Source organism: Sminthopsis crassicaudata, chromosome 2 (genome assembly GCF_048593235.1).
Source record: "Sminthopsis crassicaudata isolate SCR6 chromosome 2, ASM4859323v1, whole genome shotgun sequence".
NCBI classification, from domain to species: Eukaryota; Metazoa; Chordata; class Mammalia; order Dasyuromorphia; family Dasyuridae; genus Sminthopsis; species Sminthopsis crassicaudata.
Genome location: NC_133618.1, coordinates 372,552,989 through 372,796,781, shown reverse-complemented (window position 1 = coordinate 372,796,781; position 243,793 = coordinate 372,552,989). Strand labels below are relative to the sequence as shown.

The 243,793-nt window shown below is 35.9% G+C and overlaps 3 protein-coding genes across 17 annotated transcripts; 1 reads left to right on the top strand and 2 right to left on the bottom strand.

Annotated features, from left to right (window-relative positions):
- Positions 1 to 6,158: 6,158 nt before the first annotated feature.
- Positions 6,159 to 96,880, top strand: DYNC1H1 (dynein cytoplasmic 1 heavy chain 1). The gene is given in 79 exon segments (XM_074291247.1): positions 6,159 to 6,662; positions 16,075 to 16,162; positions 20,057 to 20,230; positions 20,381 to 20,636; positions 23,261 to 23,447; positions 23,849 to 24,120; positions 24,217 to 24,444; positions 25,493 to 26,569; positions 27,305 to 27,484; positions 30,388 to 30,537; positions 31,196 to 31,342; positions 34,430 to 34,570; positions 35,410 to 35,586; positions 35,708 to 35,818; positions 35,909 to 36,028; positions 36,492 to 36,731; positions 40,200 to 40,355; positions 40,444 to 40,557; positions 40,834 to 40,944; positions 41,052 to 41,261; positions 41,791 to 41,937; positions 42,184 to 42,350; positions 42,481 to 42,654; positions 47,072 to 47,237; positions 47,324 to 47,512; positions 47,606 to 47,809; positions 48,831 to 48,866; positions 48,868 to 49,114; positions 49,425 to 49,525; positions 50,124 to 50,283; positions 51,097 to 51,340; positions 51,468 to 51,651; positions 54,589 to 54,801; positions 55,226 to 55,464; positions 55,824 to 55,980; positions 56,685 to 56,912; positions 57,334 to 57,564; positions 57,725 to 57,865; positions 58,315 to 58,548; positions 58,635 to 58,841; positions 60,006 to 60,127; positions 60,811 to 60,976; positions 61,290 to 61,453; positions 63,122 to 63,251; positions 64,263 to 64,396; positions 64,511 to 64,625; positions 64,758 to 64,919; positions 64,997 to 65,211; positions 65,320 to 65,524; positions 66,815 to 66,988; positions 67,114 to 67,233; positions 67,370 to 67,490; positions 69,309 to 69,504; positions 70,189 to 70,306; positions 70,422 to 70,637; positions 72,144 to 72,356; positions 72,503 to 72,630; positions 74,913 to 75,066; positions 75,573 to 75,719; positions 75,816 to 75,966; positions 77,369 to 77,622; positions 79,358 to 79,492; positions 79,628 to 79,722; positions 80,076 to 80,250; positions 80,458 to 80,533; positions 84,370 to 84,530; positions 85,447 to 85,558; positions 85,651 to 85,711; positions 85,818 to 85,941; positions 86,102 to 86,215; positions 88,734 to 88,904; positions 89,121 to 89,338; positions 89,576 to 89,679; positions 90,621 to 90,832; positions 92,071 to 92,224; positions 94,573 to 94,715; positions 95,065 to 95,233; positions 95,531 to 95,658; positions 96,512 to 96,880. Coding segments are annotated over 79 exon segments (13,950 nt in total). The 5' UTR covers positions 6,159 to 6,406; the 3' UTR covers positions 96,641 to 96,880.
- A 9,382-nt stretch (positions 96,881 to 106,262) lies between these two features.
- On the bottom strand, positions 106,263 to 130,925 carry LOC141556689 (uncharacterized). 15 transcript variants are annotated; one of them, XR_012486601.1, is made up of 8 exons: positions 130,799 to 130,925; positions 127,816 to 127,886; positions 126,847 to 126,900; positions 113,967 to 114,017; positions 112,692 to 112,835; positions 111,721 to 111,844; positions 108,548 to 109,117; positions 106,263 to 106,371 (listed from the first exon to the last, which is right to left on the bottom strand). XR_012486601.1 is itself a non-coding variant. In XM_074291240.1 (8 exons), exons 5-7 carry the CDS (start codon positions 112,800 to 112,802, stop codon positions 108,554 to 108,556), a joined length of 726 nt encoding a protein of 241 aa, XP_074147341.1. In that variant the 5' UTR covers positions 112,803 to 112,835; positions 113,963 to 114,017; positions 126,847 to 126,900; positions 127,816 to 127,886; positions 130,799 to 130,912; the 3' UTR covers positions 106,263 to 106,371; positions 108,548 to 108,553. The 15 variants fall into 15 exon arrangements, 9 of the variants coding, with proteins under 9 accessions (XP_074147341.1, XP_074147339.1, XP_074147343.1 ...); XR_012486603.1 differs by having other exon boundaries at positions 113,963 to 114,017; positions 130,799 to 130,912; XR_012486604.1 differs by having other exon boundaries at positions 111,721 to 111,841; positions 113,963 to 114,017; positions 130,799 to 130,912.
- Positions 130,926 to 180,478: 49,553 nt separating this feature from the next.
- Positions 180,479 to 187,990, bottom strand: HSP90AA1 (heat shock protein 90 alpha family class A member 1). The gene is made up of 11 exons (XM_074291235.1): positions 187,416 to 187,990; positions 186,119 to 186,280; positions 185,654 to 186,020; positions 184,739 to 184,872; positions 183,985 to 184,299; positions 183,573 to 183,738; positions 183,073 to 183,263; positions 182,847 to 182,994; positions 181,792 to 182,060; positions 181,292 to 181,625; positions 180,479 to 181,170 (listed from the first exon to the last, which is right to left on the bottom strand). Exons 2-11 carry the CDS (start codon positions 186,278 to 186,280, stop codon positions 181,061 to 181,063), a joined length of 2,196 nt encoding a protein of 731 aa, XP_074147336.1. The 5' UTR covers positions 187,416 to 187,990; the 3' UTR covers positions 180,479 to 181,060.
- Positions 187,991 to 243,793: the final 55,803 nt, after the last annotated feature.

The window sequence follows — 243,793 nt, the reverse complement described above, 5'->3', positions numbered from 1 at the left end:
GCTTTTCCCTGATGCCAAAAATGTTCTCCCTTCTCATCTATACTTCTTGGCTCCTTTGCCTTGCCTAACTAAAAAGCTCATCTTCTACAAGATGTCTTCCCATTCCCTTTTAATTCTAGTGCTTTCCTTACATTAGTTATTTCCTATTTTTCCTATATCTTATTTGTACATATTTATTTGCTTTCTGCCTTTCCCATTAGATTGTGAACTCTTTGAGGGCAGGGACTGTCTTTTGCCTCTTTTTGTATACCCTACAGAGAGTTTCTGGCACATGGTAGATGGATGATAAATGTTTATTGACCAACTGATTGAGATCTGAGATAAATGTGAAAAATCTGTTCAGCAGTCTCACAAAATTGTATTTACCTTTTTAGAAGAGTATAATTAAGTATAATGAATTATTGTTTAATATTTTTCTATGTTTGTTAACATGTACCTTTGAGGAGGAAAAGGGACTTACATGCGCCAAAATGTTTGTGGCAGCCCTTTTTGTAGTGGCCAGAAACTGGAAACTATGTGGATGCCCATCAATTAGAGAATGGCTGAATAAGTTATGGTAAATGAATGTTATGGAATATCATTGTTCTATAAGAAACAATCAGTAGGATGATTTTAGAAAGGCTTGAAGAGACTGAACTGATGCTGAGTGAAATGAACAAAACCAGTAGATCATTGTACACAGCAAGAAGATTATACAACAATCAATTCTGATGGTCGTGACTCTTTCCAACAACGAGATGATTAAGATCATTTTCAATGATCTTGGGATGAAGAGAGCCATCTACACTCAGAGAAAGAGGACTGTGGGAACTGAGTGTGGATCATAACATGATATTTTCACTTTTTTTATTGTTATTCAATTGCTTTTTATTTTCTTATTCATTTTCTTTCCTTTTTGATTTGATCTTTCTTCTGCAGCAAGATAATTATACAAATGTTTACATATATTGGATTTAGCATATATTTTAACATGTATAACATATATTGGATTACTTGCCATCTAGGGGAGGAGGGAGGAGGAAGGACAGGAAAATTTGGGGACCATAAGGCTATGCAAGGATCAATGTTGAAAAATTATACATGTATATGTGTAAGGGGCTGAAACTCTTGAGTCAATGCACTGAGGTGGGACAATCGAGCACTTGAGGCTAATTACTGATTGGCCAATACTCTTTAAGAATATGCTTGGAAAATGGTCCTTCCCACTATCCTGTACTGGCCCAATCGTTTAGTGTATACAGAGAATTGTGGGAGGGACTAAGAGGTACAGTGAGACTAGCCAGAGTCACTTCTGCAAGAGAGACTAGGCGGTGAGGTCCATTACCCTTGACTTCTACTGCTAAAGACCTAGAATAAAGACTTTTGCTTATTCTGACTCCAGCTGATTCTAAGGTATCCAAGGTGCTAATGCGGTTGCCACACATATGCTTTGAAAATAAAAAGCTTTAGTAAAAAAAAAATTTTTTTAATGTACCTTTGAATTATTTGTTTTATGCATTTTCAGAGATGGAACCTATACCTATACCTAATACTCTATTTACAAAGAATAGATTTTCTAGAATGGATCATGTTAATCCTATTTGGGAAGACCTTAAACATGAATTTACATCTCTTACATCTATTCCTTTCTTTCTACTAACATGTTTACCATTTTTGTTCAATCAGTAGCCTCCCAATTGGACTCCCTGGCGTAAGTCTCTCCCCTAACAAGATCATTCTGCACACAAGGGGATTTCCCTTAGTGTATAGACTATGTTAGCCCTCTGCATATTTAATTTAGTAGTTTCCTATTGCCTCTAGGACAAAATGTAAACTTCTATTTAGCTATTAAAGCCATTCATACTCTTCAATTCAGCCAAACTTTGTTCCTCACACAGAAGTTTCAATCTTTTGTCACAATATTCTGCACTGGTCATTTCCCATTCATAGAATGTAAACTCTTCTCACTTAGGCTTCATTGGATCCCTCTCTTCCTTCAAAGTTCAAGTACTATCATGAGACTGAATATAGACTATTACATACTATTTTCACATTTTTTTTCCTTCTGTTTTTTTTCTCATGATTTTTCCCTTTTGTTTTGATTTTTTTCTCCCAATATGATCCATATGGAAATACATAAAAAATGAATGTACATGCATACCCACAAAATAAAAATAATGAAAAAATTCACAAAACAAAGAGTTGGGGTAATGAGGAACTAGAGAATAAGAGAAAAAGCCTAACACCTCTCTCTTTGGAGTCAGGAAAACTCCTGAATTGAACCTGGGTCTCTGTGGACCAGACTGAAGTCTGAGGTGGAGGTGAAGAAGAATGGAGGTGACTGCTTGAGGGGGAAATGAAGAAGGGACCCCCAAACTCTAAAACTCCTGGAAGGAGAAAATCTTGAACTCTGCTTCAGTGAAAGACCCCACCCAAGGGAAACAAGATAAACAGCTTCATTCTGATATTTAGGTGGGGTTGGTTCAGTCTTGAGCTAAAAGAATTCCAAATCTATTGAATTAAAGAAACTCATTCAATTCTACTCAATTCTACCCCAACTTGAAACATCTCCTTACAGAGAAGTCCTGACATGCCATGCCATGCCATGCCATGCTAGGCTATGCTGTGCTATGCCAAGGAAACCTCTGTCTGCTGGGATGTTATTCTCTGCCAGTAGCTACCCTCTCTTTATCCTCACCTATTTCCTTAATGAGACTTTATGCCTCTCTGTCAGGATTTCTCTCTGCCTCTCTGCCAGAATTCCACCTTTCTATTCTTGCATAGTAAAACTGACTTCCCGATGCCAATAACAAACCTCTTTTATCAGTCTAGCCTTTTTGGGTCTGTAAATTCCTTCACAGAGAGCCTCTGTGCCGCCAGAAGGAGGTTCCCCAAAACTCCCTCCCCTTGCACCAAATCCCAAGGGAGTACAGGGGAGCCTAACTTCTCAATTTGGTTCCCTGAACCCCGACCCTGCCATTAGATTTTATCATTTAACTCCCTGACGGCCAGGAACCCTAATCTCATTTTGGTTCCCTAAATCTAGACCTCATTTGGTTTCCTGACAAAGGGAACTCCAAACCTAAATCTCATCAGAGGAGGATCTCCTCAGCCATGAAGTACAGCAATAATAATAAGATTTGAAATACACTTTGGAATCATTATTTTATTTGATCCTCAAATGAGATAAATGCCCAAAATTTTAGTGTTTTCATTTTACAAATAAACAGGCTTAAGGAAGTCAGAGTGATCTACACAACAAGTAGGGTTCATACCCTGGATCTTTCCTGACTCAGTTTCAGAAATCTTTCTACTTTACTCCAATTTCTACAATAAAAAATCAGTAATGTTTTTATTTACATTTTTAAGTAAAGTATTTTAAAGCTAATGATGCATTTCCCCTTGTTGCTGATTTATCAAGGTCAGTGCACACAATCTCTACTGAAGCAGCTCTATAAGGAGCTGCTTGTTTTCCCCCCATGTGGAATTCCTGCCAGACTGCAGAGCTGAAGCATTTCCTCAGACACTGGAGAGCCTGCTGGTTAAAACAGTTCTTGCTGACTCATACAGGGCTTGCAGATGTCTTTGTGTCAAGATATTCCCTTACTGGACTTTGGTACTGAAATGCTTAGTCACCTACAGAGGCAGCAATGCAACATTTCATTGGGACTGAAATTAAGAGATTTCTCTCTTCCCCACACAACCAGGCCCTCACTGCTCCATTCCAGTCCTCCTATTAACTTTCTGTGAAGCTCCCTGCAAGGGACTGGTCCGAGCCTCTTTCCTCAAGCCTTTCACTTCCCTATGTTGCCTATATATACACTCCTATTTTACTAAAGAAATTGAAGGCCTTGATTATAAGATCCTTCATCTTCTTTACAACATATCTAAACCCATGTAGAACATACCTACAATATATTGTCATCTATGCAAAAGCAAAAGCACTCCAGTTTTTTATTGGTGTTCTTTTGTTTTTATTTTGTTCTAGTTGCAGAGGATTAAATGGCCTTTGAAAGGCAAAACTCTCTCCTCATGCCCCAATATTTGCCTTTTCTAGGAACTTTCCCTATTAATCTTTTCTTCTCCATTATTTATTTTTAATCTTTAAAAAAAAAAAAAATCTTTCTCTATCCAATAGTTCCTTCTCTTTGGCCCATAAACATATTTAGGCCTCCCCATCCTTATAAAAAAATCTCTCCACCTATCAACCTTCCACCTAGTTATTATCATATATCTTTGTCATACATCCCTTCACTGATAAATTCTTATTTACACTCTGTACTTGTTTTACCGTGTACTCCTCCATGTCCTATAATCTGGCTTCTGATTCTACAGTTTCTACTCAAGAAACACCCATCTCAAAGGTTACCACTGATCATTAAGAAATTAGCTTATTTCAATGGCTTATTCCCAAGCCTTGCCCTCCTTAACACTGTTGTAGCTTTTGAGACTATTGACTGTCCCTGCTCTCACCCCTCCTTTAGTGTCCTTTGCCGAATCATAATGTATCTCCTGAGATCAATGTAGATGACTTTCATATCTAGACATAATATCTTTCCTGAACTCCAGACCCACACAGGCAGGACCTCCTAGATGTCCCAGTGGTGTCTGAAACTTAATATATCTAAAAGAGAATTCATCATCTTCCTCATTCCCCTCCTTACTATCTATCTCCTTTTCTCCCAACTTGCTTTTTTATGTTGAAGGTACAATTATCCTTCCACTTATCCATTTACCAATAATTAACGTAATTCCAGAAGATCCTGAAATGAAGTTGAGGAAGGTATCTTGTAGAAGGTGGGCTTTTAATTGGGACTTCCTTTAAGTCCAGGGAGATCAGCAGTCTGGGTAGAGGAAGGAGAGTTTTCCAGGTATGAAGAACAGCCAGAGAAAATGCCCAGAACTCAGAAATAGAGGAATTACATGCTGATGAGTAAGATATAAGAAAAAGTGAAAAGGTAGTTAGGGGCTAGGTTATGGAAGGCTTTGAATGCCTAATAGAACATTTTGCATTTGATTCTTAAGGTAATAGAAAGCCACAGGAATTCATTAAATAGGATCTTGACATGATCAGCCCTGCATTTTAAGAAAATCATTTCATTTTGTTCCAGTTGCAGAGGATTAACTGAATGGAAGATGGATTGGAGTAGGGAGTAGGGAGTAGGGAGAGGCTCGAAGCACTAGCAGCCCATTACAATAGCCCAGGCATCAGGTAATGAGGGTTTGTACCTGAGTGATGGCAGTATTGGAGGATACAAGAGGGCATATATAAGAAATGTCACAAAGGTGCAATTGACAGGTCTTGTCAACAGCTTGGATATGAGAGGTGAGAGAATTAGAACTACAGGATGACTCTGAGGTTTCAAGACTGAGGGACTGCGAGGATGATATAGCAGGTATTATTGTAAATGAAGGGGGAAAATGTCACCTTGTTCTTCTGTAGAGAAGGGATCCTACAGCTAGTAAGGGCCTGAGGAAAGCTAGGAACTATAGTTCTCGGGATTCTAAGTCTAGCAGCATACTACTAGGCAGACTGATCATTTCATTTCTTCCTAAAGTTTATTTTCAAGATTATGCACATGATTGCCTAATTGAGGCATCAATTCAAATTAATTTAGCAAGTTAATTAAAGCAAATTAATTTTAAAAAGCAAATTAAAATAGCAAGTTCTATTGAGAACTTACTTTGTGCAAGACACTGTGTTAAGTGCTGGGGATGCAAAAAGAAAAGCTTCTGCCCTCTTACCATTATCTCCTTTCTAAACTGTATCTTAATATATCTAAAATAGTACTACTCCATTTTGAAATTCCATCTTCTCCCCTGGAGAATCGGAAGATGTGGGTTCGAATCCTGCCTCGGGTTTTCACACTACCTGTGTGACTTTGGACAAAGCCTTGGCCTCTCTGGGTCTCAGTCCTCACTGGTAAAATGGGAACCATAATATCATTTAAGTCGCAGGGTTGTCAAGAGATCAGACAATTCATGCCAAGTCAAAAAGCACTTATCAAGTAGATAGTCTAGGCCCGGAGCATATGCAAAGCTGTCTATAAACTTTAAAAGGTACCAGTATCACCTTAATCATCTTCTAGTAATCGCTCCCAATCCTTTTTAGCCTGCCTCTTTTTTCTCTAGCCAATTCTAGAGGCCTGTGAACTACAAGTCCCAGCAAGCAGTGCGGCGGGGCCGCCGGCGCAGGATCTCGTGATGGGCGCTACTTAGGGCGGAGTCTTGCCTCCGCGCCCCGGTCTGTCTGTTTCGCTGTCGGCCGGTGGGGTTGTCCACTGAGTGAGTCGCTCGGCAGACCGTTCTTCTCTTTGGCTCTCGCCAGTCTCCCCGGCGCCGATCTCTTCACGCTCAGCTTCTCTCTTGATCACACGCGCAGTCCTCTCTCACCTCACACACGCTCTCTCTCCGCGGCAGCGGCCCCATGTCGGAGTCCGGGGGCGGCGGCGGCGAGGATGGCTCGGCCGGCCTGGAGGTGTCGGCGGTGCAGAACGTGGCGGACGTGGCCGTGCTGCAGAAACACCTGCGCAAGCTAGTGCCGCTGCTGCTGGAAGATGGCGGCGAGGCCCCGGCCGCGCTGGAGGCGGCCCTGGAGGAGAAGAGCGCCCTCGAGCAGATGCGCAAGTTTCTCTCCGACCCGCAGGTCCACACCGTCCTGGTGGAGAGATCCACGCTCAAAGGTGCCGCGCCCCGTCCCGCCCCGTCCCATCCCAGGGGGCTCCCCGATCCCCGCTGCACTCCGCCAGCGCCGCAGGAGCTGCGATGGCTGGGGGAACTCGCCCTCCCTTCCTCCCTCCAAACCCGCAGTCCTCCGACCCCACCCACCCACGGCAGGGCGGGGCGCTGCGGGTTGCTCCTGGGGGATAGGCGGGGCCCGCATCCCGCGAGGGGGCACCCTGGCCATGCCATCCCCATCCCCAGCTCGGAGCAGGGAGGGACGAAAGCGTTCTTCAGTTTTTGGATCCCGGGTTACCCCGTTGGTCAGTAAGGGGGGGGGCAGAAAGTCCTCTCCCCCAGGTCCTTTCCAGCCCCGACTTCCCCGAGTCTGGGCTTCAGACCCACTGGCTGACTTCTACACTAAAACCTTCATCCGATGGAGGGAGGAGACTGGGGTCATTGTCTTTCCTCTAAACTCTCAAAATGGCCGTGTTGGGTGGAGCCTCTTCTTGTTAGGTTGGAGTTTGGGTCTCTGCCAGCTTTAGTTTCCCTTTTCCAGCGGGAGTAGCATTAGGAAGGAATTCCAGGATCTGAAGAATTATAGTCAGTCCCGAGCCAGCCTTGGGGGACGAAGAATCTTTTCCATCCTAGGATCTGTGCTATCAGTTCCATTCGGAGATCGTTCTCTTCTACCCCTTTATTTTACAGATGGACAAACTGAGGCTTAAAATAGGGAACCGCCTTGTCCCACTAAGGTCATATATTACTTAATGATGAGATTAGAGCTGTATGCTTAAATGAAAAGCGCTAGTATTGGATTCAAGAGAGACCTGGGTTCAGAGCACCTTTGCTTACTGGTGACCTGGCAAATGACATAAATCTTTGACCCTCAATTTCCCACCCAGACTTGTTAGTTTAAAGTATTTGACAGACTTTGACATGGATGTAAATGTCACTTACGATTTTCTCTGAACCAGCTGTTCTCATCGCTACCATATTCTACTAAAACTTGTATCTCCAGAAAACAAAAACAGGTTTTTTCAGTGTAAAGCTTGTGTGGTTTTAAGAATTTCATCTTGATGCTTTAAAAGTGATCAGTTATTACTAGATTATCATTAATACAGAACTCAGGTTTTGTATTATACTATGTTTGTTTGTTTTTTTTTTTTTAACAAAACAACACTGGATATTTAGTATTTTAATGCATAATTTTCTGACTGGATATAGAAATCAAATAGGGTTAGGTCATTTCTTTTTCTTTTTTTTGTTTGGTTTATCACATTACCTTTCTTATGCATAGTTTTCATAACTTGTATGATAATAGTGAATTATTTTGAAATCATGGTTGCAGACCTAAAGAAATTATTGTATCTACTTCTAAACCAGAACTATTATAGAAAGAATTTTGTCCTGTGATGTGTTGATAGATCTTGATCAACTCTTAATCAAGCTTTTGATCAACCTAGTTCAATTACTGCTCTTCTTTATTTGAATTGTGTCCACTTTTTGTGTTATGGAAATACCAATTTTTTTTTCCCCTAAAAATATTTTCTGCAGCATCCCTTTTGGTACAGATCTAAAGTGGTCTTCCTATTCACTTCATTTCTACCCCCTCTCAGGAAAAATGAGCATCCCAACTTTTGTATCAACTCCATAATGACTTTGCAATTTTGAAAACTGGTTCAGCATCTCAAATACTTAAAAATGAAATCTCACTTTTTTGATCTTTAAAAATAGCTAAATTTTTGTTATTAACTCCTACTGTAGACATAATTTTGGTTTTTTTCCCCCCACATACTGAGATCTAAACAAAGATTGAATTTAAATTGATATTTAGAAACAAAAATTAATTAGTCTTTGTTGTAAACCTATTAGCTTAGATTTCTTTCACTGGAGTACACAGTGCCTCATCATGGCGTAGCTAACATGATAATCTAAAGAGGCAACAGAGTGGAAGACCTCTCTTCAAATTCTACCTCTGCAACTTAATAGCTCTGGTGGACATGTTTCTGGATTTCCTTATCCATAAAAGGAGGATAATAGTAACTTTAGTATCTGAACTTCATAGGAGTCTGAAACTTTCATGAAATCCTATCATATGTGTAAAGCATTTTGCGCTTAATGGTGTAAATTGCAGAATGATTACTGATTCTCAATGTTAAGATGGAATTTCCTCACTGGGATTTTGCTACAAAGTTGAAATCACAGATCCCACAGGTTGGCAAGGATGTTCAAGAACTAATAAATTGAGACAGGCTTCAGATGCTAGGTCTTTAGGTAATTTTTTTTTTTTTTTTTTTTTTTAAAGAGAGGCTTAAGGATGACTATAGCAACTTTTTTGAAATGCCCTCTCAAGTATATTCAGATGATAGAGGAGGGAGGGAATGCCTACTTATATGCATGAAATAATAAGTCTTTTGAAGCACTGAAGTAAGCTTAAAGTTACCTATAGTGTGAAACAGTGTGATATGTCAGGGCTTTATTTTGTCCTATTTCTTTTTAAAACTTTTAATATTGGGTTTGATTTTTTTCATTGAAATAAGAATCTGAAAATCCAGGGGGTTTTTTAGTGTGTAAACAAGTCATACTAGTTCAAACCAACTAGAGACTGCCAACATTGATTTGTTTAAATTGCTTTTTATTTTGTTGAAATGTGTCATTATTAAGTCACAAAAGAGCAATACAATTTTATTTTTATATCTTTTTAGAAATTAAAAGATTTAAACTGTTTCTTTTGATGAAACACTGCTTTGATAACTTTGAATCTGAGATTTCACAGATTTTTAAGAGTCGGGAGGAAACTGGAGGCCATCCAATACAAGTCATTATCTGAGAGAGTTCTTGATCCCTGTAATATAGCTGATCAAACACTCCTGTGCTTGAGAATCGTCAGTGAGTCGAATCTCATTATTTCCTCACAATCTCCTTTTGAAGACTGCTTCAATGGTTTAAGATGTTTTTTCTGTCTTTAAGACTAAATCAGCTATTCTACCTATTGTGTGACTAAAGCAGCTATTCTATCCATTGTGTCTTGATCACTAAGATCAACCAGAACAATTCAGATCCTCCCATATGAAAAACTTTTTAAGATATCTGAAGACATCTCCACTTTTTTAACCAATCTTTGCTTCTCTCAATCCTGATTGCCCACTTCTGAATGAATTTCAGCTTGTTCATATTTCATAAAGTTAGATCCTGAATTCAGCACAATTCTTCTGATGCAGTCTGACCATAGCAGACTATAGTGGAACTCTTATTTATTTTTCTGTGAATCTTTTATCTAATTTAGTACAGTTTACAATAAAATTTTTTGTTGTCTGCCATGCCATGGCATTAGCTTAATTTGTAGTCTACTAAAATTAAAAAGTAATTTTCATAAAAATTGTTGTCTAAGTTACTTCTCTATCCTATACTTGTAAAAATTGTTTTTTTGAACCCAAATATAGAACTTTGTTTATTCCTTTTAAATTCCCTTGTATTAAATTCATTCATCCTTATTTTTTGAGATTTTCTCGAAGCCTGTCAACCCAACTTCTTAGTTATCTTTTCCTAGCTTTGGGCCATTTGTACATGCAGTAAGTATACTTTTAATAGCTTCATTTAGAAATAAAAATTTTGAATAATATATGGCCAAGGATAATTCTCTGGAGCACTCAACTAGAAAACTCCCTAAATCATTTATGTGTTATAATTTTTTCATAAAGATAACATGAGAAGCTTTATCAAATGCTTTGCTAATACCTAAATATAGTAGATATAGATTATTTCTTGTCTAGTAATCCTATTGAAAAAGAAAAAGTTAATCTGTTTCTTTATTTAATTTTTTTTTAAATTAAGGTTCTTTGGACATAGCAGGTCTGGTGAGAGAAGGCCCAAAAGCTGAGAGTATTGATGCTAGGGTAGAACAGGCAGGAAAGGAGAGAGTCCAAGAAAGTGTGAATAAACTTTGATTTCAGAAGAGCAATAGCCTTAGTGGAATCAATGATTCCACTATCAGTACTGTGTTTCATTAATAGAATACTGGGCTACAAGTTAGATGATTAGAATTCTTAGTCCCGGATTTTACTACTAGTTAAATATCAGACCTTATCTGAATATCTGAAATTTGGAATCATTCTATTCTCCTTAAAGACAGCTTGACATGGAGGATAAACCAAGAGTCACAAGCAGATCTGAATCTGAATACTGACTCACCTATAAGTCATTGCACTTTCTCTCATTCTCAATTTCCTTATTACTTTGAAGTCATTAGTACTTCAGACTTTATCCTGATGGTGTCAGGATAGCAACATTTCTTAGATTTCATGTCTATTAAGAGTCTAGCATATTATATTGAAAGATAAAGGCTTAGAGCTGAGGAAGCTAGGGGCTGTCCCCAATATTTCCAACAACTTTTCATCTGCCATCTGTATCTAGGATCTCATACTTTTTGCTGACATAGCCAACTACTCCACATTCTTGGAGACTCAGATTTGAATTTGAAAGTAAAAACAAAAAGATTAGGTAAAGAAAGAAGACAAGGAAAACTTTGAAAGAAAAATCTCAAATAGATGTAAAACATTCTGTGATTGAGGAAAGTGAATGTTTTTAATTAGTAGAATTTCATGAGTGCAGATGGGAAAGAGACTTGGTTTGTGGACAAGAAAAGATTGTGGGAGAAAAATAGGAAATACATAGGAAATCAGGTGCATAAGGAAATAGGGAAGGAAACTGCCACTGGATTTGAGGTCTGAAGATGGAGCCAAATTCTACTTCTGCAACTTTAAGACATTTAAAACTAATTGCCTTTGAGATATTCAGTAAGATATTTCGTTTTTCTGGGCCTCTGTGGGTGAAAGAAGGGCTGTCTCCTATAAGTAAGTTAAACTCTCCAGACCACAGCTTCCCCATCCCTAAAGTTAAGAGGTTGAATTAGACTATCCAGAATCCTTCCTAACTCTAGGTTTTAGGATACTGATAGGTAACTGGTAGGCAAAGTAAATATATGGAAATTAGATAAATAGTTCCAATTTGTAATATACTGGTAGGTTACTTATCCCTATTTTAACACCTGTCTTTGTTAGGAAGTAATATAATCCTTTAGATTCCCTACCTTCTTTCTCTTTGTTTCAGTTATTTTTTTTTTCCCCCTCTGAGGCTAGGGTTAAGTGACTTGCCCAGGGTCACACAGCTAAGGAAGTGTTAAGTGTCTGAAATCAAATTTGAATTCTGGTCCTCCTGAATTCAAGGCTGGTGCTCTATCCACTGCACCACCTAGCTGCCCCTGTTTCAGTTATTACTTAGTGCATTGGGGGCAGGAATTCACCCTTTTCACATGATAATGTCAGAAATTATAAAACATTTGAAGTACTTTAAAACAATATTAAGTGATATTCTGTACAGTGTCCCTGGAAAGTAAATTTTAGAATTTAATAAAAGGAAACTTAACATCATGAGTCAGTTTGGCTTTATTACCTTTGAAGCAGGTGACAGAACTTTGGATTTGAGAGTCAGAATCCCACCTCAGACAGTTAATAGCTGTGTGATTTAACTTCTTTGGGCCTCAGTTTCCTTATCTGTAAACTCAGGAAATTGGATTTGACCTTAAGGCTCCCATGATCACTAAATACTAATCAGCAGTTATAGTGCTTTTTAAAGATTTGCAAAGTGTTTTCCATATAGAGGGTATCCCCAAAGTCTTAGTGTAGTTTTTATGATATTAAAACCTTTCAAACACACTAAGACTTTTGGGACACTCTGGATTATTGCATTTGATCTTGTCAACAAATCTGTGAGATAGATACTCTTATAACAGAGTAGGAGACTGAGGCTGAGCAAAGTCAGGTGAGTTTCTCAATGTTGCACAGTTTGTTTTAATTTTATTTTTGAATTGATTCCAAGTCCAGATTCTAGTGCCTAAAAGCAACTTGTCATCTTCTGCCTGGTTTGCCAGTAGCTGGAGAAGTAGTTGTTACCAAGTAGATTTTTAAATTATTGCTAATTTAGATGGTATTGGGATGTTCTGACTAATGGGCAACATCACATTCAGTGTTTGACTTTGTGTTTGTTTTTTGTTTTTTTTGCCCTTCTATTCGTTTACTTAAGCAAATGATATACTCTCTGGTCTTCAGTTTAATTACTATAAAATAAGTATTGCTTAACACTGTTTAATGACTTTGATGGAAATATGTATGTTATATTTATATAGGTAGAGTTTTCATAGAATACTTTTTGGAGTGTGCTAGTGTAAAAATTAATTGCATTCTTATCTTTGAGGCAACATCCATTGTCTCTTTTCCCACCTTCTCCACTCTTTGAAACTGATTTCTGAGAAAATAATAATGTATATCACGTGAATATTTGGGTTATAAAGTGCTTTACATGCATCATGTTATTTGTATTTCACAACTGCCTTGTGAGGTAAATAATGTAACTCTATCTATCATCATTTCAGGAAACTGAGATACAAAAAGGTTAAGAGATTTGTCCTGGTTCACACATTTGGGGTAAATGGACCCAAACCTAATGGTCTGAGACCCTCTCAGGGAGCACTCCTACTGAACTGTGTTTGTCTCTTCTAATCTTCAGTCAGTATTGTTTAATTTGAAAATGTGCTCAAAACGGGTGAAAAATCTAGTTAGGGCTCAGAATTTGAGAAATTTTAAGTGAAACTCCAAAATAGTTAGAAATGCTTAAAATTCAAAATTTCACAATTCATAAACAATGAAGAATTAATTCTATCCAATGTATGTATAATAAGCTATTATTTTTCATTTAGCAAGTCAGGGTTTTCATAAGTGAATAAATTTAAGAAATATAACTTAAAATACATAAGAAAATCAGTATGTGTTGACTTTGGAGATTATGTCATTGGGCGGATTTTTATGCTGCATTGCAGTAGTCTTAATGCGGAAGTATAAGAATTCCTGACACTCCAATGACTCATTACTTTTGTGGGTCTTGTTTCTTTCTGTCTTCTTTAATTGTAATGTAGCCAGAAAATTAGGAATCATAGTAATGGAAAGTTTTAGTTTGAGGCTAAGTTTGAGTTGCTTGTTTTCTCCAAGTTTTTATTTATATAGCTAAGTCAAAAGGGTTTTTTGTTTGATTGTTTCTTTTGAAACATAGGGAAACACAAAGATAGTACACTTGAATAGTGATAAACAAAATTTCCTTTTGGAACCAAATTTTAAAAATGTAACGTGGTTATATTGGTCAGTGGGTCTTCTAATATAGATAATAAAAACTTAAAATAGAAATGTCAGTTTTCTGAGTGATGTTTTCAATGTGGTCAGAAACACACTGCACTTAGATACAGATATATGGGCTTGCTCTCATCTTGGCAAGAAAATGCTTGTTTTAAGCTATCTATTTATTCTATATATAAGCTATTTATTCAAAATACTTTTTTAAAAATAGTGGCATGGAATTATATAAATTAATATTCTTGAATAAATTGAATCCGTGACATTCAGAAAAAATATTTTGTTGCATTTATTTTTGAGAAGGGTGCTTTTTGAAGCTGAAAAAAGGTGATATATGTTCAATTTTTTTTTTATGTCATGTAGACTGTTTTTTATTTCCCATTCTTTAATAAGTAAGGAATGCCATAAAAGCTGAAATAAATCCCTTCTTTCATGTTTGAGAGCATGCTTTGTTGATTAGTTATGTTGTTGTATTGATCTCTTCCTGCATCATTTGTTTTAAAGTGATATTATTTGATCTGTGTTACTTCCAAGAGTACTGGGAGTCCTATATCTATACCTATATTTTTTGCTGTCCAACAAAATAAGTCCACATATGCACTACAGTTTGAAGAATTGACTGAAATACTGAGATAAAGTGACTGGTTTACATGGGCTCTCACAGCCATTATGTATCAGGCGTTACTGATTCCAAAGCCACCTCTCTGTCCCTTAGAATAATACATGGCTTCTCTGTTATGAAATATCTTGTGTCTGCATTAACTATCTCATTGCATCAGCACTTATACTGACTTATGGAATGTATGCTATGCTTGGAGTTCAATGAAAGCACCTTCTCCCCCCATTTATTTATTTATGGCTTGAGTGTAACTTTTTTTTGAGTTCCAAATTTTATCCCTCTTGTTTACTCCTCTATTTTCCTTGAGAAGATAAAAAATATAATATCAATTATATATATATTAAATCATGCAAATGTATTTCCATATTAGACATATTACATAAAAATGAAATAAAAAATAAGAAGCCTAAAGGAAGTGAAAAAAGCATACTTTAATCTGCATTCAGAGTCAATATTCAGAAGATATTTAGAAGGGATTGGCGCTTCTCCCAGTACAACATTTGATCCTAGGGGTGCTATACTATGGTAGCCTGCAACTCTGACCTCTGTCTTTTGGATTAAGTTCGTTAAAATTATTTGCTGTTTTGTGTGCTCACTCTTCGTAATGTACCTTCCATCCCCAAAGTAATTGTCTTAACCCCAGAGCTCTGCAAAAAAAAAAAGGGGGGGGAGGATTATATTTTTCAGTTTTCCTCTGGCCAGATCAGTTAAGAAACACTGCTTTACATGCTCAATATCATATATTGGTAAATGTCTAAAGCAAGATTTGAACTCAAGAAGATAAGTCTTCCAAACTTCAACCATTCCCTGTGCTGCCTAACTGCCCTCAAATCAGAGCAGATCAAATGAGATCATATTTATAAAGCCCTTAGCACAATGCCTAGCATATAAGTAGGTGCAAGTTCTCTGTGCACTTTTCACTTATTTTATATCAAGATTAATGAAGAAAGTAGCTTTAGATAATATACTCTTACATGTTAGTTTCTCACATGTTAAATGGCAAGGTAGAGCTAGATTTTTAAAGTCTTACTGTCCAAAAAGTCTGTGATTTTATAAGTATAGTACCCTATAATTGATGGCGAAACTAAAATTATTCACTTGTATAAAGTCCCTAATTAGAGAGAAATCTCTATAGATGATTTTTGCTTTTATATATTGTCATAAAAATTATTTATAGCTTTAGTTAGGTATCTATTAGTCTATTATTAGCCTCCATATTGAATTTAACACTTATTAGCTGTGTGACTCTGTGCAAGTCACTTAATCCTGTTTGCTCATTTTCCCATCTATAAAATAAGCTGGAGAAGGAAATGGCAAATCACTCCAGTATCTTTGCAAAGAAAACCCCATATGTCATCACTAAGAGTCAGACACCATGACTAAAATGGCCAAATAGCAACAAGTGAATTTAAGTATTTTTTATTAAGGTTATAAAACTTAGGTCATTTATGTGAAAATTTTCTGGCAAATGCTTTTTTTTTTTTTTTTTTTTTTTTAGGTTTGCCTAGAAACTTAAACTGTAAGCCCAAAATTAATTGTCTATAAATGCTAACCAAAACTTGGGGGGGGGGCCTATCTGATCAATCTTTTTTTAAAAAATAAAAAACAAAAAATTTTGGTTTTGCTTTGCAGAGGATGTTGGTGATGAAGGTGAAGAGGAAAAAGAATTTATTTCCTATAATATCAACATTGACATTCATTATGGACTTAAATCCAATAGGTGAGTAGTAAAAGTTAAAATGGAATTAAAAGGTTCTTATTAAGTGTTTACTATGTTTAAAACACTCTACTAAGCCTTAGTTATACAAATAGAAAACTGAGATAATGTTTTAAAGTAATTTTTATCAATAAGCATTTATTATACACTGCATTTTGATTAGTGCTAAGGGTACAAAGACAAGAGACATTTCTTACTTTCAAGGAGATAAGATTGATGGAATGACAGCATGCAATCAACCATGTATGGAGCATGAACTGGAAATAATCCTAAAGGGAAGATAGAATTGAGGAATCAGGAAAAGCTTTTCATAGAAGGTAAAATTTCAGCTGGGACTTGAAGAAGTACAGGAAATGGAGATGATAAGAAAAGGCATTCTACAGGTGGGGATAGTCAGTGAAAATGCCTCAAGTCTGGAGATATGGGATATCTTATTCAAAGAATAACAAAAAAAGCTAAAATTACTGAATCTCAGAGTGTGTGTTGGGAGTGGGGTAGCGTGGGAAGAATAAGATGTAAAAAGCTTGGAAATTGTAATGAAAATGTCAGAAAGAGAAGTTTGTATTTGAACTTGAAAGTGATGAGGAGTCACTGGAGTTTATTGAATGGGGGAATGACAGATCTGTGCTACGGAGAAAATTCAGTAGCTGAATGGAGAATGTACTGGAATGGTGAGAGATTTGAGACTTGGGAGACCCACTTACAGTTATTGAGGTGTAGTTTGAGGTAATGAGGGCTTACTGACAGTATCAGAGAAGAATAGAAGGTATATCCAAGATATGTAGCAAAGGTAAAATGGATAGGACTTGGCTGCAAATTAAATGATGGAGGGAGGGGGGTTGTTGAGAAAGAGTAGGCAGTTATGGATGATCCTTGGGTAGCAAGCCTGGGTGATTGGGAGATTGGTAATGTACTTAACAGCAGCTGGGAAGTTATGAAGAGGGGAGTTTTTTGGGGGCGAGAAAAAACTATAATGAGTTCAGTTTTGGATGTTGAGTTTTAGATGTATATGGACCTCAAGTACAAAATATCCAAAAAGTTGTTGGAAGGTGATATTGGAGGCTAAGAAACAGGTTAGAACTGAATAGATCTTATAATGTCTATAGAACTAATAGTGAGTCTATAGGAGCTAATGCGATCACCAAGTAAAATAAAATAGTGGGAGAAGACCAAAAACAAAGCCCTGCCCTAGGAAGATATTCACCATCCTCAAATGTGACCTGACTGAAATGGATCTTCAAAGGAGAAGGAGAAGAAGGAACAGTCAGGTAGGATGAGAAGCAGTAGATATATAGAAACCTAGAGAGAAGAGAGTAACAAGAAGGGGATAATCAATAATTTCAGAGGCTGCAGAGTGGTCAAGAAGGCCCAGTTGAGTTTATGTGACATAAATTTATAGTAGACCCAGTCATCATGTTCTTTCTAATGGGAGAGATAACACATATAGGTTGGACAAGGCTGGCAATCTGGTGTCAAGGAAGATGGTAAGACAGTGGTCTGAATGGTAAATAATATAGTTTGGCTAGCTGTAGAGGAGAGATGTGGTTAGTATCTTTAATTTATTAACAAAATTATATCCAGTGCTAATGTTGAACAACTTAATAGCACTAAAAAATTTAGAGTGAATAATTTTTTCCAGTTCTTTAGTAACTGTTAAAGCTGCTAAGAAAGTAGAAACATCAGTGTTGGCAGAAATATTTCCAGTACATGTTTTTGCTGAGATTGCTTCTCTGGATGACTATCAATAGGGTTGAGCTTGTAAATATAGCAGGGGGCTTGAGAGGATGCTGCTACTCATGGGACTTTAGGATGTGGGGTCTTGGTAAGGTAATATTGGTGATGTTACCTCCTTTCTCTACTTTTCGGGTACCTAGTTGACTCTGGCTTAATTGACTTTTCCAGTTGCTGGTTAATTGTAAATGGAATGATACTGTTCTTCATTAAAATGCTAAAGGTTCAGTTCACTCAAGGGAAAGAAGATTATTGATTATTGATAGACTATTGATAGTCACATTTACACCTTAAGATGAGTATATCAAAATAATAAAACTAGTTGAAAAAATGATTTTCTAAGTTCTATTGTATAGGCTCTATATTAAATGACTATGTATTGGCATAGCATTGAATCCTTAGAATAAAATGCATTGTGGTACATGCAGATGCTGGCTGGCCCGAGAGTTGAGAAACTCAGATTTCATTCACAGTATTTTCTGGTTAATGAGATCTTCAGTGCATCACTGAAATCAGTATGTGTAGTAAAGATGACATTTGATTCCTTTTACTGTAAATTATGTTTCAAATTGATGTAACAGGTTAAATGAAGTGCTTTAAAAGCTAGTAATAATAATGATTAAAGAAGCATTTATTAAGCACCTACTGTGTGTCAGGTACCATATTAAGCACTTTATAAATATGACCTCATTTCATCCTCTTAAAGTAGTACCTGAGAAGCAGGTACCATTATTACCCTCATTTTACAGAGGAAACTGAAGCAAACAGAGGTTATATGACCCAGTTCATAAGTGTCTTAAGACTGGTTTTGAATTCAGGTCTTCCTGATTCTAGGCCCAATCTTCTATCCTCTATGCTATCCAGCTGCCTCTCAAAAACCACAGTACGGATAGTTTAAGACCCAGATCATGAGTTTCTACACATATGGCTGGTATAGTTAGCTCTATTCTGTTTCATGACCACTGCTAATAATCTTCGTCAGAGAGTGCACAAAATGCCATTAGTCTATAGGTGGGGAAGGAGAAGTTTAAGGAAATCACCTTTTAGTAGAGGACACTCAAAATACATGCCTTTCTGACAGGATAACTCAGTACTGATCTTTTAGTTGAGTTATATGTTTGTTTTTTAATTGTTCTTTTAAAATTATAAACTGATAAATGTATAAAAAAGCATGATATTTTCGTGCTCAAAGACCAGAAAAAAATTATATTGGCTTTGTTACTGCTTTTTAAAATTATCTATTAAATTTAACACAGTTCATTAATAATGCTGAGTTGTTGTTGGTTTTTGTTTTGTTTTGTTTTGTTTCTTTTCTGAACTTTCTTCTCTCTTTTGGGAAATTTTAAGTGAATTATTTGGGGAAAGGGGTAATTGGCATCAGACACTAATCCTTTATGCCCATAACTTCCTTGCCTCCTTGACAACAAAAGCTCTCCTTTGTAACAAATAAAAAATGGTCAAAGAAAAAAAAAATCCACCTTCTATATGTTGATACTATCGAAAAGTATGTCTTACTCTGTATTTCTAGTCTATTATATTTATGTCAACATGGTGAAACATGATTCTTCTTCATTCTTCATAGTTGGTCAGTGCATTATTCAGCATTAAATCTTTCAGAGTTTTTTTTCTTTTTCCTACTGTTGTCATGTCACTGCATGAATTCTCCTATTCTTCCCTTTTAACTCTACATCAGCTAATATTTTTATGTGTATATGTCCTTTCTGCCATTCTTTGCTCTCTTAGGAATACAGGCCAACTTATGGTGTCACTGGGTCAAAGGATATGTACTGTTTAATAATTCTTGGGGCATAGATTCTAATTGCTTTCTGAAATAGTTGAACCACTTTTAGTTTCATGAGCAGTGCATTACTGTACCTCTCTTCCTACATTCCTTCCAACAATTATTAGTTTTCTTTTTGTCAGCTTTGCTAATCTGATGGATGTGTATGGGGATGGGGGGAGACTAAAGAGTTTTAATTTACATTTTACTTTATAAACAGTGATTTAAAGCATTTTTTTTTAATGTGGTTGTTAGTAGCCTTTATTCTTTATTTTGAGAATTACCTGTTTATATGTTTAGAGTATTTATTTACTGGGAATGGTTGTTATGTTTAACTAAATTGAAATGTGATTAAAGATACATATTTTCTTCTATTTCCTTTTCAGTCTTGCATTCATTAAACGTACTCCAGTAATCGATGCTGACAAACCAGTATCTTCCCAGCTTCGAGTTCTGACACTAAGTGAAGATTCTCCATATGAGACATTACATTCCTTCATTAGCAATGCAGTGGCTCCATTTTTTAAGTCCTACATCAGAGAATCTGGCAAAGCAGATAGGTAAAAATCTTTGATTTGTTTGAAATATTAAGGTAATTGCTGATATTGTTAATGTGAATAATACTACCTCTTAGAAAGAGGCAGAAAATTATATAAACTACAGATAGACTTTCAACATGTTTTGATTTTAAGGTGTTTCCTATTTTTCAGAGATGGTGATAAAATGGCTCCTTCAGTTGAGAAAAAAATTGCAGAACTTGAGATGGGCCTTCTTCATTTGCAGCAGAATATTGAAATTCCAGAAATTAGTTTACCAATTCATCCAATCATTACAAATGTTGCAAAACAGTGCTATGAACGTGGAGAAAAGCCAAAGGTTACAGACTTTGGAGATAAGGTTGAAGATCCCACTTTTTTAAATCAGCTGCAGTCTGGAGTCAATCGTTGGATACGAGAAATTCAGAAAGTAAGAAGTGAGGGAATGCATACCTAAAATGTTTCCTCTACAAACTATAGTTTGAGATCTTCATGGGAGACTAGGTTTACATTTTTCTCTTATCCCTTCTCCAAAAGAAAATAATAATACTAACCTCTATCTGATTGTTTGCTGTCTTTGGGAAGAGGAAGGAAGGCAGGAAAATTTGGAACTCAAAATCTTAACAAAAAATGAATGTTAAAAGCTATCTTTACATATAATTGGGGAAAATAAAATACTCTTATTGAAAAATATTATTAATGCTAATACTGAGACTTTAGATGAATTTGATGGTTTATGTTTGAAATATTAAAACTAAACAATGATTTTGTTTAGGATGTTTGGGAGAATTGTTTTAAAAAGTGATAACCTGTAGATCAGGGGTTCTCAAACTATGGCCCTGCAGGCCAGATGTGGCCCACTGAGGATGTTTATGCTGCCTGCCGGGTTATGGCAAATGGGCTGAGGGGCGAAAACAGAATATGAGTTTTTGTTTTTTACTATAATAGTCTGGCCCTCCAACAGTCTGAGGGACAGTGAACTGGCCCCCTATTTAAAAAGTTTGAGGACCACTCCTGTAGATTATGTGGAAATTCAGAGTTGGAAGAGACCTCAGCAGCATCTAGTTGAACATCTATCCAAAAGAATCTTTAATTCAATAGGTCAGTTAAATAGTTACCTAGCTTCTCATTGAACATTTGACTAGAAAGAAAGCCATTTGAGGCTTCTGTGAAAAGGAACCTGCTGTCCTTTGAGGCAGCCCATTCCACTTACGAATAGCTTTACACTAAGTTATCAGGAAGCTTTTACTGAACATTAAATCCGTTTTTGCCTTTTTTCCTTTTCTGTCCTTTGTTCCTGGTTTTTTCCTTTGGAACCAGTAAACAAATGTAATCTTTTTTCTGTGTAACAATCTTTTAAATACTTGATACTTTATGTAAAATGTCTTCTGTCCATATCATACTAGTTCCTTCAACCAGTTCTATGGTATGGACAGAAGACATTTTAGATCATAATAGTGATAATAGCTTACATATATATTGTCTATAATGTTCCATGCACTGTATCAAGTGCTTTATCTTTATTATCTACCCTAGGAGTTACGTATTACTATTATTCCTATTTCACAGGTGAAAAAACTGAGGCAGTCAGAGTGATTTGCCCAGTCATATACCTAATAAATGCTGAGGCCAAATTTGAACTCGGTGCTTCCTGTCTCCATACCTAGCACTCTTTATCTACTTTACAACCTAACATATTAATGTCCTTCTTAAACTGATAGCCAGAACTGAGCACAATATTCCAGATATTGTCTTAAATTATTTTCTCTCTCCCCAAGACAGTAAGCAATCTGATGCAGGTTATACATATACAATCATTTTAAACTTATTTCCATATTAATCATATTGTGAAAGAAAAATCAGAACAAAAGGGGAAAGCCACCAAAAAAAAAGTAAAATAATATGCTTCAGTCTGCATTCAGTCTCCATAGTTCTTTCTCTGAATATGGATAACATTTTTCATTCCAAGTCTATTGAAATTGTCTTGGATCACTATATTGCTGAGAAGAGATAGTCTTATAGTTGATCATGTGATAGTATTTTTATTTTTTTTCAATTCTTTTTTTCCGGTTCTATATTTGCTTTTTAAAAAATTTCCTTATGAATCCTGTTGGGAGAGACATATCAGTACAAAAAAAAAAAAAACTGGGAGAGGAAAAAAAGGGAGGGCTGGAGAAGTGAATAAAGCATGGTATTGATTTACATTTAGTCTTCATAGCTCTCTCTCTGGATATGCAAATAATGTTTTCCATCCAAAGTTTATTGGGATTGCCTTGAATCACTGAGAAGAACCAAGTCTTTTATCATTACATAATCTGGCTATAATGTGTACAATGTATTCCTGATTCTGCTTGTTTCACTCAGCATCAGTTTTTGCAAATCTTTCCAGGCCTTTCTAAAATTAGCTTGTTCATCATTTCTTTATAGAACAATAATATTCTATTATTTTTCACATACCATAACATTCAGCATTTCTCCAGTTGATGGGCATTTTACTCATTTTCCAATTCTATGCTACCACAAAAAGAACTACTACAAACATTTTTGCACATGTGGGCCTTTTTTCCTCTTTCATGATTTCTTTGCCATGCAGACCTAGTAGTGGCACTGCTGGGTCAAATGACATGCACAGTTTGATATCCTTTGGGGATAGTTCCAGATTGCTCTCCAGAAAAGTTGAATCATTTCACACATTTCCACCAGTAATATATCAGTGTCCCTGTTTTCCCACATCCCCTCTATCCCTTATCATTATCTTTTTCTGTCAGATAATCACCAATCGTTTCTTTAATGAACAGTGATTTAGAGCATTTTTTTTCATATGACTATAGATGACTTTAATTTTTTCATCTGAAAATTGTTCGTATTCTTTGGTTATTTAATGCAATAGTGTTTTTAAAAATCTTTTCTGTTAGATTTGTTTGTACTTATTCATACATATTTTCTTTGGTTTTTGTTATTGTATCCCCAGCACCTACAATAATGCCTGCTACATACTACGTTTAGTTAATAGTTTGTTTGTTTAATTGATTAACCTAATATTTGTTTTTAAAGGTGACCAAACTTGATCGAGATCCAGCATCAGGAACTGCCTTACAGGAAATAAGTTTTTGGCTAAACTTGGAACGTGCTTTGTACCGTATTCAGGAAAAGCGTGAAAGCCCAGAGGTTCTTTTAACTCTGGATATCTTGAAACATGGCAAACGTTTTCATGCAACGGTCAGCTTTGATACAGATACAGGTAAAAACAAAAAAGTGCTAAAATCTAACTTGAGAATGTTTGACTTAGGTTTTTGTTTTTGTTTTGTTTATAATATTTTGTACTAATGATTTTTGGCAAAATTAATGATGTACTCTGCTTTTTGGCCTAGGGATCATGTAAATTGAAAATCAGGACTTAAACCCTGATATTCTGACTTCTGCTATAATAGTTCACAATAGTGGGGCAGCTAAGTGGTGCAGTGGATAGAGCACTAGTCCTGAAGTCAGGAGGACCTGAGTTCAAATATGATCTCAGACATTTAACACTTCCTAGCTATGTGTCCCTGGGCAAGTCAATTAACCCCAATTGCCTCATCAAAAGAAAAAAATAGTTCACAATAGTTATAAGAAAATGATTAACTTTTCTCTTTTGTACTCTAGGTTTGAAACAGGCGTTAGAAACTGTAAATGACTATAATCCTCTGATGAAAGATTTTCCTCTGAATGATTTGCTATCTGCTACCGAGCTTGACAAAATAAGGCAGGCTTTGGTTGCAATTTTTACCCACTTGAGAAAAATCAGAAATACAAAATACCCTATTCAGAGGGCCTTGCGTCTGGTGGAGGCTATTTCAAGAGACCTGAGTTCTCAGCTACTCAAAGTACTGGGGACAAGAAAACTCATGCATGTGGCATATGAAGAATTTGAAAAGGTAAGTCTTAATGTTGTGATAAACAGTTCTTCAGGAAGATAGAAAAGAAGCTTGTTTTTAAAAAAAATATTTCCACTCTTCTTTATGCCCTGCTAGGTCATGGTCGCTTGCTTCGAAGTTTTTCAGACATGGGATGATGAGTATGAGAAATTACAAGTGCTACTGAGAGACATTGTTAAGAGAAAAAGAGAAGAAAACCTGAAGATGGTGTGGAGGATCAATCCTGCACACAGAAAACTTCAAGCCCGTCTTGACCAAATGAGGAAGTTCAGGCGCCAGCACGAGCAGCTGAGAGCTGTCATTGTTCGAGTGCTCAGACCACAAGTAAGGTTCTAATACCAGATCACTACAAGCGTTAGACTTGTATTTTTTCTTCTTATTATACTCATGACTTGCCTATATAATAATCTAGCTGCTAGAGTACACTTAAACACAAAGGTGTTTGTTTTTTATTGATAGCTTCTTTTTATAATTTTTATAATAGATTATAATAGATAGATTTTAATAGATAATTTATAATTTTATAATAGATATTAATAGATAATTTTTATAATAGATTATAATCTGTAAATCAAGGATTTTAGCATTTACTACAGGGATTAGTACATATCAAATCAACAAGAAATTGTTGGCTGACAAATTAAGAAAAATTTTCTTGACTTCTATTTAATGTCAGACTGTTAAACTGTTTTCACCTATTAAGTTTATGCTGTAAATGTGAAAGTATCCTTTGCACTTACTCTGTTTTATTATCAGTTTAACCTTTCCTTAAACCATGGTCCAAATGGTGGTTTTGGTGATGGTTTGTGTACTGTTAGAGTTAAGAAATTACTATAGAAAATCTTAGGGGCAGCTAGATGGTGCAGTGGAGAGAGCACCAGTCCTGAATTCAGGAGGACCTGAGTTCAAATCTGGTCTCAGACACTTTACACTTCCTAGCTGTGTGACCCTGGGCAAGTCACTTAACCCCAATTGCCTCAGCAAAAAAGAAAAGTAAAGAAATATAATATTAAAATACAGGAACACTTTCTCTCCCCCCCCCCCCCCCCAAAGTAACTAGAACCATTTAAAACTGCTACTGAGCAAAAGACCTATCTTCGGTACATACTTCATAGCTGAAATATATAATTCAGATTTACCAAAAGGATAATGAAAAACGTAAATATTGAAAGTACAGGTGTGTTCTGGATTGTAAGCAGAGGAATTTTCTTTTTTTATTAACCCTTTTTCATGTTATTGTTTGTGCTGTGGTAGTGAAATGATTTAATTAAGATGGAATATACATGATAGTATCTTTCTAGTGCAATGTAGTGCCCATGCTGAGTGAAATTCAGACCTTTTAGATGGTTTTTGCTGCCTATTTTCTCTTCAGGTCACTGCTGTTGCTCAACAGAGTCAAGGAGATGTGCCTGAACCCCCAGATATGAAAGTAGCTGAAGTTCTTTTTGATGCTGCTGATGCTAATGCTATTGAAGAAGTAAACCTTGCTTATGAGAATGTCAAGGAAGTAGATGGGCTAGATGTTTCTAAAGAAGGTACAGAAGCTTGGGAGGCTGCGATGAAGAGATATGATGAGAGAATTGACAGAGTAGAAACCCGAATCACTGCTCGCCTTAGGGATCAACTTGGTACAGCAAAGAATGCAAATGAAATGTTCAGAATCTTCTCCAGATTCAATGCCCTGTTTGTCAGGCCTCACATTCGTGGTGCCATTCGTGAATATCAAACACAGCTAATCCAGCGTGTCAAAGATGACATTGAATCTCTTCATGACAAATTCAAGGTTCAGTACCCTCAAAGTCAAGCCTGTAAAATGAGTCATGTTCGTGATTTGCCTCCAGTATCTGGGTCCATTATCTGGGCTAAACAGATTGATAGACAACTTACTGCCTACATGAAGCGGGTTGAAGATGTCCTGGGCAAAGGTTGGGAGAATCATGTTGAAGGTCAGAAGCTCAAACAGGATGGAGATAGTTTCCGCATGAAGCTTAATACTCAAGAAATATTTGATGATTGGGCAAGGAAAGTGCAACAGCGTAACCTTGGCGTTTCTGGTCGTATTTTCACCATTGAAAGCACTCGAGTTAGAGGCCGAAGTGGAAATGTTCTTAAACTAAAAGTTAACTTCCTTCCTGAGATCATTACACTTTCAAAAGAAGTTCGAAATCTCAAGTGGCTTGGTTTCCGTGTTCCCCTGGCAATTGTGAACAAGGCTCATCAGGCAAACCAACTTTATCCATTTGCTATCTCTCTGATTGAAAGTGTTCGTACATATGAGCGGACCTGTGAAAAAGTGGAAGAACGCAATACCATCTCCCTTTTGGTGGCTGGTTTAAAGAAAGAAGTACAGGCGCTGATTGGAGAAGGCATTGCCCTGGTGTGGGAATCGTACAAACTTGACCCATATGTTCAGCGGCTGGCAGAGACTGTGTTCAATTTTCAAGAAAAGGTTTGTTTTAGCTTAAAAATAACTTGAATAAGATTTTAAATATTATCGCCATTCCATAAAATCCATGGGATTTCATATGAGTTAAAAGTAGAGATAGGTAATGTGGCAGTGGATAGATTGCCAGCTCCAAACCAGGAAAAGCTGGACTCTGGTCTAGCCTATGATATATACTGGCTTGGATGACCCTGAGCAAGTTATTTAACTTCTCCACACTCAGGGCAGCTCACTAAGACCACAAGTTTCAGAGAAGGTACTGTTGTACATTGATAAGGGAAATTTCCTTAGCAAGGGATCCCACCTACTAATGAATTTACAATTTATCTTCGTCCCTGTTCTTTTTTTGAATATTTTAGTTATGCATTAGATATTTTAATAGACAAAATAAGCTACAATGTTTTATAACTTTGATACTTAATTTCTACTGAAGATAAACAAATTCAGTGTTTTAGGACTGGTTTTAGCCATACTTAATGCTGAAAGTTGAACAGTGGAAGAAAAATTCTCTTTAAGGATATTAACTTGGTGATAAATGTGTTTTCATCCAAATCTAGTTCTGAAATTAAATGTGTATCATCAGAAATTGAAATTAGTCTCCCCTGAGTATTTGGTTCTTTTCTTCTTTCATTATAAACCCACCAATAAAATTACTTAGATAACTAGAGGAAAAGTGGACAAATTGATATTGTTGCAACCAACTTAAGTAATGACTTAAATATAATATTTAATGCTTTACAGGTGGATGATCTGCTTATTATTGAGGAAAAAATTGACCTTGAAGTTCGGTCCTTAGAAACTTGTATGTATGATCACAAGACGTTCTCTGAGATCTTGAACAGAGTCCAGAAAGCTGTGGATGATTTGAATCTTCATTCCTATTCCAATTTACCCATTTGGGTCAACAAACTTGACATGGAGGTAAGGGATGGTACTGGGAATCCTTATAAATTTTTTTTTCATTGAGAAAAGTAGCAATTTCCTTTCCTTTTCTTTTCTTTTCTTTTTTTGAGGCTGGGGTTAAGTGACGTGCCCAGGGTCACACAGCTAAGAAGTGTTAAGTGTCTTGAGACCAGATTTGAACTCGGGTCCTCTTGAATTCAAGGCTGGTGCTCTATCCACTGCGCCACTTAGCTGCCCCCAGTAATTTCCTTTTCTAAGGTTAATCTAAGCAGTGTCCAGCTTTTTATACATTTCATAAATATATAAAATTATCATTTAACTTCTAATGAAATTAACTACTACTAATACTGTTTTTGAGTTGCAGAGGCTCATCTTACATAAGGAGGAGGAGGGTGGGAAAAGCTTTTCATCTTTCTGGGATATAGGGTAAAAATTAAGGAATTTTTATTTGTAGACCTTTCTACTTCCCTTTCTATACTCATGTCCTCTTGGAGCTTCCAATCTGTCTGCATCCCAGAGTGGTACTCCTACCTCAAGGATTCTAAAGTTGTTTTTTCCCCCTACTCAAAATCAAAAGTACTCATGTTCTCATTATTACCAGTTCTGGGTGTCAAAAAGGAAACTCTTTGATAAACTAATTAATGCAGATGCTTTTGAAGCACAATGTTGTTTAGAAGAGGATTTTTGTTAATTCACCTAATTGGTAGATTTTCAAATATAACAAAGTGAAAAGGAAAAAAACATTTCCTTGGTCTCCTTCAATACCCTCCTTTCTGGGTACTTAACTTATTTTGCTTGTCTCAACAAGTGTATTTCTTCCTTTCAATTTCTAATTCCATAGATTCACTTAAAGTCCTATGTGGTATGTGTGAGGGGGTATGCTTGTGTGTGGGGTGTTTGCTTGCAAGTTGGTGGAGCATAATGGACAGGCATAGGCCTTCATCATTACATGCCTCTACAACTATTAGTTGATCTCTTTCTTAACTATGATTTACCCACTCAACTATCAAAATGGTTTTCCTATAGGATAGGTCCAACCATATCGCATCCCCTTCCCCGAGGCCCCCCGCACTTTCCCATTCAATAAATTCCAATGGCTTCCTATTACTTCCAGTATCAAGTAAGAAAATCCTCTGTTTGGCTTCAAAACAAAACAAACAAACAAAAAAAAACCCTTTATAATTCAGTTCCTTCCTATCTTTCCAGTCTTTTTATACCCTATTCCTCTCCATGTGCTCTTATTTTCCAGTGATACTGGCCTCCTTGTTCTTAGACAAAACTTTTCATCTCCCAACCCTATGCATTTTCACTAGCTGTCCCCATGTTCTCCTCCCTTCCTTCAAGTTTCAGCTAAAATCCCACTTTCTTCCCGAAGCCTTTTCCTGCCACTACCTTCCTCTTACAGCTAGTATCTCCCCCCATTTGAAAATGAGCACCATGAGGGTAGAAATAGTTTTTGTTTTTCTTTGTACCCTTAGCACAATCTCTAGCACTTAAGTGCTTAATAAATTATTGTTGGGTGTTGACTGAGGATCTCAGATAAGAAAAGAGGTCTTCTGGGCTTGATGATACTGCTTCCTATAAACATTTGAATTTCTCTCTAAAAATGATTAGGCTATTGATTGATTCAGGGGGATTTGAAATGAGATTGGCTTGGGGAGATTGTATGAGAAGCAAAGGATTTACTACCAAGTATCATGAGATGTTAAATCAAGTCTAAATGAAACCAGCCATTTAGACTATGATCTAGTATTATTCCTTTTTCTCTCAACATATTTTCCCTTTTTGTCAAGGTTATGTAATAACTAATCTGCTCTTAAATTTTTAGACACATTTACAAGGTCTGAGAGGTCCTGGCTTTCACTTCTGCATCTTTAAGTTTAACTTGTTTCACCTGATGCTTACTGGCTCCCAGCTTCTTATTCTAGGGCATTGGTGTCCTAAAAACAAATTCCGATTAAGATGCTTGAGGCAGGGGATCAGTTAGGAGACTGTTGCGTTAGTTAGTCTAGGTGAGAGACAAGAGCTTGAAATAAGATGGTGACATGAATAAAAATGAGCTGCATCTGAGAGATGTCAGTGAACTTAAAATGATAAAGTTTGGTAACTGATTGGCTGTGTGGGGTAAAGTATGGACAATAATGCCTAGAGTTACAAGTCTGGGAGAATTGGAGAATAATTTTCCCCTTGACAACAGTGGGAAATTAAAAAGAGGCGTGGGATTTGTAAGATGGATGATGAGTTCTATTTTAGACATGTTGTAGTCACCAATGCTTGTGGGATTCTCTGATAATGAAAAGAGAATAGATAGTTGGTAGAGAGAATAGCATTGGACATATAGAGATCCTCAAATCTTCACTCACTTGACTGACTGATCTGCCTGGAAGATAATTAGTCCTTGAGAATTGATGTAATTATGAAGAGATAGTAAGTATAGAAGAGAGAAGACACAGGTCAGGAGCTTAGGGTACCCTCACAGGTAGGAGCAGAATATAGATGATGAATCAGTGATGAAACAACTAGGAGATGATCTAGGAAACAGCTGTGCCATGAAAATTGAGAGGAGACAGAACATCCAAGATGATGGGGGTGGAGATGGGTATAAGCAGTGTTATATGTTCTGCAGAGAATTCAAGAAAGATAAAGATGGAAAAAAGATCTTTGAATGTAAAAATTAAGACATCTTAAAGTACCTTCATAGATAGTCATTTTGGTTGAATGATGAGATCAAAAGTCAGCTAGGTTGAAGAGTGAGGAAAAAGAGGAAGTGGAGGCAATTAATAAAATTCAGAAGAGGCATCCCCTTTCCACCCTTTCACAGGTAAAATGGATAAGGTTGTTTGTGCTTTTGGAAGGTTGTGTGGTGGAAAAGAGGAGGTGGGATAAAAAATTTTTGGTTAATAGCATTTCTTTTTCTTAAGATTGAAAGAATATTAGGTGTTCGTTTGCAAGCTGGCCTGAGGGCTTGGACCCAAGTTCTTCTTGGACAGGCTGATGATAAAGCTGAAGTTGACATGGACACAGATGCTCCTCAAGTTAGTCACAAACCAGGTGGCGAGCCAAAGATTAAAGTAAGTATCCCAGGATCAGGGCAGCCTTCTGAGACTCTTAATTGATAAATCTCATTCAATATCTCCGTCACATACAAGGTCTGACTTAGCAAATACTAAGCTAATATTCTTTAAGAACTTAAAAGGTTTGCAAGTAGATGGCTCACCCAGCATTTTTAAAAGAATCTTTGTTACTGGTTTAGCATTTTTTAAGCAGAATAATAAATTAAGATAGAATAGTAAGTAAAGCTCCCACAATTTTTTTTGTTCTTTCTTATGGTACATATCTTTTGTTTCTGGAGATTAAGAATAATTGGTGGGGACTATTGCAAACCTTAGTTTAGTTTTACTTTAGAAAAATAATTCTACTCAACCTCCTAATTATATTATAAACATAAACAAGTTAACCTTTCTAAGTCTTGGGCTTCTCATTCTTATTTTGAAAATAATACCTTGCATAATCTTTTCCGGAGTGGTGAAAAAAATACTTTCCAAACATTAAAACATTTCTAAGTATTTCAAACAAACCAACAGCATGAAATGAGAAGTAGAATTAGAGAAAAAAAAGTAAGAGTCTATCTAATAGAAAACGAGTTTTGTCATTCTGACTTAATGTGAGGGGTTTATGTTTGTATATATAACTACATGTTACTTAATTGGCAAATTTTTTTTTCCCCAGAATGTTGTTCATGAATTAAGAATAACCAATCAGGTGATTTATTTGAATCCACCAATTGAAGAATGCAGATACAAGCTCTATCAAGAAATGTTTTCCTGGAAGACAATAATACTTTCACTTCCCAGGATTCAGAGTCAGAGGTATCAGGTAAGCACTTTAATAACAATGGTTCTTAACTATATTATCCTATAACTGACTTAATATGAATTAGCTACTGGTCAAAGGATTCCTGTGATGTTCTCCCTCTCAAAGGCCTGCTACACAATTCTTTCTGTAGATCTGCACAAATTGTTTTTTTATAAGTATGTGAGAAACATCTCAGTTCCGGTGCTGTCCTCCTTCTCTTGTATCTCTCTTTGAATCGCCTTCTTTTCTATGCTCCATCAGTGCTCTTGTCTTTCTTCTATTGTTTTGAAATTCCTATCTCCAGCCTTTTCCTCTCCAAATATAAAAATATTTTAAAATCTCCCCCTTATAACAACTCAGCATAGTCAAGCAAAGTCTCCGTGCATTGGCCATGCCTTGAAAACATCTCATTCTATGTTTCTAGGGAATCATTTCTCTCTCAAGATATGGGAAACATGGCTCATTTTTCTGGTTTCTTGATTATTCAATACATTTATCAGGTTCTTCAGTCTTTCATAGTTTTTTTTTTTGGGGGGGGGGATTTGGTTTGTTTTATTTTTTGCCATGTTATAGTTATTGTATAAATAGTTCTACTTCAGCTCACCTCATAAAAAAATCTTCCTAGGTTTCTCCGAATCTTTAATTTTTATTCTAAATTTAATGAATACCTTAGAAAAGAACATTTCCTTATGTAAAGTAAGCTAGAAAAAAGAGGACTACATGTGAAATTGCAAGTATTATGTACAGAGGACTATTTAAAAACCTATATGATAAATTCACTTGTTACTGTCAGACCTTTTTTGCTTCTCTGTTATCTTCTGAACTTTTTGGTATTTTTTTCGGTGTATTTTTCATAGTGTTTCACTGACCCTCTTTTGTTTCTTTCTTTCTTTCTTTCTTTCTTTTTTTTTTTTCTGTAAAAATATCAGTAGCTTTTCTTATCCCCTAACCTTTTCCCCTCAAAAAGAAAGACACAATCATTTGAGCAAGTAAACACATTCAAAACCAAACAAGTCTACACATTGGCCATCTTCAAAAACTTATTTTTTATTATATACTTTGATTCTATTACTCATCTGTCACAAAATAAGCAATATATTTCAAAGTTTTTATTTACATTATTTTTGCTGTCCTATTGTTATCTTGGATTTTGCTCCCTTCATATTACATCAATTTAAGGTTTCCCAGGTTTCTCTGAAACCTTGTCTTTCATTTTGTTTTTATAGCACAATAATCCATTACTTTTCTATATTAATATTTGTTCAGCCATTTCTCAATTGATAGGCATCCTTTTTCCAATTTCTTGCCATATTAAAAGGACTATTATGAATATTGTCGGTATGTATAGGTCCTTTATTTAGCATCTTTGGAATATAAACTCAATAGTATCACAGTTTGAGAGTACATACAGTTTAGGGACTTTTGGGGTGTAGTTCTACTTTGCTTTCCAAAATAGCTGAACTAGTCCACTGTTCTGACAGCAGAGCATTAGCATGGCTTTCTTCCTACAACAATTATCATTTTCCTTTTTGTCATTTTTATCAATATGATAATAAGGTGGAATTTTACAATTTTAATTTGTATTTTTCTCAGTGTTTTAGAGCATGTTTTCATATAATTGTTGATAGTATGTCTACTACTATCATTTGACCACTTATCAATTGAGGAATAGTTGTGATATAGAGCCAGATCCCCATATAACTTAGATATACCTTTATCAGATGTATTTGCAAAAAATTTTCCCCCAGTTAATTTTTCCTTCCAATTTCAACTGTTGATTTTGTTTGTGCAAAAGCTTTTCATTTTTTTGTAATTAGAATTATCATATAAACAAATATTAAATTCTTATGTGCCAAGTAGTTGATACCCCATGATCCTCTCACTTTTGTTTGGTGAACCATTTTCTTAATCTACAGTTGCCAAAAGAATCTTATTCCCTCTATTGTAATTTATTTGTGATGTGCTTTTATAGCTCTATGTCATATATTCATTTGAAATTTATTGTGATTTTGAGTTTGAGTTGGTCTTAAGTGTTGCTAGACTGTTTTTGAGTTTACTCAAGCAGTTTTGTGGACTAGTTTGTAATTGGAGTTAAACCAGCAAACCTTTGAAGATAAGAGGGAAGATTAGAGGAGGAAAGTTAATCCAGTTAATGCTGATGTAACTTGACATTGTCAAATAAGCATTTAAGAGTTACCAGCTTTGCCCTCCTTAGTTTTGTTTTTTGTTTTTGTTTTGGAACTCTCCCTAATTTTAATGAGGTATACATTTTATAATCTTATCTCATCCACATTGCCTGCCTCTGAGCAAGAGATTGTCTTAAGTAAAAAATATTTAAATTTAGGAGCTCTTTTTTAGGGTCTATGTTTTCTTTAATCACACACACATTGTTTAATACATAATAATGATGATCTGAAAAAGTAATTGGTAGCTGACCTTGTAATATCTATATACTTTATTTTTTTTCCCCTCCTGAGGCTGGGGTTAAGTGACTTGCCCAGGGTCACACAGCTAGGAAGTGTTAAGTGTCTGAGACCAGATTTGAGCTCAGGTCCTCCTGAATTCAGGGCTGGTGCTCGATAGAGCCACCACCACTGCGCCACCTAGCTGCCCCCAATTTTTATATACTTTCAAAATTGACTATGTATTTTTCTCTCTTAAGACACTGGTAGACATTAAAAATTCAAACATCTTTACATTCATGGAATTTACAATTTATCTAGGAAGTCCTATCAGAGTCTTTTTTTTCTTAACTATTACTCAAATTTATCAAGTCATTTTGAATTGTATCATTTTGCCTGAAGTATTAGCAAGGCTTATTAACTTGTTTCAACTCTTTGCCAGGAATAATTTTTCTTAAATCAAACATTGAGTTTACCTGTTGTGTACTTAAGTAACTCAGTAGATCATACCATATTTTTCCTTAATTTGATATAAATCTTGTTAGCAAGAATTGAGTTGTACTATATGGTGATTTGTAGTACATAAACTTGATGTCCTAATAGTTATTTTTCCAGTTAATGTTTCATAGATGCAATGTGGACTTTGAGGAGCTCAACACTGTTTTTTGTACAGATGGCTTGTACTCAGAGGCTCCTTTTTTATTAGGTGGGTGTACATTATGAATTGTCTGAAGAAGAAAAGTTCTATAGAAATGCTTTAACAAGGATGCCTGATGGTCCTGTTGCTCTTGAAGAGGCTTATTCTGCAGTTGTGGGCATTGTGACTGAAGTTGAGCAGTACGTCAAGGTAATAGCCTTCATTTAAAACTCTTTATAGTAAGCCCAGTTTAAAGTATTTTCATTTTTTAAAAATTCACTTCCTATCTTAGGTTTTGTTTCACAAATATGAAGATGAACATTTTTTTGTATGTATAATGATTGGCTTGTTTAGAAATATTTATATTTAAATTCATCTTAGTAATGGGGTTATTTTCTTAGGTTAGCTATAAACAATTTAAACTTTGCTTCTTCAAATCTGAACATTCTAAGACTCTAAGGAGTAAGGTTTCCATGTTTTCTGTTAAAGATTGATAGATTCATATGGAATATGAATAGAGTCAGTAATAGTCTTTAACTTGGTTTAAACTATGAAATTGAGAACATTATAAGTATCTGTTGTGTTTCAAAAATCATCTTTGTTACAAGAAGTAATTTTCACACTTGGAAAGTAGAGGTTCTAGTTTCCTCCATTTTGGTTTACACTTCAACAATATTGTAGAATAATGGATAGCATTCATAGATATCATGCTTTGGAAACTCTCTTTATGGAAAAAGAAAATGGGATTTGGATACTTTTCCCAAACAAGGATAGGGCCTAGACCTGTGCTTTACTGCTATAGGATACCTCTCATGTAAAGAAACTCTCTGTACTACTGCAGATTGGCACATTTCTGCAATTTAGAATCTTAGAACATTGTCGATAACACTGAGAGATTAAGTGACCAGAGCCATTCAATGTCACTGGGGGAATTTGAACTCACGTCGTTGTGCTTCCAAAGCCAACTCTCTGGTCCCAGTGTTATTCTGTTTCTTTCTAGTTTCTGAACATTTTTAACAGTATTACTTACTCACTTTCTATATTTCCAGGTTTGGCTTCAGTATCAGTGTTTATGGGATATGCAGGCTGAGAACATCTACAATAGACTTGGAGAAGATCTGAATAAATGGCAAGCTCTCTTGGTTCAAATCAGAAAAGCCAGAGGAACTTTTGACAATGCAGAAACTAAGAAAGAGTTTGGACCAGTAGTTATAGATTATGGCAAAGTAAGTTGTATTATTGAAAAGCTGGGGACAGTTCACAAAAGACCAAATTTATTTTGGATAAAATGTAACTGAAACATAAACTAAGACAAAGCTAAATGTTGTTATCTTATTCTTTTAACAGGTACAATCTAAAGTGAATTTGAAGTATGATTCTTGGCATAAAGAGGTCCTCAGTAAGTTTGGACAAATGCTGGGGACAAACATGTCAGAATTTCATTCACAGATCTCAAAAGTAAGATGTAATTTTTGTAATATTGACTAGTCTACATATAAAACTTTTGTTTTTATATTGAAAGTACTGTACTTTTTTTTTTTTTAACAGTCTCGGCAAGAATTAGAACAACATTCTGTGGATACAGCTAGCACATCTGATGCTGTGACATTTATAACATATGTTCAGTCTTTAAAACGGAAGATCAAGCAGTTTGAGAAACAAGTTGAAGTAAGATGGTTCATGGCTGCATGAGAATAGTTTAATTTTTGTAAGACAGACCAACAGTATTTATCCTTACTGAAAGTTATTTCTGTAATTTATCTCAGCTATTTTTTGAGGATGTAAGTTCAATTTATTAAGGATTTTCTTAGAATTGGCCATTTTTACTGTAGTTGTTGACAGTAAAATAATCAAATACAAATATTCTTGAAGCTTAAAATAAGAGGGAGGCCAATATACAGTTTTCAAATACCCTTAAATAGTTAATGTCAAGGAAATCTGTGATCATTTGGTCAGGACCACCAATAGTGAGTGGTTGGTTAAACTATGGGAATTAAGATTAAAGTCAAAAAGGATATCCTTTATCTTGGTTTAAACTGTGTGGTCATATGCATTAAAAGCATTTGTTGTACTGAAGATATTATTTATATTTCAAGAAGTACATGGTGATCTTTGTTTCTTAAATTAAAAGCTTTACCGCAATGGCCAGCGCTTGCTTGAAAAGCAAAGGTTCCAGTTTCCTCCATCATGGTTATACATTGATAATATTGAAGGAGAATGGGGAGCATTCAATGATATCATGCGTCGCAAAGACTCTGCTATTCAGCAACAAGTGGCCAACCTCCAGATGAAGATTGTCCAGGAGGACAGAGCAGTGGAGAGCCGAACAACAGATTTACTAACAGATTGGGAAAAAACAAAACCTGTTACTGTAAGTGTGTGTGTGTGTGTGTGTGTGTGTGTGTGTATGTGTGTGTGCATGCACGCGTGCATGTTCATACATGCATGCTCATCTAGAGTAGAAACTTGGATTTATCAAAATATTTATTGACCTACTCGTCTCCATCTAGCCCCTTGTGAAAAACAGGCTTGCAGTGTATATAGCACTACCTAAAATGCCAAATTTCTCCAGGAATACATGACTTTATATTTGATAAGCCATCCCTTCTCTTTTTTTTCTACTCTCCATGACCCTTTTTCCTCTCTCAGGCTCACTCAGCTGTCAAAGACATCTCTCCTATGTTAAAGTTGATCCTCAGTATATGGCTGGCGTACCCCTTCATGTGCCCAAACTGCATGTTCTTGTTTTTTCTTCCTTTGACCTGGTTACTTCTACTACTGTAGAAAAGGGTTATTTAAAGTAAATCCATTGAAATTAATGGTGTTTTCTAAATGTCTTATAAGCATGGGGTAAAATTTCACATTATGATTTTGTATACAATATATAAAGCTATATCCGAAAGCTGCTTTGTGTACTGAAGCCAATTCTACCCCTAGGAGAAACCTAGAGGAAAAGGGTGATAGGTAGCCCCATAAGGGAAATTTGAAAATCATCTCTTGGATATACCTTTTACTTCAAATGAAAAGTGTGAGCTTTTAGAACCTCTGGTCTTTATTTCCAGGGGGAAAATGGGATTAAAGAGAAGTGGAGAAAGTGAGTCACCTTTCATTAAAGCTTAGAAAAATGATAACACCTTAATTGAACTGGAAAGAATCTTTGAGATTATCTAATTCAGACTTTTGATAGCTCTAAGTATAGGGCTTCACTTAATACTTTATTAGTTATTACAATTCAGATAGTCAGCCAACCAACATTTCAGTTCAGCCAAGCTATGTTTATCAAGCACCCATTACATGCACTTTGTTCAGTCATGTCTCATTTTCTGTGACCTCTTTTGGGATTTTCTTGACAAAGATACTGGAATGGTTTGCTATTTTCTTCTCCAGATCATTTTACAGATGAGGAAACTGAGGCAAATGGAATTAAATGACTTGCTTAGGATTACATAGCTATTAAGTGTCTGAAGCCAGATTTGAATTCAGGTCTTCCTGGTACTTTATCCACTGTGCTACATAGCTGCCTGATTATGTGCAAAGCACTGTACTAGACCCTGTTTTATTGACAATATTAAGTCCCTAATAGAGCAGACAAAAGACAAAAATGAACTAGTCCTTGCCCTCTGTGTCTGTGGGGAGAAATGACAGATACATCTACAAAAATGTGCAAAATAAATAGAACGTTGAGAAAGGGTCACATGTACTTATCAGTAAGGGGGAATCAGGAAAACTTAGATGATGCTTTAGGGGACAGCTAGGTGGTGCAGTGGATAGAACACCACCCCTGAAGTTAGAAGGACCTGAGTTCAAATTTGCCCTCAGACACATAACACTTCTAGTTGTGTGACCCTGGGCAAGTCACTTAATCCCAGCTTGGGGGGGGGGGGGAGGATTGAGTTCAGAGAGTGTCTAGGATAGTGGTCTTCAAACTTTTTAAATAGAGGGGACTAGTTCACTGTCCCTCAGACTGTTGGAGGGCCCGATTATAGTAAAAACAAAAACTTACACTATATCTCTGCCCCTCAGCCCATTTGCCATACCCGGCAGGCCGTAGTTTGAGAACCTCTGGTCTAGGAGAAGGTCAGGTAAATTAGGAGAAGGTAAGTTAAAGATTAAGGAGGATAAGAATCAAAAATAGGCCATTTAAAGGTGCCCTTACAAGCTTTTGAGAAAGTTTTATGGAGTGGTAGGGACTGGAATCTAGATGTCACAGAGCTGAGAAGAATGAAGCAATCATTGTAACATCTTTTCTCTAAGGAGTTTAGCAATTGGTGGGAAGAATTAATTGTGTGTTGGTAGAATATCAAGTGAGTGTTTTTTTTTAGAGAATGGCAAAAGGGTGAATATGTGGATGAACAGTGAAGAAAGAACCAATAGAGAAAGAGAAAAGGAATATTTGATGGGGCAGATTTTAGAAGAGAAAGAAGGGTCTGTGATCAAGAATATATGTGGTATGTGTAACCTTGGCAAAGAGAGAAGACATGGCGTTTTCTGAGCCTATATGGCAAAGAAGGAAAGATTAAAGAATGATGTAGTAGAAATGTTTTCAGGCATGGAATTATGGAGATTAAAAATGCCATTAAGAGATAACTTTCATTATCTTGGAGGTAAAGTCATTTGTTGGTGGAGGTTTGGGAGATATGTTAGAGGCCTGAGGAGAGATGAAAATTTTATAATAATTGCTTCAGGTAGTATGATAATCAACTAGAAAAGAATAAAATAAGTATGTTGCAGAACTGAGAGCCTAATTGAGATTAGGAAACAAAGCCAATCCTTGTATCTTTGGGGCTGCTTCCTTTAGCAGCTGTTGCAATGCATCCAGGACTAGAAGGGAAGCAACCAAGAGTTGGAGGAGATTGGCATTAATGTGGCATGAAGAAAGGGAGAGTTTATGATCAGGGAAAGGAATTTCAGACTTCAAAATCATAGATAGCCTTATATGATAAGGTGTAAGATGTGATTATCCATGTTGTTGGATGAGTTTGAGTAGAGATAAAGATTAGAGGAGATTAACTGAAAGTCTAAAGTATTTGAAGGATATTAACCCAAATACTGAAACTCATAATATACAACAGAATGGTAGTGGAGGGAGTTGGCAGAAAGTATAGTCATGGATATCTATAATTCTGGACATGAGTTTAAAAATATATTACCTTGCTATTTGGGAATTTTGAAGATTTATATTTTAAATTAAAAATTTTAACTTGTATTCTTAATTGAGAAAATGGGAATGTTTTTCTTAGTCTTACATGATCATTTCAAAAAGATGGAAGAAAAATGTACAGTAGCTATAGTCATTATATTCAAAAAATGGTATTTCAGGTAAGAAAAATTATTCCTTACTCATTCCCTCTAATACTTTACTTAACAATCCTTGTATACAGAATTTTTTTAAGTCCCCAAATTTTTAAAAGCATATTAAAGATGGCCCATTATTTTGTGATAACCTTTTACTTAAATTTTTTGTATATAGATTTACTCCACCTATCCTAGAAGCTAAACATAGCACTTTGTTGAACCCACTTAAATATTTTATATTCTTTCTATTTGTGTGTTTTCAGTACATTTTTTATCTTAAAGAAGAAGGGACAAATAAATAGATAATTGTTTAAAGTAAAGTCTCTCTGGACTTGTTATTACTTTCAGGAGCACATTTTAAAATTATTGATTTTATATGTCATTGTGTCTGGAGAATGCATTCAAGTTAATAAATAGTCAATATGAGAAGCTAAAAAAAAATTATTGATTTTATTTGTAATTATTCAAATTTCCAAGCAACAAATGTTTCTACCCTGAGCCTCAGCACTGCATTTATTTTTATTTTGGCATGACCTATTTTTAGGGCAACCTTCGCCCAGAGGAGGCTCTTCAGGCACTTACTATCTATGAAGGAAAGTTTGGGAGACTCAAGGATGATCGCGAAAAATGTGCCAAGGCCAAAGAAGCTCTGGAGCTCACAGATACAGGCCTTCTCAGTGGCAGTGAGGAACGTGTACAGGTACAAACTACACATTTTTTATCACTATCCACCATGGAGTGACTTTTGTTTTTTGTCCCTTAAATAGAATTGCTTTTTTTCATAATAGGTGGCTTTGGAAGAGTTACAAGATCTCAAAGGTGTTTGGTCTGAACTTTCTAAAGTCTGGGAGCAAATTGATCAAATGAAGGAGCAACCCTGGGTTTCAGTACAACCACGAAAGGTATGTTTCTTTTAACTGTATATCCCTGTGTAATTTTGTGCAACAGATTCAGCCTAAGAGTTATTTAAGGACTTAAATGATATTGAATATTAGCAAAATGTAATTTATGTTCTATAGACTAGATTTGGTTATTTAGATGCTCATTAAAACTAATTTAAAACTTAGAATTCAGTAATTCTACTGTGTAAAAGTTTTATAGAGAATCACTTTACCATTGTCACATAAAGGGGTTTGTTGATTAACTAAAAAAAAAAAAATTAACTTTTTTTCTACCAGCTTCGACAAAATTTAGATGCTCTTTTGAACCAGCTAAAAAACTTCCCTGCACGTTTACGGCAATATGCTTCCTATGAATTTGTTCAGAGACTTCTTAAGGGCTACATGAAAGTAGGTACCACTTTAATTTTCTCAGTTGCAGTAAATTGTGTTAGAAGCTTATATTCATGAATGAATGTATTAGAAGCTTATATTCATGGGTAAATGTATTGTCATAGATTAACATGTTGGTGATTGAGCTGAAATCGGAGGCACTTAAAGATCGGCATTGGAAGCAACTGATGAAGAGACTTCATGTTAATTGGGTTGTATCTGAATTAACCCTTGGCCAGATCTGGGATGTTGACCTGCAGAAAAATGAAGCAGTTGTCAAAGATGTCCTACTTGTAGCACAAGGGGAAATGGCTTTGGAAGAATTTTTGAAACAGGTAAACATTAAAATTGGAGGGCTTCTTTCGGTTCAGTGTGATGATAATATGGTACTATGGATTTAGAGTCAGAAGTTCTCACTTGGAATTTGGTCTCTTGCATATTTGCTATGTGACCCTAGGCAAATTGCAATTTCTTGGAGCCTATTACTAGGATTTATATATTACTAGGTTTATATATTATATTATAATATATTATATATATTATAGGTATATATTACTAGGTTTATATATATATATATATATATATATATATATATATATATATATATATATAAAATGCTTTGTAAGACACAAAACCAAATCAAATGCAACATTAAGCTTCTAGCAATGGAGTGATATATAGTGAATTAGAGAGTTAGAAAATATTCAATATTTACTAAATATATCCTATGGCAGGGATAGTGAGATGGGAAGCATAATTTTGCAGCAGACAATAACAAACAATTATATCTTAAATCTTCTTAACTTTTTAATACTTAGGATGCTGAATACTTAATACTGATATACCTTTATCCCTTAAATTCAGATTAGAGAAGTGTGGAATACCTATGAATTAGATTTGGTTAACTATCAGAATAAGTGTCGCCTGATTCGTGGATGGGATGACCTCTTCAATAAAGTCAAAGAACATATCAATAGTGTCTCTGCCATGAAGTTATCTCCATATTACAAGGTACCTTATTATTTTGCCCCAGTTTTATCATTTCACTAGCCACATTTTCCACATAATCATTGATCTTCATTGTTTTGAACTGATAATTAGAGATCTATTAAATTTGAGTCCGTAATAATGAGTGGAACTTTTACACTTAAGAATGAATTCTAAATTACCATGCAACTATCAGAGAGACTGCTAGTGGGAATGTGGGTGGAATTCTAAAGGTTAGCAATTAATTCCCTGCTACTTTTTTATAATTAGGTTTTTGAGGAGGATGCTTTGAGCTGGGAAGACAAGCTGAATCGAATAATGGCTCTCTTTGATGTGTGGATTGATGTTCAGAGACGTTGGGTCTACCTTGAAGGCATCTTTACAGGCAGTGCTGATATTAAGCACCTTTTGCCAGTGGAAACCCAAAGATTCCAAAGGTGTGTTTTGAAATCATGATTCCTCAAAATGAATACATAGAAATAGTTATTCTTGACCTCATCTTAAGCTTTTATTTTAAAAACAAAAAAACAAAAAAACAACTAATTATTTTTTTCATTGCACTTTTAGCATCAGTACCGAGTTTTTGGCACTAATGAAAAAGGTATCAAAATCCCCCCTTGTTATGGATGTTCTGAATATCCAGGGTGTGCAAAGGTCTTTGGAGAGGCTGGCAGACTTGCTTGGAAAGATCCAAAAAGCATTAGGAGAATATCTGGAAAGAGAGAGATCATCCTTCCCAAGGTATTAAATTTTTGACAAGTCTTAAAATATAATTTAATATCAGCTATGTTTCATCATCTTTCATTGATAATCATTTGTTATTTGTTTGCCATTTTCTATACTACATTTGTTCAATTTCATTTACCAATTGAATGCTACTAATTGCTGATAAATAACTTCAGACTTTCCTATCAACTTCATTAAACTCTTGAGCAGTTAGCTTAATAGAAGATATTAGGAGGGAAACAATCAAACAATCTGAAGAAATGCAGTCAGGAAATTGGGTCTGACTTTGGGCTCTGCTTTGACCATAGTCAGGTCATTTAATTTCTCTGAGCCTGTTTTTCCATCTACAAAATGGGGTTAATGCTGCTAGTATTGTCTGCCCAATTGTCTGTGGGCAAAGAGAAACATTATATAAATCTGAGTAGGATAGTGATGGGGGAAAGGAGCCTCCCTGTGGGATATAGTATGGTATCTTCTCTATGATTTGTGGTCTTAGTTGCCTAGAGCAGGGGTATCAGATTTGCCACTAGGAAAAAACTAAAACTAGATTAAAATGTATTTGGGGAAGGATTAACAACAACAACAAATACAGTAAAATAGAAATGATCAGTATGCACACAGCAAGGTTCCATTTCTATTTGTGTTTGACTTCTTTTGTCTGGAGCCCTGAGAGATTAAAGTGACTTGAACCCAAGTCAGCCAGGTCTCCATCTGAATTCAAGTTGTAACAGTAATAAAATTTAAAAGGCAGAGAGGATCATAACTTTGACTCTGGGCTAATTAGAAGTTTCTTTTGTCTTATCAAGGAGTCAGGGCATATGGCTAGCTCCATAGGAGACATCCTTTTCCAAGAAAGGCCCATACCTTCTTATCAAGTTACATTTGTTTTTAAATTTTTTGAGTTCTGGGTTCTCTTCCTTATCCCCACCCATAATATGGAAAACCATATATGAAGTTATGTAAAACATTTTCATAAAAGTCATGTTGTGAAAGAAAGCATAGATCTCCTACCCTAATGAAAATAAAAATCCTCAAGGAAAATTAAGTTTAAAAAAAGAAAGAGAAAGAAAGAATGCTTCAATTTGTGTTGAGACAAAATCAATTCCTTTTCTGGGTATGGATAGGATTTTTCATCATAAGTCCTTCAGATTAGTTGTGAATCATTGTATTGTTGAGAATAGCAAAGTCATTTACAGCTGATCATCCCAGCACATTGCCTAGGGTAACTGTGGAGATCTGGTTTTACCACAAACTAGTATAGGCCATCTTAAAAAAAAAGAAAAAAAAAAAAAAAAAACTCACAAACTCAGGTGGACCCAAAAGTGAGAAACTTTGTATATAGTACAATTCACTTTGCTTGAGTTCATGGAGGAATTTCCAGTTTGTTTTTTGTTTTTTTTGTTTTGTTTTGTTTTTTCTGAGAGCATCCTGCTCATCATTTCCTATAGAACAATAATATTCCATCACAAACACATACCACATTTTATTGAGCCATTACCCAATTGATGGGCATCTCCTCAGTTTCCAATTATTTTATTATTTTTTATTTTTATTTTTTTGCTCTGAGAAGGGAGCTGCTATGAATATTTTTTGCATACATGGGTCATTTTCATTTTTTTTTTTTAATTTCTTTTGGTATTCATGCTTTGTAGTAGTATTGTTAGGTCAAAGGATATGAATTTATAGCTCTTTGGGCACAGATCATATCTTTTGATCATTTATCAATTGGGGCATGGCTCTTATTTTTTATAAATTTGTTCCCTTTGTGTTTGAGAAATTAGGCCTTATGAACAAAAGAAACTTTAAAATTCTTTCTGCAGTTACTATTGCTAATTGTATTTCTCCCATTTCATCTTCTTAATTCTTTATGGTTCTTTGGGAATCTGGGAATACAACTGAAGCAGTATCCTCTTGATTGTAATCTACTGAGATTCTCAATAAGGTTCATAAGCCATAATTTTTATTAATCACTTTCATGCCATATATTAAGACCCAACAAAATCTATGCAAAACAGTTCTTTTGACAGTCTTTTGTGAGGACATAGCCTTGCTGTGCTGGGGGTCTAGATATTATATTCACTTCTGAATAGTTCATTACACAATATTTTTAAAAAATTTTTATTGTCATTATTTTTATTGTTTGTCTTTTTTTTTTTTTTTTTTTTTAGTATTTACAAAAATTTTATGCATAGGTAATATTGCAGCATTAACAATTGCAAAACCTTTTGTTTCAACTTTTCCCCTCCTTCCCCCCACCCCTTCCCCAGATGGAAGGTTGATCAATATATGTTAAATGTATACATATCCAAACAGTTATTTTGCTGTACAAAAAGAATCAGACTTTGAAATAGCATTACACCATATTTTACACAATTCTCATGGATTACCCTCACCTGTCTTAGTGCTTATCAGTTAGTTAACCTTCCCCAAAAGAAGAAAGAATAAAATTTAAATAGAATATACATCTAACAACACTAACAGATAAAGGACAAAAGGAAAAATAAAATCCACTCAAAGGAAAAGTGCAGGCCAGATATGCTCCCTAGGCACATTGGACCCATTGGAGGATATGGGCTCCATTGGAAGTTAACCTTCAAGTGAGAAACTAAATTCTCCTGTGGCAAAATTCCTCTACTGGGTGCTTACCCAGTAGATCAACCTATAAATTTCTTCAGTGGATCCTAGAAATACCTAGGGTAACTGGAGATCTGGTTTTACCACAAACTAGTATAGGCCATCTTAAAAAAACAACAACTCACAAACTCAGATGGACCCAAAAGATACATATAGATCCTGAGCATCTATTTGTAAATCAATTCCCAACATCCTTAACTCTGTATAATATGGGCATTGGATGATGGGATGGCTTTTATTATTATGTCAAGATTATTAGCCTTAATAAAGTAATAAAAGCGAGTTATATGGCTTTATTGATATAGGTGACAGTGATACACTTTTTTTTCTTTAAAGATATTTGTATACTAGGGATAACTTGTGTAGCATATATAAATTTTCTGGAATGAATAAACTGCGATTAAAATTAAGAAATTAAGTTTGATTTTATTTTAATTTAATTTTTAAAAAATTAAATATAAATTTAATTAATTATATTTAATATTCTATTTTAATTTTAATTAAATTTTTATTTAATGTTTAAAGAAGACCAGCCCAGAAGAAATCTACTTAAAATAGGACTGGTTGAATATAAACATCTTTCTATGCAATAAAGTTATGGACATTCTATTAAAAACCATTAATTTTATATATTGCTATCATAATGTGGCTAGATATACTTTAACTGTATCTCAGTCTCTCTGAAGATACTTAAGAAGATTAGTCTGTACTTCTCCTGGGTAGTTTAGTTACTTGTCCTGCCTAAGGTGGTGGAGAAAGGGGAGGGAGGAGGGAGTAGAATTGGATCAGACAATCTATAGAAGCCCCTTTCTTCTTTGAGTGTCAGTTGATATATATACCCAGGGTAGAAACTTACTTAATTTACATTTTAAACTGTCTTATTAATATCTTCTATTTTCATATCTATCATTTTTGTATATATGTGCACATTCTCTTTTCCTTCCCTCCTCTCCCCCTAATTTCCTCCCCCCCACCATTTCTAGAATTGAACCCTTCCTTGTAACAAAGTAAAAAACAGTTAAGCTAAAGCAACTGATAAAAAGACTTCATCTGACAAGCATTCTGTTATTGTAGAGTAACTGATTTTAATGGGACCTTTGATCCACAGAAAAATGCAGTTAAGGGGAAAGCATAAGTGAAAAGCTACAAAGCAACTTAGAACTAACTTTCATTTTTAAAGCTAATTTTTAAAAAATTTTAAACATTGTTAAATTTTCCTACTTTTAAAATTAAGGGGAAAGTATTAGTGGGATGGGGGATGGCGAGGACATGGACAATAGTAAAGATCAGCATTTCTAGCTTCAGTTCTTTCTAGTTCCTACCAAAATAGTTCTAGCTTTTCTTGAGAGATAGTCCTTAAGTCCTTAAGGTAGTCCTTAACATGCTCACCAATCTAACCAACTTGCTATCCCAGCTCCAGGCAACCTAGGCCTGTATCTGGTAATAGTTAAAAGAATTCTTAAGTTAAATGAATGGCCTGACATTCTGTAATCTAAATTCTTCTTACTCAAAAAAAAACTTCCATATGTATCTATTTGTTACAACTAGGATTAATTAATAACTTCATCTTTATTTAATATTACCCTTACTCATTTTTGAATGTTATCTCTTGTATTGAAGAAGAAAAGGGGGTAAACAACTGTTTAAGTTAGCAATTAAAGGAAATTTAGCCTGGGTTGAATCCAATTCTAGCTTGAGGATCCAGGATAATATGCTTAAGATTTAACCATAAAATGAATGTGTATTTATATTGTAATGTTACTTGAGCAGCTTAAAATAAGTATTTTATCATTTCTAGGTTCTACTTTGTTGGTGATGAAGATTTGCTTGAGATAATTGGAAACAGCAAGAATGTGGCAAAACTGCAGAAACACTTCAAAAAAATGTTTGCTGGAGTTTCTAGCATCATTTTAAATGAAGATAACTCCATCGTCTTGGGAATTTCTTCACGTGAAGGAGAAGAGGTAGCCAAAAGTCTAGTTTTGTGGCATGGGAAATAATACTTTAAAATTCTAAAGATTTCAGGATTTTTTTTATCTAATTATTTCAGGTCATGTTTAAAACTCCTGTGTCAATCACAGAACATCCCAAAATAAATGAATGGCTCACACTGGTGGAAAAAGAAATGAGAGTTACCCTAGCTAAACTTCTTGCTGAGTCTGTTACAGAAGTAGAAATCTTTGGCAAGGCAACTTCAATTGATCCTAATACCTATATCACTTGGATTGATAAGTACCAGGTAACTTGAATTGCAGATTTATTTAACTATATATCTCTAAGGAAAGGTATATTTACTGCTTTTGAAAACTTGTACTTTACGTTTACTTTTCAGGCCCAGCTTGTTGTTTTGTCAGCCCAGATAGCTTGGTCTGAAAATGTAGAATCTGCACTGACCACTATTGGGGGTGGGAGTGATGGTGATTCACCAACTCCTCTGCAGTCTGTGCTAACCAATGTTGAGGTCACATTGAATGTTCTGGCTGACTCGGTGCTAATGGAACAGCCCCCATTACGCAGAAGAAAATTGGAACATTTGGTAAGTGTTGTGCTTTCATTTTACATTTGAAATCATGACTATAAAGAAAATGAATGTGAAATGTGTTCATATTTATCATTTTAAAAGAGAGGGGACCCTAGATAGAAAGTCTGTAGGCCATCCTCAGTAAAAATTGAGATTTGAGCCAGCTAAAATCATTATTTAATTGCTGCCATTTTTTCAGTTACTAAGCTCTTTGAAGGAGAGGGATTTTGACTTATTAAACGTGATTTTTTAAAATTTTTTTTTTTTTAAGATCTAGCACAGTGCTTCATATATAGCAAGAGTTTAATAAATGTTCAATGAGTAAAGGAATTTTTGTCTACTCATTCTTAATGCTTTCTTTCCAAGAAGGTGGCTGCAGTGGTATTTGAGGGACTGAGAATTGTGGGGAAGGATTTCCTTAGGCAGAAAAGTTCACATACTTAGAGGCTCACTTGCTGGGGCTTAGCCTGCTTTAGATATGGAACTAGGATATTTACCAGAATTAAAAATTAATATATGAGTTGTAATCCCCTTGTAGAAATTTTTGTTTTGCATCTTTATTTTTACTTTTATTTTTTTTCCTGGCTGAAGCAATTGGGGTTAAATGACTTGCCCAGGGTCATACCTACCTGCCCCTGTTTTGCCTCTTTTAATAGAAAATTCTTAGTAGTAGTAGTAGTAGTAGTAATAATAATAATAATAATAGCATTTACATAATATTTCAGGGTTTGGAAACCACTTTATAAATGTTATCTTATTCTAATCTCACAACAACTCTGGAAATAGATACTATTATTACCATTTTACAGATGAAGAAATGAGGCAAATAAAGATTAAGTGACTTGCCCAGCTAAATAAATGTCTGAGGTCACATTTGAATTTAAGTCTTCCTTAATCTAGGCCCCAAAATCTAACCCCTTAATCTGTTATTAGTAGTAGGAATCTTAACAACCACTCCATCCCCAAAATGTGAAGAACACATTGCATTACTTTAGTTAGTGATAAATTGTTTTCTTAATCTACTGTCTGTCTTTAGATTACAGAGTTAGTTCACCAGAGAGATGTTACGAGGGTCCCTACTTAAAAGCAAGATTGACAACTCTAAATCCTTTGAATGGCTTAGCCAGATGAGATTCTACTTTGATCCTAAGCAAACTGATGTGTTGCAACAACTATCTATTCAAATGGCTAATGCCAAGTTTAACTATGGTTTTGAGTACCTTGGTGTTCAAGATAAATTGGTACAAACTCCACTTACTGACCGCTGCTATTTGACAATGACACAAGCCTTGGAAGCAAGACTTGGAGGATCTCCGTTTGGTGAGTTGTAATTTCATATCAGTATTACTGTGATTGAATTCATTTTAATGTATATTAAGGTTTACAAAAGCAAAAGGTTTACAAATAGCTCTCCGCTGCCTATGGTTAGCGGAGAAAATAGACGTATGAACAGAAGTGACTAAATCACTTAGCTGTTGAAACTGAGACTCACATTTCTATCTTCTAGGTTCCAAATCCAGCACCATTCTGTAGTAGAAAAAAGTATTTCAACATTTCATGAAAATTGATAAAGGATATTGTGATAATATTCTGAATTGAGGTCCTAATTGTTCCTCTCTTCAAATGTTAGGTCCTGCTGGCACTGGCAAAACAGAATCTGTCAAAGCTCTTGGACATCAGCTTGGGCGATTTGTGCTTGTTTTTAACTGTGATGAAACTTTTGATTTCCAGGTAACTAGAGATTTTTCTTTTATTTATTTATTTGTTTGTTTGTTTGTGTTATATAACTACCTTTTGATTCCTAAAGAATATCATTTGGGAGATTTCATGTTATTAGATTATGCTAAAACCTGATTTCATAAGAAACATTGAGTATCTCTGCTGCTTTTTGTACCTTGGCAATCATAATGCATAATTTTAGAAATTATGGATAGTTCAGTGGATGTGAGATTTTTAAATCTCTTTTAACTTAATGCCCCATTGTGACCTTGCCAGCATAATTCTAGAGTGGAAGCTACCTAAAATTAGACCAGGTGACTCCTTTGTTGGTATTCTGACCACCCAGGACTTTACCCAGATCAGGTGCATTTAGCATTTAGCCCAAATATTTGACAATTATTGAGCTTAGAAATTTCATATATTCCCATTTAAGAAAGGCCAAGCAACTATAGCTTAAGGGTTTGGAATTTTTTTTTTTAATTCAGTTTAAGTGAAGAAATATTTAAGTGGTAGTTTTAAAAATTTTATTAGGGAGTAAGAGAATCTAGGAATATGTCCATCTAAAAACTGAGCTTTTTTACTAATCCAATGATTCTTTCCCTTTTTTTAGGCGATGGGGCGTATCTTTGTGGGACTTTGTCAAGTAGGTGCTTGGGGCTGCTTTGATGAATTCAACAGACTAGAGGAGCGCATGCTTTCTGCTGTGTCCCAACAGGTTCAGTGTATTCAGGAGGCCCTAAGAGAACATTCTAATCCAAACTATGATAAGAGTAAGACTTTGTTACTGATTAAATTCCTTTTTCCCTTGAAATAATATAAATATTAAATAAATACATATGCATGTATACATATTCGCATGTCTATATATAAAGAGGTTTCTTTGTGATAATTTGACCTCTGTGATGATTTATGATCATCATTTATATCTCGGTGGTGCAATTAAGATCTATTAAAGATAAGAACATTTGCTTCTTGATACTAAAAGACCTCAAACCATATTGCTGTTTGGGTTCTCATATCTGTTTTTTGGTCTCTTGCTACTCTCAGTCTTTCAAAAAGGGATATCTCTTGTTTTTAATGTCACCTTCACTTTTTAATCTATCATTCCTCTAAACACATTATTCTTATAGCAAAAATTGAAAGGGAGAAAAATGTTAGTAAAATGAGCTAATATGTCAGCTGTATGTGGTGTATGCAGTATACTGAGAAATTCATAAGCAAAGTACGGTGTGTCAAGTGAGGCTAGAGAAAGGGAAGGGAAGATTATTTTTCACCGGGGAAGGCAGGGAAAGATGCATGGAAAAGGTGACATTTGGACTGGAAGTTGGGGAGTATTTCACCCAGCAGAAATGATTAGCTCGCCCCTCACTGGGATGAGGATGCCACCATAGTATAGGAATGAAGATGTAGATACAGAAAAACTCTGGGAGGGAAAGGGCCTATCAGAATTATCTCATTCCTATTATTGTTTGAAGTTTAGCTTTTCTTTGAGGGTTTCATGCTTTGGATTTAAGAAACTATTAATGAAAGGGTCTTTTTCTAAAAATCTACTGAAAAATTAAAGTCCTGTTGTTAAATTTTAGCTTCTGCACCTATTACTTGTGAATTGTTGAACAAACAAGTCAAAGTGAGCCCAGATATGGCTATCTTTATCACCATGAATCCTGGCTATGCGGGCAGATCAAACCTCCCAGACAACTTGAAGAAATTATTCCGAAGTCTGGCAATGACAAAGCCAGATCGCCAATTGATTGCACAGGTTATGTTGTATTCCCAGGGCTTCCGTACTGCTGAAGTACTTGCCAACAAGATTGTACCATTCTTTAAGTGAGTAACAGTCATCCACAATCACATTTCTTAGACAAAAGTTTTGCGGTTTTTAAAACATTAAACATAATTTTTTTTAGATTTGTAATTATTTAGTAAAAGAGAATTTTTTCCCCCCACTTTTTAGACTATGTGATGAACAGCTTTCCTCTCAAAGTCATTATGATTTTGGTCTTCGAGCTTTGAAGAGTGTATTGGTAAGTGCAGGTAATGTGAAGAGAGAGAGAATACAGAAAATAAAAAGAGAAAAAGAAGAACGTGGTGAAGTAGTCGATGAAGGGGAAATTGCTGAAAATCTTCCAGAACAAGAGGTATATACAACTTTCTATACAGATGCTGACATATTATTTAAAAACTTGTCTTGACTTAATGTGATTATTTTCTCAGGCTTCATCTCTCTTTTTCTGTACTGTCTCCATTCATGATCTCATGCACTCGTATAATACTTTTCTATAGCCTCAGTCTCATTAAACTTCAAGCTCTTCTTTTAATTGCTTGTTATACATCTTTTTGAATGTCCTGTAATCCTACCGCCTCCAAAGTAGCATTCTTCTGGTTTTTTCCACAAAAATACTTTACTCATCCTGATGTCACTCTTTCTGTTAATGATACCACTCCCCTCACCATCATCCACTCAGAACAGTTAAGTTCAAAAACCTCTTTGCTTTGTCACTTCTAATCAGTGTAGTCCATCTCCTTTTCTCCATTTTAATGCCACCAGCCTTTTGCATGCCCTCATAATCATAGCAGTAATAACAACTGAAAAAGTGTTATATATACTTTTGTGTATATACTTTGTAGCCATTGTTTCATTTAATCTCCCAAATTATCTTGCAGATGTTATTATTGTCCTCATTTTAATTTATCTCATTCCATCTTGTTTTTACTCTTATAATAATTAATGTTTCTGCTTGTCTCTTTCTTTCAGTCCATCCTATCTGGTTTTTTCCCAGGTTACTTTTTCCATAGTTTAATTGTCTTCATTCTGATAAAACACCAGAAGTGACTCCTTATTGCCTGTAGTGAAAGTTCAGTCTCTTACCTGACGTTCAATACCCTCAATGATTTGGTCCCAACCCAAAAAGGGATCCCAGGCTATTCTTACTCATTTTCAAACTAGTCTGGGGGTCAATATAGATATCCTTTCCTCTCATCTTAATCCAGATCTCCCTTTCCATTTTCTACCTATTAAAGTCTAGCTAAAATCTATCCTCTCTATCAAGCCTTTATGTACTACTTCCAATTTAAACTTGATAAATATTTGTTGAATTGACTGAATGTGAGTAGCCCATATTGTACAATTCTGTTATTGTCTGTATTATTATAGTAGGCTTGTATGTGGGTTTTCCTGCCTCCATTCTGTTCTTCCTTATCTATCCTCTCCTCAAGATTTGTGAAAGATTGATTTTTCTGAAGCATAGTGCCAATCCTATACATTTTCATATTCTTGACTGAATAAGTTGCAAACTCCTTAGACTAGAATTAAAATTATAGTTAAATTTATTTGTCCAGTGTTCCCTGAACATTGTATATGTACTCTTTTCATTTTCATTGACTCATTTTTTTTCTTTTTTTTGGTTAGTGCTACTCCTTTTGCCTGCAGGCAAAGAGGCATCTTTAATGCCACAAGTCTCTTGCCTTCCATATATATTCTCCCAACTAAATTCTTTAGCTATTCCACTTTATACTTCGTTGCATTTGTTATAGCTTATTTTTATTATTGTGTACCTTTCTGGAGTCCCCTGCTAGACTGATTTTATTTAGAACAGCCATTATTTTTTGTTCCTCTTCAGAGCATATATTGCCTATAATAGGTATTTGATAAGTTAAATTGAATTGATGAAATTGAACTGTGTCTTCTCCTAATTATTTTTTTCCTGAGGCAATTGGGGTGAAGTTACTTGCCCAGGTCACACAACTAAGAAGTGTTAAGTGTCTGAGATCACATTTGAACTCAGATCCTCCTAACTTCAGGGCTGATGCTCTATCCATGGCACTACCTAGCTGCCCATTCTCCTAATTATTATTATTTTTTTAAATTAAAACTTTTTATTTACAAAGCATATGCATGGGTAATTTTTCCAACATTGACCCTTGCATAACCTTTTGTTGCAAATTTTCCCCTTCTTTCCCCGAGGACCTGCCCCATCTGGCAGGTAGTTCAATACATGTTAAATATGTTGAAATACATGTTAGATCCAATATGTGTGTACATATTTATACAGTTATCTGATTGCACAAGAAAAAGCACATTAAGAAGGAAGAAAAACTGAGAGGAAAAAGAAAATTGCAAGAAAATAACAATAGAGAGAGTGAGAATGCTATGTTGTCGTTCCACCCTCTGTTCCCATGGTTCTCTCTTTGGGTGTAGATGGCTCTCTTTTTCACTGCACAAATGGAGCTGGTTTGAATCATTCATCTCATTGTTGAGAGCCCCGTCCATCAGAATTAATCATCATTTAGTTTTGTTGTTGCTGTATATAATCTCCTGGTTCTGCTCATTTCACTCAGCATCAGTTCATGCAGGTCTCTCCAAGCCTCTCTAAAATCATCCTGCTGGTCATTTCTTACAGAACAATAATATTCCATAGCATTCATATACCATAATTTATTCAGCCATTCTCCAGTTGATGGGCATCCATTCAGTTTCCAGTTTCTAGCCACTATCAAAAAGAGCTGCCACAAACATCCTTGTACTTTCCCTCCTTTAAGAACTCTTTGGGATATAAGCCCAGTAGAAACACTGCTGGATCAAAGGATATACACAGATTGATAATTTTTTGAGCATAGTTCCAAACTGCTCTCCATAGTGGTTGGATCTGTTCATAGTTCCACCAACAATGTATCAGTGTCCCAGTTTTTCCACGTCCCTCCAACATTCATCATTATCTTTTCCTGTCATCTTAGTCAATTTGACAGGTATGTAGTAAAATCTCAGAGATGTCTTAATTTGTATTTCTCTGATCAATAGTGATTTGGAGCACCTTTTCATGTGGCTACAAATAGTTTCAATTTTTTCATCTGAAAATTGTTCATATCCTTTGACCATTTATCAATTGAAGAATGGCTTGAATTACTATAAATTTGAGTCAGTTCTCTATATATTTTAGAAATGCATTCTCCTAATTCTTAAACCAAACACATTAGAGATGCTATAGTAATGTGGATTTTTAGCTGGTAAATATGAAGGATTATGATAGATTATTTTTCCTTTCCTCTAAAACTTTTCATCTGTTATTTTTACTTAGATTCTAATTCAGAGTGTCTGTGAAACAATGGTACCAAAACTTGTAGCAGAAGATATTCCTTTGCTCTTCAGTCTTCTCTCTGATGTATTTCCTGGGGTCCAGTACCATCGTGGTGAGATGACAGCATTACGAGAAGAGCTCAAGAAAGTTTGTCAGGAAATGTACCTGACATACGGTGATGGAGAAGAAGTTGGTGGAATGTGGGTTGAAAAGGTAACTCAGAAGTTGGGGGAGGAGGCCATTTTAGTATAGAGTTAGAAAAACTTTTACTATTTGCATCATCATCATCATCATCATATAAATGTGTAAGAATTGTTATACAAGATTAATCTTGTGATCCATATAGTTTACTATTCTTCCTTGGACACTGGCACCCAAGTGATAAGATGTTCTCTGTTACAAGAAGAGCTATGTGCTATAATAATATTCCTACTTTCTCTTAACTCATATGAAATTCTTGTCCATGGATTATGTTAATAAATATTGAATATATTTCTATAAGTTTATTTATAGTTCACTGGACCAAATTCTTAAGTACACAATGACCACATAAAAGGGATAAATCTAGAATAGATTTCTTTTGGATGTATAAAATATTAAAGGGTATGGGGTTTTTTTGTTTATTTTCTTTTTTTAGGTTCTTCAGCTCTATCAGATAACCCAAATAAATCATGGTTTAATGATGGTGGGGCCTTCAGGAAGTGGAAAGAGTATGGCTTGGAGAGTTCTCCTGAAAGCACTAGAAAGATTAGAAGGTGTGGAAGGGGTAGCACACATCATTGATCCTAAAGCAATCAGCAAGGATCATCTTTATGGTACCCTAGATCCAAATACTCGAGAATGGACAGACGGATTATTCACACATGTTCTCAGAAAGTAAGTTAAGATTTTGACCTATATTTCCATGGATAGATTCTGTATTCAAGATTAATTAACAATCTTATTTCTTGTACTAAATTATAATAGTGGTAGTAATTGTAGCAGTAGCAGATGCTCACAGTTTATATAATCACCTTGTTAGAAAAAAAAATTTGTTCCTATTTAATACAGCTAAAGAAATAGTCTCAGAAAAGCGAAGCATCTTACTGTTTGTTACAAGTTTGAATAAACAGGAAGTACTCCCAACTTTTTTACTATAATTTCATTAATATCTCAATCCTAAAAGAGAGTAGGAAAAACTTTTTTTGCAATTCTTTCTTAATCAGATTTTTATATAAATTTTTCTTTGAATTCAGAATCATCGATAATGTAAGAGGTGAACTACAGAAACGCCAATGGATTATCTTTGATGGAGATGTTGATCCTGAGTGGGTTGAGAATTTAAACTCTGTACTAGATGACAATAAACTACTAACTTTGCCAAATGGAGAGCGCCTCAGTCTTCCACCCAATGTAAATTGTGTTCTTTTACATTTTTGTTGCTAAATATTCTTTTGTAACTATCTTAACTGAAATTCAGCCTGGCACTATTAGAAAAAGTTGCAAAGGTATTTTCAGTAGCCCTAGTGATATTATTTCAGTAGCCATTTATGAGTAGGACTTTAAACTGAAAAAAATTTTGATTAGTCACAATTCTTGGCTTTTAAATTTGTTTCTTTCAGTAGTAAAAGCCATGTTGAAGAGAAGAGAGTAATAAGAATGTGTCCATATTGTGCCTTTTATAATTTGATATGCTAATGACCCAGATATAAAAGTGGATATTTATCATAGGCCTGTAAAAATATGACCTGATGGATGAGCAGAAAAAAAGTTTTGCCTTATATTGTTTGAGAACAGCCCAGTCATCCTTATGCAGAGTCTACTATCAGAAATTTTCTTGGCTAAGTGTACAAACATTAAAGCCTTCCTGCCTCCAGTTTGCAGTTGTATAAATAATTCCTAACCTGTCTTATAGATAGAAAATATAGGTGAATATTCTGATTGTGGGAACTAGCTTATGTTGAGTCCTTTGTTTCTATGACACTATAATTGTTTGTATATAAATAGATGAAATAAATTCTGTATATAAATAGGTGTGTAATAAATGTATGTATAGATATAAATAGATTTGATTTTTAGCTGCATGTCACCATATCTACTGCTTCTCTTCTTTCTAGGTTAGAATTATGTTTGAAGTACAAGATTTGAAATATGCAACACTGGCCACTGTATCAAGATGTGGAATGGTCTGGTTTAGTGAAGATGTTCTGAGCACTGACATGATATTCAATAACTTTCTGGCCAGACTGCGAAGTATCCCATTGGATGAAGGTGAAGATGAAGCCCAACGTAGACGAAAGGGAAAAGAGGATGAAGGTGAAGAAGCTGCTTCACCGATGTTACAGGTAGGATTTAGAACTACAATAAATATAGCAGATGTTTCAGAAATGAAGACAGTAACAGCAGCTATTTAAGAATATTCCTAGAGTTTGAAGGACTGCTTCTAGGATGAAGGTTCTTAACTTTTTAAATATCTTGGACCCTTTTTTTGTACTCTGGCAAAGTCTATAATCTTTTCACAATACAGTTTGTTTTTTTTAAATGCAAAATATATAGGATAATAAAAGGAAATGTGTTTATTAAAAACAGTCATGAACTTCAAGTTAAGAACACTTATTTTAGTAGGTAGTTCAGAACTCAAGTGTTAACTGTGTAAACATTTTTACACCAAATTTTTTTTAAATCATGGCCATGGGATCTACTCTTCTTGTGATTGGTGGTTACAAAAAAAGTTTGTAAGCTATTAATTTTTAACTTATTTTATAGATCCAGAGAGATGCAGCAACAATCATGCAACCATACTTCACATCTAATGGATTGGTTACTAAGGCACTTGAACATGCTTTCAAGTTGGAACATATCATGGATCTCACTCGCCTACGATGTCTTGGCTCCCTTTTCTCCATGTTGCATCAGGCCTGTCGAAATGTTGCCCAGTATAATGCAAACCATCCTGACTTTCCCATGCAGATAGATCAACTAGAACGCTATATTCAGGTAATTTAAATTATTGAAGTTGAATTAACCCCCAAATTTAAAGGCCAGTCTGCTATTCTAGTAAGATGGATTGTAAAGGATGAGCCTTTACTATGACTGGGTACTTCATCTTTTACTTTGTAATTTGTAGAAAATTAAATTATAATTCTTTTTTCAACAGCGATACTTGGTTTATGCTATCTTGTGGTCTTTATCTGGAGATAGTCGTCTGAAAATGAGAGCTGAGCTGGGTGAATACATCAGAAGAATTACTACTGTGCCATTGCCTACTGCACCTAATATACCTATAATTGATTATGAAGTAAGTGCTTGGAGGTTCTGGTCTTTTACAATTTATTTCAAAAACCACAGTTCTGTTTAATGTTTGTTGGCTGAAAGGTTTGATTTACTCCCAAAACATCCTTACAGTAAATTTAAAGTTTATTTATTTATTTTTTTAAGAATGGTGAGAACTTTGATTTTCATTTGTTGATATTGAAGGAAAGCAAGATTTCTTGTATAAGACTGAATCCATGGCCCTTGCATCATGTAGTAGAAGGATTTGGATCAGAAGAATTGGGTTCAAGCTCTGCCACTTATTAGTTGAATAGTTTCCTCATCTATAAATTATGAGAATTACCTTACATCATCTTTAACATCCTTCTTAGTTCTAAATGCTTTGATTCTTATTGAAAGTTTTAGTGTACTTAATTATAAACAAATTATTTGATTTGAGGAACTATCCTAACTTAATATTTCTTGTTTTAATAGGTTTCTATTACTGGTGAATGGGCACCATGGCAATCCAAAGTTCCTCAGATTGAAGTAGAGACACACAAGGTTGCTGCTCCTGATGTTGTTGTACCAACTTTAGACACAGTCCGTCATGAAGCACTTCTGTATACCTGGCTAGCAGAGCATAAGCCTTTAGTCTTGTGTGGGCCACCAGGTTCTGGAAAGACTATGACTCTCTTTAGTGCTCTCAGGGCTTTGCCCGATATGGAGGTAAAAGAAAAAACATGTCACCTGAGATGCCATAGACTTAAAATCTAGTACTCACATTAAAAGATTTCCTCCCCTCATTTTTCTAGGTTGTTGGGCTTAATTTCTCAAGTGCTACGACTCCCGAGCTTCTTCTAAAAACCTTTGATCACTATTGTGAATACAGGCGTACACCAAATGGAGTGGTGTTGGCCCCTGTTCAGCTTGGAAAATGGTTGGTTTTGTTTTGTGATGAAATCAACTTACCAGATATGGATAAATATGGAACACAGAGGGTTATATCATTTATTAGACAGGTTTGTATACTTTAAAATAATCATAAATTAATCTGTCATCTCTGACACAGTTTCCCCTGTTATCCTGGTGAACAAGGGATATGGGCTTGATGGTCATTTAATTAGGTTGCTGTGAAACTAATTTAATGACAGATATAAAGAATAGGTCATGGATTAAAGTCAGCTTGAAGGGCAATCTCTAGGAGAGTGCCCCAAGGTTCAGTTCTTAGGTCTATCAAAATTTTAGATGAAAATTGAGCTGGCATACTTCTCAGATTTGTAGTTGACTTGAAGAAGCACAAAGGAATAGTTAATCCATTTTAGATAATTGAATCCTTACTGAAAAAGTTTATAAAAGTAAGCATGTTGGGCCAACTAGGACAAATCTAAAGTTATAATGCTTAAGTTCAGAAAATCAACTTCATTGATATGTTGGAGTAGGCATGACTGGATCTAGATAACAATTCTTTGAGAAAGATCTGGGAAGTCAAGAGAGTAAAGTGGCAGGGGGAAAAAAATCCAACTCAAAAAGCTAATGTCCTAGATTGCATTAACAAGACCATACTATCCACAATGAGGGTATTAATAGTTCCCCTGTACTTTGCCTTTTCACATCATACCTTGAGTTTACCTATTGGAAGCCATAGTTTAGGAAAGATATAGGCTATGTTGTGCAAACAGAATAAAAAAGAGCTTTGAGAGATGAGAAGCTATTGAAGGAACGGAGGGTATTTATCCTTGGGAAGAGAAAACTTCTGGAGAATATCTTCATTTTCAAGTGGAAGGAAATATTAGATTTGTTCTTGGTACCAGAAGGCAGCACTAGGAGCAATATATGGAAGTGGTAAAGGATAGACTTTTTGTAAGAAAAATCACTTTAAAATTAGAGCTATCTGTGAGTTGAATAACCATTATCTATTGATGTGATCTATTTTTGCTTCACTTTCTCTTCAAGAAGAATCTGGACCAACTGTTTTTGGGGGTGTTGTTGAGAGATTTCTTTTCAGTTATAAATTGCATCTTCCATTATCCTTCAATTCTCCATGACCCCCAATTCTTCATTAAGGAATTGGGGGGAAAAATTTATTTATCTTATGAGATATTTCTCTACTATTTTTTAATTATGTCTTTCCAATTTTTAGATTTGTGATTGTCATCTTTCACATTCCCATTTTTACTTTTTAGATGGTAGAACATGGAGGATTCTACCGAACATCTGATCAAACATGGGTGAAATTGGAGAGGATTCAGTTTGTTGGAGCTTGTAATCCACCAACTGATCCTGGAAGAAAACCTCTCTCACACAGGTAATAGCTTTGTACATTTTACAGTTTTAGCACAAACCCAACATTACTTGTAATTTAAACTATACAAATAAAATCCAAATTTAATTATAAAAGGTAATTTTAAAAAGAGGTAGCATATTTTAGTATAAATCTACTTGTAGGTAGTATTCTAACTTTAGTTATAGAATCTCAATTCTTAATCTAGTTCTGCCAAATGACCTTGGATAAATGATTTCCCCAGGGAGGGGGGTGGGGGACACCTTCGTTTCCCTACATATGAAAAAGGGTAGCGTACCTTTTCAGCTCTTTAGTTTTAGGACTCATTCTAATTCAAACATTCTCCCTAACTTTCTTGTCCTTTTTGTTTTTCTAGAAAACATAATTTTATTTTTAAATTAACATACCTTACCTTCCTAGCAGTCTGGATTGATTTGATACCACTTTGTTTTGCCCTTTGAACCAAGCCAACATTTTCATGAAATTTGCAATCTGGGATTGACTATAGAGACCAGTAATGCTTTTTAAGTTTGAGTCCATTCCTTCCCAGATTTAGCAAATGTAACTTTCAAGTAAAAATTAAGCATCAATGATTTGGACCAAAATGGAAAAGGGAATAAATAGTAAATGCTTGTTGGATGTGAGAGAATGGTTAATTTGGTTTTTAGATGAGATTTCCTATTTTAAATGTTTTGTGCTTTCACCAGATTTTTGCGCCATGTGCCTGTAGTATATGTGGATTATCCAGGACCTGCATCACTAACTCAGATATATGGTACATTCAACCGAGCAATGCTGAGACTCATTCCATCTCTTCGAACATATGCAGAACCTCTTACAGCTGCAATGGTTGAATTCTATACAATGTCTCAGGTATTTTTCATCTAAATTTCCTACCAAGTTTTTCTCTAATAGTTAGATTTTTTTTTTTTTTAATCATTTTTCTGGTTGATACTTTTTTAGACTAGATTTTTTTTTCTGAGACTTTTTGCATACTTTGTGCATATGCATGTATGTTAACTTTTGATTTAGCAAACTTGTGTTAAATATCTCCAACATACAAAGCATACTGTACTAAGTGCTGGGAATATGGGATAAATAATGATCAGGAATCTTATGATCTTATGATCCTTGATATCTTGTAGTAAAATATTCATATGTAACTTAAATTTTTGAAATTTTATAGGAGAGATTCACTCAGGACACACAGCCTCATTATATCTATTCACCCCGTGAAATGACCCGATGGGTAAGGGGTATTTTTGAAGCCTTAAGACCCTTGGAGACTTTGCCTGTGGAAGGACTTATTCGAATTTGGGCACATGAAGCTCTCCGTCTCTTCCAAGACAGGTAAGGAAATTGAAATGTTTGAAAATAGAACTTAATTTGAAATTTTTTTTCCTCTGAAATGACGATTGACCACAATATATTCAACTTTCAGTATTGATAACTCACATTCATTGTTTCCCTCAACAATATTGTCTTTCCAAACATATGCAAAGATAGTAGTTGTCATTATTTACTAATGTGAGATTTTGTATTCCAAATTTTTTCTCCCTCTCCTTTGTTTTCTCCCCTCCCCCAGAAGGGCTATCCAATGTAGATTATATATGTACAATCCTTTTAGACATATTTTTCATATTTGTCATGTTGTACCAGAAAAACCAGACCAAAAGGGAAAAAAAAACACAAGAAAGAAAAAACAAACAAACAAAAAAAGATAAAAATACTAGGCTTCAATCCACATTCAGTCTCACCTGAATGCAGATGGCATCCTCCATCCCAAGTCTATTGTAATTGTCCTGGGCCACCACTTACAAGAGACAAGTCCATAACAGTTGATCATCACACAATTCCACCAGCACAGTGCATGATGAGTAACTCATTTTCTTTAATTTAAGTATTTTTCACCCTCCGAGGCCCATGAGGAGGAATTGGTGATGATTTAAATGAAGGAGAAAACTTTTGCTCACATGAACCATCTCAATATTCCTTCTTCCCAGTGCTTAGCACAATGCCTAGCACACAGCATGCTTTCAGTAAGTACTAGTTGACTCCTGTGGTCACCTTAATTATCATCTCATCTGGCCTATTAGACATCAGGAATAGCCCTGAGAAGTTCACTTCAACAGTGCATGCACCCAAGTACTGAGTGCTTGGGGGGACTTTTTTGTAAAATCAATTGTCTTCCCTGGTGGACCTTATAATCTAGTAGTGCAGTGTGAAACAGACAGTGGTACACAATGATACTTAAGTGCATCAATCTCTGCAGAAGTACGCCATTTCCTCCTCATGGTTACTCCAATTAATTGTTGAAGTCTGACAAATAGGCCTAAAAGCTCTTTTGAATTGTCAAAAGACCAGCCTAATTTGTGACAAGGCCCCAGAAAAATTTTTACTTAATAAATGTGTATAGATCAATTCTGTCGTTCAGGATGTTTGCTGTCCTTTCCAGCTTTCTGTCACCATCATTGTTCATCTGTCCAGAATTTCACATAGCTACTAAGTGTCTGAGGTCAATTTGAACTTCAAGGAGCTGAGTCTTCCTGATTCCAAGGCCAACTTCTATCCAACTGTATCATGAAGTTCCACTTTGTTTTCTCAAAGCACATTTCATAAACCATAGTTTGTTCAAGCATTCCCCAATTGATAGGCACTTTTTTTGGTTCCAGATTTTTGTCTTCACAAAAGGACCTGCTTTAAACCCTTTTGTACATTTAGGATTTTTTTTTTCCTCTTTCTTTGATTTCTTTAGAGTTTAGGCTTAGTAGTGTTATTGCTGGATCAAAGAGAACGCACAGTTAATAACTTCGCAAACATAGTTCTAAATTGCTCTTCAGAATGACTGAACCAAGTTACAGTTCTACCAACAGTAGATCAATGTGCCTATTCTCCCATAGGCCCTCCAGAATATATTCCAATAGTATATAAAATACTGTGTTAACTATAGGAGCAACATTTGTATTATTTAGACCCTTTAACTTCTATGTTGCTGTTTATTCTTTTTCTTAAAAACAGACTTGTGGAAGATGAAGAAAGACGTTGGACTGATGAAAATATTGATATGGTAGCTCTAAAGCACTTCCCTAATATTGACAAAGAAAAAGCCATGAGCAGGCCCATCTTATATAGCAACTGGCTGTCAAAGGTAACCTAATTCTAAATAGCTTCATTAATAATGTTACCTTTTCTGTTGTTCTTTTATGACCTCTATATTTTACAGTTTTTAAATGGAGCTGATTTTACAGTAGGTACTTATAGTTAGAATAATCTCAGGCTGAGAATGAGAACTTGTAAAGTAGGAAGCAAGTTTTTTGAATTGTTGAGTTTTATTGAGTTTTGTCTTTGTATCCACAATGTATTTTGCAGAGTAGATGTCTGATGTTAGTGGAATGGGATGGAATTTTTCTTTTTTTTTTTTTTTTTTTCCTCTAAGATTAATAGTATTGCTTTCTCTTTTATATAGTATTAAGAATTACTGATATTACTTCCAGAATTACATGGAGTTTTTGTTCTTAATGTGAACAGAGGCAATATTTTTTTCACCCCAAATCTGATTTATATGAAATCTGTGGCTTATAATCAGTGCTGTACATATTTTCTTAATAGGGAATTTTGTTTTATGGGTGAATCTTAGCTACAGTTGTACAAGTCATCAATAGAACAGCCTGGATTTTGTCAGTTTAGTACAGTTGCTATCTGAATTGATACGACTTCTCTAAATCATATTGATGTTCATCTTTTCTTTACCTGTTAAGGTACTTTACTGATGATATCTGTGTTCCTTACATTTGTGTTTCATGTAACTACTTTAAAAATGCTTTTACAAATGTCTCATTTAGTTTTGGCCACAGTCCTATGAAATTGGCCACAAATTATAAAATAATGATCTTTTAATTGCCTATCATAGTCTTTTAAAATATTTTTAAGTTTTTAAGGCTAGAAAAGTTACTTTTGATCCTAAGAATTTTTGCATTCTTTTCATTTTAGGCACATATGCAAACCTCAAAACTTAAGTATTTAATACCTCAAATCTCAATTAAATTTTACTTTTAAAATCTCAATTTACCCCTCTTGACATGATTTTCTTGAGTTAAATATAGCTGTGGAAATTGATTGATTTGGATTTTGGTTTTGTCTGGATTTTTTTTTTTGGTAGGATTACATCCCAGTGGATCAAGAAGAGTTAAGAGATTATGTCAAAGCTAGGTTGAAAGTGTTCTATGAAGAAGAACTTGATGTGCCTCTCGTGCTATTTAATGAAGTTTTGGATCATGTCCTCAGGATTGACCGGTAGGTATAATGCTGTCATTACTGATGTGAGAACAAACGCTGTAATTTACTATTTAAAAAAAAAAAAAAAAAAAAAAAGCAAAACAAAGCAAATCCTTCTTTAATATTTTTCAGAATCTTCCGTCAGCCTCAAGGTCATTTGCTACTTATTGGAGTTAGTGGAGCAGGAAAGACAACTCTTTCCAGATTTGTTGCCTGGATGAATGGTTTAAGTGTCTATCAGATCAAAGTAAGTACAACCTGATGTCCTTTTATATCACCAAAAGCGTATGGATTTAATATTATTTCAGCTACTAACATAGCAGCATTCTCCTAGAAGAATAAGATCCAATGTCATAATTTTTTCTTGGTACTCTTATAGGTCCATAGAAAGTACACTGGTGAAGATTTTGATGAAGATCTTAGAACTGTATTGAGACGATCTGGCTGTAAAAATGAGAAGATAGCATTCATTATGGATGAGTCCAATGTACTGGATTCTGGGTTCCTAGAGCGAATGAACACCCTCCTTGCCAATGGAGAGGTAATTAAATAACATATTGAATCAACCAATCTGGTAATCACCAGATTTTTTAAAATGTGATTCATTTTTCCACTCAGGTTCCTGGTCTCTTTGAAGGAGATGAGTATGCCACCCTTATGACCCAGTGTAAAGAGGGTGCTCAGAAAGAAGGTTTAATGCTGGATTCACATGAAGAATTGTACAAATGGTTCACTAGCCAAGTTATTCGCAATCTCCATGTTGTATTTACCATGAATCCATCTTCTGAGGGACTGAAAGACAGAGCAGCTACTTCACCCGCTCTTTTCAATAGGTAAACTGATGCACTGTCACTTTCTGCCTCACACAAAGTCCCAAAGGTTCGTGATTTACCAGAGGAAATGCTGTTATGTGGAAAGACATAATACTTTGTCTTTTTTAGGTGTGTGCTCAACTGGTTTGGGGACTGGTCTACTGAAGCCCTGTATCAGGTTGGCAAAGAATTCACTAGTAAAATGGACCTTGAGAAGCCAAATTACATTGTACCAGATTATATGCCAGTTGTTTATGACAAATTACCACAGCCTCCATCCCATCGGGAAGCCATTGTGAATAGTTGTGTATTTGTTCATCAGACTCTTCATCAGGTAAATTCTATCACTACACTAATTTTTTTCCACTCAGACTTTTGACAAACTTAAACCTGACTGGTGTCACCCCTTTACAATTCAAGAATATATTGTAGAAAATCATTAGTGTTAAGCATATTCTTACTAAGGTGAATTATTATTTTCTTTTAAATGTTTAATATTCTTTGTAATCAAAATTATATAATTAAATCATAATGAAATGCTTTTCATTAATAAAAAAAGTAGTGCTTGAATTATTGTCACACTATTTGACCATATAGAATATTAGAGAATTAAGGATCAAAATCCTATTTAATTTTAATTCATGGAGTTGCTTCATTTTATATAAAACACAAGGAATATATGTCAAGGGACATTAGTTGTTATATATAGAATTTTAACTATGAAGTTATCTTTTCTACCCTACTCCTTTTCATCACATGTAAAAGTCATACAAAAAAATCTTCTGTAAGTAATATAATATTTATAAATATTTCCACTTGAGAATTTGGCTTAAAAATTGTACTTCATCAACTTTATCTAAACTGTTTTAATTTTCTTTAAGAAGTAAAAGACTTAATGCAATTAGAATTTGAATATTAAAAATACAGAAAGCAGTCTCATAGATACAAGCCCATTTAATTTAAATCATTTTTTAAAATCAGGACTGTTAAAGATATTTAAAAGTTATTCATGTTTTCTGGCTTGGTAAAATCAGTTTAATCATAGGAAAGAGTTATGATGAATGAATAAACCTATATTAAGTGCATTCTGTGCTAACTATGGGTTATCCATATAGGAGAGTAAAATAGTCCTCCTTAGGGACCTCAGGTGCAAGTAGAAAACAATACTTGGAATGTTACAGTTCATGGCATATTTTAAGTTTTTAAAGTTTTTTTTTGTTTTGTTTTGTTTTTCATAAGTACACTGAAGCAACAGGTTTTTTTCTCACTGATGGCTTTTTTGAGTAATGGCATCAAACCCACCGATTCTTTCTTAAAGCCAGCAAATAAATTTCCTTTCTGGGACACGCTTTCAAGTACTCTCTTAACTATATGTCTTCTCCCTGGGCAATGCTATTTCTGTTATAGGGCATCGATACAAGAGAATTCTGTCCCCTGACCAGTGTTTCATTCACAGAGTCCATTCCAATGAAATCTGCTTCATACCCTTGCCTCCATTTTTAGCCATATGGCACCTTGCATACTTTTGAACAGAAATCTTCTTAAACTAATCAGTGTTTTCCTTTTGGGGAATTTGATTCTGTTTACTCCCTCTTTATGCTTTTTCATATCTTTCATTTTAAAGGCTAATGCTCGCTTAGCTAAACGAGGAGGCAGAACTATGGCAATCACACCTCGTCATTATTTAGACTTCATCAATCATTATGCTAATCTCTTCAATGAAAAGCGCAGTGAACTGGAAGAACAGCAGATGCATTTGAACGTTGGCCTTAGAAAAATCAAGGAAACCGTTGACCAGGTATTTTTTAAAATATGGCTTTTTTCAATTTGACATGTGAAAGGAGGGTAGGAAGGGTGGAGAGAGAGCAGTGAGGGGTGGTAGAGGTAGCTAACCCCATACTACACTCTCTTCTGTGACTGCAGGTAGAGGAACTGCGTCGGGACTTGAGGATAAAAAGCCAGGAACTGGAAGTAAAGAATGCTGCTGCTAATGACAAGCTGAAGAAGATGGTGAAAGATCAGCAAGAAGCAGAAAAGAAAAAGGTTGCTATGTTGTCTTTCCCTAAATTTTAGAAAGCTAGGGTTTTTTTGTTGTTGTTTGTTTGTTTGTTTCCTTCTTCCCTTTTCCCTCCAAATACTGAATGGGAGTATGTGATCCTAAACTACTGTTTGTTTATAGGTTATGAGCCAAGAAATTCAGGAACAGTTGCACAAGCAGCAGGAAGTGATTGCTGACAAGCAAATGAGCGTAAAGGAAGATCTAGATAAAGTTGAGCCTGCTGTCATTGAAGCACAGAATGGTACGTGTGTAAAACTGAGGGCTGAACTTTTAGGAAAAGAGCTTTCAAGTTCAGGGCTATCAAACTTGACTTTCTCTGAGGTAATGTCCAGGAGGGTGAGACACACTGCCGAGGGAGATTTTTTTTTCTGCACTTCTCTAAGAGCAAAATAAGATAATCTGTAAAAACGAAAGATCTTAAAAGGGGCATTATAAATCTCATCTCAGAAAATATAGTTCATATATTGCCTATCTTATTTCATAAGGAAAAAATAATTAGGGTGTCAGAAGAAAGAGCAAAGAGCTAATCAGTTGTGAGACCTGGAAACTTCTCCTGATTCTGCCCCTAAGTCACTGTGCATTACTGGGCAAGTCTCTCATATTTATGGGTTAACTGAGGTTCAGAGAGGTTTAAATAGTTGAATTAAAAATTTATCTCTTCCAGGTCGGAAATTGAAATTGAAAAATGTTATTATATAGACATATAGATATAGATATTAATTAGAGATTTGAGGCTTATTTGTTTTAGCTGATTGGATATTTCATTTACATGGCATCCTTGTGTTAATTCATTGTATTGAAATACACAGTGCCATTTCATAAGCCAATACTAAAACATTCTGGCTCTAAATCAGTACTTTAAATGTAAGTAGAGACAGCAGTCATTTCTTCTCACTTCTCTTCCTTTCCCTAACTCTGCCAAAATTAATCTTTCCATCTGCAAAATAAATATGTTGGCAAAATATCTCTCCCTGACCCCTCTGTAATTCATTTTCAATCTTAGAATTTTCTGTTTCATTCTTTTCCTGCCATCAGGTTTTATTGTTTCTAATAATAAAACCTTGAATTTTTATACCTTTTTCATTCTTTAAGGCAAAAGATTCAGATTCTAAGGCCTTTCATTTAATGCCTTATATAACGTTAACATCCTATGTGGATTCTTTGGAGGCAGTGGCTTCTCAACCTTTGGAAATATGATAAACTTATTTAAATGTTTATTGCCACTTTTATTCAGAATGAGATTTAATTCTATCCTGAATACAACAGAGAGTTATACAATTCAATTGATGTAAGATTTGGCCATTGTTTTAGAATTTTCCACCATTATGTTCCTAACACTTGAAAATTATGAACAATGTTGGGCTCTCTTTTTTTTTCTAGTTTACATCTTTCCTTCAAGCTGTATAAAATTTTCTTTGTTTAAAATTCTCTAGTTTTTTATTTTATTTTTAAGGAAATTGTTTTATATGGATGAACATATTACTAGTAGCAAAAGTTTCCCTTGACACAACTAAGATATTATTCTTTGGTGGTGGTATCTAGCATAGTGAAACTCTCTTCATTATTGTTTTTCAAGGAATCGATTACTAAAAGGAAGGGGAAAATTGGGCTGAAAGATCCAAAAAAACATACAGAGAATATGTGAATAAGAGGGTTTTACTATGTTATTATTAGTCTTTTTCAAATGTCATTAGGGTTGTCATTGTGAATGATAAATAACTTCTGTCCATCTGATATGTAACTTTGTTTCAGTAAATTTTGCAGGAGTACTGTGTTTCACATTGGTAACTAAATCTATTTAGTTTGCATTCTGTATGATAAAATTATATTTTTATTGATTGGAATTTAGAAGAGCTAAAGCCCTAGGATATCTGCCAAATCTTACATTAGTCTAGCAGATCTTGGCTATAACATGAATTTTTAGAGAATGCTCAAAGCTTCAGGTGGTGATTGTTATTCCTATCTTACTATGTTTGTACTCGATCTTTCTTTTCCCCTCTCCCCAATCAATACTTTCTCTACTCCTTCTGCTCCAACTGGTTTGACTGCTGTCTTTTAGCTGTAAAATCAATAAAGAAGCAACACCTGGTAGAGGTCCGCTCTATGGCAAATCCCCCTGCAGCGGTGAAGCTGGCCCTAGAGTCCATCTGTCTGCTGTTGGGTGAAAGCACCACTGACTGGAAACAGATACGTTCCATCATTATGAGGGAAAACTTCATACCAACTATTGTAAACTTTTCTGCTGAGGAGATCAGGTGATTAAATGAATGTACAGTGCTACTGCTGGGAATTGAAAGAAATTGTTCATAACATATTTGAAGATCATTGTCTTTATCTGGGAGGAGGAATTTAAATTTGGCAATGGAATTTCTTACATTTAGAAGAAATCCTAATTAACTATAACAGTCACCTGCTTTATTAAGTACTTTATAAGTACCATGTTTTATCAGATGGATATTTTTTAAGGCAAATTTTTTCTTGAGTGAAGAACTAAAATTTCTTTCGGACATTCCCAGCAGTAGTATTATAATTCCTTAACCTCCTGCATGCTGAATGCTGTTTTCATCCCCCACAAATAGCTGTGAGCTCTATAAGGAAGCAGCATCTTGTTGAAGTAAGAGCAATGGCCAACCCTCCTGCTGCAGTAAAACTGGCTTTAGAGTCAATCTGTCTTCTGTTGGGTGAGGAAACTAATGATTGGAAAAAGATCAGACCAGTTATTCTCAGAGATAATTTCATCAGCAGCATTGTCAACTTTAATATTGAAGAACTAAGGTATTGGTTTTAGTTTTGTCTTTAGTGGTCATTTGGGGTAATGTATAGAAATACTGTAGAGACTTTGAAGTAGAACTTTTTATACTTTGAAGAACTAAATCCCAAAGAGATGCTGACCTACTCTTCTCTTTATTTTTATACTAATGAGAATAATTCTTTTGCAGTGACGCCATAAGGGAAAAGATGAAGAAGAATTATATGTCAAATCCAAGTTACAATTATGAAATTGTAAATAGAGCATCTTTGGCTTGCGGTCCTATGGTTAAATGGGCAATTGCACAGGTAATTAGTGCCATGTGGAAAAGCCATATGTGGAAGCATTTACTTGTGAAATGTAGTGAATTAGAGATTCCTTGAACTATCTGTAAATATTGGTCAATTTTTGTTTATTTAACAGCTTAACTATGCAGACATGCTAAAGCGAGTAGAGCCCTTGCGGAATGAGTTGCAGAAACTGGAAGATGATGCTAAAGACAACCAACAGAAAGCTAATGAGGTTGAACAGATGATACGGGATCTGGAAGCTAGCATTGCTCGGTACAAGGAGGAGTATGCTGTGCTGATCTCTGAGGCCCAGGCAATTAAAGCAGATCTTGCTGCTGTGGAAGCAAAGGTAAGATATTACTTCTAACCCTTATGTTGGTTCTCATTCCATTTTTTCCAAATTCCTTTAGTTTGTTTATTTTTAATACACATTGCTTTATGAATCATGTTGGAGAAAAATCAGAACAAAAGGATTTGGGAGAAGAAAAAAACAACAACAGAAAAAAGAAGTGATGAACATAGCATGTGTTGATTTACATTCAATCTCCATAGTTCTTTTTATGGATGCAAATGGCATTTTCTGTCCAAAGTCTATTGGGATTGCTTTCGATCACTGAACTACTGAGAAAAACCAAATCTTTTATAGTTGATCATCGCACACTCTTGCTGCTATTGTGTATAGTGTATCCTTGGTTCTGTTTGTTTTGCTCAGTATCAGTTTGTGTAAATCTTTCAAACCTTTCTGTAATCAGCTTGTTTTTCATTTTTTATAGAACAATAATATTTCATTACCTTCCTATGCCACACCTTGTTCAGCCATTCTCCATTTGATGGGCATGCACTTCTTTTCTAATTCTTTGCTACCACAAAAAGAGCTACTGCAAACATTTGGGTCCTTTTCCCTCCTTTATGATTTCCTTGGGATACAAAGCCAGTAATGGCGCTGCTGGTTTAAAGGGTGTGCACATTTTTATAGCTGGGCATAGTTCCAGATTGTTCTCCAGAATGGTTAGATCAGTTCACAACTCCACCAATGCATTTAGTGTCCATGTTTTCCCACATCTCCTCCAGCATTCATCATTATGTTTTTCTGTCATCTTAGCCAATCTAAAAGGTGTGAGGTTATACCTGAGTTGTTTTGATTTGCATTTTTCTAATCATTAGTGATTTAGAACATTTTTTCATATGACTATATATTTAACAGGATTTTTTTTTATATAATTATAACACTTTTTTTTGACAGTACATATGCATAGATAATTTTTTTACTCCTTCTGTTCCAATTTTTCCCCTCCTTCCCTCCACCCCCTCCCCTAGATGGCAGGCATTCCCATACATATTAAATATCTTATAGTATATCCTAGGTACAATATATATGTACAGAACTGAATTTTGTTATTGTTGTTGCAAAGGAATTGTATTTGGAAGGTAAAAATAATCTGGGAAGAAAAACAAAAAATGCTCACAGTTTACACTCATTTCCCAGTGTTCCTTTTCTGGGTGTAGCTGATTCTGTCCATCATTGATCACTTGGAATTGGATTAGCTCTTCTCTATGTTTAGGATATCCACTTCCATCAGAAAACATCCTCATACAGTATCATTGTTGAAGTGTATAATGATCTCCTAGTTCTGCTCATTTCACTCAGCATCAGTTGATGTAAGTCTCTCCAAGCTTCTCTGTATTCATCCTTCAACAGGATTTTTTTAATGCCTAGCATTAATGCCTTAATGCGAAAGCATTTTGTGAGAGTATAAATATTAGATACCTGGAGTATTTCTAACTGTTTTTGGATAAATAACTCAACTATAAATGCAGCATTTGGTTTTAATTAAATTGTATGCTTTAACTTTAGGTAAACCGAAGTACTGCTCTTCTTAAGAGTTTGTCTGCTGAGCGTGAACGCTGGGAGAAAACAAGTGAAACCTTCAAAAACCAAATGTCAACAATTGCAGGAGATTGTCTGTTGTCTGCTGCTTTCATTGCTTATGCTGGCTATTTTGACCAACAGATGCGTCAAAACTTATTTACTACTTGGTCCCATCATTTACAGCAAGCAAATATACAGGTAGGAATCCTGTGAGAAGACTTATATTCTAGTGTTAAAAGTGTAAGACCAAACTGAATATTTGGTTGGCTTTTGCAAAGACGACTGTAGAGTTTTGTGCAGAAGAGTTTAGATGAAAGAAAAATAATGAAGACTTACTATTTCAGTTCCGTACAGATATTGCAAGGACAGAATATCTTTCAAATGCTGATGAACGCCTTCGCTGGCAAGCAAGTTCATTACCTGCAGATGATCTGTGCACTGAAAATGCAATCATGCTTAAACGGTTTAATAGGTATGTTTAAAGGAAACTCAAACCTTGTTCCTTCAAAGAACAACTAAAGTTTACGTTTTGGTCATTTTTAATCTCACAATTGGTGAATTTTCAAACTCCCCTCTCTTCTCTGAGAAGTATTGGGGAATGTTGTAAAAACCGGAATTCTTTCTTCTAGAGCAAAGGCTCCAGCAAAATGGCCAATGTTTTTCTTTTTTAGTGAGATAGGGATGAAAGTGAAGCATCCCTGCAGCAATGAATGAAGGTGATTAGGCTTTGAAATGTAATTTGTGTTTAAGCTCTCTTTTTCAAAGTGATATATGCAGAGTATTTGTAAAGTAAATAAGATGTAATTTAGGGAGCAGATCAAGAATGACTTTGTGTAGAATGTGATACCTGAAAGTGAGGGATTCTAATAGACAGAGGGAAGGAGGGATCTCAGGCATCTTGGGCCTGGAAAGGTAGGCAGGAGATGAAGTACCAAGTATGGGTAGTAATGCTAGTTGGTGGAACTTGGGGAAGGAGAATTAGCATGTAATGAAGTTGGAAAAATAGGTTGAAATTAGTTGTAAAGGATTTTCAAGGTCTAGAAGGAGAAGGGAGCTAGTGGCATTTATTGATTAAAAAAGTGACATGGCCAGATCTGCCCTCATGGAAAAGTCAGGACTGGCAACAGTTTAGGAGATAAATTTGAAAGGGAAAAGACACAAGACAAGGAAATCTTTTAGGTGGTATCTGGGTGAGAGGTGGTATCTGTTTGAGTAGAGAAGGAGAGGAATGTGAAAGATGTGATTTCAAAGGATAAGAGAGACTTGGACATATGCAGAGGCAGTGGGAAAGTTACCAAGAGATAGGAAAAGATTGAGGATGAGAAAGGGGATGGGAATTACTGTAAAGAGAATATGCAAGGGGGCAGCTAGGTGGCGCAGTGGATAGATCACAAGCCCTGAACTTGGGAGGACCTACATTCCAATCTGGCCTTAGACACTTAACATTTCCTAACTGTGTAACCTTGAGCAAGTCACTTAACCCTAATTGCCCTCACCAAAAAAAAAAGAGAGAGAGAGAGAACATGCAGGAGGAAATGGCATCAAGGAAACTTACAGAAGGGCTGGCCCTTAGCAAAGAGAAGGACTGCCTCATCCAAGACTGCAGGAGAGGAGGAGACAGTAAGAGATGTTATCAAGGGACTTGGAGATGAAGAAAAGGGGAAAAGAGGAGAAACCCCATAGCAAATGTCTTTAGCTTTCTCAGTAAAATAGATAGTAAGCTTAACAATGACAAGGTAGAGAACCTTGTGAGGAAAGATGTAGGAGTTGTCTTGGGAACACGAGATGTTTTGGTGTGAAATGAAGTGAAGTTTGAAGTGAAATGAAGGATTAATTAAGAAGAAATAAATGGATGCCTTGTTGCAGTGAGGACTGAAATGTAGAATTGTAATTTTCCCAGGCAGCACAGCTTTGTGATGAGATATATCTGGTATTAGATTTATTTTAAATTTAACTTCACTTATGTGTGTTTGTGTGTGTGTGTGTATATGTATGTGTAATGTATGTATAATATCAATTGTATAATTGTATAAATCTGTATTTTGGAAAGTCAGGAGTTTGGGAACAGTTTAGGGGATAAATTTGAAAGGAGAAAAACCCATCCCCAGTGAGGGTATTAATAGAGAATAACAACCTTTTCACAAGTGATAGTTACCACAAGTCTGCACATATAAGATATGGTACTTATTTTTTGTTGATTTATGAAAGGACATTCGATTTGCTAGACAGAACAAAGTACTACCTTATGAATTCTTTTATAACAAAGTGTTTCCCATTCATTACAACTGATCACTATGGTCTGATAACAAACAGATGGATGGTCAGACTTCTCAGGTGCTGCCCTGGTGTGTGACATATTGGGAGAGAGGAAGGCATTTGGCACAAATGGTGGGGAGGTCCCCCTGTAATGACTTTAGGGAGAACATCAGGAATGGAGAGGAATGAATGGATCCCAATCTGCATCATTGGAGAGAATTCCTGATTAATAACATCAGAGGTCCATTTTCTTACTTATTAAATATTTCTGATATTTGACTATTTGGTCTTTGCAAGTCTGGCATTGTTTATAACAGAAGCTGTTAGGATTACACTATTATAAAGCATTTTTTTTTTCTTTTGTCTAAATGATGGCAATATGTATGTTCATAGAATTCATTAAAAATTTAGCATCAGTTTGTAATACTTTTTTTCCCAACTTAAATTGGGTTTTGTTGTTGTTTTTGCTAAGCTGACACTTGTATTATGTGATTGTAGATATCCATTGATCATTGATCCTTCTGGACAAGCCACAGAATTTATTATGAATGAGTATAAAGATCGGAAAATTACTCGAACAAGCTTTTTGGATGATGCCTTCAGAAAGAATTTAGAAAGTGCACTGAGATTTGGTAACCCCCTTCTTGTCCAGGTATGTAGTTAAATTCCACCAGATTTTTTGTTCTCTCAAGTGTAAGGCTTTTTGCATGTATGAACTCTTCGGAAATCCAGTGAAACCCAGGAATTCTTAAAAATCAAGGTTAAAATACCTAATATTACAAAAGGAACCAAAAATAATTTTTAAGTTCATGAATCCTAGATTAAGAATCTCTGCTTTAGGCCCATGTTTAATTTTTTAGAAATTGTGAACTAATATGAAAAAAGGAATTTTGATAATTTGAGAACTCTGAAACTTCACTTAGTAGTAGAATAGAGAAGATAAAACTTAGAAATTATAACTTTATGAAAAATAGTGCAAGAATAAATCTCATTATAGATTCAGTTGAAAAACCTATCTGAAAAGCTCTCAACTGCTATGTGATTGTAAATGTTTATCCTGACTACTGAAAGCATCCATTTGTTCTTAAAGTCACCATTTAATTGATGCTAATTGTGAAAGGTGTTTTATTTGGTATTTAAATTTAAATTCATATTTAGGATGTGGAGAGCTATGACCCAGTTTTGAATCCAGTGCTGAATCGTGAAGTCCGCAGAACCGGTGGAAGAGTACTGATCACCCTTGGCGATCAGGATATAGACTTGTCTCCATCATTTGTCATCTTCCTGTCTACCAGAGATCCAACAGTAAGGAAGGAGACAAATCATGAATAAAAATCGATTAAGTTTTAGGGTATTGGCATTGAATACAGTCAGAATGTATCCCATTATCTCTTTTTATAGGTTGAATTCCCACCAGATCTCTGTTCCCGTGTGACATTTGTAAACTTTACAGTAACCCGAAGCAGTTTACAGAGCCAGTGTCTGAATGAGGTTCTTAAAGCTGAGAGACCTGATGTGGATGAAAAGCGTTCTGATCTCCTTAAACTTCAAGGTATGTTTCCAAATCTAACAATAAGCTAAAATGAAGTCTGAGGAAAATGTATAGAAGTTTATTTGGTGAAAGAAGGTTGAGAAGGGCCAGCTATAGATAATACAGTAGGTAGAGTGTTTCCCTGGAGTCAAGAAGATTCATCTTCCTGAGCTCAAATCTGACCTTGGATACTTGCTAGCAGTGTGACCCTGATAAGTCATTCTACCCTGTTTGCCTCATTTCCTCTTCTGTAAAATGAGCTGGAGAAAGAAATGGGAAATCACTCCAGTCCCTTTGCTAAGAACACCTCAAACTGGATCATGAAGAGTCAGGTATGATGAAGCAACTGAACCACAATAAGATTAGAAGGTTGAGGAAGTTCAGCATTTCAGGTTTTGCCACACATTTCTAGGGAATTTAAACTTTTATAGAAAAAAAGGTGGATGTTATTCTGCAAGACCCCCAAGGAATGGGAGCCAGGCTATGTAGCTCCTGCTACATATATACCTGCGTCTCCCCAGGGCTCAACTCACAGTGAGCTATAACCTGGATATTAACACTCAATCCACTCTTAAGAATTCCCTGGTTGAGTACATTCATAGAGATATAATTACAGCTTCTGGAGAATGAGTCACCTATATCAGGGATTGTTTACCTTCTGTTTTGGTCTGTAGTAACTTACTGATGCTTCCAAAGCAGCAGCTAGTTCACCTAAAACAGGCGAGGATAATAATGGATGCTTCTGTTCATCCTTATTTGCTCTCAGAGAAGGAGTAGACTTTAGGAAAGGTTTGTTTTTCCCTTAAATAGCTACAATATGAGACAGCTAGGTGGTGCGGTGGATAGAGCACCAGCCCTGAATTCAGGAGGACCCGAGTTCAAATTTGGTCCCAGACACTTAACACTTCCTAGTTGTGTAACCCAGGGCAAGTCACTTAACCCCAGCCGGGGGGGGGGGGGAACTACAATATTCTTTACAATGTAGTTATTGTAGACTGAGAGTAAATGCAAATATGACATAATAAGCTTGCTTTCCTTTTAGCAGTAGTTGTTATCCAGTGTAAATTTAGTACTAGAAATTATGCACATCGTTGTTCTTTTGTCAGTGACCACCAGTTCCTTTTGACCTTTCTCTTGGTCTGTCTATTAAGTTGATGACTAAAATAGAAAGATGTTTTTTTTTTTACATTTCCTTTTGCCCCATATCATTTCAGGTCATTTTGATCTTCAAGTCCATTTGGGTTCCTTTATTTTCTTTACATGCTTCCTTAATTCGGTCATTAATTCATCTTGAACTTGATTTTCATCAGATAGTTTCTTTATGAAGCCTTCCCTGATTTTCTTGTATAAAGTAGGTAAATGTTGGTGAGAGATTAACTGAGTTTCATTACTGTAGCTAACGTTTTTTGTTTGTTTTTTAAAGGTGAATTCCAGTTGCGTCTACGTCAGTTAGAAAAGTCTTTGCTACAAGCTCTTAATGAGGTTAAGGGACGTATTTTGGATGATGATACTATCATTACTACCTTGGAGAATCTGAAGAAGGAAGCAGCAGAGGTCACTCGAAAAGTAGAAGAAACTGACATAGTTATGCAAGAAGTTGAAACTGTTTCCCAGCAGTATCTACCACTTTCTACTGCCTGTAGCAGTATTTATTTTACCATGGAGTCATTGAAACAGGTAAAATATACTAAATATACTAAGACCCTTAGGTCTTAAACAAATTTTGTTTTTTAACCTTTTCAGAATTTATGTAATTTAGACCGTTGCTTTGGAGCTCAAATCTTAAAGTTTGTTGCTTTTCCAAGCTTGGTTTGACTGGCTCTAGAGCCTTGTGTGCCAAACAATTCATCAGTTAATAGTCAAACATTTTTAAGCTCCTGATGTTTGCTTGGAGCTAGAATTACAGAAATAAGCAAATAAAACAATTCCCACTCTTGGGGAGATGATATTTACAGTTATGTATAAAGATCTACAATAGGAATAGAAGAGAAATAAGATAGATTTGTTTGAGATGGTTAAGAAAGAAAAACTACTAGCAGTTTGGGGATTTAGGAAAGACATTGAGGAGGTTTTCTACATGAATTGTGTCTTAAAGGAAACAAGGAATTCTATGAAGCAGAATCACACACACACAAAAAGTATCCTGTAAATTTTTTGCTGTATTTGTAGCCTTTCTTTCTTTGACTTACTTAGGGTAAATGCCTAGTAGTGATATTTGGATTTAGTGGCATTGGCCTCCTGGTTTTCCCCATGCCTGGAATGTTTTCTCCAGCTCCCATTCCAACTACTGACCTCCCTGGCTTCATTTAAGTTCCAACTAAAATCCCACCTTCACACACAAAGGCACAGAAAGCCTTTCCCAACTCCTAATTTCAGGACTTGCACTTGTTTAATTATTTCCTATTTTCCATGTATATAATGTGCTTTGTATATTTTTGTGTGAGTTCTACAAGAACAAAGTAACTGTCTGACTGTCTTTTGGCTCTTTTTTTCCCATTGCTTAGTACAGTACTTGGCATATAGGTGATTATATGGACATTGTGTTTACTTCATTAACATAATTCCAAATTCTTTTCCACAATGGTTGGACCAATTCATAGATGTGCCATGCTTGTCTTTTTACCATTCGTGAAATATTGCTTGATTATTCTGGCAGTTTGCTTTGTATTTCTATTAATCATAATCATTTGGCATAATCTTTCATGTGGGATAATATTTTGTAGTTCTTTTGAAATCTGGTTACATGGGGCAGCTAGGTGGTGCAATGGATAGAGCATTAGTCCTGGAGATGGGAGGATCCGAATTCACATACAGCTTCAGACACTTAACACTTCTTAGCTGTGTGACAAATCATTTAATCCTAATTACCTCACCAAGAAAAGAAAAAGAAAAACTGGTTATTTATATTCTTTGACCACTTATCTATTATAAAATGGTTCTGCCTTTATACACCTTCATGTCTTGAATATTAGATTTTTTTGAAAGAATATGTAGTGCAAAAATTTCCCCATTTGAGCAGCTTCCCTTCTTATCCTGGTTGTCTTAATTTTGCATATGCAAAAAGCCTTCCCTTAACTAATGTCTACAAAAGATTCTCTTCTAATTTTTAAAAATATTGTGATTTTGAAATTAAGCTCATTTTGGTATTTGGTATAAATACTGCAGTAAAATTTTTGAGACCTCTAAGACCTGTAGTTATAGACCAATTGTAAGGTTATCAGAGTTTTTATCTTCTTGGACTAATTTGCTGGTAACCAGCTCCAGTGTCAAGAAGAGTTTTTGTTTCTACTGCGTTTTCACTGTTATTTGGAAAGTAGAGGAAAGAAACAACCACTTGAGAAAAATTCAACTTGAGAATTATGGATTTTAAAAAAAAAAAAATTGTCTAACTGGCTAAATTATTTCTTTTCAGATACACTTCTTATATCAGTATTCCCTTCAGTTTTTCCTGGATATTTATCACAATGTTTTATATGAGAATCCAAACTTAAAGAGCATTACTGATCATACTCAGCGGCTCTCAATCATTACCAAAGATCTCTTCCAGGTAGGAACCAGATTACCTATTTTTCATGCAAAAAAAAAAGTTGCCATCTCTTCTGAAATTTGTTTACTCCAGGAGAAATAATTGATTCATTGATTTTTCTTTGAGCACATCAGCATCTATCTCTTCTGTCAACAGGTGGCTTTTAACAGAGTGGCCAGAGGCATGTTGCATCAAGATCACATCACATTTGCAATGCTTTTAGCAAGAATTAAACTGAAGGGCACTATTGGGTAAATTTTTTTTTTCCTCATTCAAGATTCACCAATGGGCAAAGAACTAGATATGTTTTCATGTACTAAACAAATACTTACTGAATGCTTGCTCTATATGTAATTCCATTCTTGATACTAAGTAGAAAATATGGCTGGAATTTCCAGGCCTTTATGAAGCAAAGAAGGTGAAATCTTTTGCAAATTATTATAGAAGTAGGAAAAAAAAACTTTGTTTTTCTTATGTTAATTTGTTGGATTTCTGCTGTAATTTGTATTTATTCCATGACGAAGTATTATTTTGGTTCTGTTAATTTTAGTAATAGTGAATTTGCAAATAAGAAATCTGAGTTAAAGAGATATTTCACATTCAGGGAGCCTACCTATGATGCTGAATTCCAGCACTTCTTGAGAGGGAAAGAAATCGTACTTAGCACTGGTGTTGTTCCCAAAATAAATGGATTGACTGTAGAACAGACAGAAGCAATGATGAGACTGAGCTGCCTTCCTGCATTTAAAGATATAGTTGCAAAAGTTCAAGCTGATGAGGTAAGTGCTTTAATTAATAGTTATTATGAAGAAGACTGGTCTTGTCCCAGAAAACTGAAAATGAGGAATTAAATCTATAAAACAGCATAAATTATAGTTGTGGAATCTTGACTTGGGCTTTCAACATATGAACGTCAAAAATATCTTAATACTTTTTAATGTGCTTTCTTTGCATAAATGGTAATGTGTTAAATATTTCTGTTACAGCAATTCTGCATTTGGTTAGACAGCAGCTCCCCAGAGCAGACTGTGCCATATCTCTGGAGTGAAGAAAAACCTGCCAGTGAGTTTTTCTCTTATAATCATAAATCATTGAAAGCTGATCTCTAGACTATAGTTGTTTTGATTTTTTTCAATCAAGTTTAATCTTGTTTCTTGAAGAGATCTCTCAAGAAATTGAAGTTACCTAATGATTGACAATTGTATAAATTTCCCAGGCAGGAGCAAGAAGCAAATAAACTATCAAAGAATCAGCAGTGTGGAAATTTTAAGTTTAACAAGTTATACCTATGCTGTTAATGTGCTATTAGGATAAAGAGATTATCAACTCCCTGGAATTTTGTTGTAGCAACAGTTGACCCCAAGCAGGGGAAGTCTACTCTTACATATCAGCATGCATAAGATGTTTTGGGGGATTTTTTCCTTCCAGGACTTAGTAACTATCATCTGATTTCAAAGTGTAGGCTTATTTTCCTCCTGAAGAAAGTAAAGAGGCACTTCTCATAATGTTGGGGAGATGGGAGTATCCTTAAAAGATCAGTGGGAAGGATTCACTGTGAAAACAGATGGGGTTTAAGAAAGGATTCAAGGAAGCAGTGAGAAATCCTGACCTTGTATAACACACAAGAGAGGAGAAAGGATCTGTGAATGCTCTTCTTGACAAAGGGAGGGACCATCTCAAGAGGAAGCTGCTTCTTGTCCTCTAAGAATGGTAGATTGACAGCTACTATCAGCTCATGGAGTAAAGGCCAGAAGAAGAGATTTGTATCCAAGTTGGTTCCCTAATGATATTAACTCTTTGTTACCCTATTAATAATATTAGGAAGTTCCAAAACTTATGTCTAGAATGCAGTAGAAACTTCCTACTATATATCTGTCAATCAACAAACTTTTTTTTTTTTTTAGAATTTTTTTCCACAGTATATATGCATGAGTAAATTTTTTTTTAATAATATTATCCCTTGTATTCTTTTTTCCAAATTATCCCCCCCCTTCCTCCAGCACACCCTCCCCCCGATGACAGGCAATCCCATACATTTTACATATGTTACAATATAACCCAGATACAATATATGACTGTAAATCCAATTTTCTTGTTGCACTTTAAGAATTGGATTCCGAAGGCATAAGTAACCTGGGTAGAAAGACAGTTTACATTCACTTTCCAGTGTTCTCTGGGTGTAGTTGTATCTGTCCATCATTGATCAACTGGAAGTGAGTTGGATCTTCTTTATGTGAAGATATCCACTTCCATCAGAATACATCTTCATACAACATTGAAGTATAAAGAGATCTTCTGGTTCTATTCATTTCACTCAGCATCAGTAGATGTAAGTCTCTCCAAGCCTCTCTGAATTCCTCCTGCTGGTCATTTCTTACAGAGCAATAATATTCCATAACCTTCATATATCATAATTTACCCAACCATTCTCCAATTGATGGACATCCATTCATCTTCCAGTTTCTAGCTACTACAAAAAGAGCTGCCACAAACATTTTGGCACATATAGGTCCCTTTCCACTCTTTAGTATTTCTTTGGGATATAAGCCCAATAACAGCAGTGCTGGGTCAAAGGGTATGCACAGTTTGATAACTTTTTGGGCATAGTTCCAAATTGCTCTCCAGAATGGCCGGATTCTTTCACAACTCCACCAACAATGTATCAGTGTCCCAGTTTTCCCACATCCCCTCCAACATTCATCATTATTTCAACAAACATTTTCAAAGCATTTTTTATATGCAAGGCACTGAAAATATTAAGTATAAAGAATGAAATTTTCTCTGCTCTCGGGGCACTTATATTCTGATGGGAAAATAAGCACATATGTATATGCCATAAATATAAAATTAAATATATGGTAGTTTGGAAGGAAGAGTAAATGAATTCAAGAAAAATCCCACATTGGCCATTATCCACAAAATATTTGTCCATTTGTCAGATAATAGCTTCTTCATCCTGGATCCTTTAGAATAGTGATTAATCATTGCATTTTTTCAGAGTTCTTGGGTCTTTTAAGTTGTCTTTTTTTTTATGATTTAGTTGTCATGTAAATTGTTCAACTGCTGCTTCCTTCACTCTGCATCAGTTTGTACAGATTTTCCCAATTGTCTCTGAAATTGTGTCCTTCATTATTTCTTACAGCATAATATGCCATAAATTTTTCATCCATTTTCCAATTTGACAGTCACCTTCCAAAAGTTTTTTCTTCCACAAAAAGAATTGCTATCAATATTTGCATATGTCTTAAGTCCTTTTCCTTTTCTTTGATCTCTTTGGAATATTGACCTAGTAGCAATATCCCTTCATCAAAAGGATTCAAGCACTTCCAAATTGTTGGCCAGAATGACTGGGTTCATTCAGAGCGCCATCATTAATATGCTTATTTCTCATAGCCCTTTCACTATCATTTTCTGTCATTTATCACTTGAACTTTATTTCTTTTACTGATGAAAATAGAGACTTTATGAATGATTATTATGAATTATGAATGATTAGTGAACTTCAAAAACAGAAATTCTGATCTCAGAGAGCCAGCTGGTCTCATTAAGAACAAATCATGTCAGACTAACTCATTTCCTTTTTGTGCCAGGTGTCACTTGATAGGTAGATAGGATATAGGAATGCTATTGTTATAAAAATTAAAAGTAGATTTTCGGAAATTGTTTTTCAGTCTTTTATTTCAAAAAGACAATGAACAATCTGATAGCCTAGTGGGAAAAATGGAGGTTCAGTAATAGTGTTATTTGGTATTCCAAATGAGAAAAGACTCATGGCTGTACTCAGAGTAGCTGTTAATGATTCACATCATTTTGGAGGAGAATCTCAAGCAGACTACTCCAGAGATCTATCCTTGATACAGATTGTAAATAATAAAAATTCACTAACTTGGATAAAAGCATACTTTTCAGATTAAGATGAATATAATAGGGACGGGGCAGCTAGGTGGCGCAGTGGATACAGCACCAGCCTTGAATTCAGGAGGACCTGTGTTCAAATCTGGTCTCAGACACTTAACACTTCCTAGCTGTGTGACCCTGGGCAAGTCACTTAACCCCAGCCTCAAAAAAAAAGAAAGAAATATAATAGGGACAAAGTCTTAAACTTGCTTTTAAGGAGATAAGCTTTGAAATGAGTGGGATGTGGGCCCATGAAAAAGATTGGGAGGCTTTGAGTCAGGTATGTGATATGAAACCCAGAAAACTAAAACTACCTTTGACTACCCTAAGATAAGAACAGAATCCAAATGAGAGAGGAAAGAATGCTACTTTGTTCCCTTGAGTCAAAAAATACACTAGATTGTTTTGTTTTGTTTTTAAAAAAAAAAAAAAAAAAAAGCCCTGCGTGCTACATATTAATTAGTATACTGGAAGGAATCTAGAAAAAGGCAGCCTAGTTGAAAGGTGAAGGGCTTGGCCTCATATTCATGTTCAAAAACCTCAACTGAAGTGGGCTTTCTTGGAGAAGAGGTAGGTAAGGGTATTGGTATGGGGGTAACATCTTCAAGGAGGAATATTTATGTAGAAGAGAAATGGATTTGTTCTGAGTGGCAAGCTAAGATCAGTGACTGAAAATTGTGGAGGTTGATTTAGTAGAGGAAAGATGGGCCGCCTCAAACCAGAAGTTGGCCAGCAACCTATGTGAGGAGTTGCAGCTGTGATTCTTGATATCTGCTTGCACTCTGTGTTATTTCTTAGTGTCTCTTCTAAGATTCTAACTCTGAAAATATCAGAGCAATGGAAGAAAATAAATCCAAATTTCTATTCTGAGTTAAGTAGGCTCGGTCATCAAATGTGAAAAGCAAAAGGGAAACCTGTGGGAAGTCACATTCCTAATATATTGAATGAAATTTGAGTTATTGTTGCCTTTGCATTCCCATAATGACTCGTCTTCATTTCAGCCCCTATTGGCCAAGCCATTCACCGCCTCCTGCTTATCCAGGCTTTCCGCCCTGATCGTCTTCTAGCCATGGCCCATATGTTTGTTTCCACAAATCTCGGCGAATCCTTCATGTCCATCATGGAACAGCCATTAGATCTGACACACATTGTGGATACTGAGGTAATACAAACCAGGTTTTAAAAAATGCAAAGCACTTGAGAGAAACATAAGGAAGTAGCACTTTATCCTACTCAGACAGTAGTTTTCTCTCAGTTGGATAGCAATGCAATTGAGAAATACATTAGGATTTTTACATGGAATGAGGGCCTGGAGATCGGAAGCCTCCTCTTCCTGAATTCAAATGTGATCTCAGATAATTCCTAACAATTTGACCCTGTTTGCCTCAATTTCCTCATCTAGGAAATGAACTGCAGAGGGAAATGGCAAAAACCACTCCAGTATTTTTGTCAAGAAAATCCCAGATGGGTCACAAAGAGTTGGGCATGACTGAACAACAATAAAAATGGAATGGTTGGGGATCCCCATCATATATTATCTTATGTTCAGTTCTGGGCATTTAGGCACATGGAAAGCCTAGCATGCATCCAGAGTAGAGTGACTGGGATTGTAAGGAACCATTGAAGGAAGTGGAGATGCTCAGGTCGGGAAAAGAGAACTCTGGGGTGAAGGTGCAGGTTGTAGTAAGTTGTCATCTTTGTAAAGGACTTTGATCAGGGACAGATCTGGGGCCAGTTGGCAGAAGTTGCCAGGAGGCACAGCTCATCTCTGCAGACTCTAAGCAAGGTCAGGCTAAGTGACATGCTGAAGTTCCCTTCCAGTCCCAATTCAGTGCTTCTTTGGCTTTGTGTATTTGGTCTCTTGTACATTCTGAGTAAATCATCCCCATAGGACTTTTGTGAAACCTCTCTGGGCTCATTCTGAATGTATTTTAGTTTCCAATGAAGAAAGAATAATTATATTCTTGTTCACCATATACCCTTTCTTCTCCCTTCCCCATATGTTTAAGGATATAAAGATAGGTGTAGTTTCTGCTTTTATCCAAATTTTTATCATATTGAATGTCTTTCTTTTATAGGTGAAACCAAATACTCCTGTCCTGATGTGTTCTGTGCCTGGTTATGATGCTAGTGGACATGTGGAAGATCTAGCAGCTGAACAGAACACCCAGATTACATCCATTGCAATTGGTGAGAATTCTTGGTTATCTTTCAAGAAGTCATAGCACTACATATTGGGGCCTGAAAACTGAGTGCAACTTTCCATTTCTTTCTGTTTATAGGCTCTGCTGAAGGTTTTAATCAAGCTGATAAAGCAATAAACACAGCAGTCAAGTCTGGCAGGTAGGTGATTAATTCCCCCCCCCCCCCCCAATTGAAAATCTCAGTGTTCAAATACTGCAAGCCATGGTGTGAAATGTGATGGAGTGCCTCCATTTGCTTTCTCTAGGTGGGTAATGCTGAAAAATGTCCATCTAGCCCCAGGATGGCTGATGCAGCTGGAGAAGAAGCTTCATTCTCTACAGCCCCATGCTTGTTTCAGACTCTTCCTCACAATGGAGATTAATCCTAAGGTAAAGACTGAAAATGCTGTCTTGGTATACTCTTCCTAAATACTGGCTTAGTTAAAGGCTTTCATATGAACACTCTGGTTTGGAGCTTTTGGGGGTCTGGACATTGGACTTATACATGAAGAAACATGAGAGTTGATACAAGGGCCACATTCTTCCTCAGGTGCCTGTGAACTTGCTTCGTGCTGGACGTATCTTTGTATTTGAGCCTCCTCCTGGTGTAAAAGCCAACATGCTGAGGACATTCAGCAGTATTCCTGTGTCAAGAATATGCAAGGTAAGTAACAATGTTCTTTGCTCTTTTCTGTGCAGATTCCAAAGGTAAATATTTATTGACATAACCCATCCTGGGGGATAGGCCATCCCCAACTGAAGAATAAGTTGTGTTCCCAAAGGTCATTTCTTAATCAATAATAATAAGTCCCTTATTATAATTGTACCATAGCCAAACTGTAGATTTAATGATATCAACCTAACTTCTCAGTCCTGGGAAGAGAGAATAATGTAGTGTAAGAGGGACGAGTTTCTTGCCCTTTTCTTTAATAAATATCTTGGATAACTATCCACCCATCTCTTCTATTTCATAATACCCATCTGTTAAAATCTGTTGTCCAGAATTCTCTCCCCTCTCCACCCAAATAAAAATTTTAGGTAGATTCTTTGTTAGTTAAATTAAAGTAATCTTAGTGATCCTGATTTACATTAACATGTGACAGGATTGATTATTCCAGGAATATCTAATTGGTAAAATTTCAAGCAGTATAACAAAGCAAAAGAAGTAGATTCAAGCGTTGTGGCAGAAAACTAGTATCTTACTGGGGAATCCCATAGTCTGTTCTCCTACTTTTCACAGAAAGTAGCCACAGCACCAACAGAGATGGTACTACATTCTTTATGGATGAGTTCTTTGAAGGCTAAGAGATTAGAAAAAACCTATACTCTGGCTAGAAAAGATAGAAGTCATGTGACCATATATTAATCTAATTAATGCTTCAGAAATGAAACTCTTCATAAAACCAGCCAAGCATGTATTCATGTACACATCTCTACATGAATGCATGCTGGGTTAGTTTTATGAAGACTGTGTGTGTGTGTGTGTGTGTGTGTGTGTGTGTGTGTGTGTGTGTGTGTGTGTGTGTGTGTAAGTAAATAAAAATTGCTAGCCATGTCAGCATTACCTTCCTCTGAATGGGATATGTTGCTGCTAAGGATTCCACAGGCTAGATATGGCTAGATATTTCCAAGAAAAGTAAATGCCTATGTTTATTTTTACCGTTGCTACATTATTAAACATTCCATTCATTTTGGAAATTAAATATCCAGATGAATGATTCTTAAAGAAATATCCAGATGAATGTATTAATAAATCAATAATTGATCATTAAATAGGATTTTAAAGGAAAGAAGATAATGGCCTCGGTTATCAGTTTCTTAATTTATTAATTTTGTTTTTGTTCCAATAGGGTATGAATATAAGGACTGGGCCCAAGATTTCATTAGAATAGGTATCTCCCAGATAAGGCAAAGCATACTTACTCCCACCCCCAACCAATGCAGCTAAGCATTTTCTCTGTAACTAATAATCTTAAGGAATGATCTAGAATACTGAGGGTTAAATGTTTTGCTCGTGGTCATTTAGTCAGTATGTGTCATAGAAGAGGCAAGAACCCAAGTCTTCCTGGTCCTGAGGCTCATCATCTGCCCAGAAATTCTTTCCAAATTCATATATATCATTTTGCTTTCAATATATTTCTGTATTCTCCTACCATTAGGAATCAGGGTCCTAACTATGTTACTAGATCTTATCCTAATTTTTTTAGAATTATAGATGCCAGGAAGTGATTAGAAGCATAGTGTCCTAAGTGAGGGAGATAATACTCTAATCCCGGTGTACTTTATCCTGGTATCCTCTGGGCAACACATTATAGGAGGGACATTGCAAAATCTGAGCAGATCCAAAGGATGGTAATTAGAATGGTTAAAGGACTTGAAACTGTCTTATAGCAATAATATTAGCATTCATGTAAGGTTTTAAAGTTTTCAGAGTACAATCCTGGAAGACAAATGCTGTTATTATCCCCATTTTACAGATGAAAGAACTGAGGCAAGTAGAGGTTAAGTGATTTATGCAGAGACACCCAGCTACTAAGTGTCTGCAAGCTGGATTTGAATCCAAGTCTTTCTGATTACTGCCACCTGAACTGTTTTGTGAGGACTTGTTAAAGGAGCTAGAAAATGGTTAGCCTAGAGAAGGGAAAATTTGGCAGAAATACATTATGGAATACAATGGTTAGTCTTACTATGTGTTATACTACAGGAGATAATTAGTAAAAATTAGAGGAAAGCAGATTATGGCTTAATATAAGGAAGAGCTGTCCCAAAAAGTTATGGTGTACTCTGTAAAGATATAGAGTTGGGTCTTCATTAGTAGTTTAAAACAAAAGCTAGTTGTTTTTTGGAAACATTATAAAGGAGAAATACATTAGGCAGGGCTTTGTAATAGATAAGAAGTATCAAACTTGCTGCCCAAATTAAAATTGGGGAAATGTCTAGCAAAATAGATTAAAAAATAATTTTTTAAAGTACAGTAGAAAAAAAATTACAGTATAGATAATGCTAATTTGTGGTTTTCTGAGTCAATATATGTTCCATAGGGAATTTTTCCCTTTATGTGCACATAGCAGGGACTTAACTATTTGAAGGAATGAGGGGAGGGGGGTGCTGGATTATTGCTAACTATTTAGAAGTAAGAGCCATTTTATGGTTATTTTTTCTTTTCTTGGTGGCTTCTCTAGTCTCCCAATGAACGTGCCCGCTTGTATTTCCTGCTGGCCTGGTTCCATGCCATCATCCAAGAACGCTTGAGATATGCACCCCTGGGGTGGTCCAAGAAGTATGAATTTGGAGAATCTGATTTACGCTCTGCCTGTGATACAGTGGATACATGGCTTGATGATACAGCAAAGGCAAGTTGTTTCTTTCTAATCAGCTGTTGCCTTGTGGAGCCATTTAGATTAGTAAGAAATGATGATGAAAATGAGACATATTCTGTGTGCTGCCCCATAGTAATAACAGAAACATAGCAGAGGCACATTTTTGGGGTTTCTTAGAATCGAAATCCAAATTTTGTCCATCTGTCCTTTGTTCTTGAATTGATGACACAGATTATTTTCTCTCCCTAGGGCCGACAGAATATTTCTCCTGATAAAATCCCATGGTCAGCTCTGAAGACACTGATGGCACAGTCCATTTATGGAGGGCGTATTGATAATGAATTTGACCAGCGTTTACTGAATACTTTCCTGGAACGTTTATTTACAACTAAAAGCTTTGATAGTGAATTTAAACTGGCCAGCAAGGTTGATGGGCACAAAGACATTCAAATGCCAGATGGCATTAGGTATTCAAATATTTTCATTTGGATTTCATTTGTAGCAGGAATTACAAGTTTTCTAACCTGAGTGTAGCTTTCTCTTCTTTTGCCTGCCTTGACCTTTTGCCATCCAAGGTCTAACTCATTTTATATAAAATACTTGGAGTCACGTTCATAACGATGACACTTATGAATGTGGTGGAATTAATATGTTTTATTGTGTTGTTTTTTGTTTGTTTGTTTGTTTGTTTGTTTGTTTTCCAGACGAGAGGAATTTGTACAATGGGTTGAACTGCTTCCAGATACCCAAACACCTTCATGGCTTGGCTTACCGAATAATGCTGAGAAAGTCCTTCTCACCACTCAGGGTATCTTGTCTCTTCTTTCTTTGAATTCTGGACATATGTCTAGTCCTGTCAAATGTCAGAAGTACTTCATAGAATCAAATTTGCCTTTTTGTTTTAGGATCTCCACTGTTTTTTTCTTGTTTTGTTTGTTTTTTTGGTTAACCATGTATTGCACATTTCTTCATGGAATGGAATTTTTTATAGACTCTTTTGTTAGATTTCTACTTTTAATGAATTTTTTGAATAGTTTCACAGCTAAAGCTACATAGGCAGTTTTTTCCTTTACTACTTTTTTCATTTTAAAACTGTTTTGATAAATTTTGTAGGACCCAAAGCAAATACATTCTTACCAGTCATCGTTAATACCCTGACTTAATAATAGCCTGCCATTTCTACATTTTAATCCATGGTCCAAAAATAGATTCGTTTCTATTTAATCAACTCTTAACTTGCCAAATCTACTTTTCTCGATTGACCGCAATGATGAAAACACAACTCTGTGGAAAAAATTCTTCAGCTTCTTGTATCAGACTTTATTCATCTTAGCAATTTTTTCTGGATTCTTTCTAACAGTGTGAGTTATAAACATGTAATGTCTTGGTTTGGATACATGCCTCTGAAAGGCATGCACTCAAGTAGTCTATGATCTAATATATGGTAGAAAGACATATATATAAATAATTCAAAAGAGATTGTGATAAAGATGAAGGAGTAGTCTACATCGTTTATCAGTAATTTATTTGCTATTTAGAACTACATTTTTTCAAGTGAGAAATCAGATACAAAATTCAGTCATTCCTGTTACATAAAAGCAACTGTTTCTTACCTTGTTCCATTTAGGTTTATTGTTAACCTGGCTTCAGATTTGTTTTTTTAAAGTAAACATATTTTAGATAGTTTATATTTAAAAAAAATTTTTTTACACTCCTTGCCACCTTTGAACGAATGTATATTTGACTTAGGCATTGACATGATCAGTAAGATGTTGAAGATGCAGATGTTGGAGGATGAGGATGACCTGGCTTATGCAGAAACAGAGAAGAAGACTCGGACAGATTCCACTTCTGATGGCCGCCCAGCTTGGATGAGAACTCTCCATACCACTGCATCCAACTGGCTGCATCTCATACCATTGACTCTGAATCACCTGAAGCGAACTGTAGAAAACATTAAGGCATGTCTTTTTGTTTTATAATCTGATCTTTTATTTTTCCCTCAATTCACTTAATAATTTTAACATTGTTTTTTTAAATTTTGAATTCCAAATTCCCCACTCTCATTGAGAAAGCAAGTAATTCGATATGTTATACAATCAAGTTATGCAGTCAAGACATTTTTTTGAATCATTTTTCCAAGTGGTTTCCAAGAAGGAAACTATAAGCATACCTTTTCTGGGTGAGAACTAGGCCACTTCTGTGTAGAAGAAATAGTTGTCTGTTTTAATAGGACGTCATCCAGAGAACAAGTCATGGGACAGATGATTTAATTCATTTTATGATAAATTTATATTCTTTTTTTTTTTTCTTTTTGTATAAGAAAGGGCAGCGTATATTCTAACCTTGTTTTTTTGACAAGGCAATTGAGGTTAAATGATTTGCTTGGGGTTACACAGCTAGGAAGAGTTAAATATATGAAGGCAGATTTGAACTCAGATCCTCCTGATTCCTAGGCTGGTGCTCTATCCACTGCACCATCTAGCTATCCCAAGACATGTATTCCAGAAGAGGCAACGAGAGCATCCAGTATTTCTCCTAGTAAAAGCATCTGATTACAGCAACCTTTATAAATTCTTGTCCAGTTTATGCTCAATCTGGTTTCAGAAACTCAAATTTCCAGGTTCTAGATGAATATGTATATGTATAGTTATTTAGTTTAACAAGCAAAATATTCAGAAGTTTATCCTTTATGCAGCAGAACAGCAAATATATCTCCCCCATACATCTCTGTATTTTGTTCATTGAGCTTAGCTAATAGTTATTCTAACCACCATTTACATTCCAGCTACTCCATTTGCAAAACAAATCTGTCATAACAGACATAATCCTCTAAGCTCTCTGGTTTGCTGATATCCCCCTGCCTAGAGGGAATCAGCTTTCACTGGCCCACCCACACTGAGAGGAGAATCTTCTAACCATGTGCTTCAGGAACCAAGGGCAACCCAGTGATGCTTCTTCAGTAATCAATGAGATTATAATGTAGCAGGTTAGATACTGAGTGTACAAGAGGAAAAAACAAAACTGCCCCTGCCCCTCAAAGAAACAACATACAAACATAAATAAATGTGAAGTGTATGCAAGGTAAAGGCTAATAAGTAATTCCAGAGAGCATATGTAATCCTGTGGGATTTTGGTTGGGTTTAGGAAAAAAACTATTATTCTCTTCAATTTATCTTTAATTCCATTTTAAATTTAGGACCCTCTGTTCAGATTCTTTGAAAGAGAAGTAAAAATGGGGGCCAAGTTACTCCAAGATGTCCGTCAGGATCTTGCTGATGTGGTTCAGGTGTGTGAAGGAAAAAAGAAGCAAACCAACTATCTACGGACACTTATAAACGAACTGGTGAAAGGTATTATGGTTTTTGCTTTCTTGTTATACAATGGTCTCACTACCTAGGTGACTCATAGGAGTGAAGACTATAGTCAGGCTGATTTGGCATTAAGGGACTGCTGATCTTCAGACTACTGAAGGGCTCTGTGAATGAATGATGAATAATAACAGGGCCCAGTTGCTGGTCTAGCATAAAATATTTTAAAATAAGCTTCATCTTTACAATTTGCTTAGGCAAGGTGATCATTCCTGCTGGGTGCAGATCAGCTATCTCATGAGGTCTCAGGTTCTTTTGTTCTAAGCAGTTCATTGCCTCAAACTATGGCCTGCGGGCCAGATGCGGCCCACTAAGGACATTTATGCGGCCCACCTGGTTATGACAAATGGGCTGAGGGGCGGAGACAGTGTGAGGTATTGTTTTTACTATAGTCCGGCCCTCCAATAGTGTGAAAGACAGTTTGAGGACCACTGCCTTAGTTTTGTGACCCTGGGCAAGTTATTTAACTGCTCTTAACCTCAATTTACTCATCTATAAAGTGTGAATAATAGTAACACTTCATGGAGTTACTCTGAAATGTGTAAAGCACTTTGCAAACTTTTAAAATTCTGTATAATGTTAGTTATTACTGTGTTGCAGGGTGCTAATCTAAGCTCTGTGAATACAAAGACAAAATGAGATTTTTTTTTTTTGTGGGATATAACCACTGATATAGAAATGGAAATAAAAGATAATTAAGGAGGGAACTATAAATATCTAAAAGGGCTTCTTGTTGTAGGTGGCACATGAGCGCCTTCACTCCAAGAGGATTCTAATAAAAGATTCTTAATCCTATTTTGACTTTTTGCAGTGGAGGTTAGCAGTTAAGTTTCCTTACAAAAATTAGATATCTGACAATTTCTTCTGTTATGCTAGTTGGTATGAAAGGAAGAGATGTAGGCTAGTTAATGGCATAATTAAGTGGATTGTGAAGTAGTTGAATAACTGGCTGACAGAGAATACATTGAGAGGAGTAGTGGCCCCAACTTAGAGGGGGACATCTTTAACAGATTGCCACAGAGATTTGGCCTAGGTACCTCTAATACCTTGTTCAGATTTGCTGAAAACACAAAGTTTAGAGAAGGAGCTAATGTGTTGGGTGGCAGCCACATCCAAAAAAAAATATCAGCAGACTAGAATGACAATAAGACTGTCATTTAAATAGGGATCATATAAATTCTACATAATTACAAGAAAATTTATATAATAATTAAAAGCAATCAAAAAATGATAAACAAAGCTTAGATGAAAATTTATTCAATGATGTGATAGAGAAGATTCTTAGTTTAGGTCAGACTTATGTCTTTCCCACTCTGAGATATTAGGAAACAGCTCCCTGACCTGAAATAGGGCTTCAGAAGAAAAGGGACTAAGATACACTGACTTCCTACCAGTATAAGTAAATGTCTGGAAGAGTTCTTGGCTACTTTGTGTAGCCTCAAAGCTACACCAATCCATCTGCTCCTTTTCTGCTGTCCTGGAGTAAAAGGTCTCCGGTCTGGGTTCTTCCCAACCTTCTGCCAGGTTACTTTTTTAATTAGCCCTGCTAAAGAATGTTGGTCATAAGTATTAATGGTGCCTTTAGACGCAAAGAACTGAAAGGAAATTCTTGTCCATTTCAGAAGAAAAGTGGCCTGAGGCGCTATATATATATATATATATATATTTTCCCCCCCCCCCCCCCCCCCCCCCCTGCCCAGGGTCACACAGCTAGGAAGTATTAAGTGTCTGAGACCAGATTTGAAGTCGGATCCTCCTGAATTCAAGGCTGGTGCTCTATCCACTTCACCACCTAGCTGCCCCTACCAGTGTCCTTTTACATAACGTAGATTGGACTTTGTTTTTTTAGTTGGTTGGTTGGGAGTTTAGGCAGAGAGGGAAAAATAAGATGAAAATATTAATACACTTTTAAAATATCTGAATTGATCTTTTCTGTTTGGGAATATACCAGCACTGAACTTCCAGCCAGAAAATGACCACTGTTTTCAGTTGCTTTGAGAATAGAATTCCCTAAAAAGGACTAATACAGGACAATTAAAATCATTCTTTTGTCTATATAACTGGTATTTTAAAACACTGGATTGGTTCCTGGAATCAAAATATTCTAGATCCAGGCATCCATCCCAGGAACTTTTGGATAAATCTGTTAGTTAGTTCAAATTATTTGTAAAAGGTTTGGTGACTTTAGAAAAATGGTAGTTATTATGATTTTCAGTAGTTAGAATGGAACCTGTCCCAATTGAGAGGAAAAGATTTTTACAAAACTTATCCAGCTTTTGAACTCGCAAGGTGTTAGAACTGTCCTGAGTATTCATATTCTCCTATTGCAGGTATCTTACCTCGGAGCTGGTCCCACTACACAGTGCCTGCTGGTATGACAGTTATTCAGTGGGTTTCAGACTTCAGTGAACGAATTAAACAGCTTCAGAATATTTCATTGGCAGCTGCATCTGGTGGGGCAAAAGAATTAAAGGTACTTCCTATGTCTAATTGAAATTAGATTTTCCATTGGAAATCCAGAAGTTGTCAGTAGCTGCACTGGACTGACATTAAGGGAGGGATCAGACTTTATTGGGGAACTTAGTTTGGCAAGGTTATAGCAAATCATTTGGAATTAGCTGAAACTGCCAAGTGGACATTAAATGTGATCTCTTAGGATCAAGAGGTTGGCTTCATTTTTAATTGTGAGACAAACTCAGTGTGTGCTTGTGGGAAGTCTGATATCACCTCAGCATTTGTGCTGAGAGACCTTTGGTTTGAAAAGAGAAAAATTTCCATTTTCACATACATGACCTAAAAGCTGTTTTTTCTTTGGGGGATAGAACATCCATGTGTGCCTTGGTGGCCTGTTTGTTCCAGAGGCTTATATTACAGCCACCAGACAGTATGTGGCCCAAGCAAACAGCTGGTCTCTGGAGGAGCTTTGCCTGGAAGTCAATGTCACAACTGCCCAGAATGCTGTGCTGGACGCCTGCAGTTTTGGAGTCACAGGTGAGCATCTGGGTCCTGCCTTTCTTGGTCCAGATTAGGGGTTTGGTGTGGGCACAGTTATAATTGAAATGGTGACTTGAGAGCCTCTAGACTAGAGTGACTAGAGAGGCTGCTAGTTATTGAAGTTTATATTTATCTAACTTTTATGCTAAACAAATAGACTTGATGATCTGTTTCTACAAAATTTTCCCTTTTAACAGTCTATGAAAATCTCTGGGGAAGATGGGTGTTAACTGTGAAAGATTCTCTGTTCACTTTATTTTTAATTTTTATTTTCTTGTTGAATGTTTCTTGTAGGTTTGAAGCTTCAGGGAGCCACATGCAACAATAACAAATTGTCTCTCTCTAATGCAATTTCAACCATACTTCCTATTACTCAGCTACGTTGGATCAAACAGACAAATGCAGAGAAAAAAGCAAATGTGGTGAGTCTAAGCTTGCCCGAATTTGGACAGGGTGACATGGCTGTTCTTCTAGGGCTTTTATCATCTGATTGGTGTGCTCCTTTTTTAAATTTGCGAATGTTTTTTCATTGAGCTTCATATCCCTGTATTCTATAAACATACTTTCCCTACTCCATAGGCCTCACCATCCCCTATTTCAGTCCATGTGGTCATTTTTTAGTGGAAAGGACAGGGGTTTAAGGTAATGGTGCTTTGGGATCCTGATGATTGGACAGAACCAGCATTTAGCCCATTAACTCTGAAGAATTGGAGCAGCAGGTGGTTTGGGGCCTTGGCTGCTAGCTTTAATCCGGCAGTGCCCCTCAGTGGAGAAGTTTTCTGTCTTATGTAAGGCCTCTAAAACTAGAATGTTTTCAGCTTGTTGCTTTAATCGATCTTCTCGTGAACCAAGCATTCTATCATTGTTCAGTTCTGCTTGTTTGTTAGTTGTTTTTTTATTTAATGTTTTTCCCAATTACATTCAAAAAAATTTTTTCTTACATTTGTTTTTTAAATTTTTGAGTTCTAGGTTTTCTCCCTTATCCCTATCCACAATAAAGAAACCACATGTGAAATTATGCAGAACATTGCCATAAGTCAAGTTGTGAAAGAAAATTTATGTTTTCTATGTATCTCCCACCCTAATGAAAATAAAAACTCACAAGAAAAATTGAGAGAGAAGGAGAATGCTTCAGTCTGTACTCAGACACAATCCAATCAATTCCTTCTAAGTCCTTCAGAGTAGTCATGGACAATTATACTATCTATCTGCTTTTTTGAAGCATTTTTGCCTTGAGCACTGAACTCTTTGTTGCATGTTTGCTCTCTCCTGCAGGTCACCTTACCTGTGTATCTGAACTTCACTCGGGCAGATCTTATCTTTACTGTGGACTTTGAAATTGCTACAAAAGAAGACCCTCGGAGCTTCTATGAGCGTGGAGTGGCAGTTTTGTGCACAGAGTAAACTCCCTTTGGCATCTTACTCGTGATTTGTGTCCTGGTGGGCATCAAAAATACTCTTTTTCATGCTTAAAATGTGTTCAGAGGGTTACGGATTGTATGAAGAGGGATTTGTGCAAGTGGGTAATGGGAGACTGGAAGTTGATTGAGTGCATCCGAGGTGTAGATCACAGTGAGAAGGCAAAAGGAAACAGTGGTTTGGAGATAAGAGTTTTATATTGTGAAATAAAGTTTTCAAGCATGACTCTTAGTCAAGACTCTTTGTTGATGTTGCTGTGCCAGTGTTAGCATCTGCTGGGAGCAGGGGGTCAGGTCCTTTTCAGGGGTGGTCATGATGAGCACCTCCCATCTCACTCTGCCCTGTGGCCTTAGGTAGGGGTGGTACACTTTTAAATGCAGGTTAAGCTCTTCAGAATGAGTGCCAACGAGTTCCAGTTGGACAGTGGAACTGAAAAGTACCTGAAGTCCCATGGAGTCAAGAGAACCAGGTTCATATCCCACTGCTATCATCCATTCTGTGGAGATAGCTCCACAGTCTAGGCCAGTTACCTGGCATTTTAAAGACCATTTTAATATGCCAACATGGATACAGAGAATTAAGTAGAGAGCTCTGAATGATGAAGAGCCATGGCTTCCAAATTAAACCTGCACAAAAGTATACACAAGAGAGGACAGCAAAAAAAAAAAAAAAAAGCATTTGGGGAAAATGGCTGTGGGTTAAAATATAAAATGACCAAAGGCTTGAAGAAGATATAAAAGTGTCCTGTCAAAAGTGAGGAAGTGCTAAATGGGAGAAGCACCTCATCACGAAAGTCAGACATCTCCACAGACAGCAAACAACCATTTATCACTGTAGGATGTCTGTGTACAGTCAGATTGCTGCTTCATTAAAGTGAAGATCTAAGAAAGTTTGAAAAGATTATGGTGTGGAGCGGCTAGGTGGTACAATGGGTAGTGCACTAACCCTGGGGAGTGCATTCAAATCAGGCCACAGACATTTGACACTAGCTCTTTGATTTATTTATTTATTTATTTTTTTTTTTTTTATGTTTTCATTTACCAGATATTTGCATGGGTAATTTTACAACATTGACAATTGCCAAACCTTTTGTTCTAATTTTTCCCCTCCTTCCCCCCCCCCCCCATGGCAGGTTGACCCAATACATGTTAAATATGTTAAAGTATAAATTAAATACAATATATGTATACATGTCCAAACAGTTATTTTGCTGTACAAAAAAGTCAGACTTTGAAGTAGTGTACAATTAGCCTGTGAAGGAAATCAGAAAGGCAGGCGGACAGAAATAGAGGGATTGGGAATTCTATGTAGTGGTTCATAATCATCTCCTAGAGTTCTTCTGCTGGGTGTAGCTGGTTCAGTTCATTTCTGCTCTATTGGAACTGATTTGGGCTTATCTCATCGTTGAAAATGGCCACATCTATCAGAATTGGTCATCATATAGTAGTATTGTTAAAGTATACAATGATTTCCTGGTCTTGCTCATTTCACTCTAGCTCTTTGATTCTTAACCCTGATTGTCTCACCCCCAAAAAAAAGTTTTGGTGTGCAATTAAGTTCAAACTGACTTACTTAAGCTAGTTACCAACCCCCAAAAATGAGGAAGTGGATAAAAGAACAGGCATCAAAATTACAGCTTTTTTTAAAGGAATTTCAGCAATATACATCAACTGCTAAAACCCCTAGAATCTGCCCTGAATCTGCTCACCAGAGATAGCATCCAGCATAACTCATTTGTAAAAAACATCTGGGAGGATGATAAGTACAAGACTGATCAGGATCACCTCATAAAACAGTATCCAGAGAAGCAAGCTTCCAAAAGGCTCCTCAGAGATCCAATTAAGCCACTTCAGTGATTCCTTATCTATGATTCTTTATCCCTTATTCCCAACGTACTTTTTCCTAACCTTCAAATCTTTCAAATTCCTTGAAGGAACCTCTACCATCTCTACTTCTGGCCCAGGACTTGAGAGTCCACACAGGAGATTAAAAAATCTGGAAGACTCAACTGGAAATTTAAGGTGTGTAATCGCACCTTGATCCTCACTGTGACAATATCCTATCCTACAATTTCTGACTCCTTCACTGGTTCCCCTGGCTTCTGATCATCTGTCTCCAGCCCTACTTCCAACCCCTACACTTGAGAATCCTACCCTTCACTGAGCAGACTGGGACCCTCTACATGAGCTTTACACTTCTTTTGTTTGTCAAATTTCACAATTATGACTTTTCTCTTAATGTCTATTTCTTTAATCCCAGTCTCCCCAGATCCCTGTTCTTAATACATTTTCCCAATTCCCTTTTTATTATGAAGATCAACAAGTGAGCATCTTCCTGTACCAAAAAGACTGGATATACCTTAAAAAGCAGCTCAATGTGATTTAATATTTCAAATTGAACATGCTAATTTCAACACTGTCCTATTTATAGCCTTTTCCAAACATCTTTATGCTTCTTTGGCAGTCTTTTCTATTTTGGTATCACCATAATTATTCCATTATTTCTCTCCATAATTAGCCCTTCCCCCCCAGTAAATTTTCCTTTATAATAATTAAGCAAAACATCTACCCATTGGGCCATGTCTGAAAATACATGTCTTCTTCTATACCCCTTGTGGAAAGCTTGACTCTGATCAATTTTGTGGAGTAGTCTTAACTCAGTTGTTTTTCTTTACAATATCATAAACTTGGCTCACTTCACTTAGCATCAGTTCATACACTTTTCCCCAAATTCCTCTTAATCACTAATAATCCAACACCCATGCTAAGGGGAAAAGGCCTAAGCATAAGTCAACAAAGCGGGCAGAGGAGGGGAGAGGGTTATTCATACTGGCACTTCAGACTTCGGGAGATTTGATAAAGGAAGCAAGATGCCATGGTTCTCCACATCTGTGCTCAATGTGGGCACTGACGACTTCCTTGCTTGCCCCTTTGTATTTGGAAAATTCCACTGGTGATTGTTGTTAGAGATAATTCCTCTGGGAGGGTAATTGGTAGGGGAAAAGATGCTATTTCCTCTGCTTTCAGGTCTTTGTTGAGGGAAATATTTCCCGATTTACTCAGGGAAGTTGGCTAACAAGACTATTGAGGATCTCATCTAAGGTGCTAGGTTTTATGAGGCTGTCTGGGTCCAGATGGACACTTAATGGAGTTGTTATGGGTTAAAATTAAAACCAGCCAGTTTGGGGACTAAAAGCCAAGAAACAAGCAGCTGCAGTACTTAGAATATGTGTATCATGTGGCTAAAAGCCTCAGGGAATTGTGTCTCAAATTATCTGGCAAATGACAGAAGAATGACTTTGGGTGAGGGATGAAAAGTTTCCTGAAGGTGCTTATAGGATTTTCCCCCTTAAGGATTCACATGTGAATGCCAATTCAGAATCCACAAATATCCCAACAGAATAATAAAAGTTCTTATTTATTATGGTTGTGTATAAATCTCTGTATATTGATATGTACAAACACACAGAATTGATTTTCACCATGCATGGTAGTTATGATCCAAACCATTGCTTCCTAGGGGAAATACAGGATAAGGTTCCTGTGAGTCTCCGGCACAGCATTTACTTTAGCACTTTCCAAAGCAGTTTCCTGTCGAAATCGGCAAATTTCTTCTTCCTTTTTCTGAATGTACCACATTGAATTCAAAGCCAACAGCATTATAACTTCCTGTAAAGCATATCACAGCTTTCTTGTATACTTAGGAAAACAAGACATCTGTGGGCCATTTTAAACAATGAAGTCTCCAAGTAAAAATATAAAAATGAGAAAAACATGGCATTTGACAGGGAAGAGGACACTTATTAACAGAATGAAAACTTAAAGCAAAATATTACCTTGTTCATCCTCAAATTTTTTTCTGTCCTGTGCATGGATGATTGCAAAAGTTGCAATAATTGATTTTGAAATTACAAATAAATCTTAGCAAGGAGGCAAATTCACAAATGTGGAATTGATAAATAACAAGGATCAATTATACATATTTGTATATATGCATGTACATATGTATACTGAGCATACATGTATGTCTGCTATAACAAACAATATTGACTTAAATTCCTCAGTGAAGGATAGCACTTACAAAATTGTTATAAAGCAAAATTATAACCTTATATACATCAGTCACAGAGATCACAATGAAATGATTTGCAGCAGTTTGAATGCAACAGGTCTTACAATGTGACTAAATGCCCAGGAATATTAAGTTATAATAATAATAAAATAATATAAAAAATAAAATTAAATATAATAGTTAAGGAGAGGATGAGGTGGGGAGATGCTACTGAAGATAACAATCAGACTAGGTGACCTCTCAATAGTTCCACAGGAATAGCCCCTCCTCAGTATATGGGTCTCTAGGAATAGTGACCTCAAACTTAACTTCTACAAAGCATTTATCACATAATTTGGAATTCAGCATAAACAATGAAGAGTCACTCCCTTGCTTTGGAACCTGTCATTTTGGCTGTTGGGACTATTTAGTAATCTAAAATTGTCTCAATTACTTATCAAGGCTGAGAAATTATGGCTTGGACTCTGGCTTTGGTGACCTTCAAAAGCTTTACAAGATCATTGCCTAATTTGTTTCATTCCAAGACTTGTTGATTCTGTCTTTACACTCCCTCCCCCCAATATGTGCCATGAGATTATTTACAAGTAAAGCTTTAAATAAAAATATGAATGGGAGGACTTGGGATGAAAAATGCCATCGTCTCCAGAGAGAGAAAGCTCTATGAAGACTGAATGTGAATCAAAGTATATTTTCACCTTTTTTGTTTGTTTTCTTATGTTTTTTTTTTTTTCAATTTTGGCCTGATTTTTCTTGTACAACATAACAAATATGGAAATATGCTTAAGATGATTGCACATATTTAACATTGAATTGCTTGCTGTCTTGGAGAAGGGAGAAAATTTTGGAACAAAAAGTCTTACAAAAATGAATGTTGAAAACTGTATTTGAAAAAATAAAATATTGAGAAAATGTTAAAAATAAAAAAATTTTTAAGGAAAAAAAATTCAGATTATAAGCAAGTCCAACAAAAGTTCCTAGAAGAGATAAAGAAGCAAAAATAAATTTTTTCAATAAAATGAAGAGTGATAGAAGAAAAATTAAGAGAAATGAGAGCTATGCATAAAAATTATGAAAAGAAAATTAACAGCCTAGTAAAAGAGGCACAAAAAAATACTGAAAATAACTCCTTAAAAAAGAATTGCCCAAATAGTAGGAGAGATCTGAAGAAAGTAATTACTTAAAAATTAGAAGTGAATTTGCAGAAGCTAATGAATCATGAAACATCAAGAAGCAATGAAATTATGTCAAAAGACTGGAAAAACAGAAGAAAATAGGTAACACAAGAAAAACAAATGACTAGAAAATAGATTAAGGGGAGATCATTAAGAATTATTAGATGATCTGAAGGCCATAATCATAAAGAGAGCCTATATCATAATTCAAAAAATTATAAAAGATAGCTTAGACCTAGAGGGGCAAAGCAAAAGTTGAACACTGCTCACCTCCTGAAATTCCCAGGAGTATTATAGCTAAATTCCAGAACTCCCAAGTGAAGGAGAAACTTCTGCAAGCGACTAGAAAGAAATTAGAGAATAGTGACCCACAGTCAGGATTATACAATATTTAACACCTACTATAATAAAGAAATTGAGTCTGGGTTTTTATTCGAGTGGCTTGGAATAATGATATTCTTGAAGACAAAGTAGCTAGGATTACAACTAAAAATAACCTACCCAACAAAGTCAGTATAATCCTACGGGAGGGAAATGAATATTTAATAAAATAGAGGATTTTCAAGCATTCCTTATTAAAGACCAGACTTAAGTAGAAAATTTGACAATGAAACAAGGCATATGAAGCATAAAAGGTAAATCTGAATGAGTAATCATAAGAAATTCAATAAGAAAAACTTTGCATTTCTTTATGAGAAGATGATACCTGTAAGAATTAAGAATTTTTACCATTATTAGAACAGAACCTACACAGACAGAAGACATGGATGTGCCAATTATATTGTGATCTCAAAAAACAATGAGTGAGAAAGGAGATACTGGGAGGAAGGAGAAAAAGAGATAATTTTGATTATATTAAAAAGGTTTGTACAAACAAAACAATGTAGACAAGTTTAAAAGAGAAGCGGAAAAGGGGGTGGGGGGGAGAAATCTATATCCAAGAGTTCTGATAAAGGCCTCATTTCTAAAATATATAGAAAATTGACTCAAATTTATAAGAATAAAGCTATTCTCCAATTGACCATTTATGATCAAAGGACATGAACAATTTTCTGATAAATTAAAACCATTTCTAGTCATATGAAAAAATGCTCTAAATTACTTTTGATTGCAGAAATGCAAATTAAGACAACTCTGAGGTACCAACCTCATACCTTTCAGATCAGCTAAGATGATAAGAAAAGATAATGATGAATATTGGAGGGGGTATGGGAAAACTGGGACATTGATGCATTGTTGGTGGAATTGTGAACTGATATAACAATCTGGAGAGCAATTTGGAACTATGCCCAAAGGGCTATCAAACTCTGCATACCCTTTGACCCAGCAGTGTTTCTATTGGGCATATATCGCAAAGAGATCTTAAAGGGAAAGGGATCCATATGTGCAAGAATGTGGCAGCCCTTTTTGTAGTGGCCAGAAACTGGAAACTTGAGTGGATGCCCATCAATTGGAGAATGGCTGAATAAATTGTGGTGTATTAATGTTATGGAATATTATTGTTCTGTAAGAAATGACCAACAGGATGATTTCAGAGAGTCATGGAGAGACTTACATGAACTGATGCTGAGTGAAATGAACAGGACCAGAGATGATTATACACTTCAACAACAATACTACATGATGATCAATTCTGATGGACGTGGCCATTTTCAACAATGAGATGAACCAAATCAGTTCAACAGAGCAGTAATGAACTGAACCAGCTACACCCAGGGAAAGAACTCTGGGAGATGACTATGACCCACTACATAGAGTTCCCAATCCCTCTATTTTTGTCCGCCTGCATTTTGGATTTCCTTCACAGGCTAATTGTACACTATTTCAAAGTCCGATTCTTTTTGAACAGCAAAATAACTGTTTGGACATGTACACATATTGTATTTAACTTATACTTTAACATATTTAACATGTATTGGTCAACCTGCCATCTGGGAGGGGGAAGGAGAGGAAAAATTGGAACAAAAGGCTTGGCAATTGTCAGTGTTGTAAAATTACCCATGCATATATCTGGTAAATAAAGAGATATAATAAAAAAATTTTTTAAAAGATCAGCAGGATGATATCAGAGAAGACTGGAGAGACTCACATGAACTGATGCTAAGTGAAGTGAATTAGAACAAAGAGAACATTGTACACAGCAACAACAAGATTATGTGATGATCAATTCTGAAGGACAGGGCTCTTTTTCAACAGTTAAGATGATTCAGGCCAGTTCCACTGGACTTATGGAGAGAGCCATTTACACCCAGAGAGAGGACTGTGGGAATTGAATGTGGATCACAACAAAGCATTTTCACCTTTCTTGTTCTTCTTTGCTTGTATTTTTTTTTCCTTTTTATCAGATTTTTCTTATGTAGCAGGACAATTGTGGAAATACGTATAGAAGAATCTCATGTTTAATATATATTGGATTACTTGCTGTCTAGGGGAGGGGATTAAGGGAAAGGTAGAGAACAAAAATTTGGAATACAAGGTCTTGCAAGGATAAATGTTTAAAATTATCTATGCATATGTTTTGAAAATAGTTTTTTTTAATTTTAAGGTTCCATAAATAATGAATTAATATCAATACCAAAGACATTCATCAAATGGTATAGTATCAAATTCTTGAAGAAAAAAGTTGAATTAATTATATTATTTATATTATATAATATTCATATGTAATTATAATTATATTAATTATAGGAGGAAATAAAAACTATATACTAGTGGGGATCTTCTCAAAGATCTAGATAAATCCAACCATTAAAAAAAAGGAGTTATAAAGATTAATAGAATTTTAGGAAAGTTAGATATGATAAACCTCTAAAGATTATATTTAATGGAAATTTACAAAGAATATACTTTCTTGAATACTGGAAAATGAGTATGGACTCCAATATAGCATTTCCACTCTTTCTGTTACTGTTTGCTTGAATTTTTTTTTTCCTTCTTAGGTTATTTTTACTTCCTTTCTAATTTGATCTTTCTTGTGCAGCAAGATAACTGTATAAATTATATGTATATATATATATATATTGTATTTAAGATATACTTTAACATATTTAATATGTATGGGCCTACCTGTCATCTAGGGGAAAGGGTGGAGGGAAGGAGGGGAAAAAGTTGAAACAGAAGTTTTTGCAAGGGTCAAAATGTTGAAAAATTATCCATGCATATGTTTTGTATATAAAAAGCTTTAATTTTTAAAAATGTAAAAAAAAAATATATATATATATATATATATATATATATATATATATATATATATATATTTTTTTTATATATATATATATATACATATACATACTTTATTTTCTGCTATACATGGCACTTTTACAAAAACTGGCCATGTATTAGGGCACAAAAACTTCACAAACAAATGCAGAAAAGCAGAAATATCAAGTATACCTACCATTCTGGACTATAATGCAAAAAAAAAAAAAATTACATTCAATAAAGGGCCTTGGAAACAAGATTAAAAATTAATTGGAAATTAAATAATCTAATCCTAAAGAATGAGACTAACAGCAAAATTTATATGATGTAGTCAAAGCACTATTTAGGGAAATTTTATATCTCTAAAAACTTTTATTAATAAAAGAGAAAGAGTAAATCAATGAACTGGACACAAAACTAAAAAATAAATAAGTAAATATAAAATCCCCAATTAGATAACAACAAATAAAAATCCTGAAAAAAAAAAAAAAAGGATTAAAGGATTCACAAAATTGAAAAGCTAACTAAAAAAATTAATAAAAACTAGGAGCTGGTTTTTTGAAAAGAACAAATAAAATAGACCACACTGGACTGAGGCAGTTCTAATCCTAGCTCCCTCCCTTTAACTATATGCTAGGGAGAGGCTGTATGATATGATGAAAAGAAAAGTCAGGAGATATAGGATCAAATCTTGTTTTTGCCATTTAGTCTTTTGAGAGTTCAGGTTAGTTACTTGAGAGGTAATGAAAAAAGCATTTATATTAAGTGCATGCCATTTTTATTTAATTTTCACAATCACCCTGGGAAATAAGTGCTATTATCCTCATTTTACAGTAAAGGAAATTGAACAGTTAAGTGACTTTTCCAGGGTTCACACTGCTAATAGGTGTCTTAAGATCAAATTTGTATTTAGGTTTTCCTCGCTCTTCAAATCTCTCTCTGCCCTTCAGTTTTCCCAGCTCTTAATGTCTCTTTTCCAACTCAGTCTCTGCTCCTTTTACTCTATTCTCTCATGGAATCTCAGGATCACATTAAACGTCAATCTCAGTTCGTTGGGGTAATTTGTAAATAAAAGAATCCCCCAATGAGACCATGCATACCCTCGTATCTGTCAATACCTCCATCCTTATACCCAGAGCTCCTTAAAAAATTCACACAACTCATTTTCATTGGCTTCATTTTATTGGCACTTCTTGAGAAGTTGGCTGTTGTTGAAACCAGCAAAAAGCCAGTCACTGAACTCAGTGATGAAAACTTGAGTCTCAGATGCAGCTGTGAAAGGAAACAGGACACTCACTTTACTGACCGGGCAACTATAAGCTTGCTTACCATAGCAAATCATTACAGGTAGGGAAGGAAATGGGAGGGGAAAGAAATGACAAAAGTACATTATTTCAGATTTTACTAATTAACAACAATCTGTGATAACCTGGATCATGTAGGCTGAAAGTTTATTTTTTAACAGAAGCATAAATTAAATAATTGAGGAATTTTTTAAAAATAAGTACAGGGTACTTTCTCACATTCTTATCCATGGTTTAAAATTCTTATCCATTCTTAACAGTAGAGACTGATACTAAAACTTTATTAATTTTAGTGTTTAATACCAAAATGATAAAATTTCATTTATTTATTTATTTGTTGCTGAGGCAATTGAGGTTAAATGATTTGTCCAGGGTCACAGAGCCAGAAAGTATTAAGTGACTGAGGTCACATTTGAACTCAGGTCCTCTTAACTTCAGGGATGGTGCTTTATCCACTGTACCACCTCCTAGCTGCCACTATTTTTTTTTTTTTAATATTTGATCATTTGAACTTGACTCTAGTCTCTCTGAATTAATCTAGTGACATCTGATTTAGGTTTCACTGTTTTTAGAGAGACTGAAATGCTCAATAGCTTTCTATAACACTTTGTGGTTTCAATTAGTCAAGTGAGTAACCTATTGGTCATCAATGCTTAAAAAAAACACCCAAACCAATCTGTGATTTCTTTGACATGAGCATTTCTCTGACCAATGCAGACTCCACAGACCCCCCCCCCAAAGATTTATGAAGAATGTTTGAAGGGGGTTGTCTATGAACTTGGTAAATTTAATGCTTGGCTAAACCATATGTCAATACAAGCAAGTTTATTACCTAAGTATTTTATTCTGCTTTAAATTAATGTTTAAAAATGTTATTCTGAAAAAAAAAAAAAAAAGGATTTATATGCTTCACAGGCTGTCAAAAAGTTCAAAAAAAAGTCTCAAGACTTTTTTGCTTCAGTGGATGATGATTTCAATAAATTTCTGGGGCCAAAAAGTTCTTTGCCTGATGGCGTTTTGTAGTGACAAAACCTACTTTGCACTCAGCTGAGCTGGTCCTGAGACCATCATTAGATCACGCTCAAAGCTTTCTCAGCTCCGTGTGATCTAGCCAAGCTCTCCAGAACGTGGAATCATCTCTGTCACCATAACAAAGGAGGATTTTCAAGGAAAAGTGACGCATTTCAAATCATTCATATATTAAATCCCCCCAAAATACAATTATTTAGTCCAGTCTTTCAATTTTATAAAGGAGGAAACTGAGATCAAGAGAAGCTTGTCCAGTCACAGAGAAACAAGATTTTAGCTCAAGTTCCTGACTTCAAATTCAGTACCCTTTCTACTAAACACACCCACATGCAATATGTAGCATCTCTTATTCACACACACAAGAAAGGCCTGGGACTGTCATTACATAAGAAACTCCAGGATAAAGAATTCCTCTACTAAGGCAGGACACAAAGAGCCATCTACCAGCCCCTGAAAAGTTAAGTATCTGCCTAGGACTCACAACCAGGATATATCGAGGCAAGGTTCAAAGGCAAGTCTTTCTGGCTCTAAGGCCATGTATCCAGGCTGCCTCATACGTGTGTCCCTGTACACTATGCACGTAACAGTGTGTGTATGTTGTATATGTGTATCATAACTTACTTGTGTATAGATGTAACCATTATATATATATGTGTGTGTGTGTGTATGTGTGTGTGATATACATTTACTTATGCAGCCACATTTACATATACAGGTAAACACATAGTGTATGGTGCCTGTGTTTTTATATATCTACACAGAGATATAACCATCTTGCGTGTGTATAGATTTATTGGAGGTAAATAACAGATTTATATATGTGTATTCATATTTATATAATTTCTATATGAGTGTCTTTCACATATGAATATACACATGTGAAACTGTTCGTGTATGGGAAGCAAAAATAGAATCAGATTCGGAGCAAGCCAAATGAAAATGAATCCATGGGGAGTCACAATTAAATGGCTTTAAAAGTCACACTAAAGACTCAAGGTAACACATGTGAAGTCCATCATGGAACAATTACTTCAATGACTTTCTGTAAGAATCAGAGATGAATCATGTTTTCTTAAATTGCTTTAGAATTCAGTGAATGAGAGAAAGCAACTTACCTTAGCTTATGCCATATGCTGTTTCTTTCTTTTAATTTTTTCACACTCTGAATGTGGTAGTTCCAGTTTTCTCTTGAACAGTGATGGTTTGTACAACTTAATGTCCTTATCATACATGAGCCTGGCAGGTTGCAAGGGCACTCTTCCTACGTTTTCCAAGTGTTTTACAGGTTTAGGAGGATCAATATTCATGAACCAGGAATGTTCTAATCTCGGCCCCTGTACCTGAGTAACTATTCTAGAATCCACAGACAATCCAGCTGGCTCTGAAAGTCTTGTTGAACAATCTCTCACCTCTTGACTGATGATCTCTAATGGCAATTTCAATTCACTCATTGGCTGCATGTACACATCATTTGTTTCTAATGTTGGAGAAGTCCAGCTGGTACATTTGGCAATTTCTGGACTTTTCAGAAAGGTAGACTCTTCAATAGCAACCTCTTCTGGGATACGTGAGTTCAGTGAATTTGAAACTCCATTGCAGCTTATGTCCCCAAGGGAACAATTATTTAAGCTGCAGTCTGAAAGATTTGGTACATCTTCAGAGTCACCATCATAAGGATCTAAAAACTATAACAAAATTTATTTTGAAAAGTCAGTTTCTAGCCACATCAAAATTTTTATGAAACTACCCATAGGTACAAATAATTTCTTTCAATATTATTGACTTAGTCAACTTTTTGCATCAGTCTTGCCTATTCAGTTAAAAAATCCAATAGAGCAAAACTGAATATCACACCAGGGAAATCTAAATGATCTCACTATGATTGGTATAATTTAACTTGTACCAGGGCCAAGTGCCAGCCATATAGATGTCTCTTTCTATATCAATTCAAAACAAACCACATATCAAATCTATGTGTCCAGCATCTTTTTATGAAGATGATGAGATGTCTAGCATTTTGTATCACTTGTTTCCTTCACAGTTCTAGGGGGAAGCATTTATTAGAAAGGCCACTTTCATGTTACATTGTAGAAGGAAAATAAATCAAGGAAACACTAAAAGTTTTAAAAATTGAAATAGTAATGAACAAACATCTGACATTTATTGTCAGTTAAGCAGATTGTGATCTACTCTCAAATTTAATGCTTTAACTTTGTGACTTTTGACACAATTCAGGAACTGTTTGGATTGGACAAGTAATGAGACATGAATGAGACCCATATCCGGATATATACATATTTTAGATCTTCTCCTCCTCATCCTTAACCAGAAGATGGCACTATAACACAGCCTCATGGACCAGTGAACTACGGATAACTTGCTAGTAGTTGTCTTTTCCCCTTTCACATAAGTACTGCAATTTTCTATTTATTCTTCCTTAGCTTTTCTCTGGCTGTGCTGTGTATACAGTTTGATACACAGGTGGATTAAAAAACAAAAACACTTCATTCCATATGATTGGTTAACTTTGCTAACAGATGGTACCAAAATGGCTTTTACTGAACCAACAAGTATTATATTATTTAACATCTATTCCCAAGGTTAGTAGTTTAAAGTTTTGAAAATATTATTTTGATATAATACTCCCTCCTATCCCCCCGTAAGAAAAGAAATAAACCAACATGTTCATAGCACCACAGCATCCACATAGAGACTATAGCATATATAATATGTATAAAATATGTATATATGTATACACACAAAAAACCCATATATGTGTTATGTTACATCTGTCAATCTACAAATCCACAAATATCTATAGATAAATGAATTTGTAGAGTTTCAATAATGTATTACATTCAAAGTAGAAATGTCTTTAGTTGTGCCTAATGTCATCTTCCCACAAAACAAATACAGATATCAATAGCCTACAAGTCTAGTCAAATCTAGAAATTGATTCATATGTGAATAGCACTATTTTAACTCAAAATGGGTAAAGGAAGGGATTTTAGTACAAAGAGATATCTGAAAAGTTCATTCATTGTGTTTTGATTATATAAACAAGTACTTGTACCCAATCGTCTCCTGTCCATGTTCAAAATCATCTCATGTTAATTATTATTATTTTTTATTTTTCCAAAGTAGCTAAACTAATATGTATATTTTGAACCCCAACATACTCTATTAGCTACATTTCTTTTTTAATTAAAAAAAATACTATTAGATTGACTATTTCCCAAAATGAGATTTCTTCAAAATATATCAAGGATCATGGAAAACATCTGCCTGATGCCCTAAAAGCAGCTTCCATAGCAACTAGGTATAATGATAGATCAAAAAAAGTTTTCTTCTTCCTCTAGCTGCCAAAGTACCCTTGACTGTTTCCTTCCCATATACCTGCAGAAAGTAAACCTCTCAAAGAAAAGTGAAAGCAGACTATTCTAAAAGCTACAACTATAATAGATTCTGGCCCATCTCTTTCACTTGAGGAAAGGAGACTGCTAAGAAAAATCTCTAAGAGATCATTAGCATGAGGAGGGAAGAAAAGACAAGAACAGTTTCCAGGATGGGAAATGCCATGAATAGCAGAGGAAGATCATCTTAATGGGACCCTGATTCCAAGTGAGGCAACTAGTTGCCAAGTCCAGTTCCCCTTGTAGGTGGGAAGAGTTCTGAAGGCAAGATTGAAGTGACTCTGATGTACCAAGCATGAAACTCTATCTTGCTCTGCTTTTGACTCCTAACTTCTTCATGTTCTCCTACCATTGCTTTGCCCTTCTGACCGAGTCTCATAGTACGGAGACATTTGTCAAGAGTTTCATCCAAATGGAAATGGCAGACATGGCTACAAGGGTATATTTTAGGAGACAAGATACTTAGAAAAGAGAGAGGGAAAGATGATGGAGCCATAAATCATGAGGTAGAAAAGTCTTTATAAAATTTTAGAAGTGAAAGAGTTTTTCTTATCCAAGATTCTCCTCTTATAGATGAGAAAACTCAGGCTCAGGGAAGGCCTCTGGTACCCATATTAGGACTTGCCTTATCTTTACCTAGTACTTCCAAATTTATATCCCAACCATCAGATTACGTTCTTCCAAAATTTGCCTAGGATGATAGGGGAGGGAACCATTAGAGAAAGCAAAATATTTTCCATTAATATTGCCATTTCTTATCCAGTTATGTGCCTACTTATCTCAAATTATCATAGGCTAACACTACATTTATCTAATACTTAAACAGAGTAAATACTCTAAGATGCTGTCAGTTTTTTAAATCTAAGTCAACCTACCTCTCTTATGATACCTTCTGCAAATTCCATGCGATTCTTTTTGTGATCGCCCTGGAAAAAAAGAGGCTTGAACACTCTTTACTATCAAGAAAGACTTCCAGCACCTTAGTATTCAAAACTACTGCTGCACAAGTCAGGGCCCAAGAAAGGAGAGGGAAATCAGGGAATGGCCTCCTCCCACACAATTATCTATGGTGCTTAAGGCCCCACCAAAAAATGGGGCCAACCCAAGGTAATTAGAGAAAAACATTTTAGGGGAATGCCTTTGACAAAGCATTTCTTAAAGATCTAAAAACTTAAACCTAAATATCACGTCAAAAAAACAAAGTCTTAGGGTGGGAGCATTTTTTGAACACTTTGACAGATTTTAAAATAAGTATATATTCTGTACTAAAGCTGGTCTGTGGTCTGATTTCATGCTCAATAGCAGAGAATTTTATGAATCACAGACTTTTAGAGCCAGAAGTGACCTTAGAAATAGCCTGATTCAGCCTCCTTAGAGATGAATAACCAAAGGCTCAGACACAATTTTTGATTGGATGAAAGTCACACACATCAGGGTAAAGAACAGAATCCAGCTATCTTAACTAGTAAACTGGTATTCTTTGCATTATATCACACTGTCAAGAAATTTAAATTTGTATTTCTTTTTCTCTAAATGAAAGAAATAAGGAGGTAAGGGAATTACAAGTAACAAGAAATTTAACAAGTAACTTCTTGGCGCATCATAAGCACTTGGGATTGGAAATCCCCTCACGAAAATTTTGAAAGAGAAAACAAGATTTGTGAGGAAGGAACCAAACGCTCTCTAGAGCAATGCTTCCAGGAAGACTCAAAATTTAGGGATTTCTATTCCAGTTGTACATCCCATTCTCATATATCATTGCCCTCCCCCCCAATTCCAACCCCCGCCACAGAGAACCCCACACTTTTACAGGAGAGAAAAGGATTTTAAGCAGTAGGAGCAGCACCTTAAAACGATGGAGCATTTTTCTTTGTTTCTTCTTGATGCCAACCCTGGTGTTGATAACACTGAATGCTTCACGGATGCAGCTACGCCTGTCCTGCCTTTGATCAGCCATGGTTCGGGAAGGTGGATTTTTATTTTTTTTTTACTTCATTAAAAATAGTGTCAAAAAGAAAATACCACAAGGTAGCTTTATAATAAAGCATTAGAAAAGTGGCTTGAGATGTCCTAAAAGTCAAGTTCTCTGGATAGAGATACTCCCCATTTTCCATATTTTGGGGACTTAATTTTTAAAATCAAAGAATCTCAGAGTTGGAATGGGGCCCTCAAACATTGTCTATCCAAACCTTCTCTGAAACAGGTAAAGTCCCACCTATGTCATCCCTGAAAAGTAGTCATCTAGCCTCCACTATCAGTGAGGACACTATTAGTTGGACAATTCTAATTGTTAGAAAGTTAGTGTTCAAATTGGAATTTTAGCAATGAACGAACATCCATGATTTCTAGTTCTGGCCTTTGAAATCAAGAACAGATTCCTCTTCTGCATGGCAGTCTTTCAACTACTTGAAGACAACCAACATGTCTCCCTTTTACCCCTACCTCCCCCCCCAAGTCTTCTCTACTCTAAATTAATATCCCTCAATCTTTCAACCAACATGACAAAGTCTCTAGCCTTCCCTATCCTGGTTGCCTCCTCCAGACATGCTCTTTCACATCTACAGCTTTCCCACAATATGGCATCACACAATATAGAGGAGCAGAACTTCCTTTGTTCTGGGAATCATGCTTCCCTTAACGTAGCCTATGATCCCAGTAGTTTTACAAGCTGCTATGTCGCCCTCAGAATTTCAACTCATACCAAGAGAAAATTTAGGTCTTCCTTTCACCTGAACAACTGTCTGTCCAAAACTTCCTCATGTTGCTAACCAGAGTAAGATGGGTTCATAAACCCAAGTATAGGGACTTTACATAATTTATCTCTATTAAATGTTATCTTCTCAGATTCATTCCACTGTTCTAGACTATCAAGTTCTCTTGTGAAAATATCAAGAACAAAATAGAGGTAAGGACCTATATCTCAGGTATCCTCTACTCCAGACCTCCTTCCAGGTTAGAAGAGATCCCTTAACCACCACTGTTTTAAGTCTACTTGACCAGGGGGACCCACAACACACACACCATTCTTCCTAAGACACACAAGTACAAGAACACAAACATATACATAGAGGAGGGGGAATGGGAACCAGTAGGAATGAAACTATCACAAACACAAACCTACTTGAAGTTTCATGTCACTTGCTTTTTTAAAGAATCTTCGCGTGAAGGTGCCCTGTAAGAAAAATACTCCAATTACAAACGTACTACAAAGTTTATTTCCTTTTAAAACATGTTTTCCATGGATATAGTTCATTCTAAGCACTCTTATCTAATTAGGCAAATTTCTAGACAGGAAAAAATGTATTTTTTATTTTGAATGCTCTGAAATTAGCTCCCAGATTTATACCAAAGGAAAAAGTCATTGAATACTTTTAAAATTACAGTTATACCTTCCACATTGCAACTTTCTCCATTGTGGTTTCAATACATTGCAGATTGGTATAAAAAAATTAAATGAGAATTTTAGGTAAGTTTTGCAGAAGCTGCAAAATGAAAGCCAGCAGACAACACAGAAAAGGTTTAGAAACTTAGAAATGCATAAAATATATGTGTAGTATTGTATAATATGAACATTTTTTTAAATACCGTAAAGACCCCCTACAAGAAAAAGAAAAAATTCCGACTTTTCAGTGACTTACTATCTAAAACATTGCATTTGATTCAATAGTAGCATCAGAAAAATATTTGAAATGTTAATGTTATTTTGATTTTGTGTTAGTTTAAGCATGTTTCTTCTATATTTTATGGATCAAAATGTTTTCAATGAATAATATTTTCCATAAGTTGTATGCCTTCTGAAAATCTTGAAATATATATATATATATATACATATATATATATATATATATGTATACATATACTTGGATATTTTCTATTGTCAGTTATTTAATCATAAAACACTTAAAATATATTGTTATAAATATATATAGTTATGAATACCAAGAAAAAAAAAAAAGAAAAAAAATTCTGACTTTTTCTCCACTATGAAGGGAGAACCAGACCAGAAATACTACAACTCCCATGATGTGGAAGGAATAACTGTTTAGCTATTTGTGAAGCAGAACAAGAAAGTATATAGAGATGAGGAAACTTGATATTCACTTGGCTCATTCTTGTGTCTCTTGCACAGTACCACTTTTAATGATGTCCACTGGACATCACACTTTTTTCTGGTAATAAGGAGAGAGACTCAACCTTGGAGTTTCATTGGTATTAGGAACTCCCAGGTGAGTAAATATCTCTATTAGTATAGGTTGGCAACTTTTGCAGCAACTTAATTTTATAGTGTTGCCTCCAGAACAAAAAAGTTAAGTGATTTGCCCAGTCGCACAGTCAGCATGAGCAAAAGGCAGGATTTGAACCAGATTTTTCTGATTTTGGAACCAATTTTTCCCACTAATAAAAGGTAATATGTTAAAGGAAAGTTTGGGGAGATGAATAGAAGCTTTTTAATGATGACAGCTTTTCATTTGTAAGCTTTATTTGCAGGCAATAGGAAAGGAATTAGTACAAAGAGAGGGGTTGAATAGATAGAAAGAAGAGAGGAATAAAGGAGCAAGCTGCCCAAAAAATGGGAGGGAATGTGGTAAAGGGCAAAAAGAAGAACCTGGCAAGAGGGACCTGGTTGGGGGGATGATTCTGGGAAGATGGTAGAAAAGATTGGTAAATTTCAAGCTCTCCAGATTTTCCCCACAAATAGAACAAATTTGCACCTCAGGTGAATTTAGACTGGGGAAAATAATCAAGAAAACTTGTACCAAAAACAGACTTTCTCTTGGTATAACTCTACAGGATCTGAAGAAAGACCCAGGCCGAAGTGAATGTAAATTGTTAGCACTACTGTCTATCTACCCAGGTTACTTATACCTTCGGAATCTAATACTTAACATGCAACAAGAAAATTGGATTTACACACATATATTGTATCTAGGTTATACTATAACACATGTAAAATGTATGGGATTTGCCTGTCATCTAGGGAAGGAAGTAGAGGGAGGGAGGGGATAATTTGGAAAAATGAATACAAGGGATAATGTTATAAAAAAAATTACTCATGCATATATATTATCAAAAAAAATTTTATAATTATAAAATTTTAAAAATAATAAAAAAAAGGAAAGAAAGAAGGAAGGAAGGAAGAAACATTTAAAAAATATTCCTTTACCAGTAGCCTAAGAATTAGTCACTTGTAAGAATAGCTCCACAGATACCTGTGTTTCTGGTGAGTGTCTGAAGTCTCTGCTAGCTCTTTAGAGCTTAGTGACTCCCTCTTATTTTCTCTCTATGCTTCAAATTGTTGGTTGCCTCACAGATTTGTGAGAAGCATCATAATAAGCAATAGAAAGTTAAGCTATGAAAGTGTGTTATTTACTACTACTAGCTGTAAACGACTGCTTTTCAGGTCATCTCTGTATCCTATGGTCAAATTAGTACTTCATAAAAAACAAATTAATTCAATAAACATTTATTGAGAACTTAAAAAAAAAAAAAAAAAAAAAAAGAAAGACCCAGGCCAAGATTAACCCTAGTGAAGTGCAAAAACCTCCAGGCTAGCTCAGAACAAACACCAAGAGGGGAGCCCTGTACAAGCCTCAGCAGGAACCACAGAAACTTTCACCTCTTGGATAGTTGGTGGAGTCAGAGTTTGAATCTGGGAAGACCAAGTGAACCTTGGCTAATAAAAAAGCCAGGCACACCTGTGCTACAGGAACAGGGCCCTGGGTGAGAAGGAACCAATACCTGGTGTGAGTACAGAGGCAGAGGGGTAGGGACACCACAGGCACTTTCAGAAGAATAGAGCTCTTGGTTTGGGGTTCCAGGTAAGAGAGGAGAGGTCAAGTGAAGCTAGATATACCTTCCCCCTACCCCTGATTAGAGGTGCTTACACTAATACTTCTTATTTTTAAAAAAATTAATGAACTGGCAAAAAGGAAGGAACCCCCCCATTATAGAATAGTGAAGTTTAGGGTTCATCTTCAGAAGAGGACACTGAAGTTAAAAAAGCTTCTAACAGAGAGAATTTAAAGAATTCAAAAAAAGTATTTAGAAATCAAATGAGACAGACATTGAAGAAAAACTAAAACTAAAACTAAAAACAATCCAAAAAAACAACATTAAGAAAAAAAAAAAAAGTTAACCAATTAGAAAAGGAGATACAGAGTCTCAGATGAAAATAATTCTTTCAAAATTAGAATTGGGCAAGGGGAAGTCAGTGAAGCTATGAGAGACCAAAATATAACAAAACAACAGATTATAAGGATGAAAAGATAGAACAAAATGTGAATCATCTTATAAGAAAAATGACAGATCTGGAGAACAGATCAAGTGGAGAAAATATAAGAATAATTGGACTGCCTGAAAGTTATCAAAAAAAAAAAAAAAAACTTGACACAATAATGCAATAATAAATATACAATAATAAATAATACAAGAAAAACTGTCTTGGAATGATAGAAAAAAAAAAATCACCTCAACAAGATCCTTTGTGGGAAACACATAGGAATATTATTGCCAAATTTCAAAACCCTCAGATCAAAGAGAAAATTTTGCAAGAAATAAAGGGAAAAAAAATTCAGAAATACAATTCTAATTGTACAGGACATAGCAGCAATAATAAAAGACCACAGGGTCCTGAATCATATCAACTGACAATCAAAAGACCTAGGCCTGCAGTCAAAAACATCATAGCCAGAAAAATTACCTATAATATTGAACAGGAAAAAAGTGAACATTCAATGAACTTCAAATTTTTAGGACTTTCTATCAACTAAATCTGAACTATTATAATAGAAAATTTAACATAGACGGGTCAATATCAAAGATCAATTTCAAGGAACTTAAACATGGACAAATTGGGTTTTTTAAATACATAGGAAATGTATACCGTATGTTTAAGATTAACATCAATAACAGGATAGCTCAAAAGAAAGACTGGGGCAGAATTAAGATAAAAATAGTAATTATGATATGTAAATGAGGTACAGAGGAAGAATTGATACAGAAGCATTAGAGAGTGGAGAAGGGCTCTTAGTTTTAAAAACTCAGGAATGTGTTAAATAGGCAACACTACATATATACCATGAAAGGTATAGCACCCTCCAAAATCTAAAGAAATTAGAGGGGAGGGATGAGCAGATGGAGAGGCAAAGGTGAGGGAAGAAAGACAAGGGAAGAATCCTTGGGTCAGGGAAGGTTAAGTAATAGCAATGTAAGTTAAGAAGCAAAAGTAAAGCAAAGAATCAACAGGGATAGGAAAGTTATATGGGAGAGGGAGGAGCTATATATGTACGCATAAATATATATTTTCTTAATTGTAGCCTACTTGGGGGTAGAGTGGGGGGGATGAAGGGAGGAAAAATAAAGTAAAAAAGGTGCACAGCAGAAGACGAAACAATTTACAAGGAAGTAAAGAAAAGATGGACATTCATGAATATAATTTCTTCTACTGATATATATATTTTCTTGAACTGTTAATTTTTTGTTATATATTTTGGATCCTCCCTGATGTTCTGCTGGACATATAGGACAATTTATTTTATTTTGTTTAGGATTCCTTTTCTGTTTTTCTTTTTTCTTATTTTTTTAAATAAAATAATTTTTGTTAGCACTATTGTCTATCTACCCAGGTTACTTATACCTTCGGAATCTAATACTTAATGTGCAACAAGAAAATGGTATTTACACACATATATTGTATCTAGGTTATATTGTAACCCATGTAAAATGTATAGGATTGCCTGTCATCGGGGTGAGGGAGTGGAGGGAGGGAGGGGATAATTTGGAAAAATGAATACAAGGGATAATGTTATAAAAAAAAATTACTCATGCATATATAATGTCAAAAAAAAATTATAAATAAATAAATAAAATAATTTTTTTAAATAGGATTTTGTTATCTTCTGAGCCTAAAAAAAAAATGAGATGATGAAATATATATAGTTTTGAAATGTCTAATAGGGATAATGGGTAGCTAGGTGGCATAGTGGATAGGGCATAGTGGATAGGACATAGCGCCTTAAGATAAGGAAGGCATTTTCTCAAATTCAAATCCAGCCTGAAACACTTTTACTTAACTATTTGACCCATATCAAGTCATTTAATCCTCTTTGCCTCAATTGTCTCACCAGCTAACGAGAGCTGGAAAAAGAAATGGTAAACTACTTCAGTTATCTTTGCCAAGAAAAAGCCTCAAGTGGATTCATGAAGAATTGGACAAGACTAAAAAATGATTGAACAACAGTGGGAAAATCAGCTTATATCAGATAGTCTCATAAAATAGAAATCACAAGACCATTCCAATAGATTTGGGGTGGAAAATGTCATCCAGAGCCAGAAAAGAACTATGAAAACTGAATGTGAATCAAAGCATGTTATTTTTACCTTTTTTTGGTGTTTATTTTCTCTCATGGCTTTTTCTTTTTTATCTGATTTCTTGTAAAACATGATAAATATTGTGCATATTTAACCTATATCAGACTGCTTGTTGTCTTGGGAACAGTAGAGGTAAGGGAAGGAAGGAAAAAAAATTCTAACACAAAATCTTACAAAAATAATATTGAAAATTCTTTATTTGTCCAAATACATGTAAACGACTATTGAAGGGGAAAAATGAGAATGAAAGAAAACAAAAAAAAAAAAATCAGAATTACCTGTTAGAGGGTTGGGAAACTAGAGATTTGAGAAGAAATTAATATGGCTGTGGGGAAATGTGATAATCAAATAAAAATAAAAGGATTCCTGTATAGCAGTTAAAAACCAATTAAAATTAGGTCCATAACAGATCCAATTAATAATGCAAATAGTCCAATGGATGTCCAATTTAAGTTGATTAAGATAGTTTAGCTGGGGATATGAAAGACCAGGCCAAGATAAGTAAATTTTGGAATGATCAGCATAGAGATGGTAGTAAAGTAGTACAGAAGAAGGAGGGAAAAAAGCCTAGAACAAAACCCCAAGTCACAGCTATGGTTAAAGGACATGATCTAGAAGACAACCAGAAGAGAGTGAGAAGTAGTCACCTAGATAGGAGGATCACCAAGAGAGACTGGTATACTAAAAACCTAGAGAGAAGAGAAGATCAATAAGGAGAGATTGATAGCTTCAGTCTGCAGAAATATTAAAGAGAATGAGGATTGAGAAAAAAATTGAATGTGCCTACTAAGAGACCACTAGAGAAAGCAGTTTGAATGGAATAAGACTGAAAGCTGGATTGTTACTAATGTATAGATTACTTCAGTATTTTTGTTTCCCAGATGCTCTTTTGAATAAGACCTATAGGAAAAACTGAGAGCTATTTTTTTTTTTAATGGAGAACTCTGAATCATAGAACTGTATAAAGATTTGGGAAATGTACTAGATGGTATAAGTTAAGAGTGAAGTCTCTTATGGAGGAGACTTGACCCTGAAACCAAAAGAGTATTCAAAGAAAAAGAGAGGCTATAATTTTCTGCACAACTATCCATTGTCTGGGAGGTTGTGTTAAAACTCCATTGTTAGAATTGCATGTTTAACCTGTGTTGGATTACTTGCTGTCTAGGAAAGGGAAAAGAAGAGGAAGGAAGGAGAAAAATTTGGAACACAAGGTTTTGCAAGGATGAATATTGAAAATGATCTTTGCATGTATTTTGAAAATGAAAAGCTATTATTATTTTTAAAATTGCATCTTATTCTGGTCCCACCCTGCTTCTAGTCCAGTATATTTGGTAAAAGTTTAGAAATAGTGAGTAAAAAAAAGAATAAGAAGGGCAATAGCAGTAAATAAGAGTGCAAAGGGAAATCTGGAAGTCACATACAAACTATCTCAAAAAAAAAAAAAATCAAAGAAGCATAATTTATGAATTATATTCTTTATTAACCATATATGCTAGTTAGCAGGGTCTGGTGCTATGATATGTATGTTCCAGATAAATCCAGACCTCCACAGCTCCAGACCCAAACATAAAAAGATGCTGATAATTCTGGATTAATAATCTAGATGTATTAATTTTGAAGTTTTACCACTAATTCTGAAATGTTTTAGGTATGTCAATGAACTAACTCCTAAATGGCACAGATAGGAATTGGTCTGTTTCCCTTTAAATAAAAAAAGAAAAGAAAGCCCTATAAAAATGAGACCTTAAACTCCTGCCTCCAAGCACTCTTCCATGGGTTCATGCGGCCTAGTGTTCCCAACTCTAATCCATGATTATGAGTAATATCTGAGCCTCTCTCCTTTCCCCATGCTATCCCATCTCCAAACCATCTGCCTGTGTCATTCCCACTTTTTTCCAATTTGTCTCTGTATTTCCTGTGTTTTGTTCTCATTCTCTGTGATTATTAAAATGTAATTGCCACTCTGTTTCCTTCTGCCACTCATGGTCTTTCCTGGTGAGAACCAGGCATCCCTCTGCCCATTTCAAAATTTCTTAAGGTAATTATCAATTCAGAGATGAAGAAAACCACAAAGCTGGGCCAAGGAACAGGCATGGAAGGGCTTCTGCTAACCTTCCCTGCTAATCCTAGGCCCTTCCCTTTCTGAAAGGGCACAACATAACCTCACTGAGCCAAAAGTGATAGCCCCATGTTCAGGAATTAGGGGTACAGGAGATAAAGATGCTTAAAAGGAATAATGGATAAGTGGTCTATGGATAGATGGTTAAAGGATGGTAACAAACAGTTCTCTAAATAATTCCAAACTATTAACAATCAAATGCTAAAATTAGTGATGAGAATGCAAATCAAGACAACTGGGGGAAGGGGGAAGCCATGATATACACAAGACCCAGCAGCAATTATTAAAACAAGAGATTCAGAAATACAATAACCTGAAAGTTTAAAAAAAAAATAGGTTTATAATCAGGAGTAACTTGTTCTGTTACAGTGAGTAAAATTCTATGGAAGGAAATGAATCTTTAATATGAAATAGGATATATTTCAAAGTTCCTATAAAAATTCTAAAAGGCAGGACAGCTAGGTGGTGCAGTGGATAGAGCACCAGCCCTGAAGTCAGGAAGACCTGAGTTCAAATCTGGCCTCAGACATTTAACACTTCACAAACCTCCTAGCTGTGTGACCCTGGGCAAGTCACTTGATTCCAATGGCCTTGGCCAAAAAAAAAAAAAAAAAAAGTCTAAAAGGCCAAAATAAAGTGACTAAAATATCTATACCCTTTGCCCCAGAGATTCTTCTGCTAGGTTTATATCCCCAAAGAAACCATTGTAAGAAGAACACCCCCCCCATAAATACAAATTATTTATAGCAATACTCCTTGTGACAACAAAGAATTGGAAACAAACCCATCATTTGAGGAATAGTTTAAATAAATTTTGGTACATGAATGTAATAAAGCATTACTGTGCTATTAAAAATATATGTGATGAATACAGAGAAGCATGGAAAGAGCTATATGAATTGAAGCAGAATGAAATAAGCAGATCCAAGAAAACATACAGAGTAACTTCAAGAATATAATCAGAAAGAACCATACACACAGTTTCAACATTATGAAAAACAGTAATGGCTTGAAAGATATAATAATATTATTGAAAGCTATAACAATTAATATTTATATAGAACTTACTATGTACCAAGTACTTTTTTAAGCATTATAAATTATTTCATTGGATCCTTACAACCACCCTGGGAGATAGGTACTATTATCTTCATCTTACAGATGAGGAAATCAAGCCAAATAGAAGTTAAATGACTTGCCCAGGGTCACATAACTAGTGTGTCAGAGGCTAGATTTGAATTTGGATCTTCCTGACTCCAGAACCACTAAGCTACCTAGACACCTCTACCCCACCGCATTTTGCAGATGCAGGAGGTCCAGGAGTATGCAATGTTGCACATATTTTCAGATTTTTTTAATGTATTGATCAATTATGAAGATTTCCCCCCTCTTTTCTTTTTTACCTTTTTTGTCTTTAAAAATATAATTTCTTATATAGGATTAGTTCTCTACTTGAAGTAGGTGTAGGAAATTATAGTGATATAAAAACAAATAACATCAATTAAAAGCTCATTTAAAAACAATGTTACTTCACTCTAAAAAGGCCAAAAAAAGGTAATAGGTTCAGAGAAACCTCAAAACTTAACCAAGAAAATCCACAACAATTACAAACAGAAATTGAAGGGAAAAAAAGGATTTTCTGCCAAGACTTTGTAGATAACTAAGAAAAAAATGCAGCAAGAAATAAAATATGAAAAGCTCTAGAAGTAACTGAAAGGCAAATAAATGACTTAGAATGATAACCCTTAACCAAATAATTTTGCTGAAAATGACAATAGATCACAGAGAAATCAATGACTCTTGAAGTTAAGAATCCAAAAGATTGAATTTTTTTTCAAAATGTAAAATATATGCTTATCAAGTATAACTAACCTGCAAAACAAGTCAAGAAGAGATATTTTAAAAATCACTGAAATCTCTAAAAAATATTTTTTAAAAAGAAGCCTGAACATTATATTCTAAGAAATCATAAATTAAAAATATTCTAATATATTAGAGCCAGAAGGCAAAATGAACTTTAAAAAGCAATTCCTTTCTAAAATAAACTCAAAAAACAAAAGTCCCAAGAATGTCATAGCCAAAACCCAGAGATTCCACATTAGAGAAAAAAAATACTTCAGATAGTCCCTTCCTACCAAAAGTTCTGAGTAGCTAGGAACCATGGTCAGGATACACACAAGACCTAACAGCAACTACTAAAACAAGAAGAGATCCAGGAATACAATAACCTGAAAATAAAAAATTGAGTCTTTAATCAGTGAGTATAATTCTACAGGAGGAAATGGATCTTTGATGAAATAGGATATATTCTTTGTTCCATCATTTTTCAGTCATGCCTGACTCCATGACCCCCTTTTGAAATTTTCTTGGCAAAGATACTGTCAGTGATTTTCTATTTCTTTCTCCAGTTCATTTACAGATGAGAAAGTGAGGCAGGCAGAGGTTGTGACTTGCCAAATAAAAAGGCAAGAATTTTAATAGGAACTTCAAAATACAGAGGGCTTACCTAAAAAAGTAAATTTATCTGAGCAATTAATTGGAAGATGAAGAATTAATATACAGAGAGAGGGGGAAAAAAACAAGCATTACATACTTCAGAACTTGAATGACTTCAGAAAGGAAACAGAGAACAAGGGAGTACATATGTTCTATTGCTAGGCTTTTTAAAGGGAAAAAAAAGAAGTAGTGAAGATAAAATGAATACCCTGACATAAAAAGAAAGGGGCAGAATTTACTTTTTCTTATATAATCGGGAGGTCTGAGAGTATACAAAAACATGAAGGAAGAGATGTGGGAAAGAGACATCAGATGAACTTTACTCTTCTCTGGAACAAAGTTTAATAATATGCCTTTTATATGACCTACACATAGTTTGGTATAGCAATCTATAACACTTAAATAGGGAAATAAGCCAGGGACAGAAAAAGAGGGATAGGTTTTAAGGAGAGGATAAAGCCACTAAGAGAATAGTTTAAAACAAAATAAACTCCTGATTGAGAAAAGGAAAAAATTGGAATTTGAAGACTATGCCCACCAAATAAATTATGGCATGTGTATGTAATGGAACATTATTGTGTCATAAGAAATTAAGAAAAGAGGATTGCAGAGATTCCTGGAAGTAGGAACTGACGCAAACTGAACAGAACCAGAAGAATAAATTACGTAAAGATTGATGTCTTTGCTATAAAGAAAAACAACTTCAAAAACAAAAATTCTGATCAAAGTGATAGCCCAGAAGCTTCTAAAGAAGATCCGCAAAGGATATTGTCCACTTTCTAATAGAAAGGCAATAGATTCAAGGTGCAAATGGAAAGATGGATTTTTTTGACACGACCACTCTCTGGATATTTGGTGTGACTAGATTATTACAAGCATTTTGTTTTTTCCATTTTTAAAGATTAAATGGTTAAAAATGCAAGGGGGGGAGGTTAAGAAAGGAGGAGAAAATGACAATAGAATTGATGATGCCAAAAGATAAAAAATAAGAAAAAAAGAGAAGGGCTATTGGAACATTTTTAAAATGTTTTAAATGCAGGTGAGTGAAATAAACACAGACAAGGAGGATTGTTTGGAAAGAAGTTGAATTTATCAGAGTTATTTTTTGTTTTTTTGTTTTTTTTGCTTGTTTAAGAGTGAAACAGATTCATGTTTTCATATATTGCATCTTTTTGCTTTTTTGGAATTATTTGCTAAGAATTTTTAAAAAAATAAAAGTTAATTAATTCTGTGGGCTGAATGTCAATGGAAAGCACACCAATGGGGGCTTAGACACTAAAATATTAATTTAGTACTTAGGAAGCAGTCACATCTTTACAATGCATCTCAAGCTTAAAGTAAAGTTTGAGTGGGAGAAGTGCCCAGAAGGGACACTAGATAAGTAAGAATAGCAACAAAATCCTTTTTTTCCCCTGAGTTAAGTGACTTGCCCAGGGTCACACAGCTAGGAAGTGTTAAGTGTCTGAGATCACATTTGAACTCGGGTCCTCCTGAATTCAGGGCTGGTGCTCTATCCATCCATTCTATCCATCCTAGCTGGTGCGCCACCTATCTGCCCCCAACAAAATCCAAATAAATACTCAGGAGGAAAAAAAGAATCAGACACACAGACATATTTGTGTTAATGGAGAATTAATCAATTTTTTACAAATTATATACACTTCACACAGCTATTTTTGACTGCATTAAGAGCCATGTATCAGTAAAGCAAATCTAGAGCAGATCCTCCTTCAAGAGCTAAATTGAGAACATTTTTCTTATCCTTGTCTAGTAGATAATCCAAGTAATAGAAGATTAGCAGCCTTTGGAGAACTAAAAGGAGGACAGCAAAAGCAGAAATGGTGATGGAAAAGATTATTTTACAGCAATATGATCATGTATTATATAACAAATATCGATGTGACCACTTAGGTGAGTTATTAAGTTTCTCAATCAAAAAGTTGAAACTAAAAAATGTTTAATATTTGTGCAGAAAAATAACTCGTTTATATAACACGGAAATGTTTTCAAAGCAATCGCAAAGATTAACGAACATTTTCTTTTATTTCTAAGTAAAACTCTGGACTATATGTAGTATTTCTATTTTTAAATGTTATTCAGCAGAAAGAATTGAGGGGTTAACAGAAGGTAAATTAAATAACTGCTAACCCAATATGACTGAAGTTAGGATCACCTTTACTTAGTTTACACATCCCTTAGAGCTCCCCCTCAAACCTAAGTCCCTATGTAATTATATCTTAACAATAGGAATTATATATGCTAAGTCTGCATGCATGAGTAGACTTGTTCCAGCTTTGCTTCCTCTCACCTCCACCTACAAGAAAACAGTAGGTTTATTGGAGCTCAGAAAGTTTGACTCAATCATGTGTAACTGGTTTTCTTTTCCATACATAGCTCTTTATTTATGCACATGAAAAATCAACTCCAGCCTACACATGAATGATCCATGGCAAATATTGCTATGTGAATTAGTTTCCATGGATTTTAGGAACCAAATTGGGATTTACCATATGGATCAAGCTCATTCATGGAACTGTAAATCAAAGGTGAAGTCATTCAGAATATAAACTTTCTAGGAGAAAATAGAAGTCACTAAATCTCTCACTGCACCACTAAACCAAGACTAGGAGTTTTGGAACAGTATCAGAACTATAATGATAATTAGTAAGTTGTGTGGCTGAGAATACACATCCAAACCAAAAACCAAAACAAAACTAGAGGGGGGAAAAACTACTAAATGCCTAGAAAGAGAAAGGAAACTATATTATAAGAAAAGCTTTGAGGAAGTAGGGGATGGAAATATTTATTGGCAAAAGTGGAAAAATAAAAAGATTTATGACATTTAATTTAAATATCAGAGCACTAGAAGCAGTAAAAAAAAAAAAAAATTTGAGCACCATTCTGCTCCTTTATATGATGGGAAGGAGAAAATCAGGAAGTTTGAGAAAAATCTGGCCAGTACAACACAAAAAGAGGAAAAGAGCTGTGGACAAAACAGTCAAGACAAGGACATTACCTCTGTATTGGTCTCAGATTCAGAATCAGTACTTGACTCGATTTTGCATTTTTGCTTTAAAAGAAAAAGAGAAGTTTATAAAATTCAAACTAAAACTTAAATACTTGGTTGATCAATCTGTCTATGATCGACCAGATCAGGGTTTCTTCACCTTGTTAGTGTCATAGTCCTCTCTAGAAGGACTATGAACCACTTCTCAAAAAATATTTTTAAATGTATAAAAGAAAATGGAGATGAATTATATTGACATACCCTTCCTAACAAACAACCAAAAAAAAAGTTTACAGATCCAAGGTCTATACCCCGTGGAATAGATATTTTTCCTTCTCATAAATTTTCTACATATTCCAATAATAATGGAAATATGATTTTTGTTTTTCTTTAAAATGGCTTCCAAAGCAATACTTGGTTGAAACACTGTAATCTTACGATTATTTCTTTGTAGTTCCAATAGTTAATGTTAAAAATGATCTTTTCAAAAGTAACTGCAACTTTATAACTTCTTGGTTTAAAATAGAGTCTAGTGAATACCATTTCATATTTCCTGGACAAAACCATGCATGAGCCCCTTACACTTTAAATGAGGGAAAGCTATGTAATAGAGAACTTTATAACACTAGAAATCAGTATGACTAATTTGGATCAAGTGATAAGGTTTCCAAATGGAACTATGCAAGATTTCAAAATAATTCACATATGCTGCAAAATTGACCCCCATTTCAAAGACAAGCAGAGGAAGGAAAGATTTTCAAGATCTCAAATCCCACCTCCAATAATTACAAACTGTGTGAGCCTGGGCAAGTCACTTAATCCCTCTGTGTTTGCTTTCCTATCTGTAAACTGAAGGGGTTGAATTTGATGATTTCCAATGTCCCTCAGTGCTCTACACCTGTGATCCTATAATTATATAGAGACTAGCATTGACCCAAAAAAACCTTCCCACCACCTCAGAAAAAGATGTTTTTTTACCTTGTACTTGTGAGTCAATTTCTCCACAAAATCTGGGCTTTTATCTGAATCCATCAGATCGCATGTGTCTGCTAATGGGAAAAAAAGCAAAAACACATTGAGTACCTCCTATATATAACACTTGGTAAAGGAATGTGGAGTACATCCAGAGTGGACAAGTAGGAGATTTATTAGTGATGGCCAATTTGGAATTCAAAATTTCCTGAGACTAGAAGCGATAGCTGTGAAGTAACCTTACCCAAAAGTTACTTGCATAACTTGAGAAAGTCAAGTGGTTAGAGTGAGTGGTGGGAGGGAGCTATTGGTTCACCTGGTTTGTTGGAGGGAGAAGACTACATATAGCTCCTTAATTATTTTCAGGGGGAAAACAGATTTTCTTTCTATTCAGTCAGAAAAACACATATATAAACATACATTCAAATGACCTAGCAATGGAAAAGAACCCTCAAAGATGTCTAAGAGAGTATCTAACTGTCTAAGAAGAAATTTCTTCCCTCATTGTAAGCAGAGCATCTTCTTGGACTGGAAGGCTGAGTTCAAGCCTCTAGTCCTCCCAAATTAGGCAAGATGGAATAAGAGGAGTTTTCATCTAGTCCCTGGGGCCAGAGAAGTCCTTGTTCAGAAAGACATTCCACCCCTCCAAATTCAGCTACCTGGACCTGGTGGCCTCCAAACTCTCCTGTAGCATCCTGATGGTCTCTTCTTTCTCCTGCCCTCAGCTGTCCCCTCCATCATTGGGTTAGAGTCCTTAGGGGTGCAATCCTGAAAAGTGGCTCCTCCTTTTTCTCCTGTTCTCTCTTCTAAACTGTACTCCTTTTCTCCCTTTTTCCCCTCCCTTTCTTCTCCTCCCTTATTCCTCCCCCTCCCCAGAAGAGAACAGGTGGGATTTAGGGCAGAGATAAGAGGAGGATAAGAGAGCAGGTGTGGGAACTCAGTCCTGCTGGGCAATTAAGGACCCTGACCAATCCAACCTACCCAAAAAGCATTTATTAAGCCCTGTTTATGAACCAGGCACTGAGGTTACAAAGCCTAAAAAAAGGATAATATACTCCTCTACTCTAGGTGTTTACCTTCTCCTCAGATGAGAATATGAAAATAAATAAGTGAAACTATTGCTGATTCCTTCTGTTGTTTGTGTCCCTCCTTCCAAATTAACTTGTTTTTAATTACTTGGTATTAAGTTTTAAAACATTTCTTCTGCATATATTTGTCTACTTTTTTGCTAGATTTTAAGAGAAGGATTGTTGCATTCTTGAATTTATGACTAAAGTTGAGCAAACTACTTGGCATATTTTATGAACTCAATAGATACTTATTGATCAATTGAGGATCACTTAAGGGGAAATGGGAGGCAACATGACAGTGGAAGGAGTGAACCTGGGTTCAAGTCTTGAAACCTCTCCAGGTCTCAGTTTTTTCCACTGGGGGTTTCCCCAGGTCTCTTCTGGCTTTTGATCTGTTGTGCTGTGAAAAGCATCCAGTATGAGGTGGTTCATGAGTTCAGCTTTACTGGGTTTTGCATGACTGAACATGTGTTAATCTTTATCAAATTGCTTGCCTTCTCAATGTGGGGAGAAGGGAGGGAGAATGGAATAATCTGGAATTCAACAAAGATTGAAACAAAGATTAAAATTGTTTACATCTAATTGGAAAAAAATAAAATATTAATGAATTAAGCCTTGAAGAGTCAGTCAAGGATTCTTGATATATATATGTATATATATATATATTTCAATATACATTGATTTTTGTAATCAATTAAATCAGTTATGCATTATTTAAGTTTAAGTCTCTCCCCTCCAGGAGGTTAGAGGAGGCCAGTTTGAGACATTTTTGCCCACAGGGAAAGCAAGTACCTTGATTATTTTAGTTAAGTTTTTCCTTTGTACATGAAATTTTTGTAGGTCTTTCCTCCTCCTCCTTTCCCCAACAGTTAGATAAACTTTCCAGGGCAGAAATGAGGCACAGGATAGTGTTTACACCGTTTCATCAAACTTACTATGTTAGATGGGAAGAAAAATGTTCAGCTCTAGCATTATAGCTTATCTGAGCAAGAGGCACTTTGGCAATCATCTGGTCCACAGTCAAAATACAGAAGTGACATTCCTCAGTAGAGAAATGATCAAAAGGATATGAACAAATACTTTTCACAAGGAAAAATTAAAATGATTCAAAAAAGTTCAAAATCATTAGTAATAAAAGAAATACACATTAAAACACCTTTGAGGTTATTTGCCAGGGCACTGGCAAAGATGACTAAAAAGTGAAAGTTCACCTGTTGGTGAAGTATTGAGCAAATAAGGAAGCACACTTATAGGGTGTGGAGATGGGGCATTCGATTTGTACCAATTAGTCTAGTGAAGGATGGGGAGGAATGGAATTATGAGAGAAAATTCACTATACTGTTCATATCCTCTGACCCAGCAATCTCCTCCCAGGCATCCAAGGAGATGAAGAAAAGATGTGAGATAAAAACAAAAATTTTATAGTTCTTTTTGTGGAACCTAAAAAAGCAACCATCACCAAGAAACTAGGAAGGTGAGTGTTCAATAAAATATTATTATACTAAAAGCAGTGAGAAATATGAGGAATCAGGACAAATTTGAGAAGACTGTAAGAAATAATCCACATGAAAACAACACTAACAAGACATCCTTTATAATGGTTGCAATAATGTAGATGAAAACATGACAAAAAGGCAAGTACCAAATAGTCTTGGCTCCGGAGGCAGGCAATAGTATTTTATACTGGGAATTGGGAATTCAGCCCAGTAGGAGACAAACAATTTCTTTTTTCAAAGATTTCTAACCACTGGGCTCTTCTCCCCTCCAATCACATGAGCAACAGGTCCATTTGTTAAGGAAAGAATCTGATCATATTTTTATGGATAAATCCATATCCATAAAAACTGAGAATAAAATCTTCTTTCCCAGAAACTGTTTTAACAACCACCAGCTCTATAATATAATGACTCTAGGCTTACCTTCTGAATATGACCTCCATTTTATTTCCCAGAGCTGGTTCAATGTATTAAGAGCTTGTTATTTTTACAATGTTCCCATAAATCTAGTTTGTCTGACTGATGTCATATTATTACTATGACAACAGATTATGATGCTACAAATTATCCTGCAACATCTTGTTTGGAGTAAGAAAATGCCTTGATCATGAAAGGAAATATATTTACATCAGTTACAAGCCATGTTTAAGTGAGCTAGGGATGGGCTGCCTGGCCCTTATTGCCTTTTTTTTTTTTTTTTTTTTTTTTTAAGAAGGTATATATATATAACCGACCATTCATTATCACTGCAAAAAAGCAGTTTACATGGACCAGGTTCAGGCATGGAGATAAGCAAGTCTCTGGCTCATGCTCCCACACAGTGCTTCTCCTGGGAACCAAAAAACTTGGCTCCTGTCTAGATCTCTAGAAAATACACAAATACACACACATAGAGAAAAGGTCCCTTAACTCTCCTACTCAAACTCCCAAAAACATAGCATATATATGATACACTTTATTTCAGTCAACAGAAATCAAAACAATTACCCTTCTCTTGAGAGGGTCCTCATCTTTGGGGACCTTCCAGAGAACTCAATAATAAACAACACCCTTCCCCCTTCAAATACCCTCAGAAAAAGAAGTTTGGGAATTTTAGGAAATCAAGTATCTCACCTCTAAGGTGAACCTTACCTTTGCCAAAGGCCTATATACTTCAGATGGAGCCACCTCTCTAGGGTTTATTTAGGTTTTCCCTTCCCAAAGCAGGAAAAGAACTTGGAAGAGATTAACTACTTCAAAGTGGACTCCCCTTCCTCCTCCCAAAGTCCCTGGAGCATTGTACTATTGCTACCACTACACCCAACCTCTAGGCAGGGTCCAGCCTTTTCGGTTCTGCCCCTAGTATACACAAATCCCTCCTTCAGTTAACTCTTATAAGGACTCAGTTTTATTTGTTTGGGTAATGTTTTAATTAGAGAGAAAGTAAAATGAGGGAAATTGTGTAATTCAAGTGCCTCTGGAACTCTACAGGGGAGTTGAAAACCCCAAGGTTAAAAGTTGAAAGTGGACCTTCAGGATTGTGAATTGGAGAATGAGGAATTGGGTAGGTACTGAATAGGCGAGGGGAGGGGAGGCTCCCGAGGGAAAGGAGCCTGGTGTGGGATTTAAGGGGGCAATTACCTTTGCAGGGTGACCGAGAGAGACACTATCTCAAAGGAATCTTGAATGCAAAATAAGGGCAGTATCTATGTAAATAGGGCTGTCCCCACTCTCCACTGCCTATTCAAATCCACCGAGAAAAGCTTTGGCTGAAACTAGAACTGACATCAGCTAAAGGACAGACAAGGTTTAATTCCCACCCTTCCCCCCCTTGTCCATCTCCAGCTCTGCCTGCAGCTGGCCAGCATTTCTATAATTTCTCTCTTTGAGTTGTTCATAATTTCTGGTTTTCATAGTAAATTATGACCTGTCATAAGTTGGTGATTTGAGTGGCTCGCTCTTTATAACTAGAAAGGCTTTGAAGGCGAGTGGGAGTGGGAGTGGGAGTGGGGACTGGAGGGCAGTGAATGGCTTGTGGTAGTACTGAGAGATAAACAAGACAGTTTGTAAATGTTGGTCTGAGATCACACTAGGGTTTTGTCGTTAGCTGGGGGTTCAGCCAAAGAGAAAAGAATCACAATGATTCTTGATTCATAATTTCGGTACAAAAGATTCAAAACAGGGTAAATGGGATATGGGGTTTTCCTTCTGCTGCTCAGGCTAAAAACAGCTGATGAATTGACCAGGGAGAGATGGAACGTTGGAGCTAGGAAGCAAAGATCTCAACCCAGTCACGTGGTCTAGAATCACCCTCCCTCTGCCCCGGCTCCCCAGAGAATGGTACTATATCTTTCCCGAGTACTCTAAGGATGTCTTTCTAATGGTAAAGCTTGAGAGTCCCCAGCAATATACTTTACCCCTCTCCAGAAAACCCCATTATGACATACCCATCCTTACATAAGCATGCTCCATGGAGTAAAGGGAGTGACTGAAGAATATCTCTGATGAGATTAAAGAGAGCAATTTGCACCAAATGTTGAGGATCAGCCTCAAATAATGGGGTTTGGTAGCAATTCACATGTGAAGAACTCACAAGGGCCTTTCTCCTTGCCAGTGTAAGGGAAGAGAATATAGACAAAATGAAGAGGTCACATAGGTACCAGTGATGAGATCCTGGGTGTGGTTGACAAAGAAAGAATGAAATATTGGTGGAACAGTTTTCCCTGGGGCAGGACCCTGATAGGAATCAGTTGGTCCCACCCTCAGTGGAGGTTGTGTGTGTGTGTTTTCCTTCTTTCTGTGATCTGTCAGAAATCCCAACCTGTCCCTGAGATTAAATTTCCCCTATAAGTCTGCCTATGGTCCACACCATCTTTGCTGAACCCCTTTGGATCAGTTGCTCTGCTTCCTGGTGTCTTTCCCCTCACCTCTCCTCCTTACTACATGGTTTCTCTCCTCTCAATCCCCACCATACTTTATGTTGTCTTTCTCCTTAACAGCTAAATAGGGTGCTAACCAGCTAAAGGCATGCCCCAACCTTGTGAGTTCCACTAGGGAACTTGTCTTTTCCATCATCATTATTATAACTTTTTTCCTTGCTAGGTGCTCTCCAAATCTATTTAATATTTACCATTCCTGGTGCCTACTTTACTGTTCATTTTGTCTGTAATCTCTTTTCCTAAATAAATCCACTTTTTGCCAAAGAGAGTGGCCATTGTGAATTCTTCACATGACCAAACCCCAACATTTGGTGCTCCCCTAAATCCCATCATCTGGTGCCTACAAACTACATTATTTGGTACCACAACCACATCACCAAGATATGAATATGAAATATGAAATATGAAATTTGAGAGAGCATGTAGTTAGCAAAGAAAGGGGTTTAACAATTGACATTGGAAAAGACAAGTTCCCAAATTAACTAGGAGAAAGTGAATATGTCATGTGATAGGAATACATCATTGACTGGCAAGCTAAGTCCAGAGAGGAGTTTAGCACCCTAAAAGAATTAGTTATAACAAGGAGAAAGACACAGGAGGATTAGGAGAAGGGATGGGAACAAAGACACAAAAGGACTTCAGCAAACAAACAAAAAAAATCATGGACAGGTTTATAGGGGAAATTTAACCTTGAGGTTTGACATCATAACTTGGCTTTCTGATTAGATGTAGTCAGGTGGGATTACCCAAGAGCTCCACAGAGAGTGGGACTCTAAGGTGGAGCTGATCTCCATCAGTGCCCTTCCCTGCTTGCCTCTGGGAGAAATCTTATCAGAATTTAAGGCTTTCTCTGACAACCCCACTTAGTGACCGGGCCACCTCATTTCTATCCAGTGGGACTAAAAAGATAATTGATTGGGAAGAGTTGCCATGTTTAGCAAGGGTTGAAATAGTGTAGGGTATAGTCAGAGCATAGCACTAAACCTCAGCTTTCTTCAGATTTTCTCTTTTCCTAGTATAAGACTTATTCATCTGCCCAATTTGTACTTTTGTTGGCATATCTGGGTGATCCCCAGAAAGGGATGACTCCTCGACAAGTACTCACTCTCAGAATTTTAATAGTAATTTCAATCTGAAAATAATGTATAAATTCACTTACTAAAGCTTCTGAGTCCCCAGGGGTGCTTTCAATTTAATCAAAAAGACCCTATTAACTTTTAAACATGAACTATTTCCTAGATAAGATGGCAAAAACAATAACAATGACACAATACTTACTAAATAGAAAGTTAAAGCAGAAATAATTAAAAGCATGAGTCTAAGTTTTCTAAGAAATTATGAACATTATTCTCTGGGACCCTCTTCATTTAGTAATTCTACTTTGGCCTTGAAATTCGCACTTTGTCAAGCACTCTGTCCCTGGGGTCACTCCTCTCTGATAAGAGTATGGAAAATAAAGTACTTCTTCCAGAACTTCCATTAAAGGAAGGCACTCAGGACATCCATTTCTACATTTCCCATGGCTGAATTACTCTGAGCTCATCATGCTTTTTCTCTGAGTCCCTTTTCCACCCTTGTTTTTCATTTTAATTTTGTGTTATTTATAGATTCTTTGGGGGGACAGTCTGTACCATATTACTATTCCCCTTCAAGCAATTTCTTTATTATTCCTATAAGACAAACTATAAAGTCTCTTTAGCATTTAAAGCCCTTCACAAACTGGCTCCAACCTATTATTTTACCTATTTTCACACTACTATATATTCCAGACATTTTTGCCTTTTCATTGTTCCTTATATGTAATATTCTACCTCCTACTTCCATGCTGTGGTAGGAGTAATATTCTAAGACTACCCCAGACAAGCTGGGCCAGTTTTTCATTTAAAAATGTTGGAATGGGAAGAACCAAGATATTACAATAAGGGCAGGGACTTGCCTGAGCTCTCCCAAGTTCCCCTTCAAATATTAAATTAACACCTCAAAATGAATTCTGAAGCATCAGAACCAACAAAAGGAAGGGGTGAAACTATTTTTCAATCCAAGACAACTTAGAAGGGTTTTATGGGCCAGAACCAGAGTTCTGAAAGTTGAAACAAGGATGCTTACAAGGTAGCAAGTGGAATTGAGGAGACAATGGCTAAATCTAGTTTAGCACTGATTTAATCTTACAACAAATAATTTTTTCCTAGTGATATAATGATTGGTTTATACTCAGGGTAGAGCATATAAGCTGGGAGCCTCAGCCAGGATCCATTCAGAGAGATTCAGAGGGCAGAGAAGATAGGAGGGGACTCAAGCTCTCGGAACCAAGGAGAGGGATAGGCCTCTAAGAAAGCTAACCGGGCCCCAGGAAAAGAAGACAAGACTTTGAAAGAGACAATAAAGGATTTGGACTTTAGCCCCTGCCTATTCATGTGATGATGAACTGAACTGAACTGAAAGGGGACTACTCCCAGAGACCCCAAGGAAACCAAACAAAGAGGACTTTACAGAAGATCAGCAGAAAAGGCCTCTCACTGGGGTGCGAATGAAGCATAGTCCAGCACAGACTGAATAGCAGGTCTTGGAGGTGACAATTGGCAGAAGCAGTTTTTAGATTTCTTAGCCCACAGACTAAATAAGGTGGCGAAGGAGATTTCAGGGGAACTTTGCTTAGAAGCAAGACTTTATTTTATTGCCAATACTAGATTCTGGGTAGCAATCCTAGGACTAGGAACAGTACTACTAGAGATAAGGAGATTGGATACAATTCTAAAGAGGAAAAGAGTATTTGTGGTTGCTCACATACCAAATCACAAGCCAGGAGAGCAATGACTACACCTTTCCTTAGATCATACCACCCTGGAAGAACTGAAAACTTACAGATCCCTAGAACTAACTCTGAAAACAGCAGCATGAAAAACCTGAAACTTGAGACAATGCCCCTTGCACCCCAGAAGTAGAACCCACTTTTAATATAAAAATTTTTAATTAAGAAATAAGCTGGGAAAATAAACAACAAAAGAACCTGACCATAGAAAGTTACTATAGTGAACAGGGAAAATCAAAACAAACCCAAAAGACAACAATGTCAAAACAGCTATATCCAAAGCCTCAAAGGAAAATTAAATTGGTTTCAGGCCCAAAAAGGCTTCCTGTAAAAGTTCAAAAAGGACTATAAAAAGCAAATGTGAGAGGCAGAAAGGAAAGGGGTTGGAAAGAAATGAGTGTGATGCTGCACAAGAAAAATCTGATCTAGAAAGAAAAAAAAAAAAAAACAGAAGAAACAAAAAACAGAAAGAGTGAGAATGCTATGTTGTGGTCCACACTCATTTCCCATATGTCTCTCTCTCTAGGTGGAGATGGCTCTCTTCATCACTGAACAATTGAAACTGGTCTGAATCATGTCATTGTTGAAGAAAGCCCTGTGCATCAAAATTGATCGTAGTATAGTCTTGTTTCCTTGTATAAGGATCTCCTGGTTCTGCTCATTTCACTTTCTGAAATCATCCTGTTGGTGACCCATCCTTGCTGGGTCAAAGGGTATGCACAGTTTGATAATTTTTTGAACATGTAATTATCTCTTTTCAATCTAGTCTCAAATTTGAACTATTGTTCTGGCCTGAATCAGGCATAGCCTACAACACATGACACATTGGCTGTCACATATATTTAGAATTTTCTCTTTTTCTTCCTCTACATCTTAACATTCCTACCTTCCATTTAGGCCCAGTTCAATTGTCATCTGTTATATGAGTTATTTCATGATTCTCCTATTTGTTATTCTTCTCTCCTGTTTTACCAAAATTAATTTGCATATGTTTTTTAAATGCTTAAATACATAGATGTCATTTTCTCCCAATACAATGAAACCTCCTTGAAGGCAAGGAACTATTTTCATTTTTAAGTATCTCCAGCCTAGCATAGGGACTGGAAATTAGTAGATTCTTTTTTTTTTTTTTTTTTTTTTTTTTTAACACAAAATGCTTTAAAATTTAACCTATCAATTTAAGCAAAATACTAGACATTTATTTGTATGTATAAACATAGCCTATGTTTAAATATGAAAATTGTTTGAAAAATAATTGCTAAATTTATTCATTAAAACCTTTATTTAATTAGAAGCATTTAATGTCATATCTAATCAAGTCCTGAGTTTTTCTTTTAAGAGAAAAATAACCATAGTTATTTTGTTAATTTTTTTATGAGTTCTTTTATTTTTTTAATTTAAAAAAAGAGTAAGAAAGGAAAACAGAAAAGGAATACAAAACAAAATAAAACAAAAAAATTGCCATGTGTCCAGCAGAATATCAAGGAGGATTCAAAATATATAACAATAAATGACCAGATCAAGAAAGTATATATATATATTAGAAGAAATTATATTCATGAGTGTCCTTTTCTTTGCTTCCTTGTAATTGTTTTTTGCTCTCTGCTGCATATCTTTATTACATTCTTCTTTTTTTCCCCCTTTCATCCACTCCTAAGCAGGCTTTAGTTAAGAAAGGATATATTTATGTATGCATATATAGACATATTTGTACACATACACACACACACATTTCCTGCCTTCCCACACACACATACACATACACATATCTTTTCTATCTTTAGTCAGTACTCTTTGTTTTAATTCTGCTCCTTAACTTGCCTTGCTATTATTTAACCTTCACCCAACCATGGCTCCTTCCCTTGAATTCTTCTGGCACCTTTGCTTCCCCATCCATCCATCACCCCTTATAGATTTGGAGGATGCTATCCCCTCATGGTATATATGTAGTGTTACCTATTTAACCCATTCTTTATGTGAGTAGGTTTTCAGAACTAAGAGCCCTCCTCCCTCCTCTAATGCATCTTGTCTATTCTTCCTCTGCACCTCATTTGTATAATATAATTACTATTTTTACCTTAATTCTGTCTCAGTCTTTCTTTTGAGCTACCTTATTGTTGATATAAATCTTAAACATATGATATATGAAAAACATATTAAAAAAATAAACAATTTGTACATATTAAATTCCTTGAAATTTATCTTTGATATTGGCTCTTACATGTTAAATTTTTGAAAGTTAGACTTTGGTTGATAGAAAGTCCTGGAAATCTGCAAGTTCATTGAATGTACATTTTTTTTTCAATATTATGGATAATTTTGCTGAATATTATATTTTTGGTTGCAGACCTACTTCTTTTGATTGCCAGTAGATATGATTCTAGGATCTATGGTCTTTTATTGTAGCCGCTGGCTAAGTCCTGTACAATTCTAATTGTAGCTCTACTGTTTTTGAATTATTTTTCTGTTGTTTCTTGCAAAATTTTCTTTTTGATCTAGGGGTTTTGAAAGTTGGCAATAACATTCCTATGTATATTCCACAAAGGATCTTATTGAGGTGGTGATTAGTGGATTTTTTTTCTATTTCTATTTTTTTTTTTTTTTTAATTTTATTTCTTGCATTATTGTGCAACAGTTCTTTTTTTTTTTTTTTTTTTTTTTTGGTCACAACTTTCAAGTAGTTTGTTATTATATTTTCCCTTCTTGATTTGTTCTCTTGATCTGTTGTTTTTCTTATAAGATGTTTCATATTCTGTTCTATTTTTTTCATTCTTTATAATCTGTTTTGTTATTTCTTGGTCTCACTGACTTCTCCTTCCCCAGATCTAATTTTCAAAGAATTACTTTCATCTTTGAGACTCTGTGTCTCCTTTTCCAGTTGTTTAACTTTTTTTCATAATGTTCCTGTTTTTATTTAGATGTTTTTTTTTCCTTTAATGTCTCTCATTTGATTTTTAAATTCTTTTTTGAGTTCTATGAATTCTTCTTTTTTGCTGAGGCAACTGTGACTTACCCAGAGTCCCACAGCTAGGAAGTGTTAAGTGTCTGAGGCCATATCTGAACTCAGGTCCTCCTCACTTCAGGGCTAGTGTTCTATCCACATGCCACCTAGCTGCTCCATGACCCAGGTCTTTTTGATTTTTCACCAGTCTACATTCACCCTGAGGCACGAATCTGTTCCTTTTGGGGGGGAGGGGGAATCTGGAGAGCTTGAAATTTACTGGCCTACTCCACCAATCTTCTCCTCAGTATATGCTTAATAAATACTTATTGAATTGAACTGAATTAAATTGATTTTACAATTTGGGAGCCTCTAATAATTTAAATTTTTTTTTCATGTTATACATATACATTCCTTCCCCCCCTCATTTCCATATATGTCAAGTTGAAAGAGAAAAATCAGAACAATTGAGAAAAACCACGAGAAAAAGAAACAGAAGAAAAAATGGTGAAAATAGTATGCTTCAATCTTCATTCAATTTCTATATTTTTCTCTGGATGCAGATGGCATTTTCCATCAAAAGTTTATTGGAATTGCCTTGAATCACTAAATTGCTGAGAGAAGCAACGTCTATAATAATTAATCATCATGCAATCTTGCTGTTGCTGTGTAGAATGTTTTCCTGATTCTGCTTGCTTCATGCAGCAGCAGTTCATGGAAATATTTCCTGTTCATCATTTCTTATAAAACAATAATATTCTGTTACTTTCATATACCACAACTCATTTAGCCATTTCCCAATGGATGGGCATTCATTCATTTTCCAATGCTATGCTATCCCAAAAAGTGCTGCTACAAATATTTTTCCCTCTTTTATGATTTCTTTGGATATAAACCTAGTAGTAGCACTGCTGCATCAAAGGGTATGCACAGTTTTATAGTCCTTTAAACAAACTTCCAAATTGCTCTGCAGAATGGTTGTATCAGTTTACAACTCCACCAACAATGTATGAGTGTCTCAGTTTTCCCATATTCCCTCCAATATTAATCATTATCTTTTCCTGTCATTTTAGCCAATCTGATGGGTGTGAGGTGGTACCTCAGAGTGGTTTTAATTTGCACTCCTCAAATTAATAGTGGTATAGAACATTTTTTCAGGTTACTAAGATGGTTTTAATTTTTTCATCAGAAAATTATCTGTTTATATACTTTGACCATTTATCAATTAGGGAGAATGACTGATAATTTTTAATCAAGAGAGTTACAGAATCAGATTTGTGCCTTAGGAAGAATCATTTGACAGCTTCTTTAAGGATGGATTGGAGAAAGGAGTGACCATCCAGGGAGGGAGTGAAAGGTAGGCCTAAATGAGTGTCATGGCTGTTTGAAATGAAAAGGATGGATTTGAAAGATCTTGTCAAATTGAAAAATAAGACTTGTCAAATAATTGGCTATGGGAGTGAAGGAGAGATAAGGGGCAAGGCTGTAAAGCTAGATGTCTAAAATGACCTCCATCTCTCCATAGAGTTTGATTGGAAAGGATGAGAGAAGGGACTTGTCTCTGTATTTATTCTTCTCCTCTGCTCTGTCTAAAGGATCAAGGTGGGGAATGATTAGGACTTACCTGGCTCTAAAGATTCCTTCCCTGGGATTGTGGGAAAACTGGGACACTAATATAATGTGGGTAGAATTGTAAACTGATCCAACCATTCTGGAAAACTATTTAGAAATATGCCTCAAGGATTATAAAACTGTGCATACACTTTGATCCAGCAGAGCCATTACTGAGTTTTTATCCCAGAGATCAAAAAAGAGGGAAAAGGACCCACAAATATAAAAATGTTTGCAGCAGCCCTTTTTGTAGTGGCAAGCAACTGAAAATTGAGTGAATGCCCATCAGTTGGGGAATGATTGAATTGTATATATTTGTATATAATTTGTATATAATTTGTATATAATTGTATATAAATGTATTGGGATATTATCGTTCTGTAAAAATCGACAAGCTGATTTTAGAAAAACCTAGATACATGTTTAGCCTAAATTTGATTACTTGCTATCTGAGGTGGAGAAGTGGAAAAAAGGGAAAGAGAAAAATTTGGAACACAAGGTTTTGCAAAAATGAATGTTGATAGAGAAGAGCTAATCCAATTCCAATTGATCAGTGATGGACAGAATCAGCTACACCCAGAAAAAGAACACTGGGAAATGAGTGTAAACTGTGAGCATTGGGTTTTTTTGTTTGTTTTGTTTTGTTTCTCTTCCCAGATTATTTTTACCTTCCGAATACAATCCTTCCTTTGCAACAACAACAACAACAAAATTCGATTCTGCACTTATATATTGTACCTAGGATATACTATAAGATATTTAATATGTATGGGAATGCCTGCCATCTAGGGGAGGGGGTGGAGGGAAGGAAGGGAAAAACTCGGAACAGAAGGGAGTACAAGGGATAATGTTGTAAAAAAAAAAATTACCTATGCATAGTACTGTCAAAAAAATGTTATAATTATAAAAATTAATAAAAAAATTTTAAAAATGAATGTTGAAAAGTATTTTGCTTGTATTTTGAAAATAAAAATTTATTATTAGAAAAACCTAAAAATATTTACATGAACTGCGGCTGACTGAAGCAAGTAGAACCAGGAAAACATTGTATACAGCAACAAGATTGTGTGATGATCAACTGATAGACTTGGTTCTCAGCAAGATCCAAGCAATTCCAATAAAGCTTGGATGGAAAATGCCATCTACATTCAGAGAGAGACTTATGGAGACCGAATATGGATCAATGGACTATTTTCTGTAATGTCCGGGCTAGCTTTCTATAAGACCTCTGGACAAGCCTTAGTCTCAGCAGGATAGTCAGGAATAGAGTCTAACGTCTTTATTGCCTCCTTCAGTCTGTTCACTCTGACTGACTGTGTCCCCAGTTCTCTCAGCCCTTACCCTATTACAATTACATCATTACAGCATACTGAGTATGTGTGAACTAGAGAACCATCATCTCACTGAGTTAATACTTATTGTAAGTCTCCTTGTTTCAAGTTCCAGGGTTCTGGCCCTCTACAATTTTCACCTTTTTTTTCCTTTCTCATAGTTTTTCCTTTTTGTTCTGATTTTTCTCTCATGTCTCATGAGAGACTCTTGACTCATGGAAAGATGTAAAAAATGAATGTATATATAAAACTGGAAAAAAAAAAAAACCCTAAAATTAAAAAAAAAAAATTCCTCCCCTGGGCTTTCAGGACATTTGAACCTGAAATTTGTAGGTTCCTTTGATAGAAATGCCTTAAGAGAATTCCTTAGCTATGTAGAAACTCTTCAGAAGTTGGATTATCACAACAATTAAACTGAAAGTAAATTGGTGCAAAACATCCTGAGACTAGAGATAAAGCCTCTTTCTTTCAAACATTGTACAAGGAAGACTAAAAGGCAGCTAATGGAATTGGTAGCTTAGCTTTAGTGGCCATCACAAAGAAGTGGCAATTATGCCATAAATTACCATCTAGGCTCTGTATACCTTGCTTCCTCTGCTATTCAAATGAGCCCTCACCTGTAAGAATACAGCTCCTGAGGAATGATATTTTGCCTCATTTGCTGATGGCTTCAGTCACTACTAGGGAAGCATATATAACTGGTGTTTAGCAGTTATTAATCCAGTAACAGAAGATACCTTAAGGTTCCTAGGAAGTCCTCCAGGCTGAATGGCTAGCAAGTGAGAAAGCCTAGAGAGATGGCGCAGAGATTTTTATCTATTCTGATTCCTGATTTGTGGTCATGAATCTAGCCAAATGATCTAGTAGCTGCAGGGTACAGAACTGGACAATCAAAGGAGATCAGGACCGATGGAGAAATTTTGCTTATGCCTCTTATTCCAGATTTATTTGGGGGGCATGTTAACATCACAGGCTAAACAATCCTATTGGAATCATTACAAGAACAGCATAGGTTGATGTGTGGTTCTATTGCCACTATGGCATTAGAGTGGTCATCCCATATTGTGTTAGGCACAGGATCATATATATCCCTAAGGACAAGACAGCTAGTCCTGCCCAGCTACACTTCTTGAGCCAGCTACAGCACTCACCTAACCCAAGTTGCCCCCAACCTGTCAAAATTGCACTCTCATCTCAGGGAAAGAGATTTGTCATCCCTGCTAATCAGCAATTGCATCATTCTGCACAGGCTGCCTAGGTCAGGTGTCCAGCCTCCTTCTCAAGACTATCTCTGTCAATAGCATCCTAGGAAGAGGAATGGCTCTCCAGTTCAATTGTTTCTGAGATCCAGTCTCCAGGAAGACTTACTTGACAAGAAAAGAACTATTTGCAGTTTTGGTTTAGGCCTCTGTGACCCTTCCTTATTTTTCCTACAATGCAGAGTTACCTTGACCTTCAAGGTCTTTGCCCTCTTTTCACTCTGAGAAATGAGTCCCTCCCAATTGGTAGACTTCCATTATTCCGGGATATTTTGGACAACTCCTTCCCAGAAAGGGTTTAAGGGACCAAGGGTTGCTATTTTTGAGAAGTACATTGATTTTTAATAAAAAGGAGGGGATAAAACTATCACTGCATAACCATGGTGGATGAGTTTTTATTTGGGGGAAAGGGAATTCCCTCAGTGACTTGGTAATTCAAAGTCTCTGGAGGTGAAATATCTTTATTTAACTCTATCCCCTTTGAAAAGACCTTTAAGAAGGTAAAATTTTCATATAACTTCCCTGACCTGGCTCTCAGGGAAGGGGAGGTTTCAGTAGGGGGAGTCAAAGAATTAAAAAAAAAAATCTTTTGTTTGATCCTTTCAATGCTGCTGTCACTTCAGCATCAATATTCACATATTTCATGCACGAGTTTTATGGACTCAGACTTTTTATTAGAGATGTCCCTAATACATGATGAATTGTTGATTGTGCTGAACACATCATCATTTTTTGTGCTGTGTCCCTGCTATTCCTGGTAAGACTGTGACTCATTATTACCACCCTGCATTTGGAGACCTGTGAAATCCAAAGCTTTGCCAACACCCATCACAGATGGATTGATTATTGAGAGTGGAGGTTCTGTCCTTTTGAGGAGGAAATAAGGAGGATTTCTGGTTTATGTTTTCTTCTACTTTTTTTCACTTTTTTCTTTATGGTAATTTTGGGTAAAGGTATATATTTTTTCCCCTTTCCCTCTAGTATTGCCTAGACCAGGGACGAAATCCAAGTAAACACTCTAAGAGCATTTAAATTGTGGAAAGTCTTCCAGATAGTGATATCAAACAACACTCCTGAGTGTGGCCCAAACCAGATTAAAATATAATTGGGGAATATTTAACAAAATAAATAAAAATACAAAAAAAACCTGATAGATAATATTAATATATAGTTTTCTAAATCAATATGGGACTCACAGGGATCCTTATGTATTGTTTAGTGGCCCTCATTTCTATTTGTTTGACACCATTACTTTGGAAGACCTTTAGGACCTTGCCACTAGGGGGTGGGGTGCAATAACTCTCCTCACTTCCTACCCCACGGTGTGAGTCAGGGAAAGGCAACAAAGTCAGGATTTCACTGATTCAGGCAAGACTCAAGCTGTGAACTTAAGACCTTGATATAGCTTTCTGATGGCCTTCATTTGCAAACTTATGCTACATAACTTCAACTGGGCCCTCACTACCTCACAGTAGCCTTTCCAAACCTTTTCATATCTTTTCAAACCTCCCATGCCTCTCAGCTTATATTTTAGAGAAAAAAAAAAATGAAGCCATTTTCCATGAACTCCCTTTTCTCTCTTCTTCCTCATCTATCAGGAGTCTTGTGAAACATTCTCCTCCTCTTCTTTTTTCATATGATGAAGTGACCTTACACCAAGATTAACCCCTTTAACTATTCAAATGATCCCATTCCATCTTGTCTTCTTTAACGAATCACCCTCTCTGTCATCCCCCTCCCATTTACTTTTAATTTCTGTCAACTGGATCATTCCTGCTATCTACCCTTGCCCTTGTCTTTCTCATCTTGAAAAACCCCTTACTTGACCCTTCCATCATAACTATCATCCTGTTTTTCTTCTTCCTCAAAAAGGCCACCTCCCACAAGTGAATTCACTTTCTCTCCTCTCACTCTCTTCTTAATCCTTCTTTGATCCTTATATTTCACTGAAATTATTCTGTCCACAACTTCTAGTTGTCTCAGTCTCCAAATCCAACTCTCTTTTCTCAATCTTCATTCTCCTTAATCTCTCTGTAGCCTTTGACACTGTTCATCATTCCCTTTTCCTTGATGATCTCTTCTCTCTAGAGTTTTAGGACAGCACTCTCTCCGGGCTCTCCCCCTGCCAATCTACCTTCTCCTGGATCCTCCTCCATATCACACCTTCTAACTGTTGGTGTTCCTCGGGGTTCTATCGGGTCCTCTTCCTCTATTCTACTTTACTCAGTGACTTCCATGGATTAAATTATTATCTCTGTGCTGACGATTCTTGAGGGGAGTGGGGGGTCGGGCCGGAAACTCTTCAGTTACTATTTCTTGGAGACAGACAAGGGAAGCATATTAGGCCAGAGCTAGATTAGTTACCAGTTAACCAAGTTAGATAAGTAGCCAGTGGAAGTATGAGGCCAGCAAGGCAGCAGCTAATGGCACTGGTCATAACAAGGATATGAACATCATGAATCTCATGAACCTCATTCCCATACTGAGATTGTCTACAGACAAAAGATAACAGATAAGGGAGATAACAGAAGGGAGAGCCTGAGCCTCTGAGTATGAGTTTGTAATAAATAGGCTGGCAGGTTATACAGAAATTGCAAAGTGGTTGGAATGAAAATAAAATGGAGAGAAAGAGAAAGAGACAGACATGAGACAGAGACAGACAGAGACAGAGAGAAAGACAGAGACAGACATGAGACAGAAAGACAGACAGAGACAGAAAGACAGAGACAGACATGAGACAGACAGACAGAGACAGAGAGAAAGACAGAGACAGACATGAGACAGAAAGACAGACAGAGACAGAGAGAAAGACAGAGACAGACATGAGACAGAAAGACAGACAGAGACAGAAAGACAGAGACAGACATGAGACAGACAGACAGAGACAGAGAGAAAGACAGAGACAGACATGAGACAGAGACAGACAGCGACAGAGAGAAAGACAGAGACAGACATGAGACAGAAAGACAGAGACAGAAAGACAGAGACAGACATGAGACAGACAGACAGAGACAGAGAGAAAGACAGAGACAGACATGAGACAGAAAGACAGACAGAGACAGAGAGAAAGACAGAGACAGACATGAGACAGAAAGACAGACAGAGACAGAGAGAAAGACAGAGACAGACATGAGACAGAAAGACAGACAGACAGACAGAGACAGAGAGAAAGACAGAGACAGACATGAGACAGAAAGACAGAAACAGAGACAGACACAGAGAGAGAGAGAGAGATTTCAGTGGCAGAATAGTGTGTCTCTAAGGATTTGGTTCTCCTTATGTTTTTCTCAATTAACTCTGTATTGTATATATCCCTTGGAAGTTTTTATTATGTCTTGGGAACAGAAAATATTTGAATGGTTTAAATGGTGTAAACTTTGTGTCACATCACCAGTGACAGTTATAGTTTTAATAATATCTTCCAAGTCTTGTTATCTCAGCAAGTCCTGTGCCAGAAGTTGAGTAATCAAGGTATATGGAATATTAATATCTCCCCACCCTCCCTATCTCTAATTTTCTCCTTCCAAATGCTAAGTCATTTAAGGCTAAAAGTTCTCTTCAGAAATTTCCTAAAGATATTTTTGTGTAAACTAATGCAGACAAGATCAGAAGGGAAGCAATTAGTTGGGAAAACATTTTTACATTTAAGGGTTCTGATAAAAGCCTCACTTCTAAAATATGTAATTGACTCTAATTTATAAGAAATCAAGCCATTCTGCAATTGATAAATGGTCAAAGGATATGAACAGACAATTTTCAGATGAAGAAATTGAAACCATTTCTAGTCATATGAGGTGCTCTACTATTGATCAGAGAAATGCAAATTAAGACAACTCTGAGATACGACTATACACCTGTCAGATTGGCTAAGATGACAGGAACTAATAATGATGAATGTTGGAGGGATGTGGTTGCATTGTTGGGGGAAATGTGAACAGATCCAAACATTCTGGAGAGCAATTTGAAACTATGCTCAAAAAGTTGTCAAACTGTGCATGCCCTTTGACCCCAAAGTGTTGCTACTGGGCTTATATCCCAAAGAGATCTTAAAGGAGGGAGAGGGACCTGTATGTGCAAGAATGTTTGTAGCAGCCCTCTTTGTAGAGGCCAGAAACTGGAAACTGAGTGGGGAATGGCTGAATAAATTGTGATGTATGAATGTTATGGAATATTATTGTTCTGTAAGAAATGACCAGCATGATGGTTTCAGAAAGGCCTGGAAAGACTTACATGAACTGATGCTGAGTGAAATGAGCAGAACCAGGAGAGATCATTGTACACTGCAACAAGACTATACAATGATCAGTTCTGATGAATGTGACGCTTTCCAACAACGAGATGGTTGAGGCCAGTTTCAATGATCTTGTGATGTGAAGAGATCCATCTACACCAGAGAGAGGATTGTGGGAACTGAGTGTGGATCACAACATAGCATTTTCACTTTTTTTGTTTGTTATTCGTTTGCATTTTGTTTTCTTACCCATTTTCTTTTCTGCAGCAAAATTGTTGTTTACATATTTTGGATTTGTTGTGGTATATAAATGTTATGGATATTATTGTTCTGTAAGAAACAACCAGCAGGATGATTTCAGAGAGTCCTGGAGAGACTTACATGAACTGATGCTGAGTGAAATGAGTAGAACAAGAACAAATGAGTAGAACAAGAGACCATTGTACATGACAACAACAAGGTTATACTATAATCAGTTCTGATGAACATAGCTCTTTTCAACAATGAGATGATTCAGGCCAGCTCTAATGGTCTTCTGATGAAGAAAGCCATCTACACCCAGAGAAAGGAGTGTAGATCACAACATAATATTTTCACTCTTTTTGTTTGCTCGCATTTTGTTTTCTTTCTCATTTTTTTTTCCTTTTTTGATCTGATTTTTCTTTTTTTCTTCTTTTTTTTCAGCTTTCTTTTTTATTAATTTTATAATTATAACTTTTTTTTTTGACAATACATATGCATGGATAATTTTTTACAACATTATCCCTTGCACTCACTTCTATTCTGAATTTTCCCCTCCTTCCCTCCACCCCCTCCCCTACCTAGCAGGCAGTCTCATACATGTTAAATGTGTTATAGTATATCCTAGATACAATATATGTGTACAGAACCGAATTTTCTGTTGCACAGGGAGAATTGGATTCAGAAGGTAAAAATAACCTGGGAAGTGAAACAAAAATGCAAACAGTTTATACTCATTTCCCAGTGTTCCTTCTCTGGGTGTAGCTGATTCTGTCCATCTTTGATCAATTGGAACTGAATTAGATCTTCTCTTTGTCGAAGATATCCACTTCCATCAGAATACATCCTCATACAGTATCATTGTTGATCTGATTTTTCTTGTGCAGCACAATAATTGTAGAAATATATATAGAATAATGTTTAACATATATTGGATTGCTTGCCATCTAAAGGAGGGGATGGTGAAGAAATTTGGAACACAAAGTTTTGCAAGGATCAATATTGAAAAATTATCCATGCCTAAGTTTTGAAAATAAAAAGCTTTAACAACAACAACAAAATACAGCAGTGTTGGCTACTCTGTCCTGGTTCAGAAGCTAGTGGATTAACAGACTAGCTGTGAGACCTCCAACTTTGAGAACACTAAAGGCAAAACACCTTCAGATGAAGCCTCTAAGGTGGATATGCCTTGGTTTCCAATTCAAAAAGTTCTTTAGGAAGAATTCAAAAAGAATCTTAAGAGAAGAAAAATGGGGAAAGGAAATGAAAGCTTTGGAAAAAGAAACACAGAAATTATCTGAAGAAAATACCTCTTTAAAAAATGCAGTTGGTGAAATGGAAGAAAAATATACTGAAGAAAACCACTCCTTAAAAATAGATTTGGTGAAATGGAAAAAGAAAACAACTTCTTAACAACCAGAATTGGTGGGAAAAGAGAATAACTCCCCAAATAATAAAATTGATGAAATGGAAACAAACAAACAAACAAACAAATGAACAAAACAACTCATTTAAAAATTCAATTGGCCAAATTCAAAAGGAGGTACAAAAGTTAACTGAAGAAAATAATTCACCAAAAATTAGAACTGAAACAATGAAAGTGAATGACCAAAAGAGACATTAAGAATCAAACAAAATTTTTTAAAAATGAAAAAATTGAAGAAAATGTTTTAAAACATCTCATTGGAAAAACAATTGACCTGGAAATAGATCCAGGAGTGACAATCTAAGAATTACTGAACTATCTGAAAATCATAATTTAAAAAAAAAAAAAATAGAGCCTAGGCAACATCTGTCAAGAAATCATCAAGGAAAACTACCATATCTTAGAATCAGAGGGTAAAACAGCCATTAAAAGAATCATCCAATCGCCTCCTGAAATGAAAACTCCAAGGAATATAGTAGCTCAACTCCAAAATTATCAGATCAAGGAGAAAATACTGCAAGCAGCCAAAAAGAAACATGATGCAATAAAAATTATATATAATAAGGGCTGGAGAAAAATAGACCAAAAATTATTTGGAAACCAAATAATCTAATCCTAAAGAATGAATGAGTAAAAGAACAAATCATATAAACAATTGATAATTTCATCCAAGAAAATGACAATAATGATTCAATATACTAAAATTTATCAAATGCAGTCAAAGTATTCTTAGGGGAAATTTATATCTTTAGTTGAAAAAGTAAAGATCAATAAACTGGGCATGCAACTAAAACAGCTAGAAAAAGAACAAAATTTTAAATCCCAATTAAATACCAAATTTGAAATTCTGAAAATAAAAAAAGAATATTAATAAAACAAAGTAAGAAAGCTATCAAATTAACAAAATTAACAGTTGGTTTTATGAAAAAAACAAACAAAAAAAACCTTCAGTTAATTTTATTAAAAAAACTAAACAAGAAAATCAAATTGTCAGTATCAAAAATGAAAAGAGGAAATTAAAACAATACTTAGGAGCTATTTTGCCCAATGGTATGCCAATATATCTGATAATCTAAGTGAAATGAATGAATAGTTACAAAAACTGACTCCCTAAGAAAAAATCTCCAGAACAGGTAGATTTATAAGTGAATTCTACCAAATATTTAAATAACAATTAATTCCAATACTATTCAAACTATTTGGGGAAATAGGGAAAGAAGGAGTCCTACCAAATTCCTTTTATGACACAGACATGGTGTTGATATCTAAACCAGATAGGATCAAAACAGAGAAAGAAAATTATAAACTGATTTCCCTAGCAAAGATCTTAAATAAAATATTAGCAAAGAGATTATAGCAAGTTATCACCAGTATAATACATCATAACCAAGTAGGAGTTATATTAGAAATTCAGGGCTGGTTCAATATTAGGAAAATTATTAGCATAATTGACTATATCAATAACCAAATCAACAGAAATCATATGATTTTCTCAATAGTTGCAGAAAAAGCATTTGACAAAATGCATCGATTCCTATTAAAAACATGAGAGAGCATAGGAATAAATGAAGTTTTCCTTTAAATGATCAGTAGCATGATCTAAAATCATCAGCAAGCTTTATATGTAATAAGAATAAGTTAGAAACATTCCCAATAAGATTGGGAAACATTATCATTCTTTGCAGATGATATGATGGAATACTTGGAGAATCCTAAAGAATCAACTAAAAACTACTAGAAACAATTATCAATTAAGAATTTTAGCAAAGTTTCAGAATACGAAATAAATTCACATAAATCATCACTTCTATATGTTATGAAGTCCAGCAGCAAAAGATAAATTTCATTTAAAATAACTGTAAGCAATACAAAATATTTGGGAATCTACCTGCTAAAACAAAACTAGAAACTATATGAACACAATTACAAAACACTTTCCACACAAATAAAGTTAGATCTAAACAATTGGAAGAATATCAAGTACTCTGGGTAGGTTTAGCTAATATAATAAAAATGACAATTCTACTTAAATTAATCCACTTATTTAATGTCATCCCAATCAAATTGCCAAGAAATTACAAAGCTAGAAAAAATAATAAAATTTATCTGGAAGAACAAAAGACCAAAAATTTTAAGGGAATTAATGAAAAAAAAATGCAAATGAAGGTGGCCTAGCTGTACCAGACTTAAAACTAGATTATAAAACAGTAGTCATCAAAACCATTTGATACTGGCTAAGAAATAGAGTTATTGATTAGTGAAATAGGTTAGGTTCACAAGACACAATAGTCAATAACTATAATAATCTAGTGTTTGATAAACTCAGTCTTAAGCTTTGGAGTTTAGAACCCACTATTTGACAAAAATTGCTGGCAAAATTGGAAAATAGTATGGGAAAAACTAGGCATGACTAACACCTAACACCCTATATCAAGATGAGGTCAAAATGGGTTCATGATTTACACATAAAGGGTGATACTATAGCAAATTTGGAGAACAAGAGATAGTCTACTTCTCAGATCTGTGGAAAAGAAAGGAATTTATGGCCAAAGAAGAGTAAGAGAACATTATGAAATGCAAAATGGATAATTTTGATTATATTAAATTAAAAAGGTTTTGTACAAACAAAACCAATTCAGACAAGATTAGAAGGAAATAGAAAACTGGGAAAAGATTTTTGCACCCAAGGGTTCTGATAAAGACCATTTCTTTTTTATTATTATTATTAAAGCTCTTTAATTTTCAAAAGATATGCATAGATAATTTTTCAACATTAACCCTTGCATATCTTTGTGATACAATTTCTCCCCTGTTCTCCCTATCCCCTCCCCTAAATAGCAAGTAATCCAATATGTTAAACATGGTAAAAATATAGTTAAATCCAATATATGCATATATATTTATACACTTATCTTGCTGCACAAGAAAAATCAAATCAAAAAGGGAAAAAAATGAGAAAAAATTAAATGTAAGCAAACAACAAAAAGAGTGACAATGCTATGTTGTGATCCACATTTAATTCTTACAATTCTGTCTCTTCATCACAAGATCATTGGAATTGGTGTGAATCATCTCATTGTTGAAAAGAAAGGCTTCCTTTCTAAAATAACTGTTCATCTTTGCTTTCTTGTAGGGTTTTTTTGTTGTTGTTCTCTGCTGTGCACTTTTTACTTTATTCTTTTTTCCCTTTTCTCCTCCCACCCCCTTCCCCAAGCAAGTTATAATCAAACATGGATATCTATATCTATATACATATACCACACACACACACACACATATATCTAAATTCACACATATCTATACACACATAAAGACACACATATATACATATGCATATGCATATACACATACATATTCCATCTAAAACAATATTAATATGGCTGACATTGCAGATTTCTCTGATTGAATCTTTGTGTTACTTTGAGATCAATGATTACTACTACTTTTTTTTTTAATAATTTTTCTAATAAATTCTACTCCTGATTATAGTTATTGTGTTTCTATATAAATATTTCCTATTCCTGCTAACTTTTCTACTTTAGGACCACCCTACCCTTCCCCATAAAACCCTCCTATATCTTTTTCCCTCACCCTTTCTCTCCCTCTGTATCCCATTCCCATTAATCTACAGACCTTATCCCACTCCTATTAATCTACATATCCTTCTATATCCCACCTTATTATCCTATTCCCTCCCCCTTATTTCTTTTTTTGATATATATATATATATATATACACACACACATACATATATGTGTGCGTGTGTATGTAGTATAGTATATATGTATATGTACATATGCATGTATGCATTTGCATGTGTGTGTATGTATAAAAAGTATATATAGTTCCCTCTTTAACTAATTCCTGATGTGAGTAGCTTTTTAGAACTACAAGCCCTCCTAATCCATCTAATTCCTCTGTTTGTTCTTGCTCTCACACCTCCTTTGTATAACATAATTACTATTTTTACCTTTTTCTAGAGGGTTTTGCTTTTTATAGTCACATCATTCTCAGCTTTACCTCAATCTTTCTTTGTACTACCCAATTACTAATATCAATCTTAGAATATGACTTATATTATCATGTAAAACAAAAATGGTTTGTCCTTATTGAATCCCTTGAATTTAGTCTTTGATGTTGTCTCTTGTATGTTACATTTTCTGTTGAGTTCAGGTGTGTTTGAGACAAAATCCTGAAAATTTGAGAGTTCATTGAATGTTCATTTTTTTCATTCAATATTATACTTAATTTTTGCTGTATATAATCTTTTCAGCTACAACTTTAGTTCATTTTGTTGTCAATGTATAGTATTCCAGAATCTGTGGTCTGGATTATTGTAGCTGTTGATAAATTCTGTACAATTCTTAAATATAGCTTCCAGTGTATTTAAATTGGTTTTGTTGCTGTTGTGGTGCTTATAAAATTTTCCTCTTTGATCTGGATGTTTTAAAATTTAGCAATGATGGGAGCAGCTAGTTGGTGTAGTGGATAGAGCACTAGCCCTGAAATCAAGAGGACCTGAATTCGAATCTGTTCTCAGACACTTAACACTTCCTGGGCAAGTCACTTAACCCCAATTGTCTCAGGGGAAAAAAATTTAGCAATGGTGTCCCAATATATTTTCCTTGTAGGAGCTCTTTGAGGTGCATCTTTTCTATTTCTACTTTCCCCTTTTATTCTATCACTTGAAGGCAACTTTAATTATTTCTTATATTATTGTTTCAAGATTCTTTTTTTGGTCATAGCTTTCAGGTAGTCCAAATATTGAGTTTTATCTTCTTGATCTGTTTTCCAGATCTGTTGTTTTTCTTTTAAGAAGTTTCATATTCTCTTGTATTTCTTTTTCATTTTTTATATTTTGTTTTGTTGTTTTTTGGTCTCTTACACCTTCACTGGTTTTTTCTTGTGTAATTCTAATTTTCAAAGAGTTATTTTCTTTTTCTTCTTTAAGACTCTTGATCTCCTTTTCTAGTTGGCAATCTTCATGTTTTTCTTGGATATTTCTTTTTTTTTTTCTTTTTCAATCTCATTTGATTTTTAAAGTCTTTTTTGAGTTCTATAAATTCCTTCTGGGCAGATAACCATTTAACATTGGGTAAGAGAGACTTTTTTTTTTTTTTAAATTTCAGTGTTCTCCTCTGAATATGGATTCCAGTCTTCCCTAGTCCCACAGTAATTTTCTATGGTTGAGTTCTTCCTCCTTTGCCTGCTCTCTCTCTTTTTTTAGACAAGAATTTATTAGTGAAATAATCTCTAATCCTAGAGGGTTAAGAGTGCTCTGGCTTCACTTCAGTTTTCCTTTCTGGCCTGGAACCCAAAACCAAGAACTTCGCCCACCTATAAATACCTGCAGCTAGCAGCTTCTCTACTTCACAGCTTCTGCATTTACCTGGTATGCTGGTTGTTCTTACCGATGGATGGCTGTGTCTCACCAGCATAGCTGAGCCTGGCTTTCTTTAGCAGAGGACATTCCCTCAATTTTCCTGGACTCAGACCTCCTACTCCCAATGCTGTCCCAGAGGTTGGGGCTGAAGCTACCTTGGAATATAGTTAGCCCAGGACTTCCTGTTTGCTATTTCTTGGGAGCTAACCTGAAGGTGTTTATACTTCACACTGATTAATCCTCTGTCCTGGGATATTGCTTCAAGGCTTCTATTATTCTACCTAGAGAGACCCTAGTTTTCTTGCAAGTCTTATTTGTTTTTCTCCTATCTACATTTACCCTGAGGTGCAATGTTATTTTGTTTGTGACAGGAATCTAAAGTGCATGGAATTTTCTGACCTACTCCACCACCTTCCCAGAATCCTCCCATTTGCTGATTTCTAAGAAGTAAATACCCTGAAAATTTGGTAATCACCTCTAGCAAACCATAGTAATATGACTCTAGCTCACTTCTGACATCATCTTATTTAAAATAATAAGATAGATGCTCAATCAATTATTTCATTCATAAACCTTAGTCTAAATTTCATTCATAAACCTTTGAAGGGAAGAGCCTTCAAACTGGAATAGCCTTGCATAATAATCTTTTTCAGTTAGGCAGAGGAAATTTGATTGTGCCCCAAGGATCATCTATAAATTAGCAAGTATCTTGAGTGGGAATTCATTGCAGAAATTGAAGCAAATGTACTTCTATTCCCTAGCTTCCCAAGTTCCCTATGCCCTTTCTATTCCTTTTGGTTAGAAAAGGACTTTGTAAGATTCAAAAGATCTAGAGGGTTGTAAACTTGTCTCAGCTGATCTGGATTTTCATTAGGAACCAAGGAAAAATGGATGCACATTCAAAATGCTTGACTGGAACTTTTGCTCATTCCCAGGAATGGGAAAAAAAGGACTTCCAGCAAATAGATTTGAGTTACTCTTTTGCTATGCATGCTCTCAAAGCCTGACCTGCTTTCTCTTGGGACTTGTAGGTATTTGTGAGAGTAAGAGTGGCTGAATAAAATGATTCTCAGTAGATAATCTTGGGGGAAAACACACTGGAATGGGGGCTGCAACATAGACATCTCATAGGGATAAGAGATCTTGGTCCTTGAAGCAAAGGTATAGCTAAATTTTCAGGACTTCATCAGTGAGAGTGAAAGTTGAAGTCAAAATATCTGGCACTTACATAGGCTACAACTTATGATATATGGAAAGATTGGTCCAAAATTAAATATGGTCTTTGACTTCTACTGGCACCTAGATGGTGCAGTGAATCAAGGGCTGGGCCAGAAATCTGGAAGACTCATCTTCATGAGTACAAATTTGACTTCAAATTGTGTGATCCTGGACAAGTCACTTAATGCTGATTGCCTCAATTTCCCCACTTATAAAATGAACTGGAGAAGGAAATAGCAAACCATTCCAACATCTTTGCCAAGAACATCCTAAATGGGATCACAAAGAGTCAGACATACTAAAAAAAAAAAAAAAAAAAAAAAAAAAAAAAAAAAAAAAACTGAAACAACCAAATAATTATACTCACAATATTTTTATTTTATTTTACTTTAGTTTTCTTTCTGAGGATGGGGCTAAGTGACTTGCCAGGGTCACACATCTAGGAAGTGTTAAATGTCTAAGACCAGATTTGAATTTGGGTCCTCCTGAATTCAAGGCTGGTGCTCTATCCACTGCACCACCTAGCTGCCCCTACTCACAATATTTAAATGCAAAAAAAATCCTGTCTGCGTACATTTACTTGAACATTTGTTTTTATTTTTTTTTAATCCATCCAATTGTTTAACGACCTGATACTTGAATGAAAAAAGCCTGGAAAGACCTACATGAATAGTGTTTAGTAAAACAAATAGAAGCAAGAAAACATTGTACATAGTGACCAGTAGATTGTTTAATGATCAACTGTGATGGATGTGGCTCTTTTCAACATGATATGATTCAAGGCAATTATCTTGGGATAGAAAATGACAATTACATCCAGAGAGAACTATGGAGACTGAATGTAAATCAAAGCATAGTATTTTTATCTTTTTGTTTGTTTTCTTTTTCTTGGTTCTTTTCCCCCTTTGATTTTTCTTGCACAACATGACAAATATAGAAATATGTTTCAAATGATTCTATATGTATAATACATATCAGATTGCTTACTGTCTTGGGGAAGGGGAAGTTAAGTCCAGGAGGGAGAGGGAGAAAAATTAAGGAGACAAAGTTTTACAAAATGTATGTTGAAAAATTATCTTTATATGTATTTGGAAAATTAAGATAGTATTGGGGGGGGGGGGTGGAAAAAAGACCTGAAACCTGAATGAAGCAATTTGGTCAGACAAGGCCACTTTTCACTGATAGAGGAAAAGACATGACACAGTGATAAAAATACCTAAAATAATTAACAAGTAGAAAAAAAATGTCACCACTAAACACCAAATGAACTTTACAAAATGTCCTGTATATACTTTTATTTATTTTAAAATATAAAAATATCTTTATTTATACTTTCTTGCTTACAACTAGTATTATAGCACTAATGGGCCCTTCTTCTATTTGAACCCAAACCTCTTCCTTTTCCTATTTTTCTGTAAAAAATATCATCATTCTTCCAGTCACTCAACTTTGCAACTTTAGAGTCATTCTTAGCTTCTCACTTTTCCACATTCTTCAAATCCAATTGTCAAGTCTGTCAATTTCCAACTTCTATTCCTTTGTCTTCAGGCATATTACCACAAACCTAGTTCAGTCCCTCTTCTACCATCTTTAAACTCAAAATAGTGCTTCAAGTCTCTCTCCATTCTAATCCATCCTTTACCTAGAAGCAAATAATATTACTAAACTCTGGATCTGACTAGGTAACCTCCCCAGTCAATAAACTCCAGTGGTGATACATTGTTGGTGGAATTGTGAATACAGCCAGCCACTCTGGAAAGCGATTTGGAATTATGCTCAAAGAGTTATCAAACTGGGCATACCCTTTGATCCAGCAGTGTGTCTCCTGGACTTATATCCCAAAGAGATCTTAAAGGAGGGAAAGGAACCTGTATGTGCCAAAATGTTTGTGGCAGCCCTCTTTGTAGTAGCTAGAAACTGGAAACTGAGTGGATGCCCATCAATTGGAGAATGACTAAATAAATTATAGTATATGAATGTTATGGGATATTATTGTTCTGTAAGAAATGACCAACAGGATGATTTCAGAGATGCCTGGAGAGACTTACATGAACTGATGCTGAGTGAAATGAGCAAAACCCAGGAGATCATTATATACTTTAACAACAATACTATATGATGACCAATTCTGATGGATGTGGCCATTTTCAACGATGAGATGAACCAAATCAGTTCCAATAGAGCAGTAATGGACTGAACCAGCTACACCCAGCAAAAGAACTCTGGAAGTTGACTATGAACCTCTACATAGAATTCCCAATCCCTCTATTTTTGTCCGCCTGCATTTTGGATTTCCTTCACAGGCTAATTGTGCACTGTTTCAAAGTCCGATTCTTTTTGTACAGCAAAACAACTGTTTGGACATGTACACATATTGTATTTAACTTATACTTTAACATATTTAACATGTATTGATCAACTTGCCATCAAGTGGAGAAGGAGGGGAAAAATTGGAATAAAATGTTTTGCAATTGTCAATACTGAAAAATTACCCATGCATATATCTGGTAAATAAAAAGCTATAATAAAAACTGATAATAAAAATAAAAAATAAATTCCAGTGGTTCCCTATTATCTTTAATATAAAATAAAAACTCCTCTTTTTGGCATTTAAGGCTTTTCACAATCTGGTTAGAGTTTACACATCACCTCCTCCATTAAAATATATGCTGTATGAGTCAAACAATAGGTTCTTTGTCTTTCTTTGTATATCCATTACTTAGTACTGTGTCTGGCACATAATATTTGTTGACTGATTACTTTTTCAGTCTGACTATATACCTTACTGGTATATACTCAAACTGGACTTTTTGCTGTTGGTAGACTCCATTCACCAACAGACTACTTTTTAATAGGATGCCTCGGTGAAGAGAAGACTTACATCTGTGGGTTTTCAGAAGAAGCATCTCTTAATTCACATTAGGAATTGTTTCTTTTTAATTCATCTTTTATGTTTTCTCCTTTTATGTGATAAGTTGTCAACAAATGTTACAAGAAGTCAAATACTTTACAGACAATAAATATTTCAGCGTCAACCAGTTAATGCTGAAATAACAGAATCAAATCCTTGTTACACTTTTGATGTTGCTATTAATATCCTATGACACATAAAAGCATTGCTTCCTGAGCTGCACTTCCTAGCTATGTTAAGAAATAGCCCCTCCTAAATAAAATGGGAAAGCAATCACATTTTCAAACATTTTCTGACCTTGAAGACTAGAGGAGAGAATAACAGCTTTCTAAATTATAGCAAATAATTTTAAACAAATTTCTTTGCCCACAGAAAGAAAAGAAAAATCAATCCTGCCTGGCTAATGGCAAGAAGTTCAGGTGAAGGTTAGGAAAAATTGCCTAATTGGCATTTACTGTTTGACTATAACAAGAAGCAATATTGGCTGTAAAGTGTTTCTCTCTGCTTATAACATACCTTGACTTCCTAGGAAAGGACTGTGAGTCCTTGATACTCTGCAAATTAATTTTCACACAGTCATCATTTCCAGAACAATGGTGATGATAGTTTAATTTTTCCTTTGCCCATTTGGAATAGTATATTCAGTTCTAGCTGCCACGTTTTGAGAACATTTAGAAACTGGATAGAGCATATAGAGCCCAGGAGAAAGTAGATTCAAGTTTAGAAAGTACATAAAGTAAAGGGGTAACTCAGCATATGAAATACTGAAAATCCTTTTTTTCCCTTTCACGGAATACAAAAGAATCTCCATGTAAGAAAATTAGCTTAAAAAAAAAAAGAAAGAAAGAAAGAAAGACCCCAACTTTTGGGATAAGAACTATTTGAGAAAAATTGCTGGGATAATTGGAAGCTAGTATGGCAGAAACTAGGCATTGACCCACACCTAACACTGTATACAACATAAGGTCAAAATAGGTTCATGATGCAGACAAAGAATGATATTATAAATAAATTAGAAGAATTTACCTCTCAGACCTGTGGAGGAGAAAGGAATGTGTGACCAAAGAAGAACTAGAGATCATTATTGATCACAAAATAAATAATTTTGATTGTATTGTTAAAAAGTTTTTATACAAGCAAAACTAATACAGACAATATTAGAAGGGAAGCAATAAATTGGGAAAACATTTTTATAGTTAAAGGTTCTGATAAAGGCCTCATTCCTAAAATACATAGAGAATTGACTCTAATTTATAAGAAATCAAGCCATTCTCCAATTGATAAATGGTCAAAGGATATGAACAGACAATTTTCACATGATGAAATTGAAACTATTTCTAGTCATATGAAAAGGTGCTCCAAATCACTATTGATCAGAGAAATGCAAATTAAGAACACTACACACCTCTCAGATTGGCTAAGATGACAAGAAAAGATAATGACCAATGTTGAAGGGGATATGGAAAAACTGGGACACTGATACAGTTGTTGGTGGAGTTGTGAACGGATCCAACCATTCTGGAGAGCAGTTTGGAACTATGCTCAAAAAGTTATCAAACTGTCCATACCCTTTGATCCAGCAGTGTTACTACTGGGCTTATATCCCAAAGAGATGCTAAAGGAGGGAAAGGAACCCACACGTGCAAAAATGGTTGTGGCAGCCCTTTTTGTAATGGTAAGAAACTGGAAACTGAGCGGATGCCGATCAGTTGGAGAATGTCTAAATGAGTTGTGGTATATGAATGTTATGGAATATTATTGTTCTGTAAGAAATGACCAGCAGGATGAATACAGAAAGGACTGGAGAGACATGAATTGATGAATTGGTAGAACCAGGAGATCATTATATGCAGCCACTGATGGACGTGGCCCTCTTCAACAATGAGATGGTTCAAATCAGTTCCAATGGTTCAGTGATGAAGAGAGCCATCTACATCCAGAGAGAGAACTGTGGGAACTGAGTGTGGACCACAACATAGCATTTTTACACTTTCTGTTATTATTTGCTTGTGTTTTTATTTTCCTTCTAAGGTTTTTTTTCTTTCAAGATCCAATTTTTCTTGTACAACAAGATAAGTGTATAAATATGTATACATATATGAATTTAACATATATTTTAACATATTTAGCATGTATTGGACTACCTGCCATCTAGGGGAGGAGGTGGGGGGAAAGAGGGAAAAATTTGGAACAGAAGGTTTTGCAAGGGTCAATGTTGAACTCATGCATATGTTTTGTAAATAAAAAGCTATAATAAAATAAAATTTAAAAAATAATATATCCATGCTTGATTGTGAGTCTTTTGTGTTTTAAACATTTTTCTTATGGTGGAAAAAAACATAGTTGTTTTTAACTTCTATTTTGTACAGTGAATAATTTTTTATAATAGGCTCAATTAAGCACTTTTGAGTTCAACTAGATGAGTAAAACCTAAGATTTAAGACTTTGTTTCCGGAGTTCTACTTTGGGATAGAGGTCTATTGTGAGAAGATCTCTCTTTGGGGCCAGGCTTATTTAGGACAGACTATGTGAGAACAAAGCCGAGAACCCTATTGTGGGAAAAAGATACTTCAGGGCCAGTGTTTTTTTCATATGGGACATCATTTAAAAGAACTGGTGATCTGTAATCCAAAGAAGAAAATTAGGGGAAGCACGCCAGCTGACTTCAAGTATTTTAGAGTGTGTCTTGTGATAAAGGAATTCAATTTATTTTTGCCAAGGCTAGAAAGGGGAGAGCTAGGAGCCCTGGGTGGGCTTCTTTTCTGGGCTGGACCTGACTCAGGCTATTTTCCTGGGAGTCTAGCTTCACTCTTGGAATAAAGTAAGACTTCCCTAAGTCATCCAACAATTAGCAAAAAAGGTTTCTTTAACCATAACTAGAGAAGGATGTGACATAGGGATAGATATTGAAGACACCTTGAGTTGATTGAAGCTTCCTTGTTTGAACTGACATCCAGTGTCAGGCCCAGTGGTGATTCACCAGTTGAGCATCAGAGAATGCTTGTATTCACCATGGTTGCTTTGTATTCAAGGGATGAGGAGGAGTCTGTAGTCCCTGAGGCAACCAGGTCAAAAGGAAGGTCTCCTTATCTTTTAAGAGGAACTAGCCAAACTGGAATAGAGGGAAGAGTTATGGTATTGCTCCCACAAAGGGCAGATTTTAGTTCCAGGAAAGGACTAATAGTGATGTGGGTTTTAGTCCCTTTAAGATTCCTTTCTGATTCCCAACCCCCGAGGCTGACTTTTGATTCACAAATCCTGGTCAAAAGGCACCCTTTTGAATTCCAATGGCAGATATCTGGGCTGTCCCAGCCCCCATTCTAATGATCTGCTCAGGTTTCCCAACCCCCGCCCCAAGCACAAACAAGTTTCCTCCTTATCTAAAAACCCATTGAATTCTATTCAAATTCTAACCCTGGCTGAAGCTCCAGCCAGAGGCCAAACTGGGACTCCACCCTCGAGCCCCAACAGATTATCTAAAGCCCCCTATTACAAAAGGGGCAAAACTGGAGTCCACTCTTTGCAGAGGTCCCAAAGATGGCATCCTTACGCCGGTCATGTCAAGGATTTCTGCCCACTGGACATGTAGTTCCGGTTTTTTATCTCTACCTTTAACTTTACTAACTAGACTTTACGTCCAAATCCCATAATAAACCTCTTTTATCAATCTAGGTTTTCGGGTCTGAAAATTCCTTTATAGAGAACTCTTGTGCCAGTGACTAGACCTCATTTAACTCTATATCCTTGTGCAGAATTCAAAGGGGTTGCAGGGGAGCTCCATTTGACTCCCTGTACCCCAAACCTGCCACTAGACCTCAATTAAACATAATTTCATTTAGGTACCCCAATTCTAAACCTCATCACTCTGATTCAATTACAAATCCTGGTCAAAAAGCACCCCTTTGAGTTCCAATAGGAGATCCGGCTTGTCCCAGCCCCCACTGCATCTGAGCCAACTTAGGCTCTCCCAGCCCCCACTGGTTCTGATCTGCTCCGGTTGTCCCAGCCCCCATTCTGACTTACTTGGGCTGCCCATCTCAGGCTTCCCAACCCCCCTAAGACAGCCAGTATAATAAGCATCCATCAACTAAATAAAGTCTTTGTAGATGGACCTCGGTAGCTTATGCAGCTGACAGGACTTTCTGTCCACTGAGAACTGCATTTTCAGTGCAAAACTCCATTTTCCATAGACCTGCCATTATAGAAGTCAGTCTCTGGTTAAACTGACTTCTATCTAACAATAAACTTTCATTTTGCAACTAATCTTTCACTTCCAGAACCTGTGGCTAATTTAATGGGGATTCTTGATAACTCTCTTATAGTCACTAATCTCTAGTCCACCAGGAATCTAGACCACTCAAATAGCATCAAGATGGCTATCTTTTTTAATAACCTGTTGATCTTGTTAATAAAATTATTAAATTGCTCCCCAAAAATATTAAGGACCATCACTACTACCACGGCCACCACCACCAACAGCATTTCTGGGCATTAGAAGTCTCTGGCAGATGGTAGCTGCTTAATTAATGTAGAATTGAAATGAATTCTTAACAAGCAGGGAAGTTCCAAAGTGGAAGGGGCTGCCTAAAAGTGGTTTCCCCACTCACAGGATGTCTTCAAGCTCAACTATTTCTTGGGAATATTGTAGGGGACATTCTTATTCAGGTATGGTTGGATTAAGTGACTGGTGACTTACCTTCTCATTCTAATATTTTGGAATCCCAGAATAACATGTTGCCTCCCAGAGACAGAGAACCATGAGATAAGTTTTCCAATCTTCTGATTTCTTTTGGGGCAGCTGACTTCTCAGGGACCAAGAGCCATCTACAGGAAGGCTGCTACACTATGCAGCACATCATGTTAAGCCCATCTTTTTATTTTAAAACAAAGGGCTATGCACATAGTAGATAATACTACACATTTACTTAACTCTAACACAGGGATGTCATTCTGATCCTCTTGGAGAACAAAGGACACTTCCTTTATGAAATCCTTTCCATTTAATAAAGCAGGCAATAATTTACTCACATTTTTATAATGTCAAAAAAAAAGTACTTTTGTAAAGCTGGAGAAACTGAGGCAAAAATAGAGATTAGAGGTTTTTTAATGTTTTAATAGAGGGAAAGTTTGGACTGGTTAAGCCATCTTAGCCAGCCGGTGGTTGGGACTCTTGTCTCAAAGCATCCAACAATGAGCAAGGGATTCCAGAGACTCTTATAGGACTCCTAATCAGGGAAACAAAGGCAGGGGGGGGGGGGGGTAGAGCACTGGTGATCGGGAAGTTCCAGGAAAGGACCATAAATTCAGTTCTGACAGGTTGGGGGTAAAGGATCATAAATTCTGATAAATTGGAAAGATGCTAGAAGCCAGGATGGCTGAGGCAGAAGATACCCAAATATCTGAGAAAAGCCACCTGCAGTTTTATGACTCTTTAGAATGCTAATGATCAGGGCTTTCTGTCCTAATTTTCTCAGTCCTAATGGCCAGGAAGGGGGGTTGTCATCAGGAAAATTAAGAACAATTCAGGGAAACTGAGGCAAGTAAACTGAGGCCTAACACTTTCTCCATGACATTCTTTTGAGGTACATAGTATATCAAGAACCACATTGTACAGGTAAGGAAACTAAGGCAGAAGCATCATAGGACAGTGGGAAGGGAATCAGTGGGCAAGCTATGATCTGTTGACCCCTCAGTCTCCTCATCTGATCATTGAAGAGACTGAATTAGATGACATTTGAGACAGACCTTTCAGCCCTGGCTAGAACCATGATCCTATTACTAGGAGGTGTTAGGTAGCATAGTGTAAACAGCTACACCTGGAGTCTCAGACACTTTGAAGCTATGTGACCGTGAACTAGTCACATTATCCTCCCTCAGTCTGTTTTTTAATGTTTTGGTTTTTAAAGAAGATATAATAATACTTATCTCACTGGTTTGTGTGAGGATCAAATAAGATAGTATAGATAAAGTGCTATGTGATGAGGTCTTGAATGGTATGGACTGAGAGAAACTAATAACTGAGGCAGGCAGGGAGAAGGCACTGATAGAGATCAGTTTAGCATCCTGGTCCCACCCTTTGGGAAGGTCATTCAGTCTGAAATTCTAGTCATGTGAAACCCCTGGGGACTCTCCCTCAGTAGAGTCTCGAGCTGTCTCACCTTGCCATGCCCTGTCAGAGATCCCAGTCATGTTCCTGAGGTTAAATTTTCCCTGTAAAATCTAGCCATCCATGGCTGCTGCCTTCCTTTGGATCAGTCTGCCAGGACACTCTGCTTTATGGTCTCTTTCCCCCCTTCCCCTGTGCCATACAGTATCTCCCCTAACTCCACTATGCTTCCCACCCCTCTTCTGCTCCTTATAACTAGCTCTTTTAGGGTTCTGAGACCCTTTCAGGATTTAGCCTGCCAGTGAAGGGCACGTCCCAAATTCACAGGATGCTCCCTTTCTACTGGATAACTGAGTTCCACTGAGAAACAAATTCCACACTGGGAATTTAATGTAAATTGTTAGCACTACTGTCTATCTACCCAGGTTACTTATACCTTCGGAATCCAATACTTAACATGCAACAAGAAAATTGGATTTACACACATATATTGTATCTAGGTTATACTGTAACATATAAAATGTATGAGATTGCCTGTCATCTAGGGGAGGGAGTAGAGGGAAGGAGGGGAAAATCTGGAAAAATGAATACAAGGGATAATGTTATAAAAAAAAGATTACTCATACATATATACTGTCAAAAAATTTATAATTATAAAATTAATAAAAAAAAAGAGAAACAAATTCCATATGCTCTCCCACTCTATTTCATATTTACCATTCCTGATTTCTATTGTATTCCTTCATTGTGCCTGAAACTTTTTTTTTCTTGGGATTAAGTGACTTGCCCAGGGTCACACAGATAGGAAGTGTTAAGTGTCTGAGACCAGATCTGAACCCAGGTCCTCCTGAGTTCAAGGCTGGTGCTCTATCCACTGCGCCACCTAGCTGCCCCTGAAACTTATTTCAATAAATCTAAGTAAATCAACCTTTTACCAAAGAGACTGGCCATTATCTAGTTCCAAGGGGCTTGTGAGAAGAGAGGTATCTGCATCCAGAGAGAGGACTGTGGATCACAACATAGTATTTTCATTTTTTTGTTGTAATTTGCTTCCATTTTATTTTCTTTCTCAATTTTTTTCCCTTTTTTGATCAGATTTTTCTTGTGCAACTGTGAAAATATGTATAGAAGAATTGTACATGTTTAACATATAGTGCAGTGGTCCTCAAACTTTTTAAATAGGGGGCCTGTTCACTGTCCCTCAGACTGTGGAAGGGCTGGACTGTAGTAAAAACAAAACCTCACACTGTCTCCGCCCCTCAGCCCATTTGCCATAACCCGCATAAACGTCCTTGGGGGCTGCATCTGGCCCTCAGCCGTAAGTATGAGAACCCCTGTTAAGTGTATTACTTGATGTCCAGGGGATGGGAATGGGGGAAGGGAGGAAGAAAATAGTTTGGAACACAAGATTTTGCAAAGGTGAATGTTGAAAATTATCTATGCATATGTTTTGAAAATAAAAAGCTTCAATAAAAAAAAAGAAAGAAAGAAAAAAAAAGAGAATGATCATTGTGAATTCTTTACATGACCTAACCTCAACTTTGGTGCCTACATAACCCACATCACTTTGCAATATTTAAAGCATTATGGAAATATTAGCTATTATATCATCTATGATGAGATGACCTCAGATGTCTTCCTTTCCAAGTCAGATTGAGGGTCCTATGAATGGAGGGAGATAAGGTTGTATATAGTCAACTAAGACAGCCTAATGGATAGAGCAGGAAGTCAGGAAGATAGATCTAAGTTCAAAAGTGGCCTCAGACACTTACTAGCTGTGTGACCTGGAAAAGTTTCCTCAGTTTCCTTATCTATAAAATGAACTGGAGAAATAAATGACAAGCCATTCCAGTATCTTTGCCAAGAAAATCCCAAATGGATTCATGAAGAGTTGGAAATGGCTGAAAAATGACTGAATAATAACAGCAAAGGAATTGAAACTCGGGTTCAGCCAACAATTCCCTGTGGCTCCCTATTGAGTGGGATCAAAGCTAAATTAAATCAGGCTAATTTAAAATCCTTTTCAGATGTAATACTGCATTTTTAAGATGATGGGGGCTAGTATTCATCAAGTATTTTAACAAACTTTAACAAATATTTATTGGCTCCCTACTGTCAGCAGAAATCATGCTCAGAAAAAACAAACAAACAAATAACACAAAAAATCCAAACGTACTCAATCTTCAAGTTGCTTGAGATGTGAAGAAAAGTAAATGAAAATAAACAGATCAAAAAATCTTGATGGAATATTAGAGATGACTTTAAAAAGTCATGAAAATGTTATGAATTGAAACTGATTGATGGTAAATGTCTCCTAAACAAATTTGGTTGTTTATATTGGTGATTAACATGGTTTTTAATAAAAACATTAATTTTTCTTTTTTTAAAAAAGAAATATTTGTGTTGTGTTCTAGAGAAAGAGACTAGGATTGATTACAATAGAGAAAGCTTATGTGGGAGAGTAGCAGAAAATACTGGCAGAGTGCTCTAAATGAGATCCTGATACAATAAAGAGTATGTAGAACTGAACAACCATTACCTTGCCCTGGGCAATTTAATTTATTAACATTCTCCAATTAATGAATTAGATTTTCTAATCTTATATAATAATAAATAATATATAATCTTATATAATCTTATATTCAACACAGTGTTGGATACATAGTAATGCTTCATAAATGTTGACTGATCTCTTCTAGCCCCAAGTTCTTATTTTCACAGGAATTGTTTTTATTTTTTAAGTTTATTTTTTATTTTTTTAGCTTTTTATTTTCAAAATGCATGCATAGTTTTCAACATTCACCTCTGCAAAACCTTGTGTTCCAAACTTTTTTCTCCTTTCCTCCCCCCTTCTTCCTCTCCTAGACTGCAAGCAATTCAATATATGTTAAACATGTCCAATTCTTCTATACATATTTCCACAATTATCGTACAGGAATTATTCTTAAACCCCTTCCTGTAATCACAATTAAGGAAACAAGGCTGTTGAACTGAGGGAGAAGAAAGGTAACTATTGCTGTTTCTATCCATGATACAGATTGAAACAGACTTTTAAAAAATGTTTATTTTTCTTGAGGTTTTTTTATCTGTTTTCTTTCACAACATGGTTAATATGAAAATTTTACATGATTGTATTTGTGGGATCAGAGAGAATTTGGAACTCAAATTTTAAAAAAAATGTTAAAAAATTGTTTTTACAATTTTGCTTTTACAAAATTGTTTTGGAAAAAAATAAACATAAAAATTTCACATTAAAAAAAAAAAAATGACCCATGAACTTTTCTGGAGTGGTTTTCCTGAGCTGAGCCTTATGGTTATAGGGCTTATATAGGAGATGAAATGGAATGTTGTGGAAAGCTAATAAGGAGAGTTACCCGAGCCCTTACTCTGTGTGCTTATGTTAGTGTTCCCCTATATTGTGAATCCCTAAAAATACATATGCATGAGACTCAGCCACAAACTGCTAAAGCCTTAGGTGTGGCTATTCCAGAGCAGGCTGACTGATGACCTTGTGTGGCAAGGTCAGCCACAAAAGGGACCCAGAAAACATCCTCTGAACCTCACCATTTTTTTGAATATCAGACCCAGCCACACCCCCCATACTTTGGCAAGTGAGCTTTTTAACTTACATTTATGCATGAGTAAATGTAAGGCAGCTAAGTGGTACAATGCTGGAGGGCTAAATATGAAGTCAGGAAGATGTGAGTTCAAATCTTGCTTCAGAAATGCACTCATTGTGATTGTTCTGTAGGAAATGACCAGCAGGATGATTTCAGAAATCCTGGAGAGACTTTCATGAACTGATGCTGAGTGAAATGAGCAGGACCAGGAGATCATTATATACTTCAACAATGATACTGTATGAAGATCAATTCTGATGGACGTGGCCATTTTCAACAATGAGATGAACCAAATCAGTTCCAATAGGCAGTAATGAACTGAACCAGCTACAGCCAGTGAAAGAACTCTAGGAAATGACTATGAACCACTACATAGAATTTCCAATCCCTCTATTTTTGTCCTCCTGCATTTTGGATTTCCTTCACAGGCTAATTGTACACTATTTCAAAGTCTGATTCTTTTTGTACAGCAAAATAACTGTTAGGACATGTATACATATATTGTATTTAATTTATACTTTAACATATTGAACATGTACCACACCTGCCATCTGTGGGGGGAGGGGAAATTAGAACAAAAGGTTTGGCAATTGTCAGTGTTGTAAAATTACCCTTGCATATATCTGGTAAATAAAAACTATTAAAATAAAAAAAAATGTACTAATTGTGTGACCCTAGTCAAGTCATTAAGCCTGTTTCCACATCTGTAAAATGGGGATAATAAGATCTATTTCCCAGCGTTGTTTTGAGGATAAAATGGGATCAATCATATTTGCAAAATGCTTTGCAAATTTTAAAGAGCTATATAAATAAATGATAACTATTTTTTATTATTAAAGTCCTAGCAACCAATTTTCAGTTTCTCAAGCAGAGTTTAGGAAAGGCATAAAATCGAACCAGATTCACCCATTACACATTGGTGGTACATGATTTCAGTTGTGTCATCCCTGCTAACTGGCAATCCTTATGCTCAAAGATTCAGAAGGATATATGATTTTATCAGTGTAAATATTCCCAACTGCTGGTGATCAGTTGGCTGGGAGACACAGTGGATAAGATCAGGGAATCAGGAAAACTTGAGTTCAAATTCAGCCTCAGGTGTACACCAGCTGTGTGTAAGCCATTTAACCTCGGTCTGCCTCAGTTTAATTCCCACAGGCTGTTGTGAAGGTCAAATGACTTTTTTCCCCTGGAGAACAATATGCATTTTTAAAACAGCATTTTATTTTCAAAATACATGCAAAGATAGTTTTTAACACTGACCCTTGCAAAACCTTGTTCCAAGTTTTTTTTTTCTCCCTCCCTTCCCCCACTCCTTCCCCAATACATGTTAAACATGCACACTTCTATTTCCACAATTATCATGCTGCATAAGAAAACTCTGGCTAAAAAGGGAGAAAAAATGAGAAAGAAAACAAAAAGCAAGTTAAAAACAACAAAAAAGGTGAGAATACTATGTGTGATCCACACGTGGCCCAGATTTTTGTTTCTCTTTGCTATATAAGCATCTCCTCGGGTGGGACCCTTAGCCAGATTCCCTTGGAACTTGAGCCCGCATCCCCTGCAGCCCAGTTATCCCTGGCTACATCTCCCTGAATCAGCCTGCGGTTAAAGCTCTGCTCCTTGCACACCTGGGAGAGAGAATCCTTTCGCCAAACCCACGACCAAGGGGGACCTTCATCCTGTCGGGACGTCTTCCTCAACAGTGTTCCACAGCTCAAAGCCATGCAATGACAGGCGGAATGCTGACATTCAGGAGGAGAGGAAAAGGTTGGCCTTTGTTTCAGGGAGGAATCCGGGTGATTAAAGGGACTTTGCGATTTCTCAAGGACAAATTCCTGTAGTCTGCACTCAGCTTCATAACTTATTTTCCCATAATACCTGGGTTTTTAAAAATTATTTTGTTGATTTTTTAAAAAATCACATTGCCTGACATCAAGGGGAGGGAGTAGAAGGAGGGAGGGGATAATTTGGAAAAATGAATACAAGGGATAATATTATAAAAAAAATTACTCATGCATATATACTGTGAAAAAAATTATAAATAAAAATAAAAAAAAATAAAAAAATAAAAAAAATATCACAGCCATTTCCCAGTGCCCCTCCCCCATAAACTTAACTTGTGACAAAAAAATACACGAATGCATGATAAAAGCATCGATCTTATCTGCCCATACATGCCTCCTTTCACAGCTATAACCTGTTCTATTCTTTTAATCAATTCAACATCTCATCATCAGTCCTCTGGAAATAATAATGGTTCCAACCTTTTTTTTTTTTTTTTTTTTTTCCCCCTTCCATTCTCTCTCACACAGCCCACAACTAAGGTAGCTACTTCACTGAGAAAATTAAGGCCATCCAATGAGGGATCGTAGAGTCACGTGTATGGTACTTAACCATCCTTCCGGTGAGCTGGGGTAGAGGGAGCAGGAGGAACTAGCTCGGATGCTTACGTGTAGATATCTGGTGAATATCTGTGCTTTGTCAATAAAGCTTTTTTTTTTTTTTTAAAGAAAAAAAATCTGTGCTGATATTTTAAATCTGTCTCACACACCGTAGATATGTGCTAAAAGCTTCCAGTTCTTCCCCTCCCCCCCTTATGTGGAATCTGTAGTGAAGGCCCAAAGCAATTTGAATTTCCCTGCCTAGTTACGGAAAGTGTGGACACCGGGGGGGGAGAAATCTATCTAGTGAGCTTTGGGGGAGAGGGAAAGCAAATGAATCAGTATAAATAAATAAAGCAGCAAACCTAATCAGCATAAAACTGGAAACATGCATTTGAATCGCGCAGGAAGAAGCTTTCTCCTAGCATTCTCCCCCCTCCCCCCAGGATCCTTTTAGGGGGGAGGGCCGGGGCTGACAATGTAGTGCACAAAAACTGTTATTTTAAAAATGGAGACCATTCTGCAGAGCAGTTTGGAACTCTGCTCAAAAAGCTACCAAACTGTGCATGCCCTTTGACCCAGCAGTGTTACTACTGGGATTATATCCCAAAGAAATCTTAAAGGAGGGAAAGGGACCTGTATGTGCAAGAATGTTTGTGGCCAGAAACTGGAAACTGAGTGGATGCCCATCAGTTGGAGAATGGCTGAATAAATTGTGGTATATGAATGTTATGGAATATTATTGTTCTGTAAAAAGTGACCAACAATGATTTCAGAGATACTTGGAGAGACTTGCATGAAATGATTGGAAGTGAAGTAGGAAATTATTATACACCGAAACAAGACTATATGATGACCAATTCTGATGGACATGGCTCTCTGCAACAATGAGAAGATTCAAACTAGTTCCAATGATTGTGTGATGATGACTGTGGAAACTGAGGGTGGATCATAACAAAGGATTTCACTCTTTTTACTGTGGTTTGCTTGAATTTTATATTCTTTCTCATTTAAAAAAATTTTTTTGATCTGATTTTTCTTGCACAGCATGATAATGATATAAATATGTATTCCTATTTTGGATTTAACATATGGTTTTGTTTTTTTTTTTGTTTTTTTGTTTTTTCATTTTACTTTATTTATTTATTTTAATAGTTTTTATTTACCAGATATTTGCATAGGTAATTTTACAACATTGACAATTGCCAAACCTTTTGGCAGGTCTACCAATACATGTTAAATATGTTAGAGTATAAATTAAATACAATATATGTATACACGACCAAACAGTTGTTTTGCTGAACAAAAAGAATCTGACTTTGAAATCATGTACAACTAGCCTGTGAAGGAAATCCAAAATGTAGGCAGACAAAATTAGAGGGACTGGAAATTCTATGTAGTGGTTCACACTCATCTCCCAGAGTCCTTTTGCTGGGTGTAGCTGGTTCAGTTCATTACTGCTCTATTGGAACTGATTTGGTTCATCTCATTGTTGGAGAGGGCCACGTCCATCAGAATTGATCATCATACAGTATTGCTATTGAAGTATACAACGATCTCCTGGTCCTACACATTTCACTCAGCATCAGTTCATTGACATATAGTTTTACTATGTTTAATATATATTGAATTACTTGCCATCTGAGGGTGAGGTGGGAGGAAAATTGGAACACAAGGTTTTTCAAGAGTCAATTTTGAAAAAAATTATCCTTGCATGTTTTGAAAATAAAATAACTTCAATAAAAATAAATAAAATAAAAAAAAACACAATTGTCCAGATTTTTTAAAAATGGAGACACTCTAGACAGGTCTATTTATGAGGTACAGACTTGTCTAGAAAATGGTGACACTGCTTTAGAATAATCTTTCCATAACAGCCAGATGCTAGAAAACTGGTCCTTTGGAGGAGATGACAAGTGTCATTTGCTGGAGGATGAAAGATCCACCAAAGATGGTGATCAAGCTGAGCCATAGGAAGAAAAGCTATCTATAGCAATGTTAGGTGCTGAGCTATGAGAGTGAGGATGATGAAGAAAATTGGTGTTTAGGACTAAGATGGGGAGTAGGACTTCAGAGGAGAGTGAGCCTGTTAAGAGTTCAGGATTTTCGTAGGAGGCTGAGTGAAAAATGACTAGAATCAGGGCTTATTAATATGTACAAAGAGCTCTTGGGGGGGAAAGAACCACAAACAAAAGGGAATTCCCACTTAAAAGCACAAATCCCATGGCAATTATCAATGTTGTAAAATTACTCATGCATATATCTGGTAAATAAAAACTATTAAAAAAAAAGAACAAATCCCATTCAAACTTCACCCAGAGAAGTGTTATAGTGACTACATAGGTCTCTAGGAAGAAAAGTAGAGCCCTATGGGGGAAGGAGAAGTGGGTTGTTTCTCATACTCAGAGGGATAAAACAAACTCCTTTCTGGGTCTATTACTTCATAAAAGAAACTATTCTGTATTTGAGCTTTGTGAGTTTAAGTGCTTATAAAGGGAACTGGTGACTATTTTGGGGGGAATGTGAGATATAATCATTCCAAGGTTCCATCTGGATTAGGGCAATGACCCAGAGAAACAATACATTCCCAAAGGGTACCCAACACATTCATTTCATGAAGGAGCCCCTAAATTAAACATTATAAATATATAATGATGCTGTCTTTCACTTATACCATGTAGGTTTCATGTGGTTCAAATAGACATAGCTTCTCTCTCCTCTCCTTTCCTTTCTTTATGAGATACTTGAATTCTTGCCAAGAAGGAAAGCAGGAAGTTGGAACTGGATGCCATTCTGCTCTCTTCAGAGAGAGGGAGTACAGGCTAAAGTTGTATCTGCTCCCTTAAATATTAGTCTAGAGGAAATAGTTTTCAGGTTCAAACTAAACTCCTGATTATTATTCATTAATGGGGAAAGGAAGATCCAAGTTTTAAATCCAAGACTGGACTCCCTTCCCAGCAAATACTAGTTTCATAAGGAATATATAAGCAATTAGCAAAGAAACCCATTGGTGTTAAAAACTGTATTTTTTAAAAGTATAACTTTTTATTGACAGTACATATGCCTGGGTTATTTTTATAACATTATCCCTTGCACTTGCTTCTGTTCCAACTTTTCCCTTCTCTCCCTCCACCCCCTTCCCTAGATGGCAGGCAGTCTTATACATGTTAAATGTTATAGTATATCTTAGATACAATATGTGTGCAGAACCATACAGTTCCCTTGTTGCACAGGAAGAATTGGATTCAGAAGGTAAAAATAACCTGGGAAAACAAAAATGAAAACAGTTTACACTCATTTCCCGGTGTTCCTTCTCTGGGAATAGCTGATTCTGTCCATCATTGATCAACTGGAACTGAATTAGATTTTCTCTTCGTTTAAGATATCCACTTCCATCAGAATACATCCTCATATAGTATTGTTGTTGCCATGTATAATGATCTCCTGGTCCTGCTCATTTCACTCAGCATCAGTTGATGTAAGTCTCTCCAAGCTTCTCTGTATTCGTCCTGCTGGTCATTTCTTACAGAGCAATAATATTCCATAACCTTCATATACCACAATTTACCCAACCATTCTCCAATTGATGGACATCCATTCAATTTCCAGTTTCCAGTCACTACAAAAAGGGCTGCCACAAACATTAAAAATTATTTTGTAATCTTTTATGAATAAGATTTACTTCTTCCCCACATCCCAGAAAAGAATGGGACCTCAAAATCCTGTCCCTCAAAGCACTTCTCCAACTGTTCCAAGTCCATATTACTTGAGAGTTCTCTAAGAAAATCTGAAATTACATTGTCTCTTAAATATCCCACTCTCTGCTGTCTCTTTGAACTATCTGCCCCCTTCTCCCACCTAGTTCCCTGAGCTTTCCAAGTGAGTTCCTAAAACTATCTGCCTCTTACTCTCTGTGTCTTATTTAAAAGGTGATTGATTCATTATTCTCTGTTTGCTGCCAAGGTGATCTTTCCAAATTCAGGCTTGTTTGCCCTTGCCCTAAACCAACCAGGACCCCTTTGTAGTCCTTTTCCTTATGACATAAATGGATAACCGGTTTGGGTGGGTAGATGAGCATGAACCTAGAGGTAGAAAGCAAGGATTGACAAAGGAACTCTATTCCCCTAGAACTGGGACCCCCCCCCCCATGATTGGATTTCATAGTCATCACTTATTCAAGTCAACAGCAAAACAGATCAGAGAGTTTTCTAGATCTTATTGATATTCAGCCATTTTAGTCACATCCCATTCTTTATGAATGTAATTGGCAGAAATACTGGAATGGTTTGCATTTTCCTTCTCCAGCTCATTTCACAGATGAGGAAACAGACAAATAGGGTTAAGTGATTTGTTCAAGGTCATACAGCTAGTCAAATTTGCTCAGATTTTCTTGACTCCAGTAGTCACTATGCTGACCAAATGTCTACTATTCTTATTTTGTGGTTCAATTTATCTAGTTCTGATAGATCGAGATTCCCTCCTAGTATAATTTTGCTGTCTAGTACTTCTTGCCCTTAACTTCTCTAGGAATTTGGATGTTATACATACCACTTGGTGCATCTCTGTTTAGTATTGATATTACTTCATTATCTATAGTACCCTTTTAGCAGGATGCAGTTTCTTTCCTTACCTTTTTTAATTAGGTCTATTTTTGCTTCTGTTTGATCTGAGATCAGGATCATTATCCCTGCTTTTGTTTTACTTCTGCTGAAGTATAATATATTCATTCTACTCCAACCTTTTACTCTGTATGTTATACTTTTCTCTCTCCTTTCTCCCTCTCTTCTCACCAGTGCTTTGCTTCTAACCAACATCTTTCTACCTTCTTGATCGGATTTTTCTTGTGCAGCAAGATAAGTATATAAATATGTATACATTTATTGGATTTAACACATGTTTTAACATATTTAACACGTATTAGACTACCTGCTATCTAGGGGAGGAGGTGGGGGGAAAGAGGGGAAAATTTGGAACAGAAGGTTTTGCAAGGGTCAATGTTGAAAAATTACCCATGTATGTGTTTTGTAAATAAAGTGATTAAAAAAAAAAAAAACAACTCTGCATTTTTACCCATAATCAGAGACACAAAATCTCAGAGATACTAGTTATACAGAATCCCTAGTTACCTTAAAGGCTACTTAGTCCCACTTGTGTATTAGGAATCACCTTGATTATCTCTTAAGGGGATTATTCAGCATTCCCTAGGTAAATGAAACTTAAAGGAGAGATTGTGGAAGCAGTCATCACAAAGAGGCAGCAATGACTCCATAGAGAAAAGATTATAGTGTTCCTACCCCATTTCTTTTTTTGACAGGGCTACTACAGTCAAATCAATTATCCTAGAATATTTACATTAATCTTTATCAAATTTCATTCCTCAAGTTATCTCTTCCTCTCCTCACTACTTCTCAGTGCAACTGCACCTCCATCATTCTGGACACAATTTCTCTCTTAATGCAGCCCAAGTACACATTAGGTTATTTTGGTTACTATATCACATAAACTGACATGTCAAGATTGTAATCTTATGGTAATGAACTTGTCCAAAATTGAAATCATAAATCTGTCATTTTCTACAAATTCATATAATCCATGTATCAGTTCAGTACTTTTTAAATAAAAATATTTATATGTATGATTTTTACATTACAAAAAGATTATAATCTTTTTAATTTTCAAAATACATGCAAAAAGTTTTCAACATTCACCCTTGCAAAACCCTGTTCCAAATTCTTCCTCTCCCCCTCCAACCCCTCCTCTAGACAAGCAGTCCAACATGTTAAACACATGCAATTTGAAGATTGTAATCTGCACCATGCTATTATTTGTCCTTTATTTTCAAAGATCAATGGCCTCACAGGTGATATCTGAATTTGAGTGAATCAGACTTAAGTGAGGCAGACAGCTGAACCCTGTCTTCCAGAATCATGAAAGTTCAATGGCAAGAAAAAAGTCAGATTAGTGGATGGTTAGCTTCAACATTTGACCAAGCTGCTTCCTTTTGTAGATATTCACTGTCTAAAAATACTTTAAAAATTTTTGCCAGTAATTGAAATCAAATTTAATCATTCCCTGCTACTTCATCCTAGTTTTTAAGTATGAGATGATCCAAGGAAAAAGGAGCATTCTTAATTCCCAGAAGCTTGACCTCCTTATTTTCTTTTGTCTCTTCCTGACTCTTCAGAACTGTCTAAAAATCATACCTCCCCATTTTTAAAAGCAAAAAACCTTTCACTTGACCCGTTATCCTTTTAAGCTATTGTTTTGTACCTTTTAGTGCTAAACTTAGGTTACACTCTGCTATTTCCACTTCCTCTTAAACCATTCACCCCTCAATCGTTTGAATTTGGCTTCTAACCACCATTTAATGAAACTTCTCTTTCAGATTTTACCATATCTTCCAACTTGGTAAAATATAAGTTCCTTCAGTGGATGAATTCTTTTTTTATCTTCTATCTAGCAATATCTTGTACACAAAAAGGAAATGTTGAATGACATTAGCTTTTTGTCTGCCATAATGCACTAAAATGGCTCATAACTTGTAGACTACTAAAATGTTCAATTTAAAATGTGCATCTAAAATCACATAATCCCAGAAACAGAGTTGGACTTCAATGGTTTGTAAAAGTGATTTTTAAAAACCTATAGGGTATTTAAATTTCTCTATTCCATTAAATTTCTCCATTCCACCTCCATTACTCCGTTTTATTTCCATTCTTTCCTCCTCTTCTGAGAAATAGAATCACAGAATCTCAAGAGTTAATAGGGACCACAGAAGCCATCTACTTGAAACTGTATTTGAAAGGGAATTTCCCTACAACTTACCCAGAAAAATGATCCAACTTTTTTCTGCATCGAGTACCAGTGATAGGTCAAGGTAGCTCATTCTTTTAGGTAACATTTTTAGGGAATCAAAATTTGCTTCTCTGTAGCTTTCTAGTTCTAATCTTTTTTGAAAGACATTGTGATTGAATCATAATTAGAAGTCAAGAAAGCTCTCAATCCCACCACAAAATAGTTGTGCCCTTGACTGAAGTCACTATCATTTTTGGTCCTGTTTAACAGGGAAATTTAATAAAAGACCATTACATTTCCTTATCAGGGTTCTGAGTATCAAGTGTTTGTATGTAAACATTACACAAGCAAAGTGTTTTGTAAATTCTAAAATGTTCTATATTAATGTTTTCATCTTCAACCTCCCCCAGAACCTCATTTCAGCAATTATTTCCCTTTTCTTGAAAATTTTAATCTTCCGATTTCTTGAAATCAGGAGACAGGTTGGAAACCTGTCTCTGCTTTATCTGGCTTTAAATAACATTCTAAACTGTATGGACATGTGTACATATATTGTATTTAACTTATACTTTAACACATTTAACATGTATTGGTCAACCTATCTGGGGAAGGGGTGGGGAGGGTAAAAGTTGGAAGAAAAGGTTTTGCAACTGTCAATGCTGAAAAATTACCCATGCATATAAAAAGCTATTAAAAAATAAAGTACAATAAACTATTAAAGTAAATAAATAACACACTATTTGTCTGAGCTTTAGTCTCTGCCAGAATAAGGGTTAAAGATCTGTAGCATACATTTAGGGCGTGAATTGTAAAATTACTTGTCTAATGTCATCAGGTTCCCCTCAACTAGAAGCCTTAACCTTTCTATCCCATTCATCTTATTTGCTCTCCTTTGCCAAATTATCTTATCTGATTTCATCACTTCTTCCCAGATACCCCTTTTCCCCTTTTCTAGATTGTCCTACTATTTTTAACTCCTTAAAGTGTTATCAAAATGTCCTACCCATTTAAAACTCATAAGCAATAGGGCTTCCTGGCTCCATCTTCCTCCATTTGATCACTCTTCACACTATAATCCAAAGTAATTTTCTTGGCAGATAAGGTCATATTACTATCCCGGTTTACCTTTATAGATTAGTACCACCCATCTTTCAGCCTTTTCATTTAGTCTCCTCCAGTATCTCCCTCATCCATCTTCCCTACACACTTCTAATCCCCAACCCCTCTTGGCCCTCCAGCTACCTCTTTTCAATCTTGAGACCTTTAAGGCTCTAGATAGCGTTTTTTAATCCTGAAATTTAATTTGGACTAGGTTTTGCATATTCTCTTACTAATGAGTAAAGAAAGAGGAGGTTAAACACCAGGAAACCAAAACCAATGTGTTTTTTTTTTTAAAATCTCCCATGTTTTTTTCCCCTTGATTTTTCCCAATGTTATTCACAAAACAATGCATACTAAAAAAAATTTTTTTTAAATGACATATAGTATTAGTTTGCATTTAGTAGTTTTGAACATAAACTAGAAAGTCATCTACTCTCTCATTTATCCTTGAACACTTATGAACTGACCAAGTGTTCTGAAGGATTGCCCATCAAGAGAATATAGAATAAAGCAAAGATGGAAAGAAAGCAGATCCATTTAAGAAGAGCAACATGGATTAAAAGTGCTCAGGTTTGAATAGCTCACCTACTATTTTCTCATCTTTTTTTGGGGGGGAAGTTACAAGCACCAAGAGGTAAGAAACAGGCAATTACTATTTGCCCAAGAACAAACCAAAGTGATCATTCAGATATTTCAGTAAAAATTAAGACAGCACTGCTTTAATAAATTGAAGTTGTAGTTATAACTTCCTTAATCAAGGTTCATACTGGGTCAAGCCAATGTTATTCACCATAGGCTATATAATCTCTAAGTTAAGGATTTAGTTTAAACAAACCTAATTTTACAATTATTTTGAGTTTAGATTTAAATACTTCCTAACATCTTTATTTGGCAGTCAGGTGGCACATGGACAGATGCAGCATGTGTTTTCCAAGTTTAATGCCATTTATGCAGTCAAGGTTCCACTGTAGAGGAAGCTACCAAAACAGAATACTGCATTTCTACACCCTCTGTACCTACAACTGTCAAAAATACCATTAAAACTTCAGAGGATAAGCACCAGTTCCACCTGTCTACAAACCATCAAACTAGCTAGCACTACGAAAGCTATAAACAATCATTGCTATTTAAAAACAACAAAAAAACCCTACCTTAAATGACTGAATAAAAATTTACTACAAAGTCCCAAATTTAACTTTTTAGTCCTTCAGCTAAAAAGGCAAACCCCAAGATTGTAGTAATTAGCTTTGCTTCTAATTTACTAGTGTTGGTGTTTAACAAAAATAAAGTCACTAGAAGATTCAATAAAACTCTAACAATTCCATCCCCTCCCCATGTCTTAAAAAAATTGAACCATATTTCTTATAATCCATTTCCACTTAACAGTATCTTCCTTCTGCACCAATTGTTCTTTAACTTATGATATATAGCATCCAATAGCACTAAGGCTATAAAAATAGGCTTAAGTCAAATTTTAAAAACGTGTTAAACTTCAGTACTTGTCAAGTAACACCAAAATAAAGCTTTCTGGGGGGGAGAGGAAGGATTTAACTATAGCTTGGATTAACTATTATAAGCTTAGAATAACAGAACACTCCATATCAAAAGGCCTAAAAAAAAAAAAAAAAAAAAAGGCTTGCTATATTTACTCCAATTTCTAAGAAAACAATCTCATTACTTTTTACCTCACAAGTAATATCCTCATTTTTTGCCAATGAAATTTTAAAATGTGATATGCATATTTGTTCAGCTTAAGAATGCAGTATGATACAAATATATTCAAAACTCTAGTTCTGGAAAACTAAGGTTACTCCCACAGTTTCTTGGTGTTAACACTTTATTTTCCTAGACTTCAGGGTTTATACATGCAAAAATGGATGGAATAGAATGCAACGCAATTCTTTTACGTATATAAAAGAAAGACAATTTTATAAACATTTTAAAGATACCTCAAAAACAGTGTATTTTAGAGACCAAGGAGTAATTCAATTCCATTATTCGGCTTTCTGATAGCTACATACTGTTATCAGACCACAAGAGTGTTAGTGAGTTAACATTAGATTACAATATTTGGACATATATTAAGAATATTGTTTCTCCCTCCCTAAAATAAAAACCAAAGTAAACTACAGTGATTACTAGAGTTCTTGCTTGTATGTCTAAGGTATCACAGTATTGATTATACTTAGAAGGGAAAAGAAACCTAAATTTCCCCTTAAATAGCATGTTCATGCCATACATTTTTTTTTTAAAAAGTGATTTAACAAAAATAAAGAGAACATATCTGAAAATATACATCAGAGGGAATGAAGACATCAAGTATTTTCTCAACACCTTATACAAAATAACTTATTCAGACTAGTCTAGGAAACATGCTATAGTTTCATGTATTGGAATGCTTTTAATCCACTTCTTCCATGCGCGATGTATCATCATCTCCTTCAAGAGGTGGCATTTCCTCAGTTATAGCTGCATTGGTTTCTTCAGTAGTTGAATCATCTTCATCAATTCCTATTTAAAGTCAAAAAGAAAGCCCAATTTTAGAACTTGTTAGCCCTAGTTCAAATATAGGCAGCTTTTAAATATCTTTATAATTTACTAATTCACTACCCTGTAAGCCTCATTAACCTACCAAGACCAAGTTTAATCATCCTATAGATTCGATTGGCGTGTGTCTGGGGATCTTCCAAACTGAACCCAGAAGACAGCAGCGCAGTTTCATATAGTAAGATGACCAGATCTTTCACTGATTTATCATTCTTGTCAGCCTCTGCCTTTTGTCGTAGAGTTTCAATAATGGAATGGTCAGGGTTTATCTCCAAGTGTTTCTTTGCTGCCATGTAACCCATTGTTGAATTATCTCTTAGTGCCTGAGCCTTCATTATTCTTTCCATGTTTGCTGTCCAGCCATATGTGCTTGTGACAATACAGCATGGGGAAGTAACCAATCGGTTTGATACTACAACCTGAAATTTTAAGTCAATTTTCAATTAGAAAACAAAATATTCAGAACATTTAGTTTTAATAATAATAATTATACAACTTATGAGACTACCACATTATTTTAGTTAAACATAATGCTAAATCAGGTTCAATAAATATAAATTCATTGTTCAAGTAAATTTTCCATACCTTTTCAACTTTCTTTTCCAGGATATCTTTCATAATTTTGCAAAGATTTTCAAACTTTGCTTTTTTTTCCTCCTGCTTCTTTTTTTCATCTTCATCTTCTGGGAGTTCCAAACCCTCTTTGGTTACAGAGACTAAAGTCTTGCCCTCAAATTCCTTTAACTGTTGCACACAATACTCGTCAATAGGTTCAATCATATATATTACTTCTAAACCATGCTTCCTAAGACGTTCAACAAAAGCTGAATTAGCCACTTGGTCCTTAGTTTCACCTGAAAAAACAAATTCATACATGATAAAATATTCTCTCACGTATGTGCTTTCATTTCCTATGTCTTTGTTCTTTTAACTCAATTTTTAGAATCTTAATATTATGGCATTTAAACTTCCTAAAAGTCACCCCTTCCTACCAGCCTTTAATGAAGATCCTCCAGTAATTAATGGGGAAAAGCCTGATAAAAGCTTTTCAGAAATCTTTTAATTACTTCTAGATATGCAAAATAGAGGCCAAGTAAAACAGTCCAGTCCATTTAAAAAACTGCTAGCATGTTCACTTTTAAGGTAATATGGTTGAATCTTTTACCACCTTGGCTTATCCATTCCTCTGGATGTATTCCAGATTGATTTTTGTTTTCCCTAAAATGTGGTATATGCTGAACCAACTACAATTTAAAATTTTTGATACCCAAATTGTTCATCTACAATACTCTCCCTGCCTCTTCAATATTATTACACACACCTTGTATATATTCCCAGATTATATTTCTTTAAATGAATGATGTTTTTAAACTTTTTTTCCTATTAAATCTCCTTTGTTTAATCTATCACTAACAAGTTCAAATTTCTCTTGATCCTAATCTAGTCGTCAGTAATGTCTACTAGGGTTTTATCATTCAGATTTGGTAAGAATGCCTTTAAACATCAGTCAAAAAAATTCAATTCCAAATAAGATAATCTCTTTTCCTGAATTACTCGAGAAAAATAACTTATTGAGGTTTAACAATGACAATGCTGCCAAAAGATTATAAAATATAAATAGTAATGTTAATATGAATTACCAGTAATATAATAAATATGTTTCTGATTTTCCTTCATCCTCATGCAATAGTCCTTAAGAGAAACCATCTCATCACCGGAAGCAGAAGTATAGTATCTCAACAATTCTGAAAGTTTCTTTCGGTTCTGGGAGTCTTCATGTATTCCAAGCTGGAAAAACAAACAAAACTTGAGAAACTTTCAAGTTTAATAGCAAAAAGAATTTAAGTTGATCAAAAGTTAACTAACCTTAATGTTTTTAGAAAACTGCTCATAAAACTTTTTGTAATTCTCTTTATCTTCTGCCAATTCAGTGAAGAGTTCCAAGCATTTTTTAACCAAATTCTTCCTAATCACTTTCAGAATCTTGCTTTGCTGCAGCATTTCACGTGAAATATTTAGAGGAAGATCTTCAGAGTCCACTACTCCTCTGATGAAATCTGAAACCATTTGCAATGATTAGCCTTAAAATACAAATACTGAAGACAAACACAATGTCCTCTAAACAAACAAGCAAATGTACCTCCTCTCTCCCTTATTTTAAAATAAAGGTAATTAACAGATAAAGCACTAGGCCTGTTTTCAGGGAAGATCTCAAGAATCCTTTCTAGCCTCATAGTTGTGATCATAGTTGTCTGTCTGCCTTAGTATCTTGTAAACAGTGGTTTATCTATGTCTCTAGAAGGGTTGTAGTGAGGTCAATTGGCACCTGATAAAGTATCATTTATTTCCTTTTCCCTCCTACTTACTCAGATATTCAGGGATCAGTTCTTCACAGTTATCCATGATGAAAACCCTGCGCACATACAATTTGATGTTATTCTTTTTCTTTCTATTTTCAAACAGGTCAAAGGGGGCACGTCTTGGAACAAAGAGAAGGGCCCGGAATTCCAACTGTCCTTCCACTGAGAAGTGCTAAAACAAAATTTTAAAAAGCTTCATCAGAATCTAAACACAAGCAATTCTTTGCATTAAGGTGCATATAGTTCTCTTTCAATTTTTCCACCATTGCGCTCCATGTAGTAAAACATATTACATATTTATATTACATGTATATACATTTTTAAAAACCTCAAAATACTGTGTGTAAAAGCTACAAAGCTATTTTCTTAAGTGCCTATTATATAAATTCCTGGGGAAAATTATCTAATTGAAACTTACTTTCACAGCTAAATGATCTTCCCAGTCATTTGTCAAGCTCTTGTAGAATTCACCATATTCTTCATTAGTAATATCATCAGGATTTCTGGTCCAAATTGGCTTTGTTTTGTTAAGCTCTTCTTGATCAATGTATTTTTCTTTAATCTTCTTTTTCTTCTTCTTGTCACCATCTTTTTTTTCTTCTTCTTCATCAGAACCAACATCTTCTATTTCTGGTTTGTCCTCAGACTCCTTTTCTTCTTTTTCCTTCTCCTGTTTCTCTTCTTTTTCCTCTGCTTCATCATCACTGACTTCTTTATCCCTTTCTTTTTCCACCTTCAAAAAGGTACAAAATGGTTATCTCAAAGCTCACATTAAAATACAACAGTTATTTAGGGAGCTTGTCAATCAAGTACTAAAATAAAGTGGCTCAACTCTTTGGCTCTAAATATTTAATACATCTATTTCTAACAGCCCCAGGTCCACTTACAGATATTATCTGCACACACTATGGTGTAAGGACAAATAAGCTACAAAGCAAATACAAACTTTAAGAGAGCTAGCAAGTTATGTAAATATTACAAATCTTAGCTGTTTATTACATGAACATGAAATCTTCAATAATAACAGAGGCAACCATCAAAATAAAAAGTAAAATTCACAAAACATCACTCCTTTTTGTAACCTCTTCTAGCTAATAAAGGTTAACTAGCAGCAATCTATGCATTAATTAGCTGAGGATTTCAATTCAGAATTACAATATTTTAAAACTTACAAAAAGTGTAATTGGATAGCCAATAAATTGAGAATGCTTCTTCACAATTTCTTTTATTCTTCTTTCCTCCAAGTACTCAGTTTGGTCCTCTTTCAGATGCAGAATTACTTTTGTTCCACGACCCATAGGTTCGCCTGGAAAAAGGAAAAAACTTCATGTGGGAAACGTGTTAAGATTCATGATTTTCTAAACTCAACCCAAAAAGCTATAGCTAAGAAGCCATTTTTCATAGATTTTTTGGAAAATCCTTTAATTCCTCTAAAACAATACCTTAATTCAATTAAGCAACTCATTTAATATGTAATGTTCTGAAAAGCTATTTGTTGAAATTTCATCATTTGAATATTAAATTTCTAATAAAGGTTTTCTTCAACCTATAATAATCAATAGTGTTGCATTTACCATAAAAAATTAGATTGAGATAATTCTTAAAAAAACTCATTTGTCATTGTTGGGCACATATCCAATGCTTTCTTGCTACAAAACTCAATTTTTATTTCTTAAGACTACCACTCATATTATCTTACATCTAGCCAGAATTAACTTCAAAAGCTACTTAAGTCCAGCCATATCCACATATTTCATAGCTGAGGTCTAATTAATTTGCCCATGGTCAAATAGTTTCAAAGGTGGGATTTTGATCCACTTCTTGCCACTTCCAGAATGTTTTCCCTCTCTGCATAAAGAGAACTTGATCCTTTTACTTATTTTGAGTTTATCTTAAATTTTATTTTTATTTTTCTTTTCTGAGGCTGGGGTTAAATGACTTGCCCTGGGTCACACAGCCAGAAGTGTTAATTGTCTGAGACCACATTGAACTGGAGTCCTCCTGAATTCAAGGCTGGTGCTCTATCCACTGCGCCACCTAGCTGACCGTCTTAAATTTCACAAAATAAAAGCCTCAAAAGCACATACCTATATCAGTCCTGACAGTGAATGACCCTCCTGCTGAAGACTCCCAGGCATATTGTTCATCATCATTATGTTTAGTGATCACAGTCACCTTCTCAGCAACCAGATAGGCAGAATAGAAGCCAACACCAAACTGACCAATCATAGAGATATCTGCACCAGCTTGTAATGCTTCCATAAAAGCTTTGGTTCCAGACTTTGCTATTGTACCAAGATTGTTGATCAAATCAGCTTTGGTCATCCCAATACCAGTATCCACAATGGTAAGGGTGCGATCATCTTTGTTTGGAATAATACTAATGTTCAGCTCTTTCCCAGAGTCTAGTTTACTTGGATCTGTCAGACTCTCATATCTGATTTTGTCCAGGGCCTACCAAGAAAAAGGTTTGAAAATTTAAACCCTGAATTGAAACAGCCATACTGGAACTAAATCGAATTTCAAAAAACAAAAAATAAATAAAAACTTACATCAGATGAATTTGAAATTAGCTCTCTTAGAAAGATCTCTTTATTAGAGTAGAATGTATTAATGATTAAAGACATCAACTGAGCAATTTCTGCCTGAAAGGCAAAAGTCTCCACTTCCTCCTCCTCCATGGGTTGGTCCTGGGTCTGCGTTTCCTCAGGCATCTACAGAATATTGTTATCAGTTAGTAAAATAACACCAATACCCTACGGCTTTAAAAGAATTCTAAATGTGAATCTTTTTTTTTTTTTTTTTTTACACAGGTCTCAACAGATTAAAGGAAATAAAACTACCGACTGTGGTAGAAAACAAAATTAGACTAATTCACTGAGAACCAAGTCACGATGACTTAACTGATGCTTCACGGGGAGCACTTCAAAGAGGGAGCACTGACTGATCCAATTGCATCTCATCCTTTATTTAAGAGACTACCACCTCCCCAGCCAGATTAACGCTAGAAGGCTCATCTCATTAGGAGGATAATCTGTCCTCTATAAGCACTAGGGCAAAGAAATAAAACACAAACCCTGAATTCTCAAATGGCGATAAAGAATTCACTCCCATTCCACTAAAGTGTCTAACGATTAAAGCCCCAGTTAATTGGGAGTTGATAGGAAAAGGTGAACGCAAGCGCCACATTTCATAAAGCTCACAATATGGGGGAGGGGTGAATGAAAATACGTGGGGGGGAAATCGGATAAGAACCACCAGGCACAGCACACGTCCTACAAAGATCCCGATTTATTAACAAGGAATCATCAGGCAGATCCGCAGGAAACAGTCTCATCTCCCCCATTAAAGAAAGGGCTTCAGTTTAGAGATATATTCCTTGCGCCCCCTCCTTCCAGCCTCGGCTCCGGCGCAGGTGCCCCGCCCGAGGAGAGCAGCCCCGCGGGCGGGGGCGGCGGCGCGCGCCCCGGGCTCCTCTGCCCCCCCAATCCTCGGGCAGCCTCCTCGGGATTTGGAGGAGTCACCCCCCCCACCATTTTTTGCCCCAACCCCAAGATTATCCGGAGTCGTTTGCCTTGTTTAAATTACAGCAAAGGATGGGTGAAAGCAGCGGGGAAGGGCAAAAAGGATGGGAAGGGAAAAGGGGGGGGGTCCTCAACGTCCGTCCCGGGTCCTCCGCCCCTGAAGGGAGAACGGAGGCCCGGGACCACTTCTCTGGCATCCTCGGCGACCCCGAGCCCAGAGCTGTTTTCCGCCCCCCTCCTCCTCGTGGAGCCCTGGCCGCGGGAAGGACCGCTGTGCCCACGCCCAGGTCCATGTTCAGGGAGCAGAGGCCCGCGGGGATCTTACCGTGACGGCGTGAGCAGGAGCCCAAAGGCTTCAGCTGGCAGCAAGAGGAGAGAAGAGCAAACTGGCGCGCGGCCGCCCCCGCCTGTTCCTTATATAGAGTCGGGCACTCCCCGCCTCAGCAGCGCCTTTTCCAGAAGTCTCCGGAACCTTCCGGAAGAGAGTTCTCGAGCCCTCCCCAACTGCCGCGGCCCGCCGCGCGTGCGCAGAGAGGCGCGGACCCCCCCGCCCCGCAGCGAGGCTCCGCCTTTTCTCCGCCCAAACCCTAGTTTTTTCTATCTCCTCCTTCTCCCTCTGCCTCCCCAGTCCCTTTCCCCCTTCACTCCCCTCCCCCACTGCGGGCTATGGAGGAAGAGGTGGAGGAGGGATGTTGGGCTAGGGTGGGGGTGGCGGGGTAGTGTGGGCCTAGTGTGATCCCATCTTCCTCTCTTTCTCTGCCGCCCACCGAACCGAACCCCAACTGACTGCGCGCGGGCGCGAGGACAGCTCCTGAGACTGGAGAAGATGGGGCGGGGGTGCGCGCGCCGGGCGAGGTCGAGCAACGGCCTCCTCCCGCGTCCTGCCTCTGTCGGGCCCCTAGGCTCCGGTCTGCGCTGTTGCCATGCCTCCCCGCGAACCGCAAATGGTCTTGTCTTCTCTCTCCATCTCTCTAAAGCGTTGCTGTTAGATTAATCTTCCTCGTAGGCAGTCAGTCTCGTCCCGCCTCTGCTCACAAATCTTCAGTAGATATAGAACTGGAGGAAACCTTGGATTTTTGGTTAGCTCCTTTTCCCCCCATTTTACAGATGAAGAAACTGAGGCCCAGGAAAAGGAATTAACTTCCTAAGGCCAGCCCAGGCCCTCGGTTTCAAATCTAGGGTTTTTTCCACATCACCAATCTAATAAGTATCCTGTCTCTTTTTACCCTCTCATGTTCTTCCTCCCGTGCTTTAAATATGGGTATTGCACAAGGTTGTATCTCTCTCTACACTCTCGGGGAGCATCTGACCCACTTCCAAGCCTGCAATTACCACCTGCATGCAGCTGGCCTCCCAAGTTTCCATGTCCACCCCCATCTTTCCCCAGAACCCCCATTCCCAGCAGATGACTATTTCCACTTGGATGCCCAGCTGGCATCTCAAACCATGTCTAAAAATAAAAATTTAAAATACAAATCTTCATTTATTAAAAAAAATTATTTTAAACATTCTTTTGAGTTTCAGATTCACCCCTCCCCCACCCACTGAGTAACAGTAAATGAAATCATGCAAAAATATTTCCATATCAGCCAAATCACAAAAAAAGTGAGAAAATTATACTTCAACTTGCACTCAATTCATTTCTCTTTGGAGGTAGTAGCATTTTTTTTTTTTTTTTTTTTTTTTATCATACATCCCTTGGAATTGTCTTGGACCATTATATATTGATCAGGGTAAACAGGTGTTTTACCGCTGATCATCTTTCCAACATTACTGTTACTGTGCTCAGTGATTTCCCAGTTCTTGGCTCTGTATCACAAGAAAATCATAAAGGAGGAAAAAAAGACCCATATGTGGAAAAATGTTTGCATCAGCTCTTTTTGTGGTAGCAAAGAATTAGAAAAGGCGTGCATGCCCATCAATTGGGAAATGGCTGAACAAGTCGTGGTACGTGAAGATAGCAATATAATTGTTCTATAAAAAACTGATGAATAAGCTGATTCTAAAAAGGCCTTGGAAAGACTTACATGAACTGATGCTGAGTGAAATAAGTAGAACCAGGAATACATTGTACACTATAACAGCAAAAATGTGTAGTGATCAACTATGAAAGGCTTGGTTCTTCCCAATAGACTTTGGACAGAAAATGCCATCTGCAACCAGAGAAAGAATGAAGGAGACTGAATGTAAATTAACACATGCTATGCTCACTTTTCTATTTATTTTTTTTAATCTCTCCATGGTTTTTCCCTTTTGCCCTGATTTTTCTCTCCCAACATAATTCATAAAATAACGTGTATTAAAAATAAACTAAAAAAATGATTTTCCAGTTCTCATTTCCTTTTACATCAATTCAAATAGGTCTTACTAATGTTTTCCTGAAACCACCTCCTCATTTCCCACAGCACAACAGTATTCCAACATAATCATATGCCACTACTTGTTCAGCCTTTCCCCATTAATGAGCATCCCCCTAATTTCCAATTCTTTGCCACCACAAAAAGAGCTGCTACATATACTTCTTTACTATATGTCCCTTCCATTTTTCTTTGATCTCTTTGGGATACAATGGTATTGTTGTATCAAAGAATATGCAGTTCTATAGCTCTCTGCACATAGTTCGAGATTGTTCTCAAGAATGGTTGGACCAGTTCAGTACTTTATCAACAACTTATTAATGTACCTATTTTCCCTCATCCCCTCCAACATTTGTCATTTCTGATACATATAAGGTGGTTTCTCAGTTTTTAAAATTTGCATTTCTCTAATCAACAATTTAGAACATTTAAAAATATAAGATACAGATAGATATATAGATATCTTTGATCCCATCTGAAACTTGCTTGTTCATATTCTTTGAGCATTTATCATATGACTCTTATTTTTATAAATTTGACTCAGTTCTCTATCTATTTGAGAAATGAGGTCTTTATCAAATAAACTGATGTAATTTTTAAAAATATTCCTTTATTGTTGTTTATAGCACCTTTCAGCAAAATGTAGTTTATTTCTTTTAATTAGGTCTATTTTGTTTTTGTTTTGAGATCATGATTGCTACCACTACCTCATTTACTTCTCCTAAAGCATAATAGATTCCATTCCAGCCCTTTAACTGTTTTTTAGTTTTAAGTACATAACATATTATCGCATTTTGCTTTCTGATACATTCTGCTCTCAGCGTACATTTTATTGTTTAGCTCATCCCATTCATGTTCAGTTATGATTACTGTGAATTTTCCTCCATCCTATTTTTTTGTTTATACTTCTCTTTCTTTTTATCCTATCCATTTTAAAAAGTCTATTTTGCTTCTGACCATTGCCTCCCTTAATCTGCCCTCCCTTTTATTATTTCCACTCCTGTACCTCTTATCCCCCTTACTCTCTTATTTCCCTATTGGTTAAGTTTTACATATATATATATATATATATATATATACAGTTGAGTGTGTGTGTATATATTCCCTCTTTGAACCCATTCCAATGAAAGTGAGGTTTAGACATTGTCCTTCTCGACTCCCTCTCTCTTCCTCCTCATTTTCCCCTCTTTTATGTGAGAAAATTTCCCCCTTTTTACTTCTCTCTTCCCCATTAAGTGCTTCTTTCTTCCTCACCCCTACTTTTTTTTTTTTTTTTTTTTGAGATCATTCCAGCATAATACTGCCCTAATATTGTTAAAATTCTTAGGAGTTAATGTATCATTTTCTTACATGAGAATGTAAAGAGTTTAATTTTATAGAATCCCTATAATTACTTTCATTCAACATGTCTTAAAATACTTATACTTGCTTCCCTCCTCAAATTTTCCTAGGATGCTTGTTCCAAATCAGATAACAAATGCTTTCCTCACTTCCAGCAATCCTTCATCAACTAGGTCACAGTCTCTGTGTTATCCTTTGCTCTTCCTCAGTCCCCCAATTTTCCATCCGTTTCCAAATATACCTTAAAATATCTCTTGAGGATCCAGCTATTCTGGAGAGCAATTTGGAACTCTGCTCAAAAAGTTATCAAACTGTGCATACCCTTTGATCCAGCAGTATTACTACTGGGCTTATATCCCAAAGAAATCTTAAAGAAGGGAAAGGGACTTGTATGTGCCAAGAATGTTTGTGGCAGCCCTCTTTGTAGTGGCTAGAAACTGGAAATCGAATGGATGCCCATCAGTTGGAGAATGGCTGAATAAACTGTGGTATATGAGTATTATGGAATATTATTGTTCTGTAAGAAATGATCAACAGGATGATTTTAGAAAGACCTGGAGAGACTTACATGAACTGATGATGAGTGAAATGAGTAGAACCAAGAGATCATTATACACAGCAACAACAAAATTATACGCTGATCAACTCTGATGGACATGGCTCTCTTCAACAGTGAGATGATTTATCCAGATCCAATTGTTCAGTGATGAAAAAATCATGGGAACTGAATGTGGTTCATAACATAGCATTTTCACTCTTTTTGTTGTTGCTTAATTGCATTTTATTTTGCTTCTCTCTCTCTCTCTCTCTTTCTCTCTCTCTCTCTCTCTCTCTCTCTCTCTCTCTCAGTGCTTTGATTTGATTTTTCTTGTGTGGTTATCTATGCATATTTTGAAAAATAAAAAAGCTTTAATAATAATAAAAAAATCTCTTGAATCCCTGTCTTTCTTTTCAGTCATATAGTACCATTTTAGGTAAGGCCCTTATGAACTCTAGCCTGACTATTGCAATTGTTTCCTGATTATTTTACTGATTTCACTTTCTCTCCTTTTTAATCTTCCAGACAGCTGCCAAATTGAAGCACAGTCTGACCATGTCCCTTCCCTGCTCAGAAAGCTTCAGTGACTCACTTTGTCTCCTGTATAAAATATAAACACGTCTGTTTTGGCATTTAGATTCCTTCACAAATGGGTTTCATCCTTTTCCCACACAGATCTATCTCCATAACTTCCCCCAGCCACATTAAGCTGCAACCAAATTGGCATAGCTGCTGACATCATCTCCCCTTATCTCCAGCACTCCGTCTCTGATGAGGAGATAGCCCTCCTGCTTCTAAAGGTCAACTCCCATGCATACACTTCTGATTCAGAGGAATGCTGAAACCAATTGTTAAATTTTCAGTAAGAACAGTTAAATCTTATAAATCAACAAACACTACACTCAGGTTTGGTTTCTTGTTGTGTTGATTATTTAAGCTAAAGAAAGTGATGGAGAAAATGATAGCAGATTAAAAAATTAGTTTCTATTCTGTATTTTCAAAAAGCTCGGTTGTTAAAACATTTACTAGCATATCAGTAACTTCCCATCACTTTCAGGATGAAATATAAAATCCTGTTTGGCATTCAAAGCATTTCGTAATGTGGTCTGACCTTTCCAATTTCCTCAGCTCTTAACTATACCTTCCCTCTCCCCTTCTTCTCTCCTCCTTTCTCCCCGCCCCCTCCACAATGTACTCTACACACTGGCCTCCTTACTGTTCCTAGAACAAAACATTCTATTTCTGGACTCTGGCCATTTTCACTGTGTCCCCCATGCCTGGAATGTTCTCCCTCCTTGCCTCTTTTCTCCCCTGACTTCCTCCAAATCTCAGCTAAAACCCCCCCAAAAGGCTTTAACAGAAAGCCTGTCCCAAACCCACTTGATTTTAGTGCCTTTCCTCAGTTGATTGTTGTTGTTGTTCATTTGTGTCCAATTCTTCATGATCCTCTGGACCATAGTGTCCATGAGGTTTTCTTGGCAAAGATACTGCAGTGATTTGTTATTTCCTTCTCCAAAGGATTAAGGCAGAGTGACAGCCTAGGGTCACACAGTCAGGTCTTCCTGACTCCATTCCCTTGCACTCCATTCACTGAGCCATTTAGTTGCTGGTTAATTATTTCCTATTAATTCAATATATATCTTGTTGATATGTAATCACTTGTCTCCCCCATTAGACTACCAGCTCCTCTAGGAAGGGATGGACTTTTGCTTTTATGTATTTTTCTTTTGGAGTTTCCATGACTCTAGTGTCTCCAGCTTCATCTACCAGTGAGACTACTTCTTTTTCTTTGATCTTCCTTATCTTCATTTAGGTCACACCCACTTGACTATGAATTTTCCCCCAAGGTCTATCTTGACCTCTTTTTACTCTTTCCTCTTTATAACATCTCTTTTAGTGTTGTCTTCAGCTCTCATTAGTTCAATTACCATCTCTTTGCAAATGATTTCTAGTTCTGTTTATCTGGTTCTAGACTCTCTAGTCCCATAACTCCAACTGCTCATTGAACATTTTGAACTGGATGTCCCATAGGCATCTTAAACTGGATATATCTTTTCTTTTAGCTTTTTATTTTCAAAATACATACATAGATAGTTTTCAGCATTCATCCTTGCAAAAGCTTGAGTTCCAATTATTTTTTTCTCCCTCTCTTCTCACTCCTCCCCTAGGCAGCAAGCAATTCAATATATGTTAAATAGGTGCAATTCAACACATTTCCACGATTATCCAGCAGCACAAGAAAAATCAAATCAAAAAGGGAGGAAAAAGAGAAAGAAAACAAAAAGCAAATTAAAAAAAAAAGTGAAAATACTATGTTGTGATCCACATTCAGTCCCCACAATTCTCTCCCTAGATGCAGATGGCTCTCTCCATAATGTCTACTGGAATTAACCTGAACCACCTCACTGTTGAGAAGAGCCACGTCCATTAGAATTGATCATTGCATAATCTTCTTGTTGCTGTGTACAATGTTCTCTAGACTCTACCCATTTCACTCAGCAAAACTAAATACATCCTAAGCAGAACTAGTTACCATCTTCTCCCTGACCCTCGACTCATCTTTTCTTCTGAAATTTTCTATTATATTAAGGATACCATCATAATTTTAGTCATCTAGGTTTGAAAGCTCAGTGTCATCTTCAACTCCTCTCACTCCACATATTCAACAGGTTACCAAATCTTGTCATTTTTTTCTCTACAATATTTCTTCCATCCTTTTTCTCCACGCATACAGCCACACTTAAGGGCCTTTCAATTGCACTATTGCTGTAGCTATTTAATTGGTCTTCCTACCTCATCTCTCCCTTCAATCCATCCTTCCCACAGTCCCCAGAATGATTTACCTAAACCAGGGATCAGATCATATCACTTTTCTGCCCTAATTAGCAAGCTTCAGCAGCTCCCAATCATCTCTAGAATAAAATATAAAGCCCTCTGTTTAGAATTTAAAGCTTTCTACAATCTGACCTTTTCCATTTCTTTTCATATATTTGACTTTGCTTCATGTATTCTATTGTTAAATTACACTTTCTTTTCCTTGGATTTATCACTCTGTCTACTCTCTCCATACCTTTGCATTGGCTTTTCTCTTTTCCAAACTGCTGCCTTTTAGAATCCTCGGCCCCCTTTAAGGCTTCCTCAAATCTCTTCATGCCTATTTTTCTCCATTCAACTGTTTAAATTGAACTTCCTAAAGTTAAGGTTTGACCGTGGATAAACTCCCAATGGATAAATTCTAGTATCCTCTACTATCTCTATCTCTATCACCTCCAACATGTAAAATCTTGTTTGACATTAAAGTCCTTATAACTTGGTTTCTTTCTACCTTTCCAGTCTTCTTAAACCATATTTCTCTTCAGATACTCTGTGATCTAGTAATACTGGATTGTTCCTTAAATAAGACACCTGACTCCCTTGAAATTTTTTTATCTGATTTTTCTGACTCCCCTTTTCTGAACTTTGGCACCATAATTAACTGCTTTTCATCCTGGAACTTCCCTCAGTGCCTGGGATCTTATCCTGAAACATGCTGACATCCTTTTCCCATTGGTGCATTCCTTTGTTGGGGGAATGGTGTTTCCCTTTATTTTGGAGATAGGCCCGGGCTGTCCAAGCTTAATTCTTCCAGTTGAACTTGTCACTCCCCAGATTCTTCATTCAGATACTTTCCCTTTTCCTATTCCACTTTTATGTGTTACTATAAGAAGTAAGCTCCTTGAGAGAAGGGAATGCCTTTTTGTTCAGTTACAATGGATAAAACGTTAGACCTAAAGGCAGGAAAATCTGAATTCAAATGAGATCTCAGACACAGTAGCTGTGTAACACACAGCTGGGTAAAAGGTTCTGACTCAGTTCCTTCATCTGTAAAATGAGGATAACAACAGCAACTGCTTTCTTGAATTGTTGTGAGGCTCAAATGAGATAATATTTGTGAAATGCTTTGCAAACGTTCAAGAGCTATAAAATACTAGATAATATATTTATATCCCCAGCACGCCTGGCACATAGTAAGTGCTTAATAAAATACTTGTTGCCTGACTCATGCCTAGAATTCTCTCTTTCTTCATCTGTCTCCTGGCTTCCCAGGTTTACTGAGAAATAAATGAGATAAGCTTCCTTTTAGATAAAATCCTGCCTTTTATAAGAATTCTTTTCAGTTTCCCCCTTAACATTGCCTTCCTTCTGTTGATCATCTCTAATTTATCCCCATACACATTGTATTTATAAATAATTATTTGCATATTGTCTGCTCCCTTAGATTGTGAGCTTTTTGAGGACAGGGATCATTTTCTGCCTTGCTTAGCACAGTGCCTGGGCCATAGTAGATATTTAATAAATTCTTGTTTGTTTGAATTGACTCAAACATAAGCTCCTTCAGGCCCTTCCTAATCTTCTGACTCTAAGATGATCTTTCATCGTCTCTGTTTTTGTCTTATATGTTCTAATTTGTATGTTCTGTGTCTCCCATTAAAATATAATGCTCCTTGAGGAAAGTACTACTTGATTTTCCTTTGTATACCTAGTACTTAGCATAGTTCCTGGGCCAAAGTAATCTTTTAATGCTATTGATTGATTGATTGATTGCTATTGCCCATACATTACATAATGCCTCTCATCTCTATGATTTTCAACAGATAGTCTTAGTTTCCTTGAATATTATCCCTCCTCACTTCAAGCTCTTGAAATCTCTAGCTCTCTCCAAAATTTAGCCCAAAATGTTTTTTTATGTTCTTTGGCAAAATATTTTGTATATGTATCTTTGTAGGTAGCAACTGAAGAGTCTTAGAAAATTGACTTGTCTTAGGTCAGTAGTTGAGATGTGTTCAAAGCGGAGATTGAACCCAGATCACCCGAATTCTACCTCTCTAACCATTACAACATATTGTTCCTCACCTTATACAGGGAAGGCACTTAATAAATGCTTGTTTATTGATTCGAACTGTACCTTATATTAACCTTGTATAATATCTACTTGTGCACATATAGTTTCCTCTGGAAAGTTGTAAGCTCATTCATTTTGACCTTGTTTCCTCAGCTCCTGGGATAGTATCTTGCACTCAGTAGGCTCCTAATATTTGTTGAACTGAATTAAATCAAACTTTATTGAAATCTGTCCTCCAAGTCTCTCAGACCGTATACCTTGGAACTGCTGTTTGTCTCCTCCTCTCCTTTATATCCCACATTCACTCAGTTACCAAGCCTTGTTTCTGCTTCCTCAATGTCTTTCCAATCACTTGGGTTTATAACATTGTCTCTTCTGGATGTGTTTGAAGGCATGAAATGCTGTGGTTGTAGATACTGAATGATACGCACCAAATGTTGACGTTTGGTCATATGAAGAATTCCCACTGGCCATTGTTTGGCAAAAAGTAGATTTATTGAGAAGAGGTTACAGACAAAATGAAGAGACACCAGGAATGGTAAATTTTTTTTTTTTTTTTTTTTTTTTTTTTTTGCTGGGCTAGGTAGAGATAATTTTTTTTTTAATTTTTTTTTATTATATATATATATTTTATAATATTATCCCTTGTATTCATTTTTCCAAATTACCCCCCCTCCCTTATTCCCTCCCCCCGACGACAGGCAATACCATACATTTTACATGTGTTACAATATAGTCTAAGTACAATACATGTGTGTGAATATCATTTTCTTGTTGCACAATAAACATTAGAATCCGAAGGTACATGCAACCTGGGCAGACAGATATTAGTGCTAACAATTTACATTCCCCTCCCAGTGTTTCTTCTCTGGGTGTATCTACCTCTGTCCATCATTGATCAACTGGAAGTGAGTTGGATCTTCTTTATGTTGAAGATTTCCACTTCCATCAGAATACATCCTCATACAGTATCGTTGTTGAAGTATACAGTGATCTTCTGGTTCTGCTCATTTCACTCAGCATCAGTTGATTTAAGTCTCTCCAGGCCTCTCTATATTCCTCCTGCTGGTCATTTCTTACTGAGCAATAATATTCCATAACTTTCATATACCACAATTTACCCAACCATTCTCCAACTGATGGACATCCAAGGAATGGTAAATTTCAAATAGAGTTGGGAGATCACATAGTAAGGAAAGGGATTTTAATAATTGATAATGGAAAAGACAAGTTCCCTAGTGGAACTTATAATTAACTAGGAGAAAGGGAATACCTCATGAGGCTGGGGCATGTCCTTAGCTAGCAGCTAAATCCTGAAAGGGATTTAGCACCCTAAAAGAGTTAAGTTAGCTATAAGGAGAAAGACACCATAAGACACAGTGGAGGATAAGAGGAGAGATAACACAAAGTAGAGTGCCATGGTGGACTTACCCAAAGGGGCTTTGCAAAGACAGCATGAGCCATGAACAGATTTATAGGAGAAACTTTACCTCAAGTTTGACATAACTTGAATTTCTTGGCTGGACACAGGAAGTCGGAGGCTTGTGGGCTACCCACAGAAGGAAGAAAAAGGGGAACCTTCACAGATGGTGGGACCTCCAGGCTTAACTGAGTGCCCTTCCATAGAGGTGTCATTCTTTCTCTGCCAACCACACCCAGGACCTCATAATTCTTACCTAGTATTCTGTATTAGTATCCCATCTAGTCCACTTATTTCTAGTCTTTCCCCCTTAGACTGCTGCCCAATTAAACTTCCTAGTGCATGATCGTGGTTTTTTTTTTTTTTTGGCAAAGGTACTGCCGTGGTTTACAGATGAAGAAGCTAGCAAACAGGATTAAGTGACTTGCCCCAAATAACACAGCTAGTATATGTCTAAGGCTGGATTTGAACTCAGGAAGATGAGTATTTCTTGTTCCCAGCCCAGTGTTCTATCCACTGAATCACTTCATTTTATTTTCTTAGCACCTGGAACCTTTTCTCCCAGTAATATAACTTTCCATGTAACCTTCTCACTGGAATATCTCTAAGTGGGACTGCACCCTACTCACCTCCTCTTATTGGTAAGTGCCTCTTGGAGATTTCCATTTTTGTGGAGGGACTCAGGCCAGTGCATCTGCATTATCTTCCTGCTCTACTCATGACTTTCTGGACTTTAAAACCCATGCCCTGATCTGTCCTTCTCCCCCCCAGATACCATTATCCCTTCTTTCCCCTTCCCCTTTTTGTAAATGGTCTTCTCCTATGAGAATATAATCTCCTTCTTACATGAATTGATGCTAAGTGAAATGAGCAGAACCAGGAGATTATTATACACGGCAACAACAAGACTATATGATGATCAATTCTGAGGGACGTGGCTCTTTTTCAATAATGAGATGATTCAAGCCAGTTCCAATGATCTTGTGATGAAGATCTACACTCAGAGAGAGGACTGTGGATCATAACATAGCATTTTCATGTTTTCTGTTGTTTGCTTACGTTTTGTTTTCTTTCTCAGCTTTTTTTTCCCTTCTTGATTCAATTTTTCTTGTGCAGCAAGATAACTATAAAAATGTGTACATATATTGGATTTAACATATATTTTTAACATATTTAACATGTATTAAACTACATCTACAATCTAGGGGAGCAAATAGGGGGAAGGAGGGGAAAATTTGGAACACATGGTTTTGCAAGGGTCAGTGTTGAACAATTACCCATGCATATGTTTTGTAAATAAAAACCTCTGTGAGAGAGAGACAGACACAGAGACAGAGAGAGAGAGAGAGAGAGAGAGAGAGACAGAGAGAGAGAGAGAGAGAGAGACAGAGAGACAGAGAGAGAGAGAGAGAGAGAGAGAGAGAGAGAGAGAGAGAGAGAGAGAGAGAGAGAGAGAGAGAGAAATATAATCTCCTTGAGGAAAGTGACCATTTTTCTTTTTGTTTGTTTTTGTATCCCCAATACTTAACACAATATCAGGTATCATATACTTAATTTGTTTCCTCCATTCCTTCTTTTCTCCTTTCCTCCCTTTCTTTTTCCTTTTCTCCCTTCCTCCCTCTATCTCTTCTTCCCTTCTTCCTTTCCTTTCTCTCTCCTTCCTTTCTTCCTTCTTTCTTTCTTTCCTTTCTTCTTTCTTCCCTTCCTTCCTTTCTCCTTCCTTCTTCCCTAATTAATGCTGAATATCCTAACTTTTCCTTTTTCAAAATGCTCTAAATCACCATTGATAGAATAATGCAAGTGAGATTGACTAAGAGGACAGGAAATTATAATAATAAATTTTGTTCCTTTTTGATTTGATTTTTCTTGTGCAGCATAATTGTGGGAATATGTATAAAAGAATTGCATTGTTTAACATTTACTGGATTACTTGCCTTCTAGGGGAGTGGCTAGAGGGAAGGAAGTGGAAAAAAATTTGAATCACAAGGTTTTACAAGGGTGAATGTTGAAAATTATCTATGCATACGTTTTGAAAGTAAAAAAAAATTAATTAAAAAAAAGGGAGGGAGAAGATCCACAAGTACAAAAACATTTATAACAGCCCCTTTTTTTAGTGGCAAGAAATTGGAAAAAGAGAGAATGCCCATTAATTGGGGAATGGCTGAATAAGTTATAGTTTATGAATGTAGAATATTATTGTTGTATAAGAAACAATGAGCAGGATGATTTCAGAAAGACTTGGAGAGATTTACATGAACCTGGAGAGATTTACATGAATTGTTGCTAAGTGAAGGGAGTATCACTAAGAGAACATTGTATACAACAATAAGAAGATTATGGTAATAATCAACTGTGATGTATTTGGCTCTTCAATGAGGTGATTCAGACCAATTCCAATAGACTTATGCATCTGCATCTAGAAGGGAGCACTGTGGGGACTGAATGTGAATAACAAACAATATAGTATTTTCACTCTTTTTGTTGTTGATTGCTTGCATCTTATTTTCTTTCTCATTTTTATTTCCAGTTTGATTTGATTTTTCTTGTGGAGCAAGATAATTATACAATTATACAATAAGTATGTATGCATATTTTGGATGTAACAAATATTGGATTACTTGCCATTTAGGGGAGAAGGTGGGGGAAGGGGAGAAAAAATTGAAACACAAGGTTTTGCAAGGATTAATGTTGAAGAATTATCCATGCATATGTTTTAAAAAATAAAAAGCTTTAATAAAAAAAAGAATTGATCATCACATGATCTTCTTGTTGCTGTGTACAATGTTCTCTTAGTTCTACTCATTTCACTTAGCATCAGGTCATGTAAGTCTCTCCAAGCCTCTCTGAAATCATCTTGCTGGTCATTTCTTATAGAACAATAAATTTCATTATATTCATGTACCATAACTTATTCAGCCATTCTCCAACTGATCGAAATCCTCTCAATTTCTAGTTCCTTGCCACTATAAAAAGAGCTGCTACAAACATTTTTACACATGTGAGTCTTTTTCCCTTTTTTTATGATCTGTTTGGGATATAGGCCTAGTAGAAACACTGCTGGATCAAAGACTATGCACAGTTTGATAGTCCTTTAAGCATCTATTCTGCTTTTTTAAAGGTGAGTTCATATGATTCACATTCTTGGTTGTGATAATTAACTACATATATCTCTTCATTCAATCTTTTTATGCCTTTTAATTTTTACTTTCTACTCTTGTCTTTCCAAAGAAGGTTGGAAAAGGAAAACGTGTTGACCACTACTGATCTCTAATTAAAACAATCTGCTTCCATTCCATTTCTTTTTTCTTCCCCTAAACTAAATTCTAATCACAGATTCTTATCTTTACTTCTTTTCTTTTAATTTCACCCTTCATCAACCACCCTCCAAAATTAAGGTTTGTTTTTGTTTCTTCTTAATCTCCCAAAAATTCTACCCTCCTTAAAAAAAGTATTTTAATTTTTTCCCAAATTACATCCCACTTTTTTTAAATTATAGCTTTTTGTTTACAAGATATATGCATGGGTAATTTTTCAGCATTGCCAACTGCAAAACCTTTTGTTCCAATTTTTCCCCTCCTTCCTCCCACCCCCTCCCCCAGATGGCAGGTTGACCAATACATGTTATATATGTTAAAGTATAAAGTATATATGTATAAAGTATATACAATATATGTATACAGTTATTTTGCTGTACAAAAAGAATAAGATTTTGAAATATTGTACAATTAACCTGTGAAGGAAATCCAAAATGCAGGTGGACAAAAATAAAGATTGGGAATTCTATGTAGCAGTTCATATTCATCTCCCAGAGTTCTTTCTCTGGATGTAACTGGTTCAGTTCATTACTGCTGTATTGGAACTGATTTGGCTCATCTCATTGTTGAAGAGGGCCATGTCCATCATAATTGATCATCATATAATATTGTTGTTGAAGTATACAATGATCTCTTGGTCCTGCTCATTTTACCGCATCAGTTCATGGCCTCTCCAGGCCTTTCTGAAATCCTCCTGTTGGTTATTTCTTACAGAACAATAATATTCCATAACATTCATATACTATAACTCATTTGGCCATTCTCCAATTGATGGGCATCCACGTAGTTTCTAGTTTCTGGCCACTACAAAAAGGGCTGCCACAGTTTGCACATACAGGTCTCTTTCCCTTCTTTAATATCTCTAGGATATATAAGCTCAGTAGTAACACTGCTGGATCAAAGGGTATTCACAGTTTGATAACTTTTTGAGCATAGTTCCAAATCGCTTTCCAGTACATTCCTCTTTTAAATATTTTTTCCCTTTCTTTTTCCTTAACTCCTCCCTAAAATGGAAAGCAAATTGATATAGATTGTATATGGGCAATCACATAAAACATATCTCCATAATAGTTATTTGAAAGAAGAAACAGACCAAAAGGAAAAAATTCACACATAAAATATAGTGAAATTGTTACTTGTTATCCTTTGTTTTTGAAGAGGACCGTGATATTAGGGAGGTGATGCCATCACATACAAGTGAATTGGATTTGAGTAAGGGAGGGCTGCACAAGGTCATCTGCTTCACTTTCCCCTCCAGAGTCATGTAGGATCAAGATATAGATCAAGATGACTGGAGATGTCCTGGATGAAATGGGGGACCTTGATCTTTTTAAGCTCAGGTCTTCAACTGGTCTCAGTCTGACTGAGGCCTTACTCATTTATTGATAATATGCTTCAATCTACATTCAAACTCTATTAGTTCTTTCTCTGGATGTAAACAGCAATTTCCATGATGAGTCCTTTAGAATTATCTTGGGTCATTGTATTGCTAAGAAGAGCTGTCATTCATAGTTGATCATCATAAAAGATTGCTGTTACTATGTATACTCTTCTCTAGGTCCTGCTCACTTCACTTTGCATTAGTTCTCATCAATCTTTCTAGGTTTTTTCTAAAATCTGCCTGTTTAACATTTGTTATGCGACAATAGCATTCTATTATAGTCACATACCTTTGCCAACTAATGGGCATCTCCTCAATTTTCAGTTCTTTGCCATCACAAAAAGAAATGCTATAAATATTTAAATATTTTTGTTTATGTATCTCTTTTCTTTTTAATGATCTCTTTGGCATACAAACTTCAAAGGGTATGTAGTTTGATTACCCTTTGAGCATAGTTTAAAATTCTTTTCCAGAATGGTTGGATAGTGTGTCCCAGTTTTCCCACATCTTCAACATATATCATTTTCCTTTTCTAACATAGTAGCCAATCTGATAGGTGTGAGGTGGTACCTCAAGATTGTCTTAATTTGCATTTTTCTAATCAATAATGATTTAGAGCATTTTTATATGAATATAAATAGCTTTGATTTCCTCATCTGAAAATTGCCTGTTCATATCTTTTGATCAGTTTGACTCTTTTCTCTGTATATTTGAGAAATGAGGCCTTTCTGCTTTCCTTTTAATCTTGGTTCATTGGTTATGTTTGTGCAAAAATGTTTAAATTTAATAGAATCAAAATTATCTATTTTATATCTTCTAGTGCTCTCTATATCTTGCAGGGTTAAAAAAAATTCTTCCCTTTTCCAACTATTCTTTGTTCTACTAATTTGTTTGAGATATCACCTTTTACATTTAAATCATGTACTCATTTTAATCTTATCTTTCTTCTCCCATTCTTAAAACCACTCCACCTTTCTTTTTCCTGTCCCTACCACTTTGCTCATCGAGTTTAATGTATTTCAATACCAGACTTTGAATGTATATGCATTCAACCTTCCCTTCCTCAGATTGAAGTGAAAGCTAGGTGGTGCAGTGGATAGAGCATCAGCCTTGAATTCAGGAGGACCCAAGTTCAAATCTGGTCTGAGACACTTAACACTTCCTGGCTGTGTGACCCTGGCCAAGTCAATTAACCCCAGCCTCAGGGGAAAAAGATGACAGTGAAATCTTCAAAACATTTACTCCAGTCATCCTTTCTTCCAAGTTTATATATGTGAAAGTTATGTGAAACTTTCACCCCTTTCTTCCTCCTCTACTCTCTACTATACTCCCTTCTCTACCTCCTTTTCTTTCCTCAAAATCACAAAAACAGAATATATATACCCTAGGCTCTTTGTCAATTAATCAATAAGCAATTATAAAGAAATTACTATGTGCAAATCCTTATGCTAAGTACTAGGATACAAAAACCCCCAAAACATGGTTCTGGTATTCGAGGAGCTCACATTCTAATTTGGGAAACAATACATAAATAACTATGTATATAGGACATATATATACATATATATATATATATATATATATGTATAATAGTAATAATATAAATGGAAAGACATTAGCAGGGTCAAGGGTAGGAGAAACCAAGAAAAGCCTTTTAAAGAAAGTGAGATTTGAGCTGAGTTTAAAAAAACAACTGGGAGGCAGAGTTGAGGAGTGACAGTGAAAAAAGCATGAAATTAAGAGATGGAATCAATCTCCAGAGGTCCTCCTTTGATGATGTTAAAGTTCTGAAACAGCGTATATTTGTACTTTTTCATGAGAACACAAGTTTATAATTGTATAGTCCTTTCTAATTGTTCAGATGTATTTACTTCTCTGAGATTCTCTTGATTACTGTGTTTGCATTTAAAAGTTTCTATTCAGCTTTGGTCTTTTGCTCAGAAATGCTTAAAAATCATCTGCTTCTTTATAGTTTGATATTTTCTTTCTTTGGATTAAATTTGCTTTTATGGGGCAAGTTTATTTGATTGTAGGATTTTATGTTTTACCTTTTGGAATGTTTTATTTTAAACTTTCCTATCTATTATAATAGTAGGTCATTGAAGATCCTTGGTATTTGAGCTCTTTATAATTGCATATTGTTTCTTTTTAACTTGAAAGCTCTGTTTTCATATGATATTCTTGGGAATTTTCATTTTGAGGGCTCTTTTTGGAGGTGATATGTGGATTTTTTTCTATTTTTACTTTAAAATATTTGGGATGCTTTTCAGTTATAGTTTTGGATATGTATCTAGGTTTTCTTTTTTGTTATGGCTTTCAGATAGTTTAGTGATTCTTTAAAACTGTTTCACTAATAGCTTTTGTTTTTACATCACTTAAATTTTCTCCTGTATCTCTTTCCTTTGATGAAAACAAAAATAGTACTAATAAGTACTTTTTTTGGGCTCAAGTTAGCCAGAACTAATTTTATTTAACTTGTCATTAATCTATATCCAAGTCATTTCTAACTTGAAGAGAGATATCTAAAATGACAGTCTCTTATGACCTCTCTGCTTCAAAACAATTTTAAGCAGCATTTATAGGAATTTTGAACAAGAAAAAGATCATAATATGTTAAAACATAAGTTCAAACTTATCTTTCTAGGATATTAACCCACTCTATTTCCCATACCACACTCCTTAAGAATGGAAAAGAATTTCTTTAAGATCAGTGATCTTAACTTTGGATGCAAAATAGGACACTGCTTTTAGATGGGTCATTTCATTTAGGTGGAATTTGGTTATCTTCTTAATTTCCCTGGGAAAAACTTTAGCTTTTATTCTACTCACTTTTCTAGATAAGGCAGAGAAATATTATTTCTCAGTGCTTCTAGAAAAATACTTTCTAGAGAAAATAAAAATTGTCTTTTTATATACTTTATATATTTCCATACTCTCTTCCTTCTTTGAGTCATCCCATAAAAATGAATACTTTTTAATGAAAAAAAAAAAACAAGGCTCAAAAAAAATTTGACAAAATCAAAACAATACATCAAAAAAAAAAAAAAAAAAAGAAAATATGTAGAGTGATTCACACCCATGATCCTTTTATCTCTGTAAAGGAGTGGGAGAAAATGTCTTCTCATATTTTTTTGGGGGGAAGCTATGCTTCCTCATAATTTTGCAATATTGATTTTCAATGGTTTTGTGGTGGCTCATTGTAATCTCTGTATATAATCCTTTCTTGGGCTTATTTACATGCATTACTAGTTCATCTAAGTCTTTTTATGCTTCACTGTGCTCATCATATTTGTGATTTCTTATACCATACTGACTTAGCCAGTCAGTAAACATCAAATACCCCTCCTAAGTGCCAGGCACAGTGCTGAATGAAGTGAACTGTGAAAGCTATCTCACAAGACAGTGTTCTAAAACTTGGGTGAAGGTCGGCTGTGCTCCAGGGCCCGGTTTCTTTCTCCAGAGATTACATGGGACATTTTCTTTGGGAGAAGAAGTTGGGACCATCTTGGCAATGAAACTCCCATATAAGATAATTTAGTCATCCTAAAGATGTGGTTGGGTTAGAAGTTTTTCCTCATTTATGACTTAGAATGTGAGGTAATTTGTCCTGGCTAATCAGGGCAAAGATCCAGCTTATAGGGAGTGTTAGCCCAGGCCCCTCTGTAATTCTTGTCTGTTAACTGGGTCTTGCCTTTCTTTGCCTAACTGGCTTGTTGGAAGGGAGACCTCCTTTCTCACAACATTGTAATAAAGTTCCTTTCTGCTTTTACCTTGAGAAATCTCCTTAATTTATTTGAGTAGTGGTCTTGTCCCACACAGTGCTCATTGCAAAAGACACAATCTAATGGGGAAGACAATATGCAAGTAAGCTACATAATAGATAAACAGAAAATAATTAACAGAGGGAAAGCACTGGAATTAAGAGGGGTTAGGAAAGAATTGCTGCAGAGGGTAGGAACCTAGTTGGGACTGGAGAAAACCAGAGAGGTTAGTTTTCCAAGTGGAGGAAGGGTATTCCAGGTATGGTAGACTGCCAGAGAAATTGCCTGGAGCCAAAAGATGGAGAGTTTTGTTTGTGGAATGGCCAAGAAACCAGTATCACTGGATTGAAAAGTATTTATCAGGGAGTAAGGTGTAGGATGACTGGAAAAATAGGAACTTAGGTTATGAATTAATTTGTTTTTTTTAATTAATTTTTATAATTATAACATTTTTTTGACAGTATATATGCATAGGTATTTTTTTTTTTTTTTTACAACATTATCCCTTGTACTCCCTTCTGTTCTGAATTTTTTCCCTCCTTCCCTCCACCCTCTCCCCTAGATGGCAGGCATTCCCATACATATTAAAAATCTTATAGTATATCCTAGGTACAATATATATGTGTAGAACCAAATTTTGTTGTTGTTTTTGTTGCAAAGGAAGAATTGGATTCAGAAAGTAAAAATAATCTGGGAAGAAAAACAAAAAAATGCTCACAGTTTACACTCATTTCCTTTTCTGGGTGTAGCTGATTCTGTCCCTCATTGATCAATTGGAATTGGATTAGATCTTCTCTATGTTGAAGATATCCACTTCCATCAGAATGCATCCTCATACAGTATCATTGTTGAGGTGTATAATGATCTCCTAGTTCTGCTCGTTTCACTCAGCATCAGTTGATGTAAGTCTCTCCAGGCCTCTCTGTATTTCTCCTGTTGGTCATTTCTTACAGAACAATAATATTCCATAACGTTATGAATTAATTTGAATGAATAGTCCATTACATTCTAAATAACAGAGAATATCCTGCCTTTCACTACCTGAGAGCTAGGTCTATTACATTTCACCCCTTCCCCAGGGTTTTCTAGTGTTCTTAAGGGGTATGAATGTATCTAATCTCTCTGCCATTGACTCAAGTCCCTCATGATAGTGCTTCCCCAAATTTAGAGGTACCCAGAACCCTCAATTTTCTTTAATCCCTTAACAATCAGAATAGTTTTTACAAAGCAATATTGCCAGCTTTACATTCCTGGAGGTATACTCCTGACTTTACTCAACTCTTAAGAATGGGAGGGTAATTAGATTCATAGTTTAATTTACTTCCTATGTAGTGTAATCCCACCAAATCCCAAAGCCCCTCTGGCTCTGTGTGCCAGTACCAGGAAAGTTTTTCTCCCTTGGAGTGGCAGCAGCTCCTAGGTCTGTGGACTCCACTAGTTGTACCTAGAACTGAAAAGGACAAATGACTCTAATTCTTAGGGCCACAGGACCTAAAAGAAGGTAAAAAGGAAGGTAGTCCTTCCCCTCCTCCCCACTTTAGTTCATTGTACCTTTGTTATGGGAAGACAGAACCTTCTCCTTGATATATTTGAAAAGTCAGAGAGAGACTGTTCCAGTCTGGTAGTTTTAAAGCCTCAAACTGTTCTTTCTGGCTATGCCCCCAGTGGAAAGAGCCTTTTTCCTTTCATACCATAGGGGAAACTCAGGATGTTTCCTCCTAGATGCAAATTCCTTTTATCTGCCATACCAGTGTTTCCATCCTAAATGATTTAACCCTATACAGGAAAGCCTTGCTACACATGGATCATGGTTTGTTTAGCTATTCCTTAATTGATGAACATCCATTTTTTTTTAAAAGTTCTTTGCAACCACAAAAAAGTGGTATGTAGGTATGTTGTGGGAAGATAAATACCTCTGCTGTGAAGGCCTTTGAGTCTTTTTAAAAGCTGCTCATCCACTTTTGATGACAAATTGACTCATCCAACTTTCAACAGAGGCTCCAAGAAGCTGTAGCAAATGTAGCAGCCAAACCTAGTAAACCATTTTGTTAGTTGGGATAAATCAGGTTGAGGGGAACTGAGGGATCTCACACCAATTGGTAAGTTAATGCAATTTCTACTAGAGGTACATGAAGACTTCCCCAGGGAAATGAACTGTTGAGAAAAATTTGTTCCAATGGCTAAGAAAATGGCAGACGCAAGGCTGTGAAGAGCTTAGAGCTTGGTCAAACATTGAAGATGCCAAAGTCATGTACTGTTTCATGGGCCATCACCAGCCATCTTAAATTTGTCTTGTCCTTGGATTCTGATGACTCTGGAAGAGAGACTGATTTGGACTTCATGCAATTATGCTTCACTTAAATCCAATTTGTGTGCAAATCAAGAGATTCACTTATACCATCTTACCATTTTTACCTACCTCAAAGTCCTGTGGCAACAAGCAAGTGACAAGAAGTAAGGTTTGACCACACTGGGAGTCATAACCCTACACAAAGGAAGTCCAGACCATAGAATCATCTTACTGGACTGAAGGAACAGTAGGATTTAATTGGTTGTCTGAGTAGCTTTTTTTTTTTTCCCCCACATCAATAGTATTTTATTTTTCCAAATACATTTAAAGTTTTCTTTTTTCTTTTTTTTCCTGAGGTTGGGGTTAAGTGACTTGCCCAGGGTCACACAGCTAGGAAGTGTTAAGTGTCTGAGACCAGATTTGAACTGAGGTCTTCCTGAATTCAAGGCTGATGCTCTATCCACTGTGCCACCTAGCTGCCCCTAAAGATAATTTTCAACATTCATTTTTATAAGGTTTTGTGTTCCAAATTATTCTCTTTCCCTTCATCTCCCCTTCCCAAGAAGGGGATATAGCAATGATATAGATTAATATGTGCAATTCTTTTAAACATATTTCCATATTTGTCATGTTGCACAAGAAAAGTTAGATCAGAATGGAAAAAAACACGAGAAAGAAAGAAACAAACAACAACAATAAAAGATGAAAACACTATGCTTTCTTCTACATTTGGTCTCCATAGTTCTCTTTTTGGATTAATTTTCCATTTATAAGTCTATTGGAGCTGCCTTGACCTGTCTCATTGTTGAAAAGAGCCAAGTCCATCACATAATCTTGTTTTTCTGTGCAATGTTCTCTTTGCTCTGTTCACTTTACTCAGCATCAGTTCATGTAAGCCTTTCCAAACTTTTCTGAAATCAGCCTGAGTAGCCTTTATTTGCTCACCTCCTAATGAGGAAGGCACTAGGAAAGATGCCTTAAAAATTATCTGTAGAAATCCATCTGCAGAATGAACTAATGAGAACAATTTATTCCAGCAACCATGAAGATGGCTGCAGCCTGCTCTGTGGAGCACTTATAAATTGGTCATGTATCAGGTCATCCATTGCATCCTGGGGGATTGCCAATTGTCCTGACTTTTGTTTTACCACTAGACTTTGATGACTACTTTGTATAACTGCCTCTCTTAAATCCAATTCACCTGCAAGTCAAGACATCATTTTATGATGTCATTGGTTCTTTTCAAAACAAAAGATGAACCACAACAACAATTTGCAACTATTGAGAACTCTTTTTTCACATTCTTTGATCTCTTTAAAATTAGGAATGAGTTTTGTTCACACACATGCTTGTTAACTATCTATATTTCAGATATCAGACCCTTATTTAAAATTTTTGATATAGATTTTTCCCCCCATTGGATCATTTCTCTTCTTTTTGTAAATGCATTTATTTTATTTATGCAGATGCATTTCAATTTCATGTAATCAAAATTATCTACTATATCTTTTATAATTGTTTCTATTCTTTTTTGTTTTTGTTGTTAACATTATATCTTTTAAGCTTCAGGTACAAATAGGCACTTGAGCTGAGTCTTTGAGGAAGACAGGAATTCCAAAAGCCAAAGTGAGAAGAAAAAGTTTTCCCATTATGGAAGATGGCCACTCAAGAAACAGAGAGACAGGACTGAAAATGTCACATCAGATAAACCTGAACTATAGGAGGGAAATAATGTGTAAGGAGCCTAGAAAAGTAGGAGGCAAACATATAAGCATATAAGAGGCCATAAGGAATTTAAATGGAAATAAGGGGTTTTAATGTGGTACATAGTTGAAATGTGTGAAAAATGCTGAAAAGTTGTGTTTCCATAGTGTTGCAAACTTTGAGGTAGTGTGGGATTGGGATAGTGGGTACCACTGACCAAGAGGTTTTCAGAATGTGAGAGGTTAAGGAAGATTAGAATTCACAGAACAATTAAGTGATCAATAGAAACCTTGAGCAAATAAGAAATTGACAGGTCTAGGAAGGCGCAGGTGGATTTAGCCAATCAGAAAGAATCTTGTGGTTTTGAGAAGACCACAAACTTAAGAAAATAGCCCACCCAGTCCAAACTAGTTGGGGTCAATGACCTGACTTGACCAAATCACTCTGCCTGCTTAATAGGCTAATTGAAAATTAAATAATACACCCCAGAGGAGGAGTTTTCTGCCATTTTTGAACATGGGATGTATGATGGGGACCATGTTTTATACATATTAAGGGAAAGTAATGGGCATTATCAGAAAGACTCTAATCTGGTTAAAAAGGACCAATCCCTTCTCTGAAGGGAGAAGCTGCATCACACTAGCAAGTATAAAGGTTCCCCCATTTCTGTACTCGTACTCCCTCTTCCTGAAGAGAAGTGGGACCTGCTTCTGGCCAGAAATATTTAGATGATTCCTTAAAATTCTTCTTTTAACAAATTTTCCTTAATGTCTGATTTTTCAATGGTGAGTGTTATTTTTAACAAAATGCATATGAATACACATAATATTTTAACCCCCCTGAGTAATCCATTTCTACAATGAACCTGCTTATCCATTACTTTAAAAGATTATTTGTAAATGTATTTTAGATGCTTTTGTTTTTGTTTTAATGCAGTTATTTCAAGTTTTTGCTAAAGTAGGTTAAAAGGCAAAAATCAAACCCAAAAAACAACATATATTTTATCGATAGTTGTGAGTTTTGCTTCTCTTCAAGTTGTATGTGTGATATGATCTTTAATATAGTCTGAGATCTAGAAATGCTATTCTTCTTTCATAGCTATCTCATTTCCTTTGATATTCTAGTTCTTTTATTCCTCCAAATGAATTTTGTCATTATAATATTGAATTCTAGAAAATATCCTTTTGACAGTTTGCTTGATATATCATTAAAAGTATAAATTAAATTTCATAGTATTATCATTTTTATTACATTGGCATAGCCCAGCCATAAGTACAGACTATTCCTCCAGCAGTTTAATTGTTTTTTATTTTCTTAAGGAACAACTTGCAATTCAATCTATACAAGTATTGAATATTATTTGATACTAGTTCAATGATTCTTAAATGGTTGCTCTGTAAAACATTTCCAAATAAGTTGTTTTTGACAATAGCTTTTTTATATATTCTTTTATTTTTTCTATCTTTTGCTTTTTCTAGTTTTTTTTTTCTCTTACAAAGCCATTTGGTCCATTTAAATCCCAGATAATCTGTTACTTAGGTAAAGTTTACAAACTCTTATACTCTAGTATTTATTCTTATTCCCTTCTTTTCTCTTGAGTTTTTATTTAATTTATAATATCATTTTTAAACTTTTCCTTATTGTCTTTCAAAAAATTTGTTAAATCTTGTGGCCAAACTTTGTTCTTGTTTGAAGTTTGTCTTTTAGTTGTTGTGATGCTTTTCACCCCTCCCCCATAAAGAGTAGGGAAACTAGGAAGGAAAAGATTCAGGATCTTTGCTTATTGAATAACTAACTCTCTTCAAGAACAGCACAGTTTTTCCAACATTTCCAAGAGCTTAAACCGCATTCTTATCTTGATCTGCAGCTCTGACAACTGGGGATATGCCCATTCCTGGACCTTGCCTTACAGAAGAGCCGTGGTTCATTAAATCTACTAGATATCAAGGCCTCTTGCTTTCCCTGACTTCTGAGTCCATACCCTTTAATCCCAATCCCAGGAGAAATTAGCTTTCCTGGAAATTAAGGGTGAAAGAGCTAGGCTACAAATAATCTTTTCTCAGCATTTTCTCCTGTTTCTCTTTGATAATTAGATGGGCCATCAAACAAGCAGCCCATAGAAGGGACCTGATGCATTTCTTGCTAAAGGCCCCATTCTCCTGAATGTCACCATCTCCACCCTGGATGACACCCCACTTTTAATCTGTTCCCGAGATCTGTTTTCTCTAGGCTTCACACTTTGATTCTCAGCTGGCCTTTCAGCCTGGAGAACATTGACTGGGGACAACTGACTGGGACACCTCCTCGATGCCCTGCTGTTATCCCCCACACCTCACGCCTCACCTCCTGGCATGGAACCCTAAATCTCTACAACCCTTGTCAGCTCGAAGCAGTTAAAGAAAAGATCGATGCCCCTTTTCCCACATGCATCTGGAGGTGATGGTTTGAGGGGGGGAACAAGACGAGGGGACCCCGCTACTCTGAAGATCTTTGGAGAAAATCTTCAACTTTGCCTTAAATGAAGGACACTGCCCCAAATTTTCTTTTTTTCTTACATGAATTTAAGTCTCAGCTGTTTAAGGGGAGAACTGATGGGGGTTGAGGTCCCTTTAAGATTCCTTTCTAATTTCCCAACCCATGGCTGACCTTGATTCACAAATCCTGGTCAAAGGCACCCTTTGACTATCCGGGCCCAGCCCCACCATCAGCTCAGCTTTCCCCAGAGCTCACCTGATCTGAGCTAACTGAAAAGCCCGCCAGAACTTGGAACTGCCCACAATCTTTTGGGTATAAAAGAGGTGAGCTGGAACGCCCTCTTTGCAGGAGCCCTTCCGCCAACACATGATATCCTTCCAGCCATGTAAGGGTTCCTGCCCGCCCAGCGGCCACCTTCGGCCCTGGCGTCTTTCTAACCGAGCTTTACTTCCAAATTTCTACAATAAACCTTTTTATCAATCTAGGTTTTCGGGCCTGTAAATTCATTTACAGGGGACACTGCGCCTCATGGGATTATCTAACTATCTATGCACCCAGAAACGGGGCTCCCCCTTTCCTTTCCCTCATTAGTTGCAGAAGTTTATTTTCTTCTGGGTTTGTGTTTTCAGATCCCTTAATGATTGATTTTTAAAAATTTTATCAGATATCTTTGGTTTACTTATTTTTATAGCTTTACTTCTGAATTGGAACTTTGTATCAGCCATGCTCTAAGCACTTCAACAAAGAATAGGGCTTTGTTTGGTTCTCATCTTTGTTAACTATGGTCCTGCAACTGCTTCTTCTGAGTACTAAGCACTATTTTCCAGGATATTAGGGGCAGCTTAGCACAGCCAATTACTAACTTTCTTAATACTAGGAGGTGATGTGATTTAGAACTCAATTTGATGGCTGCCCTTGAGATATTCAAAACAACATAGCTACAGACTTCAGGTATCCCACACTAATAGCCTTCCATGCATTGTATGCCTAGTCCAGGGCTCTTCTTGGCTGTATCCCTTTCATAGTATTCACAAGCTCTGGCACAGAGGGTCCTTTTTCCTGCTAGATAATTTACTCACTCTGGTATTTTAAAAGAAAAAAATAATCTTTCTTGGAGTAGTAGGAGCTGTGCTGTGCTGCTGATTCAACCATTTTAGCTGGAAAAAAAAGTAAATTATTCTAACAGTGTAGGTCTGCTGGGAATAAGGGTGCCAATCTAGCAGCTCAACAGTATATTTTTCTTTTAAGTGGAGAACAGGCATATGGTATGAGCCTGGGAGAGACTATATATATATGATAGAACTTTGGATTCACCAGAATCCAAATGCTGACCTAATGGCTTCCCTAAATTCAATTCCTTCTGTGAGGAACTAAAATGAATGCTTTATGTGTTTTCAGTATCTCCTTATAAGTTCATGCAAGTGCTTCACATCTTTTACATTTACTATGGGGTGAAATAAAAAAGACTCTCTTATTTGTAGAAACTAAGACATGAGCTATACTTAAAGATTATCCAGAATAAACTCTAGGTAGGACAATGTATTGAACAAATAAGTCTTTATTTATCTGCCCCAATATTTGGACCAAATTCATGTGAGTCCAGAGTTTAGATGGTCGTGAGCCATGGGCTTCACAGCTATTGCCTTCTTACCCGGCCTTCAAAGCTAAACTCAAATGCTACTTCTTCCAAGAAACCCTTCTTACTTTGTCCCAGTAGGTAATGATCTTCACATTTCAGTCCTCAAATAGGATATTAAAACTCTCTAATATACACTACAATAAGCTATTGTATCATAGCTAGCTTTCCTAGCATGCTTTCCCCTTATTAGGCTATAAACTTCTTAAGAGTAGGGACTGGCTTATTTAAATATTTTTTCCTCCACTACATTTTTGCTAAAATAGCACTCCTTTGCTAAATAAATGTATAGGAAAGCAAAATGGGCATCACACATGGTAAGGCTCCATGTAGTAAGGCAGAAGGAGGCAGAATAGAGATTTTCCTCTTACCTTTTCCTCCCTACCTTTTTCTAAGAGTAATTTTAATTCCTGCCAGGAGAGGAAGAAGGACATTGGGATAGACCACTTTGCTTTCCTCAGAGAGAGGGAGACATTGCGCTAGAAGTTTATCTTCTACTACCTTAAATATTATTCTTGGGCACTATGATCAGATTTGAACTAACTTCTGATCCCTTTTGTTATTTTGGGGGAAGAGGGAAGAAAGCTAAAATATATATCCAAGAATTGACCACCAAATACCAGTTTCACAATGAACACACAAAGATTAGCAAAGAAATTTATCCAAATCATAACAAAAAAGGAAATAATACAGAATGAAGGAGCTCTCTTCTTGGGAATGAGATAACTCAGCTCACCCAAGAAAGAGTGTGGGGATCTCATCTAACAGGAAACTTCCTGAAGAGTAAGTAGCCAGCAGGGGGTAGGGACATGATGATTTTCCCACTCCTCTTATGATTCCCCAGAGATTTTTCCTTCAGCAACCTGAAATGGGATCAGACTTTTCCATCTCCCCTCTTCAAGCTGGAACAGAACCACCTAAAGCCAGGGCCTGAGAACTTTCCCTCTGTGCCAGAACCCTGCGATGGTGTGGGCCCCAGTTGCAAGAGAAGGTAGTGACATGAGCCCCTATGGAATGGGCACTGAAATGGGCAGGAACACTTAGTAGCAGGAGTCCTACTGTGAACAGCAAAGACCCAAGTCTCAGCTACCATCTGGCTATCAAGGTTACAGTCTGAGATTCAATCCTTCTGAAATAAGAAGGGGAGGCCTATTAACTATGGTCTTATTCTATCACACCAGTTGGTCGTTACAGTTCTTATTGTATTTTTTCCTATATTTGTCTTTTAGTTTTTCTTTTTCTCTTCTGATATTGCTCTTGCCAGGCTTCTTAAATCCCCGAGGCCAAGGTTGTCTATTAATAGACTTAAGTTTTAAGTAGTGAAATGTCTTTTAGAAGACCTTTAGAATTTTCCCACCAAGATAAAGTGTGGTAGGAGCACAATCTACCAGGGTCCTGGATCCTGTATACTAGGCTAGTTTTTCCTTAGAAGTGGCTTTTATCTACATTTATATTGCTTCAAGTCTTAATTGACTCAGAGAACACAGGCTTAACCTAAAAATGAAGCTTTCAGGTGGTCTAAATAGAGGTAGTCGGTATATTAGTTTGACTATTGCAAAGAAGTAAAGAAAACCTGAGTTCAAATTTGACCTCAGACACATTAGCTATGTGACCCTGGGCTAATCACTTAATCTTTATTTACCTCCTGTATTTTTCTTAGGGAACTTTGTTGCTTATTGCCATTTCAGTCTTCTACAATTGACTTCAATCAGTGTGGTCAAATTAATGCTGAAAAAAAAAATCTCAAGTTCCTGTCTTTTAACAATCATAAAATTTTGTTTAACTCCACTGTGAAAAGAAAATAATAATAGCATCTACCTCATAGGATTGATAAGAGACAAATGAGATAAAATTTATAAAGTGCTTAGTACAGTACCAGGAGTATAGTAGTTGCTTATATGCAACTTCTCTTCTCAGAGTATAAAAGCCAGCACACCAAGTCAGGCGCTCCCATTCACACTGATGCACCATCACCAATGCCAAAGGTACTGAGGGGAAGCTACACAAAAATGAATTGGTGCTGTATTGAATAGCCTTTCAGTGCTATGATTAATTAAACTTCCTCTTCTTAATTGTTAGATAGTCCACAAGTATCTCATTTTGTTCTAGTTCTCTCTTTATACTATAATCCCAGAAAATATATAGTTGAAAGAGGATTTTTAAGAAAATATAACTAATTTTTATCCTAAAAATACTGTTATATTTCTTTCCCATTCTGTTATGCATCTTTGACACGATCTCCTTTGACCCTCCCCCTTTCCCTTCTAACTACTTTATGATTACAAAAGAAAACTCACATCACAGAATAGTTCCAAGAACAGACACCATTCTCTTACCTTGTCCAGTAAGATGAACAGTAAAACTTAAGAAATGCTGATTAACTAAATGACTGATAGAGAAGACTGTTTTCTTTGGTCTGGTGCAAATAGCTATGCTAAAGGTCACATTCTTTCCTTTATAATAATTGGAACATCCTAATTAATAAAGCTGCTTTGAAAGAAACTTCTCTTCTGTTACCGTCATTGGGTCTCTTAGTTCAGGAGAGAATATATCTATCTATACTCACGTGATATGGGTGATGCAGACACCAGATGATAGGGCCCCAAAAGTTGGGATTCAGTCATGTGTAGAATTCACAATGACCATTCTCTCTGGCAAAAGGGAAGAGATCGCAGACAAAATGAAGGAATATAAGACACCTGGAATGGTAAATATGAAACAGAGAGGGAGAGCATAGGAAAGACAAGTTCCTCAGTGGAACTCTCGATTATGGAAAGGGAGTACCCATGAGGTTGGGACATGCCCTTAGCTAGTACCCCAGAAGAGTTAATTAGCTTTAAGGAGAAGTGGGGTTGAGAAGCATAGTGGAGTTAGGGCAGATACCACGTGGCACGGGGAAGGAATTGGAGAAAGACACCATAAAACAGAATGCCAGTGGCAGACTGACCCAAAGGAGGGTAACAGTCATGGCATATGGCCCATAAGCAAATTTTACAGGAAAAATTTAACCTCAGGCACATGGCTGGGATTTCTGACAGAGCATGGCAAGGTGAGACTGCTCTATAGAGGGCAGATCCCAGGGTTTGGACATGACTTGGATTTCAGACTGGATCACCTTCCCAAAGGTGGGACTGTTATGCCTCAGTTTCCCTGAAATATTATGTCCTGAACAAAATCATAGACCCAGTCCTTTGTTCCTTGCCATTAGGACCAGAGACCCTGAAATACCATAGAGTCATAAAACTCCAGATGGCTTATCTCAGAAGTCTGCTGGGATGACTTCTCCTCCTTTTGGATATAGCCTCTTGCCTAGCTATCTCCTGCCCTAGGCCAATTCTTATCTTGACCCCCATCCTGTCCGGACTAAGTTATGATCCTTCTCTAGAATTATGGCTTGTCCCCCATCCAGTATCCTCGCCCCCTCCTTATCTGCCTTACTCAGGCCATATATCCGGTGTAGCTAAAAGAACATGTAAAAGGTCTATGCCTTAATCGCTGGGGGTCGAACATCTTTTGTGCATGAATCCTGTTCAACTAGCTAGCCCAAATTCTCCACTATTAAAATATTAAAAGCTAATCTCTGTCTTGTCTCAGTTTCTCGGCATTATAGGACTAGGGAACTAAACTGATGCCAGAGCTCTCCCTGCCTGCTTCAGGGATTAATTTTTATCAATTCCTCGCCTTGCCACACCCAACACTGAAGATCTCATCTCATTCACATACATATATTGTAAACATATATAAACTTATACATATATACATACATGACGTATTTGTGTCCAATGCATAATTTAATATACGTATAATATATATGAACAACATAGATATCATCTGCAGAGCTGTGAGACATAAATACTCATTATTTACCAATAAGTATCCAGTCAAGTGGATAAATAAATTACAGTTTTCTTCTCTGTTCAAAACCTTTGCTGGCTTATTTGTGCAGCAGTTAACAAAGACCCTGAAAATTCTCTGAACAGTATCATTACTACTATAACTCAAAAGTTCCAAAGTCCCAAAGCCAATTGGTATGGGATTCTTTTCTCCTTGGTGAAGGTTAATGTCTCACTCCTGTGAGAAATTATTCATTTGGACCCATACTCTATTCCAATCAAGTTTAATCAATTTACTATGATTCCACAGGGGTAGTGTGTGGGACAGGTGCTAGACCCCCTTACCCAAATTAATTACTCAGAGGCATCTTCAGATACAAACAGGAAGCATTTATTCAATCCTTGCAAGGAGACTTTCAAGCACATCAGCTTAGCCCTTCAGTTCCAATCTCCCAGCAATGGAGAGCTGGAAATAGTGGATAGTTAAATAGCAAAAGACTTGAATTTATTAGACAGATTGAAAAGAAAGTGACCAATGTGGGTCATGTAACTTCCTGAAGCTTAGTCCTAGGGTCTTACCTTTTCTGCGCTACAGCTCTCTAAGAATAGGGATCATGTGATTTCCTAAAACTTAGGCCTTGGGTCTGAGCCACTCCATCTCATAGATTTTTTGAGAACTCTTCACTTGGTCCCATTCAGTAGTAATTACAAGTTCTGTGTAATCATAGGAAGGTAACCAGAGGCCCTCCACCCTGGTTTTTCCTATGTATGGTGATCAAACCTTTTATGGCAGAGGTGACTTAATTACATAGAAAGTGCTCCAATTTATTTTTATACTTCCAGACCTCTCTCTCTTGTCCAATATGAGCAAGTGATCATTTTATGACCACTTTGTTAGTGAATTTGCCTCATGCTTCCCCCATCCTATGATATCCCTGTTGATATGTCATTTTGGCCCTCAAAAACAAGGTCCATCAACCAATGAGATTCTGTATTTTACCATGTGTCTTTTGCATATTTGAGTATCAAACTTATAAATTAAAGTCTTTAAAGAAGGGGGGCATCTCAGATCATGAGGAAGATCGGAGGTTGCCTTCATTAGAGGGAACCATGAATCCTTTAATAAAGTGCCATTGGCTCAGAGGTTTTTCTTGTAGGTTGGGTAATTTTAATCCCCACATTCCCAATGGAACAGCACCTTCATTTTTTATTTTCTGGTATGTATTCTCCTATATAAATATTTTATTGGATTTTTGTTTCGCTATTGACTTGAATAAATGGGTTTCTTTGTTATCCACTATGTATATTCATGGTGGAACTGGTAGTATTTAATGGGAAGGGTGTCAAACCTTGCATATAAAACTCAAGTCCTTCTTTCTCCAGTACTGAACAGCACCCAGAAATTTTTCTTGAACCTGAAAACTACATCCCCAAATAATGAGAAAATTGGGGGTTAGGACAGCAAGTGGTTAATTGTAGCAACTGACTCCATCTTGCAGCTCAATTCTGGAGCTGGCTCAGTTCCCTTCCTATTTAATTATGGATCTAGTCCAAATTCTATCCTGTGAGAAAATTTTACTCAATTATAGAAATTGAGAGTAAACTTTATTTTACTGTTTGAATCTAATCCTGTGTAGCTAGGAAATTGGACCACTCCTACCTGCTATTTATGCTGATCAGAAACTTAAGATATATCTCAAATAACCCATGTGTTTTATCTGAAAATTGACCCCATACTGATCAATCAATTATTATTTCTATCTTCCTTTCATTACCCTTGGGGTAAGGGAATGAGATATATCTTTTACTGAATTTAGGGAATTACACCTATTCATGCTCTTCCTCCCAATTTCTTCCAAGTAGAAATCAGATTCTTAATTTTGTATTTTTTCCTTTTAATTAATTATTTTTATTTTATTAATTGTTTTCAACATATAAGTCTGTCTTCTCTGTATTTGAGGTCTAGCCCTAAGCTGAGGAAAGGGTCTGGTTTTGATTTGTTGGGTAATTGACATGCATTACTTTATCAATCAATATACTTGGAAGATAGAATCTTTGTTTTCTTCAGGCATTTATCTTTGACCCACCACACTAACAACATTTAAGGGAGCAGATAAGTATAATTTTAACCTAGTACCCTCTATTTCTCTCTGAAAGAGCTCTTGGCTTCAATCTCCTGTCTTCCCTCCTGACAGGAATTAAAGGGAGAGGGAATTAAAGAAAAGGCTATCTGACCCCTTTCAAGTGACAAAATGATGTATCTGTGCTACATGAAGCAGACAGCCTTACTATACACCATTTTGTAGATGTGGATATTAAGAATCAAAAAGTTACAATCTGAAAAGATTTTCCAAATAGATTTTTAAAGCATTTATCCCCAAAGCCAATAAATAAATAATAATAACTTTAGACAATATCGATACATAGAACTAATATGTAAAACTAAAACTGAGTTTGATAAAATTTGAGGAAAGAAAGGAAGGGTTATCTATCCTATATAACTTACTATCTGTTGTTCCTGCCAGTAAAACAAGTTGGGAGATGATATCTAATGGTTGTTCCATTTCTTTTCTGTGTTCACATATTTGGAGGAGCTGAGTGAAATAAGAAAAACACTAAGACTCTGAATACAACAATACATAAGTGAATTTTAATTGCAACCCACAGAAAAAGCAATTAAACTTGTTCTGTATGTAAAAATCCTAGGTGCCTGACAAAGCTTAAAGTGAAAACTCCCTCAAAGGAAGCCTGAATGTATTTGCATAAAATTGAGTACATAGATTATATTCTAAATAGACCTTGCATTCTATTCTCATGTAATTTTCAAGTTTAATTTGTGTTTTTGTTCGGTTCTGCCAGCCAGCTTCTGGATGGGGGATGGGAGGTGGAAAGGATTTCAAGTGCATATCTTTTGAATTTTCTCATTCCCATCTCCCAATTAAAAATACTTGTGCCCTATCTCAAATCACCCATATTCTAAGTGTTTTCTCTCAATAGTTTCAAAAGTAAAAGGGGAAAATCTTGAAAGTGGAGGGAAAAAGGGAAGTATAATGCTTAGTGCTTATTGAATTGAAAGGAATTAAACTGAATTGATTAGTGGTGGATGAGTTTCTTCTACTCCTCTACTCAGAAAGTCTGGTGGGAGCCTGTAGGCTTTTAAGGTCCTTGGTTCTAATCCAACAACTACTTATTGTCTGTGTGCAGACTTGGTGTTTGGGATAAGTACAGGGTTTAGATAAAGGTTTAGATAAAACCGAGTTCCTGACCTCAGGGAACTTACAGTTTAGAAGGAGCAAAACAGGAAGAGACAGACAGCTGTAACATATAATTAAGCCCACTATGTAAATTAGAGGTGAAGAACAAAGCGCTCTGTGAAATATGAGGGGTAGGGTAATTATAGTTGACCAGGTGGACTTCCTGGAAGGAATGGAATTTAGGCTGAACTATTCATGTCAGATATTCCCCACAAGTTCCATTGTCCAAATGTCCTACAATCTATAGAATAGATTGGCATTGTTTTATTCCTGTTTTGCAGAGAAGAGCATCCAATCATAATATGAAATGATATTGATGAGCTATATACCTAATGATGAGGTTTATACCTCATTAAATTAGGATTAAGTGAAGTCTAGTGACAGGATTGGGGTACAGAGAGTCACATGGAGCTCCCCTGCATCCCCTTTGGATTCGGCGCAAGGATACAAAGTTAAATGAGGTCTAGCGGCAGCGAGAGTCCCCTGTAAATGAACTTACAGGCCCAAAAACCTAGATTAATAAAAAGAGGTTTCTTGCAGGGTTTGGAAGTAAAGTCTGGTTAGTAAAAGGTATTAGATAGAGGAAGAAATACACCAGAAGCGGCTGGGACAGAGAGTTGGTTGCTGGCATCTTTCAACTCTCAGCCAAGGGATGATTTCACCTTGGCTCTTTTATTTGCTTCAAGAAGCCTAGGGCATTGGGCAAATTCTTGGCGGGTTTTTCAGATAAGGAAGAGACAGTTTTGGGGAAACCTGAGCAGATAGTTGGGGTTGAGAAAATTCCAAGCCAGCTCAGATGCGGTGGGGGCTGGGTACAAGCCCAAACTGGCTCAGATCCGGATCTTTCCCCTTGGAATACAAAAGGGTGGTTTTGACTAGATCTTGAAATCAAAGGTCTGTCCCAAAGGAAGTTGTAGGTCAGAATAAGGAATCTTAAAGGGCGCATCAATATGATTTGTCAAATTACAATAAGATTGTATGATCTTTAAGTTGTGCTAAGAACATCTATGAAATATATTTAAATATATTTTGAATCTAACAGGTTTTGATGTTTTTGATTCTATCATTCAAACAAAAGTACACTGGCAAAAAGCTTTATAGTACTTTGTATTCACTGTGAAATGGCTTGACATTATTAAGCTTTATTTTGCAAAGGAGGAAACCGAATCAATTTATATCTGTCAGATTATAATTATATCTCACAGTTTCACAGTTATAGAACATCTATGAACTTATCTAAATCTTTTTTGAATCTTTTCCTATTTCTAATTTGTATAACCTCTCAAAATAATGAATTTCCTATTTTTACTATATATTAGAAAATGCATTATTTCTTTTTTCTAAAATATAACCTTTCCAATGTCAAGAAGTGCTCCTAGTATATAATATTCTGGGATTTGGAAAACAAGTCTGTTTATCTTTAATAATAGTTAACATGTATATACTGCTTTACATACATTTAGTTGATCCTAATAACAATCCTGTAAAATAGTTTGTATTATTATTCCCATTTTGTAGAAGAGGAAACAAACTCAGGTGACTTGTCCAGAATCACACAACTAGTCAGGTTCAGGGGCGAGACTGAGATTTTCTGATTCCATATACAGCATTCTATCCACTATGCGATGCTGCCTTTCTACCTTCTATTTAATCCCATTCATCCCCAACCTATTCTGGAACGGGACCTGTAAGAAACAAAATATCTTACCAAGAATTCCATTGACTCATTGATGAATGCAGGAAAGATTCATTTTGTATTCTAGCAAGAATGGGTCCCTACATATCTTGGGGACTTCAAAGGCATCATTTTATTTCCTATCCAGAAGTACAAATCCCTCCCCCATTCCCCATTAATTGGATGTTACAGAAATTCCACGTCATGAATCTCCACCCCTCATTACATAGCCAGTCCCAATACCCCAAGGAGCTTCCACTCTAGAAGGGGGAAGGGTAACAGAGGAGAGTTAGGGGCAAAGAAACAGAGATTCTTTTCAGATCTCGGGCCACCAGCTCTTACAAAGGCAGTCCCTGCTCCCCAAGGAGTTTACATTCTTTTGGAGGAAGATACACTTCACCCTTGATTATTCCTTGATATCCTTGCAAGTTTCAGTTTTCTGATTTACTTTTCATTTCTCCAATTTAGTTTTTATAACTATCTCCAAAGTAGAATTATAATCTCTTCTGGAAAAGATACTCAGTGTACAAAGTAGATATCTATTAAAAGACAGCTATTCTTTTCCTTTACCACCGGGAGGAAGAAAGACTCCTTACGTGCTCTTTAGAAAATCCCCTTCCCAACTCCTGTTGGAACTTCAGGAGAAGTTTGTGTCCCAAACCAGGCAGAATAGAAAAGAGAGGGAGTCAGGCCTTTTTAAAGCTTTTATAGTCTACTTAAGTGTGTGGCTTTTCCTGCGTCAACTTTTGATCATTTTTTGAAACAACCCTGAGTCAAAGGGTCATTTGAAGACCAATCAGGAGCATATTCTTTGATAAGAAGCCAGATCTTTTGAGGAAATTTACATCTCTCTTTCCTTGAAAAGGGAAATATCTAGAGAACACAAATGCTAGTTGTCAAGATTTAATTCCCCCTTTTCTCTTAAGGGAAGAAAAACCAGAGGAAGACAGTAGCTAGGAAATTAAAGAAGGGTTTTTATTAAACGGGGGAGGGGGGAGGGACATGCTTATGGGTACTGTCCGGCCTGTGCTGAACAGGACACTTGATGATGACTGGGAAAAATATGACCGCCTTTTAAACAAATAAAAGTAAGGAGAAAAGATGGAAAGTTGGGCTTAGAAAGGAATGCCAATAAGTCCCCATCTTCTAGGGAAGGGGGTGAGGGGATGAGGAATTCTAGGTGTCAGAGCTAAGGCTCTTTGATACACAAATCAGAAGGTGTTCTTGTTGCTAAAAAGACCTGAAATCAAGGCTTGATAAAGAGATGTTTCCAAAAACAGGACCAAAAACTGTGAGTCCCATAACCAAAGTTAGAGAGTCTGAAGATAAAGTGGTTTCCATAAATCATAAATCAGGATGTATCCAAGAAACCCTTAACTTACAGTCAGGAAAATCTTGGAAGATAGTGATGTCTCTTAAGGTCCATAAATCACCAAATATTTCAGGGTTTGCTTCAAAGCTGGTGTAAGCTTCCAGCTGGGTTTATTCTTGGTAGCTGTAAAGGATGGTTGGTATGTCAAGCCACTCCGTGTCTTAGTTAATACAGCCAGTCCTCATGTGGCTCTTCTCAGTTACCTGGATAATTGCTGAGCTCAAGCAAAAATTCACTTGAACATTGGAAAGTGCTTCAGTCCAGCAGATTAATGGCACTTCCCAAATTATTCTATTTCAATAATAATAATATCTTTCATTTGCATGTTTTCATTTGAGTAGCATTTTCTTATTTGTTGTTTCCTTATTAGAAATTATTATATTTACTTAACAGCTGAGGCCCAGGAAAAGCCCTTAATTTTGGGTAAGCAAGTGGCAGTCATAAATTCAGAGCATTGCCCACTATACCAAGCTTGGTAAAAACAATGAAGGAACCACAACATGAGAAAAGCTAGAGAAATAGAGTGGGGGTAAGGATAGACTTCAGGAAACTTTTGTACTGGAGGATGTCCTTTGGATATTAGGGCTTTTCAGCTCAAAAAAGAATTTTTCCTGAGGAATATTATTAGTCCTTGAAGGATCAGAGCAGGACACAGAGGACAGGAAATAGGGAACTAGCTTCTTGGGGTTTATTCTAGACTTTTGGATCAAGAGAGAGAGGTAACAGAGAGGAAATGCCATTTCCCTTATGAGCTAGTTATAATGACATTTCCATTCTCAGCTCTCCATGGTTTCACACATAGTAAGCACATAATAAATATCTAGTCTCATATGGAAGTCAATCAGGCAAGAGGAAATGTCATATGAACTAGCTGTATAATTAGCTCTCAATAAATATTATTCTCTTTTACTGGTGTAGGACATTCCATGCTATGGAACTCTGACAATCAACAATCTTTTTTGCCACTTCTACCCTTACCTAGGAAATTTGTAGGTCAAGTGATGGTCAATTTCATAGTGTTAATATTTATTTGAAGAGAAAATTTAAGCCAGGTCTTCCTGATTCTAAACCCAGCCTTACATCCATTAGACCAGGACTTCTTAAAATTTTTTCACTTGTCATGAGAAATTTTTCACTCAAGAAATTTTTACACAATCTGGGTGTAGAGGTATGTAAATCAAATATTTGCTGATAATAACACATGATCAATACGATTAGAAGACTTGCACATGTTTAACCTATATCAGATTGCTTGTTATCTAGGGTGGGAGAAAGGGAGTAAAATTTGAAATAATAAGGTTTTACAAAGTTGAATGTTGAAAATTATCTTTGCATGTATTTAGAAAAATAAAATGCTATTACAAATCATAATTTCATGACTTCCCACATTCAGTTAGGAGACCCCATATGTGAAGTGGGAAGGAAACTATTCTCTTTACTGAAGCTGTGTTCCCTTTAAGATTATCACTCTGAAACTGTGATCTCTTTATTAAACTGTGTTCCCTTTAAAATTTAAATTGTGTCCCCTTTTGATCTGAGAGATCAGGATCTCCCAGGCTCCAAGGAGTCTAGAGAGGGCCATCTTCCCAGGATGAGAGAAGCAACACTATTCTAGGGCAAATCAATTCCCATTGATCTTTTTGAAATTCTAAATTCTCTTTCCTTTGAGAAATCCTGGTCTGATCAGCTCAGATTTTCCCAGCCCCCCACCAAGAGCTTCCCATATAACAGGTTTCCTTAAACTCACTCCTTGCAGAGGCCCAAGCAGTTTGCTTAGGACCCTCTGCCCGCTGAGAAGGCATTCTCTTCTCAATGCCAGACTCCATTTCCCTGATAGGACTTTGCCACTGTAGAAGTCAGTCTCTTAGAAAAATAGTTTTTATCCAACAATAAACTGTCCTTTCTGCCATTAATAATTCGGGATAAGTGAATTCTTTCACTTTGAACCTGCAGGCCGACTCTGAGCTTGCCACTAACCTCATCACCACCGGTAATCGAGGGGATACAAACCTCATCATATGGGGTCATGAACCATAGTTTTAAAGGCTGGGTGATATAGTACACCAGCAGCTCTGTCTCCTAGGAATTTTCACCTCAACTGGGGACACCCTTTTCCCCCCTTTCATATATTTCCTCATCAGAAAAATCAATTCACTAAAAGCTAATACTCACAAACTCCCACTAATATTTTTACTTTATTAGTTAGCCAGAGAACACAATTTGTTGTTGTCCACTTATTTCAGTAGTGTCCCTTTATGATTGCATTTGAAGTTTTCTTCTCAAAGATACAGGGGTGCTTTATAATTTCTTTCTCCAATGTATTTTGCATATGACAAAACCGAGACAAACAGGCTCAAGTCATTTGCCTAGATCACATAGCTAGTAAGTGTCTTGAGACTACATTTGAACTCAAGTCTTCCTATTCCATTCATTGAGACACAATTAGTTCAGATCAAAAGCATTTAGTGAAATAATGTTAACAATCATAGCAATAGAAAAATTTTCCCTTAAATCTGGTGTTCTGGATGAGGTCTGACTCAAGCCAGTCCCCAGGAATTTTAGGGCTGATATTAGAACAAAATGAGGCAGTATAGGACATTCAGCATTAATAGCCAAGCAGGAGGCTAATCAACTAGAACAAGCTAGAGGATACATCAAGCTGATTAAGCTGAGCAAAGTTCACTTGCCTGAGTTGTGTACACTGATCCTCTATTCAAGCAACAGAGGCCTTTCTGGCTACTTTGTATCCAAGAGGAAATGATGTTAACAGGCTGAGCCTTAAGTGCCCTGAACCAACACATATGGGCTACAAACATAGGGAATACATCTGACATGGGCACATGTAGGGAGGAGCATCACAGGAAGAACATGCATTTGGAGCTTCTTGTCCTGCTGCAGCCTGCAAGTTACTGATTTCATCTGGTGATATAATCACATTTGTTTCCCTGATTCTCTTCTCTAAGTTTTTCCTCTGGTCACATCTTTGCTGAGCTATTCTTTCTTTTTCCACTTCCCAGACTCAGCTAAAGTCCTCATAAGAAGAGGAGCCATTTTTCTTTTAGTATAGAACATGAGACTAATTTCAGTTCTTCTAAAGACTTGCAACCCAGTCATCAAACAAAGAAACAAAATTTAAGCTGTTTTCTCTTCATAAGGAGAGGAATCCATTAAAGATTAATCTTTATCTTAAGGGGCTAGGCTCTTTTGAAATAAAAACTACCCTTCAGGTTAATTAGAACCCACAAACACATAGTCTGTCTTTTGAACTATGACCTACTGCTAGAAGGATTGACATCTTTGTCCTACTCTCTGTTTTAGGATCCTCCCACTCCGAAACTACTGATGGCCAAGGCCATACATACCAATCTTCCCTGGATAGACATGGAGACAAGCAGATGTTAGGGTGCCAAACAGCCTTTCTTTATTGGTGTTCTCAGAAGGGGTTAGCAGGAAGCAAGAGCAAGTGTATGTATATCTCTGTGTCTCTCTCTGCTTCCCTAAATCTCTCTGCATCCCTGAATCTCTCTACTTCTCCACATCCTTCTCCTCTGTCTATGGCAATTCTGGCCATTTGTATTTACTTTCCTCTGGATTACCCTGTGCTTAACCCACTTAGCACTGTGTAGGTGGATCCACAGAAGGGAGACACCTGGAGTTAGTCCTAAGAAAAAAATCTAACACCTGTAAGACACAACCTTCTGCCTCTTTTTACCTCCTGGGTCCACCCTACCCGCTGACATGGTATACATGGAATTCTCAGAAGGAAAGTCTCTAATACTCTTTAAGTGATATTTGAAGCAAATTAGAAGAACATAGGATAGTTTGCCTCTCAGATCTGTGGAGAAGAAAGGAATTTGTGACCAAGAAGAACTGAAACTCATTATTGAACACCAAATAGATAATTTTGATTATTTTAAGTTAAAAAAATTTTATACAAACAAAACTAATGCAGATAGGTTTAGAAGGGAAGCAATAAATTAGGAAAACTTTTTTACATTTAAAGATTCTAATAAAGGCCTCATTTCTAAATTATATAGAGAACTGATTCAAATTTATAAGAATTCAAGCCATTCTTCAATGGGCAAAGGATATGAACAGTTTTCATATGAAGAAATTGAAACCATTTCTATTCATAGGAAAAGGTGTTCCAAATTACTATTGATCAGAGAAATGCAAATTAAGACAACTCTGAGATACCACTACACACTTGTCAGATTGGCTAAGATGACAGGAAAAAATAATGATGAATGTTAGAGGGGGTGTGGGAAAACTGGGACACATTAGTGTTGGTGAAATTGTGAACAGATCCAACCATTCTGGAGAGCAATTTGGAACTATGCTCAAAAGATTATCAAACTGGCATACATTTTGACCCAACAGTGTTACTACTGGGGTTATATTCCAAAGAGATCTTAAAGAAGGGAAAGGGATCTGTATGTGCAAGAATGTTTGTGGCAGCCCTCTTTGTGGTGGCCAGAAATGAAATTGAGTGGATCATCAATTGTAGAATGGTTGAAAAAATTGTGGTATATGAATGTTGTGGAATATTATTGTTCTATAAAAAATGATCAGCAGGATGATTTTAGAGAGGCCTGGAGAGACTTACATGAACTGATGCTGAGTGAAATGAGCAGAACCAGCAATAGCATGATTATAGTATGATCAGTTCTGATGAATGTGATTTTTCTCAATAATGAGATGATTCAGACCAGTTCAAATGATCTTGTCATGATGAGAGCTTTCTACATCCAGAGAGAGGACTGTGGGAATTGAGTATGGATCACAATACAGCATTTTCACTTCTTTTGTTGTTGTTTGCTTGAATTTTATTTTCTTTCTCATTTTTTTTCCTTTTGATCTGATTCTTTTTGTGCGGCAAGATAATTGTATAAATATAGATTCCTATATTGGATTTACATATAGTTTTACTATGTTTAACATATATTGGATTAATTGCCATGTAGGAGAGGAGGTGGGGGGGGGGGAATTGGAACACAAAGTTTTGCAAAAGTCAATGGTGAAAAATTATCCTTGCATATGTTTTGAAAATAAAAAGCTTCAATAAAAAAAAGGAAAAAGAGATAAAATCAAGGTGTTGAATTAAAAAAAAGAAGAAAATCCTCTTTATCATAATTTCCTAGTTATCAACCTTGGATTTCCCTTATTGATCCATCTTTTTATTTTTATTTTATTTGATATTATTATTATCATTGGGTGAGGCCACTAGGGTGTAGGGCCAGGACAACTAGGAAATGTTAAGGGTCAGAGGCTGGATTTGAACTCACTCAATCCTTTCTTGATAGCTCTTTTTTTTGGGAGGGGCGGTAAAAACAACTGGAGTTAAGTGATTTCCCAGGACAGCTAGGAAATGTTAAGTGTCTGAGGCTGGATTTGAATGTTGGATTTGAACTCAGATCCTCCTGACTTCAGGAGTGGTTCTCTATCCATTGTGCCATCTAACTGCTCTAGTCCCTCATACTTCTAGTGCCTTCTTTTTGTTATTTGCTAATTATCTTGAATATAGCTTGTTTGTACATATGTGTTACACATACATGTCTCTTCCACTGGACTGTGATCTCTTTGAGAGCAAGAGACTGTTTTGTTTTTCTTTACATCCCCAGAACTTAGCAATGTGCCTGGCACATAGTAGACACTTAATACATTCTTTTTGACTGACCGGTTGATTAAACTTTCCTTAATTGCAAAGCACTGTTAGGAGATTACAGGAGGTTTCTTTGCTAGCACTGAGGCAGGATTCTATTGCTTTGCTTGGATCCAAGTTGAAGTCCTGGGGGATTGGGGAAGAGTCCTAGCATAAAGAGGAATACTAATTTACCAGAGTTTTTAGCCACAGTGGAGCATGGACCATCCTCATAATTTCAGAGCAGACAAGAGTGCTTGGGGTCACTCACAGACAAGTATACAGGCAAGAGAATAGTAAACTCCTCTGCTTAGATTAGTTTAGATTATACTACCTTGGACAAACTGAAAATTTATAGGCCCCAGAATTACCTTTGAAAACTGCTACATAAAACCCCTGAACCTTGGAACAATGCATCCTCCACCCTGAAAACAGAGCTTCACTTATATGAAGAGTTAAAAGTCAAGAAATAGGATAGTAAAATGACCAAACAACAGAAAAAAAAATCTGACCATAAAAAGTTATTATGGTGACAGGGAAGTTCAAAACACACACTAATAAGAAAATAACAAAGTCAAAACGTCTGCATCCAAAGGCTTCAAGAAAATTATCAGTTGGTCTTAGGCTATGAAAAAGCTTCAAAAGAATTCTGAAAATTAAGTAAGAGTGTTAGAGGAAAAATTGGGAAGGAAAATTAGAGTGATGCTAGAAAATTATGAAGAAAAGAGGTAACAGTTTGGTAAAAGACAGCACACATGAAACTGAAGAAAATAACACACCTTAAGAACCATACTAAGTCATGTAAAAAAGATGAAAAAAAATCAATGAGGAGAAAAATGCTTTAAAAATTAGATTTGGCCAAATTGAAAAAGAGGCACAAAAATTAACTGAAGAAAAAACTCCTTAAAATGTAGAATTGGCCAAATGGAAAAGGAGGTACAAAAGTTCCCTGGAAAAAAATAATTCCCTAAAAATTAGAATTGAACAAATAGAAGCTAATGACTTTATGAAAAATCAAGATACAAAGCCAAAAGAATGAAAAAAATAGAACACAATGTGAAATATCTCATTGGAAAAAGAACTTACCTAGAAGATAGATCTAAGAGATATAATTTTAAAATTTATTGGACAACCTGAAAGCCATGATCAAAAAAAGAGCTTAGACATCATCTTTAAGAAATTGTCAAGGAAGATAGCCTTCTAGAACCAGAGGGTAAAATAGAAATGGAAAGAATCCACTAATCACCTCGTGGAAATGATCCCAAAATGAAAACTCCCAGGAATATTATAGTCAAATTCAAGAGCTCCCAGGTCAAGGAGAAAATATTGCAAGCAACCAGAAAGAAACATTCAAGTATCGTGGAGCCACAGTGAGAATAACTCAAGATTTAGCAGCTTCTAAGAATTCGAGTGTTGGAATATGATATTCCAGAGAGCGAAGGAGATAGTATTACAATCAAGAATCACTTACCCAGGAAAACTTAGTAAAATCCTCCAGGGGAAAAAATTGATATTCAATGAAGGAGAGATCTTTCAAGCATTCAGAGCTGAATAGAAAATTTGACTTTCAAATGTAAGACTCACCAGAAACATAAACAGGAAAGGGAAATCATAAGGGACTTAATAAGGTTAAACCATTTGCTTTTCTATATGGGAATATACTTGTTACTCATAAGAACTTTCTTATTAGGGCAATTACATGCTGCCCTAATATATGAGTATAGATAGAGAGTGTAGGTATGAGTTGAATATGAAGGGATGATATCTAAAGTAAAATTAAGGGGTGAGAGAGGAATGTACTGGAAGAATGAAAAGGGAGAGGTAAAATGGGATAAATTATCTCACATTAAAGAGTCAAGACAAAACTTTTATAGTAGAGGGGAAGAGGAGGGAGGCAAAAGGGAGTGAGTAAATTTTACTCTCATCATAATTGGCCCAAAGAAGTAATAACATACACTCTCAATTGGGTATAGAAATCTATCTTACCCCACAGGAAAGGAGACAGGGAAAGGGATGAGGTAGTGGTAGTTGTGATAGAAGAGAGAGAAGATTGGGGTAGGGGATAGTCAGAAGCAAAACATTTTAAAGGGTATCAGGGTAAAAGGTGAGAGAGAATAGAATACACAGGGGGAAAATAGTATGAAGAAAAATATACTTAACAATAGTAAATATGAAAAAAATGTTTGAAGCAAGTTTCTTTCAGAAGGCCTCATTTCTCAAACATGTAAAGAACTGAGTCAAATTTATAAAAATAAGAGTCATTCCCAATTGATAAATGATTAAAAGATATGAATAGTTTTCAGATGAAATAATCAAAGCTGTCTATAGCCATATGAGAAAATGCTCTAACTCACTATTGATTGGAAAAACGCAAATTAAAACAATTCTGAGATACCTGTCAAATTGGCTAACAGGACAGAAAAGGGAAATGACAAATGTTGGAGAGAATGTAGGAAAAATGAGATATTAATGCATTATTGATGGAATAGTGAACTTATTCAACCATTCTGTAGATCAATTTGGAATTATGTTCAGAGTATTATAACATCATACATACATACCCTTTGACCTAACAATACCACCACTAGGCAAATATCCCAAAATAAAAAAAAAAATTAAAGGAAAAGGATGTATATATTTAAAATATTCATAACAGTTCTTTTCTCAGGGCAAAGAACTGAAAATTGAAGGAAAGCTCATCAATCGGGGAATGGATGCATAAATTGTGGTATATGATTGTGATGGAATATCATTGTTGTTTATGAAATGATGAACAGCTGAGGTACCACCTCACATGTCTCAGATTGGCTAAGATGACAGGAAAAGATGTTGGAAGGGATGTGGGAAAACTAGGACACTAATGCATTGTTGATAGAGTTGTGAAATGATCTAACCATTTTGGAAAGCAATCTATGCCTAAAGCATACTTTTTTTTTTATATTAAAGCTTTTTATTTTCAAAATAGTTTTCAACATTTACCTTTGCAAAATCTTATGTTCCAAATTTTTTTCTCCTTCCCTTTCTCCACCTTCTCCCTTAGATGGCAAGCAATCCAATATATATTAAACATATATAATTCATCTATACATATTTCCACAATTATCATACTTGTGCATACTCTTCAATCCAGCAGTGTCTCTATTAGGTCTCTATCTCAAAAAGATCATGAAAGAGGGAAAAGGACCCATATATGCAAAAGATGTTGGTGGTTGTTACTTTTGTAGTAGCAAGGAATTGGAAACTGAGATACCCATTTATTGGGGAATAGCTGATTAAGTTATGGTATATGAATGTAATGGAATATTACTGTTTTATAAGAAGTGATGAGCAGGCTGATTTCAGAAAAGCCTGGAAAGACTTATATGAACTGATCCTGAGTGAAGTGATCAGAACCAAAAGAACACTGTACACAGTAACAGCAAGATTATGTGATGACCAACTGTGATGAACTTAGCTCTTCTCAGCAATGCATGATTCAAGACAATTCCAATACACTTGGGATGGAAAATGCCATCCATATCCAGAAAAAGATAACTATGGAGACTGAATATGGATCCTAAGCATAGTATTTTCACCTTTTTTTTGTTTAGATGTTTACTTTTTCTTTCTCGTGCTTTCCCCCCATCTCTGACCTCTATTGATCTGTTTTTTCTTGTGTTACATGACAAATATGGAAATATATTTAAAAGAACTGTACAAGTTTAATCTATAGCAGATCGTTTGCTGTCTTGGGGAAAGGAGGGAGGGAGAAGAATTAAGAACACAAAATCTTACAGAGGTGGATGTCAAAAACTATATTTATGTATATTTGGAAAAATAAAATACTATTGAGGAAAAAATGAGCAGAATGATCTTAGAAAAACGTTTGGAAAGCAATAAAATGGGAAAATATTTTTACATTTAAAGGTTCTGATAAAGGCCTCATTTCCAAAATATATAGAGAACTGACTCAAATGTATAAGAAATCAAGCCGTTCTCCAATTAATAAATGGCCAAAGGATATGAACAGACAATTTTCAGATGAAGAAATTGAAACTATTTCTAGTCATATGATCACTATTGAGCAGAGAAATGCAAATTAAGACAACTCTGAGATATCACCACACACCTCTCAGATTGGCTAAGAGGACAGGAAAAGAAAATGAAGAAAGTTGGAGGGGATGTGGGAAAACTGGGACACTGATGCATTGTTGGTAGAGTTGTGAAAGAATCCAACCATTCTGGAGAGCAGTTTGGAACTCTGCTCAAAAAGTTATCAAACTGTGCATACCCTTTGATCCAGCAGTGCTGCTACTGGGCTTATATTCCAAAGAGATCTTAAAGGAGAGAAAGGGATGCACATGTGTAAAAATGTTTGTGGCAGCCTATTTTATAGTGTCAAGAAACTGGAGTGGATCCCCATCAGTTGGAGAATGGCTGAATAAATTATGGTATATGAATATTATGGAATATTATTGTTCTATAAGAAATAATCAGCAGGATGATTTCATAGAGGCTTGGAGTGACTTACATGAACTGATGCAAAGTTACACAGGAGATCATTGTACGTGGCAACAAGACTATATGATGATCAATTTTGATGGACGTGGCTCTCTTCAACAATGAATTGATTCAGACCAGTTCCAATTGTTCAGTAATGAAGAGAGCCATCTATACCCAAAGAGAGGACTATAGGAACTGAATGTGGACCACAACATAGCATTTTCACTCCTTCTGTTGTTGTTTGCTTGCATTTTTGTTTTCCTTCTCAGCTTTTTTTCTTTTTTTTCTAGATCTGATTTTTCTTGTGCAGCAAGATAATTATATGGATATGCATACATAAATTAGATTTAACATATATTTTTAACATGTATTGGAATATCTGCCATCTAGGGGAGGGGGTGGGAGAAAGGAGGGGAAAAATTGGAACAGAAGGTTTTGCAAGGGTCAGTGTTGAAAAATTACCCATGCATATGTTTTGTAAATAAAAAGCTATAATAAAAAATAAAAAAAAAAAGAAAAACCTTCAAAATCCACCATAAACTCATGCAAAGTGAAATATACTGTTCCAAAGTAATATCAATATTGTGGTATGATTGGCTGTGAATGAATTTGCTATTCTTAGCAATACAATGACCCAAAACTATTATGAAGGACTTAAGATGAAAAATGCTATTCCTATCCAGAGAAAGAACTGATTCTATTAGAATATAGATTGAAGCATACTTTAAACAATTTTATTTTTCTTAAGGGTTTGTTTTTTAGAGGGGAATCTATGTTTTCTTTTGCAACATAACTTTTATGAAATGTTTTGTATAACTTCACATGCGCCTTCTCAATGTGGGAGGGAGAGGAGGAAAAGAGGAGAAAAATCATACTCCTGACTTCATGAAGTTAGAAAAGCCTTGGACATAGCAAAAGATTCTAAGCATCCTTTATAGTCACTGTCTCCCCCCCCCCCCCCACCTCCCAGGCATTTGGGTTAAATGACTTGCCCAGGGTCACAAGCTAGGAAGTGTTAAGTGTCTGAGATCATGTTTGAACTCAGGTTCTCCTGACTTCAAGGCTGGTCCTCTATCCACTGGGCCACCTAGCTGCCCCTATGTTCATATTTAAATTATTCCTGGATTCTTCAGAATGTTAACTATATTTTCAGCTAGCTCTAGATTTCAAGACCTTACAGAGTACTTTATTTTGTACCTCTTCAATACACTATTCCCATAAAATTATGCATTATAATTACCTACATTTGCATTATGTACCTTTCCTCAAACTCCATGAGAACAAGCACTTTTTATCTCCAAATTTTGTGTCCCTCTTATCGTATATACACAAGAAGGTACTTAATTAATTAATTACTGTCAAAATAAGTAAATTACTGTCCTACCAATGACTAAATGAATGAATATGCTAAAGTAGCATTTTGATGGCCCTTTTCTGTCTGTGGTAGAATTACTCAGGAACAAGAGAAGAAAAATTACAATCCTCCAAAGAAAACAAGAAGAAATGAGAAGAGCGAGAAAAGACTATGGATGAAAGAAAAGAAAATACACTAACAAAGAAAATCTTTGTTTATTGCAAGTGAAAGGCTCAAATTTGGAATGGATTGCTGCACTTCTCCACTTAATATTCCAAACAAGTGCTAACCTTTTGGTGCCACCTGCTGGTGCTTTACTTTAAATTAAACAAAATCAACAAAGGTTTGTGGAGCTTCTGTCATTTTGTAAAACCCTGGGTTGGAAGTTCTGGGGAATGCAAAGATGAATTAACAACAGCAACGGCGGTTTATGTTTCCTTAAAAAGGACATTATTCATAATAATCCTAGAAGGCATGTGGTGCAAATATGATTAATCCCATTCTATAGTGGAGGAAATAGGTTCAGAGCAATTAAAGTTTAGTCTAGTGGGAAAGATTAGGTGCGCACATAAAAAGCTGTATTTATTACTCACAGTAAGCACTTATTCAATTCAAATTCACTTTAACAATTTAGTTGTCCATTATGTTCAAGGTATTATGCTTAGTTTGGAAATATAATAAATATATATAGGAGTTGCCAGTCTATGGAGGCAGATAGAGATGAACATAAATAAATGTGTAGGGGGTCTATTTTGTGATGGAGCAAAGAAGAGATTCTAGTAATAAAGTTCTCTTTGTAAATTTGGAGAGAAATTTCTCCATCTTAAGGGAATAAGGAAAGATACTATGTAGGAAGTATAGTTATTCCTTCCATATCACAGGGCAGTTGGAGAGTTAGGGTCCTGGTATCCCTGCAATCTGGAAAATATGTGTAAATTTTTTTGACCCTCCTTTCATATCTGAGAAGTCTGAATTTTTATTTTTCTTTTCTGGGATATTTATGGTACCTTATTGCAAAGTTTGAGGTAAGTATGTGGTCGTAGGCTTCTTCAGCTTCCACAAAACTCCCCAAAAATTCCCATTTAATTTCTTATACAGACCACCATCTATTAAAATAATGGTAGTAAAAATCACTATTGATCAGAGAAATGCAAATTAAGACAACTCTGAGGTATCATTACACACCTGTCAGATTGGCTAAGATGACAGAAACAAATAACGATGAATGTTGGAGGGGCTGTGGGAAAACTGGGACACTAATACACTGTTAGTGGAGCTGTGAAAGAATCCAACCATTCTGGAGAACAATCTGGAATTATGCCCAAAAAGTTATCAAACTGTGCATACCCTTTGACCCAGCAGTGCTACTATTGGGCTTATATCCCAAAGAAATACTAAAGAAGGGAAAGGGACCTGTATGTGCCAAAATGTTTGTGGCAGCCCTTTTCATAGTGGCTAGAAGCTAGAAGATGAATGGATGTCCATCAATTGTAGAATGGTTGGGTAAATTATGGTATATGAAGGTTATGGAATATTATTGTTCTGTAAGAAACGACCAGCAGGAGGAATACAGAGAGGCCTGGAGAGACTTATATGAACTGATGCTGAGTGAAATGAGCAGGACCAGGAGATCATTATACACTTCAACAACAATACTGTATGATGATGTCATTCTGATGGAAGTGGATATCTTCAACAAAGAGAAGATCTAATTCAGTTCCAATTGATCAATAATGGACAGAAGCAGCTACACCCAGAGAAGGAACACTGGGAAGTGAGTGTAAACTGTTTGTACTTTTGCTTTTCTTCTCCGGTTTTTTTTACCTTATGAATCCAATTCTTCTTGTGCAACAAGAGAACTGTACGGATCTGTACAAATATATTGTATCTAGGATATACTATAACATATTTAACATGTATAAAACTGCCTGCCATCTAGGGGAAGGGGTGGAGGGAGGGAAGGGAAAAGTAGGAACAGAAGTGAGTGCAAAAGATAATGTTGTAAAAAAATTACCCATGCATATGTACTGTCAATAAAAAGTTATAATAAAAAAATGATGGTAGCAAAGTTGCAATGTGGAAGGGATAATTGTAGACCTAAATTGACCCTTGAAGGAAGATCTTAAGTAAAATTAAGGAGAGATTGTGTTCTAGGTATGGGGATGGGAAAGTGAAAGATGCATTTGGACCACACCTAATCAACTGGTTGTGACTAGATAATATAGTGCTTGAAGGGAGGTGATATTAAATAAAATGTAATGAATATTTGTTGATTAAATACAGGAATGAAAAATTAATGAACAAATAAACTGGAAGATAAAAGATGGATGAGAGGTACAGGAAAAATGCTACTATGAAAGTCCAGAGGAGGCAATGATCAATTCTTTACTGGGAAAAGTTTCATGGAGGAGATAGACTTTGAGTTGAAAATTAAAGGATAATATGATTTTTAATAAAGATTTGGATAGGGTTGCATAAAACATTCCACATATAGAGATATCTGTATACATCTGTACAAAGGCATACTTTGATGCCTCTTTGGTTCTATGATCTTATTGATATATTCCCTTTATCAGCACAAATTACAATCCATTCATAATTTCTCATCCTGTGAGATTTTTGTCATTCTCTTCAACAGAGCCTTCATATAGGATTGACTCAATGTGCCACAGGGCTTCCTCTAAGTCTTTTTGTATTTCATGGGTACCAGTGCAGACTATCTATCTGTTATCTTTCAGTTTTACTGCTTGACCAGCCTACCTCTTCTTCTGATCCATATAGTTGATGGATATAATCCCTTAAACTACTTCTTAAGGGAAAGTCATCACTGCTGTAGTCTACCTGCACCCAACGTGAATCTTTTTCTATTGACCTTTGGATTACCTGCAATTTTGGTACTTTAAAATCTATGTATTCTTATATAGAACTAAAGAGTTACTTGAAGAATAGTTGAATAGAAAAATTGTATCAGCCAGCTACTTGAGGTTTGTAAACCAGGAGTAGTTCCTTATCTGCAATCCAGCATAAGGTCTTTATTTTAGTCAACTCTTAAAGCATTTTTAGTACCTATTCCAATTACATATATACACAGCCTACTTTTTTTTTTCGCCATTTTGTGGCTCTTTTAGGTGCTAGAAATAATGGGAAACAAAGAACAGGGATGACTTTAAGGCATATAATAGAGAATGACTTTCACATAATAGAAGTGGTGTGCTTGAGGTGATAATAATGTAGCTATGAGAGTCATTGGACTTAGGTTGCAGTGAGGGATTCCAGAGACTTTTGGGAGAAGATGCCAAAGATGGTACCTGACCATTATGTCTCCTGGTAACTAGCCCATGAGGTATCTAGCAATGGCTTTGTTTAGCTTATGATCAGTGAAGAACTCATGAAGGCATCAAATGGCAATTAAAAAAAAAACTAATTATTTTTTTTAAAAATTTAATTTTATAATTATAAAAATTTTTTATCAGTACATATGCATGAGTAATTTTTTTATAACATTATCCCTTGTATTCATTTTTCCAAATTTACCCCTCCTTCCCTCTACTCCCTCCCCTAGATGAGAGGCAAGGCCATACATATTAAATGTGTTACAGTATATCCTAGATACAATATATGACTGTAAATCCAATTTTCTTGTTGCACTTTAAGAATTGGATTCCGAAGGTATAAGTAACCTGGGTAGATAGACAGTCGTGCTAACAGTTTACATTCACTTCCCAGTGTTCCTTTTCTGGATGTAGCTGATTCTATCCATCATTGATCAATTGGAACTGAATTAGATCTTCTCTTTGTTGAAGATATCCACTTCTATCAGAATACATCCTCATACAGTATCATTGTTGAAGTGTACAGTGATCTTCTGGTTCTGCTCATTTCACTCAGCATCAGTTGATGTAAGTCTCTCCAAGCCTCTCTGTATTCCTCCTGCTGGTCATTTCTTACAGAGCAATAATATTCCATAACCTTCATATACCATAATTTACCCAACCATTCTCCAATTGATGGACATCCATTCATCTTCCAGTTTCTAGCCACTACAAAAAGAGCTGCCACAAACATTTTGACACATACAGGTCCCTTTCCTTTCTTTAGTATTTCTTTGGGATATAAGCCCAGTAGTAGTACTGCTGGGTCAAAGGGTATGCACAGTTTGATAACTTTTTGGGCATAGTTCCAGATTGCTCTCCAGAATGGTTGGATTCTTTCACAACTCCACCAACAATGTATCAGTGTCCCAGTTTTCCCACATCCCCTCCAACATTCATCATTATTTGTTGCTGTCATCTTAGCCAATCTGACAGGTGTGTAGTGGTATGTCAGAGTTGTCTTACTTTGCATTTCTCTGATCAGTAGTGATTTGGAACACTCTTTCATGTGAGTGGAAATAGTTTCAATTTCATCATCTGAAAATTGTCTGTTCATATCCTTTGACCATTTATCAATTGGAGAATGGTTTGATTTCTTAAAAATTAGGGTCAGTTCTCCATATATTTTGGAAATGAGGCCTTTATCAGAACCTTTAACTGTAAAAATATTTTCCCAATTTGTTACTTCCCTTCTAATCTTGTTTGCATCAGTTTTGTTTGTACAAAAGCTTTTTTAATTTGATGTAATCAAAATCTTCTATTTTGTGATCAATAATGATCTCTGGTTCTCCTCTGGTCATAAATTCCTTCCTCCTCCACAGGTCTGAGAGGTATCTAATCTATTTATGATCTCATTCTTTATGCCTAAATCATGGACCCATTTTGATCTTATCATGGTATATGGTGTTAAGTGTGGATCCATATCTAATTTCTGCCATACTAATTTCTAGTTTTCCCAACAGTTTTTTCCAAATAATGAATTTTTATTCCTAATGTTGGTATCTTTGGGTTTGTCAAAGACTAGATTGCTATAGATGTACCCTTTTTTGTCCTTTGTATCTAATCTGTTCCACTGAGCGATGGGTCTATTTCTTAGCCAGTACCAAATGGTTTTGGTGACTGCTGCTATATAATATAGCTTTAGATCAGGTACACTTAGACCACCTTCATCTGACTTTTTTTTCATTAGTTCCCTTGCAATTCTTGACCTTTTATTCTTCCATATGAATTTTGTTATTTTTTTCTAGGTCATTAAAATAGTTTCTTGCGAGTCTGATTGGTATAGCACTAAATAAATAGATTAGTTTGTGGAGTATTGTCATCTTTATTATATTCGCTCGGCCTATCCAAAAGCACTGAATGTCTTTCCAATTATTTAAATCTGATTTTATTTTTGTGGCAAGTGTTTCGTAATTTTGCTCATATAATTCCTGACTTTTCTTTGGTAGATGGATTCCCAAATACTTTATACTCTCGACATTTGTTTTTAATGGAATTTCTCTTTGTATCTCTTGCTGTTGCATTTTGTTGGTGATATATAAGAATGCTGAGGATTTATGTGGATTTATTTTATATCCAGCAACTTTGCTAAAGTTGTGAATTATTTCTAATAACTTTTTATTAGAATCTCTGGGGTTCTCTAAGTATACCATCATATCATCTGCAGAGTGCAAATGGCAATTGTTTTAGGAGCAAATAGATGGTGAGAGATGAATATGGTGAGGTGAGAAATAATAGCCTAGAGTTTACCTGTGAGAACCAAGTGCTTGACAAGCAACACCTTATCAATATGGAATTTAGAGTGAATAAATAAACGAAATATTTATTAAATGTTTACTGCATGAAAAACATTGTACTAGGTGCTGGGGACCCGAAATAAGAAAAATTGTCACTATTCTCAAGGAGCTAACATTCTGATGTGGGGAAACAATACAGATGGAAGGTTTTGGCTGCATGTCAGATGAAAAGATTCTGTGGTCCATAAGATTCAGTAATGTATCTAAGGAACAACAGAAAAAGAATACGGGGTAGAGGGAATTGATATTTTATACTCTTCCTAGGAGAAGCCTCCCTGTTCTAAAATTCTAATATAACTTGTTAATTTCAAATCTGATTTAGTAAATGCATTTTAATTATACACCAATGAGTAATCTTTTTAGAATAACATGAAGTTGGTAAATGGAGTAGAAGATCCATGGATGGGGACCAAGCCAAGAGAGTTTCATGAGTTATTATTTGGTGTTTTTACTATCCCTAGAGAGAAAGCCAGGAAAACATTGAGAAAAGACAAATCTGGCAAAACCCTGTATTTTACAAGTGTGCTAGGAGAAGCTGTCTAGCTCAACCTTCAAGTGCCATCTAGTGTCTTAATCAAACATAACAAGCCACTGTGAAGGCTGTTTCCCTGGGGCGTATTAGTTAATGAACTGGGGCATCCACCTTTCTGCCTGTGTTTCAGGGTAGCATTTTTTACTGTGGCATTTGAGGGGGATGGGGATAGTGTTCAGAATGCAGTTCTGCATGTTTTCTATGGCACTGTGGGTAGGATGGGACAGATGACTTATACACTCTGAAAAATTGTTTATTAAAATTTCAGGATGAACATTTATATCTTGGAAAGCAGCAAATGCTACAAACAAGGGCCTGATTTATTCTTTTATTATTGTTTAGACTAGGATTCAGCATCTCATGGGCCCCAACATGGCCAGTTTCCTGCTTTCATATTGCCCACAGATGAAAAATGGTTTTACATTTTAAAATGCAGTAAGATTTTATTTACAAATGTAAAATTTATTCTTCTCTTATAGGTCATAAACTACACAAAGGAGATTCCTGTTCCCTTCAACTCCTAAAAGTTTGCAGATCTTTGTTCTAGACTTAAGAAAGTGTATTGTTAACAGTACAGATTGAACTGAAAAGTATAATGGGTGAACTTTTTTTTTTATGATGAGCTGGTTAAACATTTACAAGATGTTTTCTCTAATTGTTATAAAATGAGTCAGGAAATTGGAATTATAGTAAATGTTCAAATCCATAAGGAATATAATAAGTAATCTTCTTGATCTTAAACTTCCTAAGGGAAGTTTAAACCTTCCACATCCCCCTGTCATAGTAAGACCTACAGTAACAAGTCTCCTTTTCTTGACAACAAGGAGCTTATAATAAACTAACCACAGATCCCCAGGCACCCCCCCTTCCCATAAGTTATCCCTAGTCTTTAACCATGAACTTTATCCCAGGCTCAAAGCTTGGTCCTATTTCACCCAGATGAGAGCCCGCTTCCCCTGTATGGGGTGACTGCCCTAGGTCCCTCATTCCTTTGTTTTGAGAGCATCTCTTGTCAATAAAACTTGTTTGCTTTACTTTCTCTCTGAACTCTTCTGTCCTGTGCTGTGACCTATGGTGGTACTCAGCTTCCCAGTAACATCAGTTATCTCCTTAGAAGGACCAGTTGCTGTCCAGGGTTTTGACTAAACATCTCAGCAGCCACACCTGCATTTTGACTTGGGCAGAATGCAAGGGATGGATGTGTAACTTGGTGCTCTGATGGCATCTGTTTCCTTCTCTTCCTCAGACCAAGACTGTGACTGTGGCTCCTATCCCAAAATGAATGCCCCTTGGACTTCCTCCCTTCTCCATCCCCTGATAATAGAAGTGGGAGATAATGGTGACTGCTGCCTATGCTAGACTTTAGCATCCCAAACTTTCCTAAGTATGCATTAAGACAAAATGTAATCCAAATTTTCATATTTAACTTACAATCTCTCTACTTCTTAGTAATTTTCCAGGCTATCACCCTTATAATGGTTCAAATTTCCTTCTTTCTCATTCTCGACCTCTTGGTGAACCTGTTCTTTATATTATTTTCTATCTATTTTTATTTTTCCTCAATAGTATTTTATTTTTCCAAATACATTTAAAGATAGTTTTCAACATTTATTTTTGTAAGATTCTGTATTCCAAAATTTTTTCTTCCCTTCCTTTCCTCCTCCCTCCCCAAGACAGCAGCAATCTAATCTAATCTAACATATAATTATGTTATGATCATATACATAATACTTTTATATGTGTAAATACTTTTACAATACATGTATAATATTTTAAAATATATTTCCATTTTT

What these genes read in the sequence shown, in the direction of transcription:
- LOC141556689 (XM_074291237.1), bottom strand. Translation starts at nt 128,550, where the DNA reads ATGATGGAGGGGACAGCTGAGGGCAGGAGAAAGAAGAGACCATCAGGA. An exon ending in TTGGAGGCCACCAGGTCCAG is followed by an intron (nt 127,887 to 128,468) that starts GTAGCTGAATTT and finishes TTTTCCCATTAG; the next exon opens with CAGACACATGCGATCTGATG. An exon ending in CAAGTGACATGAAACTTCAA is followed by an intron (nt 109,118 to 113,966) that starts GTAGGTTTGTGT and finishes ATTTTGTTATAG; the next exon opens with TTTTTAGATCCTTATGATGG.
- HSP90AA1 (XM_074291235.1), bottom strand. Translation starts at nt 186,280, where the DNA reads ATGCCTGAGGAAACGCAGACCCAGGACCAACCCATGGAGGAGGAGGAA. An exon ending in AGTTTTCTAAAAACATTAAG is followed by an intron (nt 182,995 to 183,072) that starts GTTAGTTAACTT and finishes TTGTTTTTCCAG; the next exon opens with CTTGGAATACATGAAGACTC. An exon ending in GATGATTAAACTTGGTCTTG is followed by an intron (nt 181,171 to 181,291) that starts GTAGGTTAATGA and finishes GACTTTAAATAG; the next exon opens with GAATTGATGAAGATGATTCA.